Source organism: Acromyrmex echinatior, unplaced genomic scaffold, assembly GCF_024713525.1.
Source record: "Acromyrmex echinatior isolate Ae372 unplaced genomic scaffold, ASM2471352v2 Scaffold26, whole genome shotgun sequence".
NCBI classification, from domain to species: Eukaryota; Metazoa; Arthropoda; class Insecta; order Hymenoptera; family Formicidae; genus Acromyrmex; species Acromyrmex echinatior.
Genome location: NW_028259060.1, coordinates 6,148 through 250,002, shown reverse-complemented (window position 1 = coordinate 250,002; position 243,855 = coordinate 6,148). Strand labels below are relative to the sequence as shown.

At 33.3% G+C, this 243,855-nt stretch overlaps 12 protein-coding genes and 2 pseudogenes across 22 annotated transcripts; 7 read left to right on the top strand and 7 right to left on the bottom strand.

The window, feature by feature from the left end:
- Positions 1-567: 567 nt before the first annotated feature.
- LOC147906489 (uncharacterized) lies at positions 568-6,907 on the top strand (the record flags this gene model as incomplete). Its single annotated transcript, XM_087416492.1, has 2 exons — positions 568-691; positions 6,526-6,907. Coding segments are annotated over 2 exons (312 nt in total), but the record flags the coding sequence as incomplete, so codon positions are not given.
- Positions 6,908-9,001: 2,094 nt separating this feature from the next.
- On the top strand, positions 9,002-17,340 carry CPSF1 (cleavage and polyadenylation specificity factor subunit 1). Of its 3 annotated transcripts, XM_087416495.1 has the most exons (22): positions 9,008-9,218; positions 9,299-9,480; positions 9,571-9,785; positions 10,172-10,482; positions 10,556-10,806; positions 10,889-11,070; positions 11,221-11,505; positions 11,578-11,751; positions 12,299-12,430; positions 12,521-12,670; positions 12,962-13,123; positions 13,207-13,442; positions 13,643-13,853; positions 13,927-14,093; positions 14,427-14,673; positions 14,752-14,937; positions 15,060-15,308; positions 15,386-15,538; positions 15,616-15,792; positions 15,900-16,173; positions 16,263-16,392; positions 16,493-17,340. In XM_087416495.1, the coding sequence occupies exons 2-22, from the start codon at positions 9,312-9,314 to the stop codon at positions 16,677-16,679; spliced, it is 4,248 nt and encodes a 1,415-aa protein (XP_087272621.1). In that variant the 5' UTR covers positions 9,008-9,218; positions 9,299-9,311; the 3' UTR covers positions 16,680-17,340. The 3 variants fall into 3 exon arrangements, with proteins under 3 accessions (XP_087272622.1, XP_087272621.1, XP_087272620.1); XM_087416494.1 differs by having other exon boundaries at positions 9,009-9,480; XM_087416496.1 differs by lacking the exons at positions 16,263-16,392; positions 16,493-17,340 and having other exon boundaries at positions 9,002-9,480; positions 15,958-16,081.
- Positions 17,133-19,187, top strand: LOC105152341 (dynein regulatory complex protein 8). 3 transcript variants are annotated; one of them, XM_011066558.2, is made up of 5 exons: positions 17,133-17,268; positions 17,605-17,721; positions 17,813-17,933; positions 18,028-18,238; positions 18,941-19,187. In XM_011066558.2, the coding sequence occupies exons 1-5, from the start codon at positions 17,184-17,186 to the stop codon at positions 18,947-18,949; spliced, it is 543 nt and encodes a 180-aa protein (XP_011064860.1). In that variant the 5' UTR covers positions 17,133-17,183; the 3' UTR covers positions 18,950-19,187. The 3 variants fall into 3 exon arrangements, with proteins under 3 accessions (XP_011064860.1, XP_011064859.1, XP_087272629.1); XM_011066557.2 differs by lacking the exon at positions 18,941-19,187 and adding an exon at positions 18,372-18,505; XM_087416503.1 differs by lacking the exons at positions 17,133-17,268; positions 18,941-19,187 and adding exons at positions 17,437-17,527; positions 18,372-18,505.
- On the bottom strand, positions 18,566-20,978 carry LOC105152340 (delta(3,5)-Delta(2,4)-dienoyl-CoA isomerase, mitochondrial). The gene is made up of 7 exons (XM_011066556.2): positions 20,550-20,978; positions 20,037-20,184; positions 19,872-19,960; positions 19,655-19,782; positions 19,211-19,491; positions 18,965-19,091; positions 18,566-18,829 (listed from the first exon to the last, which is right to left on the bottom strand). Exons 1-7 carry the CDS (start codon positions 20,593-20,595, stop codon positions 18,731-18,733), a joined length of 918 nt encoding a protein of 305 aa, XP_011064858.1. The 5' UTR covers positions 20,596-20,978; the 3' UTR covers positions 18,566-18,730.
- Positions 20,979-21,362: 384 nt separating this feature from the next.
- On the top strand, positions 21,363-33,870 carry LOC105152343 (uncharacterized). 2 transcript variants are annotated; one of them, XM_087416504.1, is made up of 4 exons: positions 21,363-21,608; positions 30,834-30,980; positions 32,303-32,532; positions 33,063-33,870. In XM_087416504.1, the coding sequence occupies exons 3-4, from the start codon at positions 32,371-32,373 to the stop codon at positions 33,276-33,278; spliced, it is 378 nt and encodes a 125-aa protein (XP_087272630.1). In that variant the 5' UTR covers positions 21,363-21,608; positions 30,834-30,980; positions 32,303-32,370; the 3' UTR covers positions 33,279-33,870. The 2 variants fall into 2 exon arrangements, with proteins under 2 accessions (XP_087272630.1, XP_087272631.1); XM_087416505.1 differs by lacking the exon at positions 32,303-32,532.
- Positions 22,044-25,696, bottom strand: LOC147906488 (uncharacterized; annotated as a pseudogene).
- LOC105152342 (uncharacterized) lies at positions 25,565-28,313 on the bottom strand. Its single transcript, XM_011066560.2, has 4 exons — positions 27,968-28,313; positions 26,621-26,783; positions 26,328-26,524; positions 25,565-26,101 (listed from the first exon to the last, which is right to left on the bottom strand). Exons 3-4 carry the CDS (start codon positions 26,481-26,483, stop codon positions 25,697-25,699), a joined length of 561 nt encoding a protein of 186 aa, XP_011064862.1. The 5' UTR covers positions 26,484-26,524; positions 26,621-26,783; positions 27,968-28,313; the 3' UTR covers positions 25,565-25,696.
- Positions 33,871-34,473: 603 nt separating the features above from the next.
- LOC105152344 (PDZ domain-containing protein 2) lies at positions 34,474-66,572 on the top strand. Of its 2 annotated transcripts, none has more exons than XM_011066561.2 (6): positions 34,474-35,070; positions 58,771-59,093; positions 61,408-63,292; positions 63,916-64,496; positions 65,642-65,762; positions 65,861-66,572. In XM_011066561.2, exons 2-6 carry the CDS (start codon positions 58,778-58,780, stop codon positions 65,901-65,903), a joined length of 2,946 nt encoding a protein of 981 aa, XP_011064863.1. In that variant the 5' UTR covers positions 34,474-35,070; positions 58,771-58,777; the 3' UTR covers positions 65,904-66,572. The 2 variants fall into 2 exon arrangements, with proteins under 2 accessions (XP_011064863.1, XP_087272623.1); XM_087416497.1 differs by lacking the exon at positions 34,474-35,070 and adding an exon at positions 51,312-58,154.
- LOC105152347 (uncharacterized) lies at positions 66,312-92,413 on the bottom strand. 3 transcript variants are annotated; one of them, XM_087416499.1, is made up of 5 exons: positions 92,316-92,413; positions 71,403-71,522; positions 67,147-69,108; positions 66,749-66,947; positions 66,312-66,478 (listed from the first exon to the last, which is right to left on the bottom strand). In XM_087416499.1, the coding sequence occupies exons 2-5, from the start codon at positions 71,518-71,520 to the stop codon at positions 66,430-66,432; spliced, it is 2,328 nt and encodes a 775-aa protein (XP_087272625.1). In that variant the 5' UTR covers positions 71,521-71,522; positions 92,316-92,413; the 3' UTR covers positions 66,312-66,429. The 3 variants fall into 3 exon arrangements, with proteins under 3 accessions (XP_087272625.1, XP_011064865.2, XP_087272624.1); XM_011066563.2 differs by lacking the exon at positions 92,316-92,413 and adding an exon at positions 89,004-92,292; XM_087416498.1 differs by lacking the exon at positions 92,316-92,413 and adding an exon at positions 89,093-92,292.
- Positions 92,414-92,437: 24 nt separating this feature from the next.
- sau (Golgi phosphoprotein 3 homolog sauron) lies at positions 92,438-100,039 on the top strand. Its single transcript, XM_011066562.2, has 4 exons — positions 92,438-93,281; positions 93,369-93,615; positions 93,682-93,857; positions 96,120-100,039. Exons 1-4 carry the CDS (start codon positions 93,018-93,020, stop codon positions 96,366-96,368), a joined length of 936 nt encoding a protein of 311 aa, XP_011064864.2. The 5' UTR covers positions 92,438-93,017; the 3' UTR covers positions 96,369-100,039.
- A 256-nt stretch (positions 100,040-100,295) lies between these two features.
- On the bottom strand, positions 100,296-104,092 carry LOC105152349 (damage-control phosphatase 1). 2 transcript variants are annotated; one of them, XM_011066564.2, is made up of 7 exons: positions 103,935-104,090; positions 103,542-103,642; positions 103,332-103,437; positions 102,922-103,166; positions 101,820-102,005; positions 101,350-101,746; positions 100,296-101,265 (listed from the first exon to the last, which is right to left on the bottom strand). In XM_011066564.2, exons 2-7 carry the CDS (start codon positions 103,622-103,624, stop codon positions 100,933-100,935), a joined length of 1,350 nt encoding a protein of 449 aa, XP_011064866.1. In that variant the 5' UTR covers positions 103,625-103,642; positions 103,935-104,090; the 3' UTR covers positions 100,296-100,932. The 2 variants fall into 2 exon arrangements, with proteins under 2 accessions (XP_011064866.1, XP_087272626.1); XM_087416500.1 differs by lacking the exon at positions 103,542-103,642 and having other exon boundaries at positions 103,935-104,092.
- Positions 104,093-109,614: 5,522 nt separating this feature from the next.
- Positions 109,615-118,579, bottom strand: LOC105152350 (venom acid phosphatase Acph-1). 2 transcript variants are annotated; one of them, XM_087416501.1, is made up of 8 exons: positions 116,269-118,579; positions 115,934-116,160; positions 113,596-113,777; positions 113,246-113,356; positions 112,066-112,331; positions 111,250-111,530; positions 110,849-111,051; positions 109,615-110,762 (listed from the first exon to the last, which is right to left on the bottom strand). In XM_087416501.1, exons 3-8 carry the CDS (start codon positions 113,725-113,727, stop codon positions 110,571-110,573), a joined length of 1,185 nt encoding a protein of 394 aa, XP_087272627.1. In that variant the 5' UTR covers positions 113,728-113,777; positions 115,934-116,160; positions 116,269-118,579; the 3' UTR covers positions 109,615-110,570. The 2 variants fall into 2 exon arrangements, with proteins under 2 accessions (XP_087272627.1, XP_087272628.1); XM_087416502.1 differs by having other exon boundaries at positions 118,104-118,579.
- Positions 118,580-129,186: 10,607 nt separating this feature from the next.
- Positions 129,187-202,284, bottom strand: LOC105152351 (lachesin). Its single transcript, XM_087416493.1, has 9 exons — positions 202,032-202,284; positions 195,345-195,503; positions 194,580-194,708; positions 159,673-159,890; positions 158,420-158,495; positions 141,458-141,514; positions 141,174-141,260; positions 133,770-133,868; positions 129,187-129,281 (listed from the first exon to the last, which is right to left on the bottom strand). Exons 1-9 carry the CDS (start codon positions 202,267-202,269, stop codon positions 129,211-129,213), a joined length of 1,134 nt encoding a protein of 377 aa, XP_087272619.1. The 5' UTR covers positions 202,270-202,284; the 3' UTR covers positions 129,187-129,210.
- On the top strand, positions 142,190-150,384 carry LOC147906487 (uncharacterized; annotated as a pseudogene).
- Positions 202,285-243,855: the final 41,571 nt, after the last annotated feature.

Genomic DNA, 243,855 nt, shown 5'->3' with positions numbered 1-243,855 from the left:
ATTCATATAATTATTATTTTTAATGATATGTATTCTAATTATTTTTAAACTATTATAAAATAAAAGCGAGCACGCGCGATGAATACATTTTGAAGATAAAAATGTTTCATAAAATTTAAGAAAATTCTCGCGCTATTTCCTAATCAATATGACTTGTACGAAAAACATCTTGCGTATGTAGTTGTATGCTTATTTTATGAAAAATGTTTCATTCTAATCCGATATTTTATTAAAAGTTGTTAATAAAATACCGCATTATATTTTTTTCTCAAAAATATTGTAATACATGTATTATAAATTAATAACATTCCTTTGTTACATAACAGGAAAGTATTTGAGAATATATACTGCATGCTTCAATCTGGTGGAAGTATGCTTGTACTGGTTCCAGCATCTCATCATATAATATTTGAAGTGCTTAAGAATATTGCGCATAATTCCCGTTTTGCGCCTTACTTACAAGTAATTTATACATTTTATATTTGTTTGCAGTTTTTTAGTTAAAATATTAATCATTACTTTTGCACAGAATCTAAATAAATACGTACCATTATTTTATAATTATTATTTTATAATTCGGCCCTACCTAGTGAAGATCTGAAAGACTTACTTGAAAGTGTCGGCTTTAACGTTCAACATTGCAAGCTTTGGGAGATAGATTTTTCCGATATAAATACAGATACATTTCTAAGTTAGTTTACTTTAGTTATATATATAAAACACAGGGTGTTTGGAAATTAATGATAAATTTTTCGCATAGGGACAAAATGGACTAAACTAAAAAGAAGAGTTTCCTTTATCTAATTTTACAATTGTCGCAATGGTTAATGAGTTATTAACTTATGAAAATAGCCAAATTCACCCCCAGCCCATCGTCAAATGCAAGCGCGCGACAGGATAGGACTGCCCAGCGCGGTAAGGCAGTGATGTTAACTGTTGAAAACAATTACCCGCTACATTCTATTTGAAATACCGCCAAAAAATCGTCAGATATTTATATATGTTGTAATTACCTTTACGCACACATTTATATAAGATGAGTGCCAGAAAAAAGTGGTACACACACACACACGCGCGCGCACGCACGCACGCACAGAGAGAGAGAGAGAGAGAGAGAGAGAGAGAGAGAGAGAGAGAGAGAGAGAGAGACAAGGAATTAAATTATCAGGAATTAAAAATACTAGCACAAAAATTAGCTTTTTATATATAACTAATTAGATACTTTATTAAAAAATTAGGTGCTCTCCTACCCTTTATCCGGAAATTAAAATTTCATGATTGTACTGCTGGTTTGATGCAAACTGATAGAGCATCTATCAAATACCGAGGAGAAACTTCCTTCTCTTAATAGACGTGCAATTAATTATGCTTTATATATCATTAGTTTCCACTTTTCTCTCATTTATCCTGCGTATATTCACCCAGCAAACGAAAATAGATTTAAATAGATTGGAAATTTTCAATCCATCCGAATCCGTATTTTAAATATTCATAAAAATAGATTGGATTCCATATAAATATTTTTATAATAAATGTAAAAGTTTAAATAAATTAAAGTAATAATTATATAAAATTTTATAATTATTATTTCTAAACTTTCCTACAAAAAAATATACGCTATGTAATAAAGGAAACGTATTAATATACATAAAAGCGATTAATTTATTAATTAAAAATAAGGAATTTATATAAGAGAGAGTAACATTTATTGTACATATTTACATAGTTCTTTTTATGTTTCTTTTAACTATTAGGTGTTGGAATTAATTCGTAGCGTTTTACAAGTGATGGGAAGTACTTTCATTAATGTATTTTTTAATGCTCATGTGAAATAAATAACATTCTTTCATTTAAAAACGCTACGAATTAATTCCAACACCTAATATTAAATAAAGGAAAATTCTTATGGTATATTTTTACGGTACAATTTTTTTTTAACTTAGTCGAATTAAAACGAAAAATTTCTTATTCATATTTCTGAATAAAATAGCATTCATAATGCATTTTTAAATGAAACAATGGATTTTCTACTCATAATTTTGAATTAAATAATATTCATGGCCTATTTTAAAAGAAAAACTTTTTTTTATATTCAACTAGATTAAAAAACTGCATTTCCTATTCAAAATTTTAAATTTAGCAGTATTCATCGTGCACAGAAATGGCTGATACTTTTAGATTTTTTTTGGATTATTATTTTTAAATTATTTTTAGATTATTTTTAGAACTAAATTGAAAAACTGTATTTACTATACAGAATTTTAAATTAAACAGTATTCACGATGCACATACCACACACAAAATACTATAGTATTATTTTTAGATTGAAGAGCATATAAATATACTTCATACCATTCTTATAAATGAATAAAAATGCATTCAGGATTAAAAAGGATTCATTTTAACATTCATGAATCCGTATTTTTGAAAATCTGAATCCACTTTAATCCATTTCAATCTATTCTCGTTCGCTGGGCACTACTGATCACTTATTGATTTATTAATATAATTGCAAAAGAAATTTTATTATGTAAATAAATTAAAATGACTGAATAACTGAAACGTAAATGTTTAATCAATTTTTCGAACGTACTTTACATACTTTACATACTTGTTTACTTATGTAACATATATAATTACCAAGATAACTTAGAATATACATATATATTAAACTTGCGTTAACATTAAGTTTTTACATATTCTATTTACTCATTTCATCCGTTGTAAAATTTTTCTCAAATAAATAAAAGAACAAAATATAACGTTTTTAAAAGTTATTTTATAAACTAAAAATAAATGTGAAACATGTAAGAGGTCGCAGCAAATCTCTCTATTCAATATCGATAGTGATCCATTCGTCTTCGATCAATGACGTGTTCTTATCATCTTTGACTAACATATATACAATACTAAAGCAGCTTCTTGCTCTTGTATCTTAGAGGAAGGTTTGAACGAAAGTTTATTTGTTTGCATGTGTGATCCACAGGTTGTTGTGTTTTTTGTTTCAGTATGGGAGAGCAAATCATTCAGCTTACATTGAATATTGCACTTACAATATGTATGCTTGAGTTTTATTCGTCAATTCCTCTCGAATTCAATCCTTTAATTTTGGATTAATTTTGGAACGTCTTCCATTCTAAGCGAAATAAACATCTTTCGTTTTTCCCATTTTAAACTTCAGCACGAAAATACAGGTTAAAACATAGTAGAAAAAACAGAATAGCGACTACTGCCCTTAGTTTAAGTTGTTGCCTCAAGTCTATAGTCTATAGCTGACTTCAAAATTTTCTTGATTTTCTCAAAGACATAAAGAATGTACTACGTAATCCCTAAGTAGTATTCAAATGTGGTCGATAATAATAAGAGAGAGGAACCATGGAAGACGGCCAATCTCCCTCTCATTCTCTCTCCCATTACGCCATTGAATAGAAAGAGACAGAGATGGCCATCTTCCGCAGCCCCTCTCTCTTCTTCTTCTTTTTCAAAATTAATGGCACTCGCCGTAAAAATGACGGCAATTCCGGCCAGAATCGCAAATAAATCATGAAAACAAGTGAATGGGACGAAATAATGACATAATCAAGACAAATAGTGTATTACAACGCACAGTCGAAGCCGGAAACGGCTTTTTCAAAAAATGGATGAGATGATGCAACACCCAAAGCAAGGCGAGACACACGTCCGTCCCGCTCGAGTGAGCTCACGAGACTGGTCCCTCTCTCTTACTTTTATTGATTTTTTTTTTTTGACATATGGATCTTGCAGTTCATTCTCTATGTTTTGGATTTTCTTAAAGCGCCGCTTTCCGTCACGAATCACAAATGGATACAACAGCCGTAACTAATAGCCATTGTTTATTGTCCGATATATTACATATCTAAAGATGGCGTACCTCATGTTGCAAGATACAAATTAGAAATCGCGTTGTAGTACATATAAAAATAAGTATCTATCTAAGCTTTAAATAAAAACCGTCAGTAAACGCTAAAAAAAAATTAAATCTTGTCAGAATTATCGCTATCCGCATTTTTTAAATTTTACAGAATCTTTAAAAAACGGTAGATCTAGCTGGAAAACTGCCAAATTGGCATCACTGCGGCGAGGCGCGCATCCGCTGTCACTATAGGAGTTTATGAAAGCTAGATGAAATTTAGAGGTGAAAAAAAGAGGGGATTTAGGAGAGTTTTTTATTATTACTATAAGTATATTTATGAAAAATGTTAATATGAGTATGAGTTTAGTATAATAATTATTTTTTTATATCAGAAATTAATCTTGTAAAATATAAAAAAATAATAAGTAACCTTTTAATTAATGTTAGGAATATAAAAATAGAGAGAGAGTATAGGTAGTTTTTTGATCAGAATATTGTAGTCAAGATTAATAAAGAGTAAAATATTAATAAAATAATTATGAGAGGGAGAAGAAGCGGAGGAGAGGAGCGTGTATAATAAAGAAGGGAGTATCTACAATAGGAATACATGTAGTGGAAGGTGGTCAGAAGGAAGCATGGATAAGTTAAGTGGGAGAGAGGATCAATGCGAAAATTGGTGGCGGATAAAGAACGAGAGGAAAGAAAATGCAATATTGTTATTAAGAGAATTAATTGGGAAGGAGATAAAAATATAGAAAAAGGAATGGGCTCAAAAATTTATAAAGAAGAAAATAAGGATAAATGTAGAAATAATCACCTGGAGGATGAGCGGACCAGTAGTGATTATTAAAGTAATGAGGAAATGAAGAGGGAGATGATGAGAAACAAAAATAAATTAAAGAGAGGGAAAATCTTTTTCGAAAATAATTTAAGTTTTGAGGAAAGGAAGACGCAGACTTGGATAAATAAATGGGTGAAAGCACAGGAAAACAAGCGGGAATATAAAAATAAGATATGGGAGAGTGAAGATAAGGAGGATTTGGGAAAACTTGGGCAGAAATAGAGAGAGGGAAGGAAAAGAAAAAGAAAAAAAAACAATAAAAAATATGAGGATAGAGAGAGGAAAAAAGGGATAAGTTAAGGGAAACAATAGTAGAGGAACAAAATTTATGTTAAGCCAAGAAGGAAGTGTGGAAAACTTAGGGGAAGGCGGAAGGAGAAGAGATTAAGAAAGATATATGGAAAAAAAGAATTCGAAAGCAAATAAAAGGGGAGGAAATATTATGTTTTGAAACATTGCAGGTGTAATAAGGATAAAGAAGTAATAAGGATAAAGATTTAATAAGGATAAAGATTTTTGGAATTATGTAGACAAATTTGATTTCGTAAGCTTATATGAAACATGGCTGGAAGAAAATGAGTGGAAAAAAGTTGAGGAAAGATTACTTAGTTCGCATAAATGGGAATGTATATGCACATAGAGAAAAGAAAAGAAGCAGGGCTATAGGAATTTATAGTAGGCGTAAAGAAAAACTGGGCAGGAATCGAATTTGATGTATAAAAATAAGAAAGGAGTGAATGTCAATAGCTATAGGGAAGAAGAAGATTGTAATAATATTGGTATACAATAGGGGGAGCTGGAAAAATTTAGAAGAAAAGTTAAAAAGAATTCTAGGGGACAATGAGGAAAATGAAGAAATAATAATAGGTGGAAATTTTAATATAAGAATAGGTAAATAAAGTAGTGTTGAGTGGGAAAAAGAAAACGGAGGAAAAGACAACAAGAGTAATATACATTACTCCATTACATGAAATAATAATATATTTAGGCAGGAGAATAAGTTTGCGTCTAGAAGTGCGGGAGACACGATTAGAAATGCTGTGATATAATATTAGGAATGTACATGTACATATATTGTACTGCGACATATCTATGTATAGTTGTAACTATAAGTCACACTATTGTATTGTATTATGTAGTATAATATGTGCAATGGTCAGGTGATATGTAGTAATAAATACATTAGATAGAGGAACATATAGTGTGATATTCAAAGAAATGAGAATAAGAATATTAAGAAAATCTTTTTTTTTGTTTGTAGAGTTAAGTACTAGCAGTGTGGAAGGATGAATGTGGATAACGAATTTATATAAACCAAGTCCCCTTCTTGGCTATGTAAATGCTGAAGTGTAATAAATTCTAATAAAATAATTAGAGATCTAATATTAGAAGAGTTAGTTAAAATAATAAGTGTAATTAAAAAGATTAATAAGAAAAAAGTAAGAAAAATTATGTCTAGCGATGGCAATTGCTGCTTATAAATAACGTGCCTAGCGATGCGTGCACTTCGCACGGGGCGAGTACTATCTTGTCGCGCACTTGCATTTGGCGGTGGGCTGGGCGAATTTGACTTTTTTCATAAGCTAATAATTCGTTAACTATCACGTTGTGCCAATTGTAAAATGATAGAGAACTTTTTTTCTCAGTTTAGTTCATTCTACCCCTATGCGAAAGACTTATCACTAATTTTTAAACACCCTGTATATATTTTATTTATTTTAATTTTTTATATTATTTTACAATATTTTATAGTAATATTTATTACAGTTTATTGTTAACAATAATATATTAATACTTATTAATTTTTTAGCTTCATGTATGTCCGTTTGTACTTTTTTGGATGTAATACCGCTTGAACTACAGGAAGAATTCGAAGTTAAATTTCGACGTGAATATAAAAATTACAAAATTAAATTGTACGGTAATAAAAATTGTAATATGAAAGATCCAATGTTAGATGTGCACAAATTATTAATAGCTTACGCACAAAAACAATAATTATTAAACAATAATTATATAACAGCACATTACATTTTATATTACATTTATAAGTATTTGTCATTTATAAAAATTAATCCTTCAGCATCACTTTGTGCCTTTTAGGACACTTTTAATAATAAATTTTATAATAAAAACTAGGCGGCATTTTATTTATTTTTACATATAGAAATCTGAACAGAATTTTGAGGAAACATGGTATCATGATGTTAAATTAAATATATGAGTAAAAGATAAAAATATGAAGTGCATAAAAATCACATGAAAATTTAAAAATGAGAATTATAATAAAAAATAGAGATTTATGAAATAGGTTAAAATATAATCTTTTTCCATTTAGATGAAGATTTCTCCGGCCCCATTCCAGAACAATTTAGGGTTTGTGCTATGTTCTCCTATATCTTTTTCTATGAATTTTAAATACATATTGTTTTTTTATTACATATAATCAAAAATAAGAACAATAAAATAACATGTTTTTATTAGTTCCATACGGCTCTGAGAATTTTACAACACTCTTCCCCGCACAATATCCAAATTTTTTGACATTACGTCTAACAGCATTTCCTTTTGTTTTTGAGCTACATCCCAGCAAACGAGAATAGATTGAAATTTTTTTCTATCTGAATGCATATTTTAAAAAAATAGCAAATACTTTATTTTGGATTTAATTGAATTCAATTGGATTCAATTAGATTCAATTGGATGCAATTGGATTGAAAAACTATATTTTCTATTCAAAATTTTGAATTGAAATAATATCATGTTTGTTGTGTGCACAAAAAAAACTAATATTATTAGGTGTTGGAATTAATTCGTAGCGTTTTTAATGAAAGAATGTTATTTATTTCACATGAGCATTAAAAAATACATTAATGAAAGTACTTCCCATCACTTGTAAAACGCTACGAATTAATTCCAACACCTAATATTTTTAGATTGAAAGACATAGAGATATGCTCCATGCAATTCCTATAAATGAATAAAAATGCGTTCAGGATTAAAAAGCTTTCATTTTAACATTTGTGAATATTTCTGAATATCCTTTTTAATTTATTTCAATCCATTCTCGTTTGCTGGGATTCATTATTATTCTCGATTATATATATATATAAGGAACAACAAATAATAAGCACAATGTGATTTCCTATTAAAATACGTACACACACACACACACACACACACACACACACACACACACACACACGCACGCACGCGCACGCGCGCACGCACACACATACATACACACACTTGTATGTACATACACCCGTTGTCAAATTTTTGTAAGAGAAACGATGTAAATTTGCCTTATGATCTCATTTTCTCATAACTTCCTTATCTGATCTCACTTTCTCATAATTTTTTTATATAATCACTAATAGCATTTTCGGCCCAACCGGGTTTACACCAATTTGAGTTAGAAAATACTTCGCTATTGACATTACACGCTCTACCAATAGGAGAGCACGAAACATCAACTTCAACCCAGGTGTAAACTCGGTTGGGCCAAAAACGCTATAAGTCTGATATGGTTTGAAAGTGAAACTTTTCATGTGAGATTGGTATGTACGAAAAGTGAAAAAATGAAAGTTTCGTGAATATTTACATAATCAGTATCTTGAATGTAAGAACCAACCAACTACAGTTGAGCATTGCCCTGTCATTCGATTGTAATAGGGGAATACTCGACTGTAGTTAGTTGGTTCTTACATTCTGATCCGGATTAAACCCTCGGTAGAAACTAGGCTATTGATACATTCTCCTATTTCTTTTTACTTTTTGAATATAATTTTAACATATCATAAGTTAATCTAAGGACTGTATTAGCATCTTAAGATATTATTTAAGATAGTTTTAAAATAAAAACGGACTATGAATATTGCCTTATGTTTAGCGTTTCATAGTTGGCAGCCTTTTCCCCTGACACGACATTCATAAACAGAGCCTAGTTTTCACCGAATGTTTAATCCGGCTCAGAATGTAAGAACCAACCGACTATACTCGAGTATTCTCCTGTTACAGTCGAACGACATTCTGATCCGGATTAAATCTTCGGTGAAAACTAAGCCACTGACGCATTCTTCCGTAGCACTTTTCCGCATTGGGTGCATTCAGAATGACAACCGCTCACTGAGCGCTCAATGAGCTCTTTCATCTGATTGACATATTTCATGAGATCCTAAAATATAAACCAATCAGATAAAAGAGCTCACTGAGCGTTCAGTGAGCGATTGTCATTTTGAATACACCTATTGTATGATTTCATCTTTATGGTTCCTGCACACTGGACGCGGAAACGCTTATTGCTACCGCATTACATTATTTGCCGCGCGGCAAGCGTTTCCGCGTCCAGTGTACAGGAGCCATTAGCGGCTCCTAAAATTGCACCTTTATTGCACCATGTGTACCAGTTCAGACAGGACAAGAATAAAGAACAGATTTCTCATTTTTAAACTATTACCTAACCTTTCTAGAGATTCGCGACAACGCGTCATGTTATATCGTGTATGCTAATTTTCACGATTTTGATAATCTATGAAATAAACATTTCTCTAAAATATATCCGTGACAATTTGCATCGTTAGGTGACGCCCAGTCATGTATTCTATATGTAAAAGTACTCATCCTGCAACTGGAGTCGAGCACGCGATCACATGCCACTTTTTCAACCGTAACGAGAAATGTCTCGTTGTTGCCGGCGCGAATGTTATACGAGTGTTTCGTCTGATTCCTGATGTGGACATGACAAGAAGGGAAAAATATACAGGTACTTTTTTATTTTAATTTTCTCTTAAAATACTACTGATATATGAATATATAAAATAGAAGAATATATACATATATTCTCTTTTTGCAGAAACACGTCCCCCTAAAATGAAGCTGGAGTGCTTGACACAATACACTTTACATGGAAATATCATGTCCATGCAGGCCGTTCATCTCATTGGATCACAAAGAGATTCTTTGCTGCTTAGCTTTCGTGACGCAAAGCTATCTGTTGTTGAATATGATCAGGATATTCATGATCTAAGAACTGTGTCATTGCATTACTTTGAAGAAGAAGAAATAAAGGTTCCAATTTTTATGGAAAAGAGTTATAAGAGCTTTTAATTTTATTCTAAAAATCAAGCTTTGTTTTTAGAGCTATCACATTTAGTTTTCTCTGTTCTTCAAAAAATAATACATACAATAATATAAACATTAAACTAAATATCTCAAAATATTATAATGTTTAATCTTAGTCACATTAAAATTAAATTCATGTTTTGGATATTTTGTTTTAAACATAATATTTCCCAATTAAAATTTTTAGTATTGTATATGTGATGATAATTTTAGGAATTAAACCAGAATTTTTTGTTTGATAAGTTCTAACATTGAGTTGTATTAACCACCTCAAATTTTATTCTTATTATTGCAAATATCTCAAACTTTCAAATTATATTTTATTTTATTAGGATGGATGGACAAATCATCATCATATACCAATAGTAAGAGTGGATCCCGAGGGAAGATGTGCAGTAATGCTGATATTTGGTAGAAAATTAGTTGTACTACCTTTTCGTAAAGATCCTAGCCTTGATGATGGTGATTTACTTGACAGTGCGAAATTAACATCTACTAATAAGACTCCAATACTATCCTCATACATGATAGTATTGAAAACACTGGAGGAAAAGATGGATAATGTGATAGACTTACAATTCCTACATGGATATTACGAACCTACATTATTAATTTTATACGAGCCAGTAAGAACATTTTCAGGGTAAGGATATATTTTTATAAAATAAGTAAGAGAGATTATATGTCCATCTCATGGACTATTTTGATTTATACAGTCGTATTGCGGTAAGACAAGATACTTGTGCAATGGTTGCCATATCTTTGAATATACAGCAAAGGGTTCATCCTATTATTTGGTCTGTCTCCAATTTACCATTTGATTGTTATCAAGCTGTACCTGTAAAAAAACCCCTAGGTGGTACCCTAATAATGGCAGTTAATTCGCTTATTTATTTGAATCAAAGTATACCACCTTATGGAGTATCACTTAACAGTTTAGCAGATTCAAGTACAAATTTTCCATTAAGTAAGTGGAATTTTTAGTATTTCTGGTAATATGGATTTATGATATTTATGTATTAATTAAATACATCTTGTTATTTTTGCAGAACCACAGGAAGGAGTAAAGATGAGTTTAGAAGGATCACAGGTAGCATTTATATCTGCAGATCGTTTAGTTATTTCTTTGAAAAGTGGCGAACTCTACGTTTTGTCCCTCTTTGCCGATAGTATGCGATCTGTACGTGGATTTCACTTTGATAAGGCTGCTGCTAGTGTGTTAACATCATGTGTAAGTATTTATACTTGATTTTTTAATTGCTGTATGTATACATACATATACACGCGCGCGCGCGTGTGTGTGTATGAAATATTTATCTTTTTATCAATATGTATGCTTATGTTATGTACTTGTTATATTTTGTTACTTGTTACGTTTTAGGTATGTATGTGTGAGGATAATTATCTTTTCCTTGGTTCTCGACTTGGTAATTCGTTACTTTTACGATTCACGGAGAAGGAGCCGGAAACTTTGAAAAATTTGAATGACAATGAGATTACCATTGAAGAAAATGAGAACGAAGAAACTCCAGCCAAGAAAACGAAGCAAGATTTTCTTGGTGATTGGATGGCATCAGATGTATTAGATATCAAAGATCCAGAAGAGCTAGAAGTATATGGCAGTGAAACTCATACATCCATTCAGATCACTTCATATATTTTTGAGGTATCAGCAAGTTTTATATTAATTTCAATAATAGTTTATCTGTTCTTTTTACAATTAATTTTTTACTTATAGGTATGTGACAGCTTATTGAATATTGGACCTTGTGGAAATATTTCAATGGGAGAACCAGCTTTCCTGTCGGAAGAATTTCTACAAAATCAAGACCCTGATGTAGAACTTGTGACGACATCTGGATATGGAAAGAACGGTGCACTTTGTGTACTACAACGTTCTATACGTCCTCAGGTAAATGATATGAGATTTGATCTCGGATGCTCATAACTCTGTTCGTATAAGAATATGCAGTGTCGGAAGTCGAATTATATGATAGATATGTGTATACACAAACACACACACACACATACACATACACACACCTGCGCATCTTCTAATAACATATTTATGTATCCGCATAACAAATCAAACTAACCAAGACTCCTTTACGCGAGCCGGTGAGTTGCGGTATATCTTGCACACAATTCACATATTTTAAATTTTAATATATTGATTGTCGATAAAATTAAATTTATATCATACATTCTTTTAAATTTCTTTTAAATTGGATATTTATTTAGTCTAATTATAGCTAATAATGTTACTTTAACCAGAATAAAAACATTTATTAATTAATAGAATTTATATTTATGTATATTTTTAGAAAAAGACAATTAATTGTAGATTGATCTGAAAAAGAATTAAAAATTATTTATTATTAAAATTGAACTTACGAATCACAAAGCGTCACATTAACAAAAGTATAATTATATTTTGATAATCTTTTTAATAAAAATAGGTTGTGACAACATTTCAATTGCCAGGCTGTGAAGATATGTGGACTGTCATTGGCATCGTAAACAATGATGAAATCAGAACAGAAGAAGGATCTCACGCTTTCTTAATATTAAGTCAAGAAGATTCAACTATGGTATACTTTCAACATAATATTTAAATATCGCTTTATATATCCTCTATAAATTATAATTAAGCCTTAATTTATAATACAATTTATTTATAGGTTCTGCAAACTGGTCAAGAGATTAATGAGGTAGATCAGAGTGGATTCAGTACACAAGGGAGTACAGTATTTGCCGGTAATCTTGGTGCTAATCGGTACATTGTACAAGTTACTCAAATGGGAGTGCGTCTTTTACAAGGCATCGAACAAGTATGTATATTAATCCTTATTATTATCATTATGAACAAATTGTATCTAATAAAATATTCAATATCACTAACAATCCTTAGTTTACGCAATATATTTTGTTGAATATGAATGTGAATATTTCATATTCGAAATATATCTCATTCAATATAAATTTTTTAAACGTGGAAGCAAAGTAAATAATATTTTCATATTAATTTTTGTGTGCATTTCTTCATTAATTTAATCGCTAAATATGATAACATTTGTATTTTTATAATACTTATATTTTCTTTTTGATTTTATTAATTACAGATTCAGCATATGCCCATAGATCTTGGATGTCCAATTGTACATGCAAGTTGTGCTGATCCATATGTAGCATTATTGTCGGAAGATGGACAAGTAATGTTATTGACACTTAGAGAAGTAAGAGGTACAGCAAGATTGCATGCTCAGACTGCCAATCTACTATTTGTAAGTTTCTTAATTTTATAATTAATATTACATAAATGTTTCATGAAATATTTTTAATGTCTGTATAATATATATATGTTTAGCGCCCTCAGATAGAAGCGTTATGCGCTTATAGAGATGTAAGCGGGATTTTTACAACGCAATTATTTGAGAACGCAGATGATGAACATACTGAAGAAGAATACAATATAGAGGAACCGTCTGTACTTAACAATATTGACAATGAAGATGATCTATTGTACGGCGATGCTCCAGCATTTCAAATGCCTGCACCATCATATCTAAAAGCATCGGATGGCACTACTAAAAAACCGCCTTGGTAAAATTCCATTCGTTATACAGTGTGTTTCTAAAATGTTTGATCAACTTTATATTTTATTAACTTTTTTTTTATTAAATTAGAATATTGAAAAAAGTAAAATTTATTTTACTAACTATTTTTTAAGCACATTCTACACCCTCTGATATTAAAGAACCATGTATTGATACATTTTTATAATATGGATTTTCATATAACAGGTGGCAAAGGCATTTGCAAGAAATTAAGTCTACATACTGGCTACTTGTATATAGAGACAGCGGAACGCTGGAAATTTATTCTTTACCTGATTTACGATTATCTTACCTTATTCGCAATTTTGGCTATGGCCAGTACGTATTACACGACAGTATGGAATCTACAACTTTACAATCAACTCCGATTAATGAGATCCCTCATCCTGATATGCAGGTAATTTATTTATAAATGTGTCTTTGTAGAAATCTTAAAAAACTTGTGTACTTAATAATACCTATTTTTGTAGGTCCGTGAAATTCTGATGGTTGCTCTAGGACATCATGGAAATCGGCCAATGCTCTTGGTACGTCTTGATTCGGATTTGCAAATCTATCAAGCTTACAGATACCCAAAAGGATATCTAAAATTGAGATTTAAGAAATTGGACCATGGAATTATCCCAGGACGTTTAAGGTTTGAGTAATTCTAATATATTAGGTGTTGGAATTAATTCGTAGCGTTTTTTAATGAAAGAATGTTATTTATTTCACATGAGCATTAAAAAATACATTAATGAAAGTACTTCCCATCACTTGTAAAACGCTACGAATTAATTCCAACACCTAATATATGATATTACTTTTTAATATATAAAATAATATAATTTTAATATTTAGAAAGAGAATATATATAATTATACTATATATATCAATTAATGTATTAAAATAATAGTTATTTGCACCAAAATGAAGCATATAATGAAGCTTCTTTACTTAGATTATTGCTTTTAATGAATTTCCTTTGCAGTCCAAGACCCAAAGAAGAAGATGTTCCAAGGAACAGGAACATTACTCGCATCTGTGTCATGCGTTACTTCAGCAACATTGCTGGATATAATGGAGTATTTATCTGCAGCGATTATCCACATTGGATATTTTTGACTGGACGCGGTGAATTACGCACACATCCAATGGGCATTGATGGTCCTGTTACATCTTTTGCGCCTTTTAATAATATTAATTGCCCTCAAGGTTTTCTGTATTTTAATAGAAAGGTATTTTCACAGTATATTTTATAATAAGATAATAAGACATTGGAAGGAAATAGATGACACACAGATGTTATTTTCTAGGAAGAGTTAAGGATATGTGTTTTACCAACTCATTTGTCGTACGATGCTCCATGGCCAGTTAGGAAAGTCCCTTTGCGATGTACTCCTCATTTTGTTACGTATCATCTCGAAAGCAAGACTTATTGTGTTATAACAAGCACAGCTGAACCTCTGAAAAGTTACTATAGATTTAACGGCGAAGACAAAGTACTGACAAAATTATATTATTTATTTCAATTTTCCAGAATATTTATTAATATCTATTTATTAAATATCAGGCGATATTAAAAATTAATATAATTTAATAAATATATTTTTTTATTAATTAGGAATTTACGGAAGAAGAGCGTCTAGAAAGGTTTCTTTATCCGTCTCAAGAACAATTTTCCATTGTATTATTTTCTCCAGTTTCATGGGAAACTATTCCTAATACAAAAATTGAGTTGGACCAATGGGAACATGTCACTTGCTTAAAGAATGTATCTTTGGCTTATGAAGGAACGAGATCTGGTTTGAAAGGTTACATAGTATTAGGAACAAATTATAATTACGGCGAGGATATCACAAGCAGAGGACGAGTAAGTTATATATTTATATTGAAAATATCTTTAAGCTTTATCAATTTTTAATGTGATCTTATTTTTTAAATTTTCAGATACTTATATTTGATATAATTGAAGTAGTACCTGAGCCTGGCCAGCCATTAACCAAAAATAGATTTAAACAGATTTATGCAAAGGAACAAAAGGGACCTATAACTGCTATAACACAAGTATCAGGATTTTTGGTATCAGCTGTTGGACAAAAAGTATTATATTCCTGTTAAATTTATTTGTATAAGAATTATATCTATTATAAATAGCATTAAAAATTGTTTTATTACAGATTTATATTTGGCAATTAAAAGATAATGATCTTGTTGGGGTTGCTTTTATCGATACTCAGATCTATATTCATCAAATGCTTAGTATAAAAAGTCTAATTTTGATAGCTGACGTCTATAAATCCATTAGTTTGCTGAGATTTCAGGAAGAATATAGAACACTTTCTCTTGTCAGCAGAGTGAGTATTATTATTATTTACTAATATATTATTTACTAATTTTAAATTTACATGCATCACACTTTGAAAAATTTTGCATTTAAAATATATAATTTATTCTATTATAGGATTTTAGACCTGCGGAAGTATATACAATAGAGTATTTAATTGATAATTCAAATTTAGGTTTTATCGTAGCTGATGGAGAGAGTAATTTAGCTTTATTTATGTATCAACCGGAGTCCAGAGAAAGTCTGGGAGGTCAAAAGTTAATTAGAAAGGCGGATTTTCATTTAGGACAAAAAATAAACACTTTCTTTCGTATTAAATGTCGAATCACTGATCCGGCAAATGATAAAAAACAGTTTTCTGGCGCTGATAAAAGACATGTTACTATGTATGGTAAGTCCAAATATATATTTTAAAAATAGCGATAATGGAATATTTTTAATATTTAAATATTTTTATGCGAATCTCTTTTTATATTTTAGCATCTTTGGATGGCAGCCTTGGTTACATTCTGCCAGTTCCAGAAAAAACATATCGGAGATTACTTATGTTACAAAATGTATTGGTTACGCATATCTGTCATATTGCAGGTTTAAATCCAAAAGCTTATCGGCAAGTTTTCATTATAATTATATATAGATATATTTGCTAATTATTTCACTTGCTAATTTAATTAATAATTGAGAATATTATTATCTTTTCTTTTATTTAGCACATATAAAAGTTATGTACGAAATCAAGGAAATCCAGCAAGAGGTATTATTGATGGTGATTTAGTTTGGCGTTATCTTTTTTTACCTAACAATGAGAAAGCAGATTTAGCAAAGAAAATTGGAACGCGAGTTCAAGAGATTATTGAAGATATTATCGAAATCGATCGACAAACGGCTCACTTTTAATTGCAATTGTATTATATTTATGTTTATTAGCCAATCTATTGTTTTTATATTTTGTATTTTTACATTAAATAGCATAAGATATCTTTTAACCATGACCATATTTCAATATATATTACCAGTATCAAAAATCTATAGTATAGCGTAATGTGACTATAGATTTTGAGTATCGTATATTGAAATGCGGCCTCTAAAATATGTATGTACATCCTGAAATTATCACAACATATCCTGCAATTGTTTAATTCATGTATCATGTTATTATTGATTGTATTCATTATATTATTGATTACATCTAAATTATTGCAATTTAATATCAAATAATAATATACGCATAATTTATTAAATAATACAGGTACAATTTATCAAATTTTTATTATATTTTATAAAAACTGATAATATTCTTCATGATTTTTTGCCTTATAGACTATAACAAATTTATTTACGCAAAATTAAGTAAGCAATAGAAATATTATTTGCATTACTGGTGAGGACATATTTTCCCAAATGACTCAACGATCTACGTTATCCGTGACGTTATCGCCCAGAAAGAGTGCCCTCGAAAGACGGTTAACTTTTCGAGCTCAAAAATGTACGTACTAGTCAAAGATTTTGTAATTAATGTACAAATGTAAAATAAAATTTCTCAATTTTTTTAAACATATATGTAACTCATGTGAAATAATTATGTGAAAAAGCTTTATTATAGACTAAGATTCCCATTATATAGTTTCATATTACTTATTGATCAAACAATTCTTGAAAGCTAATCATATTGAGTTCCTTGAAAATTGTTCTCTATTCTCTATTTCTTTTTAAAAAATTTCGAAATTAGATTTTCTAAAATAACAGTAAGTATATCTCAATATTAATTTTTGTATCAATTTAATAATCAATATTTAACAATTTTTATATTATTATATCTTAGTGGTTATCGAACCATCATTATTAGAAAAAAGACTTTACGAAGCGTTTGATGTGTTTGATAATGCTAGGACTGGAGAGGTAGATGTTAGAGATTTGGGAACTATAATTAGATCATTAGGTAATGTTCACGATATAAAAATTCTAATAATTTTATACATTTCTTTTGTAAAATATATACAATTCAAATTCTTTTATTATTTATTTAACAGGATGTGTTATCACAGAAGCTGAGTTACAAGAAATTCAAGTAGAAGTTGAAGATGTCGAGAATAATTGCGTGCCAATAAATAGATTTATAGAATACATGAGCAAGGCAATCAATGAACGCAAGTACAGTTAAATAAAATCTTTTGCATCAAAATAAGTAATCTATGTATGATCGAAAAATAGATAACATAATGAGTTATACTTGCTCGGTACCTAGGTTCAAACCAGCAGATCCAGAAGAATTATTGAAAGCATTCCAATTATTAGATCCTGAAAATCGTGGATATATCATGAAAGATGATTTAGAGAAATCAATTATGGAAATTGGAGAGCCATTTACAAAAGAAGAAGTGGCTGATATGATGGCCGTAGCTTGTGACGCGGAAACTGGAAAAATTAATTATGAACATTACATTAATTTGCTAATCGTGCGTAAAAATATAAATTTATTTCTAATATTGCTAAGATTCCTTTCAACAGGAGTATACACTTTATTTGAAAGATTTGTCGTGTTATTGAATCTATCATTTGAGATTTTCATCCAAAATATATAAATTATAGGTAAAAATTCCCAAAGACATTAATGTATATAATATTGTTGATGAAATGGAAGCTGCGAAATTGGCAGAGCTACCTGTAAAGCGCAAATGGGAAAGCGTTTCCTTTCTAGATACTACCTGACAAAAATATATATATTATTTTAGTGGAAGTAATCTTCAGAGGGATATCAATATAAAAAATGTTAAAATCTGTGATTAGAAAAGTTACATAAAGTTATTCTATATTTTGTAATATAAATACATTTTTAAAAAATACATATATCATTTTTATATCTAATATTAATATAACATTGATATAAATAATATCGATGTGACACACACTGGAAGTATCAAGAACATTAAGTTCAAGAATGAAACAATTTATAACTTTGAAAATATTGGAGGATCACCTTTAACAGCCTGTGCCATAGCTGCATTCAAAAAATCTTCACTTTGAAGCATTGCTTTATTATGCATCGCCTATTGAAATAAATTCCAAAAATATGTTATTAAAACAACTTTTCAAGTATAAGAAAATATCTCATGTGTTTATATTTATAGCAAACAAATAAATTTTTTATTGCATTTCAGATGGAATAATAAAAAAGCACTCACAATATGATCTAATCCCTCTTGGACAGAATGGTCTCTAGAATATACCAAACTCATTTTTGAACCTTGCACCGCGACTGGACTCTTGCTTGCAATATCTTCAGCAACTTCTATTGATTTATTCAATAAGCTGAATAGAGAATATAAATAAATAACGTCGTTAAAATTCACATTGCTTTATTTGAATAATCATCACAAACTTATATTTCTTGTATTTAACTTCTTATTTCAATGTATTTATTATTTTACCTCTCCTCGTTATCCAACATGCGACTTATGAATCCACTTTCTAGTGCTTCAGCAGCTGGATACTTTCGTGCTGTATAGACAAGCTCTCTTACCAAACTGTCAGATCCCACAATTTTTGGAAATCTCTGAAGTGTACCTACATCAGCTGCCATACCTATATCAAGTTCCTTTATTTGAAAATATGCATTAGAAGAAGCATAACGTATATCAGCTGCAGATATCATGTCCATGCCAGCACCAATACAAGCACCGTGTATAACAGCTATCACAGGTTTCGAACACTGTTAAAATTATTGTGTCATTACTTTGATCATATAAGTTAAAGAGATATAATGAAACATTCTCTGAGCGAAAAAAAAACTAGAATATATAAAATACACTAATTTTACTTAATATATTTAAATTTATGAATTACATTAATTATCTTTATGAATAACAAATTACCTTTTCTATAGCAGTAAATGAATCTTGATAATCCTTAATTTTAGACTCTATTAATTTAGATCTGCGTGCAATATCCTCATGTTCTGCTAAGCTTTGACCCATGTCCATCATTCCTTGCAAGTCAATTCCTGCAATATCAGGTTGTCATATTATGAAATAAACTTTTTTTCAGGGTTTAGATGAATGTAATACTCCTTATAACTATTTTATAATTTACCTGCACAAAATGTCTTGCCAGCAGCTGATAGAATAACTACTCTACAATCTGGATTCATTGATAATCCCTCAAAACATTCCTTAAATTCTCTAAATGAAAATAATTCATGAGAATATAAGAATTTTTTTACAGTTTAATTATGAAATAATAGGAGAGATCACCTACTTCCACATTGTTGGATTCATTGCATTCAGTTTCTCTGGCCTGTTCAACTTGACCATATAAACAAATGGTTTTGGAATAGTTACTACTAATGTTTTATATGTCGGTGACATCTCCGTACAATATCTCAGTGCAGAAGCAGCTTGTAAATCTGCAAGATGTCAATAATAAAGACAAAATTATCGCACAATAGCTAGATTTCTGTAATTTATATAATAGAGAAAAAAACTTGTTTTAAAAACTGTTTAATTTAAAAAAACAAAAAAGAAACATTTGTTATTATTACACATAATTAATTAAAGATATACATATTATTGAGGGCTTTTAAAACAGTATGTTAAATAGTTTTGAAAAAAACTATTACCTAAGCAGAAATATGAATTATGACATTAAAATGACTTTAAAATGATCACTAAATGTGATTTTTCAAACATTTATGATTCATTTTAACGTAATTTTGTTATTGTTGTGACTTGTTCTAATTAGGAAAGGATATTAATTATCTATATAACTTACATTTTCCTAATGATCCCAAATTATTCTTGACGATATTTATTGCCATGTCCCAAACATTCGATAAAATACAATAAAGAGAAATAAAATACAATAAAGTACGAAGCTAAAATAAAGTCTAAAAAGTGCAAAGTACAAAGTGCAAATGCACTTATACACATATACACATGCAGTGACACAATCAATTACATATCCGATCTTTCAATAAAAAATGAGAAGATTGTCTCTGCGTTGCTTGAACTTTTGCTCTCAGCATCTTCGCTTTCTCTCTTTTTAACGTCCAAATATATATCTATCTTATTTTAGGTTCAAACATTTTGGGGGATTTCTTCTTCTTCTTCTAGTTCATTTCCTGGATTTCTGACCCTATTTTTGGAGGATTTCAAGCAGCACGAACAAATCAAGGCTGGATTCGAAGAGACACTATTAAGATATCTTTTCATGTACAGCACGCTGTGGCAGCAAAAAATGTCATGTGATGCCAATTTTTCATAATTGCTTCCGTTGAATTTGCTGTACATGAAAAGGAAAACGGCAACATATATGTATCAAAGTTTAACCTCAAATATGTGTCTTTTATTTGCTCAGCTCAAAAGTTAATATGAAAAACTTAAAAAACTTGTGATTATATGACAATTGTTAGGCTGGAATCAGACTATGCATTGAAAAATGAAATTGAAGATTGAAAAATTGAAGTTTGACCAATCAGAACAAAAACTTCTTTGTCCTCATTGGTGAAATTTCAATCTTTAATCTTTAATCTCAATCTTCAATGCATAGTCTGATTCCGGCCTTAATGCAGTTACAATTTAGACAACTATCAGTTCAGGTAATTATTTAGAATATCTCCATCACTTCAAATCTTAATAAAAATGTACTCATTATATGTACTTATTATAAATGTATTCAATTTTCACATTTTTTTCAAATATTGCAGACTTTCTCGGCTTCGAATTATTTGCTGCTTCTTGTTCGTTCAGTGGAACTTCAATGAGATGCGCCAAAATGTATTTTACGTCAGAAGTGCGTCATCTCATGTAAAATTTCGGAAACATCATTCGGGTATCTCAGATCATCTTATCCTTGTTTAACATTTGCTTAGTTTACATCATGCACTTGATACATGTACTAACTAGTAAGGGTGAAATCACACGGTGCGGAAAAGAGCTGCGGAAACAATCAATTAGCGCTATTCGGAATAATGCAGAAGAACACTGATTCGGTTGCTTCTATGACGCATTCTCTATTCCGCAGTCGTTTTCCGCACCGTGTGATTTTACCTTAAGAGGCTCCGCACAATAAAAGGAATAGGGAAAAGAGAACAGAGAATAAGAATTTCAACCTATCAAAAACTGTGTATTCCACAATACATGATTTCTGATAGGTTGAAATTCATATTCTCTGTTTCCTGTTTCTTTTATTGTGCGGAGCTCTTTATTATCGAATCAAGGAATTTTCTGAATTTCTCTTCAAGAATAAGGGTATATCCATACAAACTTTTTTTTTATCATTTCTGAAATTAATTTATTTAAATGAATATAAAATAATTCAACATCTTAACTTAATTAATTCAGACCATAATATCTCGTAGTAGGCGCTTTGTATTTAAAGTAATGTTTAACATAAACGGTCTTATTTCCAATCTTATTAAATGATATAGATAAATATATTGCAATCAAGAAATGAGGATATTTCTTATTCATTGGCAGAAAATTGAGCTGCACTGCGGGCAATGTTTTTACGACAGAATGATCACTCTTTAAACATTTTTTTCAAACTTAAAGATTTTAGAGTTTAAGGGTTGGTGGTTTAAGCGTTTATGGTTCAGGAGTTTAGACATTAAAGGTTTAGAATTTGGAGACTTTTGATTCAATTTTTTGCTAATGAATAAAGAAATATTGGGTCATCTAAAAAGTATCCGCGGTTTTTTGTCACTAGATGGTGTTGATGGTCAACACCACATCGCGGATACTTTTTAGATGACCCAATATATCTCTATTTTTTTGACTGCCATATATTGTAAAATTAGTGTTAATGTTGAAAGCTAGATATATTCTAAATATTGCAGAAACTCGAATATAGCTTAAAAAAAGCATTTTTTGCAACTTTAGATCAGAAATCTTGAAATCCTGAAGTAATGGGACAATTCTAATTTAGATTTAATGTGAAAAACTACCTAGGAAACTGTTATTCCGATTTTTATTTCTTTTTAGACTTTTCATTTCGCAGATCTTGTAACCGATAGTATAAGATGTTAGTAACATTTATCTGAAGAAAAGTTTGAAGATAAACAGCGTATCAATTAATGAAGTCTAAAATTATTTTAGTGTAAGTTTTTTGTTCACTGAGAATGATTTCTGTGAGAGCCGAAATGTTTGGAGTATTTTATATTGTATTATAAAATTAAAAATTTAGTTGCACTGTCATCGCGTGCTAAGCTCATTGCCCTTTCATAGACACTCATTATTTCTCATTAAAATAACAGATTAATTATAAAAGTCATGAAAAATATAAATATAAGTCATTAATTAAGAAAAGTAAGATATTTATTCAACGTAAATTTTAAAAATGTACGTATTAGATAACATTTATCATACTATAATAAGAAAAGAAAAATGATAATTCAATCACATAAAATGACTATCAGTAATAACATAAGTTTAACATATAGATAAAAATGATATTATAAAATAACTATAATACCTACAAAATAAGTTTTGCTTTAATCTAAAAAATAACTTTATCTTCAATTCAGTACTTTCGTGCATAATTTTTTTGTTTGAACCTATCAGCTAGTATTTTTGTTTCCATCATTTTACTTCCAAAAGTTGATGATATATTCTTGTTCATATTTTTTATAGCACTCACAGTTACCAATAATTGTTTTACACGCATTGACATAAATCGAGATATTAATTTATCTCTAATATAATGACAAATGCTTAAAGAGAGATATTTCAAAGCAGTATGAAGATAAGATATTAAACTGTCATTCAGGGATTTGTCTAAGAGAAATAATTTGGATTTGATTTTTCCACAATTCTTTCTCTCTCTTCAAGAATATCAAACATTTCTTTATTAATTCTTATTTGAGCTCCAGGAGTATAATTTGAAATAACTATAAAGGCAGATAAAAAGGATAGTGTAAACGTCAAATTAGAATTATCTTGGAATTATCTTGCAATTTAGATAATAAAAAATCTTCACATTTGATGAAATTCCTCAATTTGAAAACAATATATCTACACATTCTATAAAATATTTGTTGTATAGTCTTTGACATAGGCTCGCAATCATTTAATTTAGAGAAATCGTAATGTGTTTCTACAGTTTGTTCTTTTAATTTAGTTAGAAATGCATTCAAAAGAGAAGGTTCATATGTATAACTAGAGGTAGGTATTGCGCGATTTCCTGCTATATATGTCTTAGGGTATGATCAGTGCTATATCATGATGCTATAAATGCTTTAAAGCGTTTTTATATTAGTCAATTTGTAAAATTCTTTTTTTTTATTGGTCCATCAAATGCTTCAAAGCATTTGTAGCGAGACTTTGACCACGGCCTTAGTCTGTATTTGAACTGAAGAGCTGTTAGCTTGGGACATACTCTACGTTTCAAAAATCACTTTTCAAACTATCTTGACTTGCTCGTCCTGGAAAAAAGAAAAGAAATTTTCTTGCTGAAAAGACGATCTTGTAGCTGAATCATTGATTCCGTGGTAAATATTACTAGAGAGAAAAATATTACATGGATCTGAGGTGGTTTTTATGAACCACATCCAATTTTCGTTTGAACTTTTGAAAATATGATATAATTTTAGAAGTTCTATTATATCATTATATTTTTGAAGGTTGTGAAAATTTAAAGTATAACGAAGATTTCTCATGATTATTACGTCAAACCATTCCCTAATCAATCTGATAAACCAGGCTGTTTCCATTTGTGGAAGTCCATCACTTTTTTAGATTAGAAATGTTAATGCAGATATAGTGGAATAATTTATAACTCTAGTTGAATTTGTGACTTTTATTTTACCAAAATGGTTTGGTCTTAATATTGTTTTGTTTAATTCAGGCACAAATTTTATCTCCATGCAATTTTGACTGATATGAATCTAACCTATGGGTCATATAAGTCACATTCAATGTGATCCATATCGACAATATTACTAGATAAATTCTAGAGTTCTACAACATCTTGTAGTAAGTAAAATAAATTGATTTTCCATTTAGCCATTTCTCTTAAATTTTTAAAAACATGAACAGGATCTAGAATCAACTGCAACATGATTTCTAGATCGCAAGGATGTGTACGTCATATCTGTGTTGGTAGTTTTAAATTCTAATTTTGTGAGTAATCCTCTATATTTCTCATATCACAAACCAAAACAATTACTTCCAAATCTACACGAGCATTTTTGGAGTATTTCTAAAATAATCTCTTTAAGTGCATCATTTACTAAATAAGATGGAATAAAGTGTGATAAGCTACATACTGCTTCCAATATGAAAACTAACCCCAAACATTTGAAAAAGTAAAACTTTACATACTAATTTATTTGTATTGCCAGTATTTATTTGTATTGTCACATTTCTAATATATGCCCCTGTACTTGTATCAAAATCGATTTGCTCTTTAATCGTCATTTCATCAAATACTAGTCCACAGATGATTTTCCATGTAGATGGAATATAAGGAACCATTATAACTCCAGATATTTAAAAACATCTTCAAATATTCGAGGTTCAAATTTAATATGCAGTATCTTTCTTAGAGTTCTTAATGAAGGAAATGGAGCAACAGGTTTAATTATATGATTATAACCATGCGTGATCCACAAATTTAATCCTTTTTTGATTGTTTCATCTGACCACTTGGAACTTCTTGTGATATCATTTACAATTGCTCTTTGTTGATCTTTATTAAAAATTATATTGATTATTTCAGTATATTTTTTTCGATATTTTTTCCTAAGTCATTAACTCTACTTTTTAAGGTATCTCTTTCTTTTTCATCTATTTTTAATTTTTCTTTTAGTATTTCATATTTTTCTGGACTAGATAAACTCTCCGTCAATATTTTTTTTCAATACATTCTGATGATATATGTATGTCTAGATTAGAATTTGATTTGTAATTTTTCTCTTCAGGTTATTGATATGTCTCCAATGTATTTATATTAATAGGTTTTTTCATTATAACACAATGTGTAGTATGGACATACTTCTTACGTGACTCAATAGATTTTCTTTTTTTTGAAAGAGAAAAATAATTATGTTCTTGCAATTCATCAATTACATACTGTTCTCTATTACATCTCTTTTTTTCTTGTTTCTCAGAATTTTCTACAGCAACATATGAATGGTCACTCCTTAATTCTGTTTTTTTGTGAGGAAGAAATTCAATTGATTCATTATATTGCTGTTCTGGTTGAATTTCTGCAAGAGATTTCCTTTTCATAGGTTGTTGACATTTGCAAAACAAACTTGGTATGGCACCTTTCCTTATAAGTTTTTTGCTACCAACGCGAAATAATTCTGATGAATGAAAATGAACCTAAAAAATAAGAGATACACATTAAAGAAAAGTATATATCCCACCAACTATCATTAACGTAACATTAATATATTATAATTTTTTATGCAATTATGTAACCATTACATAGACTCGTATTATATTGAATTTAATTGATATTGAATGAGAAATTATAACATTGATATTTTTGTTGGTTGTTTACAGAAGTTATAGTATAAAACATTTGTATGCATTCTTCGGTACCAACCTCACATAGTACAGCTGATTTTGAAGGTTTCCAATCAGGAATTCCGGCAGCATCAATCCATTTTTGTTTCAATTTAGGATCTTGGGCAAACATTGTGCAGCAATATCCGTCTTTATTAGAATTCGTGCATCTTGGAGCACTGCATGTGGTAGGCATTTTATAATATGCACAAAATGTGAGCAATCCTGTTCACATAACTGAAATGTAAAAATTCGTAGTTTTATTTCATGTATATATGTACATATAATAGAGGAAGGTATATATTTCCAAGATTAATAATATGTATCACTTACAAAGATTTTATATAAAATTGGGGAGAAAATTTGCAGTCAGAAGCATAGTGTAAAAAGCAAGATGTAGCATTCTCAATGTTGCGCACTCGTTCAATTTCTGAGCCAATCAGCGCGTGACCCATTTGACAAGCAATATGGCATCCATTGCATACGTCTGGTTGAACTAGGATAGTTGTGCAGAAACAATTGTTCTGGTTTTGTTTAGCTTTCAAAAATCAGGAAAAAAGGCAAAATATATATCCAATAAAATTTATATTTAAAGTTTATATTGTCATTTTATTATTATTTTTATAAATAAATAAACTGATAAACAATTAAAAATAATTGCAAATTCTAATTTGATAGATTTAATTATCATTATAGTTTATTTATATATTAAATTCCTTTTCTTTACCTATTAGATAGGGTTGCTTGTTTACTATTTATTTTATTAATTTATTAAAATTATCTCTTTCCGTAATTTATAGTTAAAATATAGTAAAATTTATATTTTCCATTTTTCCTGCCTTAATTATTATGTAAGTTTAATTGTTATTAATTATTTTATTTATTAAATTTCTATTCCGTTTTTTGTTGTTACATTTAATATTTCGTAAATATACCTTAAATTGTTTACACTTATTATATTATGGAGTAAATACTTTTAGATCGAGTTTTCTGTTATCCAGTATATTTAATAATAATTAATATTATGTAATTGCAATGTATATAATTCTATCTACAAGTCAAAAGTTTCATGAATTAATGTATATGTAATTACGAAGTAAATTACATATTTCATTTAATAATTATTGTATTTTATGAAATATTTACTGCCATTTACAATTACAAAAAAAAATGAAATTCATCTGCAATAATATTATTTTATTTATTTCTACATTTTATTTAAAGTTTTTATTATATTTCATAAATTTTAAATATACATATATTTAAAATAGATATAATAAGAATAGACCGAGCGTGAAGTTTGAAACATGAAGACTAGGTAAAAAAGGACAGACAATAGGGCCGGTATTCATAGTCAAGTCTTATTTCAAGACCATCTTAAGTAATGTCTTAAGACGCTAATGCAGCCTTCTGATTAGTTCGTGACTTCTTAAGACCGTACTTAGGACAGTCTTGAATATAAGATCTGATTATGAATACCGGCCTAGGTGCCGTAAAGCTCTATATCCATGGTAGAAGAATATTGGGTCATCTAAAAAGTATCCGCGGTTTTTAGATGACCCAATACTTTTCCGGCATTATGCGCAACGAAATACTTTATATTCTTCTACCATATCTATATCAGGTCTGATTTATAATCAATCGGAAAACGTTGTCATATGTTGTGTGCATGCGCATAACCTTCATTTTTTGTGTCGGATGTCGATGTCGACTGTCGATGTCGACTGTCGATGTCAATTGCTGGGCGTCGTTTGAATTGGTCAGGTCCCATCTTTTACGACTAACAACATCCGACAAGCGTCAATTGACTTGAATAGACGAAGCCTTAGAGTCATTTACTTAGACTTAAATTGTAGATGTAAGTAATGCGCAAGCTTTCACGTATGACGTATAACTTATTGCCGTGTCTCCAAGAGACGGCAATAAATTGTTCATCATACGCCAAAACTTGTGCGTTACTTACGCATTTAGTCTACAACTTAAGTGTTACGGTAATTCTTGTGCTTAGACCTTTACTAAAGTAGCGCATTAGTCCGCCATATTGGATTCAACTAACCTTACCATGTACCAATAATACTAAACTATTGGACTACAGATAACTATGTCCAAGATGGCAGTCGAAATAACCAACAGGAAGGCTGTCGGCATTTCGACTCAGACAAAAGAAATGCGCTATTTTATTAATATAGAGCTTTAGGGTACCGTATAGCTTTCTTTTTCTGACGAGAAAAGAGTTGGGGGGGGGGGGGGGCGGGAAATAAGATGTGAAAAAAAAAGAAAAAGTAGAGAGACATATGTGGCGTAATTCGTTGGCATGGTGATGATGGATGTAAATTCTGTACATAAATTATGCAACATTCAATGTAAAGCATGAAATAATAGATAAATATTCACAAAACATTGAAAAATGAGTTTACTAATCTCATTCCACAGCAGTCGACAGGAGTCAAGTGTTGAGTATATTGATAGTAAATTGACAGTAAATTCAATATGGCAGCTACTATGAATTACTCTAGCCAATCAGAGAAATATATCGATCACGTGACACTTTGCGAAATCTCTGTAAGATGGGGAGACTCTTGCACGCACAGACTTGTATAACGTATAAAACATGAAGCATAAGAAAATCAACCAATTAGAGTCCTTTATTTCATGGAAAGAAAGGAAATAAAGGATTTCGATTGGTTCATTTTTTTATGTCTCATGTATTATGCAAGAGTCTGTGTTCTTCGCTTAAATACTTCATTTTTATTTTAAATTATAATTTTCATGTTATCCAAGTTTATCTATTATCCAAGTTTGAAATAAATAGAGATGATAAATGAAGAAAAAAATTGTAATTTTGTGACAATATATAAGATATTATAGCATTATAAGTATGCATACTTGCGAATAGACCATTTATATAACAAAAAATCATGAATATAACAATGTATTAGTCACATATTTATTATGTTAATAATCACAAATTTATATCAATTGTCGATAATGTCAACATTCTTTAATTACCTCCGAGTTTTCGAGGCATTTTCTTGTAAAGACAAAAATTTGCCCAGGGAAATTAATTAAAAATTTTTTTTATTCAAATGTAGGAAAGTACTTTTTGTTTGGATTTATACTGGCATTCATTTATATATAGAGTAGAGCGAAATAGTTGTGACACTTTGTTTTTAAAGTATTATAAATCTTCACATAATTATGATAGATAATAAGTGTTTTAAAACATTGCATGTTTATTTGGCTCAATAATTAAGTATTTATAAATCCTTAATATATCTTGTAAATAAGACAAAAATTACGTTAATTACAAGGATGCAAATTGGATCAATATGCTCCATCTATGGAGCATGTTGAGCATCCTTGAAGAATAAGTTCAGCCATGAAGATAATCGTTTAATGAACTTATAATTATTATTATAATATATATAATATTAAAAACATGAAAGGATTATACATATGTATATTAATCAAACTTTTATTATTTTCATCTTAAATATAATAATTTGTAATATTCTTTCTTTTTAATTGCTTTAATTAACAAAATTAGAAAAATCTTTACTCTTTATAATAATAATTAAACGTAAAATATATATTTAATCGTTAACATAGAATAAAAAACATCGAAAGACAAATTTCATTTAAGCAGCTGAATTTATAAGGTTAGATACTGGCCCAACAAGCCCTATATCGGTGACTGAAATACTTTTTTATAACTGAAAAAATAATAAATTGAACATTAAAATTAAAAAAAAAAACGATAATAACTTATATCCAAAAGACACATTTGATTATTATTAATTGGTTTAATTACTATGTAGATCAAAAAGAATACTCATCTAATAATTTTACTTTGATGTACGAAAACAAAAATGCGCACGTGTTTGATATAGATTACGGACATAGATTATTGTATTAAGCGCAGTAATCTTTATTTTGTGCTACCTCACACATAGACGTATCTGTATACATTTTGGTTAGATATTTGCATTTGGTTTAGATATTTGCATTTGCCTAACTTGCCCCTATGAGCAACTAATATTCTTGCTCTACCATATATGTATAAACGTAATATGTGCAAACGTAATACTATATATGTAGTATATATATATATAATATATATATATAATATATATAGTATATAATTAGTGGGCGTTATTTCAGTTACATCCTGTACACACACGCATGCATGCATGCACGCACGCAATATATATATATAGGGTAGCTTAAATTACGACATTATCCATCCTGAGCAGGTAGAGCAGGACTAAATTGAATCGAAAAATTCTCTACTATTTTGCAATTTTCACAATAATTAACGAGATATTAATTACTAAAAATCGCTAAATATTGGTCTTGAATAATTTTTAACTCAAATATTATCAACTTTATAGAAAAACTGCAAGAGACAAAAATCATTATATATATGTGTGTGTGTGTGTGCGTGGCGCGTGCGCGCGTGCGCGCGCGCGCGTGTGTGTGTGTGTGTATGTATCAATCTCAGAGATTTATCACAAGCTCTATACAAATCTGGAATGACATTCCGCAGGAAGAAATTAAGATCATTAATATGAGAAATCGAATGCAAGCAGTAATTGAGCAATGCGGAGGCAATACGCGTTACTGAAATTTACATGCAAAAACACGATGTGCAAAATCCATCCAACAACGTCGTGGTACATATCCGGTAATGCAGGTAATATCGATAGTATGTGTAAAAAAATACGAGAATAACTTTGAAATACTATAACTTTGCGAAAAAATATCTCAGCAACTTGGTTTTTTTTTTAAATTAAAGTTCGAACTTTTTTCTGCTGCAAATAATATATTTTTTTTAAATTTTACAAAGTCCGTATATTCCGTCAAACTTTGCAATTTTTAATATGAAAAACACACTCTCATATCTTGAGAGTTAACAGTAGCAGAAGTGCATCAAACTTAAAATCTGGTCATATCGTCTTAAAGTAGACTTTAAACATTAATTAAAAAAATAATGTTATCCTACGATAATTTTTTGCAAAGTTATGTTAGTCAAAATTGGCCAATTTTTGTCCACAATTTTTCTATGCCATACGCATAAAATATTAAACAAGGATGATACATCGCTTATCTTTATTGTTCATCGAATAATAAAGAAGGGTAAAGTGATATTATGCACTTCATGAGTAACTTAGAATGCACTCTTTGCGATTGTCTCACATATGATTTTATACATTTTTTCTTTAAATTTATATATATATATATATATATATATATATATATATATATATATATATAACCGCCAAAGTTTTTCTTTAATTTTAAATACTTCATATATAAATATAAAAATGTATGTTCAAAATTGGAATACAATTTTTTAAATGTTTTTTTATAATGACAAGATTAGTAAAAATTGATTCAATAATTATTGTAACTTTAATTAGAGATAAAAAAATTGTGATTAGCATAATTTTTTTAATATTATAATTTTTTATTACAGTACATTTATACATATTTCAGAATTCCGAAATATTAGAGCAACGCGATATATTTAAATTAAAAAAATATCTAATTTCTTTATTTCTTAAAGATTTAGAAGATATTCGAATTTATAGGACTAATAAATTCCTTTTAGTTTGCTTAACCAAAAGCTTAAATTTTAAATATTTTTAAGTTCAAAACTCGGATTCAAAGTGTTCATTTTACCTCAATTATTATATCCGAGAAAAAAATGTTTCATATATAATTATATGTATTTATATAATTAAATTATATATAATTATATAAAATTATACACAAAATTGACATATTTTATATATAATTATATATATATATATATATATATATATATATAATATGTCCATTATTTAATATTTTTTCTCGGGTATCTTCTTGCATTTTGAGTTGCACTTTGCGTGCATTTGCAATGCGATAATTAAATCTCTTAATAGCTTTTTGAATATGTAGTTTGACATATATATTTTTAGAATTTAGATGATTGCATCGGGATTATACACATTATATATTTATTGCATCTAGTGGAGACTCCTGTCATCACTCTTCGAACGAAGCGATGAAAAGTTAGAAGAAGAAAATATACGGGTGGAATGAAAAAAGGACAAATACCAGCGGAATGTCCAGTTTTTGCGTGGCAGTTACTTATCTTAAACGAGCTAAGATTCTCATATAGAATAGCGGAGAGGCTTTTCGATCCTCAGTCGCGACCGCTTCCAAAGACGAAACGCAATGCTCATCATTCTCGAATAAACGTAATTGCGATGCAGCCGATATAATGCACCCTTCATAATTTCACCGACTATTTGTTCTTAATTCGATACATTTGTTTTTGCATTAATTACGGAATTGTTTTTCCATGGCTGTCAGTTTTTTTGATTATTTCTGAAATTATTTTGTTCTATTTTTATCGTAAGCACAGTTTGCTTTAAAATTCTTAGAAGTAATAAAAAATAATAGAACTTTAGTTTTTTATTAAATTTATTAATTTCTATAAAGGCCGAAATCTTGTAAGCATTTACAGCGCGATTTAATTTATTATAGTGCAATATATATCTTATGATGAAACGTACAATTACTAATAAATGAATCTCTCAACAATCATTTATGCAATCCTTCTATTGCTGAACAGGAAACTGCATCGTATTACACTAATTATTACTCTATTTCTAAATCTATTATCAGCGTTCGTTTATTCTTGTGTTAATTATTCTGAAAGCTATTATATGAACGCTAAAATAGTGCGAATAATGACGCGTTAAAGAATACTTATTCTCGAATGCAGATGGCGAACAAAAAGTTTATCAGTTGCCATGTCTACACGAGGAAAACACCAACCATGGGTGTGGTGCCCTTCTTCTATCTCACACTTACAAAGAACAAATGTCAGTTGGTTTTGAAACCGACGTACGGAATCTTAATGATGTCTCGTCATATCCGACAACGAGCTTCGGCGGATTTAGACTTCCAACTGAGTGGAACAAAATATATTGTTGTATAGTTTAAATAAATTTCTTGATTGTGAAATCGTTTTACTATTATTAATTATGTTACTTTCGACTCATTTATTAATAATAATTTTCAGAAATATAAAGATACAAGTGCTAACAAAATGATTTATGTGAATTCATTACTTTTACATGAATTTATTAATGATTTCAAACGTATCAATAATAATAATGAATTTAATCTCGCCAAAAATTTTGGCGAATTTCGAATTATTTTGAACATTATGATTATTAAACAGACTGTTTCTCAGTGCATAAACTAGTGACGTATAATATGTTATTAATTAAACAATGTTTAATGTATGAGTACAATACATAATTAATTTATTTTATTACAATAAAAATATTTTATATATAAACGATAGAAATATTAATATAAACGATAGAAATATTAAATTTTTTTTTACAAAATTTTTTTACAAAATTAAATGTAATTATCACAAATTTACAAAATTAATGCAAAACTTATGTGTATATTAAAATTTTTGTGAGATTATATAAGAGAAATGATAAGTAGTGTTGTTAAATAATAATTATATGAATGTTGCTACTTAATATGATGATATTTATGGAGAGAATGGTGAACTGAATACCGGAGAAAAGAAAATGATGAAAGAAGTGACATCCTACGAAAAACCTGTAGGTGTCATTGGCTTAAAAGGTATGTGAAGAAGTTTAAATTATTGTTAGCTGTGCGATAACTATTATGTTTTAATGCAATTAACCCACGATAATCTCTGCACTATTGCCACATGACAATATCAAAATGAATTACTCCTAAATCTTCTTGAATATTTTTTCTTACCATATGGCAATAAAATATAGTATTATCGATAGCATAAAAAGTTCGGTAAAATTTATCACACTTAACATTAAAAAATTCTTAGCGATAAATAATATCACTTTTTCATTACAATTTTTTTTCTGTTTTCCTTTATTCTGTAATGTCGAATTTATTTATTTAATGTATATGCATGAAATATATAGATACATGATTTTATTTTCATACAATGTGTTATTATCTGTAATTTTGTTTTTGTAATTGTTATCTGTAATTACTGTTCTTGTAATTATTATAGACTTAGACTTCAAGACAACATTATGCTGATATGCTTCACCTTTTGAGGTACATTTCTTCTATTATTGCATATTATTTTATACTGTACATTAACTTATACTTCTCTTGTTAAATTTTACACTTTAATAAAAAATATAATTATTACGTAATTAATTAATTTTAAAGGGAAATTCGTGCATGTGTGAACGGGACGGGAGATGGGAGCATGCGGTGGGGGAAAGAACGAAAGAGCGGAAACATGCGCGGGAGAAAGACGCAACGAGGGACCGTAGTATGAACGCGAGGCAACCGACGACGATGGTGCGGGCAGTCTGCGCACGGACATCGATCGAGGTTCACGTTCCATCCACTCCCCGAAATTTCCGATTGTTTCTCGAGTCGCGATTACCGATACGTCACGTACAACAAGAAGAAAGATATAAGGAGGAAAAAAACGAGAGAAAGAGAGAGAAAGAGAGAGAGAGGGGAGAGAGAGAGAGAGAGAGAGAGAGAGAGAGAGAGAGAGAGAGAGAGACATGCCGCGGTATCCTATGCGGCAATCGTGAATTGCGTGCGCCGTGACAGTGCGATGACACCTGTGCCTTTCCGAGAGGAACGTACCGTCAGTACCGCAGCTGTGGGGGTGTTTTTTCACGCTGCACCATAGGAATTTTGTATAGCGACCGGAAGACGTCGGTTCACCACTGTCTTCTTCGCGTCCAGCAGAAGTAAGTGTATCCGACAACGATCACATGACACTTCCATGAAATAAAAGGGGTATTATGTACTATATTAATTAATTTCACTATTCATTAATATCATTTTTATATCTATTTTATATCTATTTTTTGATTATTTAAACGTGGCGCTTAATCAGCGACAATTGCGAATTAATGCAATTCTACAACCCCCTTCTGTTACTCTAGACATGATGAACCATTACTGCGATATTCCCTTACAGAAATCTAATACTGACCAATTTAATATTGGTCAATTTATTACTGAAAGGCAGTAATAAATTACTTGTTTGATACTAAAAGTCTTAAATAACAGTGCTTTTAATATTTAAAATATGTAACTAATTACAGTCTTTTAATATTGCTAGATTTTAGCTAGTATTAGATTTCTATATAAAAATATAATACGCATGTAATACAATATTTTTAATTTATTCTTAATGATATGGCTGTTATTTACTACAAATAATGCATGTAAAAATCGATAATATCGACAAATATTGTTAGAACAATACAATGTTATCGCTAGGGTGTTTGTATCAACAGTTTCGAGTAATCGAATCGGTTGTCAACAATTATAGTTTCTGAACATGTTTTCAGAAAACAGAAGCATTCTATAACTCTCTGTAGTTATAGAATGCTTTTCTCTTTAACAAAGTTTCTATCATTCTGCAATGGATTAGATTTATAACAATTAGATTTATAACATTTCGAGTGTGTAAATATTAATGTCACTCTTAATTTCTTGGAATGAAATCTCACACCAAAAGAATTAAAATACTATCATTATTTAAAAATAGTAAAGATTTACATTCTTGAATAAGTGGCAGATTTTCACTCTTTTGAAGATTTTACTCCAATAAATTTAGAGAGCACATCAACTGTATGTAAATAATATAAATCTCAGATTAAAGAAAGTATTGTGCCGTAACATTTACATTTATACATTGTCTTAATAATGCTGAAATTCGGTACAACAAAATAATTATGAATTAACGACTGGCGAATTTTCAATTTTCACGTTATTGTGGAATGTCGCAATTTATTGCGTCTACCGCAATGCCTTTATGGAAATAATGACTCTGGAGTGAAATATTTTATTGCAATGGAATTATTATAATTTCAATGTTCTCGCACTTGCAATCTCGAACATGATTGTGAAACATCTACGGCTGCGTTAGCAGTGGCGATATGCGACAGACAATAATGGTTAATTGGTAATAACGTCTGCAATAAGACGGGCACGATCGTGTATCTTCACGCCTCTTCGAGAAGCGCAAAGAGAAATGCAAAGAGAATAGAATTACACACATCTCGACAGTTAGATAAATACATTTCCTTGTATTTTTTAAACAATTATTAAAAAATTATATTTTAAAAATATTGTGTATTAAATTAGGTGGAGATATTAAATTGATTTAAAAGTTGGTTGTATTTGTCAAGTAAATTTGAAAGCAAAGTTACATATTTTCAAAGTAAATTGCCGCTCTTCTTCTTCATCTAGAAAGATTTATTTCACAAGAGTTGATTAAAGCAATTGACCAAAGGCGCATCAAAGTTCATGTTCGTTGTTCTAAATTTCACCAATAGTTAAGAATGGAGCTTTTGTTCTTTAACTTGTGAGATTTATTTCCATGAAATACTTTTGCCTAGTTGTCTTTGTGTTTTTCAGAGTCATCTAAAAGTGTCCTTAACGCAATGTTTCTCATATTTTACCGCGTTACACATTCGGGAAAACTTCAAATCCATGTTTAATAAATCATTTTAAGCGTTCTATGTTAAACTGCGAATAAAGGTAGAATTATAGAAAGATCGATAGCGACGCATTCATTTTACTGAACTATAAGCACTCGTATAAATTGCAAAGCACGTGAAAGCGGTCGATTCGCTTTTATACCTATCGCAACGCCATTTCACACGTTCAGTGCATCCTTGTGACCATACAAACTACGTCATGTACACGTACTTCCTAGAACGTGTAATATTAATTCACTGTAATTTAACAAGTTTACGTTGCAAAGTAATCGTCCTCGCATACTTTTTGGTATTTTTACTTATTACGTATAATATGAAGTACAATATCATCAATATCGCACATTTTGGCGTGAAACGGTTTCTGCTAAATGCAAAAGCTGCTACCGGATGTGAATCTGAAATGGGATAAAGAAACGGATGAAGTTACAGCAGATTAGAGCGAAGCGCGCGTGTATACATCCCTGTTCGACAAAGTGTTCCTTGTTCCAATATAAGTATTATCGTGATTCTCGGTATCGAAATTATGCACGACGACGTACGTCGTGTAATGTAACACGCGTTCGTTAATTTTTACGCTGCGATTATTTCACAGGGCAATTTAAATATGACAGTGTACCTCTGTGTAAAAATTCCAATTAGACGTGAAATCTTGTTATCTTTTCATCTTTAATCCCCATTGACAAGGCTAGCTTAATAGACTCGTGTGCAATAACTTAGTTGACGTACAAGCATTATCTCGTGTTTAATATGCAAAGGTAGCGAATGGTTCCACTTAAATCGTGACGAGTCGCTTTCGCAAGGATTAACGATTACCGTCGCTCTCTAGGAATCGCCGTTGCCTGCCTCCAAAGCGAGCGCCATATTCACGCTGTATCTCTCGTCAACGTTTTTGTAAACGTTATTTTCTTGCGGAAATCTCTGGTGGCCATCTGTCAGAGGCATTCCGCTCCTGTGCGCTCCTGATGCGCTACTCGCTAGGTCGCGATAACCGCTGTAAACCTGCTCGACGCGTTCTCGAGTTTTTAATTGCGTTACTCGCGATTTACATTACGATGGAGCAATCTTTCTCGTCGGTTTTAATCGATTCGAGAAATCCTTGAAGCGTTTAAGCTAACTTGTGTTCTTCCATTAGCCTCAATAAAATTAGGTTTTAATATATCATCGATGCTACATCGTCCGCTTCAATCTGATCATTGAACGAAACGAATCGTATTCATGCGGTATAAATACAATGTTACAAAGATATGGGCGCATTTAATATAATCTGTTTTTTTTTCGATATTATTATATAATGCACATAAATATATATACATATAAATATATATAAACACGCACAAGCGAATTTAAGAGATATAATCTTAAATATGGTGAATTACAGAAATTATTTGAGATACGCAACTTGGGCAACTTTGCGTTTTAAACTTAATTTACTTAAAATTACTACACTTGGTGGCTTCATCCATTTTTATGTAATATCGTCCAGTTGTACAACAATTTATTTTTTTTTCTCTTTTCCTTCTGTGAACTCAGCGTTATCCATTGAGATGGGCGAAGCTGAGTGCATCGAACTCGGCGCATTGAAAGTAAGCGCAACGATAGGTCACTGTTACGTGTGGGATTCATTATAGATTTTTACGAGGATTACTTTCTTCCACAGACGAGAGATTTACAATCTTACGCCTCATTGCGTACTTCTAATCTTACGATTTACGGATTACGTCATGTATGTTCTCATGCAAAACTTTCCGTATAGATAATGTCGTTGAGAGAAATTGTATAAATAAGCAGTATATCTTTTCTTAATTCCGAGAGTAGTGAAAATGATTAAATACCATAAATGCGGACGTATTAGCGTCCGCAAATTCAGCGCACAAATAGAAGTAATAACGTTTTGCGAGACAAATTAATGTTCACGGTAATGAACCAGAAACTTTAAAATAAAATAAAGTGAGCGCGGAAGTAAAATGTAGGAAAAGCTCGGCTTTAAAAAAACAAAATAAAGTTTAAAAAAGCAAAATGAATTTAAACATAAAACAAACTATATTTCATTCAGAGATATCTTTATTTTGTAGTGTGGAAAGAGTAAATATACATAGCAGGAATATAACTGCTATAAAAGCAGAGAAAATTAAAATTCATACGTCGTTTTACGCAGGTTTGATATATTGTTTATTGTTTTACATACAGTAAATTAAAACAGCACAACAATTTTATCGCTTTAGATTTGGCTGACGCTTTAGATTTTGTTTATTGCTTTACATTCGATAAAAAATATCGCCTTTTTTTTTTTGAATGACGCGAAAACGACAGCTCCGGAAATTCCGGAGTGTTGCTGATGACGTCCCGCGATGCATCGCTGCATTGCTGTCGGGCGCGGTACGTTGTCGAGCAAATAAAAGAAAAAAAAATTGAGAGAAACACAAATGCACGATCGCTCCTATCGTAAATCATCGTCGAAAATACAATAATATGAGAGGGAAGGGATACGCGCTCGCGCCATAAACCAAATCGCATCGGTTGACTTCGCTTGACCTCTGAGTCCGGTTGACCTTCTTAAGGAGCTTTTGTGCGACACATTTTGGTCGCTTTATGCCTTTTTCGACAGATCCCATCGCGCGGGGTCCGGTTTGCAATTTTAAATAGATGCGTCTGCTGAGATATCCATTGAGATTCCGCAGATTTGAGAGATGATAGGCTAGATATGCAGAGCACATCGTCTCGTTGGCCTCGAGGGGCGGATTATTTTAGAATTTTGATATTCAAATGATGAGAAATTACTATATATAAACAAGTTATTAATACTTCAATCTGTGTTAAAACAATATTAAAAGTCTTAATTAGAGGTGGTATTTTTTTATCACTAGTGTTTTAAATACTAATGCATTCAATTTATGATTGCGTGTTGCTAATTTTGAGAATTATCTGATACTTTTGCTATTACGAAGTTAGTGTTAGAAATTCTCGCTCAGCATTTTACGCTTCGAATAGCTTTGATATGATTACACCAAATAATTATATGAATAATGTGTCTGACTTTTTAAATATTAGCTTTCGCTTTTGTTCCCGCTCGAAATAGTCCCGCCTGTACCGAATCACGCACGCGCGATCATAAATTGATAATATCAGTGAATTAGTTAGCACGATCGAGTTGGTTTGCATAGCGTACAGTATATAACTGTAGAATCGTGTTGCATACGTATTAGCTTATTTTGTTCTTCTAAGCAGCTATCTAACCAGCGTATCTTGGAATATTAATCCAACTTTTAGAGTTATTATTAATATATATTATTAGGTGTTGGAATTAATTCGTAGCGTTTTACAAGTGATGGGAAGTACTTTCATTAATGTATTTTTTAATGCTCATGTGAAATAAATAACATTCTTTCATTAAAAAACGCTACGAATTAATTCCAACACCTAATAGTATATATTATAATTATAATTATTTATTATTTTTTGTTTATTATTTGTTTATTATTTGTTGTTATATCGAGAGACCTATAATACAAATATATATGTTATAAACTATGGTATAACAATTTTATTATTGCTTAATTAGCATTAAATTTCGATCTAATTAATTTAATTGAAGGGGGAAGTCAAGAAATGCATAAAAAGCTTTTAATATAAATTAACAGTTTATCTAACGAAATAAAAATATTTTTACATCCATTTCTATCAATGCGGATTTAACTTTAATCTTGGTTTCATTAATTTTTTTTTGTCACTCTTAGATCTTAGTTTAATTTACTATTTTATCTTTCTTAGGAGAAAAATAAAAGTAAGTTAAAGCGAGATTAAAATTAATCTATATTGAATAGAAATGGATATTAGAGTTGTTCAGTGTTAGAAACGTACAAACGATCAACGTGCAATCGTTTTCGCGTGCGTCACTCAATCTAAACAAAATCTCCCGTCCATTCTGCAATCGCTATTGTCGTAGGAAGAATTCACTCTGCCTAAATGCATCTCGGACCACCCGAGTGACCAGAATAGGGCGGCCCACGGCGAGATTTCATCAACCTTCGTTCCCTATTATAGTCATTCCAAGCGTGACACTTGGACAATAACGCCTCCGCGACAATATAACGTCGCACCTGTCCATAATCGTAACCATTATAAAAAAAAACGCGGAATACAAATGCATACAAATTTCATTAATGCATCTGTTTACTCATATACGTAACGATTTAAACTAAAAAAAAAGCGTAAGTCGGGAATTTTATTTTTATCGCCTTTCGTTTTATCTACCTCCTCCTCTTCCACTCCTCTCCAACAGTCTTGATCGCTCTCGTACTGTAGTTATCGGATCGTGCTGCACATATTGGGATACTTTCTCGGACCCGTCTCGCGTCTCTCAACATTCATGTCGCGCCGCGCCACATCAGAGCCTGAAACTGAGTGAAAGTATTCGGAATTCTTGCGGTCAGTTTGACTCGCGGGCTCGCCACCGAGGAAACTTACGCAACCCGTAGAGTAACAGGTGTATTGCATGTGCAATAACGTGTCTGGAGGGATTCAGAGGTCGTTTGTACGCATAGGCGGAACGGACATACTACTACTGCTACGTGATGCGAGACACCTCAGAAATGAGAGTTACAAAGCGTAATTGATAAATTATTTTGTCGTAAACAACCCCTCTTGCAGACGTAGTCGATGTTCCTTAATTGAATATTCGCGTCGAAGCGATCTTCCGTGAAATTCACCTCACCAGAGAACTCAACATTTGCCATCGCGCTGCAATCGAGAGTCAACGTTACAGTCGGTACGTCGCGACAATGACATCGTCGCTCGAAAGAAAATTGCGTAGATAAAAATCTTTTCGGGCTGGTTCTCAGTGATTTCACGATTTCACGATTTCGCGAAGACGCAAGATGAAGCTCATTCTTACGATCGCTCGGTATAAATATATCGCGCGGGCTCTTATCGTACGGTGCAGATAAAGCTGGTTTTGCATTACCCTGATTTTACACGAGTCGCAAGTCGATTGCGAACTTGTTGCGACAGTTAATCTGTAATGATACCATATTGGTATCATTATCCCAAAGAACACACAGGATCAAGAGAAAATCAAAATGACTTTATTTTGACATCGTGAAAGTAAAAAATATTATTTTTTATTACAAAATTTAATTATTTATTAATGTTAATATAACTGATATAATATAATTGTTATAAATAATTGTTTATTGAATTGTTAATTGTTAAGAAAAAAAAAAAGGCTATTTTGATTTTTTTGTTATTCTTTTTGTGTGTTGGAATATTGTCGTTGAGCAAATATTATATGATAGTTGCATTATAAATATACTAGCTGCGCGATGACATCATAACAATACTAAACTGTTGTTAAGAGTAAAGAATTGGGATATAAGATTGCAATCTAAGGAGAACAAGTTAAAATAGTGTCAATTTGACACATATAGACTGATTATTGACAGAATTTATGTCATAATTTAGTCAATATGATATTATTTTGACTTTCATTTCGTCCTTGGAAAGAGTTACCATGTCTGAACGAGAAAAGGCATTATACACACTTTTTAAAAAAAGATGATCTTAGAAGGAGACGGTACACTCTAAAAAATAGCTACGTGAACTTAACACCATGCAGTGTCTATATAATTCTCACTGCGTTGGTGTTAAATTAACACTAACATGGTGAGAATTACATAGACACAACATGGGTGTTAAATCTTTACCAGAGATGTTAAATTCCGACATTTTCTTAGAGTGTATAATTTTTTTTTTATTAAACGTAGGTATATTTAGTTTTAAAAATAAAATTTCTGAAACATCATTTTTATCGATAATTATTAATATAATTTTATAAAGTTTTAATTAATGATCAAAAATTTTACGACGTCAAGGAAGTCAAAAGAGTACGGCTGGTAATCTTAGTCGCAAGTCAATCTCAAACTTGTTGCAATAGCCAATCTGAAGCTATCAATGGTGCTATTAACGTTTCAGATTGATTGCTGCAACAAGCTTGCGACTAACGTAGAATCAGCGAATCTTAAAGAGATGAAACGGAATTAGTTTTTCTGCGGGTTCAGAAAACTAGCAAGGTTAAACGAGGCGCGATCCGAGAGTCGAAGGAGACACGAAAAGGATACTTCGCTGATCCACCGGATGCACGCGATCACTGCGGCGTGCGCTCGTTCGACATGCATCGAGCATGTGCTCGATTCTGTTTTCGCTGCAGAGCGGAGCGAGAAAGCTTACGTTTTCAAGCGAGACGAGAGCGCAAGGTTAATCCAGTCGCTCGTTCGATGCTAATCGCGCTGCCCTCTTTAATCGCTTGAAAATCGCCTGACATCGCAGGTGTAAAATTTAACCAGAATCAATTATGCCTTGAGATTTTCTTCGCAAGAAAATTTTTAAGAAATTCCAGATTTTCTTATCTTAAGTGTCACATAATTAAATTTGTTTCAACTGCTTTTCTACAGTATGTACGGCACGTTAATATACAGAGAGTGTCTCATTTATTATTATAATCTGGAATATCCGGCTTGTTATACGTAAATAATCTATAATTCAAGGAACACATAAAAGTCAATAAAAAAAAAATCAAAATTACTTTATTTGGATATTTAACATTAATAAATAGTCAAACTTTGTAATAAAAAAAAAATCATCATTTTTACTTTCATGACGTCAAGTCAAAATAAAATCATTTTGACTTTTCTTGATTTGGTGTGTTCCTTGTCGGGAAAATTTATAAATTACGATTGTTACGTGAGTGAGAAGCACTAACATTTTTTTATGTTGCATCGCGAAGGTGCTCGTTGCGTTATCATTAAGGCGTAACTTTATACGAAGCCAAGAAAGTCGGTTGATCCTGTTCACTCGCTCTAACAGAATTCTTTAGCTTATAAATAAATAATAGGATTTAACCAATGAGAGGCGAAGCGGCGAACGTCATTGAAACAGTTCGGTGCATTGACCTCTTGTCGTTATCCGAGCGAGCGCTTAATCGCCACGACGTAACTAAACGTAATTAAACATAGCGCGTATAAAACTGGATATACGAACCGGCTTAGAATTATATATTATCGCCTGATGCATGATCATACGTAACTGTACGCTCAGGTGCAAAACGTTCCAATTGCAAAATGTGGAATACCTGTACATTAAATCATCATTCTCGCTAATAACATACGGTAACGCACCATTAAATTACCGATAACACTGTAGTAATTCTAATTTGCGATAATTACGAACAGTTTTTACAGTATCGTCGCACGTGGACTGCTTAAAGCCTGTTTTCCTTTAAATGCGAGGTGTTTCGTGTTCCCCCCCGTGCGTGAATTATTAACAGAGATTAACGGGCGTTAACTTAGATCGAAATCGTCGTGTCAACCATGCGGTTAATTACGCGCTAATACTACATTCCTAACGGGTTCCTACGTTTACGCCGTAATGGACAGATTTGCGTTTACGTTGTTTTATTATGTCATTATCATGTTTGCGAGGTATCACACTTTTCTACGAGTCCCAGGCGAGTCATCGGCTCTCCGTACGTTCGGATCTCTCTCGGATCGGGACGGGGTCAGGATTTGGCGGTGCGACAACGTACGCGAGAGAACCTCGAAATAGCCGCGGCGGGGTAGAAACTTCGGGTTATAGTTAGCTCCTCTTATAGTTAGCCGCTGACTAGCGCGCTGCAGAATGCGAAACGAGTATGTTTCTTTCCTCTTCCTTCTGCCTGAGCTCATTTCAATGCACGCGTGCGCATTTCCATTCCTTCCTCCTCCTAATTCTCGCTTCTAGACCTCGCCGATTTTTTTTTCTCTTTTTATTACTCTTTCTTTTTTTTTTCTTTTCTCTTCTTTTCTTCTCTCCTTTAGTCGTTGCGAGTATTCATCTTTCCTTCTCTCTCTCTCTCTCTCTCTCTCTCTCTCAGTTCGAACTCGCACAGTAACGGAATCTCGCGCGAGAGGGTGGAAGGGATAAAATGAAAAGGAAACAAGAAAAGGGGAGGGAGTGCGGAAGGGGAAGGAAAAAGCAGATCTACCATGCCGTGGATGTACTCTCGATGCGACGGATATCCATCTAGAATACAGCCATCGCGTCGCGGATGCTGGAAAGTGGACCGCACATCCTACTGCTATGCCGCGGGCAGCATTCACGAAGCATCGTTTATTTACATAAATAGATGACCATTCATGCGTCCGTCCGCTAAATATTATATTCGCCTCATTGGCTGCCACGTTAGTTAAATATAATTCGCTTCGGGTGAGGTGTTTCCCGTCGACATGACTAATACGCCTTCGTATCAGCTACTGCAACCGACATCATGATATTCCAGCTTATTAATTACGCTCTCATTAGAAATAAATGATTGCTAAAGTTTATTAGTTGTTGTTAAAAGCACGGCAAATTTATTACGAAAGGTAAAGGAAGATAAGTTTATTGCTAATAAATCTTTGCTTTGTAGCTGTTTCATAAAATTAATTAATTAATATTTAATTTAACATAATTTAATATAATGTGCAGTATAGTAAAAAATATAATAAAGTATGTACGTTATGTAATTATCTTTAAAATATGCACAGCAATGATGATACAGCAAATTGACATCTCAACAATCTCGCGCGGCTCAATAATTCTCTCGTAATATCTTGCTTGCAAGTTACGAGAAATATATTCAAAGTCTTACAAGGGTGATTAATCAAGCAGCGTTACATAGAGGTATTTAAATTGATTAGCCAGAAATACGCGAGAAGTAAATCCGTTCCATTCTTTTCGTTTTCGTCACATTACTTTATCGTCGTCGTAAATCGTGGTGAGAAGATACCAGCGTGACACGTACTAAAAGGTTTGTACACCTCCTAAGTACTCCTTTTACTCGGGGCCCAAATTATAACCAGATCGAACTATCGCATTTATCATGACCGACAGAGACATAAATTTAATCAACGTCGTACCTTTAACACCTCTGTGATGCGCCAATACGTACACGCTGTATCTATTCGAGTTGACGTTTGATACAAGTACTCAGGTATTTCGCTAAGATCGATATTCTTGTACAAGTATTGTTTGAATAAATAATTCGTATAAAAGAATTACCAATTAATATTGTTGACCAAATTTTCTTGCTAAGATTATAAATAATATTAAGCGAAAGTCAATTAAAAAATATTCAACGCAAAGCAGAGAGATTTTAATGTGTAATAATATTTTTGTGTGAATTTTACAATTTTTAACTGCGCATCGATTATTTGTTGATTTTGAAATACAGTTCTAAACTGAGCTGGAGTATAGTCAGTGAGTTTAATGTCACAAATTAAATTAACAAGCAATTTAATATTACTGATATTGATGAATTTAAAATATTCTATATAGAGAATTATTTGTGTTAAAAAGAGAGAATTATTGAGCTGCGTGAGATTGTTGAAATGTTAATTTGCAATATTATCATTGCCGTGCATATTTTAAAGATAATTATGCATATGAGTAAATAAAAAATTACTTTGTCTCATTGATATTTGAAAAAATTTATACGTACTATATATAAAAATCATACTTGCTTTGTGAAAAATTATTCTATACAAACAATTGTTATTACGCAAAATCGATATCTGCATTCTATATAATACTACAATTTGTTTAATACTTCTAATATGAAATTGAGAATAAATTTAATTAAGTAAGAAAAATCCTATATTCGGTCAAAGTAGATCTCTTACATAAACATTTTGGTATGAATTTATTTATATAAATATATCCAATTCTGCAAACCGCATGTCAAAATCTCTTTTCAATCTTGAAACGTAATCATAAACAGAATAATAATATCATACATATTAAATTACGAAACAATAATATTAATGTTAATAAGCATTTTAGAAAAAAATTAATAATTTGATGTTAATAAAAAATGTTAAAAACTGCGACTAATTCTTTTAACATTATGCAAAAAACAATTATCCTTTTCCGGATGCATATCTTAGTAATTTCCAATCCTTGTGTAAAAAAGACAGGCGGAAATCAACCGGAACCAACAGTATCATCCTTTACTCTCGGTCGAGGATGAGCAATCAAGCAGTGAACATCTGGCATTATTTTTCACGCTGTCACTATCGCAGCTTCCGGCCATTTTATACCTACCTATCTGACTGCAGTTCGCTTTTATGAATTAGCCGCGTCTGCTTTCTTCGATCGTTCCAAGCGCGAATCAACTCTTTCGTCGCGCTCGTTCTTCGTGCTTCTTACCTCTCCGATCCGAGAGTGTACCTCGATAGAAGCGTACTTTTACGCACCGGGATTCAAGTTCGCGCGCGCGCCTCCAGGTAAAACCGGCTGGTATATAAGCAGCTTGGTGTTGCACCTACACGTATCGTCGTAGCAGCTAAATGAATTCAGACGGTTATAGCTACTGGATACGGAGATTACGCCGAAGGTAATCCCGATCGTATTCTGCAGGAAAAGCCGGCCTTCGACTTCGTCCTTTTTTTTTTTCCTCGATTTTCTCTCCTCCCTTCGTCCTTCCTATCGTTGTGCTAGCGATGCTCCAGGCCAGCCCTCGTCCTGCCTTTCCTTCCTCTCACTCTTACTCTTTTCTTCTCTTTCCTTTCTCTCCTTCTTTCTTCCTTCTCTCTTCCTCTCGCTAGAACTATAAAAGCGAATGGAGGAAGCGACCGATTAAGTTTTTGTTCGTTCGAGAATTAGAGGTCGAGCGAAGCTGATGTCGAGACGGCGAGAGAAGCGAAAGAAAGAGGAAAACGAGCGAGAAGGAGAGAGGAGCGATCTGTGTTCCAAGGAAGAACGTACGCGAACCGACGAGCCGTCGAATCGGCCGATTCCAGTTGCTCTCGATTCTCTCTCTATAATGTTGAGGATCGTCACGGATTCGGGAGAGTCGGAGAACCTCCTCGCTTCACAGGACACGAGACCTTTGTCTTCCTTCCCACGGCAAATCTTCTTTACTTTTCCGCTTGCAACGCGCCTCGAAGTTGTACGCCGTTCGCCGCATTCTAAAATACGATGTCGTTGGACATACAACAAAACCGATGCGAAGCGGACACCTTTTTTAACGTCGCGACAGAATTTGCAATATCACGCAAACCGGCTACAAATAACTGTTTCGTGCTAATCACGGAATCTGGATACGGAATCTGGTAGTGAACTATAGAGAGTTTGATTAGTTGCAAAACGATTCGCAAAGTAATAATATGTTGTTACATAGATTATTTTCCTTGACATAATTTTCGAGCTATCCGTATCATTTGCGAAAGGCTTAATTTATTCATCGACATACGGCAGCTATATAATTTGTATTTAAATATAGATTATATTAACCGTAACGAAGGAATATTTGCTTCGACACGATTGCACTTCATAGCAACATTATTTTTTATGACCTTTTCAGTATGCAATTCTTCATCGATAGAGGTCAGAATTGAATTATGCGGTCTTGGCATATCGGTAGTGTTCGATCGGAAACTTTTACTGGTATCACACGTATTGTTTCGTTCCTTTTATTATGGATATCCGCCCCTGCTGGAACACAATACCACCCTTCCTCCCAAGTCTTTCTCTCACACGCTTCTCTTCCTCTCTCTTCTCCTTGTCTTCCATTCATCATACATGCAGGGTGAACCGTATAATTTAACCACCTTGAATATTTCCGTTGTTAGTGGACCGATGCAAATTTTTGTCGTCCTGAATAATCTGATTCACATGTGTGCTGACAATAATATAGTAAGACGGCATCTTTTTTCGACGTTTGCACAAAATTACTTTTGGCTTTTCTTGATGGTGTACTCTATAATTTAAAGCGCGAAAAAGTAGTGGAAAATTAAAAAAAAATTGCTGCACATATTCTTCTACGTTTTTGCACATTTACTTGTATATAGGTGTCCCAAAATTCACGCATTCAAAGTACAAAACATTTTTGCGCTTATTTGTTAACTTCAATCGGCTCTCCTCAAAAACTATTATCGGATTCGCAATTTCACTAAAGAAAAAAGTTGTTTTTTTGTACTAAAACGAACAACTTTTTTTTAATAATAAAATTACATTCAATAAATAATTTTTGCGTTAACTTCAATCTGCTCTTCTGCAAGAACTACTTGTCAGACGCAACGTTGCAAAAGGAAAAAATTGTTTGTTTTTAGCATCATTTCCTGTACTCCGAATACGCAAATTTTGGGACACCCTGTATATTTAGTAAATATTTATCGTACGATTAAATGTTTAGGTTTTATGTTAAGTAAGTAAAGATAAAGACTGTATTCAGAAAGCATTTATAATAACGATGTTAGCGTGCATTTATAGTAACGTACAGTTCACGTTACATATACTATAAAATTTTGGAAATAAAAGCGTGTATTTATCAATAGGAACGCGTTTCGAATAGATAAAAAAAATTATGGTTTCGAGAAAAACATGTTTAACGTTTCAAATATAGTTAGAATATAAAAAAAATGAAAATCTCTAATTAAAGCAATATTAGTGTCATGCAAATCCTTCTCTAACTTGAAATGTTCATACTTTTTACTTTTTTCCAGTCTGTACTTGATAACAGTTACTTTTCAGTACGTTGACACAGCACATTAAACAACTATACAATTTTAAAATATCTATATCTCTGTAATTCTGTCAAACAATCTTTTAGATACTTATTTTTGAGACCCGAATTGTCAAGAACATGTAAAAAAATCGATTTCTTTCAAATTCTAAACTAGAATATCTCCTTAAATAAAATAAAATATCAATTGTATCAGTCCATTAGCAACAAATATGTATTCAAAAGGTGGTCAAAAGTCCATTTTGTCTTGAACATCAGGAGGCATTAATCATTACTTACATCATTCAGCTTAAAAATCATAGATTTGCCTCCAAGCGAAGGACAAGTTCTTTTTACTCGGAAAAAATGTTCCGAAGGTCACGCATGTCGGAAATGTTCATTGGCAACGGCGGCTGCGGTGGATCTACATTCTTCTTCATGCGAGAGCCGCAGGTAACAGCGCGCGCAGGATGCAGGGGCGTGTACGCATAAATAAGGCAGCATGCGTTTCCACACATCTTATATACCTGATCTTTCGTCAAACACGCGTTCCACCTGCTGACCCCCACGCGCAGGGTCAACCGGCACGCGCCGGTTGATCTACCACCGAGTGATATATCTTTGCTCGTTGTATCGTTACCGTCGGAATTGTTTTGCGCAACATCGTCCTTGCCTCTTGGCAGACCTTTCCGCCGCGTATCCCATATCTCATATCGATTCCTATCAATTTCAATTGTCGTTACTTGGCGCGAGATGTTTTAAAGCTCGTCGCTCGTCTCGAGAGATCAAAGAGAATTCAAGAAACATACAAAGTCGAAAAAATCAGAATGATGACTTTATTTCGATTCTTAAACTTCTTAAGTGAAATTTTGTTACAAAAAAAAAAAAATCATCATTTTGATTTTCTCTCGACTTGATATGTTCCTGAGGAAGAACATTTGTTTTCGACTATTTTCCGAGATAAAACAATTTAACAAGGTGTGTTTTTAGACGGCACGACGGTGGAACAGTGGATAACGCCGGGCAATAAAACTTATCAGTATTAAAAGTACATAAAAAGATGCGTGCTCATGCATCTTTCACTATTACACGCACGCATGCACGTTTACATCACGGGAACAGAAAAGCTTATTTACGCGTGTATACCTATGTATGTATGCGTAGATATATGCCTAGTTTTTCCTCACGCACTGCGTATATTCCATCCAGATGGATGATGCAGCGCGTTCCTCGCGCCGTTGCACAAAGGATTCGGTCCGCACTGTCTTTGATTCACCTGATTTTGCATCCTCGCAATCGCGCATTCATACACACGTAAGAAGCTTCCTCGAAGTGTTTGCGGCATGATGCAGCCATACGCGGTACACTGGCGGATTAGAGGGAACAGTTACAACGACTGTTGCGATCTAGTGTACCTCGATAAGCCTCGATAATGGTCAACTTTGGATAAGAAAAGCCGTCGTATCATCATTTCCATTCAGCGACAATTTCTCTATCGAGATGCATTCTGTATGAGTGCGGTTAAAGAATGTATCGTATATCATCTTGATCGATCACGCATCAATTATTTAATCGTTATCACTATAAATTATCATAGTAATTCATCTTTTATCTGATTTCTCGCGTACAAATGTATACAAATTGCCATTATCATGAAATAAAATCCTAATAAATTTTAAAAGTGGTAACTTATTTTATAGTGGATCATATAATCGTGTACGTATCATAACAGTAACATGTTTTTGTATGTTTTATATCAATATATGCTAATTTGTGTCGTTCTTTTATGAATGATTAATTTTATTTAATAATGAATTATTATTTTAATGAAAACAGGTTGAAAAATAGAAAGTGAATGTGTAAAATATTAGTTTATTTTGTACATATATATATATATATATATATATAAATTACTGTAACATCAATGTTTATACTTATGAAATAAGATTTAGAGATATTAATTTGTATATGTGTGTACGCATTTATTAAAAATATATCGCTAATCCTTATCATTAATCTTAATCGTTATTATCACTATAAATTAGTAACTCGCGCGACTCGATAATTTCAACTTGTTGATTATTCTGTGACGTTATGATGCAATGACAGTAGATTAATGTTGAACTTCCAGCTATGTACATTTCGGAATTTAATATTTTGCCGACGATACGGTATATGCGCCGAGAAAAAAATTATATCACTACAAAAACATAGTCCTAATATTATTAAATTGGTTTCGCGAAAAGGATGCGAAATTTCTGACGTATTAAAATTTTGTACGATCTCTTTGGAAAGCGTTCCATTTTCGAATGGTGTTAATCATCAATGTCGACGCTTTCCCTCGTCTAGTGTGAAATGAAGTATATTTAAAATTTATACTTTTATTTTATTTTATTTTATTTTTAAATTTAATGATATATGAATCTAATATATTTTTTTGATTCTCTCTCTCTCTCTCTCTTTCTATCTATCTATCTGTTATAAAAGAGAACTGTTACAAGCAATTTAACTATTTTGGATGCAACTTTCTCGAACTTTACTTTCGTCCGCGAATAGCCTCAGGTAAGAATCGAGTCCGACATCCCCTCGTTATAGATCACACGGCTATTTTTAGGCGCAATATTGATTGCGAATTTTTGAAGCAACTGTATTCGCGAAAAGAAAGAGGTCCCGCCATGCAATGCGGGCGTCGCGTACGCGATGTGCGATGAGTGAATGCATAATGGTGAATCATATCTTCGCCGAAGAAACTAGATCATTAAGTCATGCAACCTTGGGTTTCTTGCCAAGTTCAGTGCACTGTCCGGTCGACTACGCTGAATATACCTATTCCGGCAGTATTTGCTTCTCTCGCGTCTCTCCTTCCAAGGTCTAGCCGCGTCTTTCTCTCTTCTTCTTTCTCTTTCGCGATATTTCGCTTTTCTCTCTTCGCATCTTCTCTCGGTTTCCCTTCCGTAGCGTACGTGCGTGCGTGCGTACACGCGCGTGTACGCACGTATACACGAAGACTGAAGCCTCTCTGCGCCTATCCTCCCCTTCTCTCTCTCTCTCTCTCTCTCTCTCTCTCTCTCTCTCTCTCTCTCTCTCTCTCTCTCTTTCTTTTCCTCTTTTCCTCTACGGCGTGACCGCTGCGTTTTTCTACGCGCCACCATCGTTGGCCGTTCCGAGATACGAGGAGCCATCTAAGCCTATCCTAGTTTTTGCCTAAGCCTAACCAAGTCGCAACGAGAAAGTCTAGCCTGCTGCTGTATTTCAAGCCATCTAAGGCGTCGGACTACCCTCCACCTTATATGATTATATTCGCCGCGCTGCACTGCGCGAATCCAGATGCGCCGCGCCGTTGTAAGAAGAGAAGGATGAAGAGACAGAAGGGCTTCGCTTCTTGGACGGTGATAATGACGTGAAATACGCCTTTATCTTCTATCGTAAATACTTCATTGTTTGTATTTCTTACTCAGTACTCAGATACTATCTAGCTTGTTCAGCAACAGCAGGTGCAGGAGAGGAAAAACGCTATTAGATTGACATAAGAGATCCTATTCGCAGGATGCATTTGAAAAATAAATTCAACGTCGAAATTGAAATATTTAATAAAATGATGATTATTTTATTTTTATTGTACTTTTGTATTTATTGAAAAAGAAAAAAAATTCAAATCTTCTAAAACTTCTAGATTTCTAGTTTTACTTAAAGTAAGATTTCATGATTAAATCCACAGCGAATTTGATGATGACCGAAATTTTCACATTATAATGTTATTCAGACGATTTACTTAGGGAAAGGAAGGAGATCTTTTGAACATGGATATTAAAGTTAGTAATGACGTGAAATACACCATCATTTTCTATTGTAAATCTTTGATGGGAGCTTTTCTCTTTGAAAGCGGGGTCATCTAACCGCAACTATCTGGTAGCGTTATAGAGAAGAAGAGAAAGAAGTTACCAGTTAAGAGAACTGTCATACTTTTACGATATATTTATGAAATTTTATTTACATACTTCAGAAACTCTTAACATTTGAATCATGGATTCGAAGCTCTTTTACGAGGAATCATTTTATATCTCGCAATTTGTTGAACGTCCTTTTCTTTATGCTTTTAAAATTGTATATATCTGTAATGAAATTTTTGAAAATCAAAAATAAACTTTGTTCGATAATGAGTTAATGTTCTGAAAGCACGTATCTACACGTGAGTCAGAAGAGACGATAGCGGATGAAGGGCCTTCCGGACAGGAAGTACGCGTCGGGCATTCTGTATCAGAGATATAAAACATGACAGTAAATCCAATTATCAACGTCTTAATGGAACACGAAGTTCCAGCTTCAAGAAGATCAGGAGTTTCTTGTTTCTCGTAGCTCGATGAGTTTAAATTCTCTCCCTCTCTTTCAAAATCACCGTTGATTTTCCGGCGAAAATCCTTCGGCGGAACTGCAAGCATTGCAGCATAAAGTTTATTGCGTTGAGTAAGCTTCTTAGTAAAACTGTCTTACCTCGATAATTTTCCGCACCTTTTTTAAAAACCACACGCTCTTAAAGAACGGAAACGAGTAAAGTAACAAGGCTTTAATCGTTTTGAAAATTACGTCGCGCTCGAAACGGTACGGTATTACGATATTACGACACAGACCATACAATTACGCGAAATCTTCAAAATACCTACCTCGGACGTTTTATGACAGTATAAAAAGGGGTATAAATGTGGAAAGCGTAACGGACATGTTATTAGCATTTTGATCTCCTTCACGTGAGTATCTTTGGTTGTGGGAATGTAAGTTGTATTAAGTAATATTTTAGATATTTTTGCACTTGCATGAGCACGCTCAGGTGCCTTAGAACCGCTCTCAAGCAAACGTTGTGACAAATATTGCTCATTTGCTACAACAATGACATAATTCAAATTTTTTAGTCGATTGCAAAAAAAGAATGGAGAAATATAAAGAAAGAATATCCTTTAATTCCTTTACAATTAATTAGTTAATTCAAGTTATTATATCAAAATTGCATTTTAAGATTAATATTTCAATGATTCAAAACATTCAACTCATTACTCAAACTTTTCTGGAAATCTTTGTTTTTGAGAGTCGTTGTAGCAAATAAGTTATACACATAGGATCAATATCTCTCATTATTCTCATTACTTTTTTTTTCTTTAGTATCCGTATATTCCATTGACAGAGATAAAATTACATTAAAAAGTAAGATTTCCGTTCTTGTTAAGTTCTATTAAAAATAATTGAGTAATGAGATTACGTTACTTTTTCTACTCTGAAGACCTATTTTTACGTCAAGAACACGAATATCAAAAGAATAACAAGAATAAGCAAGCAAAGAATAATAATAACAAAAAGAAACAATATTCTATTCACGTATATATTTATATATCGAAACTATTAAAACTTTTATCACGCTGACAAAAAAGAACAGCAAAGTGCTCGAGTCAAGATAGCCGATACTTATTATCGAAGTACGAGACCTCTGAAAAACGAATATAAAGTCCTCAAACGTTGCCCTTATGCTGCAACATCCGATATCCTTCCGTCGGCCTCTCGTTACTCGCTTGTATGTGGACAATGTAATACAACACCTGCGATACAGCAGGAGTGCTTAAATGAAGCGATCCGCACTGACGATCAGCGCGTGTATACAGTCCACGGATAATCAATCGCTAAATGTCGAATGTAAAAAACTTGAGAGAATCGATCTCCACTGAAAATAGAAATCGAAAATAGAAAGGAACATTCTCTTAAAGTGTAATAGAATGCATCGTCATTTCGCTCGGCATTCTCGCGATTATATAGCTTCCGACTTGATGCTGACTCGCGAATAAAAAGTCGCGGAAGCAGAAGTCATAACGGAGCATGAAACACAGACGTGGCGTAGTTGTACATAACGGGCGTGCATAAGTTCAGCGATAGGACATAAACTTTGTGCACAATTACAAAAATATAACTCTCTAGAAGCAGAGAGAAAGAGAAAGAGGAGTCGTGTGAATAATGTACTGTCGATAACACCTTTTCATGGCTGTTTATTAGAAACGGAAGGATTATTATGCCGGATGGAGGAAATAAGGGCTAAAGTTAGTGGTATTCTATTACCAATTAGTTGCACGTTTAGTAGCAGATATCCGCGATAATAAACCTTAATATGCAACCATTAAATTGCACTCTTTGCAATTAATATTATTATTATTAGCTTGTTACAGTAGCATGGCACGTTATATTGTATTACATGCATATTTATATACATTCTTTTATATTTTATATATGTTACCTACAAAAAAATTTCTCAGAAAGTGTCACGTCTCGCATTTAAGAGTTCTAGATTTTAAATTCTAACAAATGCGAATAAAATGTGCGTGTGAATGTTATGTACATGGAAAGAATTTTCTTTTTAAATTTACTCTGAAAATATGGTAGTTGTGGTACAATACAATATTTTAAAGATTTTTATCATGCATTCACTTCAATAAAATTGATCAACCTTTTTTATACTTTATTGTAATTTTATTAATGAATGAGAGAGATTTATATTTATACTTTGAAATACAGTATTCCACGACTGTCATATTTTCAAGATAAATTCTAAGGAAAAATTTTCCGTATAGAGTAGACGACATGCAACCATCCTACTTTGCGATGTCGTTTACTATATATATGTTAATTTCCATTTCGCTGTACGAACCTCATTGAGAACTTAATCGCACGTGCGTACGCCGGAAATACCTCTGGGTTTCTTGAATATGCTGCGAGACACGAGACTCGTTGCGGAAGTGCAGCTCATGGAATGCAAATCGACTGGGTCTCCTAAAATGTCGACGTTGATGAGATGGAAACAAGGAGAATTATTTCTATTACCTTATACATAATTAAGAAATAGAAATTATATCATATATTGCGAACGTGATTAAAAAGATTACACTCTTCTAGGATCTTTTTAGTCACGTTTCACAACATATATAATATACTTTCTATTTCTTAATTGTAGTCATGCTCAGCTTAATCCATCGCACGGACATGATGTATCGCAAGGACGTCCTAGAAAGCACTTAGTTGTCAACGGCGGTGAAATCAGGAATGTCGGTCGATCTTTTCTCTTCCGCGCGGCGATAATCCTCATCGGACACCTCTACGGTGTGCTGATGCAGCGCAAGCTGCATTGCCGAGTATATCGGCTGTGGCATATGCATTACGTGAAATCGTGCAATATTCGACGACTGCAAAAATGCATACGCGAGCGTGCAGTTCCTGCACGCGCCATGAGACTTTCTCCAGCCTCGGATATCGCGTACTTGTGGCGTATATGCATCGCGTACACGTGTATATCGTAAGTTTTGCTTATTCGCCCGTGCGGGGTGAGCATTTTTTTATCTACCGCGTTTGGAATCTTTGACGTTACGACGTAATCCGCGTTTTTCCTTCGATTCCTACACACCGTGGACGTTCGGTGCGGTGGAAAATAACGGAATGTCCGGAGAGACGCAAAACGCGAGAATAAACGCGCGCGGAATAAATTATTGGATATCGAATATATGCGGTGTATGTTTAAGATATTTAATATTGCATGGGGAAATATTCGTTAAAACAATTAAAATTCAAATTCATTGATTCAAATCTATAGCCGTAATATACAGATAGCAGGATTTTTATGTTAGCAAAGTTATATAGCTGAGTAAAATTAGTGGTTATAAGATAATTATATTTGTTGTAATATTACAACAAATTTGTTAATACATCAAAGATAACTTTCTATGAAAATCAATCCAATATATATATCAAAATTTTTAACAAAACATGCTAGTTAAAATGACATGTATTTTGCTGTTGTAATGAAGAACAACAGAAGGTTATATTAACAATTTTCATTGTAGCAAAGAATTAGCTGAATTGACATATTAATAACTGCTTGCAGACATAATTTCTTTGTTGAATCATCAAATCTTCTTAGTTATAGATATTGAACTCGCTCAGCAAGTTTTAGTTTTGCTAAACTACCCAATCTATTTTTTTGTGCGCCGTTACATGAAATTAAAACAACAAATTTAATTCGTATCAAGTTGCGACGGTAATAATAACTGCCTGAATACAACGAATAACGCAATGAGAAAAAACAAGCTTGCAAAAAGTTTGAAGGAAGAGAGACGCAAAATAAGGATAGAGGATAGAAGCGTTGAAATGCAACAACGTCCATTCCAAGAAAGTTGTTTTCGCCTGCCTACTTCTTGCTACCCGTGTGTGTAAATCATTCACGTACACGTCACCATGATAGTATGAGACTGAAATCCGGGAACCTTGACAAGGAAAAAAATAAATAATAACAAGCGGCCTTCGTGGGGCCGATCTGCGTAAGAGAAGTTAATTCTATTCTCTCTTTCTCTCGCTCTTTTCTTTCGAGTGTATTTTCTCTCCAATACTTCTTTTTAAGATCATTAAAAGCGATAACGATCATTAATGCACGTTTAATAGATATTATGAAGTCACAGTAAACGACTACTGTATCAATTATATCAGTGGATATAATATTACAGTGTCAGTATATTTCTTTGATATTACGACCATGTTGATTGGCAGTACGTCGATTTTCTCTCGCGAGAGAATCTCGATATCATTATTCGAGTGATAAATAAAAGATCGCGGATCCACCGGTATCTTTTCGCGGCTGCAAAAACGTCCGCCAAGTACGCCGATCGCCAGACATTGAACGGTAAATCGTACTTGGAAACTTGCCGAGCGCGGTACGTCGCGTCGGATCGGCTGTACACTTTATAACGAATCCCTCACATTTCTTTTCAACGCGCGGATAAAGGATGACGTAAGTAATTCCTATCTTACATCCAATCGTCCTCCGTCATCGCGGAGGATCGCGCAACATTTTTATTATATCTTGTCCTCGTTGTAAACTATTTCATAGCATATATACACATTCTCTCTCTAGAAATTTATGAGATTCATGATCTACTTTTAGTTAGTCACGATACTATTATGAGTACCGTACTACCGTAATGTAAAAAAAAATAGTTCAAGATACTCGAACAAGTAATAAGAGATAAAAAGAGTATTAAAAAAATCCTATTCAAACAGATTATTTAGTAATTAATCCTTCGTCTGCAATCTGAATCTATTTGGCACAAGTGAAATTTCATTCTCAAATTTCACAAATTTTCTTTTAGCCAATGACTTTGAAGAGTTTTATATTAGACAGAATTTTTTTATGTCATTAAAAAATAAAACAGATTGACGTGATAACATAACTCTAAATTTTTTCACATTTTTTTTAAAAGTTTAAACAGTAAAAAAATTTAGGCTTTAGATTGTAGGCAAAGGAAATAAAAATAGATTGTAGATGGAGGATTAATTTCAATCATTGTACTGGCGCGCCATTAGTATCGTACGTATTTTATCGGCATATTGTTTTTGTATTTTCACAGCTAGACAATGTTTAAACGTTTGTCGAAGTCGCGGCGCCACAGCGCTGACGATGTTGCCCTTTCTTTGTCGAGCTCGGTGGTTCCACTGGACGAGCTGTCAGCGACTTCAATGCCACGGACAAAGAGTCAGGATCTGGAATCTGCCACCCTGCTGAAAATCTCCCGGACCAAGTATACCCGGAGAAGCTGCGGCGATGCGGGTGCGATGCAAACGCTGCTCGAAACGAAGCAGGACAACGAGCAGGATGTCATCGAGGCTGACTATCAAACGGTTACGGCCGTGCCAGCCTTCATCGTCGAGCACGATCCGAGCAAGCAACGAGGTAAATTGTCGATAATCTCCATCGTGTCTCGACAATGAATGCTATCAATTCGATCACCAGATATTAAACGGTCTCATTGCGCTTCAACAATAATTGCTTTCTAAATAATTATTTTTCTCATCTGAATCAAACGCAAAGATATTTCATTTAAGATACGTTATACTTGATGAATAGGATTTTTAATAGGATTCTTTTCGGATATGTATGTGATATTATTTATTAATATTTTGATTTTTATTCTTATTTATAATTTTATTTGAGAAATATATAACGAATATTTTTACATTTATATTATATTATATAGTAAAAATAATATCAAATAATTAATGTTGTGAGCGATGAAATCCTGATTTCGTCGAATAGCTTTGTGTATTGCGAATACGAAAGTACGCGACCATAAAAAACTTGCAATATAAACTGCTATATTCGAACAATGCATGCGGATATTCTGTAGTGGGTTTAAATACAATACAATACTTTCAAACTGGGTTCTATGCTCTGGTGACTTCCATGTCTCCTAATCGTCAGTGACTATACGCAAAAAGTACCGCCATTTGACTGTCGACATCACTGATCTTGCTCCTATTCTGAACGACCGCGAATTACTGCTAATCCAGGAAAACATCACATCCTTTCACTAATCACTCGCTTGGCGCGCTCGCCTCGTTAGAGTTCCATCGTCCGACATACTTGCCAACACCAGCTTGCATTCGCTACTTACTACGATAATATCACAGTGAAATTAGTAATTTTACTCCTTCCTGTTATATTTTAATAGAAAGTTTGTTTGTAATTTAATTCATTAGCTTATTAAGTTGTTTTTGTAAATTATTTCATTTTTAAAAAGTTAATTTTCAATGTTTTTTACATTGGCTAGAGCATAAATAAATGGATTTATGCCTAATTTCTTCATCTCTAGATAACTTTATCCAAGAGATATCTCCCAGAGTACAATGGAGATATCTCTTGGATAAGATTCCGCAATTTATTTGAGGAAGTGAAGAAATTGAGCATTAGATATTTATTCTCTACTATATATATAATTTAGGAAATTGAAAAGAGAAAAAAATATTCACTCCTTTTTTTCTTATGTTTATGGAATACGAAGCCAATTAGTAATAGACAATATGTAATAATTTTGATTTTTTTATTTATGTTAACAATATATCGTTTTCCTATTTTTCAGTTTATAATTTTATGTAGTATATTTTTACTTACCATAATTTATAATTACATTGAATGAATCTTAATATATAATTAACTATATAACAAATTTTCTAATCTTTACCTAGGAACATTGTTTTAAATTCGTCGTTTAAATTACTACTTAGAAAATATTCTAAAAATATGCTGTTGTACAAAATAAAATACACACAGTTTTTATTTTTTAATTATTCTTACAGAGTCGATAACAAAAAAAAAATAGCAGGAAAAATTCGGGATGTCTACTTAATGATACTTCTCGTGACATTCCTTTTCTCACAGACACCTGCAATTTGCGCGATAACGAATAAAACATGCCAGTTGAGATATTCTAAATATGTGATATTTTTGATTATGGGGACACCATGATCGGCGATAAATAAGGCTGTTACGACACGACGCGATATAAACCGCCTTTTGCACGCACATCGCACCGTATCGCAAAACATGTGTGCCCGATACTCGAGCAGCCTTTTAATCGTTTCTCGTTATGTAGAACCGATGTGTCGGTGTCGCAGGCCCGTTAGTCGGGGTGACACCTCGAAAAAGTAGTCCCAAACTACGCGGAACCGCTGTCGCGAGTTTCTCGTATATGGCGGCAGCGGATAGCCGCAGCTCTCGAGAACCACCATATGTCGCACGCGGGTGTGGGCATCGGGTGGTTTTTCGTTCTACGTTCTGCGAGATGGCACGCTGCCATTTCAATGTCTTACTCCCTTCTACCTTCCGTCCGTTCCCATTGAGGATCGAAACGTGAAAAACGATTCCGTTCAGCTCGTTATCGGGTAGTTATTAAATAATGAATTTATTTTTGCTATATAATTTATGATAATATTGTTAATCATTAGTAGATATTATTGAATGATATCAGTGGTAAATATTTTATCATCATTGTTACTATTATATACATACAATGTATAATTATCAATGGGGCTTGAAATATTTTTGTTGATTTGAAAGCACAAAGATTTAAAAGATATAAAGTTACGGGCCACTCTGTCTACTTATAAATTATTTAATAGATTTATCTTTTAAAATAATTTTTTAAAATAATTTACCACTACAACTAAATAATTGTCAATAAACACATTAATATTATTTTCTTCTGTAGTGTTGGGTCTAGGAATTTGGGGTCGGAGGATGGGCAAGAAGATCGATTCATTTCGACGGACTAGATCTCGCGAGACTATCTGCTCCATTACAGAAAGGCCCGATAGTGTCCAACACAATATCAATAATAATAACAATAACAATATCAACAATAACGATACTAGTACTAGCAACAATAATATTGACGTTCATCAATTAAGTAAGATACACTTGGATGAGAGAACAAACAGGAAGTTACCGGCAGTTTGTCAACGATCCCCATCTCCCTTCAAATCATTCTTCATTCGGATGGGTTCTACTGGCATGCTCAATTCGACCAAAAGTAATAGAAGATCTCAAAATCTCGAGGAGAGAACCGTGCCAGACAAAGAAAGCCTGTTCAGAAGCTGTAGTACCAGTCAATTGAACAACAGTCCAACTTACGTGAAGGGAGACGATCCTTCGGAAGGTATAGATCTACAAATAGCCGCGCGAAAAGACAAGACGGTATCCTGCGATAACCTGGCGGGACATCAAGGCAACGATCATGAGATTTTCGAGGCTCGCGCATTAGATTGCACCTCCACATATTCGTTGGGTAGTCCTTCGGTAAGCTTCAGCACCTGCGATCTCGAGAAAACGAAGAATGACTCGTTTATGAGGAAGAGCAGTAGCTGTGACCTGAAGGAAGCGAAAAAGTCCAACTTCCCGTATGCCTTCTTGCGATCGAAACTGTCCGTGTTACCAGAAGAACGTCACGGATCATTGGTCTCCAAGGATGAAAGGCTTTTCAAGACTGTGTCGGAGGAGCACTTTCCGACCTTACAGATCGAGGACTCTTACATCAGCACCACGACCCTCGGACGAAAAAGATCGAGGATTGGAAATATTAGTAACTATAGTCTCGATACTGCGAGGAATCAAGAGAATATCTCGCGACTGAGTCGGATTTCCTATGCTGAATTCCAAAGGAATTCTAGATACGAAGCAGACAGATACAGCCTGAATGCCAGCCGCCTCGAACGAATCGAAGCCGGACTTCAACGAGAGGGAAACAATGCTGGTTGTTACAGCCTGTTTGACGGAAGTCTACTGTCTCTTCGGGAAAATAATGAATTTCGTCATAATGAAGACACTACGCGCGATAAAATAGATTTTGCTGTTGGCAGAATCGAGACCGGCATAATGGAGAATTGCAATGTTGATCTCGACATGATGACCGCTATTAGAAGCAATCGACGAAACTCGGTGTCGAGTTGTGAGCAGAGACTGTCGTCTCACTATGTGAGTTCGAACGAGTCCGGCTACGACAGCGATGGACCACGGGGTGAATCCGTGGCAGCCTTGGAGAATGAGGGACTGAAATGTAGTTCAGACACTAGCAGCGTCGTGGATTCAGAGGCGGATAAACCCATAAGGAGTTCGACGCCGAGCGAGTGCCAAGATCAGGAAAATGTCCAGATCGCGGGTAGAATCAGACAGAATTCTGACATTGATGAAAACAGGCCGGATGTGATTTCCCGGATGAATTTCGAAGGAATAGATGGTCTCAGGTGGCACCAGAGCGGATCCGGACGAATGCTGCCAAGTATTCACGGAACGTCTTTCGAAGAGGAAGCCGTGTCACGGCTGGAGGACACTCCTCTTCCAAGCTGCGAGGATAGATTAAATCTTCCGGATACGGCGAAGGCGCTGGACGTCTCGTCTCATCGCGCGAGGTTGCAGCAGGATAAAACGAGATTTTTGAGTGATATTATCCAGCCGTTAACGAGGGTACGGCGATGTTGCTTGATACAATTGCACAAGAGAGATCCTAAAGACAGTTTGGGGATTCGATTGGCGCAGCAGAGACTAGGAGATTTGCGATACATTGTCGTACAACTCGAAAGCGATGGCATTGCTCATAGGTGAGAGAAATTTATTGCAAATATTTCCAACTTATTACGAATGCATGTTGCAATAAAAATACAGCATCTAATTTTTCTAACTTTGAATCATTTGATTTTAAATTATTTTATTTACGATTAACTCTTTGCAAAAGCGATTTCATTTGGAGTTACCCTTTATTATATTTTGTAAACTATCGCTCGATTTTTATAACTTAACTTATGGAGTAATTTTATATTGTTTTATTCGAATCTGAGGTAAAAAAATTAATTAAAAATAATAAATTCAATAAGGACAGAATTTCAAGGAAATAATCTGATTATCGTAAAACTCTCAGTTTTAGAGAATTTTTAATGCAAACTGATTTTCAAATTACTTATGAGCTTTGTGAAATTCAATATTTTCAGCTTTAAACTTAATTATACCTAAAATCGAGTTTCATGATAATCAGATTATTTTTCGAGATTTGAATTTCTAAAGTCAGAATTCAGCAACTCCACAAATCCTTAGAAAATAAGATCATTTTTAAGTCTTTTTGTTCAGAAAAAAATCATCGTCAAAGAATTAATCCTAACAGATTTTCAGCAGATTTTATTTTAAAGCTTTATCTAAATCCAAAATAATATTATTATTTCGATTGCAGAGACGGTAGACTGAGATTGGGTGATGAGATTGTCGAAGTCGAGGGTAAAGAGCTAAAAACGCTGGAAACTCTTGAAGAAGTTCAAGAATTTCTGAAATCCTTTACCGGTAACACAGTACGATTAACGACGGCATACGAGGAGACGGTACCGCAAGTATACGAGAATCCATCGCTAACCGTGCCTGGCGAGTACGAGTACCTGGAAAACGCGAAGAATCTGTCCAGCATGTCATTGATCGACACCGAAGCGAATCACGTTTCTTCATCGGTCGAGAAGAAGAAGAAGAAGAAGACAACTGATGGCGACACCGAGTTACTTCAGTCGAGAAAGAGACCCGACTTCCTGCCGCTTTTGTGCTTATCTGAAAGTCAAAAGGACATCCGTAGCAGCGTGGAATCCGCTACGGAATCGCAACACTATTTGACAAGACATGTGGCCAAGTTCGAGAAGGGCTACGGCAAACCTAGTTTAGGCTTCAGCGTTGTAGGTGGCAGAGATAGCCCCCGGGGTGACATGGGAATCTTCGTGAGGAGGGTTTTTGCTGGTGGGCAGGCTGACATTTCCAAATCACTGTTTCAAGGTAAACTCTATTTTAAAAAATCATTTTCCACGTATAACAAAAATCATTTTCCGTACGCTTAATTATAGTAATTTTTAATTAATATCCCAGATACACATTTATTGTATGTTATAATTTTGATTTAAAAATATCAAATTAATAGCAATTAAATGGTTGTATAATATTCAGTACGTGCAGGACTACCTACTTTATAATTAGCGAAATGCCGAGTCTGTCACTTTTGATAAGGCGTAATATCGCTTCGATTCACACATCGACGTGCCGCAAATACTTTTCGCTCGAGAGTTATCAATCGTCGGGGATAAGGGAAGGGACATGACGCCGCGTTGAACGCACGTTCAGCGGACGGCTTCGTGTATTCATGACGATGCGAGGATCCCGCCAGACAGCTGTCGAATCTTTAATCCGACAGCTAACGTCACATGCATATCTAAACAGTCGCGGCATGTTCTACCGTTTTTCTTCTGCTCCTTTTCTTTTCTTCTCTTTTTCTTTTCCCCCTTTTGCCGTCCTCGCTTTCTTTCATCGGAAGATGGCCCGATACCTCATGTCATTGACAGCGCCGATATTAATATACCGCTTCCTGATATCTTTATCGCGTTATTAGGATGTTCCATGTAAAATAATTACATATATGCGAACAGTTACTCTTTTTTTTTTAATATTCGGTATTCTTTTACATCTATCACAAGTCATCGTTCTAACGAATATTAAGAAGGATCGTTCGATGCTGGTAAGATTTTTGCGTTGACGTGTCGATTACCAGGAAGATCGTTAGACGCGTTTCGCGTTCTCATGTCTCGAATTTCATCCGAGCCCATCGCTTTTTACACCTGTATCGCGGTTTCCTCGTTGCCCACTGTTCCTTACCGCATACTTAAGTAACGGGCTAGCTGATCGGCTTGCATAAGCGCAGGAGATAGCATCCCACAAGAACATCCTCGTCACGAGGTCATTGACAACTTTGAGAATTACTTTTTGGTCGTTAAACTTTATTAAGATTATCAGAATGCTTTTGGAGAGAGGGCGATTCCGATAACTTGAACAGAAGACTGCGAGAGCATTTTTTCCTCTTTAATTATTAAATTAGCAACAGTTTTCAAAAAATTTGAAGATTCGAAAAAGTATATTTTCTTGATTTTCAGGTGATGAAATCTTGAGTCTAAACAGACAAATTTTGAAGGGCCGCACACATCAGGAAGTCATTGAGTTATTTAAGACGGTGAGAGAGGGTATAGTCGAATTAGAAGTTACAAGAAGACACAGGTAAAATATTTATAAGTATCTATTAATAAGGAAGTGCAAGCATTAATGAAATATTGAAAACATGAGGTGGTTAATAAAATTAATGACAATTGTTGCAGATATCCCAAAAGTACTGTAAAAACTATCACTGCGCCGTACTAGACAATATGGACGAAGAAGAAACTGCCCACCGGAAGTGCTCTTTAGATTTAGGTCTAATCTATTATCGTTCACATGAAGAAAACGGCGTTTTAGAATTCTAGTCTATCAAAAAAAATCTACATGACTTTTCTCTGACGTTTTTCTCTTACATAATTTATTTCGCGCGACATATTTCGTAATTGCCTGATAGATTAATAGTTTTTATTATTAATGAACTATTCGCGTATTATAATATTATGACTATTATTGAGTATTACGTCCTTAATATTAAGATTTTATACAAATAACATTATGACAACGTAGAATCGATTACTATGCATTTTTTTTAAATCATAGAGGACAATAAAAAGAATGTTCTTCACAGGTACTGAACGGAGTACCGTATCCAGATTATTATTAATTAAATAATTGTTATTAAATAACTGTTTTATTTCTAATGAATTCTGAGAAAATGTACAGTATATACACGATTCGTATTTTACATAATTTGCCATGCTCTCTGCCTCTCTTTCAGCGGTCATTGCTTTCACGTATCTATCAGTAAAAGATCTGCGCACGACTTGGCTTTCGATATTCTGAAACAAAAAAGCAAAAAATGAAATAAAAGGAATTTGTATAAAACCAAATAAGTGATGTATAAATAAATAATTTTTGCTTTTTTCTATAAAATTTCTAATAACCATTTTAGTTTTAATCAAATATTGATTACAATGATACAATTGATTACAATTTGAATATTATCTCCAATTTTTGATATGTCACATTAATTAATATTTTATTTAAATTAATACGCAAAAAGTGCATTAATTTGATTAAATGATATGAAATATTTAAAAACCACTTACTGTGAATCACGATTCTTCACGCGTCTACACAGGTGTAAAGCAACCGGCCCACTTTTAATATTACGAAATAGTTGTACGGCTTCACGATGCGTCAAGTCATGACAAACTTGGCCATTCACAGCCAAAATCTCATCTCCTGCGCGCAAACGGCCATCTTCGGCGGCCTGTCCGCTAGGCAGTACCGATTTTATGAAGATACCTATGACAAATTAAAGAATATAAAATATAGAAATAATTTAGAATTTATTATAATCAAAAACTGATCAGAAGATGTTTTTTAGAGCTTTTAAATGATCCATATCAGAACAACAAGATAAAATATTCTAATAATATGCATAATAATCTACGTTTAACTGGTAATTAAAAAAAGTATAAAGCAAAAATATGTTCGTATGTACCAATGCTTCCTTTCGGGCTGTCTCTTCCGCCAACTATGGTAAATCCTAAAGACTTCTTCCCGGCGCCTTTTTCGAAAAGCACCGTAAGGAACGTAGATACCGTGTTCCTCGGTCTTCGGGGAAGAGTACAGAACTTCGAAACGCTCTGCGTGAATCCGTTATCCATGTTCGTCGCGAATTTTTCGGACGAAATCGATCTATTCAACTCGTCCTTTCTGTCTCGGTGACACTTGGTTTGATGCTTCCTAAAGTGATGCGATCCTGGTGAACTTTCGACGATCACTCCGTGGCCATCTTCCATGCTAACATTCTCGTAGTCCACGCTGCTCTCCTTCAATTTCTTCACTTGTTGATCGACGCCCGAAAATCGTGAGACTACGATGTCAATGTCACCGGGGCCGCTACCATTACCTAGAATCTTCTTAGCCTCCGCCATACTCAGACCACGTAATCTCTTCCCATTAACAATCAGGATCTCGTCGCCGATCCTCAGTGTGCCCTCTTTATCGGCTAGTCCGTTCGGCACTACGTGAGCCACCAAATAACCAGGACTGGACTCCGCAGTTTTTGCGATAAAGATACCAAGACATTGATCGGATGTCTCCTTGAGAAGTTTGACAACCATCGTTTCCGTCGTGTAGGCTCTACTCCTCACCACTTGTAAACCGGAACTGCGTTGTTTCTGTCTAGAATTCTCGTCCACGATTCCTCTCTCTCTCTCCCGATCCGTATTATTTTCCACTGTGGCTCGATTCGTTTGACGATCTATTAACGTACTGTTCGCGGCTTGACAAACACTCGAATACTCCTCGGTAAAAAGACTCATCCCGGAGTCTTTGTCCTTGGTCTTATCGTAGTACATATCCAAACTCGCGAAGAGTCGCGCGGTTCCGTCGACGTCCGTGGCGATCGAGAAGGGTTTTCTGGGCGGAAGCTGAGGCGGCGATCCTAAGCAAGAGTCGTTGTGGCTACTGTTGTTCAGCGGCCCGGAAGCGCCACTGCTACATCTGTCGTCTAGGAGGGAGCTGGTGGCGGAATCGTTATCCAGAATCCCGGAATCATTATCATCCTGATCCTGTTCCTCGTACAGCGGATTCGTCCGGAGCTCTTCCAGACCCGGCAACGTGCCATAAGAGAAACTACGTAGTCTTCGCTTCTCGCGATCCTTGCAGTCCTTTCTGTAGATTTTTGCGATCAGCCTGTTCGTCGAGCTTTTGAGGTACCTGTCCTGCATTGCGCGGAATTTCGCCGCCAAGCAGCTGGATGGCGTAATGCTGTCGAATGTCGTTGCATCCTTTTTGAAAATATTCTCACCAGTAAGCCTAGGTATTCCTGTATCGACCATTGTCACTTGACCAATGGATTGACCAGCGTCGCGATTCGCCTCGAGGAAGCCCCGATCGGTCCTCTCCCATCGGTAATCGTGAGGCATCACGTCTTCCCGGATTGAATTTCCCTCTTGCGGCTGCCACTCGGGCTGCTTCCGAGGCGTCGAGGTGCGAAAGCCCAAGAAGGAGAACCGCTCTTCCTGCTGCTTTTTGTACGACAACCTGCTCTGCGACTTGGCGCGTCTCTTCCTCTTCGCGTGGCCATTCCCCTCCTCCGTGATGTCCTTCAGGTCAGACTCGCAGACCGAGCGTCGGAACTCGTTCCTGGTCAGACCGCGGTGCCTCAGCTCGCACATCGAACGGAACTGGACTCGTCCCACTTCCTCGTCGTCGCCATCGTTCTCGCCTTCGTCAGAATCGCGATCCTTGAAGAAGCTCAGTCTGGTGCTCTTCACGCGGTCCAGTAGAGGATTTCGCTTCTCACACACTCTCCGTCGTTCTTCTTGAATCCTCTTCTTGTCCTTCTTGCTGGTGGTTCGCTCGGTCGTCACTTGGGAGGTTTGCACGTTGTAGCAGTTTCTCTCGGATTCGGAACTCGATGATTTTCTCCGGGCCCATCGCACTGGCGATATGTCTGAGAGATAAGGATGAAAGTATTAATAAATGTGCACAGCAGGCGGTAGAAGAGATATATAAAGTTAAAATATATATATATATATATATATATATATATATAATTGTTTATCCTTTGTAATAAAATTATCATTTGTCTATTTTTCTACTTTATATAACTTTTATGTACTCTGTGTGTATTTTTTAAATTATGTAACTTTATATTTTATAACGATATATATAAGTATATTCTATAAATTATAATAGAGCACCGTACAAAATTTTAGATGAATAATAAAACACAGTAGATTATGTATCCTCATTTTTTTCTACAGTCTGCTTATGAATAAGAATACAAGTGAGACCCGAACTCTACGACTTCTAATTCGAAAGTGACCACTTCCACTGCCAGCCATGATATTGACACAACTGACAAATCTGCGTTCCGTGAAATATGACGTTTTGTACAGGATATGCGTAAAACAGGATACGCTTATGAGCAATTTATTTGTACTACTATGAAATATTTAGATAAGGATGCTATACAGCGGCATGTCAGTTTCTAATTAAAAAAATTAAGTAAATAACAATACAAATACTTTTTATATATATTAAGACGATTTCATATTATTTAAATAAAAGTAAAAATCAAATTATATCTTATTATATAATACTAACAAAATATTTATTAATCAAAATAATTATAGGTACATCATAAGTATTAATATATTTTTTTCGTTTAAATAAAGTAGAAGAGCAAGATATTTATAATATTCCTTTTTAATTTCAGAATCCTATATAAGTTTACTTAAAATAAAATTTAATAAAATAAAACAAATTTCTTGCAATTAATAATAATCAATAATCAATAGAAGTATAAAATAGTTAATTACGTTTTTTTTCTTCGTTATAGAGAGTTCGAACACGATTCTGCTTGATAAAAACGGCAAGTCTTGTAATACTAACAGATGTGAATGTAAGAACACGGACTTACGTGTCATTGTAAAATATATGTTGAAAGCTACACTGATACTAATTTATTCCCTAGTACTACAAGTCGTAGTTTTACGGAACAAGACCCTGACAGCAATCGAGATAATGCAGCCAGTAACGACAGTCGCTATCGCGACTAGGCTCTTCGGTCTTCAAGGTAAGCTTGCGGGATTTACTCATTTTAAATTAGTCCGTCATCATGTACTGCAAACCGTCAAATCATTCGCTCAACTATCCTTGACAAGTAAGAAGTAAGCAGACTCTGAAATAAGGCTCGATTTGTCTTCATATCTGTCTAGCCGAATAAAACCGAAAACAGCTGGTGAGTAATTTCGTGTATACGTTATCGTGTGGAATGCGTAAACCGGATACTATAAAAATAGATTGGACAGTCGAGTAATACTTTATCGTTCCTTAAGTCATATCTAACATCAAACCACGACCATTTCACCTCACTAAAAGTTCTCAGAAGCGGACTGTTTCCTGACAAGCAATGTTCATAATTATGTGATTAAATAATTGTATCTTTATCCGCATTACTAACTGCCTGTATCTTATACCTTATGAAGAGAAAAAGATTAACTTTCTAGATCTTTAAATATTTCACATACTATAATAGACAAAAGATTGCCAAATTTATTTTTACATTTCAATAAAGTACGAAACTGTCATAATTATTTAATTTTTTTTTAAATAAAGAAATGAAGGCAGAATACTCGATTCTTTTACAATGCTATAGCACAATGAATTAGATATATAAGTACAGAAGATGTCATACTGGAAGATGAACTTTTTAATTAAAGACTCACAGGCTTGTTTTCTGATTACTGTTTTAATTAGCGGTTGCTATAATTAGCTGAACAATTCATTGCGGATTGTCATCGTCGGCGCCGTTATCGTCAATTGCGTCGCACGGCCCTACAGGACGCGTATACGGTCACGCATGGTCTATGGATTGGCGCGTCCTCGACAATGATCCTTTATATTAACGTGCAGTCGCGTAGGCCGACGTAGTGTCAATTTGCTTCTATTCTCGTTTTCCAGCCAGTCACTCGAGGACTCAGCTTGACGGAACGTTGAGTCGTAATCCCTGCATTCAGGATGGAATCCCGATTCAAGTCTCTCCACATACACGGCGGGGCGGCACGCAAAGACGCGTGTACGCGCGGCACGCAAGACGATACGGCATTTTTACAGGAATTAGGCCGATTCTCTCGGTGACGGAGGATAAACGGTGAATCACGGCTGTCGCGTATCACCGAGCGTACTTTACTCTTTCTATAGTGACTAGATGATCGCGCCGCCATTTCAGGTAACTTTTACCTCTGCATCGAGACCTCGCACGGAAATGGTAGGACGTTTCGTTGACGTCTTCGTCGGCTCGAAGAGGACTTAGGCGCAGGAGTCTCGGTGCCTCGGCGTGGCCGCGAAACCAACGCATGTCTGTAACAAATTGGAAAGTAGTCAGAGCGTGATTTTTGTACGTGAAAGCATTCGATGAATATTTCAGTGGCATGCTTGTAATTCTCTCAACGTTCGTCAAGCAGAAACTCCTATAGTTGAACTTTAATTTTTGGAATAAAAGAATCTTCTAGCAAACCGTCAGAGAATAAGTATTGAAATTAGGCTCGGAATATTCCATGCATTTATTATTCTGACATTCCAGTAAACAGAAAGCGTCCCTATTTATCAAGATTTCAAACGATGTATTGATACGCAGTGAAGATTAACTGCATAAAAGTGAAACGGTAGAGCTTAGGAAGTGAATGGAATTTACTGGATGGCGACAATCATCGTTGAATTCAAGCTATCTCTTTTCACTTCGTTAATGCACTTGTTGCGATCTAATAACGAGATAGAGAAAATTACACGTGATGATTCTATTGATATACATATGAAAGGAATGCTGATAAATTTAATAGATAGCGAAATCATATTTCTCAATTAATTTCAGGCGAACTCTAATAAAATTTTCATTTGAGATTTAATTACAAAGATAATGTTAAAAATAGAAAATGTGTGTAAAATCTTTCTTAAAAATTCGTTAAAAAAGAATATATTTCAACTTGAATAAAAGAATCTCTCGATCAAATTCACTGGTTGTAGGATAGCTTATATATAATACGATTAAATAATGAATACATTATGAATACATTATGAATACATTATATACATTTAATTTAAAATTTTAAACGTCAGATATAAAATAATCGCAAAAGAGTAATAATAAAACATATATATTCCATTTTTAAAATATTTCAGTTTAAATTAATTTTAGAATATTATATAATATTATTACAAAGCAGGTTTTATAAACATATATATTACTTTTATTTGTATTGTAAATAAAGCATAAAATTATTACAAAAAATGATCATTATTTTTTATTTAATTGTTATTCTTACAAAGGAATGCGAAATATAAATAATACTTTTCTTCAGTCACTGTACATACGTATGACATTCAATATCGATGTTAGATTTATGCCTATACGTTCGAACGAAGTGGTACGTGAGTATCCAGCATCACCGTCGCTTCTCGCAACGGTACTTCCAAGACAAGGAGGCCGTCATCTACGTCGTCTAGCTCACAACTTTTCTTGCCCGCGGCACTATGTGATACGCATATTTTAACTTAGAGATTTTCTCAATCATTTGCTGCCCTTTCGCGAAAGAAAGAAATCTTATACACTTCGAACAATAAGGAATGAAAAAAAATACAAGTGAAATTTAATTCTTTGTTGGCCTTCATCATTTTCTTTATATTCACGCGGCAATAAATTTTTATCTGCAAGATGAGGATGATATAATTTTATCTTCGAGACGAGGGTAATATTTTGAGTTCTTCAGAGGCATTTATTCAAGTCCTCGCACAAATGGCGTTCGTGCAAATTTTTTCGAGTTTATGGATCTTCCTACCTTCCAAGAATGTCGGCGACCGGAATTGCTGAGCGCATTCCATGCCAACTGCACGCGTACAGTTGAAGAAAGATTCTTAGAAGTTCGTTTCTCAGGGGATTTTACATGGATTTTATAAATATTGCGCTGCATTTCATTGCAGTATACCGATCATTAGTGTAGTTACGCTAGATGCAATTATTATTCCATAATATCATGCTAATTATTATATTAGTTACGAATCAAATTGATTTTGAGAGAAGCGGTACTTTATAACATGGTTTTATTATCTGCAGCTGGACCGATAAAGAAATTAATCCGTTTATACCGTTGCTAGCAGCCGAACGGTAATTCGTTCATCTTCTTCCCCAATAAATGCATTGGATAGAATATTTACAAATGGTAATACCGTTTGTCTGATCTTTACAATATTAGTAATATTTTTCTTACTAATCGGCAAACAGGATATAATTATAAATCCTATAAATGTGTGATATTTTATTACATTGAGAAAAAGATACCTAAAAATTAATTGCGACAAATATATTTATTTTTCTGAAATAAATCTGTATATAAAATTTTATTCTTAGCAAATAAGCTATTTATTTTATTTTTTTACAGTCAATAAGATATTTTACAGAAATGTATATTTCATCATCACAATCAAATCTTTCATAACTAATAAAAATATCAAAGTAAACGTCGTAACATTTGCTTTGCAATACTTCAACATTTTTCTCTCAGCGTTGCCGAAACGAGTTTGTTTGAGAATAGAGGAATGCATGCTTAACGAAATAATGAAATTACGTAAACATAATAATATCACACGAACAAGAATGCTGATAACGAACGCAATTGAAAAACACTTATCTAATTACATGTAGAAAGTACATAAAGAAACATTCTATAATAAGTACATATTTATGTCAAATATGTTGCATAATGATAAAGCGAGAATATGCATTTCTACAGACTAATCTCATACATGATGTTTCAAATTAATTATCTTGAATTTTTTCTTCACGTAAATTTAGTATCTATATATTCTATATGTTGTATCACATTTTGACATTTTTTATTTAAGACAATAATTAAACTTCAAAAATATTAAATTTGAAAATATTTGAAAAATATAGCTTTATTGGCAGTTCAAAAAAGTATCTATTATAATTTAAGGCCAGGTTTTAATTTTTTCAATTTGCTTTGACAGCTCGAAAAATATTAATATCTCAATGTATTTGTAAAAAAAATGAAATTGAAGATGGTCAGAAAATTGATAATTTCGAAAGAAAATATCATCTTTATATACCTTGCGTTTCTTAAGACTTGCATTATGTCTTTATCTAATCACATACAATATTGGATTAAGTCGTGCGATTCTAGATATCTTTTGGATTATACATTTCACAACTTCATTTCTGTTTCGCGCAATATGCTATCTGGTGCACAAGCATAGATAATCGATTGGCATCCAGAAAAATACCAGCTGCGCATTGACCAATAAATATATTATAATCTTACCGTTACAAGACACACTACATTACACAAAACGGAATGATTCGAATTTAAAAATATTTGATATGAAGTTCTTAATAAAATTCGTAGATTATTCCAATATATAATAACTTCTTAATGCATTATTAAAATCTTAATGTATTATTTATTACGTTTTAAACTACAAATTAATCAAAATATAATTTAAAAACTAAGAAAAGTATGTTATTTGCAATTTGAGAAAGAGAAAGTTAGATTAATATATTTTACAGTTATAATAATAATAATAATTGTTATTATCATATATATATATATAAATTGCACGCGGAATAATATTATAATTACGAAGGATATGTATCTATATACTATATTATGTTGAAGTATTTAGTTTTTACAAGATTTAATGTTGAAATATTTAATTATTACAAGAAAGATAAAGACCATATGAACGCGTTGAACGAAACAATATTTCATTCCACGGGCCTGAACGACAGACGATACCTCGTTTAATTAAACCGCGGCGCATTATGTAAGATGTTAATGCACGGTAATCATTATGCCTGCGTAAGTGTGCGTAACCGCTGACTACGAGGACAGCTATGGGAAGGAGGAGAAAGAAAAATTTGGGGTGGGGAGGTATGCGTACGACTTTCTCCGATGCAAAATATGTGTGCCATCACCTTCTTAGCTCCTTTCCGGAGGCTACGCCTCTCCACCGTTTCACTTTTCGTGGATCCAGCCCACGCGCAACACAGTGCGATCAGACATAATTAAGTTTGCAATCAAGAGCGAGGACGCGATAAGATCACTCGATAAGGGACACGCTGGCGGATCTATTTATCGGAGATTTATAATAGCATATGTTACGTTCATGTGATACGTTTATTTATTTTGATTTATTTTGATTTAGATTGTAGATGCATTGATTATCTCTACTTATTCATTAAGAATTGATTCGATACAGTGTCTGATTTCTTGTTATAAAATTTGTCATCACCCTGCAATTTCGTTTAATTGTTTGCAATTTTATTGAAAGATAAGACTTTATATTGATACAATTAAATTCGCCAATTCGATCAGAGTATATAGATCTATTGCGGCGCGTATTGTGATAAATGTTGCAGAAAAGTCGAGGTTGTTAAACGCTCGAAGAATGCAGAAGCTAAGCGTCCAGTTATTCCAGCATAGATTTATCGTTCCACTTTCGTGGCTGCCGATCCGTTCCTTCGGCTGCGGCTGCCAGCGGCCCGGACTTTACTTCGTTGGCAAGTCTAGCCGCCGTTGTAGCTCCGGATTGTAAATCTTCGCGGCGTGGCGAGACGCGGTTGTTATCGTCGCACGTTACACCCGCTCCTCGCTCGAGATCCATATTATTTCTTGCTCCCAACATCGTAATTCAATGCGCTACATAATAAGAGATCAAGACTCTTAATGATGTCGGATGCCTCTCAATTTATCGAGAGATGTGAATTTTCGTTCGCGTTCAATAAAAAACTAGAAAATTTGCGTGTCATGAGATATTTTTAAGATTAATATTACATTTATCCATTTTTTAATTGACTGCAGAATAGAAAAGTTCTCGGATCTTTTTAGCTTATCAATCAACAGATTCGAAAAATTTGCCATATGACAAAAACGGATAAATGTAAGTAATATTAGCCTAAAACGTTAATGCATGTAATCGTATACTGTATTTAAATACTTCTTCAACTATGCGCATTTCACGATTTAAACCGATTAATCGAGAAATAATTAGAAAATAAATGAGTGCTGTGTGATCAAACAATGTGTATATTTTAGTTTCGAGTTTTAAGAAACAAAATATAACTTCTCTCTTTGTATGTACAATTTCTATAAAGTTTGTAAAGCAATTTTAATATTCTGTGTTCGTTATTCAGTTGTTGCGTATTTCTTTTTCGATCGGATCGAATTGTCCTTCATGAAAGTATAAGTAATTGCAACAATGTGTATCCGAATTGTATTTGCAGCTGCTGTGTGAAGAATGTTTCCTTTCTAATTATAAGTATTTCAGTTGCAAAATACTGTCGAGCACGATTCGCAATGAACGATAAAAACAAAATGCCTGCGATTGCTGCGTTTCTCCTCAAAACTTGTATTTTTATACTAATTACGCAATTAAGCGCACGAAGGTGTAAAGTGCTATTGCATTTGCGCGAAATTATATTTAGATGACAGGTGACTCTTTGATCGACATAAAAAATGTTGAGAATCGTCATTACTTGTATTAAGTATATATATGTATACGATCAATTATCGTTAATGTAATCAAGAAAAAATTGGTTTTATACGAAAAAAATAATTTAAAAAATAGAATAAAATTATAGAATAAAATTGTGAATACGATTCACCTTGGAAAAAATCAAATTTATTAATCAAAGAACTAAACATGTTTTTCTTTATTTTAAATTCACATACAGCTTTTCAATTCTTTGTGAATCCGTTTCAATATTGGCTCACTATAAAAATGTAAAAAATGTTTGCATACATATTATATTTATCAAAATGTAGACATAATAATCTTAATATCTTTATAAATATTCCGATACTATTAATATTATATGTATATAAGATAGGATTATATATACCCCTATATATATATAAATATACCGGTTGGATGTCAATCACCTTTAACGGTTTGTATTAAAACGGGATATTAAAACACGAAGATGACAAAACAAGGACAGGAACGCTAGTGGATTTATCCAGACAGAAAATTTATCATTCGACGGGAATCGACGCGCACGTCACTGTATAGTGAATGCAATTTGAGGTAAAGTGTGATGCGTACGTAAAGCGTGACGTGCCCCGGATGCTCGTAAAAACATTCTCCGCCGCGTGGCTACCGAGTCGTAACCTGCTTCGCTTCCTAGGTATTGTTATCGAGTCCGAGAGATTCTGGGCTCTGCATCCCATTATACTGCGGACGGATGCAGCTTATCCGCGACTCTTTGGAGCACAAACGAATTTTTGGATGTGATCGTTCAAACTAGTCAAAATACGATTTTGTAACGACAATGTAATATTGTTGCAAATATTTAATTTATTATTAATGATATTTCATGTATCGTACGACAAACTTTTTAACGCTCGTTGATTTGGCTATAGGGAGGAAAAATATAACGAGTACTTCTCTATCTTACAGTTAATCAATATGCTTGAAAAATTTTATCATATGACACATGAAATATTAGCCTTATCCAGTGATCACATAAAAGCCAATAAAAAAAATCAAAATGACTTTATTTTAATTCTTAATACTAATAAACAGTTAAATTTTACAATAAAAAGTCAGTTATTTTGACTTTCATGACATCAAAATACTAATTTTAACTTTCTTTTGACTTGATGTATTTTTTGAGCATACATGGTCAAAAATGATCAAAAAAGCTGCTTAACAATAATATAACGATACTAAAATTACTGTTAAAATTACAGAATCGGGACACAGGAGCAGGTCTCTCTTAAGATAATTTTAACGACTCTGCTTGCTTTTTTGATCTGCATCAATCTTTCCACAAAAATCTCACGTAGCATAAACTTTCCATTTACTTATATCCTTTCCGAATATGATCGTGAATCTCTCCAAGATCTTCCTGCATCCCAAGCCTGGCTATCTCTCGAGATTCGTCGCTTATCTGTTGTGTATACGTTTCTTTACTTATCTGTTTGCAGATGTAATCTGACTTTTTTGATTTAGAGCCTTCCATGCTCTTGAGCATACCCGTAAAAACCTTATCTTTGCTTTTTATCGTGAAATTTTTCTAATGTGCACAATTAATGCAATAAATTATACCGCGATCGTACGACGTAACATTGCGGCGTGTATCGCGATAGTATTTGGCGAAGGAATGCTCTTGAGATTCGAGTCCGACGATGCATTAAGAAGAGTGTGTGTACAGAGGTCTATACCCGTAATTTAGGGAATCAGATAGCGATAAAAAATGTTCGAGGACCGGTTCGGCATAACGTTACCTTGATGGCTCAGTTTGGTCGACGACAACGCGGATTTTACGACGGGAATTCTTTAATGAATGTTTTATAGCGAAATAAAAAGTAAATGTCTCGCGAATTAAACGGCGTGTTTTATTATTAACAATACATATCTGAATTGGGACTTGATACCAAGAATCATCCAAGTGTATTCGATGCGCTAATGCACATCCATAACTTACAAGCTGTGGCTAATTCGTTAATAAGATTCTTTATAACCAACACAACAGTATTTTGTAAACTTTTCTTGTTTTTTTGTGGATTATTTTGTTTATGATTTATAATATTATTCGGCATATAATATAGTAGTAATTTTTAAACTTTATTACAATACCGAGTATGAAACATATTCCCTTCAAAGTACTAATCGTTTTTGTTCCATGATAAATGACATTCTGTATGAAATGAAGGAAGACATTCAGTGCCATATGTTACCAAGCCAAAGTATAACTTATTTCATTTTCTTGCACCAAGAATTAACTTCGCGTGTTTCATATGAAACAAAATATGCAGAACAAGTCCACGATTCCCATGGATTTGCAACACAAGCCACTTCCATTGATCGTCAAGCATCAAGTTAATCTTTCGAGATGACTTTTGAATGGTATCTCGCGGGTAACTCGCGGGTAACCGGCTGGAGGAAGAGAGAGAGAGGGGGAGAGAGAGAGAGAGAGAGAGAGAGACCCATGTCCACTAGGCGCGTTCTATCAAGGCCGCGGGCGAGGTAGTCCTTTTATTTTCTGGCCATTTGACGAGAGCGACATGCCGAGCATTCCTCGCTGGAATAGCCGTGTAACTATGCCCTCGGCATCGGCATTGCGGCCCGCCTGTGTGTGTTCGAGCGTGTACGCTATCGGGCCGATGCGCGCCGCGGCCGCGGCCGCGGCAAACGCACGCCACTTATTCGCGTGCATTCGGAGTGGCGTGCGCAATGATGTGTAGGTGCGTGCGTACGGCTAGATACGCGTGTACATACTTAATACACACGCACGCACGCACGCTCATATGAATAAGACACGCGACACACGCGCGCGGCGCGTATGCGTAAAGGACGGAGCTCCAAGGTCGATTACTGGCCAACCCTTCCTCCGCCATTACTCCGAGAGCTCGGCTTCGGGACGGAAGGAGAAAGAGAAAGGGACGGGGAGAGACAATGAGCCGGAGAAATCTGGCGTACGATTTTCAGACGATTTCTTAGTAATAATTGGCTCCGTTTCAGCATTGGTTTGCAGTTTCGGTGACCACCATTTGTCATCGATTGTTATGTTTCTTCATCCGCGAAGAAGGATTTTTCTTGCCACTACTCTAGTTGAGTTTCTTACATCTCCCGTTAGATAGCTCTTGGATTATTATCATCTAGTGACCGCTATTTGAAAAAAACCTGTACTATTTTTTAACTACATTGTAATTTATGTATAGATATACAAATTCTGACGTCGAGTGGTGAACGGCCGGACGTTCTCCAGAAGGATAATATCCTCTTGGTTTCATGTTGGGTCGCGTGTCACCGACCCGGGTTGCGGTCGACTCGATCTCCATTCGCGACGACGCTAAATCTGTTCCTAAAACGCGAAACCTGATACTGCGGATCGGTTATGTTACAGTGGTCCGACACCCACGAAGGTAAGTCATCCCCAGAGTATTGGAATAGCTTTCGCCGTGGGTCAGAACCGGAAGCGAGATACGTGCGCGGACAATTGCCCGGCGGGCTGCAATTAATCGCGGCCGCTCGTGGAAGCATCGGTCTATCCGCCACAACGGAGCAATCCGATGTAGCAGTTTTGCTCCGGCGACCCCCTTCAGCCGCGCGCGCTCGACTTTCCGGTTTAACCGCTCCTTCTTCTAATCGCTCCTCTTCCTGTCGGTCGATCCCTTCGTCCTTGGTCTTTCATACGCACCTGAAGACATAGCCATTAGCGAACCACGTCTTAAGCCATTTTATCCTGAGTTGAAACCGATTCGCGAGATCTGAGGAAAGACACCTTTTCGCAATCTAACGAAAACAGTTTCTGGAGCTTCGTTGTTATTGTATAACTTCTTGAAGAGTGTAATGAATCTTGAATTCATGAATGTTTTCAATTGAGGAGTACAGACTATTTAGAATATATTGACCTTTGGTACCACTCTATACCGTTTTGTTACTGTATCTATTATATATAATAAGTATGTAAAAACATTGTATAAAAATAGACATATAATAATCTTTTTCATCTAAATGCCAAACATTAAAAAATATAACAATAACAAGCAAATAAATATATTTTTATTTGCTTATATTTCTAGCATGGCGATGTAAAAGAAACCTTGCGTATATGTCACTTTAGAGCCGTATTAATTTATAATTAATTCTTCAATTTAAAACCGTCTTAAATGCAATCTTAAGATGTTACAAGTTAATTACGGATTAGCATTTTAAAATATTACTTGAGACAGTCTTATGCAGGGACAATAGAACTCGTAGCGGTTGTAGGGTCTTAAGTCGTAGAAAATTGACCAATCATAGTCGATTATTTTTCTCATATTCGACTGAGATTGGTTTATTTTCTATAACTTAATATTCTATGACCTCTACGACTTCTATTGTAGACCCCGCACTGAAGTAAGAATACTATGAATACTATATGCATGAGTTTCATTGAAACCCTTTGGGGTGTCATTCAATGAGTTTCAATTCAATTTCAATGAGTTTCATTTTAATAGATGCGAGTAGATATTTATATATTTTTTAATACTATCAGCGCTATTCAATCTTTAAAACGTGATGGTCAATCAGCAATTGCGATTTTCTCTTCTCGAGAGATTTTATAAAAAAATAAATACTCTTCATTTTCATAACTTTCCTTTATCAATATAAATAAGTATTTCTGAAACTTTTCGAATCACGTAGCCTTGACTCGATCGCAAACGATACGAAGTGGCTCATATCCGCGACGACGGTCCACATTCGTGTCCAGAAGTTGCTATACACATTGCGGTCACGTGTTGTCGACAAGTCAGAATATCCAATGAGACTTTTCCGATATGTCGGCGATGTCGCGATGTCGTCGACACTGAATTTTACTGGAGCGAACGTCCGTCATAAACAAATAATCGGGTAACGCGCTGATAGCGATTGAGGTCGCACGCGAACAGGGACGGGATCATGAAAGCTCACTTGTTACCGGGTTAAACCCCACCTTTTACATTTGCTTCGCCAGAGGTCTATTCCGAGATACAACGCAGCTTAGAGCATCTTTCTCCAATATCTGATTAAGTTAATCGATGATTAAATCAGCCATCATGATTGCCAATATGAGAATAAATACAGTTGTCTCAAAAGAGAAACAGAGAAGAGAAGCTCTTATACATTGAACTGCTATTGGTATTTCTACTAATTAACTTAGCTAGAGGTTGATGAAAGAGGCTCTTAATCTTCGAGATACGCTATTAAAGGTGAAGAAATAAAGCGACGCCGCAGGGTGTAACAAATTCGGTCACTTGTATTACACAAGATTAATGCATATTAAAAGCTGGCTGCTACACATGAAATTGGCAAATTAAATGTCAAAGCGTATAAATATTTTAAACAATTAAATATCTAACAGTAATATTGTGATATTATTCAGCAGAATATACATGTAATATTACATTATCAAAATAGATTATATGAATTATGTCATTGCATATAGCTACTTTTTATAAAGCAGTCTCTTTAATGTGTACTAATCCAGTGTAGTGCAAATGATAGAAGAATTCATCATTAATTCTGGTCTTCTGGGCACAATGGCTTCTCATTATTGCAAGACACGATTGATGTAAAATGTTGAAATAAAATGAGCGATGAATTTGGTGGATCTCGTTAGGTGACCAGTGATGCTTTAACTTTATCGATTACGTAATTCGTGCGACCAACCATATATTACACGAAATTCCTGCGTAGTGGCGCATATGCGTTAAGACACAAGCATCCGTCAGCGATGGCCTTCCCGACCGGCCGGTTCGAGGTTGAAGTGTCCGTCGCGTCGGATCACTATCAGAGCATAAGAGGAATGTCATGTGCAAACCCGATGTGTGAGACACACGACGGAGTGATACACGTATCAGGATACGCGATACCATGAGTCTGCGGTGCTTTCTACCGTGACGCACCTTAGGTCGAGATCGAATCGAACGATCCAGAACTAGTCCGGGTTGATGCTGAGTTAAATGGTTAATTTTTTCATCGAGAATTCATTCCAACTTACAAGTTATTTTGTATCCCAGTGCGTTTTGAACATAACGTTCAACTGTACCTTCATCATAAATTTCCAGGGTTCCTACCGCGAGGTAGACCCTTGAGAAATTTCAGAGAATAAATTAGATGTAAGGATGTTGGAAAGACGCCTGATAAATTCTTAAGATTTTTCATATTTTACTCAATATAATTTATGACAAAATTTAAGAAAAATATAATTCCTAAATTCATAATTCGATATGTTGCATAATAGAAGAAACAAAAAAATGACAAGATATTGAAAGAATTCCAGTATATATATTAGGTGTTGGAATTAATTCGTAGCGTTTTACAAGTGATGGGAAGTACTTTCATTAATGTATTTTTAATGCTCATGTGAAATAAATAACATTCTTTCATTAAAAAACGCTACGAATTAATTCCAACACCTAATATATTATTTGTTTATATTATTTTGGGAATAAAAAGTATGTGCTAGAGAGATATAGAAAGAGAAAGAGACCACATATTTGTAATAGAATATAAAAATAAAATTATTTTCATAGCGATAAATAGCAAATATAAGCAATAAATAAAGTCTATATAATCTTTATTCTACTGCTCTGACGACAGAATTAATAAGGAAAGTCCCAAGCACGCGACGTATCATAATTCACTTATGAAATCGTGTTTATTATGTAATTATTATCCTTTTCAATGATACTCAAACTCAGTGTAAAAAAAGCTCGCATGCCTTTTTATTTCTGTTTGGATGTAGAAAATGATCTGAATGTGCATTTTATGCCGTAAAAAACGTATACGCAACTTGCCTGTTCGCTCGCCACGGTTGCTTACGCACATTTAAGAAAAAAAAGCAAGAAGAAAAGATAATATCGTCCAAGTAGCGCGTGGAGTGAAAGTTTCGAACGTAACAAGCTCGCTCGCTACCGATACCTGCTATATATTCCAGATAATTAATGTCGTTTTGCATATATAATAATTTGTCCTAGAGAAGGGAGACGCTCACTTTTATTTGACGTGATTTATTCACGCTGAAGAAAATATGTGAATACGCAATTAATACTATGCAATATGTGAATACGCAATTAATACGTAAGAATATTTAAAGACAAATGAAAATTTGTTAAACTTATCAAATGATATAAACAAATTTTTAATCGTTTTTTTAAATCGTTTTTGTACTAACGAAGATGGCTAAAAAGTTAATCAAAACATGTATACGAATTACTTAAATTTTAAATATCAAACAAATAATTAGATTTTATAGAAAATATATATTTATTGCATATCACCTACAGCGCCAATTTTCAAAAGCCCTTGTATTAATATCATATTTAATTTATTTTATTTCGAGGATTTATTATATTGTTTTATTTGTATATAAACAATTGGTATGATTTTATCTGCATAATCAATTGACCTTTGCTTCATTTGTGCCTCCAATCCTTGCTTACAAATAATATTTGCTACAATGCAAAATCTAGAGGAAACTGTCGGCGATCTCACTCCAAGGTTGAAATTTTTAAGCTGAGATGAGATTGTTCCATGCCCCCCTTCGCATTAAGGCACTTTTTGCGTTCCGTGGCTGGAAAGTGATCGGTCATCCGTGATGAAACGCTATCAAATTACATCTTTTTTCCGTGGATACCGCGTTGTACTTTCGCTTCGAAAACTCTTCCTCGATTTATGAAGCGTGCGATACCGAATTTGCGATGCGCGCACCAGTATCACGTTCTTTACGCGGCGTTTAAAGTTTAAACTCGACATAAAAAGGCGATCGGTCTATGTACCTCGTTAATATCCCGATTGCAAAATCGTACTATATGTGGCTCCATAAACTTATCCAGCGCGAGAAAAGAAAGGAATTTATCTGGTAAATCTCTTTGAAAGGCACTGCATTAAAGTTACGTGAATGGTCGAGTTGCAGATCGAATCAGTTAACATATCTTTATGAGAAAAGGTATGCGTCTCTCCCTTTGATTTTGACAAACTCTGAACGTGTTTCTTGCGAAACAGCTGAAAGCATGAATTGTTTGTTGAAAATAAGAATGATCTAACAGTTATGGCACATAGAAAAACGTAAGGTAGTAAGACGCAAGCAAATTGGTCAATCCACAGTAGAATGTAAGGCAATAATGTAAGCAGTAGCAAATCAAAGTATTGATTTGCTTACTGCTTACTTATTTTGTGTGCTATAGCCTTAAGATTATTTCTTTAGTACATACACTGGATTATTCATGTTCCGCGCATTTCTTTTTTTTTTTTGTAATATTGGAGCATCTAATTAAATAACGGTTTTCCCTTTTTTTAAACAATCTTACTTTAATATAACCATCTCTTATTCTCTAAAATTTTTAGAATAAAACTCTGAAGAGTGAAATGCCATTCTTAAAGATTAAAAACTAAGTCATTCTTTTTCAAGGCTTAATTTTCACTCTTTGCAGTAATATTTTACTTCAACGAATTTAGAAAGTATAAATACTTTCTAAAAATATTAAAGTATATGTAAGGATCACTTAATAATTTTTGTAAAATACTTGTAAAAGTGAAAATTAACCCAAATACGAACAATCTTGTATCGTTAATATCGTACAATAGAGGCCTGGAAAATCATTTGTGTACTAAAGATTGCGGATTAAAGATGCAGTCTAGCTTAAATTCATTCTACAATTGTGTAAACGTAGTTAAGTAGCTAGTAGTAAGTGATTATAGTTGTAAGAATTAACTACTATATAATAATCACTATCAAATATGAAAAGAACATTAAATGACAACTACAATCACTTACAATTATGTTTACGCAATTGTAAAATGGGCTTTAGGAAAATGTGCACAACTACAATCACTTACAATTATGTTTACGCAATTGTAAAATGGGCTTTAGGAAAATATGCACTTATTTGAAAAGAATCGTCGAATCTTTAGTCATCAAATTCTTAGTCCAGTCTCTCGTACATTTATTTCGAATACGTATCCCGGTGAAGAATGTTGAAGATACCGTTCATTTTTTCATTGCCGAATGTTACTATATTCGTGTAGCTTGAAATTTGTGCGTTAACCCACATATAATTGCGATGTAATTTCTTACGCGGTTGGGAGCAGCGTGTTTATCGATGCCGTGGTTTACGAGACGTCGTTAAAAACGCTGTTAAAATCCGCTTCCTGGTCGCACGTAAGTACGTCCTAAAACGCGTACGTATGCTAAAGAGGAGTCTTTTCAGGCGAGAAATATGCACTCACAAGATACATGCAAGCGTTCACAAACAACTCTGACATAAATAAATTCATTATAAAACCGATGCGACAGCATATTTACAGAAATTAACAAAGTAAATCCATGGAATTATTGTGCTCGCACAGTGTTGTTATGCATATATAAGTTTATATGTAATGATATTCTATAATCGATTTATAAGTTATTTAGTTATTTAATTTTACGATATTAAATGAAGCTGCAAAAATGTAACAATTAATCCTGTGTTCTAAATTGAATGTCATACATTCTAAGATTGGCAACATATTTGTTATGGATAACACATATAAAAAATAAAATTTTTATTTTTATATCAGTTTTATATTTTAAGAAATAATAGTTATGATATTAATACAAAAATAATTATAAAAATATAAAATAATTATTTTAATTATAAAATAAATTATTTTTATATCATAGTTTCTATATGAAAAATGAAAAAACATACATATATCTATATGAAATATAATATACTTGTAAGTATATTCTCTAAGAATGTATTTTCTAAAGATATTAAAATTAATTCATCTAACCTTGTCTCATTTTAATCGATCTACCCCACATAGCCATTTTTAATAAAAGAGATTGTATTCACACACTTTGTTAGGATAATAATTAATTAATTGTAACAAAGATCTTTTAAGACATGTCATTTTCTATGAATACAGGGATATCGTGATTAACAATGCCAAAAACTTATCTGACAAAAAAATAGGTGATAAGAAAAATTTACTCACCAACTTCATTTTTTTTTAATTAAAAAAATATATAAATAATATATACAAATCTTGTGATGCAAATCATTTTACACAACAAATTAATATTCTATCAACAATCTACAGTAAAAGAAAAGAGATTTTTCTGCCTTTTTCTATTTGAGTTATAAGCATTTTGATACGACAACCTCCTACAGAAATTTCAAAAAATTTTGGAATTTATATAAAAATTCTGAAAAATTATATAAAGAATTTTAAGAAATATTTATGTATCTCATAGTATTAAAATCTTAATACGCGCACAAATATTCTTTGAATGAAATATCTCCGTGAAATCGACTCGAGACAATTCATCGAAAACATGTTACTGTGTGGTGCATGTTTGTCGTTGTCCCACGTAACTCATTGTTAGTAAAAAAGTGACGTTCGTACAAATACACACTATATCATAACGAAACGCGACTCGTACAAACACACAACCGAAATATTTCCATCTCCGACAAGAACCGTATAATTTGAAGTTAACCAAATCGTATCCGTGAACTAAACAACTAAACTGCACAGGTGTTATCCGTTTCACTTTACTACCTCGCTGCTACTTTACGCGGCGGATACCGGTAGCAAAGTAAATATAATTCCGTTCTCTCGAAAGAAAACGGAAAAAAGAGAAAAAGAAAGAAAAAAAAAACCGAACGCCCGTGTGCATCCTGACTGTCTCGGAATAATCAAGTACATTCGGATAATCGTGATAAACCACGTCGTTTCACATTGTTATAGAACTGCAGCACGTTCAGCATAGCGCTACTCCGCTCCGCTCCGCTCCGCTCCGCTCCGCGCGCGAACCCCAGCTAATTATGAATAATATAATTAGACGGGATTCCCATGGTTTCCCTTTTGTGAGATCGACGGATGAGGCGGAATGAACAAGCGGCCGACGAAACGACGATTCATTACGGCCGCAGGGGAATCGAGGGTCGGCGACGAGTGATGCGCGATTGAAATAATAGCTCGTGTGAAATTTAGAATCATGTCAGCCGGAGGGACATGTAATCATGATGTAATTCTTAAGTGTGCTACTGCATTACTGTTACCGTATACACCTATTTAGAACATCGATGCACGATCGTCGCTTCACTCTAGAATTTAAATCGAAGCAACCGGAAGTTGTAAGTATAGATTCCTTTTCTTGCGCATTCGTTACAATGTTATAGAAATAATTTTAGAAATTATTCAATAATATTTGAATTTAGAATTATTTCATTATTTAATAATATAATAACATAATTCAATTGATATCGATAGCATCTCATTCTAATCTTGATCTCATTTCTTGATAATTATTGTCGTATCTAGATTATCTAGTATTGATATTACTTGTTTGTGCATATTTTTCTTTGTGCAGTTTTTTTATATTAAAATAAATTGTAACTTTAATTTATTTTAATTTTAAAACTTGGTGGTTTTATTTGTTTAAATAGATTAACTTACTTATTATTCAAAATTAAAAATAAATTAAATAATACTTATATAGGTAAATAACATATAATTATATGTTAAATATTAAGATGTGAAAAATCTTTAAATTAAAAGATTGCTGCTATAATCAGAGCATAACTAAGTATATAATTACAATTGTAGTTATATGTGTACGTAAAACTTTCCTAACATAATAATATCTTTTCTTTTTACAAAGAGATATGATTACTTTTATATGATATTTAATATCAAGAATTGCAACAATGTCGTGAATTCTGCAGTAGCATTAAATAAATTATTCGATATTAGACTCCGCTTTAAAAAAGATCAGACTTTATTCCTGAAATGAAACGCGCTCCAATTTCTCTTAAATTTAATATAATTCATAATGGAATTTACACGGTGTTGAACAACAATTTGGAAAAGAAAAGTTACATTTAAAAGTTATATTTAAAAGTTATATTTAAAAAATCCTATTTTTGATCGGAGGCGAATCTTGTAAATCTTGTAAATCTAGATGAATATTATTAAACATCGAGATTCGCCTCGATCAAAAATAAGATTTTTTTAAATATAATTTTTAAAAAAACTTCAAACACTATCGACCGTGAGATGTTTCTGCCTGCGGAACTGTGCTGTACCGCAAAATCCGAAATTTCCCGCAGCGAGAGTCGCTTTTGAACAAGTCTGAGCGCCAATCAACTTCAAAAGACATTAAAAAGTCCTTGGTAAACGTCATTCTTAGGCAACTATGTTATCCAAGAATCCAGGATATTAACGACGCGGCGCGGCGCGTTGCGTACTCGCGGAGAGGAATTCTCGCGCGACGGTAGTGACCGTAGAAATTCCTTTCGCCGGTCTCACCTGATAGCCGATCCGACGTACTGATCTATTCAATGAGGAATCCGCTGAATCATTATCGACGATTTCCCTTCCCGGGGAATATCCCGTACCTCGGTTTCCCACGAAGGACACAACGTCGCGATATCCAGTGACGTGCGGTTTATTTTATTTCTTCTTTTTTTTTTCGTTGAGAGTACAATCGCGAGAACGCGATGGATCGGGCGCGAGCAAATACCGCTCGATGCCACCTGATCGAGCGATCACGGAGAACTGAACTCAGGACGCTGAAGTCCGCTGAACGCCGGAACGCTCCGTCTTGCTCCTCGACGTTGCTCATTGCCGTAGAGCGGGACAGAACCGTGACAAGCCTGATCGGTGCCCTCGACCGAGGGCATTCATTGTCAGTTTTCTATATCTCAATTTCTATTATCGTGCTTTCATTATTTCCAAAATATGCAAGACTTCCGATATAAAAGTTATGCGAGTTATTATCCTAAAAAATGAAAATTAAAGCCAAATGTAAGAGAGGGAGACGGAACCAAAAATTGAATAGATCTGTGCAGTTACTATTATATTATCTTATTTTATATTTTATATCTTTCTTCGATCGAATACTGTTAAATTCATATGTAATGTCAAATAAATGAAATTATATATAATTTATTATACTTGAGTTATTTTTAATCATTTCTACAAGTCTCACCACTGCACCTATTCAACATTTAATTAAAACAAAGAGTTGAACAATTTTAACTCAAGAAATGTAAATTAAGTTTGACTGAAATTTAATTTACCAACAGAATAAGTGCATACATCAATATAGACATTGTTTATTTTGAAACTAATTGCAGAAATGGATTGATTTATATTTCGACACATATAAAATTAAAAATAATAAAATTGAATCTATTATTTCTTTGTTATCTAACAGTAAATAACTGTATTTGATTAGGATCGAATTTTCCGCATATTCTGCTTCTCGATCATTTCCGATAATAAAATTTGAATGTCTATAGAATAACCGATAAAGAACAAAATCATTTTGATTGGGATAGCTATGTAGAATTCTGATAGATTTTATTTGTCGCTTTTATAACTATATAAATTATTGCAACAGATTTTTGTACACTTGTTACAAATTTTGGTTGAAATCTTGATAACATTAACATTTTTTTAAGCCCTGTTATTTATAATGGAAGAGATAAGACTTAAAAAATATTTAAATATATTCGCAGATGGTTTCCATTTTTAAGTGCACGTTTGATGATAATTGTAAAAAATAATAAAACAGAGCGCTGTATTACGTAAAATAAGCAAGCAGAAAAAAAAACAAAATAATTAAATATATAAATAGATCTCAATTAGATTGGAAGAATTCAGTTTTTTTTTTATCGGAAGTTAAAATCGTGATATTAGCTCATTTATCGGATCGTATGTGTGCGCTATTGTGTAATAAAATATTCTCAAGTTTCTCATAACGTATCGATTACCTGCAGTAAAATCGATATGAATTTAATATTCAAGGTTGGAAAATAACTTGTCACTTGTAACGAAGTTACAGACAATAGAATTACTTTTTTCAGTAACTGTAACTTAACTTCATTTCTTTCCTCCAATTATAATTTCCTAACTGTAATTTAACTTACAAATTATATTTTTTGATTAACAGTAACTAATTTACATAGTTACATTTATACTCTTTATGTATTTCAAAATTTTTAACATAGGCTGACCAAAATGAAGTGCTTAATATGAATAATCAGTAATTATTTTTTGCAATTAAAAAATATCTTTTTGCCTGATAATCATTAATTAAAGCTTCAAGTAAGTAGCTTTAATTAAAAAAAAAGCTTCAATTTTGTTTACCTATTTACCAGATAAAGAAGAGCAAAACTTTAATTAAAAATTATCATACATTTATTATTTAAAATTTTTTATTTAAAACTACGTGTTTTTTATATTAAATATTGTTTATATTAATAATTTTTTTGTATTAAATAGCAATATCAACAAATACATTTCTTGCAAATATTATAAAAGATTAATATGACAGATACATGTAATTGAATTATTACAATATTAAATTAAATGATGAAAACACAAAGGTTCATATTTAATCGATGATGCGTACTTGTATTTTTCTAAAATTCTAGTATATGCAGTGAGCTCTGTAATATACTGAAACGCGCCATCGAGGAATGGAGATGTTCCATTTTCTAGAAAATATAACACCCTGATGCAAAAATTAGTACTTTTCTTTTTCAGGAACTTGCTAATTGTGCTATTTGCAGAAAAGAGTCAGAAAGACAATTAGTATATTTATTTGCCTTCCTTTTTTCCGTCCACAGTTTAATTTCTATAGTTTGGTTCAGGAAAGGCACGCACGCTTCAGTACATTCTGTATATTATAGAGCTCACTGAGTATATGTGACGTAAATTATTATTATATACTGTAAATATGCATTAACATCGTTATAAGCGCGTTCTGAATACGGGCCATATGTATAAAATTAATCTATGTATAAAACTAATCAGTACTATATATTTCCCATACAGCACAGAATTTGCAGTAATATTGCTGCAACGTTGCAGCAGTATTGTTACAAATTTTGTGCTATAGGAGTTTATTTTATGGGTCATATCAACTTTAATTGACACTTTGTCTCCATTAATTAGAATTGACCAATCGTAGCTGAAATGATAAATGCGGTTAATTAATTCAAATGAATCATCGTGATTAAAGTTGATTGGAATTTATTGAAGTGGCCCTATATTATTTTATTTTCACTATACTATTATAATAGAATTTTAAAAATGAATTTCAGACATAAAAACTCATTCTAAATAATCTAAATACTTCTATATGTATTACGAATACTATTGCACGCTAACTTCATTATATATGAGCGTGTTCTGAATACGAGTCAAAGTTTTAAATTTTCCAGTTGACATAACGCAAACGAAATACCGGAAATGGCTGTTCCTTTCTTGCACAGGTGTCTATTGTCTATCGCTTCCGGAAAACTGGAAGACTGATTGGTCATCTCGAGTTATTCCCTAGCACATTTATGTGCTGCGCGCAAAAGCCAATGAACATTCTGCGCAATCAGAGTAATTTGAGGTTTGTTCGCGTTGCTTCAAATCTTCAAAAATTCTTACATTTAAAACAAGATAACTATATATTTGATTGATGGAGAGAAAGAAAGCAAAGTTATGGAGTGCAAAAGATATAAGCAATAAAAAAAAATATAAACAAATTCATATTCGGGCGTTAAAAAAAAGAAAAGGGAGATGCTGAGTGCAAAAAGTGCAAATAATACGAACAGATCTCACAGGATAAATAGATTCACGTCGTTCGGTTGGTATAGAAAAACTTGTGCATGGTTTGGCACTGGTTTGGCTACACTGCTCCGCTCGCTGATTCGTGATTGTTGCCGCTGGTGCGATTTGCGAACGGATGTTCGTCCTTCTCGTTCCTCATCCTCTACGTGGTACGAGTGAATTCTCGTGCTGAATTCCGTACGAATTTCGATGTCCCGGATTTGTCTCGCGATTTTACACGTGTGTTTCATCATCCCGACACTTTCCTCGCAGGCGTGTCGATTCTCGTGGTGAGTCGGTGACACACGTTAAACGCGGACGGCAGAAGGCAAGCTCGAATCAAGCGGAGATACGCGGTCCCATATTCCTTGAACGCCCATCGTTTCGTCACATCGGCCGTTGCATCGCGTTCGCATCGCGTCGCGGCCGCGCCGCGCGTCATCCGCCGCGCTGACTCGGTCCACCGCGAGTAATCGCGCGAGGAGGTCATCAAACGAGAGGAGCTTGGCCATCTTGGATGAGACATGTCACTTTGGAGTAAACGTCAACGGCATAGTGTTTACCATATGATGGATGCCCGTGCCGGCTCCCTCTAATAACGACACCGTCTGAAACGGACACGTCCGTTTGATCGAAGTTGCTCGCGGTGGTGTATTCTCTCCGGAACGTGCGGACGTACTTCCAAGTGACTCATCGTGGTACCTGTGCTGCACGATGAATCGCGGTGACGGGCTGGTGCAGCGACGACGCGTGGTGAACAGCGGCGGCAGCGGCGCCGGTGGCGGCGGCAGCGGCCAGGACGGTCCGAACGCGGACCTCATCGGCCACAACGATAAACTATCTGGACAAAGCCCGGACACGGACTGCTTGTCCCAGAAGGATCTTAACTGCAATCCTACCATCGACGATGACTCTGACAAGGAGACACGTCTCACTCTTATGGAGGAGGTTCTGCTGCTCGGTCTCAAGGATAAAGAGGTTCATTTATGCCCTAGAAATCTTTATCTCCTTTGTGAATTCCTGGACCGGTCGACATTTAACTTTTTGTCCTCTTTTTTTTCATAGGGATATACGTCCTTTTGGAACGATTGCATAAGTTCCGGATTAAGAGGATGTATCTTAGCGGAGCTTGCCTTTCGGGGTAGAGTAGAGCTCGAGAAAGCTGGTATGCGTAAGAAGAGTCTGCTAGCTAGGAAGCTTCTTTTGAAAAGTGACGCACCTACGGGAGATGTACTGTTGGACGAAGCTTTGAAACACTTAAAGGACACAGATCCACCTGAAACTGTGCAGAGTTGGATAGAATATCTCAGTGGTTAGTTCCTTTATTACTGTACTTATGTACAAGATGTTGGTTCTAAAATGTCTCGCATGATTGCAGGAGAAACATGGAATCCTTTAAAATTGAGGTATCAGTTGAAAAATGTCAGAGAACGGCTAGCAAAAAATCTTGTCGAGAAGGGTGTCTTAACTACAGAGAAACAAAATTTCTTATTGTTTGATATGACAACTCATCCTCTTACTGACAATCTTGCTAAAAGCCGTCTCGTGAAAAAGGTAAATTATTTATTTTCTTTGTATTCTTCTATGATACTACTTTTTAGTTATCGATACAGTGAGAACAAAAAGTGTTTATAAAGAGGAAATTATTATAAAAAGCCTTATTTATAGAAAATAAATATTAATTAGCAATTTTATACAATTAGTTTATTCTGTTCTAATATAAACAAAAAGAGTTTTCCGAAAAGCTAAATTTCTCGACTATATGAATACTTATTGTGTAAAATAATTTTGAAAAATATACAGACTATTTTATTCTTTGTTAATAAATTGTTAATTAATGTTTATATTTTTAAAAGTTTTTTTTTAAGATATCTCTTTTGAATACTGTTTTCATTCACTGTATATAATGTGCCTATAGAATAAATTGGGGAATTATTAATTAGATTTCTAAGGCTTCTTTATATTCATAAGGCTGAAAGGACATACAAGTTCTTACATGCACAAACAATTTACCTTACAATTTATATTATTTTTCTGTATCTGTACTTGTATAAGTCTTCCAAACTTGAAATATAATTTATACATGTCTCATACTGACAATATTTATGTATTTATTGTGACTGTTGCTAGTGTAATAATTGACTTACCAGATCACAAATATTATTATTATTTATAATAAAAAGCTCGTTAAACCTTATCAAATTTTTTCTAAAATAAGTAGTGTTTACTCAAAAAAAAGGCTTCCTAACTTATAACCTATTTTCTCATATAAACTGTGAATAGAAAACTTCTCAATAATTGAACATTTATTTCAACTTTCTATGTTATAATGCTGTTATATTATCCTCTACGGAAATAATATCTTATCTTTATACAAGGTGTCTGGAAATAATCGCTAAATATTTCATGGGTAGGTAGAAAGGATTAAACTGAGTTGAAAAGTCCTCTACCATTTTGCAATTTTCGCAATAGTTAACAAGATATTAATTACTAAAAATTGCCAAATATTGCCAAATCATTTATTTTCTTCTCATAAAGTTCTGAGAATTTTTTCAGAATTTTTTATCAACTTTTTTAGTGTGTATACTGCATTTTCTTTTTTTTTTACTAACACGAGAAAGTACGGTATTAAAAAATTCTGAAAAATTCCTCTAATTATTCTGCATATAAAAGTATTAAAGTAGTAATATCAAAAAACCAATAGTTAATAAAGATATTTAATTCTTTTACGAGGCACATATTGACATAAAATGTTAAACAATTCGTAAACTATTAATTTTTTGATAATCGTATCTTAAAACTTTTATGAACAGAATAATAAGGTGAAGTCTATGGTCAGTTAGTGTAAAGAAAACGTATCATTGCTTTAAAAAAAATATGTATGCAAAATGGGTAATTTTTTAAATAAGCAACTATGTGTTTTCGTTCCATCAACTGATTCACTTCATTATTCTGTTCGTAAAAGTATTAAGGTACGATTATCAAAAAGTTAATAGTTTACGAGTTATTTAACATTTTATGTCAATATATTTCAGAATAAAATGTCAAATATCTCGTGAACTATTGGTTTTTTGATATTATTATCTTAATACTTTTATGTGCAGAATAATTAGAAAAATCATATTGTGTAAAAAAAATTATACTATTTCATTTAAAAAATGGAGGTAACCTTTATATCTTTTTGATGCCTCCATTTAAAAAAAAACCAACATGACTAAAATATGTTCCTCTCGAAACTCTTTCACTTTTATTTTTTTATATCATCAAAAATAAGCGAGATATTTTAGATGGTCGATTTAAATGGATTACCCTATATATCCTTACATTGATTAGCAGGCATGTACATAAGATAACAGCTCCCTAATTAAATACATGTATATGTATAATATAATTTTATATATATATATATATATATATATATACACACACACACATATATATTTTATATAGTTATCTTCTTTGCAGTATACTTATTACGCATTTAACTTATACATAATAGAAAAATAATATGTTTCGAGGAGATCTATATTAAATTATATTTCATTTTGTTAATTGAAAATTTAATTTACAATTAAATCTGTAGCGTTAGTTATTTTTATATTTCTTATTAATTGTACTAAAAGCTATACTTACATTGTGCTTAGAATAAAAAGAAAAGAGTATAAAAGGAGTATCTAAGTATAAACGTATAAAAATGAAAACAGATAATGGGCAAGGATAAAAAATGCGTTCTACATTTTACATAAAAGAATATATAATGAATTAAATTGAGTTATATAATCCATGAATAGGCATATGTTACTTTCTGTCTTTCAGATCCAAGAAGCTGTATTAGGTCGTTGGGTAAATGATGCCGCTCGTATGGATAGACGAACATTGGCATTAGTTATTTTAGCTCATGCAGCTGACGTATTAGAAAATGCATTTGCGCCATTGTCGGATGACGATTATGAAGTAGCGATGCGAAGAGTACGGACATTATTAGACCTTGATTTTGAGGCGGAATCTGCTAAACGTAACGCGAATCCAGTACTTTGGGCTGTATTTGCTGCATTCACCAAGTAACAGTTACTAACTCTTAAATTTCGTGGACGCGGAATAGTTTTCTACTATTAAATTCTATTATGTATTATACAATACTATTATTCTTATACTAATGTGAATAATGAACTTAATGATTTTGCATATCTTTTAGTTGCCAATTATTATGTCAAATAGATATAATTCTTGTTACATAATTCAGACCAAATCCATATTCAACTATTATATATAGAAAATTTTTTAAATGATTCCTTTTCGTTATTATTATTTATACATATTTGATAGCTGAATATAATGAATATTCGTATCCAAATATTATAAAATAATAAGAAGCGTGAGTGTATGCCTTGTGCTGGATAGTACTATTTTATTTGGGAAGGAACGATTACATTGCGTTCAACTTCAATATTTCTTGCGTATCCATTGTGTTTATGAATGTATCTTTGTAAACATAATACAAGATGCAAGATACTAAGCGGGGTGCCTCAAAATGGTTATAGATATTGAGCGTGGTGATATTGAAGAAATCTGGATTATATGTTTTTAGTCATAATTTTGTGAAATATACAAGTATGTACAGATATTCCTTTAAATCCTAACTTTTAATATATAGTATATACATGTGCCTCTTTCTTTATGTCATATAGAGTTTCGCGTTATATCCGCGAATCGTTTAGATCAAATCGCGTTCCTTTTTAAGTTTAATCAATCTATACATGCATTTAAAATCTTTTTCCAGAAAAGAATTTTAGATATATTTTTAATGTCGTTAATTATTTCATTTATTATGTAGATAATATTAATAAATATGATTTTATAACATGGCTGACCTCGTGCGACATTACGCGAAGTGTCACATTTCTGATAATTATTTAACTGTCAAATTTTGTAAGAAATTTTTTCTGCACAACTACTCTATATCAATGTTTTTCAGAGAGATTATTATATTGTTGCAATGTCTTCTGGTATATATAAACAAACTGTACTGATAATATTACCATGTGGCAGTAAAGTACTCAGATTTTAAATAGAATGATGACGAATGTATTATTGGTTATAGATATTTTCTGTTATCAAAATATTTTTTCAGATAAGTGATAATTTCATTGTAATTCGATAGTTGAACCGTCTATATTAGTCCATGTACAATATTACAAGCTGTTTGTCCTGAGATTATTAAATATAACAACTTTGTGAAATAATTAATTATGCTAGAGAAGCATGTATGGCCAAAATTCCTTATTTTTTAATAAAAAAATTTTTTTTTATTTAAATTCAATTTTATTTGTTCAAAAAAGAACAAAAAAAATGAATTTAAACAGGAATGTATTTGGAGCATTTTTTAATATTCATAAAAATAAATGATGTGTAATGTCTCATCCCAAGCATATTTTAAAGGCATTATTTGAATAATTTTACCGTTGTTTCGAAACATATTTTTGTAAATAATTGTCTAATATTGTGAAAATGATTTCTTAGAGTTCATTAATAAATTTTAATAATCTGCTACTGAACATTATTAGATTCTAGTGGGCGGACATGTAGAGTGTCTTAAATGTTTTGGCACACCACTTATGGAAAGGTAGAGCGGACTAAACTGAGTTGAAAACTCACTCTCTATCATTTTGCAGTTTTTGCAATATTTAACGAAATATTTTCTAAAGATTGTCAAATGAGCAGATAAAATGGACGCATAAGACAATTTTAAAATCTTTCACAGAGTTCTTTATGAAATATCTTAAAGATATTTCTTAAAGAACTCTTAAAGATATTTCAAAGATATTTTAAAATTGTCTTAAAGTTGTATAGGTTTTAAACATTTTGCTTGGGTAACTTAAAAAAAATTGCAAAAATTGCAAAATGGTAAAGAGTGAAGATTTTTTAATTTAGATTAATCCGTTCTATCTGGTTACAAGCAATGTATGAAAAAGTTAGAAACATATATAGGATATATGTATATTGTAAGAACAGCATAAAATGTATCAAACTATTTGTAGTTGTCAAAAAATTATTGTAATATAAATTCAAATATTTCTGTTTATTCACTTGTTTTCTTGATTACTGATATATCATGTAGAAAGATGCATATAAAATGTATAGATATTTAGAAGCTAATCAGTTATAAGAACAAAGAATGCATTTTATTAAAAAATTATACTTTTTTAAATTTAAAAAAAATTTTTTTGTAAATTTTATGTTTTATATTTTTTTAAATTTTATGGTTTAGTTCTTTATTGAAAATGAATAGGGGAATAAATAGTAATTCAGAGTAATAATCAGAATTAATTTTTAGTATATAATATTTTAGTATATAATATTTTAGTATATAATATTTTTTTAAGTATTTTTAGTTATGATTTGCACTTACTTTTCAAATAAATTTTGTAGGGCACATTTTGTTAGATTGAACATGAATAAAAAGATATTAGATTACATAATATAGTGAGATATTAAGTAACTTTATAATCACTATTTTAATATTTATAATATTATTTTAGAGAAAAATTATAACTTAAATCCAATTTTTACGATTATTCGAATTTAATAAGTATAATCTATACTAATGATTTTGTGTCATTTATGCTTGGATATAAAAGCAATATTCGTACGTAAAAGTATTATACATACATACATACACATTCTTTACTTATGGATATTAAAAATTATTTAATAGATAGATTGTTTAATGTTATATTAATAAAATACTGTTCCATCTAAAAATGCTTGCTGGACAAGCATATGTTAGCATATAAATCTAGTTTTTTGTAATGACAATAATACTTAAATTCTAATGAATTTAAATTGTTTATTAAAATGTATTGTAATAATTATTATTACTTCACTTTTATTGTAGTGATTATAATTACTATGATTACAGTAGCCTTTACAGTATAATGAATATATTTACAAGTAATTAAAACAATATTTAATAAATTTTATTCAAAGTTTTTGTGAATACTCTAATATACACATAAATTTTTTATTACATTTAATCTTAAAATCCATTGATGGGAGAGCTTTATCGCCACTTGGTAAAATATCTATCTTTTTCATGATATTTTGATACAAAAAATCGAGTACAGTGAAATAAGTTTTACTTAATTATGAAGTAAATGTTTTATATCACATAACAATGATAAATAAATATTTGCAACTGCTATGTGCGAGATTTTAAATCTCTTTCGAAATCTATTATCTACAACTATATACACATATATATATATATATCGCATTATTCGCAGTTGAAGTTTTACAATGAAGAACATATCTTTATATCTGAATATTGAATATGTTAATCAGAATCTGTTATAAAACTTAAGAATAAAAAATTCTAACGTATTCTCAATTTTTTCTCAAAAAAAAATCTCAACATACCAATTTAAAACATTAGTCTATTATTCATTTTACGAATAAGTATATGGACATTAAATCAGATCATATTTGTTGAAACTATATTTTACAATTTAAAATTTATAATTTATTGTGATAAATTTATTATACTTAAAGTATACAACGCGTCGAATTAATGTCAAATTATTTAAATCAAAACATAGAAAATTTAATTTCATATATTTGAATATTTTGTAGATATAAATATAGTATTATATTCTTACAGACTTGCTTTATAATTTTATGTGCACATACGTATGTAATATACCGTCGATTAAAATTCAATAAATAAGAAATTATCAACATTTATTACTTCTTATTAAATTTCTCTTTCAATTTATATGTAATATGTTAATTAAATAGATAGTACTTAATCGTTGATAACAATTGATATGAAATAAGATTGAGAGCAGTGTTTTAAATTATAAGAATTGTGTAAAGGCATGTCATAATTTCTGAATAGATAATCAATAACAGAAAATAGTATATAACTTTAAACAATCACGTAAGAACATATTTAATTGTAATGAGGATGGAACAACAAAAAATTTTAATACCATAATTTCTCAACACTTTTATTTTACAGACTTTTAAAAAATTAGATAATCATTATTATATAATGACAATTTATAAATATTTATTAAGAGATTATTGTTATCGTGTTTTTTTATCATTATATTGTACAAATTAGTTACAAATTAGCAACATTTGTATTAATGGCTGAATTTATTATAAGAAAATTTCACATAACTATATATATCAAAGTAATATACAAAATATAGATGAAAATTTATAGTGTAAAATACTAGAAAATATTTGTAATTAGCTATAGATTTTATTTATGTATATATATATATACATATATATATATATATATATACTTCTATATATATATTCTATATATATATATATATATATATATGTATAGACTATACAGATCAAATAATTAATATACAATATATGGCACAGAATAAATATAAATACGTTATAAGAAATATAAAGATTTTTTTATAAATATTTCAATATATATATATTCTCATGCATATCTGTATATATACAAATGTTGTGCTATATAACTTTATATATTTGTACAATGATAAACGTCAGTAATTACGATTATCAATTCAAAGATATTCGATAATTAAAGATAACGATTATTATAATTTAAAGATCATTATAATTTAAAGATTATTATAATTTAAATTTTGAACAAAGCTGCTTGAATGACGGCATATTCTCCGGTTATCAGTTTATCTTTATGCTTTTCAAAGAATTCAGCCATACCATTTGGTAATCCAACACAAATATCGGATTTTAAGGTGCGCAAGCTCAAAATATTTGTAGGTTGAAAATTTCCCAATGCAGTTGCAAAGCTTGTTTTGTAATCAAAATTTACGTCACCCAGAAGCTTTCTATAATTCAGATCACCCTTAAATATTATTAATTTAGCAGCGGAAAATTCAGCATATATATTTTTTTCTTTTTCTTTCATTTGCGAAAAATCGTATGGTCCTGTCCAATATGGCTCTTCCTGTGTAATAAAAAGTTACAATTATATTTAACATAATTTTACATAATAATCTAAACAGTTTCAGAGGATACAAATTAAATGTACCTTAACAGACCAAATTTCCTGATCCATTAGATTCTTGAATGTTTTACCCAATAATTGTATATTTGGACGATCGTTTAGTGCATTCATGTAATCTAACATCCAGAGAAAATCATGAATAGTTGTATCACTCACGTACCATGGATATAATTTTGCGTGAAACGTTATCTTAGTCGTAGGTACAACAGTAACCAAAAAAGCTGCTAAACATAGATCAATGAACAATTCATATCCTGCATTATCAAGTACTATATGAATATTATCGTTTTTCATCTTTTTCACAATATTCCATATGCTCTCCCAATCATTTACTACTATATTTTTGTTTAAAGACTCTATTAGCACAAGTGGATTATCAATCTGAGTAGAAGGAGCTCCTGCAGTTGCAGATAGATCATGTCTGTAAATATAGAAATCATTGTTTATTGACAATGCAATATAAAGATATTAGAATTAGATAGAAATAGTACAACCTGTTACCCCATAAGCTCAATTTCAAAAATTTCAGAAAATCATTTTTTGAATTTTCCTTATTATATTCCTTATTGCACAGTATGTCTTTTATGTACAAGCCAATCATTAAGTCCAGAGACTCAATGGCGTTAATAAAATCAGTTTGCTTTTGATACTCAAATGGATCGTAATTGTGCATGGTATTCCTAGAATTGCAAAACGATATTTTAGATAAATAATTCTAACGAACGTGATTTATAAATCGAACATATAAAAAGCATGAAACAACAGCACTGGATGTTGTTTGTGAAATTTAATTATTCATTACATTAATAAAAAAATCTTTAGACGTTTCGGCCACAATCTGGTCATCTTCAGTAAAATCACAAATATTAGTAAAACGCAGAATTTACATATATCTGACATTGAATTCAGCATTGAATTTCATATAATATAAATATGTATGTTCTTTCATCTTATTAAGGTGCATCGTATAACAATGTTACAGCGCCAATTATCATGTTGCAAGTTATGTAGAAAAAGAATTTCCAAATTCTGTTTTACAGACAAAATGATGAATCTTAAATACTTCCCTCACGCAGATGGAAATTTCTCGTGACATTATGTATTGTTATTCCAACAACGAATTTCTCGTGACATTGTGTATTGTTATTCAACAACGAATAACAATAGACAATGTCACGAGAAATTTCCATCTGCGTGAGGGAAGTGCTTAAGATCCATCATTTTGTCTATAAAAGAGAATTTGGAAATTCTTTTTCTACATAACTTGCAACATGATAATTGGCGCTGTGACATTGTTGTACGATACACCTTAACAAGATGAAAGAATACATTTATACATACTTATATTATATGACTGAATTCAATGTCAGATATATGTAAATTCTGCGTTTTACTAATATTTGTGATTTTACTGAAGATGGCTAGATTGTAGCCGAAACGTCTAAAGATTTTTTATTAATATAATGAATAATTAAATTTCACAAACAACATCCAGTGCTGTGGTTTTATACTCTTTTTTTTATATGTTATGATATTTTATATGTTATTTTAGATTGTTCTATAAATTCATATTACGTTTAGTACATCAAAACTTACAATAAACTAATTTCTTGAGCTAATATACGATACATATAGCATTCGCAATATAACCATACAGTATTGAACCACGTGGGTATTCCATTTTCTACGCATGTTCTGTACTCTAGATATTTATTCCATTCCTCGGCGTCATTAAGTGCTTTGGTATTTAAACGCAGTGGCTTCAAGGCTTTGTTAGTAATGATCTCAGTTTTCAGTTGACTTATGAATCCTATAATCTCTTTAATATCTTTTTCAGCATTCTGTAATTCAATAACATGTATTGTGTCTCAAGGCATAACGGCATGGGAAACTGATTGCTATGTGACACACACACACACACACACACACATATACAATATACACATACACAATATACACACATCCATACATACATACACACACACATCTGCTTCTATGAAGATTACCTCATTGTATGTATCTACAATTTTGCTTTTATTCTGGCAGAGTATATCAATAATTTTCGTTAATATCACCGACAATCTGTCTTTGATTGTCACATAAGCGTAACTTCTGTAACATAAATAAAAGATGTTATTTTTATTATATCTTTGTATCAAAGGTTATCGAATTGATAATAAGTTGAACGAAACAGAGTTAAGCAATTCAAAAATTACCGCTTATATATTCCAGATAATGGTAAACCAAAAGGAGTAAATGTATCCTGCAAATCCGGGATTCTGGGATCACTTTGAGCCATCGTATATTCTGATACAGTCTGAACAGACAACAAACCATGGAGATAAAATAAAGTAATAATAACAACACATAAAATCATGATGAGAATAGAGGACCAGAATCTCTCATGCGTCTTACATATGTGTTTATAAACACACGGCATGGTTCGTTTCTTTTATGTTATGCTTTTCTATTGTAGCAAAAAATAAAACAAATATATCTCAAGGAGAACAAGATTAAGATAAGACGCAAACACGATTTTATAAAAACAAATCGTTGCGGCAAAATCGAACTAAGCGGTCTTTCGTCAACTTATCACGGCAAAAAGTTACCTTATCACGTTCTGTTCCCAGACGTTCTCGGAAGACCGCGGAGGACTACTCATAAACATAAACACGTTACTACGTGGAGCAGCGCGGACTAGCGGAGTAAACAGTGTGTTAGGTCAACGTGTGTCAACCTCGCACGATGTGACGCGCAGGCGCGTGAGAAATCGATTCCTCGCGCGAGGAATCGATTCTTTCCTCGAACGAGTTTGAGTCGCGGAAAGCGCGTGAACGCGAAGACGAGAAAGATAATCGGCCGTTTGTTTTCCGCCCCCCTTTATTTTGTCTGCGGTTAACTGCGCGCGGTTTTGTGGCGGTTTCTTCGTCATCGTCGCGCCGCCACCCCGCGGTGAAGTTTTCGCCCAAAGAAATTTCATCAACGCAGAAAGTTTCCAGCGCTCCGCGACCTCTTCTCCTTCGAATCGAGCGCGTCTAACTCCCGCTGTTACACTTTTGTCCACCGACACTCGGCGAGCTCGCGGATGCGGATGGATAAAGAGATTCCGGCCTGCCGATATTGTGCGCTTCCGACGTGGGGAAATCACCGCCCGATGAGTTTAATTCTGGATATAATTATAGGAGCGTTCATCTATTCTCTCTTCTTTCTATTCCTTAGGCCAGCTTTTTTATTCTTTATCCGGTTCCACTAATGTATAATGAGATTTACCTTAATTTCGATTTATTTCGATTTATATTCGATATTGATTTTCTTCATGTTACATCTGCAAATTTGGATATTCTTATTAAAATATATTTATATTTATTCTTTTTTATAATGAGCCATATGTTATGGTTCCTTGAAATTAATTAATGCCTTTCAATTAACGTAAATTAAATAGATCTTGTACGTAGATCCAAGGTCAGTAATTGTGTTACAGATTTTGAAAGTCAATTTCGGAGGATTATATTAATCCTTCGTTGACACACTTCCTTTTTTGATCATTTTTTGACACACTGAATGACTCACACTCAGAACAATGTTTAAACAACTGACATTCTTATTTAAAAAATCCAATCAATATGAAAAAAATTATGGGTCAATTTCAAGGTTTATAGAATACATTCAAATAGTTTTTGATTGAAATTTTATTACAGTTTTTGTGAAAAAAAATTCTTGAGTTCAATGAATAGAGAAAAAAACAAGTAAAATTGTAACTTTTAAAAATTTCAATATTAAAAGTTAAAAATTTACAGAATTGTTGTTCAGATACTTTGAAAAAGAAAATAAGTTGGTTTTTTGGATAAAGGATATTTATTTTACATATTGAATGTAGGCTATTTTGGGAATTGAAAAAACAGAAATTTTTTTATAAACATTTGTATTTTTGTTCTTCAAAATAAAAGAAAATTGAGTTTCAGAGAGTTAAAATAATTTCGTGGGTGGTTCGCACTCAGTATGTCAACGAAGAGTTAAACGTCACTTTGAAAATGACCTGTTCGCAATCGCGGTGCATTTTTATCGTCTGCGAAGATTTGTGGAAACATTGTAGGTAAACAATTTTCGTCGGCACGTGACGCCACGTGGCTCCTCGTGAGTTCTTTTCCTGCGGGAATTTATTCTCTGAAGGACAATCTTGATATTTGTACCATCGTATCCCAACGAACAGCGGACATCGGGTACACGATAAATGAATTGATTAGCTTCCGTAAAAAAGTTTCGCTCGCATTATAGCCCGGCGGGACGCTCTATCACACTTGAATTTACATAATGATCGTTGTGAGGGTACATTAGCTTCGGAAGTAATGGCGCGACTGCCTGCCCCCGCTTGGCAAAAGTTACGGCGCTGATACGGGCGCGCGGAATGTGCAGGAGAAAAGTAAATTCGAATAAGGCGGTCAAATTGTTTCGTTCCCGTTGCGCGACGCGCGCTTTTTGCCGCGGGAGAGCCAAAACAGGAAACTCAGGCGATAATTCAGCTACAGCTGCACGGCGTTTTAATAAACTCGACGGGAAAGACGTCTGCAGAAGCAAAACTCGGTGCGTCTTGTTTCAGATTATTTTCTCTCATGGAAATCGCAGAGAAATCAATTGAGTTTTCATACAGCTGATTTTCATACAGCTATGCTTCGATTGCAAAGAACGTTTCGATATATGTTCTTTCTTTGCATTGATTCTTATTAATCCTTTATTAATCCTTGCGTGTAGTGTCTAGTACATCCAATCTTTATAAATTCGTTAAAACGTATGAATGCTTTATAAAAAACAATTTTGCTAGAAGTATTAAATATTTAGTACGTATTTCTGCTAAATTCTGCGTTTTACTAATATTGTGATTTACTGAAGATAACCAGATTGTGGCCGAAACGTCTAAAGATTTTTTATTAATGAATAATTAAATTTCACAAATAACATCCAGTGCTATGGTTTCATGCTCCTTTTTTATGTTTTATTTATAAATCACGTTCGTTAGAATTATTTATATTAATTGATAATATTTCATCAATTACTGATGCAGTATCATCAGTTATTGATAGAGCCAATCTGCAGGTTGTTGGAACACTAATTAGTTCTCTTTTTCTATTTTTGCCATATTGTTTATACACAAATGATATCCAATTCACGAAAAATTTTTAAAAAGGCAAATATAATTCACTTCACAAAAGTTATTATACTCTGGCTCTGAAAATTCATAATTTACTTCTTTTTTTGTGTGAGAGAAAATTATAAGAATTATGAAAATTTGATGTTATTTGGCTGATGAAGAGTTTTCAAAATAAAAAAATTATGTCAATATGAATGATATGTATAATTTCAAAGACTAAGAATAATATAGACTAAGAAAAATAATATAGACTAAGAAGGTGACAGCATTATGATTTTGTTTGAATTTCCGGCGGTATTGTGAGAACCTTGGTCTGACCGATCGTTAAATGTCACAGTCGCAACACAGAGGCAAGATAATATCGCCGCCGTTTGCGTTCTATTCCTTCGAAATGAAATCTGTGTCGGCGAATCCGTCGGCCCCCGCTCGTCCACCCCCTCGCTCGGCCCTCAGCTCGATCCTCCCATCCACGAGAGATCTGGGAGCAATGTTGCTAATTACTACATACCACCGAATGCGGCATAACCCGCGACCCATGAATTCCACCGCGCTGTAGCCGATGGTGTACAGTCGCAAGAGTCAGTTTTCATCCGTGTAATTTGTGGAAATTGCGGTTTCCTATGAGCGCGAGGCGAACTGATAATGCACTACCGAACGTCAGCTCGGTGCCACACTTACATTCTCTAATATTATGCACGTATACATATACATCTACATAAGCGAGATAATCGCTGGCTTTTTTCCCCCACAATTTAGTCGGCAAAATTACGAATTATGTCACGGAAGTGAGAGAAATTTAGGTATTTCCTTCTTTTGATGTACTTTGAAACTCATACAGTAGTTTGCAAATCATCATTATTTACGAACTAAGATGTTATCTAATTTAATTTAATTTAATGGTACTGTTCCTATACAGCACACTTTATCCTAGGGGACGTCCTGGGAACATCCTTAGAATGTAATGTCTAGAGACGCCTCTTCGAGGAGTGTGCTGGGTTGTTATAGGTTTTTAATTGAAATCGATGTTTCAGTAAATAAAAAGAACTTTTCTGATATTCTTTACGTGGATGTTCTTTATTTTTTATACTAGAATATAAAGTTTCTTGTTTCTTGTTCTTTTAATGACAACTAACACATCATCGTACATGATCTTACGAGCCTCTGCGCAAAATTGATTAAACACGGTAGGACAATACAGAAACGATTCTTACAAGTAGGATAAAGTCGTAAATATAAGGACCATATGGCCAATATTACTTCTTGAAATGAAGAAAACCTCCAACGAAAGGATAACGATACGCATGCGAGAATATCGACTTGTAAAAAATTTTGGTTACGTGTAACTTGATGTTAAAACATTTAAATAATATTAGTATTAATTTAATACTATTAAATTTTTAAATAATAATGTTATTAAGTTAATTATTTCTGAGCTATTCCGTAGCTGCCAGTAGCCGTTTATTGTTATCACACATAAATTGTGACATATAAATAATGTACAAAACAACTGTTAGGTTTATAAAAAATTTTTTCATAATTATTTAAAAAATTGAATCAAGGATTAATCTATTTATATAAAAATGTTGTAAATTTATGGAATGTATATAAATTAATTAATATGACAAGAAATATAATAAATATACTATAATATAATTATAATAAATATAACTACAATAAATAATAATGTACATGATTAATTTTTATGTAACATGAATTACACAAAAATCTTTCTAATTATGTTTTATGTAATTTTCCTTTGTCAAAAGCTAGGCTTTTCTTTCAAAATGTGTAATCTCTGCTACTTGACGGTAAGAATCAGTCGTATGCATTTTTAGATGTTGCAACGATATTTCTTCGTGCCGGTGGAAAGTTTTCAACGGACATTATACTCTACGTCATGCCGAAGGCATGGTATATTCCAAAGGGCATAATTTAAAGAAGTTTCTCTTGGGGTTGTCGCGAACCAGCGCAGCAGCCAAACGAAAACCCAGTTTGAATGTAAGAGTATGTAAATGATAGGAGCTGCCAGGAGAGAGTTCATTATAACCGGCATGGTGCGACCACAAAATTGTTCGTGGAAACTTTTGTGAATGGCAGTTAATTATAATTAATTCCGTATTGTCTACTCGACAGCTCGTGCTAATTCCTTGCTGCCGACGAATCGCACGCGAACGCAAACCGCGGAGTTTCAGTTAGCACCCTCTCGTGCAGACAAATTATTACGAATGTTCAATTAAATTGTGCGTTTTCAAACTAACTTCCGTACGGCAGTCTTTTCGGCAAATTTTGCATTTTCTCGGCCGTTGTGTCATGCATTCATCTAGGAACTTACGGAACGCTCTATTTAATACCTATTCTTACATTTCTTGTATACAGAAACGCGAATTCGAATAATGTCGTAATTAAGGAAGATTAATTTTTCATAAACTGGCTAATAACTTCATACTTGAATCAATTTGTAATTCAAGATTTAATTATAAAGAAACTGAAAAATTAACTAGAATTCAACACACAATTAATTAGAGTTTATTAAGGAAGATTTATATTTCTTCTGGTGTAGGACGTATTCGATAAAGTAATATATTTTTGAGCAGTTGTAAATTAACGTTATAATAATCGACCTTTAGCATAAAAATAATTTAACGGTTGTGTTGGGGAAATTGAATGGTGATTAATTCAATTGTAGTATTACATCGTTAAAAGTACAATGCAACTCGTTCGATGCAAGTGCCCCGATGCTCTGTATCCGCAATTAGAACGATTTCGCGAGTTTAATTCCGCAGAATTAGGAGTGCGGAACTGGTTCTTCTCATCCGGGCAACTCTCGGAAATTTCAAGAGTTTATCCCGACGGAGCGAGAGTGGGATTACAGGAGAAAAAGGGGTAACAGAAAAGGATGGTCCGGCACGAAAGAAAAGGGAAAAAGAAAGATGAACTTTGTCTTTAGAATAGCTGAAACCTCCTATTCTTTTCCGGCGACAAGTTTCGGCAATGATTTTCAAAATTGAAAGAACACCGCGACTAATTCAGTATACGATAAACTTTTGTTTGGCATCGTTTCTATATCTCTTACAAAAATTTTCTAAATTCTCGGTATGATTTTTATTTGTAGGAACAGTTTTCTTAAGACTTGTAAGAACAGATAGGTCAATATGTTTTTATTTGTGAGATTTAGATTTACAATAATTTTGTTGTATACAACAAGTAATATAATAAAACTATGTTGACAAGCAACATACAAAAAATAAAGAATATTTTGAATTTCAGTTTACATTACACGATATATGTATATCATATAATAACATATATTACATTATAACTATAGTATATAATATGTGTAACATATACTTATAAAAAAGTATATCTATAAAATATTATAAAAGTAATAAATTGAATATTTTAATAATAATTTTCTTCCTTTTTATAAAAGATCGTTGTCTCTTATAAAAATATCAAATCAAAATAAAGTTCATCGCCTAACATAAACGGTAATAGAAGAGCAAATTAAACTTCAACGTTGATATCTGCTTACGCGACAGCCAAAAAGATTTAGCCTTAATGGAAGTTGAGAGTATATCGTGGAACAGAAATGTGCGGTGTATAGGCCCAACGAATCGCCGCGGTGGTGTGTGCGAAATAATAGGGTAATTGTTATGCTACGGCACGGTAGGCGGAGGATCTGAGCTCCGTGTCTTCGATAAGACACGGCTCTGAGCATACTTAACGAACTTAACTTTCCACGATCGTATGGGCATCTAGTTTTCGGCGGTACGATACTGGATATAATGAGGGAAATGTAATAAAACTAGCGCGCCGATTTTATTACATGAGAGACGCTATTGTACCTTAAATTTGAAGGTATTGTAAAATTATAAAATTTCTTTTCTAATTAACTATTTCGTTATGTTCATTTAAATAAAATTGAATTGCCAATGATGAGATTAGAAATTCTCATCTTTTCAATATAATACCTCGACTGATTTTAATTTTATTTCTGATAAAAGAATAATAAATATTTTGTAAAAAAAAGAGATTACAATAGCTACTTAATTTTGTAAATTTTTATAAAAAAAACCTTGAAGTTTCGAAGCGTGTTCTATTATTTTTTACTATCAAATGGTGTGGAAATATGAGGTTTGGTTATTTTCTGATCATCTGGATAACATGATTGTTTAAATATCTCAGTTGTATTCTTAGTTAATTCGATAAATTTGTCATATGGACATAATACTTCACACCCGGGAATGCTAATTTCTAATATTTTCGGTGGAATACCTAAATAATGTAATATCTGTAAGAAGTAAACATTATCCATTGGTTATTAATTAGTCAAATATTATTTGCGTTGTCACTAGCAGATAAAAATAACACACTTACTTTGACAAAATACTTCTCATTTCTTTCGTGTAATTCTACAATAACGCTGCTCGTAAACTCTGGTAAATGTTGTTCGGAAACATTTAGAGCAAGTAGCAATCCAAATACATTTATGTCATGTGCGGAGAAGAGATTAATTTTGCGATGTAGAGTTCCATTGATCATTTTATTCATGTCGTTAATTAATCTATTTAATAACACACCTGCAAAAGATTGAATATTATATGAATATTTTATGGGAATATATAAAAAGGTTAATTGATAATGCAATACAATTTAGTTGAAGTCTTTGCTTTCTAATAATTTAAGCTCTTTCTTTAGACTTCTCAATAATTTAGGATTATGTTTTAATAATTAGATAAACTTATAAACAATATATGAGAGATTTTATTTAAACATGCCTCCATTAAGATTATTTAATTGATCGTAACTAAGTAGATCAAACAATAAAAGAGTCGCATTCAAAAGTTCGCCATCCGGAAATATAGTTTGCGTCCAGTTAGGTAAAGTTAATCCCATAGCTAATTCTGAATGTAAAACACCATACAAACGAGCAAGGTCCAAGAGATTTGTAATATTAGTTCCTGTATACTTTGACGTCATCTTCATCAAATTGTCATACTGGTCTATTTTCTTTCTCACTTCTGCATTTTGTATCACATTTTTGTAAGTATCGTGGTATCTATTGAAGACATAAGAATAAATTTTTAATATTATTGTCGAGTAATAATTTAAACAAGAAATATATAATTTATTCAAACAGAACAAAAAATCATCAAAATGATGTAAAATGGTTTTAAAATGGTCATTAAAAGTTATTTTTCGATCAGAATCACGATTCTATTCATGATTTAATGTCATTTTGATATTATTGTGATCTGTGATCTTGATTACGTAATAATTATGATAATTTGTAATTTATTTATTATTTGTAATTTAGGTTATATTATTTGCATTACATACATATATTTTTCAAAATATAATTTTTTTATCAAATCTTAAGAATCGTTAAGACATCTATAAAGATATCTACAGAAAGATATTTTTATACAATATATTAATTGCATTAATTATTTAATTGCTTCATGTTTGCAAAGAATACAAATAATCGACTCGTCCATATGAAATATTCGTATGAATGCAGACATAATCGAAACATTATTGTTGATGTATAACTATTTATATTAATATTGATTGAAGAAAAGAGGTTTGCTTACATAGAACACTTAATTGGAAATAGCAGATCATCTTCATCCATTGGATAATATATCATATCTACTGGTTGCCAAGAAAGCTGCGAGTTCCACTTTTGAATTTCGGCAGGCGGATAAAGCGCTGCAAGAACTAATTGTAGGGTCATCTTGGTTCGAGTTACCCACGTGCTACGTGCGTAGACATTCGGTGGATAATACAAATCTCCGAGAAACTTGTGGTACTTGTTTCTTAACAGCAGCCCTAATTCGTATGCTCTTTTCTTGCCAGCCTTAAATATTGTTAATAAAGATAAAAAAGAAGAAAAAAAACTACGACATGCTATTAATATTTCTTAAAAAAAAAACTTAAAGAAATAAAGAAGTAATGTATTCCACGCAAAAATGAAGAAATGAGAAAAATGTTGATCTTTCCGCTATGTCTGCAGACGTACTTACTTGTGTGGCAGTATATTCGCTATGATACACTACGAAAAGCTTTACGAAGAGCAGAAGATGCAATGCAAGCGTTAATACTAATTTATGTATACAGAACGTCTCACTTTTCGCGCATCATATTTCGGACAAGAGATTTTTTTTTAAGTAATTTTTTTTAGCGATGCTATCAAGACATTTATGATTTTCGAATTAAGTATAATTAAAAAAGAATGAATTTTTGCAAAATTGAACTCAAATAAATAATAAAATTACATTTCTAAAATAGTTTCAAATGGAGTCCAAATAAAATTTTAATTTGGGACGCAATTAAAAAGTATGAGATTAAAAATTGTAAAGTTATATAAAATTGTAATTTTCCTTGATACCTTCGCTATGAAAAAATTAACTATAAATTGATAAAAAATCTGCCGTAATTAAAAAAATGTATAACAAGTATAAGATGATCTGAATATAATTTTTGAAGATTACTTTATCAAATATTCCAATAAACATCAACTAACAGTAATATAACCAGTATTCTGATGTTATATTCTAATTTTCTATTCAATAATGTAGCTATTATTTACAACGTGTGATAATTTGTATTGTTGAGTACGAAATTATAGGTAATATTGATGTAATTGTTACGATGTAATTGTTAGTAGATCGAATACATGATGCATCACGTTATAAAATTATTTTACTGATAAAAAAAAATAAAACGATGTAATATATAATATTTATGTTGAAAATGTAAATCAGATCTTACATTAGTTAAGTCTCCGTCTCCAACTGGGTAGAAACTACGACCATTATATGGATCATTCGGATAAGATTCGCGATTTATCTTGTCCATTGTACGATCGCCATGTCTAAAGACCTGAAAATTTCACGTTTTAATTGTATTAATTTTGAATACATTTGAGAAAATATATATATTATTAGGTGTTGGAATTAATTCGTAGCGTTTTACAAGTGATGGGAAGTACTTTCATTAATGTATTTTTTAATGCTCATGTGAAATAAATAACATTCTTTCATTAAAAAACGCTACGAATTAATTCCAACACCTAATATAAATATATATATTTCTTGTGAAGTGTGATTTTTTTATATCACCGTGCTGACTAATCGTAACGTCAAATAATCATCTTGCTGGTCTGCAGGGTCAGACGTTAATGTTTTTGATGCTGTTAATAAGCAAGAATAAAACATTAATGTGATGCTTAGGAGTTGATGAAATTTTGCCATCTTCTAAATTGAACGGCGTAAGATAATTTCAGATATTTGTGATGAAATATCTATAATAAAAATAATTTTTGACATTTACGTTATACTTTTGATAATCTTAATATTAGACTAAAAATAAGAACATCACTGGATGACGATTTTATTTAAACTGATGATGTGGATTTTAAAATGTATAAACATTATGTAACAAATAATACATTAATTGCTATTGACCTATACTTTTTTGCACGAATGTTTACTGTTTATTATTGTAGTTTTTTGTAGTCATATACATATAGATTTTGTGTGTGTGTGTGTGTGTGTGTGTGTGTGTGTGTGTAACCTTTTTCTCATCCGTTTATAAGCAATTAAATTTTTATTAAATTTCACAAAACATAAAAAGAAGATCTTTTTAATAATGAGTATAGTTGTTATAAACTAATGTCTATATCTGTAACGATTATAAGATAAACTACATATTCAAAACAAATACAGATACTTAACATAGTTAGATAAAATGTATATATTTTATTTTTTACAGAGAAAATAATAGTAAGGAATACAAGCAGAAAAATGATATTTTTACATTTGTATAAATATTTTTTTAAAACCAAATACGATCTGCTAATTAATCAAAGTCCCTCTCTTTCTCTCATCTACAATCCCTACAATAACATCGGAGATTTATTCTCTATTCTGTAATTATAAAATTTTTAATTAAAATTGTAATGTAACTATATAATTATTAATTTTTATAAGAAGTGCATGCATGCTTTTTTAACATGACATATTTAATGGCGTTTTATATAAAATCATTGCTTTGTCTTATATAACCCGTTTATTATTCAATATGTGTAATAATCTTCACTTGAACTTACAATGACGTAATCTTTGCACATGACACCTATAAAGATAGTGTCTCTAGATATCATTTGGAATAACTACTAAAATGATAGTAGATTGGAAAAAGCGATTGGAAAAAAGAAAACAGAATGAACAATTATTTGCAAATGGTTTCTCTATATTAAATAACGTACGACTTTTATTTATTACTTGCGTCTTGGCTAATCCTCTCAAATCTTTTAATAGTCGAAGAGAAAGAAAAGATTGTTTAAATTGTAATTTCGTAAAGATTCTTCATAGAAATATTTGGATCTTGTATAAATATGAATTGTTACAAGAAAATGAGAGATCCATGTTATTAGTAGTGACAACTTACTAGCGACTCTTAATTTACAATTGAGGTTACACTACTGGCAGCGACAACGTAATAGTTCTTCGGATAACTTTTTAAGCATATAATGTTCGAAAGAGTAAAAAGAATCGAACTTAAATTCAATGAATTTAAAATATATCACCTCTCATTAGAAGAACTTACCGTGCAAGGAGTTTAAAAGCAAATGAGGAAAAGTATAAAGTAGTTTCGGACTGAACACCGTGGCTAACTTTCTTTCTAAGTTTAATACTGATGAACTACGCGAATGTCCGAATAAGAATATGAATACTGAATAAATGGATGAACACGTGGGACCCTACAATGGGACTTTCTTAAATGTAAAGAATAATAATAATTGTAGCGATCAAAAGTATAAAACAATAATGTTATCTCTTTTATATACCAGATAATAAAGTTGACAATTTTTAATTAATGCTTTCTAGTTAGTAATAATATGAGCTACTTTAATTTTTAAAAAGACTATTTTAGAGTTTTAAAGAAAGTAAATTTATACATGTCTCTTATCCAATTCTGTTTTATCATCGAAAATTAATATGCTCCATTTATCCAACACTTTAGAATTCAAAAATCTTAATTTCTTTTATTTATTTCATTTAATGTTTATTAAAGTGATCTTATTTTTACTATTATAAAAATAAAAATTGGAGCATTATATAGATGGAATATTGACATTGGCTAATCATTTTTGTTATTTTTTTAATTTTATTAATTATTGTTATATTTTGATATATAATCTTATTTATTTTCGTTATGTTTTAATAACACACAACACACACACACACACACACACAGAGAGAGAGAGAGAGAGAGAGAGAGAGAGAGAGAGAGAGAGATATTCTTAAATTAATTTGAAATCTAAAAAATAATATGGTAAGAATAGAATATATGTATTGTGTATGTAATGTGTGTATATATGCGTATTAAAAGATATGCATAAAACATTGTTCGCTTTATTTAGAATAATATTTGATTTATATTTTGCATACTTACGTGTAATAAAATTTTTACTTTCGTAATATTCAGAACTTCTTAATAATTTATTCTTCGTAAAAACTCGTTGTTATCATTTTAATATTAACGGCAAAGATTCGAAAGAGGAACTTGAACTTTTTCCAGCGTGATATGATGACTACTCAGTTGCAACAGATTGACTGTTGCGCTTTTATAATACGACGAGTTTCTTAAGACGTAAGCGACTGATTGAAGCGACTAAAAAGCTGAAAGATAAAAACGAAAAATGTAGTGGAAAGAAAATAGAGCTGCATACATAAATGACTCATACATAAATGATTTAAAAGTGTTCCTCTTTTTAGAACGAAACATACTCAGAAAGAAAAGATTTCACTGTCACAAAAACCATTTTAATGTTCCATTGAATTCAACGTAAAGTAATCGATCTCCATTATTATAATCAATTTTTATTAAGAAATCTCATTGAATAAATCTATAGAAATAAAAATTCGAATTTGCTACTAAACAAATTCAATTTGCCGCTAAAATAAAATAGAATTTTCCATTATAATGATAGAAATTTTCGAAATTATTTTTACCAAACAAAATTAATATTCTTAATAAATATTCTTAACAAATCTATTTTTGTTACACAAATTTGTGTAATAATTAGCGATAGTTGCTATGATAATATAAAATGTACGCATCATTTAGTAAATTTCGTTTATATTAATTATACATTTAACAAGACAATTAAATCATTAAAGCGTCTTTATAAATCTTTACTTCAAAATTCTGAAGAGAATTGAAGAATTTAAGACTGATTAAATCCAGAATTACGATTGTGAGTTTCCACACTTTATAATAAAACAGATCAATTTTTATGATTACGTTATATATCATAATTATTATATTAATGTACATCACAGAGAACTAACTTTTCTAGCTTTCACGCGTTTCTCATCGCCTTCTGCGCGCGTATAATCCTCTGTTTCAATACTTCAAATAGATGTTTAACCAACTAATAAATAAACAAGGGCTATTCGACCCGAGCTAAGTGTTCTACTGATGTATATATCAGTATTAAATAATCAAAGACAACAATAATAAAACAGTTTTAACATACTTTTAGTTTTAATATGATCATCCTCAGTGTCAAAAAAGTATAGATTGTAATAATAATGAAATTTTACAAATATTCTTACGACTATGAATAATATTTGGTATAAATGTTGAGTACATGCATAATGTTCAGTTCATATTACATATTCAGATTACATTTGATTATCTTGTTTATATTTGATTATCTTGTATCGGATGATTGATGCTGATATTATTCATTTGCAAAAATATTTCGGCTCTTATCTATATATTAAGCTCTTATCTATATATTATTTAAATTATTCATTAGAGCCTTAAAGTAATTTTGACGTAAGTCGTTCGTTAAATATTTATCTCTGATAAATTTTATCTCAATGTGTCCGAGAAAATTTATATTATTTTTTAATTACTAGAATTTTCAAGAATTTCTAACTATATTATACTAGTTATTATATTACACAGATATTGCACAATTATTTCCTATAATCTTAATTTTTTTATTTAAAAAAATTAACAAGTGAAATTTAGCATAAAATCTTTACGATCTATTTAAATCCGATAAAGATATATGTACTGTCTGTACATCATGTATACATGTATGTTTAACCACAAAAGAATTGGATTTTTACGAATCGTTCGATTATTATTAGCTCGATTGAGAGATTTTTGCTTCATGATATAATCAATATACGTTATGTTTTTATAATATGTAATTTTAATAATTTAGCAAACATTCCTTCACAATTATGTGCTTTATTCTTGATATACATTCACACTGTATCTCACTCTCATTATGTCGCTCAAACTTTTACATAATAATGCCCAGCACTATGTTAGATTATAATCGCTTCATATTTAGAAAAGATAAAGAACAATATAATTACAAATAACTTTTACATGATTATGAATCTTATCGTCGTGATTATTTGTACGATCGTAAATCGTGCATGATATATATCATTATTTGATATCAAGAATACGCGAAGCTACATTTTTAAAATTTTCGAGGTGCATTATTATTCACGTGGCTCCTTCAATCATATAGCTCGAATTTTTACGTGCTCTAAATTAGCACATGTATGTACATAGTACATACATTTCGACCTACCTCTCTTCGAGATATCCGAGTGGAATAATGGAGCAAGTAGAACAGCAGCTTCAAAAATTCACCGAGTTTGATTACAGTATCGTCTCTCTTTGCCGGCGTATATGGACACAATTTTATGCGGGCGCGGGTATCTTCCCAAGTATTTTCTCATTTTCTCACTTCGTGGACGGAACCTACGTCACGTATACAAATAGTGGCTATTTCGGCATCATAGCTCTGCAATTTTCATTCCGACTCGCGAGAATATGCCGGTTTTCATCCACTATGAAGATCAAGCGTAACGTCAAGTCCGAGGAAATTTAAAAAAGCGCCAGCTTATCAACTCTTTTACCTGGTGGTGCACCATATATGATACATAACTTCAATTAGCGTTACAGTCTGTGCATGAAAGCTTTTCATCATTTCCTCCGTTTCCGTTTTACATCTGGAAATTAATCTGAATAATTTGATACTTTTGCTGTTAAACGAGAGAAATGTAATTTTTATCTTTCATTAATCCTATTTAACATAAGACATTCTAAAACAAGTTTTATAAAAAAAAAAAAAAAGATTCATCAGATAGAAAAAGTTAAGAATCAAATATGAATACTCAAAACCATGACGATAAACAACATTTTCATACAGATTGGTTTCTCGCTGTACATACGAGATAACTCATCATCAATCTTCAATAACTTTTTCATTTTAAAAATCAGAATTGTTATTTAGTAAAAACATCGAAGAGAGGAATATTATTTCTTCGCGATTTTTTCAAAATTGTACTGCGATAGCAGTGTTTCATTTCAAATTATAAATTTAGAATCAAATTGCGCTTAAAACGAAGCAAAAAAAATGAAAGAATCTTGTTATACATTTTTATTACTATAGAATTCAACTAAAAAAAAAAACAAAATTTTTTTTTACCGTAAATACATGCCGTCCTTTTGTTTTTACAGTTAAAGGTTGCATTAATTCAAGAAATATTACGTGTCGTTAACGAAAGAGTAATACATCACGAGAGAGTACATCATGCTGAACGCAACGCGATGCGACACAACGCAAGGCGCCGGGACACAGGACGACACGGATCGAAGGTAAGTAATTAAAATGGAATCCGACCGCATCGTAACCGCTCGCGGAGACAGGGACAGAGGTTGAAGGGGTGACTACGACGTGCGTAGAACATCCCTGGTCGAATGGAACTGCGATTACAATTCCAGAATGCTGCCGAACAGGTCGAAAACCGGTTATATCCGCTCGCACGCGGATCAACTGCCAGGACGAGGCAGCCTCCCTCCCCCCCCCCCTCCCCCGTTTACTTCTCTGCTTCTCCATCCGTTTACTGGCGCCGTATCCTACCTTACTCCAATATCCGTATCTCTTCCCCTTTCCGCGACTTCTCCCTGTCCAGCTCTCCCTCTCACCGTCTCTCTTATTCGCCCCGTCGCGTCGTCGGCTACGGCAATGGAATTCGAATTGTAATTTCTAACCGCGCGACTACGCACGAGCCATTACCTTGCCCTTCGAAATTCGTAAACGGATTGCGGATTCCCGGACTTCCACGCGGCTCGTACTAAGAATCCATATCCTATCGAGGCTTCCGTGCCGAATATGCGTGATACGTGCCGATTCGAGAACCGGGGCTTTTCGTTCGGCTGGCCTTGTGTCATATTTCGAGTTGTGTATCGATATGGTATTTCGTGTTTGCGTCATTGCCTCCTTCGAAATGCTTCTGTGAATGCATCACTGTCGTTCTTAGTCGTGAATACATCCTCCACTGATGTGACGTAGCTATTTGCCAGTCATCACACTAATGGCACTCCTGTTATTTAATAATCCCCGTTCGTTATATATTATATATGTAATGTTATAATCACAGAGCTACGAGCTATTTGACTGGCACTTTAGTAATTATATCAAGGATATTCACTAAGATGACAAACAAGCTGTCATGTCATTGTCAGTTGTGGTACTTAGAAAAAAAAAACAAATTCTTTTATGGTATCAATAATAATTTTGTCATACACGATTGGCAAGTCTTCTATTAAATACATATTCCAAATAAATATTCATTTATTTTATAATATCCTTTTTAGAAAATCTATACAATTTGTTGCTAAAAACGTTTAAGAAATTAAAGTAGAGAATTAGATACATTTGCCATTATTTTCTACAATTGTGTATTGAAAAGAATATAATTGTTTTTAAAATTACTTATATTATAATTTTATACGTAAATAAGTGTAATGATTTTTGTCTTAAACATTTTTTATGCCAATCATTTTATAAAAAACTTATAGATTTTTTATATGTATTTAATTATACATACCGTTTCTCATAAATTCGAAAACGCTCGTAATTTTCTCATATCTCACGAAAAATTAAATGTCTCGGTGAAAAAAAAATTATGGAAAAGTTTCAAAAATGCATTTTAAAGAGGAGAGATAGAGCTGTAAAAATTTCTTTTTTATACTTTCATTTTTATGATATTTTGTTCTTATTACAGAATTAAAAATTTTTCAATATTTTTATTTTACTTTGAAGCGCTGTAGCTTGATGAAACATCATCGGACGAAAATTAACGAAAAAGTATAAGGCTTTTTTTTTTATATTAAAAAATGGTATTTTAAAAAAATTGATGCAATGATTTTTAGCAATAATATTGGATTTTTTTTAAAGACTCACTTAAAAAAAATGCTTTTAACTTAAAAAAGAAATTACGAAATTAAAGAGTTCATAGAATAAAAAAAAGAAAAAGTTTATTACAATGTTCTTCAATTTACATACATTAGAAAATTGTTGAAATTTAAGTTTTTATGAGAAAGATGTAAAGATACAAAAAAATCGCAAGTATTCTTGAATTTATAAACGATAGTATATATACATCTTGCTTCTTTCCAATTCGTAAATGATATATTAATAGACAATGGGAAAATATTTTATTAAATTAATATTTCTATTAAAATTATATTAAATGCACACGAGTAATTAAATAATGTATTAAACATATCTAATCTAGTATTAAATACTATAATACGTATTAAATTACGAGCTGCTGTCTCTTGTCTGTTATTTTCTGCAAGATATTTAAGAAGACTACTTCACATTAGGGCATTCTTGCTCACTCAGCGTCATTACTACTTCATTAGAAATAACTTGTTCTGGAAAATAAATGTAGACCGTATGGAATGGTGCGCTAATTTCTTTTGATATTAAATATAATAGAATATATGAAACTTTCGGTCAATTACGGTAAAGACGTTTTCCTTCCTTCTGCTATAATCGAGATAACGAATCTTCGCTGAGAGAACACGATTATATCGATCATTTCATCGTACGTGGCATTCAGTAACTTCGTGTCTTGTGCATCTTGCCCCTTCACCTTTTCTGTTCTTTCGTCGGTTAGCTTTTATCGGAAAAATCTATTACTCATCCATCTTTAAGATTAATTAACAAGACTAAGTTTTACGCAAATAAATAATTTTTCACATTTTCTTGGTAATATAATAAAACAATTAAAAAAAAAACCTTCTCTTTTTGATACTTAAATTTTTAATTAATGTAATTAAAGCTGTAAATAGAAGTGCAATAAAAATTTTACTTAATACCATTGCATTTAATAAAAACATAAAGATATATCATTCTATGATTATAAATTGATAACAAGGTATGGTTTTCTTGAGAAATTAATTAAAATTTGCCGAGTTAATTCATATTTATTCATTTCATGATACGGCGAGTACTTTCCGGCGATTTCCTCGAGGGGAAAAGAACACCCTAACAATGCAGCTGAGCGAAAGAGAAGCAAGTCATTGGAGGAAAGAGAAGCTCGAATGAATGGCCGACGAAAATGCCTGGCGAGGCGGCTGCTCGCCATGGATCGTACCTATTATGAAGTAACGTAAAAGAGACTAAGAAAGAGAGAATGAGAGAGCGCGTGCGCGAGTTGAGAGTGAATTTAATTCATAATCTACTGCAATGCCTACTTGCCGGCAACTCAGCTCATCAAGATTTCAGAATGTCTTTCTTTCTTTTTCCTTCTCGACCGTGACAAGTTCGCCCTCTGAATATCTTAGAGACTTTTGCAACTTTATCTCGTTGTGGCGAGCGCAATGTAACAATTAATCTATTTTCAAACCTGCCATATATGTATGCAAATAATTTTATATTGTCTTTATAATATTTTTTTTATTGATATAGTCAACAGAAATTAAAACTTAACATAATTTTTAAATAATGCTTAATCCTAGAATAATCACCTGACCTAAAGTATTTTTACATCCCGGCGAAAAAAATGTGAGTTGTAAAATAGTGTTTTGTTTGAACATTTTTTAACATAGGTATATTTTTTCAATAATTATTCTTTACGAACCTTTAATATACAATTCCATCAAAACTCACAATAAAAAAAATGTTATATTAATTAAAATCTTCATTTATTAGAAATATTGTCATTATAAGCTACGTAACGAGCTTATTCCGTTTAACGTGTTTTACTTCTATTGATTTTTTTCAGAAAATTGTGTCTTTCAGAAAAATTAAAAATCCATAATGTTCGTAAATTCTAAATAATTCTTAATAAGTCAGAAAACAATTAATAATACAATATATTAATAATATAATTTTAATTGTAAAACATTCCAGATAATCGTAAACAAATCTGATAATCGTACTCGCGAGTTAAATGATTGTGTAAGATAATAAATTGTCAGCTTGTTTTTCATCCGAACATTAAAAAAATACGCAGTAATTGTTGAGAATAATAATATGTGAAACTTTTGCATTAAAATAACAATTATTCGGACATTTACATTTGAAATCAATATTTCCGCAAACACTGTCTATGTGTAACCACGACAGAATGATGAACGTAGAAAGGAAATATGTACATAGTATGAGGCAAGGATTTCAGAACGTTGAAGCCGAACGAAACGTACGGTGCCGATTAAGCGCCGCTAAACTTCGCCGCCGTCCCGTCCCAATTCTCGGACGGAATAGCGTGGTTTTAATTAGCGACCGCCAGACGAGCTTACGGGCTTATAAACTGATAGTAACTTGTCAGCGGGGGGAACCCGCCGTGTTACGCGTAAAATGATTTCACAAGCCGCCTTGGGCTGCACGCGTAATTAATCCTCTGGTTAGTATGCCGACCGGCGAGTCGCGGCTTGTTACAACATTCGCGACAATAAACGGCGAAATATTGCGCAAAAGGTTGACACATTCCCCGCACGCCCATCGATCCCCGTTATACAGCACGACGTGTATCCACTATCAGAGCTTCGTTCTACCGACGTATCCGACGTTGTTGAACTTTCATGCCATCCCCCTATATACACCTCTGCCGCATAAACACATAGTCGACCTGATTTAATCCGTCGATGGTAGATAGCGTCTCACTTCGCGGATTCATGCGATTCCACCACGCGACCCGAATGTTACGAGCACCCAAGTTACCTTTTCCTCAACACCTCGCTAGATGCCCCTTCCCTCAACCCCCCTGGATCTTCTATTTAGCTTACCCACAGCATACAGAATCGTGCGTTGAGGGATGAAACGTTTGCGGAGTTCTCCGTAATCCGTTGCGTTGTAACTTGACTGCAGAGTACTTAACCAGAATAGAAAAGTAAAATTTGAACGATAAATGAACTTATTAATTATCAATTGTTAATAAAGTACGAATCATTGATTTAAGAATGACTGTTTGGTGTTTAGCAGAAAAAGCAACTTTGTAACTGTCGTGGAACTTTTTAATATTGGTTGGTCTTGTCCTTAATTTCTCTAAATGTATGAACCAATTATATTTAAGAATTTTATAACAGTTGCAAAATTGCTTTTTCCGTTAAACCAAAAATTTCAAAGATTTATTCTTTATGCTTTGTTTTTTTACCGCAATATTTGACGTATTTATTTATCTTTCATTTATTGTGCTACATTGGATATGATACAAATGAAAGATATATTAAAAAATGATAAAATATTTGATATTTTTCATTTATAAAAAATATTTGATAACTATTTCTGCTTATGTCAATTAGAGAAAGGATTAGAAATTGAAGGAAGATAAGGAAGTGATACTGGATAAGAGAAGATAATCGCGATTCACATAGAGTTCTTACGTAATCCGTTCTTTTATTACATATGTCGAGCATATTCATAAGAATGTCTCGCTTCTTCAGTTTTCTTGTAAATAACAACATTCAAATCAACGTCGCAAAGCATAAATATTATAATAATATATATATTATATAACATATATATATTTATATATGTATACCCAATATAGTCCCCCGTAATTCGTATATTTATATATTTATATATTTGTATTTTCATATTTATAATTTGCGTTATGTATACATATATACCTTCGCGTTTAATACGTCTCATCACGCACTTACAACGCTAAGACGGCGAATTTCTTTCACTTTTCTTTTTCATGTCAATCCGTTTTTTTTTATTACTTTAAAGGCTATGGTCAAAATATCTCTCGCTAATAAGATTTACCCTTCTTGCGCGTTTCTCCGCGTGTGAGAAACGATGGCGAAAGTACGAAAAAACTTAAAGGCGAAAATTCACGAAACGGAAAAATGAATTAATGATGTTGGTGTACGTGACACGCCGTACATTACCATCGCTGGCTGCGAAGCTTATTCTACGTGCAATTCTTATATCACTGGTATACTTCTATTTACAAGGTTCGCCAATGACGAGTCAACGTTCGAGCATCCTTAGACCGATAATTCGAATAATCCGCGTCACCATTTTCCCTTAGCCATTCACAGATTTCATCAAAATTCTTTGATTGTAGTAAGAGTTTAGAGGTAACTTTCAAACTATTTTTTTTTCGTACTATTTTTTTTCTTTTTTTACCTTTGACTAATTCACTGTCTCTCAATTTCATTGATTCCGCATGATGATTCGTGAGTTCGATAATGTGTTTTTATTCTAAATTTATAGGATCCATTTGAATTAAGATTTAAAAGAATCGAAAATGAATTTTATCACAACTACAATGCTAACGGAAAATGGCATTACGTATAGGTATTACAGGCAAGAAGTCATTGTCGTTTTACATGTAATCACATACACGCGTATACATACACGTACATACACATGTACAATGTGGATTCTACTTGTATTGTGGGCAGTGGTTCTCAATAGGTGATAGCTTTAGAGTTTTTGAATAAGGCCTAAAAAGAATATCTTTATTTTTTTGCGTAATAGTCTTGGGTTTTTAGTGGACAAATTATTCGAAATGTTTAAATGATTGTTCTATATTTTTGTTTTACATAAGATTGTATAGTACGCTTGTAACTAGCTCCATTACGTAACAAACTTTTTGAGCGTTATTTAATCCTTCATCGACAATGTAATTTCACACTTTGTCTGGATCTTCGAACTTCAGTGCAAATTTTTATATATGTCGATGTATATAAAAATCTGAAAAAATTCTTACATTTTTGTAAAAGTTTTAACAACAAATTTTTATTATCATAAAAGTTAAATTGTATTTTAATTATTTTTTACAGATTTAAATTTATCCACCAAAATTCATAATAAAAAAAATTGACTATGCCTTTAAGGCCAATTGCTGGTAGAGGGCATTATTAATTAGTTGTGCCTATTAATTTTATGAAATAAATACTCATTGTACCAAAACAAACGAATTCAATTATCTTTGAGTTCGTGAAAGAATTGGAAAGTGTTCGTATTTATCTTTCCTACTCAAAATTATATAAAATTGATAAATAAAACTTTGTATAATTAGAGTAAACTGTAATTTGAAAATGTCAGTAATAGTTAACATTAATATAAAAAAAATTCAAAAACACTTGTACATCATTTTGATAGCAGTAATAATATTGGTCTAAAACTTTATTTAAAGCCTATCGACGTATCGTCGAGCACAATCTATATATTGCTATGCAATATATTGTGTTTAATTGCTTTTTTCCGCAATTTTATTTTTATCAAACAAACTGTTTATAATGTAGCTATAAAAATGCTTTTCAATCAGAAATATTGGTTAATCGTTCATGCGTAAATGCACGCAATAAATATGTTTTAATCGATAAGTTGAGAAACAATCGTAGCGTTGATCAGATTGGGATTTGAATTTGTCGCAGTAATCTCTACAAATTGCAAACGTTGCGATGTTCTAAAGGCGCGTGATCCCCTCATGTTAAATGCTTATGACTTTTAAGATCGCTAGTCTCGCGAATGATACGATTACAGACCTCATCAGAGTAAGTCTGCGTAATCCCTAAGTCGACCCGTTCCCTTCTTTAATCCATGCCGGGCATTAACTCCTTTGCGCGCCGAGTGCAGGGACTCTCTCGAACCTGTTGCTTTAAACAAGATGTACGCTGAATAATGGATATTCCTAAGTAGTTAGAAGTCCGCTTAAAACCCGGTACGGCCGAGCCGGCCTCTCTCACGACCGCCTACGAATAAATCCCAATTTGATCAATTAATACGTAAATAAATCGATCGCGCGACACAACAACGTGAAGTGTGGGTCCAATATTTATAGCAAATATGTAATTTACCTTGCAATTATTTTCTGTTGATTCCATCAAGGACACTCAGCCGGAAAATTTTTGGTGCCAATTCAGTTTGATTATGAAACAAATACATGTCGATGTTTCGCTATGCGTAGTATCGATGTGCGTATATGCGTATGGAAAGTTATTAAAGCCTGTTACACAATAGAATCGCAACCCGTAAGAAATTAACCAATCAATTATTTGTCATATTTAACTGTGATTAGCCAATTTTTTACGGGTTACGATTTGCGACTTTATTGTGTAACAGGTTTAAAGCGGTATTCGTAGTCGGTACTTATTTTAGACCATCTTAAGGAATGTCTTAAGATACTGATTCTGTGATTGGTTGATGACATCTTAAGAGACTATATTTAAGACAGTCTTAAATATAAGATTCGAATATGAATCCGATCTTAAAATACGCATTTCTTTCTGTTTATATAAATTGGTTATCTTTAACGCGTTAAGAGAAGATAATAAAAGATAATAGGTCACAAAACAGTTTCAATAATATATGATTAAGACTTCTGCTCACAATTGTTGTTCCCGGGATTATGATGTCAGAAGCGAGAAAATCACAAATCGCGTTTACATCAAAATAATTTGTTTTTTCCGTACATTATCACAAATATGTTCCGCTAGATAACGTAGATATATAAATACAAAAATTTTACAGTCACATAAATAAAATATAGATATAATTTGAACTACACGCATTCTACATTTCGAGAGAAAATGGATTTTACAATAGTTGATCGAGATTTAAGTTATTATTTCACAGAATAAGGAGTATATTCGGCACATTCAATCAATATTTTCCATTCAAGACGAGTCTCGACATGTAAGAGAGTTAAATTATTAGGTGTTGGAATTAATTCGTAGCGTTTTACAAGTGATGGGAAGTACTTTCATTAATGTATTTTTTAATGCTCATGTGAAATAAATAACATTCTTTCATTAAAAACGCTACGAATTAATTCCAACACCTAATATTTTCAGGTATGATATCAAGAAGAAAATAAATCAAAATGACTTTTTCCACTTCTGTTTCTGTATGATTGCACGCATAGCAGGTAATTGGAATTATAATTAAATAAAGGAAGAACATGTGCCTGCATATAACGTGAAAAGAGGGTTGCATTCTCACCGAATTGATTCGTATGCAACTGATAGTGTTCGACTTGTTACGATATATCCCCATTTCTTTCTTTGCAAATTTTCCATTTTCTTCTTCTTCCTTTCCCTCTCCCCCACTGTTCGTACTTTCTTCGACTCTCTAGATGAGAACAACTCTCCCGTACCGAATCTGACGTTTTAATCTCAAGTATCCAGATGGGCTCCATGATTTCGTAAGGAGGTAAGGATAAGAGGTGGAAAGAATTGGAGAATTTAAAAGTACTTGGCAGAACGAGAAAGTTTACCGCGAAATAAAAAAAAGTAGAATCGATGCTGGAGATAATAATATATACACGCATTTTATACATTTTACGAGTATATAATTTGGAAAAAAAAAAGAAATAGCCGATGCTTAAGGGATACATACAGTCACACACACACGCACGCACGCACGCACGCACGCACGCACGCACACACGCGCGCGCACACACACACAAACCGTGACTACGTATATAAATAGAACCTGATATTGATAGAGAATTAACTTTGTTCGAAACGTGACTAACACCCATGAATCTCCTCGGGACACATATCATCGTGACGAATCTTCGAACGGAAGCATTTCTATGTTATTGACAAAATTGAGAACCCTCACGCATCGATCGTACAAACGAGAGAAGAAAACTATTTCGGGAGGGGGATATAAGTTCAAAAATGTTGGAAAACTAGTTGGCTCGGTGAAACTTTAATTCAGTATTAAGCTCGAACGATTTCGTTTTGATATTCCAGAAATGTCATTTAGTTGCGCGACTGAAATACTCCCATATAGTGTAGTTTAAAAAACGTAACGACTCACTCTCTCACACACGTTCCGAGTTGCACTCTCTCGCGAAGACGAAATCACTGGTATTTGTTGGTTTGGCGTCATACACTGGTATTTGTTACGGCGTTATACAATATATTACACTGAAAGCGATAGTCGTTGCACTTTGTTAATACCCTTTCCTCTCGTTCTCGTTGTTCCACCTCTCGGTGTGTGTCTCATCTCTTATCTCCGAGCCACACAACGCACAATCGATGAAGAAAAGATTGATGAGGATTTATGTCCCTTAAATTCTTGGCCATTCATGGACTGTCGTTGCTACACTAACTTGGCACGCGTAAATTATTCTCCGCCATTTAATACGGACGCTATCTACTCCAGTCAGTCTTTGTGTTATCTTTTGTAATTGCGCGCGCGCGCGCGCGTGTGTGTGTGTGTGTGGTGTGTGTGTGTGTGTGTGTGTGTGTGTGTGTGTTGGGTGTGCGTATGCACGTGTATTATGTACGAGCGTCTGTCTTTCGTGTCGTTTGAATTCTAATTTTTCTTCCTTTTATTTTCTCTTTAATTGAGTCCGTTAATTAGGGAGACCACCGCCGATATCAACGACGAGGTCGTCGTTCGCTTTCTTTTTCTTTTCGGATCTTGCTTATCGAATTATCGTTACGACCAGAGCAATTAGTAGAAGCGTCACGGTCGTCATCACGCCCGTTGCTGAATCTGAAATTAGACAAGATATTTCATTGTTTAAGATTGAAATGCCAATCAATATGAAGACTTTCTATAGAAGCTATATTTCTCAGTTTAAATACATTTAATATTTATATAATAAGAATCAATAATTTGCTTATAACTGTTAATCTATTTGCTTCATTTTTGAACAAACCTCGCACAAATTTCGATATTAACGTTAATAAATCTTCTTTTATAAATCATTTAATTCTTTCTAAATAACCTAACTATATTTGAAATCACTCTTTAAAATATAATATTATATCAGATAAGAGAGCGTGAAAGAATTGCGAACAAGAGGTAAACATGAACGATATTATTAATAGTATATATTAAAGTAGTGATAATCTCTCATTTTTCACACCCAGCGATAGTTCGATATATTATCAGTTTCTTACTACAATATGTAATCATAGAGCACACTTTAGGATAAATACAATTACATTGTAAAAAATAAAATGTTAATTTTAACTTATAGTTGTATAATGAACTTTCTGAGACATACAAAAATATTAAAATTAATATCTTTTTTGTTAATTTTAACATTTTTGCATGTCTCAGAAAGTTGACTATAAATTAAAATTAATATTTTATTTTTTACTGTGTACGTGTTTTCGATGTTTTTGAGAATAAAGGAAAATGATAATTCTAAACACCTAAGAGAAATGTTAAATAAAATCAACAACTTATCAATTATAGAAATTTTTATTCAAAGATTATTTGACTTTAAATTACAATAATTAACATTCGTATATCATCAATATAATTTCTAATTTTAAACAAGAAAAGTACCGTATCGCCTATGCATGCAGCGGGCAAGGATTTTGTTTTTATTAAAAATTATAGTTTATATTGATAATACATAAATGTTAAATAGCAATTTAAAGCCAAAGAATTGAAATATTTTTTTGAATAAAGACTTCTACAGTTGAGAAATAATAGTCGGTTTTATTTAACTTTTTCTTTAGTGTGTTTGCAGTTCCTTCTCTCCCCATATATATATATATTGTACCAGATTCTAATATCTCCAGAAAACTATAGCGCGGAGAAATCTTCACTCTCGCAATGATACGGGATAAAAAGGGAAGGGTTCTCTCGCCATCGGTAGCCTCGAGAGGTCAATGCACAATCAAGGGCTTGAGACGACGAGAATCTGTCGTTACCCCGTTGCAGAAAGGTTGCTACGGAAGAATCCCTCTCCCTCTGAGAGAGGATATGCCGAGAAAACGGAGACGAGTGCAAAGGGATGAGTGCCGATTAGTCGACGGCCCAAGCGAAGTAGATACAGAAGGGAGAAATAAAGATAGACGAGAGGAGAGAGGAGCAGGGGAAAAAAGAACAAAATGAAGAGAAAAAACGGGGGGAAAAATGGGAAGTCAGTTATTCTTCCGGTTGGCCTGTACTGTGCCGTTAGCTATTACTCGCTTGGAGAGAAATGTATTCTCCGGCCTTTTCCTGGCCTCACTCATCTCTAATTACGAATCAGAAACAACCTGGTGGGCCGTCGCCTCCGCTGGCCGGATCACCTCCTCCTTCCCCATCTCCCTCACCCTTTTCTGCTCTTCGCGACCCTTTCTAGAGTCTTCCCGACTCTCATCCAAGACTCGTAAGCAGTAACTTGCCTCCCTGACCCCTTATTCTCCTCCTCCGTCTTTCTTTTATCCGATCCCTGACGCTGCCCCAGGAGAATTCTTCGCTTCGCTACTTTTGTGCGATCTTACCTTCCTTCAATTCGCGATTTCTCGCCCTATCCCATCCTTCTTCTCTTTCCTCCTCCCTTCCTTTTCTCTCCTTATCTCATCTTTCCTCTCTTTTCCTTTTCCTTTACGAGAGGAAAATGCGTTATGTATTTATAATCAATATTTACATTTCATTGTTACACTCGAAAACGCGAAAATTACAAATTGCCATGTCTCGTCTCATTAGATTTGTAATTCGAGATTTTAACTTGTCGTACATTTTCCTGATTTACACGCTGTCCATACTCGAGAGTACATATCGCGTCTACCCTTATTTGACACAATGAAAAATCGACATGTGACGCGTGACATATAATTTCTTATCTTTCGGTATCGAAATAACATCGGACATCGAACTCGTCGCGAGTATCCATATCGCTGTCTCGTCGAACAGTTAACAATTTGACGTTAATCTCACAGCAGAATTTTTCATAGAACGTCCGATATTTCTGGCATTCTTTCCATCGCACTTACATGTGGCAGCTTGCAACGCAGTTTCCCTCGTTACTGGTTCAACCCGCCTTTTTCCATGCGAAATTACCTTACTTCCCTGAGACTATCGCGATCGTCCCCGCGGAGAAAACGGATTTTCACACTACGCCATTATGCAAATTCCTCTTAAAAGTAACCGCGGTCGAGCGAGATATTGAGAGACGGTAGCGCAGAAGCGTAGAAGGAAGGAAAGCCGGGACAGGGATCGAATTACTGAAGAGACGCGCGGGTGAAGACGAATCATGGAAGGAGGAAAAAATGCGAGGGTAGAAAAGAATTATCCGATAATGCCGAAGGCTCGGCAGAATTATGAAAGGTGCTACCACACCTGGCCGCGCTCAGAAATGCGGTAGACGCGGCTGCTCAAATGCCACGGCGGAGCCACGAAATGTCGGATAAACCGCACCTTCGACAGGAAAACTCGTTCGCATTTTGCTTCCTCCGTGTAAGAGTTCATTCATTCTTCGCGACAAGGGAGAAGCCAAATCATAGAAGCCAAATTTAATAAAGTAACGAACCCCGTTTTGTTGTTTAATTGTATAATACATACTTTTATTGCGTATATGTCACTTAATAGGTCACATTATATAAATGTATGACATATGGAATATTTTTTTGACTACTGCGAGGCATTATCGGAATCATATAAAAAGCAGATATGTGAAAAACGCAAAATGCAATTGTCACGCATGATGAATTATTCCAGAGAAAAATATTTTGTTTCTTACGAAAAAAAATGTATTAATTGAAAAATGTAACACTCTCTTTCTGTTCTATATGTATGCTAATCTAGATGTGTTATATTTATCGATTGTATGATTATTTATAAATTTTAGAATTTAATATACATACTGAAAAAAAGAATTTGCAGTCCAGGACTAAAAGCCAAGGATTCGCGAGTTGAAATTTCAATTCTTATTATAACGTATAAATCTTTAAAGTCTACATCTTTAACTCCACAAATTAATATTTTTTTAAAAAAACTACATAAATAAAACTTTTTAATCCCCATTACATAATATATTATTACAAACAATATTATTATATTAATATTAATATTTTATTTATAAACATTTTATTTTATATAATTTTATCCCCAACACTACACACCTCTAATTAATTAATCTTAAATTAAATTAAATTAAATTATCTAACCACTTTTTAAATTTATACCTACCACCCATTTTTATCTATTATATAAATTAAATTTAACAAATATATTAACAAGAAAGAAATGCATAATCAAAATAAAATATTCCTTTAAATTAGAATGATAAATCTTATTCTCATAATAAATATTCTTCCCATGATATACATATGAATACAAATACAATGAATAGGCAGCATCTACATACATCCTAATTAAACTAAGGTTTGAAGTAGGTAGGAGCAAAATTTCGACTTGGGTGGTAATAGCTACCGAATGTTGAATGAAATAATTTTAATCAAGTATTTAATTAATATAACTAAAATTAAATTTTACTTTTCCAAATATTTAGTAAATGATTATATATATAAAATGATATATAAAATGATATATATGATTATACTATTATATTTGGTAATACTTATTGAATATTTAGAAAAGTAAAATTATTTTTATTAATCGAACGTTTAGAATTATTTCAATATTTGTTAATTTTTATTGCTCTTTTTTTCAATGTTGAAAAGTTTATCTATATATTTATTTATGCATGATTTTATATATATATATATATATATATATATATATATATATATATATACAGGGTATTTCATTTTAAGTAATATGGTCGATTATCTCGCGAATCGACGATTTTGAAAAATTTTTCGAACGAAAGTTGCATGGCTTAAAGGGGGACACATAATGAAAATATGGACTTGACTTTGAGTGAGCTTGTCAAAATCATTAATGTTTTTTTAAATAGAAATCCTTATTTTTTATTACATATTCTTGTAGCTTATCTCGAGAACTTTCCAACACTATAATGAAGTTACTTTTCATTAAGTACTTGTTAAGTTATAAGGCAAGATCGATCACTGATCCGGCCGATTAAGGCAAGATCGGGACTGATCCGGTTAACTAAGGCAAGACCGATCAGTGATTCAAGCCATGTAACTTTTGTTCGAAAAATTTTTCAATAAAATCATCGATTCGCAAAATAATCGACCACATCACTTAAAATGAAACATCCTGTACATAGAATTTCAATTATACGTCAATTTGATTATATTTTATTCAATTTTGATTATGTTTTATACTCACCCTTATCAGGAGGCCAGTTGTAATTTCTTTTTCTATCCAGTTCGGACGACTTCTGCTCTGATTTTCCAATTTCATTCAGATTCGATTGGAACTTGGTACCTTGAGACAAAAATATAAAAAACATGTTTATGAAAAACATCATGTACATCGATATTACATATAATGCAATGCAGACAACAGGTTAATAATAAATATACAAGGATATTCTCAAGAAAAATATTTTTCTTGAAAAGTCTACCGCGAACTGGCGACAATTTGTTTTCCGGATGTTATGGGAACGAATCTCAGACGTTATGGGAATAAATTAAAAATTCAATCTCGCTTCGAGATATTATAGCGCAAAGTCGTCGGTGGAACAGAGGAGATGGGATCTGAGAGAACAGAAGGAGCGAAAGGAGAGACTCGCGTGGTTCGCATAGCGGAATCACGGACAAAGGGACGTACAACGAGTGGCTCTCTCGACTGAAGATGTTTACGAGCCTGTTACGCATAAAGTGGGTGGCAAACGCGTTAACTAGTATGCAAACTCCGAGTAAACACAATTCCCTTATCCGCGCCAAGTAGATTCTATCCATGTCACGACACACGCTTGTCACAAGCTCGCCGCGTTTTGGATTACATTCTTGTAGCGAAACAGCTCGTGATGAGTATATATTTTATAATAAAATTACACAACCAGCTCTTATGTGTGCTGGTTTTATCATGTTATCGTGGATACGTGCTCATCATATATGAAGCACACAGGGTGATATAAGTAAATAAATATCTCTTATTGTTCAAATATACGTATACGTTTTTGTCTCTTTACGTAATAATCATATAAATATATTTAATGTAATTATTATTAAAAAAATAAAGCTTCCTCTTATAACATCAATAAATAAAATTTCGATTTTCCTTACTCTATTAAAGGGATGCTGAAGTTACCGACGGAACGCGCATTTTGTATTTTTCCATTCACTTTGTTTTCCTTAGAATAAAAAATCCTTCTCTAGAATGAAAGAAAAAACTGTGCTGTGGGAAACTACAAACCTGTATAAAAAAATTTTAAAAATTGTAAATTACAGTTTCCTATTATCACGTAAGTTATTTCTCCACACACACACACACACACACACACACACACACACATATGCGCGCGCGCGCGCACACACGCACACACACACACATATATATATATATATATAAATGAATTCAAGTATGTAAATAACAAAAAGTACTTTCCTACATTTGAATAATGTATAAGAACATAACGAGACCTTCAAATTATGATTTTGAAGCTTACAAGAGAAATAAATCAAAAAGTACGATTTGAACATAATGAAACATTTATGCGATGTATATATATATATATATATATATAAGATATAACAAAACAAGAAATGTACATAATGTTTTATTTAGAAATAAGAATCTGTTTTATAGCGCGTCGCTCTAGCATCCCCTTAAATTATCTTTGTATTTATTTTTTATCTTTTATTTGTATTTATTTTTTTCTTCTAGTTGGAAAAGTAATAACTATAATATGCCAGACGTTGCGATTTAATTTTAAATTAATCTACAATATAAACGTAATTTGTAAACTACATTTACAGATTAATTTAAAGTCGAATTATAACTTTTTCTAAGTTATGCTTATTAAAATGTTATTACAATGTCTGGCACAATGGCACATATAATTATATATCAATTATAAATAATTGTTAAATATAAAAGTTTAGCAATTTTTCTAAGTTTATATATTCATATACTATATTATGTAAATAAATGTTGTGCATTCCTCATTATTTCTCGCAAGATTATAATCGATCCTCATTCATCAACGTTTGTTGTATCATTTTTCCTGCGTAAAACGCGTATAAAACAGATAATATATCAAGTTAGCTAAACCGCTACCGATATAAACGCATCTTTACTAACATGAAGGACCAGCGCTGCAACAACTAGATAGAAAGCCGCGTGTAGAGGCTGCCAGCATTTCCAGTTTAATTTTGAGGTACCTACGAAGCAAGGTGCTTGTGAATATCGCTTTGTGTCTTCATTGCCTCCCGATTAGATTTCTAAGTTCATGGCCCCGCGGCAGTGCTAGTCAGTTTAGGTAAGGGACAAGGCGAGAACTGCGAGGCAACGCAGGGAAAGCACACGATCTTGGCACGATAGCCTATTTTGGGTAAGGTAATGGGCGATCATGACAGCGTACGCGCGCGCTTGCGTAGGTCGCTTGTACGCTCGTGTGTATAATATACCAAGCTGATAGTACAGAGTAAGGTCGCCGCCACCGCCGGATACACCCTCGGACAACGAGGTGAGACAACCGTTGTACGGCGACGCAATGGATAGGCTAGACAGACGTATGCAAATCTCGACCAAACATTAGCAGTGACAATGTGTAACGTGCGCTGTACGTATATCTATGCGCCTGGGCCAGTTCTATAGTTTCCTATATGCGAGAATCTCTATCACGATGTGGCTGTTTCTGTAACTATGCGTGGGCGACGACGTGTTTAGGGAACCAGACGTATAGCCTTCAACGCGCGAGCATAGACGCGTGTAAAGCTCCATGGGAGCGGGTAAGCTTCGTTATCTCTAATAGTTCAGGATTTCGTTGCGGAGCAACGAGCAAGAGTTAGTCACGATGAAATTGTGCATAAATAAATTTCCAAGCAAAAAAGACGGTTAAGAGGGAGAGAGAGGAGGAGGGGAGGGGAGGGGGAAGGGATTAAGGAGGAGAGAGTGCATCAAAGCATAGTTAAAATAAAAATCCAGATATCAACCAAACCGAATAGTGAAATTTATATTTAATGGTTGCGTCTGATATCATTGATCCTTGTAAATGGCCAGGCAAATTAAAACAGATACTCACTTTCGTCAATTCATCTGTGAAAAATAAATGTGCTCGATCATACGTATTTATTTGGAAGTTGATCAAAATATTACGAGCTATTAACCTCCCAGACAAACACAAATTCAAAAGAGGGACATAAGGCGTCTTTGGCGTCTAAAAGACGTCTTAAATGTTTCAATGTGTTGTTTGGGTTGGCGCAAAAATCCGATGCTCTTTCGTGTCACAAGAAGAAGACATAAAAATGTTGATAAACGTTTTCAGATAATCTGACTTAAAAATTCGTTTATCGCATATAAATCTGCAATATCATCATTATATTTACCAGTGTCTTTTTAAAGTATAAATTTTGAGATATTTCAAATGAGAAGAGCACGAATTGCAGAATTGCAATTTATAAAGATTTGATTTGTCGATCAGTGTTTCAAATATTGGACATAATTCATAATGTATAAAAAGGATTATAAAGGAGATGCATTGATGTATTTAATAAGTTTCCCATGACAATTTAATAGTATTAATAAAATATTGCGGTACTATTGTACAAAAGTGTTTCATCCAGAGTAGTCCTTCACTCGAGACTGACTGACAATGAATCGTGCATGCAGAAGATTGTATTGGTTAAAAAAAAAAAAAGAAAATAAAAGATAAAGCTCTTGGTGCCCCACACATTGATTCCATATCCCGTTTGGATTTGATAATCCCGGATTCTAGCAATTCTGCTGTCAAAAAGAAACTACTGTCGACACAAATAAGTCCCCCCTAAAAAGTTAGCGTTGCAGTTATTTCTCATTGATTTTACGTCCAGTGGGTCATGATATTCCCGCTCATATTCGCACGATTCGAGGTTGACAGGTCAGTGCAGACGCGTTTAACTATTTTCGATGAGATTGTGGATTTAGCTTTCCGTTCTGCATTCCATGAATATCAAACCGTCTCGGTGTTGACGCATGCGTATGTGTTTGCCTTGAAATCAGACAGACCGTACATACGTGATAAAGTCAATGATATTCGTTGTCTCAGGTGGTTGACCGAAGTCAAGGTGTGTCCCAAGAAAATTAACAGAGGTCTAAGGTTCCGCACGCTGAGATCTAAAGTTATACAGCTGTGTCACGCGGTGCGCAATATTGTCACAACGACACGAGCGCGTTCTAATTAATGTTAATTACAATGTTAATTCAGGTCGTAAATAATTTCGTGCGGTAACGACAGCGTATCAATGCGATTATCAATGAATAAACATGATAAAAATGATTTTTGACTTGACGAAGCGATTTGATTTTGCCTTACACGTCACGACAGCCCATGCTGTTAAACGGCGCGGGTTTTACGCACCTCTACTCCTTCACCTCTGTACGTGCGCGCATACAATAGAATAGGGGACGTGTTAATCGTACGAAAGCACGCGGCTAAACCAATCGCTATACATGCTCTTCCCGAATTACAGGCGGACAACGCTGCGCCGGGGAATTAAGCGACACCTAAGGGCATATGTGCTCCGGGAGATGTCACGATACCGCGACAATACTTGCCCAGTTCCCCATCGGAACCTCAAAGTGACTTATCGCCGTAGGCCGCCGTGTACCGTCACTTCTGTACGCAATTTGCCATTCGCGAACTGTTCGCGACGCGACTTAAGAGGGTAACGAAAATGGACAAGTGCCTCGCAATGCACTATGATTCTAATTCCTTTAAAAGCTGACTAAAACGTCATTTCTTAATTATTAAATTATGATAATTATTTAAAATAATTTTATTGCATTAATTTTACTGAAAAATTATAGAATTAACGATTTTCTAAGTCAAGTTTTCTGTAAGATTATCAGTTTTCAAGTATATTGTTTAAAGATATAAAATAGTGTGTAATATTTGTTTCCATTTGATATTTTTGGATACTTTATGTAAGACTAATCAATTTTAGCTACAAGCATTGATATTTAACATTTAGGCAATATTTATTTCTTCTAGTTCAATAAGTCAAACATAGATATACGCGCGCGTATATTGAAGCAATATTGTGCATAAAATATAAAATATATATTTTTTATGTTGCTTTGTATTGTAACTTTTGCAAGCAAAGCCTACCTTTTCTCATCTAACGAATAACACCGTCTTATACTAGGGAAAGTTAAAACGCATCGCGTTATGTTTAAGTATTCTCGACAACAGATTGTCGTAAGTTACTATGAGCAAATAAGGCCTGTTTATGCTTGGGTTTCCGTCCGTGTGAAGGAAACTCAAGCAAATCTTCTGTTTAATCTTAAGCGTACACTTGCGCCCTTGAATTTTCAACGATACGAATAACGAGAAACAGCGGCGCAAATAGGCGGCGACCGCTAGATTGTTTAAAGAGGACATTACAAAAAGATGGCAAGGTAGTTGCAAGACGAAGGACTGAGATAAATTATCTCAGGAAAAAAATGTACTGCGAGAGAGCTGTTAGAATCGTAACGAGCGTAACGTAGATATAAAAAGAGACGCTGGCAGACTAAAAGGGAATAAGTCAAACAGATATGTTAAGGAAAGAAGATGACATAAAAATAAAGTGCTTAAAAGAACTGGGAGAAATGGAAGCAGGCACGGTTAAATGTAACTAGGATAAGGAGAAGAGAAAAAGAAACAATGCGATAAGGGAAAAAGGCGATTCTCTCGGAGAATCCTGGCGAGATCGAGGGGCGGAACGGAGGAGAGGAAACAGAGATGAGGGCGAGAGAGCACGAAGGGAGCAAACATTAATGCCACCTTGCAGACCGCAGATGTTGCACCAATTACAAACCTCATCCTTCCTTCGCAGCCCGTCCTTTCCTTCCTCCCGACCTCCGCAAATAGAGAAGGAGAGAGAGACAAGGAGACATATGCCGTATTCAAACTTACCACGTCCCGTCGTATTCACCATCTTCCTCTCTTCGCCCCTCAGCCCCCATCTTTTCACTCTCACCTTTCCACCGTCTCTCAACCCGCCCCCGGGGCGATGACATTGGTTATACGGAAGGAGACATACGGTAGACACAGTAGAGACGGCGAAGCTCAACGAGACACGAATTTTCGATTAAATTTAACACGGGGCGCAAAAGGACGCCAGGGTGCTGCACGTTGCTGTTTTAGGTGATAGAGCAAAGCGAAGGACAAAGAAAGAAATAGAAGGGTGAGAAGGGAAAGGATGGGGATGGAGAACGCGGTCTACACAGCGGTGGCTGATATTATTCTTGGGTCTTCCTCGCTGGAGCATTATTAGTTCCGGCGTGTTAGCATACATGAAATATTGATGTTACACGGATCTCTTCTACCCAAGTCAACCCCAGTTCCCAGTTCTCTCTCTCTCTCTCTCTCTCTCTTTCTTTCTCGCTTCTATCTATTCATCTATCCTTTCTGCTCTTGCATATAACCACTCATGTGTGCCTGTTACGAACATCACTTCAGTTGCCTCTCTGTTACCTTTATGTTTATTCTACCATTCTTTTTATTCTTCACACTCGTTTCTCACCTAAACTTTTTTGACAGTCACTTCCGCGTTTTGATTTTCTAAGTAAACACTGGCAGTTTTCCAAAGTAATACATTAAATTGAAATTTCTTTTTCAAGCTTTTTTTGATAGATTTAATCCATATTTGTTTCAATTTTTCTTTTGAAGATATGGATATCATTAATGTTTATAATTATATATTTGTGATGAATATACGTTACTTTGATAATGCATTGTGTAATTTAAAATAGCTATGTTCATTTCGATCATTTTGTATAATATAGAAGAAAGATTCGTTCTCGGAAAATTCCAATTGTTATCCCGTTACAGATCCTCATTTCCGTGGTTCTCTTTCGCCCTCTGTAGAAAGCTTTAAAGCGAACTGCTTACCCTTCTTCAAACCACTCTTAAAGCCGCAATCGATTCCCGGGATTCCCTGGTGGGTCCCCTGGCTCTAGTTAACATCGAAGTTAATCGCGTCGGAGATTCAAAGTATGTTGCTGGAAAATCCAGTTATGGGATGGCATTTGACTATACGTGATGCTAGATTGAATATGTAAATCCGTTCTAGCTAGATTACGATTTTACTAACACATAGCGTACACAGATTGGAACTTTGAGTTTTTTCATGTATTCGCAAAGATGTTTGTTAATGCCAATAATAAACGATTTATAAATATATCCGAATATTTCTGTGCGTTTAATACACATAATGCTACAATTAACAATCCTTCATAATTTGTAGGAAATATTTCATTTAATAGATTTCTCCTTTATCATTTTTGACATTACGTCTGCATTTCTAAATTCTGTTCTTTGTCTTATTATTTCACCCTTTTTTTGAACGTGTAAGAAAAATCTAAATGATTGATATGTTCTTTTCAAATAAAAATATATAAAAGATGCAAGAGAATACTTTCACCAAATATATCTCGAGTGCTTGTTATTCGTATATTATACGCTCGCGTGACAGTCGACGAGTGCACCACTTCGTTGAAATGCAAAGTTACGAAATCAATCCCATAATTCGCGAAATTGCGATGATGTACGTTGGAAATTACATAAAAAGAAGATATATATACACCGCTCCGAGTACTCACCTGTCTTGATATTCTTCTCATTTTGAATTGTCAGCGAACTTGGATTTCCGTAAACAGAGTTATTCATCTCCGCCATGAATTCCCAATCTGCAAAAGTAAACGCGCGTTGGAAAATTAGATTCAAGTGAATATACGACATGAATAATATCAATTACGTTAGAAATGGAAGCATCAAATCTTATGACGTAATTCTAATAGTACGATCTGCAATAATTTATTAATTTTACAATATTTTATGTACTCGTATATAACTATTGTGAGAGGAATCTGTCTCTAATATCTACCTTTCTTGGGGACCTCCGTAGTAGACGGGCTAGGACTGGTACTTGGTGGTGCAGACACTGTAACAAAACAAGTTCCCATCTTTAAAAACCAAGTATACATTATAAATATTCAAAATATTCGTATATTTCTCAATCATACAAAAAGATTTAGTCTTTCTTCATTCGTCTTTTTTTTCGCAATTTTTGTGAAAAAGAACACAATTATTTTCAGTATTTCAAAGAGTCGTGCTTTCTCAAATCCTCTCCCTCGATTCCAATCTATGGTACGCTCGCGTATTTCTTTTTGTTTTTATTCCTATTGTTACCAGCTTGTCTCGCGACTGCTTATATTTTTTACGTGGATCTAAGGTACGAGAATATTCATTATTTTGAACTGTCATTTATTTTTTGGAGTAATTCGAGAAATTACATAAAACAAATATGGAATTAAAATGAAAACAAACCATGTAGAATTACGTGTTATACCTATATGTACATACATATTTACACGCAACCAGACAAAATACTTTTGTCTTTCCAGATTGGGTAAATTCTACACTGCGCAATATTATGGATCGCGCCACCTGTTACTAACTTCTCTCCCGGAACGTATTAGCCGCTGTAACGCTGGCCAAACCGGCCAAACTCTACATCATATTTTACTCTGGTACTACCGACATCCGTGCCTTCCACCCTACACGCGCCTCTACGCGTAACTTATCTGGGTATATATACCTGAATAATTATTCGTAATTTCATCATTTGTCTTTAGCGAATGCGTCGTCGACGGGATTTATTACCGGCTGCAACTGTCCGCGGCTGGACGTCCTTACTGCAGAAATTTCAGCTAAAAATTTTACAGGATATGATATTAATTGAAATTAGTTAGTCTTGGCAACTTTGTTATAATTGTATAATATACGCTCATCGCTGGATGTATGTATCGACATACTGCATTAGCAGTATTATATAATTATTTTATCTAATCCTACTGCTAGAAAATTTACTTTAATTATGCTATTAGTCCATTTTTTATTCTTTTATGTGCAACGATATCTTTTTATAGACATTCAGGAAGAGTAGGGGAATTGCGAACACCTAGGGAAAAATTGTATAATATAACTCCGACGTTTATTTATAATTAAAATTTGGCTTTAAATTACAATAATTAACATTCATTATTATATCAGTATAAACTATAAAATATGAAATAAACATATCTGCCTATGAAAAAAACATACGATAGAAAAACGTTTAAAAAAAAAAACAAAACTCTTTAGAATTATCCGTTACCACAAGAGTTAATGATGAATCAGTTTTTGTGTTTTTATTTCAACTTAGTAGTTTACATAAATAATATATAAATATTAAATATTAGTTTAAAGCCAATATTCTTTAAGTAAAAACTTTTATAATTCAAATGATCGTAAGTTTCATTTAATTTTTTCCTTAAAATATGTGTTGTTATTTAACAACATTTACATTCTATCACGTACAGTGCGGCACTAAGTATACCGGACTACCACTGGATGCGAGAAATGAGAGATTATTACTACTCTTATATACTGCAATAGAGTATCGTTCACGTTTTTTTTTACCCCGTGTACGTAATTCCCCTTACTATAAGTATTTTTAACTTTCTATTTCTAATTAAATTTTTGCACGATATGAAAAGTAAAGTCCTGTTGAACATATTATCATACATTTCAATTCATGTGTATTCGAGAAAAAAAGCAAAATACGGAATAAAAGGATTAAAGGCCAGATTTTGCGTGAGAAATATGTTCTCTTAATATCAATATGAACACAAATGCTACATTAAATATCCGCGTTCATGGAATTAAATAAATTATTTATCCTACAAAGTTCCGTACGATTATTTTTTTCAGTTCTATGGCATAAGTTTGAAGAGGCATAATTTAATATCTATTGATAGCCTCGATATAGAGGATGTGTCCACAGCAAAAGAGGTCATTGCTATTTGTCACAAGCACCTGAGCGATTACTAAGCGACAAGGTTGTAGAGAGGGTGCACGCGATGCACGTTGTGGAGGTGCGTTCTCCCCAAGGTAAATAGGATAGGATGACAAAGTATGCGCCTCAGCAGACGTGTTTACACACGCGAACGTAATGCAAATATGTAGCCCCTGTCGTCTTTTCCGTAAGATAATACCTAAATGACTTTCAACCCCCGGCCCCGTTTTACTTGTTCGAGTGGCAATGTTTGCCGCAAAAATTACAACGATACGTCGACGTGCAACTTTATCTCGCGACGTTTGTCACCGTACACACGCACGAGATGGAGTGCGAATGTAAATCAATAAAATTTATATCATCGAAAATTGGATGGCGAGACACTGAATTTGCGATTGTCATTGTCGTTTATAAGCTTCTCCGCATATAAAGATCAATATTTCAATATCTGTGCAAACAAATTATGATTGTTGCCATCAAAATTGTCATCGTTCGTCATTGTGGTTATTATGAGGCTACTATCCAGTTTTATAGATATAAATATGGCACGCACGGTGGATGAAATTCATTTATCATTTTTGCAAGTCACTGATGGAAGGCAAAGAGATTAAAGCTGAGAGCGCAATGAGGAAAAAGCGAGAAGGTAGAAGAAAGTAAGAGAGAAGAGAACGATAGAGAGAAAAGAGGGACAAGAAGAAAAAAGGGCAAGAGGAAAAGAGAGAGAAAGTAAGGCAGCGACTTTTCACCTTTGATTTATCGCGCTAACTTTTATTTTCCTCAGGAGATATTAAAACCCGTTGTCCTGACCATTTAGCTTCACTGAGCTGATTGATGATTGGACCAGTTAACGTGCTGACCTCTGCCGACGAATCAGCTTTTTCATTATGCCCAATTAATATGCATTTGTAGCATACTACAGTCTAGAAATTTAATTGCCAACCTAATTAAAATTTAATTCAGAGTTAGATTGTTGCAACTTTGCAAGAAAGATTCATTGATCAATAATTACACTGAAAGAAAAAAGTTGCTGTTTCAAAAAAATATTAGTTGATTTAACTAAATGTAATGGTTACGCAAAATGGCTCAAGCAAATATTTGTTAATTTAAACAAATGTTTATTAATTCAAACAAATAATATGTTGACATAACTTGCGTATGTTTAAATATATAAATAATCGAACTATTTATATAATCGCTTTAAAATAATCGCAATCTACAAACATTTAGTCAAGGTAACATTTTTTTCTCAATGCAATTATTAAAAATTATTAAGAAAATTTACCGTGAGTAAAAAAAAATGTTCAGATGCCGATATAAATATAAAGATACACTTTAATTTTGTCGTAGAAAAATCCAGTAAGTAAAATTCAGTAAAGATATAGAAAAGAAATATATCGTGCGATTTTTACTATTTGTAAAATTTATACGTCCTAAAAATTATCCATCCAAAAATGCATCGATTTAAAAGCAATTAACGTAGTCAGTGTGCCAAGAGAACTCATTAAAATCTTAAGATGTCTTAATTAGTTTAATAGCATCATCCCTTTTCATTGGTACATCACTAAACGATCTGTTTCTCCCTTTCCCGTTCGTTCATTTGCCTTCCATCTAATTTCTCCTTGCATCGTGCAATGAGTATACGCAAGACGTTCAGATGTCTAATGTAAATGTTATTCACTAAGCGAGTAATTTTGTTAGCGTATCTTAGCACTGTATAAATTACATACAATTAGGAAACCAATGTTAATAATCAAAAGGAATCTATTTGTAAAATATTAAATATGTACATCAAAGTATGCAAGTTTAAAGTATCAAAGTTTATTCACGGGGGATAAGATATGTTAGAAAAATGAAAATTAAATAATAATGACAATTATTGGTTTTTAATGAAATATCAAATTAGAAAAACGAGCTTTTAAAAGTAAAGTTTGAATTAAAATTTGCAATATATTCCATATAATGTGCATCGGTCTAAGATACTTATAGTCCGATATTTATAGTCGGTTCTTATTTTAAAACCGTCTTAAATAATATTTCAAGATGCTAATACGGCTCTGCGATTGGTTTATGATATCTTAAAACTGTATTTAAGACAATCTTAAATATAAGAATCGACTATGAATATCGATTATAAAGATATCTTTAAACATGTGATATCTGGAATAACAATTTTAAAATACAAGTTACTTCAGAAGAAAAACTATTTAGAAATTTTTTAAGTTTATTTTAACAACATTTTTTAATATAAAAACATCAAGTGCGATCATCATTTATCTTTTTTAATTCTCTAACCTTATTTGAAAATAGGTTAAATTATATTTTAATATTCATTTGAAATTAATTAAAGAATATAATTTTGTTCCGTTCTCTCTTATTTGTTTTTCTCATGATTTCTTAAGAGTTTATCAAAGGTTTCTTATATTTTTAATCATTAATTCATTAAAAATTATTTCAATTTTTCGATACCTTTATGATCAATTCCGAATTAGTCAAAGAGACGATAATAAGAGACGATAACTTTCGATAAACGACCCGAACTTTTCGGATCTCGTAATTCGTACCGTATCGTACATTCTTTATCTCACGTATCGCAGCACGGTGTAATTAAATTACACACGGTCTGAATTGTAAATCGTTTACGATATGCGTTAGGCGTTAGGCGACCAGCCCGATGGCCACCAATTGTCAATGCTGCCATTATTGCGGTCGGACCGCGATCATTAACTAAATCGACGACAGATACGTAGGAAATAATTTGCCGTAGGCGTCATCGAATCTCGGTGCAGCACGACAAGCAGGAAATTGCCAGGCTTCGTCGGGTTACGATCGCGTAACCTAATTCCATGAAACAATGGTAGTAGCGGGCGCGCTGACCCGCTTTTGTCAGCAGCTGCCGCTACACGTCTGTAATTACTCGCGACGAAATCTCTCACTAACATATCGATCGAAGATGTTCGGCCATTTGATTCAATTAGCGATTGGAGAAGTAGATATACAGGTCGTATTAGCAGACCTTCGGCTGATACATCTTCGATCCCCATCGACCCCTGCCCCTTCGTAAACACGAAGTCAAAGCCCTCTTTGATAATTACCGACCTATAGCTCGTCACATTAACGCGCCTTGTGACGCATCGATCCATTAACGCGCCAACCGAGTGAGTCTCAGGGCGGATGTTGTGACGATCCGCGTTGATATCCCATGGGATTATCAATGTCGCTGGTTGGAAGAGTATCTTGGCTTCTTATCGACGTGTTGCCGCATGTTCCACACGTGACAAAACAATGTAAAAGATATTGTGTATGTCAGTTTTCTCTTGACATCTCCGTGAGATCTTTTCACGATAGGGGATTCCTGCGTTTTGTCGGATCTCAAGTTGATAGGATCAGAAAACCGTAACGATCAGAAAGGGTTATGGTGGCTGTATAACGTAGTTATAATTCTATCAGAACTACCTTTGTTCGGGACCGTATTTTCAAACGGTGATCTCGATAAAGTAGCCAATGGTGTCCGCCGGAAGGCATTTCCTTGCGGAGCGGTCGAGCGGGAGGGCGTGGATGCGCGCGGTTAAGGGTGGCTAAAACAGCTCGTAGATGCCGGGATGACGAGGAGAGCGAGAATAGCGGGAGAGAAATGAAGAAAGACAGATAGTGAAGGAGTACGAGAGAAAGACAGACCGAGGAAGGAAGGGTGTGGGAGATGGGGAATTAGTATGCGGCGGCTGTCACGGCGCCATACCTCGACTGCGGCGTCTTCCTGCACCTTTTGCCCAACCCTGGACCATTCGGGCTAGACCGTTAATTTTCCATCCCGTGACTCCAATCAATCTTACCGCCGTCAGCGAGTCTCCCTTATGGCGATACCTCGTGGCCCTTTCTCTCTCCTTTGGCTTTCGATACGTTACTCGTCTGCCACCTCGGATTCCAGCCACTGTCATTTCCGGCTTCCTGATTCTCTCTGTGCGACTACTAAATACATGCCGTTGTATTCACGAACCTGATGCACATGGATGATGCAAGGACAGGAAGTGCTTCCCACTCCCGCCCTAAATTTTGGCAAGTGAATTGAATTATAAAAAAGTCATTTTTACGACGAAAAGTTAAACGCTCATTAGCGATACGTCATTCGTAAGAAAATTCGCTCAAAATTTTCAAAGTCTGATTTGGTATGTAAGTATTTTAATAAGTTATATGTGTAAATTTTCTTCATGCCCTGACTGAAATTCCAATGCGCATGCACGTGGGAGCCGAATGTCCGTTCGAATTGCAGCAATCAGTAAAGAGTTTGATTTAATATAATTAACGTCCAAGAAACTAGTTTCCCAATAATTTTTCCCCATGGCGCGTGTGTTCGAAGTAAAACAGAAAAGAAAACGCCTGAAGTCTCATTCGTTAGAGGTTATTTACATTACAAATAAATTATATCGGTTTATTGCTTATTGCTATGTGAGTTTCGTGTTGTTATTATTATAATTGTTATTGATCTGTTATTTCGTAATTATCTTTAAATTGATACAATCTCAAAAAATACATTAATCTTCGTAAATAATGAAATATTCTTTGTAAAAATCTAACAATAAGTTCCATTAAATACAGATTTAAAACGAATTCCTAAAGTTCTTATAAGATTTATTCTTGTTTTAGATTTGTTTTAAACGTAAAATTTTTAAGCACTGAGGTGCATCATCACGTGTACGTTCTATCATACAATTATCTGTATTATTCTTTTTCATTTGTATTATTCTTTTTAATTCAGTTTTAATTCATTTTAATTGAAATTCAAGTAATTTGACGGAATTACTTCAGTTAAGCAACCGTCCCCCTTCGTAATAATTGCGAGAGTTCTACCCGCGCGTATCGAGGATTATTATTGTCTGAGTTTCCTATCCATATTATCTGCTTTCGACACCAGCCTCAGGGCTGATCCTGTCGTGAACGAAGACTCGCGCAACACGTAGCGTAATCGGCAAGAGCGTAAACGGAACGCTGACTTTAATGAAGTACGTCGGTGAGATGGCTGATTTAACTACTAGATCGCTATTCATCTAGACCAGACCTAAGCAGTCAGAGTTTCTTTGCTTACGCTGTTCAGATTCAATAATGTTTTGGCAAGCTTTATATACGAGTAAATATCATTGCGTTCTTAATATCATTCTGAAAATGCGAATTAACAATAATTTTACTACAATAATGTGTTAATAAACGTAAATACAGACGGCCAGAAATTCATCAGTCGACGTGTCGTTATAATCTTGAAGTTTTCGAAAGACAAGCTCGCGGTACTTGCGGAATACTCCTCTCGAGGTGGGTTTATCGAGAAGTTATATATTTTACGGCGGGATGAAATCGCGTTGACGTCTGAGACTCGGCAGCGACAAACCGCAAGGACGGATTTCGGATTCCGGCGAATCCACCGAACGAGAACTAACATTGGCTTTCCCTCGAAGGCATCGTCTCCGCGGATTTTATGGAAATATTTTCTTCTCCTTCTCGGGGATTTTCTTTTTAACGCGCATTCCATCTCTCTCTCTCTCTCTCTCTCTCTCTCTCTCTCTCTGCTCCTCTTTCTTTCCTTTTCTCCTAGTCTCCCGCGTTTTCCTAGATCTCCCTCTTTAATCGCATTACCGTACGTAGATATATACATTTCCATTCGTCGAACTGTTCGACGCCGATTGAGGCAGCTCTTTTACCATCTTGGCGTTTCATCTTCCGCTTGCTTACTTTCGCCGTTGCCAATGTTACTGGTAATTGGAAGCTTGTACCATTAAATGAGCGTGAAGGCAATTTCGCGGCAATACAACTGATATAATCGAGTCGTTTATGCATTAATTGTATACTTTACATATCTCATTAACCAAATTAAATACGCTTGTGGAACACTTTATTACACAAGATCGGAATCTGATTGTTAGTGAAAAACAACAAACATGTTTTTAATCGTTGACTAAATTTTTAGATTATAATTATCTAATATTATAATTATCTCAATGCTTGTCTTCATTAAATTTTTAAATCGACAATCGAGAAGAAGATCGACCCGAATATTACATTACTGAGTATGTTATTACAAGAAGTGCTCGAATATTATGAAATTAGTGTAGAAACTTTCGACGAACGATTTATACTCCCGTCTCACAAATCGAGTATTATTGTTTGTTCCTTCGGTCTTGGCACCGAGAGTCTTCCTAGCCGAATTAGTACTCGCACAAACGCAAAAGGAGACCCCCCCGCGTAAAGCCCATCGGCAGAGAGTGAGACGAAGTTAAAGCGCATTAGTTTGTTTAAGAGACAGACGCCGGAGGGAGGGCATAGTCGCCCAACAGACGTTACTGGCCGTTTGAGGAACGACTTTCGGAATCGACTTTCCTGCCGGAGCGAAGAGAAGTTTGGCAATTTCCTTGGGCTAATCTGCTGGTCGGTCAGCATTGAGATGCTGCGGGGGTTACTACTATCGCAGGGAGTCCCGACGAAGGAGGGGAAAACGAAGAGGCGTAGTGGCATGACCGGGGTTGATCCATCGACCACGAACGCCGGGTGGTCCTATGAATTATACAAGCGACTCTCTATCGCTCTTTCATCTGGCGTCTATCTCTTTCTCAGAGATATCCCCCAGTGATGCCGGCGAGAGGCACGACGAGAACGACGAAGTGGAAAGTGGAAGCTGAAAAAGAAATGTGAAGGGGGAGAGGAAAAGAGAGACACAGACGCGTGCCAGAGTATCTGATTGTGAGCTTACACGCCGCAACTGTCTTGACGTGACAACGAGTGACCATCCAATAAAGGATGACAATTAAAGCTTGACATGGGCGGCGACACTTTTTCTTTCATTATCCCCGGAGCACATTCGTTGGCGGTGCGCACGACTGATAAAAGTCGCAGACAGAATCCCTAGATTGATGAGTTTTGGCCGTTTGGAGCGGCTTTTATAGGTATTAGCTTTAGGTAGAACTGGTTGCAATAGAAGAACCTAAGTTGTCGTTTTCTCATCGTTAATTTGTTTTTCCTATATTCTGTTTAATTTACCCAGTGATAATATTGTCAAAAATGTACATTTAATAAAATCTTGATTATTTATGAATATCATTCTAACGCCGAATTAACACGTAACTTAACCATGAAAGCAGAAAATTAGCGAGTACTTTTTCGATTATTAAAATTATAAATTATAAAATTAACGTGATACAGAATATTACAATAGATTGGTTTTCTTTCGTCTATGAATCAAATATGATACCATTGCCTAGGCTTATTTAAAAAATAATAACCCAACCCGAAAATTGTGATTTTCAAGTAGATAATTACCATGATTGAGTTAAGCAAACATTACGCTATCAATCAGAAGTGAATTGACTTAATTTCATTTAAAGAATTGTCAAAATTGTCGCAATTCAAAAAATAGGTTTTTAAGGATTGTAAAACAAAAATGACAAAAATGACATTTAATCGTGAATATTTTCTTTTACCGGCATTATTTCATTAATCAATAGTTTTCCGTCAAGTTAAACATTTTTTTTAAACATTTTTTTAAAACATTTTTTTAAAAACATTTTTTTAAAAACATTTTTTTGTGGTTGTCAAAACGCTTTGAAAGGAGCTTACGTCTATTAGAGCATGAATTCTTTTATATTTAATAAAATGTGAAATATATTACACCTCTAATTTTTAGATATACATATTAAGTATTAATTTTTAGCATTCTAAAATTATAGAAATTAATCATGCTGTACTGTATAATTGTAACAAATTAATCTTAGCAATATTTTGATCGCTAAAGATGTGTGTGCGTGCGTGCGTGCGTGCGTGCGTGCGTGCGTGCGTGTGTGCGTGCGTGCGTGCGTGCGTGCGTGCGTGCGTGCGTGCGTGCGTGCGTGCGTGCGTGCGTGCGTGCGTGCGTGCGTGCGTGCGTGCGTGCGTGCGTGTGTGTGTGTGCGTGCGTGCGTGCGTGCGTGCGTGCGTGCGTGCGTGTGTGTGTATGTGTATGTGTGTGTGTGTGGTGTGTGTGTGTGTGTGTGTGTGTGGGGGGGGAGGTGCGTGTGTCAATCTTTCTTCTTGAAAAAAAATTTAATCGAAGATATACAAATATGCATTAAACTTTTTATATTGCAAAAGCTAGAATAATGAACATAAAAACAATGTGCAGTCCAGATATCAGAAACAATGATAGCTTAACAAACAGAAAAATATACATCAAACACAACTAAATACGTATTGGTTACATTCAAGGCAATTGTTTCCCGAAGATATTCCCCGCCGATTTTTCCGCTGACCTATTTTCGCGGCAGGTTTGCACGACGGTAAATCTAGAACGGTCTCTCATAAAAAGTACTTGTCGCCCGCTTCCACGCTCATACATACGCAAATACGTGCACGCATATTGTCCGCGTGTACGGCGAGAGAACGAGACATTTAACGAATTTACCTTTCAGGAAGTAACGAAGCAGTGTCCGCTACTCCGCAATTAATTCAACCGTGTGACCATTAAAAATACGCCACGTGAAATTTGCACAGTAAAGAGACAAAAATGTGTTGGGAAACGGCAACTCTTTCCGTCAAGCTGGCATCGAGGCGTGAAGTTAATTACCTCTTCACCGGCGCTCTAAGATCTTCTCACTTTCAAAAATACGTCACAGACAAAAGCTGCTATGAATATTCATAATCACTCCGGGAATGTGGAAAATCGTTCGAGAATAACACTAATAGATTTTGATCTAGTTTTACGACCAAAGCCTTTCTATTGTGAATGACAATTTATATCTATAGAGTTCGAAAGCTACATCGTAAGCGCGTGACTATCTTTTTTTTATTCTGCAATCAAAATGAAGCACATGTAACGAATTTGGGTAACAAGGTCGCTGTCCATAATTATTTCACACATGTACGAGAAATGCACCCATTAAAAATAGACTCTCAATTTTCAGAGCACACAGCTAGAGAGAATGTGCCGTACCTACCTCAACAACGGTGCACATTATTCCGATTATGCAACATTAGTACGATATGATAACGTGAAATTATTTTTCTGTTCTAATCTCTTGCGTAAATGAAGTCATTTAGGTTACACGATGTATATCACACCGTTACACGCTCGAAACATTTCTTTTGTAATCATTATCTCCACATTTCGGAATAAAGATTATTTTTAATGCGTATCTCATGTTTTAAAGTTCAATTTATAGATCTCGAAAAATTTTGACTCTACAAACTCCATGAAATAATGGATTATGTTTCACTAAACGTTCATTTTAAATTTACTAAATATTTTTCTGGTAAAAAAGAAAAAAAACCGCATGCACATATCAACATATTAGTATTGATGGAAAGAATATCGACAAAGTTACGGTACTACAGCGTTACTAAAGCGCAGTTTCGTACCTCAAGTATAGTGAACGGGGGTGTAAGATTGCTCGTCCATTGCATCATAAATAATTTATTGAATCGGGGGTTACTAAGAATCGCGACTCAACGAGGAGGACAAAAGTTTCGAAACGACCCCGAGGCTTTCCACGTTAAAGTTTCGGCCGTGCGGTACGAACTCATGCCCCGAAGGTAGACAGCGAGTCTCCATACAACTCGGTACAAAATTTTTACGCCTCCATGCGTTGACGAAGTTATAGAAAGGTGTGCCATCGGTGGGACGTCCCGTTTTGTGTCTGCCAAGTTCGCAGAAGTCTGATCAATTCATAATTAAAGCGGCCGAGGTAATAGAGAACTTCGTGATATCGCGCCGTCCAAAAGTGCCCACGGAACAAACAGTTATGTTCGCTCGCCTCTCGAGATGAAGAATTCAACGAGTTCTTCGACGTGAAATCTCACGTGATTTCTATTGTAAATTATACTGCAAGACCCATTTTACAGAGAGGAAAATTGTAGTTTTAAATCTATATAGGTCACGATATAATTTCAAGATTTTGCGTTACTATCACCTTTCATTATAAATCAATGAACAAAACAATATACTTATTATATGAAACAAATATCAGTATAAGTTTAATATTATAAGTAAAATGCTACGTATCGCATCTCACAAGAAGAAGAATGACACGACGTTACAATTTTTCGAATTTTTTATTATTAATATATATGGATTGTGTTTTAAATACCTTAACTTTGAAAAATAATATAGTTGATTTCAAATACTTTTCAAGAAAAATAACAAATCAAAATTTTGTAATTTTTAGGCGATAGCAACATTATAAATATTAATATCTGCATTATTTATTCTAGAGAACTTGAAACAAACAATTTGAATAACTTAAGTTATGTTTAATATCACTGTAATAAATAATTAATTTTAAAATATACAAGTTTTTTCTTTCTTCTTTCTTGGACAATTTGAATTTTTATTGTGCCACTTTTTTGCAAGAGTGCAAGCAAGCAGCATTATAATTGTTAAAAAATTGTTTTATTACAAAATTTTAAATTTTGTTTTTATTTTAGTTTTTTTCATGGACTTGTTATAAAAATGTTACTTGAATAACGATAATTCAAATACTATGTCTTACTGAAAATCTCCAAAAGCGTTTAATTGCAATAATGTCGTAGTAATTGCATGATTGACAATAATAAGACAGTTCTCATGAGATGTAATTCATGATATATTCATGATATTCCAAAATTGTTCAAGAAATAGGAATATCAATGTAGCTGAAAATCTAGAAATGAATATTTCTTCGGAGGATAAGTTAAGAATATAACTTCTCGTGGGGAGATACTATCTGCGTGAATATCAGCGAGAAAATGCTTGCCGGCAACGTTTCAAAATCTAAACGAGATTTTCGGTGAAATTCGTTCCTCCGTGCAACTCCGATGACAAAATTGCTAAGTGCCGCTGCGTTAGCAGCGTCCGGAATGCATGTGCAGAAAGAGTTTCACAACAAATTTATCAAAGTCACGCTGGGCCACGACTTCGTTTGCATCTTACGCTGAAGAATTCGTTAGTGAAATTCTCAAATCCAAATGAAAAGCTCGTAGAACTTTGCGAGCCACGATACCACGCGACCGCGAAAGTTTTCAAAGTCCGACAACTCAGTATGGATTTGCAGAAGGAATTTGAGTACAACGAGAAGTTTTCCGTTTGCAAGAATTTCATCAAGAGCTTGTTAAGCGTTAAGGGATTTTTACTGTCGCGAGTCGCATTATAATTGTCTTCCGAAAATGTTTTATGACATCAAAGATTTGTCAGATGTAAAAATGCGGCTTTGGGAATGTATACATCAATCGGTAAAATAATGTGACCTCGTCAAAAAAAGATAAACTAATAAAATCAAATTTCATACATATATACATTGATTAATTAATTTAATTGACTTTTGATAGAAACAATCAAATAATTATGATAAAGTGATAAATAAAATATAATGTTGCAATATATTTTAAGCTCATATAAACAGAAAAGTAACTTATTATTTAATACATATATTGCTTCCTAATTTCAAAAGTAAAACAACTAAAAAAAATATATAATTTTCGAGATATTTACTATGAATAAATTAAGTAAACATCATCAATTATCAAAATTGAACTAATTTAACTTCATAAAAATAGTTACAATTTTTTAGTCAATAAATAATTTTTTAAGAATTGTGAAATAAAAATGAATTCTTTTGAAAAAATGGATACCCTTCTGATTAAAAATATATATTTTTTGTTAAAATAATTTGATTAATCAATCATTTTTTGTTAAGTTGAAAAATAATTTTTTCTCTTTTCTGTGTGAGAAATTTACATTCTAAATTTTTTATAATGAAATCTCAAAAAGAGTGTCAACTTTCACTACAGAGTGAATTTTCACTTCAAAAGAAGTGAAATCTTATGAAAATTGTTATTATTTTTCAAGAAGTGAAACATTTTCACTTTTTTTCAAAAGTGATTGCATTTTCACTCTCTTGGAATGAGATTTCACTGCAAGAAATTTAGAGTGTAATTTTTTAAGTTGAATTTCACTTTTAAAGTAAGACAACGATTTCATGAAATAACAAAAAATGATAACTATCAACTGATTCAAAAAAATGTTGCAATGTTATCTATTTAAGTATTACGTTATTTACACTAATTTAGTGTTACACCGTTTTCTTGACAGATGCCATGTTAAGGGATAATGTTCCATGCATAAGCAAGCATGTCCGAATTAAGGTGAGTGAAAAATGACATTATGGACGCCGACAAAGCAGCCGCGTAACGGCCGTTTATTAAATCCGCGTCTTAGCAGCGACACAGAGCGGTTGAACTGGCGGGGTGGATGCGGCAGGGGTGGACGTTGCATTATGTATACGACGCTCGGGTTAAGGAAATCACAAGGGGAGAGTATGCGGTAGAGGGAGACGAAGGAGGAGTCGAATGAATACGATATTGTTACTATCCAAGCGAACGCCGTAAGTTTTGCTCCTCGTTCTACCCATCATTTTGCGTGCTAAGCCCACGCTTCAACGCCGCTACAAATAGCAGTTTGACTCGACTGCGAAATAAATTAGCCAGGAAATTTGAGCTTTTTCAAGTGGAGCAAAAAAGAGAAGAACGGATCTCTGTCGCGAAGGAAAAAAGGGGCCTCAAGGGGGGTAAAAATGAGGTAAGACGCAAGCACAAAATGCGCTTGGATATCAAGAAACAAGGGTACTTTGCCCCTTAGGCGGTTCTTAATAATAAATTCATATCTTGGTCCCTTGTCTGTTTCCCCTATTCTTTACTGCCGCTGTAGACGAGTTCCGCAACCGAGGAATCGTCTTCGCTTCGCGGGACGACTTACCCCACGAAGTAAGGTATCCTTCTTCTCCCTCCTTTCCTCTTGCTTCCACTCGTTTCCTTCAGTCAGTCTACAAATCTCTTTTTTTATGCCGCTTAATAAAACTCGTCTGACATATCTCTAACTGCCGCTACTTAATTTCGAGCCGGCTCGACCTTCTTCAAGGAACGCGAAGGGCTCCGTTACTTCCGCCGGTTGTTACTGACTGTACCGAAGTAGGTTTGTTTGCTTCTCTCCTCTGGACCGTCGTGCATCTCCACCAAGCCTTCGCGGGACCTTTTCGAAGTTATTTCTCCGCTTCCTCTTTGGAGAAGCTCCGAGAAATTCGAATTCCTTTCTGGTCTGACTTTTTCCTCGTATTCTCATCCTCCTGCTCGTAGACGGAACAATGGGATGGTCACAGTCGATTCTAAATCGACAATTTTAAATGGACGGAAAAAGGGCGTACCTCTCGTTATTTGTTGTTTGTCTCTCCGCATAAGATAAGAATATTGATCTTTGTTAAAAGAATAATTTATAAAATTTCAAGATTAATTTATTAAATACTTTAAGATTTCATTATCGAAGATATTTTATTACATTTCTTTCGCTTCAAATTCATCACATATCGCTATATATTACATCGATATAAAATTAATAAATGCATCATAAAAATCGTTTATGCAACCAATCGTAGATGCGAGGTAATATTTCTAATTTTAAACGTTGCTATTACGTGTCTTAAGCAGAATATATAACGATATACAACACATTTGATTGCGAGACATGACTCTTAGTACGCGGTTAATCCCGCATCCCTTTCGGGGATACCAATAATTCAGCATTAGCGCCACGCCAATAGTCCAACGAGTCATCCGATCGGAATAGGATTCCGTCGTGAAAATGCTTTTCTCAATAATTCACCATCGTGGTATATCGTAGTTAATTTTGTTGCAGTAAATAAAAAAAAAGAATGATTTTTTTTTCATTTAAAACAAGGAAAATTTATCTGCAAAGCTAAAAAAAACTTTCGAAAAATTTTAATTTTGTCTGTGCCACAACATGGATAGTATGCACGGCACGCGCGAATTTTGCGACTATCCACTTTTGCACAGCTATGCTTAAAAGTAATATCAATTACAATTTTAATAGAAGCAGAGTGTTTTGGTTAAAACAATATTTTTAGGTGTGCAATTAATTAAGAAATATCTAGAAAGCATATGATGCTGAAGTTCTATTTCTAAAAATATCAATTTCTCGCGTAACTATTCTTATGTGCAAATCATTTAAATATCCCAGAAAATTCTTGTTTATTAAATATTTACTTGCAGAGATTCGTACTGAGACCGACGGCAAGAAAGAAAAAATATATCAAATACCTCACATATATCAAACAATCGTTTTCGCCCTTTATTTTCCATCGAACTCGAAAGGTTTACATTTCACCACCTTCTCTCTTATCCGTAGTCTTTTATGCTAAATGTTCGCTTCATTTGAATATTGCTAATGCGAAAAACCGATCCATACTAATGGAGTGATCCCGCATTCGTTTTCGTAAGCGCCATCGATTCTATTTGCTCGATTCTACATGTCCCGATTCATACTCTTTTTCACGAGATACGTACATGCGTACAATCGTCTCCATATTTCATCCATATCTCCAATTTTATCATAGCTGTAAGCCGCAGATGAAATCCTTGATTGTATGCATTTTATTCCCTCACCTCGCACACGACGAAGGTAACGTATAACGCGAGGACTAACGAATCGAGAAGAAAAAAAATGGGAAAAAAAATATGCGCGTCATATTAAAAATGTGGGAATATTGAGATCCAGTCAAGAATAAACTCTAAACGGTAGTACATAGAATTGTTTTTTTGTGTTTACACAGAACCGCGTTAAACTGTAGCCAACTAATGTTGCGATTTAATTCAAGGAAAGTGCCACTGCGAATCGCGATCTGTTGGCAAATATTAGGTAGAGGTAATTAACGTCGGTATATTTGTCTAGAAGGAAGATCGCGTGACGCGCGCGCGTTCGTCGTGGAGTTTAACCGTGTCAAACCGTATACTTGAACGCGCGTTGCCCGAAGAAACCACGGTATCCGTCAACGGGTGTGCCGTAGAAATTACGTAGTTCGTTGAGAACCGACCGTCTTCGTCGACTTCGTAAACAACCGGGGAATGACAGCACGACATAAACGCGCCAAACAGCTCGCGACGAACCGTCATTACCTTGGTAAACGGTACTGAAGGGATGGCTCGGGGCGCATGCAGGCAAAACGAGACACTTACTGTACAGACGAATCGTCCCGTCGGTTTCTCCACGTGGATTCTTGGCGATGCACTTGTAGCTACCGTAGTCTTCTCTCTGAAAGTAAACCGGTGCGAGCAAATTACTCTCTAAAATGCATAGAAATTTTAATGGAGTAAATATAATAAAATATTTCTTATTAATTATCAACTTAAATTTTAAAACGAAACTTTATCATTTTCTGTATAATCATAACTTTGTGTTAAATTTACTTTTTTATAATTAATAGAAAATAGAATCATGCGAAATATTTTTTTAACCCCTAACCGAGAAGAAAGCATTAACGATCTATCAAATTGTTCTTGTTTCGTTCTCATTGCTTTTGTAAACTCATTGCTCTCTCTCTTTTCTAATAGACGTTAGAGCAGCAGTTTCTGCTGATGCCTTATTTTGTGTATTCGTTTTATTTATTTTCTCATCTATTACTGTAATCATCATTATTCACTTTGTAATTCTTTATCGATGCGCAGTAAATAAATAAATAAATAAATAAATAAATAAATAACTACGTAATCGGACAATTATCATCCAGATATCTTTATTATTCTTCTAAATTTTGAATTGTGCTACACACACACAAAACATTTGAAAAAGAAAACAAAAAAGAATTATTACAAAAAGTGATGCTGGATTATTTATTTGACTATATTAATAAACGAAAATTAGTCACGTCTTCTAAAATGTTAATATCATTATTATTGAATAATGATAAATTATTGTGATATCTATTTAACCATATAATGTCGTATATAAAGCCGTATATTATACATTTTTATTTTGTATGCAGATGAGATTTTGTACTCTGGACGAGTATTTTATTACGCGTCTGTCGCGCTCATCGCCAGTGTGCAACGATCGTGATTTACGATATGGTACTATTATCCAATCGTGAATTTTAACACGGTGTACATAATTAAGTCATGTGTTTTTTTTTAACAGCAATTATGTTGCATTTTAACGTATAATTCTAATTTATTAAACATGCAAAAAAAATAGCGCTTAATTTTCGTATAACATATTGAAAGAGATGAAGATATTTTTATATCATTAATGATTTATATCATTAATGATAAAGCCTCATTCAATTAAAAAAAAAATCTGTTTTTTTGTCTTTTTTCGCAAATCGGCAAATCTTTTTTCTACGGCTGAAAATACGACGAATTTTTGAATGAGCTTCATATTTGAGAACTAAACGGAATTGTTGATCATCGATAAGATGCATGCTTCCACTCACCTGTATATCGTTTATCGTGAGCATCATATGCGTCTTGTAAGATGGCTTATCGGGTAACGACACAGTCTTGTATTTACTGCTTTCGTGAATCATTAGGCCGTCCTCCCTCGCCCAGTAATTCAAAGAAGTCGGATGAGCCTCGGTATAACATTCCAGAATAACGGAGTAACCCAGGGGCGCGCCGACCAATTGGTGCGGTATCCAGAGCATAGGGGGGACTGCAACAGCAGAAGTGATTGATTGGCTCATAAATGTTCCAATTACTAACAATACACGATGGGCCTACGCAATCGATATCTCTTCCCCGCGTCTATAAATCTCGCTCACCGGCTTGGTTGCGAGCGCGTTGCAAAGGGATGACTCGAGACGTTTGCGAATTTTTTGCGAGAATTCAGTTTTTGACATTCCAAAACGAATTTATTTCTCAGAATATACATATCCCAAATCACACTCCGCTATATCAGTCTCGAAGTCAGTATAAAAAAAATTTTCCAATTATGAATATATGAATTTTAACGGCATTATTACTTAAATATTGGTATTGATGATTGTATGATAGAAAGGCCAATAAAGAAAACAAAACACATTGTGGCACGTGGCCTTAACTATCAGTCTGCTAACGATCTGTTCGATTATACGAGAAAAAAGCGTCAGGACATAGATGGGCAAATATTTGTGTTAAAATGTTCGATCTTTTTTGCGATTTTCCATTATCTCTTCGATCATTATAGAAGCAAAATGGAAATATTACACAAACAATTATATACATAATATACATGATATAAATGTTTACGCACCAATATTGCCTTCTGGCAATAGTTCTTTTATTATTTCTTTTTCTCTCATAAAAATTTTTATCGAAGAGCTTCAATTTCAATTTCAATTTCTCCATCATTATTTTAATAAAATAATTATTGAAAAGAAATTATATTAAATAATGATTTAATCATATTATAAAACATTAAAATATACCTATTACATATTAAAACATAGAAATTATTTTTCACATAATTTTAGTTAATACGTCAAGATTGCAATAATATGTTTTTAATGTCTTCTAAATATAACTTAAAAAATAAAAATGTTTTATATGTGAAAAAAGTGGGTGTAAGAACAACTATGCATTTTCATATGGGTTGAGAGAGAAAGAAGAGTATATTTAAAGTTTTATATAAACATAACATGGAAAAAGATGGACTTAATTTTTGCTATATGCCGTGAATCCTAAATGCATATCATGCGGTCCTTTAATAAAAAAGTAATCCCATTTCGATGAACAGCTTCTGTCGTTGTTGTCGGCCCTGATGATAACACTTCCTCGAGGTAAGAACGCTCCAATTTAACTTAAACCTTATAAGAATATACCTAACCCATTTTCTTTCGCAAAGTATCGCAATATTCACGAGAAAAATATCATACAAAACAAGTCAGATATCAATGCTTGACGATTGCACAAATAGTAAGAATATAAACAAAAGCAAACGACTGCGTTTCTCGAATGTAGAGAATAACGGAATTGAATTGAAATTTTTGTTCAAACGCGCGTTATTCCCGGGATAGAAATCAATGAGTAGAAGATGTCGATTTGAAATTATATGTCAAAAATCTGAGCTGACGCATACGATGAAAAGATGCTCGAAATCACATAAATGATTTTAGTATTTAAATAATATATCGGTTATTCGTCGAACAAAATCAAGGACGGAGAAGCTAACTTTACAAATTCCACCGAGAATTAAATGTTCTTTTCTCTCTGTACTCATGTCAAAAATGGTAGAAACTTTATTTTATAAAACGAAAGACTTTTCATATGATGGACAGATAAATTTTTCTCTTAAACTTACGAAATTACGTAGTTTAATTATAAATGAGTTTTAAATCTCTGTTTATTTTTCCTTATACACATCTATTTCTTGATTTATAGAATACTTCTTTTATACGGTCGCAATTTCTCAAAGAAATAAGATCCATCTTATAATCTTTTTCTTTGAATTCAGCAATTTTCTGTAATTTATTGCACAATGGTTACACGAGTCGCAAATCTCCCCGTAAATTAATAACTAATTTTAATTATTTAATAAAATAGAATCATTAAAAGACAACTTGAGAAATGTATCTTACAGTAAAGAGAAAGTACTGCTTTTTTAAAAGGGTTTTCCAGGAAAAGGAAGAAAAACAAAGTTTGTCAGCTCCTAGATACCGGAACGATCGAGTTTGCTCTCGTTTCATCTGGGATCTCCTTTAAGCAAGAGCCTCGGTAAACGGCGACTCGATTAAATGCAATTGTCCTTCGAGTCCTCTAGAAAATGACCACACGAGAGTCCAACCAATCCTTTTTCCGATGACTATTTTTCAATTCTTTCATTCGCTCACAACGACTTTTCCAAATTTTCGTCTCTTGAGCATTTATTAATTTTACTTATAGAATATTACTCTTTTATCGTTTATTATAAATTTATTATTATATAAATGGTATCCTACAACTAATAACAAACACAAAGTGTAAATCTATTCGAATATGTGATAAGAATCTCGAATTGTTTCGTACGTTATTCGGAAATGAACAATTTTTTAATATCCTTGGAATATTTGGGGTCTTGAATCATCGAAAGTCTTAAAAATTTCTTATTTTGAGAAATATATAATATATATAATATATATATATATATATATATATATATAGTATATATTACAAATATATTTTTACAAATATAAATAGATTCTTAATGTTACAAGTAAAAGTAATTAGAGAATGTTTCCATGACTCTTCTTATAATGCAAGTATTACGAAGTAGCAGAAAAAAAAAAAAGAAAAATCTATTTCTATTCTGTCAGTTTTCCACACAAAAAGTTGGATTTGTCTATAAAATATTTATATAAAACATAATATTAAGATTGAGAAATTTTCGAGAATATTGCGACTGTAATTTTTAACGTCGACGAAGGTAACGCGTACCTAAAATAAATATCATTAAATGTAGCTAACAACGGACGCTTCTGCTAACACGTTCGTGCGAATTCTCCGTTCGTTCACTGTAAAGCGACCCTGCTAGCATCGGTCGTCTCGCCGAAGGGGAGAGAGAGAGAGAAGGGAGGGGTGTTCTTTTTGCCACGTAATACAGGACCGTGAATTACTACGGATTTCAAGGGAGGGATCGCTCTTCTCTGCCTCTCGTGTCTCCCTCCCTTTTTCCCTTCTTTGCTCCGTACCCTCGCTTCGCGACAAGCGCGAGGCAACAGGGAAGGCCTGTCTTCGGATAACGCAAAGGATATCCGACACCTTCTTAAAATGCAAAACATTCCGTCTGAGGGTGAGATGGGACGGGACCGACCTAGGTTGTCCGTAATGCTTCGGATCCTTATTGCGCAGACAAGCTCGAGCTTTACTGGTACGAAGGCCTGCGACTAGAGTCGATCGTTGGACATCCTACTTCGTTTTTTTATCTCAAATTGTTTTCTGCACGCGATGTCAAATTCGATCGATGGAAGCAGAGTGTTTTTCAACGTAAGACACTTCTTCGTATGCACCAACAGTACATTATTTTACGTAATTAATAGCAGGAGATCTATATATATTATAAAGTTTTTTGGAAGGTTTTTGCATCTTTTTTTACGTTCGTATTCTTTCACTGATTTAAAAATACTTGTACTTTCTTAGTAAGAATACGGCAACAACCTATTTCTTCAGATATAAGCTACTAAAAAACTTTCCATTCTTTAATATATCCTTATTCTTTAATTTAATCCATAGAAACGTTCCACTTTATCGGAATTTTAATTAACGAACATATACGTAAGAAAAATAAAAGTAAACGCGTAATTGTATTGATAAAATTATTGCGTTATTACTACAATAAGAAAAATATTATATAATTCTAGTTAAGATATCCAGAATTCTGACTGACCTGAAGAATTACGACCTGCAGAATCTTCTAGCTTATTTGTTTTCAATTAGAAATTGTTCTCAATGTATCAAAAAGGAATTAAAGATTCATAATTCTCACAAAATTTCATTTCAACTCACGGCGTATAACAATACGTGCCTCAGGCGGTAAATTTTTATAGGTAATAGATGTTTTACCGAGCAAAGTGATCCGCGGTGAACGGTGAAGGGTTTAAACATTAGCACGGGCCACTGCGAAATGTAAACGACGTCGAGTTAGATTGCGGAGAACAATGTGTGGAACGACCCGCAAGGTAGATGAAAGCTAATTCAGGTGGAAGTTAAACAGAGTTGAAGGTACGTCCTTTCGGTAAAGGTAGGCTAGGTCGAGACGGGTTAGGTTACAAGAGTTCAGCCTTACATTCATCACGCAAGAGGCCTTGAAGCTTTCTGGATCGGTATGCCCTTTAATAAAGAATGGCTGGACGCGCTGACTTGTTCAGGCAGTATGCAACGTATAAAATTTTGCCTCGATGTTTCCAGTCGAACCGCTACGCGCTGCTTTCCTGTCAAATTATCCGCGTGAGGGGAGAAAAGAAAAATAGACCTGTACGCTTATCAATTATGAAAATTTTTTCTTTAACTTTGTAAAAATTTGTATTAAAGAGAAATAATTACAGATTTAATTTAATTTAATTTAATTTAATTTAATTTAGTTTATTGCAAAGCTTTATGAAAAAGATTTCAAGACTACTTTTATTTCCCGTTATTTCCAACAAGCTTCACTATAACTTTATGACAGGAAAATCATGTATGCTTAAAAGGGAGAAAGATATTACTAATTTTTCAGTTTTTAACAAACGTTTCCCGAAAATGAAAATGAAAATTTGTTCTATCTCTTTTCATGTAAAATTATTATATATTTCTTAAAAATATTATTATCAAATATGAGTATCCTGTGACTAGAGTGTGATATATAAAGAATTTTTTTGAGAATTACTACACTAAGAAAAATGGTCTGATTGGATTAAATAGTAATTTTGTTGGAAAATGGACGAATCAGAATTTTCTGGTTAAATCTATTGGAATTCTATTTGAGATAATTAGAATTCTAATTGATATAATTATTCTGGCAAAAATATAAGAATTTTAATAGATTTTACCAGAAATATTGTATCAACCAGAATTTTCCATAACTAAAATTCCAATAAATTTAACCACAAATTTCTAATTCGTCCTTTTTCAATCAGAAATTTTTTTAGTGTACAATTGTAAAATATCATCAAATAATATAATTTGAATTTTAAAATGATTAAAAATAATTAAAATGATAAAACGACTGAAAACTGTTGATTATCGAGTGTTGATTATCACTTAATTCGTTTATTTTCTCGTTCACTTACTTCTTCTTTTACATCAATGTTTTCAGTAATTTTAAAGTCCATTGATATATACTTTCCACGTGCAAGACTTAAGAAAATGCAATCTAGCCAAGATGAAATTAAAAATAATACTATGCGAAATGTTCTCTTCAGAGACACGTTCGAGACATTCCTGAAATTGTGTTGGATCGTAGGATTATTTGCTCGATCAGATTATCTTCAGAACGTAATGCGCATATCGTCTAACGAGAGGGAACCTGTGAGGCACGATAAGCAAGCAGCTGTTTCACAAGCGCGATAAGAACATTATCGTTGACCTTGCCCTTCCTTAATGCTTCCGCATCGTCAATCTTGAGGCTCTCTTGACCTCGTTCCTATGAAACAACAGCAGTTTCCTCAAGCTATAATCGCTTCCAATCGTTTTTTCGACATAATCATTTGTCTTAATTTGAAAATATTTTTATCATTTCTATACTAAACACCCTTTAAATGATTTATCCCTTGAAGTGATTTAAATTTCGAACTCTAAAAAATATGTATCGCATAGTTACAATCCAAATTCTAATTTTTATCATCCCTTGCTGTTAACTTATTATGTAGATTCCCGTATTCATTTGTCATTATATTATATAAAATATCTTTAATTTCGTTAAATTTTGTGAAAAAAAAGATGTTAATGATCACATCTTCATTTCTGACTATTTTTTATGCTTAATGAAAAATTTAATTTTAGAAACTCCCACTTGATGCCTAATAAAATGTTAACTGAATTATTAATCCATGTAAATCAACATCATAAATAATTTATCTTTTTCAAGTTATTTGGAATTCGTATAAATTTCATCATTAGAGCGCTGACTGAAAGAAGGAAGGTAAAAAATTAGCTTTAAAAAGAAAAGAGAGTTGCATCCGAAAGTGCAGGCAACTTTTATCAAAACTTGATCTACCTGAGCAAGATTCTTCGACCTACTTTTTTATAAATTATTTAACGCTACATTAGCTCCTTTCGGTGACCCTTAAGAGATCGTTCAGCGAGCCTAACTGGCGTCCGGCAGTCAGCGGGATTAGATTTACGGTTGCATAGGGTCAACTGCATTAACCGGCGCCAACGAGGCCTGCAAGGAAGAGAGATAGACAGAGAGAAGAAGAGAGAGAGAGAGAGAGAGAGAGAGAGAGAGAGAGAGAGAGAGAGAGAGAGAGAGAGAGAGAGAGAGAGGGAGAGAGAGAGAGAGAGAGAGAGAGAGAGAGAGAGAGAGAGAGAGAGAGAGAGAGAGGGAGAGAGAGAGTGCGTCGAAAGCGCTATCAGCCGAAACACATTTTCCACGTGCGACTGCCCGCCATTTTTCACGGTTCGTTTCACACGAAATCGATTTATCACGGCAAGCGCGCTGCCCTGTACCGTCGGTTTTCATACTGGCGGTTTTGTAGCGTTTTCTACTTTATTGGTCCTGCCTTTAATCCAGCTGATGGCCTTCCTTCCTTCTAGATTGTACGAATTATTCAGGTGTGATTTCAAATCATTCCATCGTCCATTGTTACAATGTTGTCGCCTAAGAAACCGATCGGAAGGTTACACTAGCAAGCTTGACTGTTATTATCAAGTATAGCGATATTTAATTCTATACGATATTTCATATCTTAAAGAAAAGTCAGAATATAAGAAAACCGCTTTGATTAATAACAGTTTAATTACATAAAGATTATTTTTAATTTATTGTAAAATCGAAAGTCGAGCACAATAATTGTTTGTATTTAAATTCGAGAATTTGGACTATGTACCCCGACGTGCAATGAGCTGCAATTCTCGTTTTAGAGAGCGGGAATTCAGTAAGCGCTAATACACAGACTTAAGATCGGGACTCAACCGTCTCTCGGGACGTTTGCTGGAAGGTAGCTGGCAGTTCGATTTACAGTAATTCGACTGGTATTCGGCACCGGTGTCCCAGGTCTCTCAGATGTCAAACGGTTGCCTGAATGAGGACCGAAAACGCGGCGGCGAAGATGGGGTAGAGAGTGAAAGGTAGTTGAGAGGTGGGACAAGATGGGTGGAGGAATGGTTCTCCGATTTAGTTCAGAGTGTCTTCACCTTTAACGAGGAGAAGCCGCAGGAAGGGTTCGCATAGCTCAGAATCAGCTCACTGGCTTACTGCTCCACTTAACATCGACACAGTAGTGTTAATTATACAAATGAAAAGTGTCGCTTTATACAACGTATCTTTCAAAGTTATATTTTGTATAATCTATGTCTGCCTGAGTTCCATTAATTTCATTAATAGAGTTAACAACGTTACGTTTTGTCTTTATTTAACATAATCTCTAAAGCTGATTAGTTACGTTTTTAAGTTACGTTTCTAAAAACTATTTTCTTAAAAGGAAATTATTCTAAAAAAAAAATTAAAAATTTAGATATACGCATTTATTTCTTTTTATAATATTCATTTTAAACAGTTCCTTTTTATTTCTGATTAAAAGTCAACAGTTTTGTAAAAGCAACACTAATTTCTGTGTGTGTATCGAGTGTAAAACTTTTAGAGAAACGTTGTGTTTCAAGATTGCTAACATGATTACGTGAATTGCTGAAACATCACTATATGCATATCTGTTTTAAGCATATGCAGGTGCGCTGCTGCGATTTTCATCGCGGAAACCAAGGCTTTCGCAAACTTACTTAACAGTATCATGAAACTTGACTGGTACAAACTATCTCCGTAACGACAACTGGCAGCAGCATTACGCTACCAGTTACTATCCTGCATATACTCCATCCGTTCGTATCAATCATTTACAAGCCAAGCATAAACGATTGTATTGACAAAATTTCTATATACAAAGATTCGCGTTTGTGCAAATATTTTAACATATAAAATATTACATTAAGGAAACAGAGAGCTACATGAAATAGAGCGAGGAAAAGAGATTTTCTTACCATATATTATTATTACTTTAAATAAAATAAATAGGTACATATTATTTTAAAAAGTCCTCTTATTTATTTTTCTTGCTCGTGTATCTTTTTTATGTCAATTCTTTCGAAATCTTTTTTTTTAAAACAAACAGTCCTTTAAACATTATTATTTCCTAAATCGATATAGTAAACTTAATAATAAAACTGTTGTTAAACAAGAAAATGCTGAATGACTTTTTTCTTAAAAGCTACCAAAAATATTTACATTAAAACCGATCTCTGTAACCTCTTTCCATCCAATTTCGTTTAAATTTAGCGAGCGTGTGGTCTCGAAACGATCGGGGATCAAAGGACATTTTGCGCGTTAAACAGTTTTGCTTAGCAAACGGAAAGACGCTCGCTTGCATTTCTATGACATACCCGCGGTGAAATAATAACAAATTGTCATAGAAAGTAATTTCAATTAAAGAGAGAAAATTTGTCATCAATAATGTATAGTGTAGAAAAAAAATTATAATATAGTAAAAGAAAAAAGATACAAAAATGAAAGATAAATAATTAATTTTGAAAATTCTGTAGAGTTACTCTCACTTGTTATATTTTTAAATGTTTATATATTGTTATAATTAACATAATTATTATTATGTTAATTATTTAAAATAATATATAAACATTTAAAAATATAATAAGTGAGAGTAACTCCATAGAATTTTTAAAAATTAGTGAAATGAAATATCTAATATGGAGAGTAAAATTTGTCATACTGAAAGAAATAATGGAAAGAAATAATGCGCGCCATTAGTTAGTAAAATATCATATGTTTCTCAATAATTGATAACATCTATTTGTGTATCTCTGTATCTCTACTTTGAAATATAAATATTTATGTAAATACTTATCGGTACCACGTCCGTTAGATTATGAATTTTTATGGTATTCTAACTCGCGCGTGTGACGAGATAAGCTAGATAAATGAATGCGAGTAAAAGTAAAGAAGTATATGCTGTATATATGAATTTCTCATAAGCGGTAATGTAACATGTATAAAAAAAAAACAAGAACAAATGATAAAAATTGCGGAGAGAAAAGCAAGTGATGAGAGATTCAAAAGATTGTTAAAACATGGAAGAGACGGTAATTATTTTAGACAGACATTCAATCAGAATATTAATGTATTAATTAATATAGATATCAATTTTATTTCGGAAATAGAAGAAGTGCGGAAAGTACAAAATAGCAATACAGATTCTGTTATAAAAAATTGTTAGCAATCGAGAATTCTATTTTTAAAACAATAAAAAAAAACGAGAATCAAAATAAAAATCAAGAGAAGCGAATTTAGGTTAAAGAAATGAAATGAAAAAAAAAAAGAATAAATTATATTAGGTGTTGGAATTAATTCGTAGCGTTTTACAAGTGATGGGAAGTACTTTCATTAATGTATTTTTTAATGCTCATGTGAAATAAATAACATTTTTTCATTAAAAACGCTACGAATTAATTCCAACACCTAATAGATGTTTCTTCTCTTGTTGCAATATGTAGATATTAAAAATTTTAAAAATCGTAGGATTTATGTTATATGAATTTTCATGATGCCTTCAAATAAATGCAACTTATAATCAGTTGCATTTATTATAATTTAGGGAAAGCAATCCAGCATTCTCCATATAGAAAATAATTAATTATTTAAAGAAATTTCAATTCTAATGTTTTAAGTTCATGATAAAAATTCGATCAATGTAAAAATTAATTTTGCGATATATGAATAAACTTATTTCCTACTTTTCTAACTATATTTGTCCATTATTATTAAATCATACGAGTATTCTACACACAATAATATGTACTAATCCTAATGAAATAAATCTTAATACCATAAATTCTAAGTGTTAACTGTCATTTCCTTACATGGCAGAGAACATGAAGTCATGTCTTAATCAGAGTAACCCCAAATCATATCAATAATCATAAAAGAAAGCAACAATAGGACAACTTCTTCCTTTCGCGCGCGTGTCACTGAATTACTATATATTTTTCAACAAGGAACGCTTCTATGTAATAAATAGCACCGTTTGCCCGCAGCTTGGAGCTACTTAAGGCACTGTTTCTCACTGTCATAGGTAATGTAACAGATTAATGTCCCATTTTTCGAGGCTCGGTATCTCTGCCCATGCCGCATACTAATGCGCGCGGCAAGGATACGCAAGGCGAAAACCACTCTGGCGTCTCTGTTATTTTTAGTATGATTAACGTAAAGTCAGCTCGCCCGGCTCGCGATAAAAATCCCCGCCGCGTTCTGTCCGCATTTAAAATGGGGATCTGGCCGCGTTAGACAGAGAGACAGAATGTGAGAAAGAGAGAAAGAGAGCGTTCGAGTGCGGACGATAAGTGAAGTAAAATGGATGCATAAAACGTGAACACTTTATGGCTTGTTTATGGCAATCTCCGTTAGCTTTCTAGCAAATTGCGCTCATACTAACAATAAGTAAAACCGAGTACGGAACCTCAAAGTTTTTCGCGTCGACAACGCAATGACAAACTTGGCAGTCACATGGGTAGCCACATGGGCAGTTTTAATTCACCTTCACTGATTTACTCTCCTCGCACTTTGTCGATAGGGTGCCTCAATTAACTAAGGAAATGTTAACCGCGTGTTTGGGGTAAGGAAACTACGAGTTAACCGATAATTAAACGGCCAAGGTGAAATCACGAAGTTCGTCTTACTAAGAAGTCTTGACCACGACCGTACGAAACGACTAAGAATCAAAATGCAAAGTTAATAAACTCTAACATTGCGAAATACAATAACACACGCTCATATCCTAAAGAAAAAATACATTATTTATTAATCTCGTAACTTTAATAATGACACAGGCAGGCGGCACTTGTCGAAAATGTCAATACTTGGAAATGCACCGGAAATACATTGGAAGTACATAGCGAGCAATTTTTTCTTCAAGAACAGATTGAGAGCTGATTAAGTAGTTGGTAAATGACAAAAAAAAAAGGTGGAAAAAATCGAACTTAAGCAGCGAGTCAACCAATGAAAAACTCATTTAGAACCCCTAATTATCTCGAATAAGGAAAAGAATTTGATTTATGCCAGTCATATCGCGTGAAATGTCACTGATGAAGCGCATGCATTTCGCTGAAGCACCGCCAATTCCACGAGAACTCGCACTGCATGGCTGTACTGTACTGTCGCGTTGGTTTACATATGCGTGCAAACTTTCATTCAGGAAATTGAGAGATAGACATCTGTCGACAGCGGCCATTGTGTCCGCCAATGGGATTCGGGCCTTAAAACACCCTACGCGAATTAAACAGGATCCCTGATCCTTCCCGACTCGTGCACCAGATAAATCCTTGTCTTCCATCATGCACGCCTGTTATCGTACCAATCGATCGGATTAACGTCAAACATACGCTGTATCCATTAGACTCTTCAGCCGTTTTGCGTAACAAAGTTATAATTTCGTGCTACCTATATTACGTTTTAAACGGGGATTATTCGCAATGACGTTAATTTTTTATTGTACATTGATGGTCTGACAATGAAATTTACGATTAGAATCGTCCGATTCTCGAGCGAATACAAAATTAATACCACCGTTATATACATAAATAATATTCCAATTTCGAATTTTGGCTGAGGTGATATTTTTGCAATATTATTTACAGTAGTTTAAAAATGCTTATTAGCATTGGTAATATTAAATTATTTTAATTTAATTTTACAATATTACGTACTCCAGTATCGTCCTAGGACGTCCTGTGTTTCGATTTGCAATTTCTAGCGAACTGTCCAACGATTATTTATTGAGGCGCAGTTTGCTTGAACAGAAAATATTGACCCTCACATTTGTGACAAATAATATTATTGTAAATAAATCTTTAATCTTTTTAAATATTATTTTTAATGAATCTTTAATCTTTAAATATGTTTTACGATCTGGAAAGATTAAAGTTAAACTTGTCTTTTTTGTTTAAAACATTCACTGTCTACACCAAATGTCGTCTTCACCTTTTTGCATAAAAAAAAATCACATATAAAGACAGTTTAGGCTTGAAACGTAAGCATTTTATCGATGGATTCTGTTAACGAATTTTAATTTTAACTGTTACGTTTCTAGTTAAAAAACCGCACGGAAAGGTTGATATGCAGATAATTCGTCGTGGAGAAACGACGGCGTAGTGGCTCGCTTAAAATGACGGAATGAGCGAATTGGTACGATTATCTGCAGAAATGGAACCATGTAATACATTCCGGAAATTGCGATACTGCATTCCTCCGTGTCGCATCTCGCACGCCGCATTCAGTCGGTTGATTCGCGCCGATAAATTGTCAATGCTTTCGCCGTCGTATAGCACAACCGAATCCATGAAATTCTACACCCAGGTGGAACGACCCGTTAGTTTGCATTTTATCCAACCCTTGCGATAGAATTTTATTGCGACACTCATTCGAGGTATTTTTTTCGCTATTTGATATTTGTTAAAAATATCTTAACGTAAGCCCAGATATTTTTGTAATATAATTTCGGATCTTGGATAATATTGTCCACAACGCTTCAGCTTTCCATTTTTTTGAAAAAATTTCAAAATTCTGTATAAGAAAAGAACGCTGAAGTATTTAAAAAGCTATAATAGATACCAATCTAAAAATAAATTTTGTTGGACCATCAAAATAATTATGTTGGACACTTAAATTGGTTGTTAGAATGTCAAAACTTTTTACAGCTCATCATATTTTGCTCATCATATATTCTATAGAATTGCCTTAGACTCAATTGTATCTATATTACTTTAACTTTAAACAAGGCTTAAAAGTCTCTCCCTTTTTCTTGACTTTAAAAAGAAAAAGTAAAAATTTTAAACCTAACATAATAGTCCAACAAAATTATTTTTAGATCTGTATTTAGTTAAATTTTTAGATACTTTAGTAAAATTTTTTTTTTCTATATTCACAATGAAACTGATGATAAAAAATTATTTAGTAGAAAGGCATATGAGTTTTAATTATCACGATGACTTTTTTATTCAAAAAGTCATTGTGATAATTAAAATTAAAAACTCATTAATTAACTTACATGCGTTTCGTGATAATTTTGTGATAATTAAAACTCATATGCCTTTCTACTAAAAAGTATTACTTTCTGCATCATATTTTCAAAAATTTTGAAAGTCATCGTGGTTAAATTTTATTTATAAACATATAATAATAATCATAATAGCACAAAATTGCAATATGTTTCATTGTGACAACGAAACTTAGAACGGCATGCAGATTTATATAACATCACCGAAGCTAAAATTATTTCGGTACTGGCGACGCCAACAGTCACACAACTTTATAGTCTGATCATATTCAGCGTATCAGTCGCACGTATAGAATAACTCATAACCGTATCAAATGTAATGCTTGTGCTAAATATGATATACATGACATAATTTTCGTATCATGTCGAGTTGATTAGTCGGTATACGTTCCGCGCGTCGTCGAAACAAGCCGAAATGCGTATCATGAAACGCGTTATTAGCATATATCGATTTAAAATGTGACGTGTACATAGCATATGCTCCGCGCAGCGGAGCTTCCATCTAAGCATAAATTTAATTGATCGCAAGGTGTACGGCAGACATTAAAACCAATACCACGCATTAAGGTCTATTAACAATGATTAATTGTAATTAATTGCTCAAACGCTCATACAGCGCCGAGCAAGCAACTTTCGCTCAATTTGATGAAATGAACTTGTCGATTATACCATAATAAAATAATAATTTAATGCAAATTTTGTAAATTTTGATTGATTTGAACAATGAGTTGATATTTTGAAACATCTTGCTTTTTCTCTCTGAAAATTTTTGTCAATTGATCGTTCAATCTCTTTTTTTTATTATTTCGCCTATTTTAAATTAAAACGTTATGCAAAAATGAATATATTTTTTTCGTAACACAGCCTCAACAAAAATTAAATTAGGACATCTGTTCCTAACTGTTGCGAATTAAATAACGATACGTATTAATATTTTTACGTGCAAGTATCTTTACATGCATCTTTTATTTGCAAAAGATAAAGTATGGCCGATAGGCATCGCCAGATCCCCGGCACTCTTGCAAGTACCTACTTTTAACTTTTCCATTCTATGTACGTATCGGCGTTCAGTTTTGTAGCTCCATCGAGAGAACGTAAAGTCGAACGGCTGGCTTCTCCTGCAGGAGTGTACTTTATGGCACGTGCATTAATTCACTGGCTTGAAAAAGAAAACAGGCAAAAGAGAGGAAAAAAAAGATAGGAAAGACCGACACGCCCTTCTCGTGAAGACATCCTCTCTCTCTCTCTCTCTCTCTCTCTCTCTCTCTCTCTCTCTCTCTCTCTCTCTCTTTCTCTCTTTTTTTGTGTTTTCGATGTAATGTCGTAAAGCAAGCAGTTTGTGAAAGACAATTTAAAAAAACGAGCGTAATATTGTTAATAATAAAAATTAATGTAATTTAATAAAGAAACGTTTCGAAACTAAAAAGGAAATATACAAACGTTCTTCAATGGCATGATAATTATGTTCTTAATAAAGTATCGTATTGTTGAGTAGACGTTTCTCGTTCACATAATTGTATAATAAATAAAACAGAATCTATATGTTTTTTCAATTCACAATAAACAATGCTATATTAATTTTATTAATTTTTATTGTTAATAATTTCACGCTTACATCTTATCCATCATCATAGAGTGATATATAAAACGTAAGTAGATCTTATTACTGAAATAGTTTATCCTATTTATATGTGGTTCGTTGCCTAAAGGCAGTACGATGCGATAGAGGGTTAAGCAAAGGTAAGCTGTTTAACAGCAGAAGCCGAGATAAGAGATGAGATGAAAGAGATAGAGGAGCGAACGTACGTATATATATCCTGGCGCTTCAGTGCGCAAATGCCGCTTCAGGTAGACGACAGTCGAATACGAAATCCTTTCCCTAATGCTACCACCGACTACTACCGACGATCGCCCGACATTCGTCCCTTCGATTTGTCTATCGTCAATCCACGCAAAGCAAATTCATCTTTGAATACCTGCGTGAAATAAACGAGAATCAGATGGAAAATCGCGCGATGTCTGCACAATATTGAAGATTTACGTTTTTGCGACATACAGGGGCGTTTGATCGGATTACAAAAGTGCTGTACTCGTAAAATCTCAATTTGTAAAACTAATCTGGAGTCACAACATTCGTCGTCATTCATTTCCTTGCACATCACATTACAAATAAATATTATAAATAGAATACTTTTTACGTATTATGAAAGAATTGTTTTAAATAATATCTCACAATCGATTCCAGAGCTAGTGAATTACAAATATGATAATAGATAAATATAGCAATAATGTGATAAAATAACAGACTATAAATTCAATATTAATAAACTTAATAATAATTTCTCTGAAAGGGAGAATATTCAATATTGTTATTTTGAGCTATTCGCTGCAATAAAATTAAAGCTCTTAGAATATATGGATTAACATTAGATATTTAACAGATTTTATCGCCAAATGAGATTTATAAAATCTAATAGATTAATAATAACTGTGATAAGTATAAAATGTTAATTATTAAATAAAATAATGTAATATAAATGTTTTTATATTTTTAATATCTGTTTGATGACACTTGCATGATACTTGCAAATAGTTTGGCAGTTCTTGTACGATATCGTTTAAATGCCATTTCGCCTAAATAGAGTTTTAGAACGGCCCTGCACGATCGCATCATGGCCGGGAGCGCAAATGATTATTTCAAAGATTAGTAATTACTTCCCTCTTCGTTTTACTCTCGCCAATCTTCCCAAGAGCCGTTAGACTTCCTTCGTTTCAAGCGGAGGTGGTAAGCGTGGCGGCGAAGGGTGGAAGAGCAACATCTTGCTCGGATTAGAGATTCGCGGGGAGAAAGGAGCAGGAAGAAGCTGCTTGGGAATGAAGACAGTTAAGAGGGGATAAAGATGGCGCCGATGCCGTTGTAGAATACGGGGGTTGGGATCGTAATGACACAGTCAAATTCATACGGAGAGAAAGAGAGACAGAGAGAGAGAGAGAAAGAGAGAGAAAGAGAGTGAAAGAGAGAGATAGTGGTGGGGGAGAAACCTCGGATGAAAAATTACCGATGATAACGGACGCCGGGCGCGGAAACCGCGCTAAATGATCGCTCGCGGTTCTTTTGTGCGATTTGTGGCACCTTTACAAGCGGGCACTTGCGGGGGTGGTGGCGCACTGAAAAGGGATCTGGGGTTCGCGAAACCACGTTCATGAGAACTGCCGTTCGCTATTGCCGGGGTTTTACGAATTGTTCCTTGATGCAATATACGCGATAAGATAATGGCTCCGTTTTGAAAGTCGAATATATGGGAACGACAGGGGTGATAAAGCGTAATTAGTTGGCGCATATCTCACTCTGGAACAAAGAAGCCAACGAATTACGTTAACGTAATGGCGTAATGGCACCGAAAATGCTTTAATTGACGTTAACGCGGAAAAGTGCCGCGGTAACTCGCCGCGCGCATACATCAAGTAAACGTACGTAAATTTTAGTATTCCCGACCACGGTACACAACGTGGCTCAGCTCAAATTGGTGATGTGGCCGTTGCTCGAAATAGAGCAATTAGACTATCTTAACCATTCCCCAAACGGTAACGAGGTAATTTACGCATATTCTCAGTCAAGTCTGGCATGCTAGGACATTTCGGCCTCGAAAAGCGTCAAATCCGCTATATAATGTAATTGAACATATAATAATTGCGGGGATGGACGGAATAAAGGTATAATTCTACTTAGGTCCTTTTTCCTGAGATTAGTTTTTTATACAATATTGATCGTAATAAAGAAGTATTGTAACATGTAACTTCTTAAAGATAGTCATATAAATTCAGTTGATACTATATTTTAATAAAAAGTATATAATAAAAAGTAGCAAGTTAATTTTTATTTTTATTAAAATCAAGATTTTGTAATTAGGCCTTTATTCCGATCATCCCCTCAATTATTATATGGCTTATAATTCATACAATAATATTTAATATAGAGATTAATCAAGAGACAAGAGCGATTGATAAAAAAAAGTAATTATATTTGATATAATACTAATGGCCTTACAGTATTTTATTTTCCTATACAAATGACTTTACTAAAATAAGACTTTATATGGTTTAGTACGTAACATGATTTAGGTAAATACAGATCTAAACATAATTTTGTTTGGACCATTAAAATAATTATGTGAGACACTCGAATTAATTGCTCAAGTTTTTAACAGCATCATTATCAACCTTCTCAAGCTCCTACATAATTATTTTGATTCCAACAAAATTATTTACAGATCTACATTTATTTCAGCAAAACTGTTCCTTTCCTGTACTATTATAAATATCATAATGCAGCCAGAACAAAGGGAATAACAATCTTCAAGCGGCAATATACTCGTACTTTTCGTAAAAATCGCACGTCATTCAGTGCATCGAATTGAATTAAGATAACGCAGTCACGCCTACTTGTGATAGTCTCTCGATCGTAGCTCGCCTTTCTTTCAAAAATTCCGTCGAAACGCTAATCAAGGGTCGCGTAACGGGCCTAGAATATAAATTCGCTCTTACCCGCAAATTTTCTCGTGGTCGTACTCCCTGTCGGTACGTGTACGGCCACAGCGTCGCAAGTATTCTTTCCACGCGGCTGCTTATCCGCACGGCGCTGAATTATTTCCCTCGTTTGCCGCCGCAGATTATTCTGTCAGTCAGCTGGGACTTAGGGCGAATGGAAGAAGGAGCCGCCATCGTGTTGAAGAGAGGTGGTATAGCTTTATTCACACACACACACACATACACACACACATACATGCATCTCCCACATCTCTCGTCCGCGTCCTACCGTGGTATATGATAATTTTACGGTAGCCGTCTAGCGGACTCCATGACAAAAAGACGAGCATACCCTCGGGCTCTCGGCCGCGAAGCACTTTTCCGGACGACGACATATTCGCTGATTCATCCGCTCAGGGCCAAATCGCGAAGGTGAAGGATATGAGCGCAAAAAGAGAATTACGTGTTCGGACTGCAAACTTATATCGACTGAATTGTAGATGCTGGGCAGTTAATGGTAAAAGATCATTTTAGGGATAATTGAATAAGTATGTCGCAAGTATATCACATTTACGGATTTATCAAAATGTTTATTCTTAAAATGACAAGGAAAAAAAATTTCTTATTTTAAATTATATTGAAATTTCTCAAATATTTACAAACGTTCGATAATTAAATTGAAGTTTTTAATTATTTTCATAAAACAAAGTGTTCCTTGATAAGATGAAAATGGTTGATAAAATAGACTTCAAGCTCCTTGAGGTTTGGTGACAGGCAAATGGCCAGAAATGTCTTTGATCGTCATGGAGAAAATTACCGTCGACGGTAATGTGTGACGTGCAAAATCGACGGCAGTGTTAAAAGTCGTGAAATGACGAAATTGAGGGGTAACTTTTGCAGCCCAAGCACGTAGCTTGTCTCGCAGGAGCGTTCGTTATCTTGGGTCAGACATAGACGAATGAATCATAAAGATATTGACATCAAAATTGTAGAATTACACGATTTCTAATGTTGGATCATCATGATTGTTTCACGAAGCGATATCAGTCGATTTCATCATTCCGAAAAGTAAATTCGTAACTAATTCATTTATTTTTCCGCGAGTCAACGTTTACATCGATCGTGAAATTGTAGGTACATTAAGTTTTAAATATGAAGATAAAAAGACGATTGTCGAAGTCTACTTAACTATTAAGCACAAGCGTGGTTGGAAATAGTCTAAAAACTTTTATAAACTTTTAAACAAATTTTAAAAATTTTTATTAACAGTTAATGTTACTCTAAAAAAGAGCTATCAGGAGATTACATCAAATATTAATACAAAAGTAATAAAGTTAAAATAATGTTTTATGTTTAACAATTTTCTTATTTAGTGATTTGTACATGTTTTTATTTAATGATTTTTACAATTAAAATATTCTTTACACCTTTAACCAAATTATTAATTTCAACCAATTAATTTGTGAGCAACAATATATATTTCTGTAACGTTAATAGTTTATAACTAACGAATATAAGATGTAGATACATTAATTAATTAAAGTAGTAATCTACATTTTGTATTCGCCAATTGTAGACTACTAACGTTATAGAAATATATATCGTTGCTTAAAATTAATTGCTTGAATTCAATAACGTAATTGATGTGTAAAAAATATTTTTAACTTCACATCATAATTTTGTACCATGCAAATGTTTCTCTTTAATTTTATGAGTGCTTTTTTAAATACATATATTATGGTATATTAATTATTTATTCGTAATTATTTATACGTAAAAATAATTAAATAACAGCATTTATGATTTCTAATATGTAAATGACTTTTATCATGAAATTGAGATTGAAAATGCTGTTGTATATTAAAAAATATATTTTAATAACATTTATTCCCATGTCGTAATTATCTCATTAATTAATTACCAAATTATTTTTCGGAACATTATTGAGACATCGACGAAAGAGAGTAGTATATCTTCAGCAAGAGATGCACAGAAAAATCCCTGTGTAGGATCTTCATCGAATTCCACGGACTTTGACGTTGTAAACGCGTCTCCGGTGGAGGATTCGCAGTCTCGTTGCGACAACGCGTAAGAAATGTAGTTTGCCCGAGTGGACAATGACTGTTCGAGTAGTCGAGGCACGTATCGGGCGCGCCGGAGGGACATCGTAGCCGCTTCACTCTCGACGAGGACGAATGAATCGAGAGACGCTTGACATTACAATTATCGGATAAACGTGGCGCGGGCAGCGTTGCGTCCGTCTTAAGCCAAAGAAAATGGATGATGGAAGCCCTGTTGAAGGAGCTACGGCGATTAGCCAAGAGCATTCCGTGATTTATGACGTTGAGACAGACAGAAATGACAAAGAAAAAAGAAAGAAAAGAAATGAAAGAAAAACGTTTTGATAGAATGAAGGTATCCGTACGGAGCTTTAACCGATGAATTCGACATTCAGTAGATAAGAAACAGACGATCGAGAAGCGAAATGCATTTATAGCTATTGTGCAAAGCAATTTGTAGATACATCGCGTTGCGTTATCGAAAGCTAATAAATCATTAAACCTCGACGCGTGGAAAGCGTGGTCGGGGCTTAAGTCATAATGGCTCTTATCACGTAATATCGGATTATAATGTGAGACGTATAATTAAACTTCAATGTAACCTGGCGCGCCGTACTTTGAAAGCGCTTCTGTCGTTGACATCGCGTCCATGGAGGACGCGAGCTCGTATACGCAATTGTACAAGCCACTTTAACGTGTGTGCATCGGGAGTCGATGTATGCCGCGTTAAAGGCTATAACGAGTCCTCGTGTGGCGCGATAATTACAAGCCTCGGGTACCCGCGGAAAGCACGCGCGGATTGCGTTATGACATGATTATTGTAGCCCGCCCTGCCAGCAATACAGTATAACATGCCGCGCAATACACTCCCCGGCGATATGTCACGTCGCGCATCCACTTTATACGCAATTACAACACGTTATAATTTGTCCATGAAAACGTAAAACGATATAAAACGTTTGACTTGTCCGGCAAAAATCGCGCGCATCGAATGCACAACATTATCCGCAGTCGTTTCCCGACAGAACAAGAATAATATTATCACTCTTGCGTGACTTTAAATGCTGGATTGAACTGCGATTGCAACTGTATATGTATATGTATTATTAAAAATGAAACATTTATTGTTTGAAATACTTATTGATTATCTGCTGAATAATAAATGTATCAGAACATAAATGAAATAAATTTACAAATTAACACTAGAATCATCGATAGCGTCATTTTAGATGCTCTAATGATTTCAATTTTTTTCTTTGTTGTATTGTATGTGTATACAGGCAGAATATTAAAAATATGTGAATATTATACAAATAATTCTAATGATACAAAAATATCAAGATAACTCTTCATTAATCAAACACAAAGATAAGAAATGAGATCAAATTGTCAGTTCCTTTATCAGTTCTAATATTAACTGAGTATTACCTAACATGCTGATATAATTTCATATCTAACAATAAAACAAATTTAAGACTAAGATTAAAATAAATTTTCCAAGCTGTGGGTATGATTTATTCTCGTTCCCGAAATATTTATACATATGCATATACAAGAAAAGAATCATACAATTAATGTGTAAAACGGTTAATGATATATATATATATATATATGTGTGTGTGTGTGTATGTGTGTGTGTGTGTGTGTGTGTATGTGTGTGTATGTGTGTGTGTGTGTGTGTGTGTGTGTGTGTGTGTGTGTGTGTGTGTGAGTATATAATTGAATATTTCAGAGATTATATATATATATATATATATATATATTTCTCGGTGCATAATCTCTGAAATACTCAACTAGCAGGGTCAAAGGCTGATAAAGATCGTTATAACAATTATATGCGCATGAGAGCGGATTGCGTTATGACATGATTATTATGGGTGGACCCTGGTCTCGGTGTAACGGCACAGTTACAATACACTACCCGGCAATACGTCAAGCCGTACGTCTACTCCATGTGCCGTTGCATACTGGCTACGCGACATGCAACTGCTCACCCTCTCTCGTAGTGCCGGGCGTCAGACGGAGAGAATGAGAGTCATGCGATGAGAGACCGTAGAGATGCGAGCTTGCCCGATGAGGAATGAGGAGGAAGGTAGCTCGACGCACGACGGGCAAATTTACCGTGTACTTCTCTCTCCGTGCTTTACATTTTTCTACATAATTTTGATTACGCCACCTGCGCTTTTGGATATCTCTACACAGGTGTATCGCCGTGTCTAGAGATTGGAGAGAAAAAAAATCTCGAAAATTTTATAAAGACTAAAATATATTCCTTTCTCTTTTTATTTAATCAGTACTTGACGCTTAATTTATTAGGTTTTTCCATTCCAATTTCAGTGATGATTCATCTGTGCTGTTAAATTTTGATTTGTAAAAAGAAAGAGATATAAATAAAATGCTTATATGGATTTCCATGGCTAGTACGTGAATAATATATTTATAAGGCAATAAGAAATAATAAAATATAATTCGCTAACAATGTTAGTTAACTGCGTACAATTTACAATTAACTTTATTAATAAGTGCATTCCAATTGTTCAGATCTTATAAATATATTCTTTACGCATTAACCACAGACATTCATGTAGACATTTTAATTATATTTGACTTATTTTTGAAGCCACAAAACTATTTTTATTTAATAAAGAAGCTCTGTTGTAAGCTATTTATGATCTAACTAACTAAAAAAAAAGATGCATACTCTTTTATGCAAAGAACAAAATTCCAAACTGTAAATTAAGACACGCCATAGAAATTGCAGTCATATGACATCTCATTATTTTTACGGTGCTATACCTGTTTACTCTAGTCTCATATCATCTACACAACAATATACGTTCGTTAGTTTAAAGGTAATAATTTTGACTACGCTAAGTAGTGCGAAGTAATTCACAAAAGCCGCGAGATAATTAAATTGCGCTTCAGTAACCTAATTGTTGTCTTTAACTACGCGAAAGTACACGGTGTACGGTGTGCATAGCGCACACAGCTACACAGTCTCGAAATCTAGTGCCATTTCTCAACCACATCTCAAGAAGGAAAGTTACGATACGCTGTCATTCACGTCAGTGCAAAAGTATCAGAGTCTGCACTTAATGCGTATGCTTATGTTTTTTATCTATCTTTCTTTTATACTTATTCTAGGCATCGCTGACATCTAACTAGGGAATTGCAGTACTTCCCATTCACGCCGAGTGCGAAGTGAAATGTAGCCCGTTCGGAGGACTGAAATGAAAAGATACTGGCGACCGGGGGCGTGAATCCATGGGATCTTATGGTTTTATCGCGTTAACGGTATTTTCCGCAAGCCGGAAAATATCCCTCGCTTTGTATGTGCAATGTATAACTGAGGAATTGCTGTATAAAGTAATCGTCTTTCAAGAATAAAAAAATATTGATAACATTGATAACATCGAAACAAGAGGTGCTTCAGGAAATGCTTCTTCCTTGCGAAATAATAGTATAAAGATCGTTAACTGCGGAATAAATTATCTGTTTCCGATGAAGCTGATCACGAATGATCTTATCAATATTTCGTTTCGATTCCACATCAGCGTATTGCAAAAAGCGATAACAGCGGCATGTACGTATATACATATGTGTGTAAGGTAGGCGAAAGGTAGGCTAATTCACAGTGTGCAATCTCATAAAAATTCAACGCCTCTCGGAATTCATACGCGTCGTCGCATCTCGCGTCGCGTCGCGTCGCCTCGATGCGGTGCAGTGCGACCGCATTAAAAAAAAGGGACAAACAAAAGCTGCATCCACCGGGCACCAGTATCGCTGCGTCTCGATTCTCTCTTGAAGAGTACCTACGGTTGTTCCATTGCTCTCCTAAATGAGCGGCTGCAGAGAGAATTACATGCAACAGAATGCCCTGTCCGCGTGCATTTCCGAACGAGGAAACCACACTAGAGCTCGAGATCAAAAACCGGACTGCCTGTTTGCCATACGACGGGCTTTAAAGCTCAAACACTGGAAAGTGACACGGCAGTATTCACATTAGTATTACAGTATGAGAGAAATGCACAAAAGACATCATGTAATCGTAATTACTTTTGGAAAATGCAGAAATTGTGTCTTCATCTCTTCAATAGTATTCATTAATAACATGATATATTAATACATATATTATAGATATTTATCTCTATATTCCTTCTCTTTATATCTATCAAAAACTATAGCACTTGATTTTGTATTGCATCTAAATATCTGATTAGTAAAAATTACAAAGAGATATTTTATCATAAAATATCTCTGCAATAAAGATATTCGATATTTAATAAGACGCTCCTCAGTTTAAATGGTAATAAAAGATTTAACTAAAAACTCATTTTGTGTACTATATGTAGTAAAAGACGAATCACATAAAGGATTCGCACGCCTTTTCAAGGAAGCTGCACGACGTGCCGAGATCAAAAACACTGTTTCGAGCTCTCAAGGCTTTTCAACCTCGAGCTTTCGAGCTTAACTATCCTGCGCATCGCCATGCGTACTTCACCGTCACGTATCGCAAGAACTATAAAGGCCGGAAACAACTTGTCGTTTCCCGATTTAAAACTCAGACTGTAACTTTTAAGTACGTCAATATAATTAATATTCCAGTAATTAAAGTTTAATTAAAATTTATTTGTTGCGCAATGTAAATTGTTTTTCGTCACAACAAAGTTTTCTTTCGATAATCTAATCCCTACATAGTTGTTACTTCCAAATATTAATATTATGCTTATATTTGGAACTATCATAAAAGAGATAAAAAGAAAATTATTATAAACATTTTTTTTCTATTTTATTTTAATCTGTTGATAATAATGACTTTAAAATAAATCAAAACGTGTACGCGATTTGATCATTGTATTTTGGATTCTATAATAATTATTATGTTTTTGCCAAAAATGATTAATTTTTGATCAATTATTAAAGAGAAATAATTTACGATCAGTTATTAAAAGTTAATAATTTAAAGATTTGCGCACTAATTATCGCGCTTGACTTCCCGTTTTCTTTTATAAAAAGAAATATACAAAATCAGTGTTGTCATAATATAACAATTGAAATTTGTAATGCTTTCTGACTGCATCAATCAAAGTCGTTCAAATTTTTAATGTTCTGACGCGTCCTCGAAAATGCACAATACTTGACACGTTCTGCCTTATTTCTCGACAAAAGTAATTCTTCAAAGGTGGCCTCGTGTAAATGTATTTCGCGAGCAAGGCGGAATGACGCTGAATAGTGCGACATCCACCTGCAACCCGATATTTTATCATGTCGCGTGCTGCTAACTTATGAATCTTCCGTAGGTGTGAAACTGCACTAACCGAGTATTCGTTCGCTAAATGTAACGGGTGTTAGTCGACAATTCGCATAACTCCTATCTAGATGCGTCCAAAATCATTCTACACTCTCTCGTTCGATCGTTTCGCTACATTCGATGAACCAGAAATGATCAGAACGAACGCGTTCGTTCTTGCGAAACTCCGTAAAGATACTTAGTTGCGGTTGCGTCGAAAGTACAGCGTAGAGTTTGTCAAGGCAAAGGTGAAAAAAATAGATAAGGAGACATGAAGGAACTGTAAAAGTAAAAATTGAAGAGCATTCCATGCAACCGTGATCTCTTTGATCTTCGTTAACGAAAGTGAGAAGAAATATATCTAAATTTCATCTTCTCGACTTCAACTTTGAGATTAATTTTCTCTCAAGTTGAAAATAAAAAAAAACGGATTTTCTATAGCTACAATTTTAACTTCAAACGCTTTTCACACGTTATACGTACAGAGTTGGGAAGTAATACTAGAGTTACTTGTAACTCTGTTACTTTTTTCGTTATTTTTTTCTGTCTTTAACTGTAACGGTAACGTCGTTACGTTTTTACAATAACAATAACGATTCAGTTACTTTTAACATTCCTTTAATTTTTATTGGATGGGTCAGATTGGATCATATTTCGATGTGATCGCTGACGCTGAAAGATGTTTCAATTTTGTATCCCTAGAAGTGTACTTCTAATTACTCAAGTTGTGTCATTATTATAACAAATGTGCGAAATAACTTAAAATTTTTTAAATGCTTGTGTAAGTATACAAATATATATTTACAATTTAACATTGTATTGTGTATAATAAAAGTTTATTATTTGCAATAAATATAATTATAAAATGTTTACTCTTTCTTATTTTTATTTCTTAAAAAATATTTTATATATTATATTTTGTATCTTAGACTACATTCTGATAGTTACTATCAGCATTGAAAATCTGCAATTCACATCACATATATAAATACTACGGATTTTGGAAGTGAATCTTGAAATACATTCTTAATAATAACATTAAAGTTTAAAAACAATATTTATAAATTAAATTCGGTAATGCCGAAAGATAAACTCAACAATTCCCCGAAAAGTAACGAAAAAGTAACGATTCGTTACTTTTTCAATTAACGGTAACGCGTTACTTTTTGAATAACTAGTAACGGTGTAACAAGTTATTTTTTAACAAAAAGTAACTGTAACGGTGACGCGTTATTTTTTTAAAGTAACATTTCCAACTCTGTATACGTGTACACATTGTTGTGTCACCGCCTATGTCTTTTTCTTAGCTACGAAGACACCTCTTTGTTCCTTGAAAGCATGTGGCTAGGATTCGCGTCTCTTTCTATGTATGTCACCAAGTGCTTTGATATGCTGCGAGGGTAAACAGTGGTGGCTTCGTCTGGCAGCTTTAGTGTTCCGCACATGGTGAGTGAATTTCGAAGAGTAAAATATTTTATTTATCGCCCAGGCCAAGAAAAGATTTGTAATCTAACTTAACATCAACGAAAATGCTTAATATACAGCGTTACTTAATCTTAACTCATAGCCTTATAAAGCACTGAAGCTTTAAAAATGATTAAAGGTCAAGCATGGTAGGAGAAAAATTATTTCACCAACGAAAATCGTCGCTTTATTCACTCGAAATGCGTCTATTATTCTGAACCTCTTTTATGATGTAAAAATGTAACTAAATCATTCAGAACATTAATTTCAAATAACTCATATATATTCACTCAGATATATTCGTAAATCAGATTGACTTAAATGAACCAATTCTTTGTTCATTTTTTACGCTTGCAGGTCTCATGTAATATTTTTTCTAATATATTATTATTTAAGCATTATGAAAAGGAAAGGTAAAACAGAAAAATAGAGAAATTAAATTTGAGGGTAAATTCTTAAAATATGGTTCAATATCGTGCGTTAGAATGAATAAAAATAAAAGCTTTTTTTCGAAGAAGTACTCTATTTTTCATCGTATCTTCACACAAACGTGTTCTCAAAATTAAAACACATACTTTTATTCACGTGGGTTAATTTTACACCTTGATTTTTCAATACAAGACACTTGGCGCTTCGTCGCATAGTGGCGGCGGATTTCCCATGCTATGCCTTTTCGCATCATTCGTGCACACGGAGCAGCAGTAGAGAGAAAAAGGAAAAGGGAGAAAGAGGGAATAGGCCACCGAGACACGTTAATGAGTTTTTCGAGGGACGTGCCGGGCGCAGAGACGATCGACAAGAGGCGGGAATTAGAGGTGCGAGAAAGCCACGAGGTAGGGCCGTTTGCAACAAAGAAGGAAAGAAGCGAAAAGTCGGGATAAGAGAGAGAGACAGAGAGAGAGAGAGAGAGAGAGAGAGAGAGAGAGAGAGAGAGAGAGAGAGAGAGAGAGAGAGAGAAAGAGAGAAGGCGTTGAAATCGAGGGATGCCGAGGAGAGGAGAAGCGCTTGAGATCGATTCCCCAGTTTTAAATTTAAATAAATGCCAGCTCGCGTAGCCGATAAGGCCCTGCCTTGCAATAGACGTGCGCGAACCCTTCTCGTTTTAGTGGCAATCTTTCTTTTTACCGTCGCGCCGCCACGTACCAGCCGACTTGCTTACGCGACAGAGACCTAAGAACACCCCCAGTAAAATCAATATCATTAGAAAATTCGATTGTCATTACGCTAATTACTTACACCTGTTAAAAATTTCGAAATGTTTTACATCATATCTGGAAACGCAATTTAAGTACAAGAAAGCGATAGAAATATCAAAGGTAAATATGACATCACTTTATTTTCGCAAAAATTTTCGTTTATAGATTATGTCAGAATTATGTAGCGTTAAAAAAAATAATAGTATCTTGATAACTATTTTATTAATAAATAATATTTTGAGAGAAAGAGAAAGAGAAAGGGACGGGGAGGGACACGTGTATATATAATAATCTAATGTTATGTCATTCTCTTCAAAAGTGATGCAACTAAAAATATTTAGTTTAAAAAAATATTAAGTTAAGCCCGAAAAAAGGGCAAATTATTTTTCAGAAAAATATTGACTAATCAAATAATATTGACAAAAAGGATATACTTTTAGAAATATGATCATGAAATGTTATTTTTGTTTTTACAACCTTCGAAAATCCTCCTTGTTGTGATGATTTTGATATCGTACAAAATTATAACGAATTCGAAATAATTAATCAAAAATAACATAAAAAATATCATCCACAGTTTATGTTTACCTTAATCAGCTAAAATGACTAAATTTAAAATAAAATTTTTTCTTCAAACTTTGATCATCAAAACTACTTTAACTATAAACATTCTTTGTAAAAGACTCTTCTTTTTATTTACAAAAATGACACAACTCAAAATGTGTCGCTCTTATAGAAGATATTATGATTTCTTTGAAAACCTTAAGAATGACATAAGTATTATTTGGAGGACAGATTGTAAAGTTAAGTAAGTTTATTTTTAATAATTAATAAAGTAATCTTTACATCTAATTCATTATAACATTCATTATCATAATAACATAACTTAAAAATCACATTTTTGAGGTGTGCCATATTTGAAATAAGGGAGCGATTATTATTTATATACAATACATATTGAGCTAACTGACGCGAAACTAGAGAGCGGAATTGATAGAAATGACGATCTGTTGCGGAGTAACAATTAATTTTAAATTTATTGATAGATTCGCGAGGGTTATGAAATCGCATTTTCGTCGGTCGGAAAAGCGGATGATTTCCGGGCTTTACTCGGATAAACCGAAATCAATGGATTCAAATGCCGATCTGTAATATCGGCGCCCACGTGGCGTACGCTCCAAGCAGAATTCCAATTTCCTCGGGCGTCGGACAATTAAATTACAATCGGCAAACACGATAAGCACGATCGTTCCGATCAGAATGGATGTTGTGGGGTAGCATCGTTTAAATCAAAATGTCCGACTTTTTTTCGAAAAAAAGGGACAAATAAAAACACTGTCCCGCGCCATTCGTTGATGTAGATCAATACTCCCCGTATCGTAGAAACTAAATCTTGTTTCATCGGAGATATCGCGCCCGTTAATAGTTTCATGCATAAATAATCCCGTAATTGCCACTATAATGCTATAGACGTTGTGCATTTTTTTTTGCAGGAAAAGAGAGTCGTAAATATTTAACAAATTTTCTGAATAAACTCTTCCCTATACTGGATTTCTCGTTAAAAATCGTTTAGTAAAGAGTGCGAAAGAGAGATAAAAACACGTTTCGAAAGACAATTTTCTAAAATCAACATTTAGTTATTTACGAGCGTACATTCATCTCTTGCACGTAATCGAAACAAACAATATCTCTGCCCAGTTTCTCTACTATTCGGGTTAAACGAGCGTAACGTAATGCGATCAAGAGACGCGAAGTTAATGATCGTATCGGAATCAATTGCTACTTTTTGTATTTTGTATAAATTTACATTCCAAGAATTTGTTTCCATTTTATTTTTTTTCTTCTCATTATCGTAAAAAAAAAAATACAATAATTTTTCTTAAAAACATACTACTAAAATTTACTAAAATTACATTGAAAAAGGATGATGAAATCTGACGTGCGCGTAGAATTAAAAAAAAAAAAAAAACAAAGCTTTTCGCGATCCGTACGACAATTACCGGCAATTGTCCTTGGTTCAGTAGTGGAGCGCCCTATTTCCCAGCAAGACTTTTAACAGCGGCAATAGCGACGGCCACCTTTACGTAATTCCGTTTCCGAGTTTGCAGGTGGCTTAATTTTTGCCGTAACACGTCTGTCGTTGCGCGCGCTTCGCTTCGGTGCGTCCCGCGGAGATACGGCACGGATTTTTCTCGTTGCTGATTTTAATAACAGATTGCTACTGGGAGGCAAGGGAGGGAAACGCAGGGATGTTAGCACCGGAACCCGAGGGACAAGGAAAGGAAGATGAAAGAGAGAGAAGGATCGCGTCTGAGTCACTGCTTATACGTGACTACGGCGACGACGCCGCCGTCGTCGTCGCCGCCGCTGCCGCCACTACCTCTGTTACTCCTTTTGCCACCCCCGATATAACCCTCCTCACCCCTGTGCCGCATTCTCTGCAATGTTTCGCCGCCGGTACATTCCGTACAAATGCGATACCTATACTCACCTACACGAACAGCGGACACGTTCGAATAAATTAAAACGATTCTTTCCGTGACCTGCAACCTCATTTCGCTCTCCGTCTGACGGAGGGCATCTTCGGTGACGGTAAGAGCGATAAATAAAATTAGCAGGAGCCGTGATGGATTGCACCCATGCGTCTGTACTACGTGTACTTGCGTGTGAATAGTTTATCGCGTCCCGTTTATTGCAAACAGATCGGGCCATTTATCGCGCTAGTAGCCTTACAAACGAAATGTATTGTGATAAACAACAGCTGTCTCTTCGTGAAAAATGTATATAAATATAAGTATGTTTTATATATATATATATATATATATATATATATATAAAATATGTATAATAAATTTTATATAGCATATTATACTTGTATATATAACGGTAACAATTCGAAAATATAGCGAAATAGATTATTTGTTTATACGAACTGTTGTTACTGTTCACCAATGCTGAATCCATTTTTGAAGCATATTTCACATATTAAAAAAGTTAAAGTTCTGTTCAATAAAAATGAATATTTGTACAATTGCTTTTGTATCTCTAATTAGTGAACTCGAAAAATTAAATAATTCGAATAAAAATAAATGTGAAGCTAAATACAACCAAAAATTAAGTTTTTTAAACATTATCTCGATTTAATCTCGTTTATGCTGAAAATTCTTCGGCGCACAAGCAAACTCAATTAGAGTTATTTGGTACGTTGTGACCAAATTGGAAAAAAAATTGAAAAAAATCAAAGGTTGAACGTTTCTGGAACTTTATTCAAAAATTCTAGTTTACACACCCGCGTTTCTTAATGGAAATTTATGCAGAACGCGTTATACGTAATTTCAGCTTTCTCCCCCTCATCAACAAGTCCGTCTGTCCGAGTCGGAAATGGTGACTTTATCATCCTAAATTCGCGCTAACTAATGAGAGACGAAAATTATATTCTTTAGCAGGATGTTATTTTGCTGGAAATAATATTCTTTGACGAGATACGCATATCGTTTCGCATATTCAAAAATTAAAATGCATACGTAAAAGTAAGCTCTGCATCATTATAATTGTCATAAAGGACTGAATTCAAAATTGTCAGAAATGCTGACAAATATATAATGCAAAATATAAATATTTCTTTAGCAAACGATAAAAATGCAAAGATTAAAAAGTCAAAATTTTTTAATCAAAACTATTGTCGGATGTAAACATTAAAAAAGTCGATGATATTTGTAAGCGTGTCATAATTTTGTAAGTTTACAAGTACAATGCGCATGGATAAAATATCTAAATATAAGCATATATGTACGTTTCCCAAATATCAACACTTGCAGAATATTAATAATGGTACCAACGATACAATGTTTGCTCTTCTGTTAACTGTATTAATGGATGCAACAAGGGAGTTCAATTGTGTTTGCTGAAATTACATTCGCCGGCAAACAATTGCGATACTGCGATCGCATTGGCGTTCCACGTATTCGAGGATGAAAATATTTCGCGAGACGTTTGCAGGCGTGGGTAACAATATGACGATAGCTTTATAATTATCGTATTACAATATTGTCACGTTGTGTACGTCACGTTGCCGACGGAAGTTACGAGGGAGAAACAGCGGCAACAGCAGGCGGGGCGAGATGAAAAACGTATATAACAGTTTTTCAGGCCGTAAACTTGTAATGTCATCAGACCGAGGATCGACGGTAGATGGTTGTAATCTGTCTAACCATTTAATTAATCTCCGCTTGAACACGTAAAAACGCGCCAAGTGTTACCGCTGGCCTCCCAGCTACAGCACTTGTATTTTAAAAATGTGTCACCACGATATCGTCTAGTAATCATCGCGAAAATACTATCGACTTCTGTACATATTAGCGTGTAAATCGTAACGTACATGCTACTTGAAATATTTTTATACTGAAACAGTTCTATCAGACTTTACATCCCTCGGTAATATCGATGGCGAAACAAAAAAAAATTATACAACTATTTAAAAAAAAAAAGAAAAATTTCATATTGCAAAAGTAAAACGTAAAAATTCACCTTGCAAAATATTAATCTGGCATATACGATCGATTCCTCGTTACTACTGAAATTCGTGCCGATGTTATTGACCATTGGAATATTCTGCCGTTATACGCAAACAAGTTATAATATGAAATGGCCACGGGTCAATGAAAGAGCCAATATTAAAAGTGTTTCTTTTGAATGAATGAGAACGATTGAAACGAGAAATTGGATAAAACTGTGTTCTGTCGATGGAAACTATACGTTGCATTTCACAAAATACCATATACGAAATTTTACAACATATTTTCAGATTTTGTAAATATTAGCTACTAATCTCGGAGCCGACTATTGAAATAAAGCTACATATTTAAAAGCAAAAGCGTAATGAGATATTAATCACTCTCGTACGTAATTATTCTCTATACAAATTTAGTAAACCATATGTGACTATAATGATACAAATTGATTATCTTCTTTGTCAATTATTTCCTTTATATAACTATTCGTATTACTAATAAAGAAAAAATATAAAAATTTTATTTTTACAATAATATTCTATCACATACCAATTGTATAGTTCCAATATTTAATTTGTATAAATTTATTCATGTCCAATTTTTTAAGAAAAATGTAATGCGTCTGGAAGCAAATATTTCATATTTTGCTTCGCACGTAGTGTGGAACAGCAGTTTTTATTTCTTGACGACGACGATGAGATATACACAATCGTGGACAAAACTATTGCATTATTTGATCGTAATTTGATTCCAAAAGAGCCCAAGGTAATATTGGCAAAAGGTTTTGTCAGTTACACGGTCGCAAACAGAATTAAAAGACGCCTAAAAGGATAATCCGTAGCATATCCGCGTCGAGAACCGCGACAAATACATTTACTCTTTCTTCATAGCTCTCTCGAGTCTCAATCAAATCATAATTACGACGTATCTCTTTTCGACACTGTTGAATTAATTAGTTTTAGTTTAATTATATGGATAAATCATCATTTCGTTTTCTCATCCGTTCTCATTCCCGTAAGATCTCTCGTGTGCCGCTTCGGGTTGGCTTAGGTCTTACGTGGAAACTCGAGGGAGCTGTCTTAAGAATACGAAGATTATGTTTTGCATAAGCTCCGACAAACTTCCGCTCTCATCGCTCTACACTATCTCTTTGTAGTCGACTTAAAAGGCGGATGCAATTTTACTTTACGGATAATTAATAATTAAATATCGCGGAGCCGCGCTTTCAAAGGTAACGCAATACGGCACAGGATTGTACTATCCTTTCTTCATTCAGTCATATAATTCGCGTTTTATTTACTTTTTTTTATTATATTTATCCTCAGAAATATATTAAGAAATTAATACGTGCATCGTGAGCGTTTTGCTAATTTTTGCGTCTGTAATCGATCCTTATAAGTCTCTATGATCTTTATACGGATGCAAGAAAAAGTCTGTAGACACGAAGAAAAGCATAAAGGGCGATCCACTTCAAGATATCCACATCAACAGATACGTGAACGGTTCTACGGATACGGAAACGGAAGCAAACGAGTGCGAGTGTAGCGGTAAAGGAAACCATGTCATAGAGGAGCTACGAGGAGAAGAGGCACGTGCCTGGTATTTAGGAGAGGCAGTAACGTAACAATAGGCAAGTACAGGGGTGAAAACGGTAATGGTGTGTCGCGGTTCGCCCGAGCTTACTTTTATGTCTCACCAGGGAACCTCCGCCGTCTCTTTCTCTTCTCTTTCCCTCTATATATCGTTTCCCTTGACACGTGCACTCACACATGATCGTGACTTTCAACACCCCTTTGGCTGCCTTTCTACCGTTGCCGTCTCTCATTCTATCCCTGTCTTCATCTCTCTCTCTCTCTCTCTCTCTCTCTCTCTCTCTCTCTCTCTCTCGCTTTCAATTGCACGCTTATTTTAGCGCAACGGCAAGCAACCTAGAAGCAGGAGAGAGAGAGAGAGAGAGAGAGAGAGAGAGAGAGAGAGAGAGAGGTGAGAGACCCAGTAAAGCCCGCTTTGTCGTCGGTTTCCTTTCTATGTTATTAAATTGTATGTGTTGAACCCCTTTCTCCAAGCAACGTACTATACCGACGCGTAGTGCAATGTCGCAGTTGCCACTTAGAGGCTCACAGCTGCAGCCAGTCTATACCTTGTTTGTCGGCAGGTACCTTTACTCTCCCGAGAAATCTGGTTTTCCGAAATCTGATTATGCGATCCCTTTCGGATCTTTACTTTTTACATTTCTCTTTTTATGTCAATACTATAACTTTTAAATGAAGATATGTTTATGATGTCATCGGGATGTATGACAAAATTATTTAAAATCATTTTCTCTAAGCACATCAATATTTAATGATTATCGTAATAAACTTTGATAGATAAGTAAAAAGAAAATATTTACGCGAATTTATAAAAGATGAATAAATCTAGAAGAAGTCACGCCAGAAGAAACGCTATAGAAGGGACTGATGCCGATACATTGTGATCATATTTTTTTATAATGATTATAGTAATGATTTCTCTTCTGATAGAGTAAGAATGATGGCATTAATCTTCGATAGATCATTGCAATTAAATAGACATAAAATATACTTACAATCGACCGATACTTTGATCTGTTTGCTAACTGTCGGTGGTATACCGTTGCTGGCGATGCACAAATATGCGCCCATATCCAATCTCGAAATCCGCGCCATTTCCAGCGTTTCACCCTCCCATTCTGCCACTGAAATCGCAACCGTTCAATATTCATTACTTGTTAATCGATTAAGTTAATTATTTTTCATTTTCACAGAACGGCATATAAATATTTTTTTTAAATATATCCCGTTATTGGCGAGATTTTGTGTTGGTAGTCAAAACGCGCGATCTCATATATTCCCTCTTAAAAATGTACAGGAATTTTGATTTGATTTTTTATATTTTTAAAAGAGGATTAATAATAATAATGATAATAACTTTATTTACAATTTATTTATAATTAATCTAGTGCAAATAACAAATAATGAGAAATGTGTTGATATACAAAATAATAAGAAATGAGAAAGTGAACTTTAAATGGCATCAGCATAATTTTGCCTTAAAGCCTAAGTCTATATAAAATAGCATATATAATACAATCGAAATAACAAACTAATAAATTGTTTGTTGAGATAAGTTGCAAAATAAAAAATAAAATGAATCAAAATATAGCAAATTTAGATAATGTATTTTAAAAGAGAAATGTAATATAATAATAAAATAATAATAGTAAGAGAAAATAATAACAGTAAAAAAATATAATATCAGAGTATTACCCAAGAATATATAATCGTTTTGTCTACTGATATAAAATCTCGCCATCAAATTATATTGTACGTACCAGCTAAAGTTTTGTTGATCGAGATTTTGGTACCATCGTCTCGTTTCCAACGAATACTAGGCGTTGGACTTCCGGTCGCTTTGCAGGTGAGACTCACGTTGGCGCCCTCGCGAACGATTGCATCCGACGAGCTCTGCGAATCGTCAATATTTGGTGGCACTATAACAATAAACATAAAGTGTTGTGGTCAACCACTGATGATACAAAATTTATAAATTTACAGGATAGGAAAATGAGACATATAGATAAAAAGCTATATAGGAGTAATATAAGTAATGTAATTGCGCGAAAAGATTTAAAGTTCCATTACTCATTAAAAATCAAATGTTGAGAATTAAACAGAAATGATATTTTTGTAATATAATACATACATGAATAAAGAGACACATACATGTACGTATTACAATATGATTCACATAGTATGACATATATACTTGTTTAATAAATTCATCGCTCTCTCTTCCCTGCATGTAATATAATTATGTTACGGAAACTCGCTTTTTGATTGCATAAAGAGATAAAATGTATAAGTCAGAACCACAGTACAGTGATCGATTATTGATAACTCTTTAATTGTGCTACGACAGCGATATCATTGCGCATTTTACATTTGTGTATATTGACCACGTCGTCACTGCTCTTGAATTAAACGACTAACCACGTGTGCGTGCGTGCGCGAGAGGTGTACAATTCAATTATAGTGTCGTCGTGGTAACGAATGATATTAGTATATGGACATACGTCGTCTGCACATCGACGTTGATCAACTTGGAAATGCAAGTAGTTAGGATTGGTTGACATGTTTAAATGGACAAATATCACGCTGCTTATATGCGACTGTGACACATCCAAATTATTCATCTTTTTCGTATATTAATTAATCAATCGATTTATAACAATCGACATATTAACGAAAAATATATACGTCACTTCAATGTCTTTAACATTTTTGGTTGTCAATATAAGACAATATATCATTTAGTGATGTTTGCAGTTTTTACATGATTTTCTACATTTCGTGTAAATAAAATAAATTTCAAAAAATTTTGTTAGATAAGAAGAACCTTGTATTTATCATATTATAAATAATTTTTCTTTATTATATAATCTCGATAATTTACCTCGTATTGTAATATGGACAAATAAGTATATACTTATAAGTAAGTACTTCAATATTCAAAATAAAAAAATGTTGATTATATTAACGAAATAATTAATGCAATATAACGCATTGTCAAATTTAATCGTATTGTTCTATAGTAATATTTTTTCATTCAAATTACCATTTAAGAATAGGTTCGCTCTTAAATACAAAAGAAATCTAGGATGACGTAAAATTATAATAAAATTATGAAATCTCAGACAAGCAAAAAGAAGCTTTCTCTCGTTAAATTTAAAACTCAAAGTGCAATGCCTGTAAAAATGCAACCATGCGAGCGAAACAAATAAAATAAAAAAGCCGCAGTGGATGATAATATTCACTAATAATAAGACCTAAAATAGCATTAACTTTGCACATATAAGAGAAATTATTTATATCGTGACATATTTAATTTTTCTATTCGAATTTTGCAATCTCTAATGCCGAGAATTTAAAATTTTTTATATTACACTCTATCTTTAAATAATGCGAATTAGATATCTAATGATTCATCATAATTAATTTTTACAAACGATTTAATATATTGCAATAATATATATATATATATATATATATATATATATATCCAAAGAGAAAGAAAGAGAAAGAGAGAGAGAGAGAAAATTAAAAGTTATTACAACGAACTATTTTTGAATATATGAGATAAAAAAGATATTATTTTATATAACTTTTACATAACAATACTTTATATAACTTCATACATATAAATGAAAATAGTACAACTGAATAGCCGCTTTACCCTAACTTCAATAATGGAAATTAATTCGAGTAGAATATTGCAATTTGCAGTACATCCGCATATATCTCGATACAATACATTTTTTCCATATTGTTCTTTTCATATTTTTTTTTTTTCAAAAGATCATTATAAAGAAAATTTTCATATTATTCGATATATATATATATGATTTGCATTGTTATAAGAATCAATTGAATAAAATAAAATAGTACAATAATTTTTAAACAATATCAATTTTTCTTTCATATAAATTATGCATTTATATATTTGCATTTTGATATTCGTATATCTTGATAATATAACAAGAAAAATTGTACATAATTCATTAGCAAATTATTACGTATGAAAATATTTTTACAAACTCGACTTTAATCGTACTTTTACAAATTACTACAAAAAGAATAATGTAATCTGTAAGTTGTAATTTTATTTATATATGTGTGTGTGTGTGTGTGTGTGTGTGTGTGTGTGTGTGTGTGTGTGTGTGTGTGAAAATAAATATACATCTTTACAAAATCTTCTAAAATTGTTATAATTCTTCGTAAAATTTTTTTACAATGCAGAAGTTATTGTTATACGTCCAGAAAACGTTTGATACTTTATATATCATATAATTCTTATAACTGATCTCCGAAAGAAAAGAAAATGCGCCTTTTTATCTGCCAACAGCCGCGTGGTCACCGCGTAGGGAATGAGGAAACGCTGCCAATCCTATGAATTACCGCAGATGTCCGCCGATATCCTGCATTAATGCTAATGCGGGGTGTTACCGAATTGTTGAACAAGGGCAGATTGAACGCGCGCGAGAGGTGCGGTCTGCCCTCACTCTCGCTATTCTGCACACCGTTATACTGCAGTCGCGTAACGGTCTGTTGATGCATTATTCAAGCGCAAACGCCGCCTCTACCGCGCGCGTGTTGCCGCGCTGTTGTGCGTTAACTTGTCCTAAACTCCGGCAGCACAACGTTCGGGAGACGTCGGAGGAGAGATCGCTCGACGATGCTCACAGAAGTCGGGAGTCTTGAGAGTAAACGCGCGGGCAACCATCCTGACATTTTGAACGTGCACAAAAATATGCGTTACGTGTATCACGCATTTAAATATCCAAATATTGACAATTCCAAACAGGACCTGTCGTTTTTTTCATCGGTTTGTCAGCATCTCTTTAGCAAAACAAAACTGTTCTTTCTTTCGGAAAAAATACGAAACTACTGATCTCGATTTTTCATTTTTTTTTAATAAGCAACACAAATCTATAATTGATAAAAATATATTCATTATTTTAATAATATACTATACTGATAAAATTGATAACAATAAAGATTTTAAATATATATTGGAAAATCAGAGGATTGAAAAACAATTTGTTTTTGTGATGCAAAAAGATGTACATACGTAATTACGTTTAATAAATTGAAAAAATACGTTGTATTATTGTTATAATCCTAAAACGCTGTTTTGTTCTACTGGAATATTGTGATTAACATTCAAAAGACAGAATTATTCTGGGATGATTATTGAGCTTCATCGTGAATGAAGTCATTGTAAGCTGTAGATTGCTAATTATAGCATACCCTTAGGGAACCTAATGCCATGTTCATATCGTATCGTACAATATACAATATGATACGCCTCTTGACTGATGTAAGCCGCATAGTTTATGCGCTTCATAACTTCATTTACGGCGAATATAGAACAAGATTTAACTACAAAGTACATTTGCGATCAAGAAATGTGTTGTTCTTATAAATAATTGTGTAATAAATATTATAATTTTGATAATAAGTTATATAATTCGAAGCATTTATAAAAATATAACAAAATTTTAAAGAAAACTTATTTTCAAATATTTAATTTAAAAAATGGAGAAATTATGTTAAAAATAATTTGTATAAATTTACATGTATTATCTTATTAATGTAACAAAGTAATGTAAAAAAGTAGTAATGTAAAAAATAAAAAAATTTTCAGCAGCTATTAAAAACACAGTGATACATTGAATATTTCCTTTCCAATTCTGCTTTTCAATTTTACAACTTCTTTGATTTTTATTTCATTTAGAAGCGAGCTACTAATTAAGTCTGAGCTTTTGCTTTATTTATAGAAAAGTGATGAGCGACCACACATGATCGACAGATCGAGAAATCAGAAAAGAGGTTTAATAACTAAATAGACAGAAACAAGAGACGTATAATATCCGATATATTTATCTGGTCATGAAGTTAGCGAACGCTTTCTATGGCAAGAGATATCGATAATTTTAACGGCAGTATTTTTACGACATTTGAATGACGTGCGATCAAACACAAAAACTTTTTTCAGATCAATTCTTCTCTCTTCATAAGATTTACAAATATATATTAAAACTTGACATGATGAAAAATTCATCATTTTCAAAAAAATATTTCGAGTTTCTTTTGTAATAAAAAATAAAAAGTTGTATTTTAAAAAATAAAAAATAAATTTTGTAGTAAATAGTGCTGATGATAATTAATCGTTATCCTCTATAAAGTTGATGAATCAATGAATTCTACTTTTCTTCCAAAAAGGAATTGTTTAATCGGTTAACTAAATGAATCGAGGGATTATCTCATGCGGTAAATGTGGAGACATATATCTAGTAATACCTAAATACATTGACGGAAGCTTGTTATGCACGATGTAGTCATGGCAGATCGCCATTGTGTCGGCTCCATCGGCATTATCACGAAGTGTCGAGAGAGTACCACAAGGAGATCTTGTGTGTGTTTGTACAACGGAGAGCAAGAGTCCCGTGGAAACAATTAATCTAGCCCTCTGATTACTCCACACCAACGCATCCGTCCCCTCCCCCCTCATCCACGGTATCATTGCTCTCGCTTCAACGGTGGCTGCAGCTGAGACGTCAAAACTCAAGATATTAATATGTTCTCTCGGCAGGCAGAGAGATGGCGACTATCTCGAGATCTTATTGATATTCTCCTTCTACTGATTAAATTATTATAGCTCCGTTACGCTTTTACATGCAAAATTAGCGGGAAAGGGGATACTTTCGCTCTCTAAACATAAATCTGTTTAGACGGCTGCGATAAAATGCTTATGCTCTGTTGCAAACTTCGTGACTCCGGTAAACTGACTCCATTACGCGAAATGAGATTTATTCCGAGTATCTAATGGATTCACAGTACGATACGATAAAGTCGTAAATAACAATCGACCGTGGCATGTTCTCTGCTAATGGCGCCACAGAATTAACGTAAAACGAAATGAAATAGTACTTTTTTTAAAAATGATGAAATACAATAAGATGTACTAGCGAAAAATTATAGATCATCATTATTCGCTAATAGATATAATTATCTTTTATAAATATATATAAAATATATAAAATATATTTTATAAATATATATATAAATATATATATAAAATAAATTATATATATATATATATATATAATAAATTTTATAAATATACATATATGGAAAATATATATAGGAAAATATATATATGGGAAATTACGACACACAAGGAGGGGGGGGGGGATAAACACAAACGATATTGCAGTATATTAGAGTAGTTGATAAGCTCTCATTTCTCGCATCCAATGATAGTCCAACACATTTAATGCCGCACTACGACACATGAACATAGAATGCATACGCCGTTTAAGGTAAATATCATTACGTTTTCGATGGTTTTGATATAGGAGAATGGAAGAATTACAAATATCTAAAGGAAATAAAGCTAACGATTATTTATCAATTATGGAAACCTTTATTTCAAAGAGTTGATTTTAAACAGTGATTAACATTTATATATTATTAATATAAACTATAACTTTAAACAAAACCAATTTGACATTGTCCCATATATAGTGACGTAGGATTTTGTTTAAAAATTATATATAGTTTATATATTATTAACATGTATATGAATGTTAATTATTAGGTGTTGGAATTAATTCGTAGCGTTTTACAAGTGATGGGAAGTACTTTCATTAATGTATTTTTTAATGCTCATGTGAAATAAATAACATTCTTTCATTAAAAACGCTACGAATTAATTCCAACACCTAATATTATAGTTTAAAATCAAATAATAACAGGAATATTTTTTTTGTGAGTGAAAAACTTCTATTAATTAATAACTTTGTCGGCTATATTTAGTTTTTTCCCTTAGCACTCATTATTTAAATGAAATAGGATTCTGATATTATAAAAAAATCAATTTTTTTATAAAAAAAAATAAAATTATAATTTACTACTAATTTAAAATTTGATATTTAAAGGAATAAGTTATTAAATTTTAATAGTTATATGCTACATCCATTAATAAATATATTCTATTCTTAAAATTATCTTTAGCAGATATATTACATATATGTTATGCAGATATGTTATATATATATGTCATAAATTTAATAATATCTCAAGAAATGTAATTGAATTACGATATAATAATATTCTTTTCTGATTGAATTATTATTTTAATTTTATAAATTCAAAAAAAAGAGAGAGTATCCTTTAATATTATTATTAATCTGCGAAATGTATTTTTAATTTTTTATTATTTTTAAATTAGTAATTATATTTTTATTAACATTAGAAGCAATATCGAAGTATATTACTCTGACATCAAAACTAATATAACTAAGTTTATAAACTTATTCTGTACGTAAGCGACATCGAAATATAACTGTTTTTTAAAATGATAATTTTTTACAATATTAAATACAGTGATGTAACTTTTGAATGCAATTTTTAACACTATACAAAAATCGATATATCACGTAAGTAGAGCGCCTTACCTACGACGTGTAGATAGCCATATTGCGTTTTGGCGGCAGCAGTGTTAATCTGGCACATGTACTTTCCCTTGTCCTCCTCGTGCACGTCGTTGATATGTAGGAACCAGGTCCTGTGCTTATCGTGCGACACGGATATTCTGGGGTTCCTGGTAATAACGTGATTCTGTACCGTCAGAATAGCGCTCTTGTCGAAAAGCATCCAGGCCACCTGAAACGAGATGGATATCACATTGTACATCGTATAAACGCAGCTCGTGTATCGATTATTACAAAATTACTGTCCGTTTTCATAATGATTTTCGCAATATCATTCCCATTAAAAATTGTATGTGTATTTCATAAAACGCGTTATTTTCTACCTTGTTTTCTCATTAACGTTAAGATGATTTTGAATAAAAAGATTCCTCAACCACCACAGGAACGGTAGATTACAAGGATAGATATATATCTTTTCAGTTTTTAGTTGCAAAATGCAAGGAGGATATGGAGAAAGAATAAAGATGTATAGTAACGATATAAAGGAAGGAAAAGAATAAAGAAATATAGGAATGAGATTCGCGAACGAGACGGATGATCAATGATGCTTTCAAGCATGGAGTGATCTACAAACCTACTATGGTTATAGATATTCACCAGTGGGATAAATCGTTCCGGGATTTCGAAGGCATATGTACTAACGTGCAATGTATATGTATATGTATATAACGCGTTGTGATATGCGCTTGATGTTTTATACGAGCAAAGTTATCCGAGAGCACGCGATGACGCTGTGTGTAGACGAGTAAAAACTGGTCCCCGTAGAGAGAGTTTCGACCATTTCTCTCGTTAAATGACCGCTTATTGAGAATCCGGATGGTTGTATTCTGTATAACTCGTTGAATAGCATCGATTGTTATTGTCGCTCGAAATATGTAAGTTTCCATCCTCTTCTTTAGGGGGAAATAGAATAAGAAAACCGGAGATAAGTAGAAAGTATCGCGACAACGGGATACGGAAGTGCTCTGAGATATTTAGCCGATTTTCCTATTCACGTCGAAGAAAGTGAAGGCCGAAGAAAGGTAACAAAGAGAAACGAGAGGAGGTAGAGAATAAAGAGAATTCTGATCTCTCATTCGCTCGCTGCGAAAAGTCCCTGGAGAAATAAGAAGGGCAGCGAGTTCTTTCGCTCGAGCACGAAGAACGTTGCACTTCAACACAGCTCGCTCCTTTTCACAATGTGCAAATGCGCTGTTGTACAGACAGGCTATATTGCGCCATCGTGATAACTCTCGGCGTCGCGACGCTAACCCGTAATGTTCGCGAGAAACTTGCCAGAGAGGCGCGGGAAAATAAAAGAGAATAGCTTATTGCAATTTATCATAAAAATCACAATTGTATTGTAATTAATAATACATAATTATATTATAATACAATTTTATAATATTATTTACGAGAAGAATAAAAGATAAGATTTTCGAAATGCAACTTCTCGAAAGATGCAAGAGGATTTAAAGTCTTCGCGATATAATCAGATGTAAGGTAGACGTATCTCTCAGTTAGACATAATCCGGACATAATCCAATTATTAAACGAAATGACAAAAATTTTCAATATTAAGCTTTTAATGATATATATAACTCTAAATAAATTTGTCTTATTAAACTTATATAATCAATGAATTTATTTAAAGTCATACATATCATTAAAAACCTAATACTAAAGTTTTTATCATTTTACCCAATGATGGATCAAGCCTACTAACTGTCCACCAACTAATACATTTACCTTACTTAAGTAGATTTACCTTTTACAATCGATTAATGTAATAGAGAAACGAAGTTTCTACGATCATAAATCACAACAAGCGTAACTATTCGCTTCTGACTTGGAACTAAGATCGTTTCGCAGTTGTTTCTCGCGTCTTCCGACCGTAACCGAATTTTCGTCCACCATTTATCCAGTCGCTCTTACACCGGCGGCTGTCGGCGGTTATCTTCACAGAGATATACGAATCTCGGCGGGGATTCCCGGCGTCGCGTCGGTGGGATTGCATAGATACTGAAAAACGCAGTTGACACTTTCATCATTTGCCTTTCCGCGACAACGTATCAATTGTTCGAATTTCATGGTGACAGCCTTGCGGTACGATTTGCATACAATTCTTTTTTTAAATGTTATTTTTTATTCCAGTTTGTCGAATATATTAAAATATAATTTTTCTAGACATAACTTGTTTCGTCATAGTGACATAAAAATGTACTGAATTTATAAAATTTAACTTTATTTTACAAACAACCACATTAAAAATAAAACAGAATCGTCTGTTTTATACATGAATTATGTGTTAATTGAAATAGTCATCTCACGCGGTTATAAGTTGACTTGTGATATATTTTGCTATAAATTAATACGTTCACTTCATTAGAAAAATTTATTTTCTAGATAAAGCAGAAATTGTTAAATGATGCGATCCTTTTCGTACATTTTAAAAGAGTTTTCTCAACTTCGTAACATTCTTTCAAAAATTCTTGGAGAAGATCCAGATAAAATGAGTTATATAAGGCTGGGCACCTATGTTCTTTACAGAACAATAAGGGTCCTTAGCTTCGTTTGATCTTTTTCATTGGCATACGGATAATCGAAGGAAATACTATTGTATTCTCTATTTCCTTTGATTGTCATTGCTTGCTTTGTAACAGCAAGCGTTGAATCTGTTTCTTCTCGAGATTCTTATTGCATTCAATAAACACAAAAAGAAAAAGAAGAACAAGAAAAATATTGCAGTACGCAATCAGTTATAAGACAGAGAAGTCCATTATTAAAAGCGTAATTCTCAACGGCACCGACGCAATCTCCATGCAATGAGAAACCAATTTCTATCTTTTATCTGCTTTGTCACTTCACGGCGACCTCGACGATCCGTTCGCAACGATATAAAATTGGTGTTTCGTAAAGTTTAAGACGCGGTACGAAGGTGACAAGAAGAGCTACGCGGAAAGCAAATTCGAGTGACCATCTTTCCGACTTGCAGCTCGCTTTCCGGCGCATCAACATGCAAGCCACACCAAAACTAAGATGGATGCGCGGGCGCGCGAGGGGGTTTGCTGGAGGAGTTTGTTCCCCCAAGAGCCGTGGCACGAAGCATTGATTCCTCAGCGTGAGAGGAGAGTTACAGCTTTGTTTACTACGAGGGCGACGAGCTCAGCGCCGTCCAGTCTGGCTTGGCGCTGGCTATGCTGTCGGTATCTTCTTTTCTACAACGTTCTCCCCTTTTCTATTTCTCTCTTTCCACGACTGGTTCGTGACTCCCTTTCCTCCTCCTTACCCATCCCTTGGAACGTCTGGACCGGGAGACCTATAGTTAACGTCAAGATCAACTTTCTTCGTCCTTCCCAACGTTCTTCTTCCACGCGAGTACTCCATGGTCCCCGCGTACGCAAACACATTCACTAGGCGGTTTATACAGAACCATGGAAAGCGAAAGAGCAGCGTGGCTGTCGGTTGAGCCAACCGTCTCGCACACCCCTTCCCATCGTCTCCCAACCCCTTGGCCATTGTGTATGTGGAAAGTTGGACCACATTCCAGCTGAATGTATTACAACCACTTAACCCGCAAGCTGTCGAGACCTTCAGACCGGAGAATCCATGCAGCGTATGAACCTCTACTGAGGCTGATAGTTCGCTTAATAGGCACATTAAGCGCGCTGATGGTTAGCTCCGGTTAAGCGATTATATAAGTGATACTTTTTACATAGAGATACGGATTAATGAAAAAAGTTTTTGTCAAATCTACTAAATACAATTCAAAACAAAATTACAACACAGAGTGCAATTGTTGCTGAAACTTGAATATATTTTTACTTTTGCTTGAAGACTATTTTTTAATTGCCTTTTTAAAAAGTTCTCTGAATATTTTTAAACGATATTAAGTGAGAATCGATCGACGAGATTGAATACACATAAGTAAAAAATGCCATATTCGATTAAAGTTCTTCATGGCTAACAATACATTTTGTGAATTTATACAATTTCCAATTTAAGCAAATTGTGCATCGATTATTTGCCGATCTTAAAACACAGTTCTAAACTAAACTAAAGATAGAGTAGTACCACAAATTAAATTGACAAGCAATTTAATATTATTGTGATACAAATAATAAATATCTGGGTTCGAATCTCAGCTGAAGTAATATTCTTCGCAATAAATTATTTAGTTTTTAAGATGCTTATTAGCATCAAATTATTAACAGCTTTCTAAGATGCTTATTTGCATTAATAATATTAAATAGCTTATAAATTTAATTTGTGATATTACTACTCCAGTTTTGGTTTAATACTGTATTTCAAGATCGATAAGTAATCGAAGCATAGTTTGGTCGAACTGAAAATTATATAAACTCATAAGAAATATTATTAGGCACTTTCACTTATAGGAGTACTTCTAAATTTATTCAATATAGTATCTTAATATTATCTACAATTTATATTCGAGATATTTATGAATTTACACAGAATTAATCGAGAAAAATTAGCTTTCCTATCGAGATCTTATTTTTTCCTTTTTGTTAATTTTATTGAAGTAGAGCAGAGTCATTGGATAATGTCGTCTTTAACGTTGAAAATACTCGCATCGTATTACAGACATTCTATTTTGTCGTGTACATAAATACAGTTGTTTGGATATCTGAATAGAAATATACCGTGTAAAACGGTGAGAAAAGTCGGTTAAGTCAGTTAAGTTCGCCGAACTTTCGTTGTACTTCTCTGTATAAAATTGGATCAGACTGGCACTCAAACTGTCGAAAATTCAGACCGAATGACCATGTTCTTCTCCCTGCAGTTCGGTTTAACAAATTGACCACAATAAATTGTCTCCCGACACGCCATCGTTTTGTGTTGGAATTAGATTTTCTTCGAATTTCGTTTGCACAATGTTGCCAGGTAAGTGCATTTTATTTACGTAAAATCTGGATTCCTTGATCTGTTAAATTAATAAACGGAAAAGTAACAGTGAAGTATGTCGACTTGCAAAGCTTCTTCATTAGTAAACCCTTCTTACTCCACGCTCATACTATACTATACCATACCATGCACGAACTTAGGACACCTTATAGATAAATGTATTAGGACCACTTATCCCACAAGCTGTCGGGTGCTTCGAGGTTGTAGACAACCTCTCAATTATCATAGAGCGCTAAGCCATTGCACAGGCCGGAAGTACGAGAGTACTGCCGTGAGTGCTAAGAGCACCTGGAAACTTCGTGTCAAAGACTGTAAATAGAGATTATCTTACATCGCGCGAAATCAACATGACACGAAGTTTCTCTGCTGAACAATAAAAGAAATGTTTGCATCAACTTAAATAATAAATGATGAAATTAACAGTTTTGATACTCGAAGATCGTTCTTCAGATTCTGAATCGAAGATTGTTTGCAGAAAATGCAAACATCATAATAGCGAACGTAAAATGTAATAGCGGAATAAAAAAAGAAAGTTGAATAAAAAAATATAATATCAATATTATATTAAGTATCAATATTATATTATATTAGTTTTATCTTCGAAAGAAATTCTTTATTTAATAATATACTTTTAACAGTGTTTTCCGTCTTAAAATAAGAGAGCTACATGTATATGCAGTTTTCAAGTTTGAGAAAGAAAAATGGGAAAAATATCTACAGAAAATCAAATTAAAAATAAAATACTAAATCTATTCGTTTAAAGTAAGTCTATTTAAAGTACGTCTATTCTAATATTAAGTCGTTTTAATTAAACTTTTTGTATTTTTAAATGTTCATATACGTTTTATATAAATTATTAAAATTTCGACTTATTATTGGATGAAACATTAAACATTATACATATAAAATCCAAATTTTGTTTTTTTACTTCAATCTGTCTATAATCCTGTTGTGTAAAAGTGTCGATGTATTCCTAGGAATAAGGAATCCCTAATCATGTACACAATGTTTTAAAACGAACGTACGACAGATATAATATTTCAACCATGTAGCGCTTCACATTTTCATCAAACAACCGAGTGCCATAGCTAGATCATAACGACAGAGAACCGGATGCTGTTTCTTGTCAGCCAGCAAGACATCGCGCTAGCATTTCGCGCCGCCCTCGCCGCTCTCGCCACCCTCTGCTTGTCAACACGTTCTTTCTAGCGGAGTTCGAGCGTTCCCTCGGTTCCGCAGTGCCCGCCAGTGGAAACGCAGGGTGAGAGACGTGATTCAATTTAAAAATCATTCGCTAAGTGCTTGGGCTGAAATATCCTTTTTTATTCGAGAAAACACATCGCGCTACGCTTCTTCCGATATGGCCATTTAGCTCACCGCTTTAATTCACGTTGTCCTGGCGGACCCACGTCGGTCGTGAATCCCCTTCGACGTTTCGACGCCGAAATATGGACGGCCGTTCGAACCATTCGCTGGCAACGGGCACCGAGTTGCGGTTTAATCGTCACGTAGTCCGACGATCTCGCGTTACACTTCGTTCACTTTGCGAAGAAAAACGGAAAAAATAGAATGTGCCGCGACGAAGTGTGTTTGTCTACGTACCAGCGGGAACATGTTGTTATTCGAAAACATTATTGCATTTAAAGAGAGTAAGCGAAAATGTATGGAAACAAATAAATAAGTCTGTTGTGATATCGCCGTTTGACGATATCGGCAATCATTTCTTTATTAGCTGATTCAAAATTGTATGTGCATTCGTCTTTCTATAACACTCGGTATCATAGAAAGACGAAGATATAGTAAGAAAAGGAAATATAAGATTATGATTGTAATGAAATAAATCAGTTTGATGTTTGTATCTATATATATATATATATGAGGCGATGAGTCATATTTATATGAGGCGATTTTTAATCAAAAAAGTTTATTCTGATACTTATATAAGGTTCTCTCAAGTTCTATTTCTCGCAAATCAATAGTCGATTTTCGTATATACATACGTTATGTATTAATATAGATTTTGAATCTTCTATCAATTAATAAAAAATATCATTTAAATACGTCCCAGAAGTGAATTGAAAAGAAATAGCATACATTTAAAAAGAATAGATAATTCACACAAGTATTCCGAGAAACAGAACAATTATTTTTATGAAAAATTTTATTTCTGTGAAGTTCAAAAATATATTTTCAAAGCATTATATGTATTAGGAATTATAGAAGCCTCTTTTAGATTATTATAAAATGCTCTAAATAGTCTAAATGATATACGACAATTTTCTTGTCCTGCTTTTTGATAAATAAAACTATAATAGTAATGTACATTTGTTCTATTTTTTTCTAAATAAATTTTTTTTAAACTTTGTATGTGAATGTAATGTGTGTATGTTAATGTCTGAATATCAAAATGATTATCAAGATTCTTTCATTAAATTGTGTAGCATTTCGAAAAAAAAAAAACAGTTGCAGTTAAATTTTTTAGTAGAAACGTGATTATAAATACGTATATAAGTATCAGTAATAGAGATAGATATTTTGAAATGTTGACATGATTATATATACATATATCAAAATAAATAAATATATATATGTATGTATATATATATATATATATATACACGCATATATATATATATATATATATATATCAACGAATATTAAAAATCTAGTATTCATACGAGGAATGAAGTTTATTTTCATTTCGATCAAAAAATATCTGATATAAGTCATATGTCGGAAGTTTATTTTTACTATTATCATTTGTTCGATTTTTATAAATACGAATAGATATCAGTAATAAAGACAGACATTTTTTAATGTTAACATGATTATGTGTACCTATATCAAAATAAATATATATGTATAAATATATATGTATAAAAACAAATAGATATATATATTAAAAATTTAATATTCATACGAGGAATAAACTTTATTTTCGATCAAGAAAATATCTGATGTAAGTATATGTCGGAAATTTATATTTATTATTATCATTTTTCCGATTTTTTACCTCCAAAGCAAAAAAATGTAATTTTTAATTTTTTTTAAATAGAGATTAAACATGATATGCTATGTACATAATGATTTAATCTATTTCTTTTTTCAATTATTAGAAATTACCTAATTATAGCTAAAAATTTTATACAAAAAAATAACAAATAAAAATATAATACAAAGAATAGTAATCAATTAATTTGTATAAATATTTATTCGATCAAAACAAGGATAGATTTTATTCTTCAATTAAATATATATCTACTAGAGCTTTTTAAATGAGATATTTAATCAATCATTTTCAATCATTTAATTAATCATTTTTATTCTTAGTAAAAAGAAATACTTAAATAATAATATATTAAGCTCAATTATCATTTATAATTTATGTCAGAATTCAAGATAGAAATTCATTTATATTTGTCATGTAATAATAAACAAGATTTAAAAAGAGAAGCGATCAGAATATTATATATACATATAAAATATATATTAAAATATATACGTATTAAAATATACGATACATAACATTATAAACATAATTCTGTTCTAAAATCAAACGAAAATAAATTAAAATAAGCTTAATATATAGTTAAAATTAATAATATATATATCTTTGAATAATATATATACCCTGGTAATTATATAATACAAAAATCTCAAATTACGTTATTAAGATTCAATAAGTATAATTATAATTCATATAAGTTAAGATATTCAAATAATATTTCTATTGTATTTCTTCATACTTTCTCAGCAGAATAGAAAAACGAAATCGTTACCTCGATTAAACAATACCACGAAACAAATCCACAAACGCAAACAATGCCTTAGTACCTTTGCGACGCGGGGAGCGGGCGGCGTATATCTATTTCGTTATACGCAGATGAATATTTCGTAATGACAACGGTTTTGCCTGACGTTTTGTGACGCGGTATGGCGTGTTGTTTGTATACGTAAGGTCAGCGCGTTCAATTTTAGGATTGAGGTGAAGTGGGGCGCGTAACAGCGCAGGAGACGTGCGTCGTCTCGTTATCTTTCACAATGTAACCGCGACGGAAGGAAGTCGGAAGTAATCAGAAGGAGCGCGATCATTCCTCGCATCTTACAGAATGCGTTTCACTTGGCGCTCACAACGTTCGCAAGCGTTATTAACTCTTAATACACACGTCTACGTCATTCGTGTCCCGCCTATCTTTTTTTTTTAAATATTAAGAGCACCTGGTGAAATACCGGGTCTCTTTTCTATTCCTAAAAAAAGTTTGGCTTCTAGAGAACAAGTTTTGTGCGTTACCAGCCTCAATTCGTACGTATCCTTTAACTCTCATAACTCCGAAGTTCATTTCTGGATTACAAATTATCTAAAGTGTGTACAGAGTGTACATTTTCTGTAACTAAAAAAGGTTTATCTTTTTCTTTATTTTCAACTAATTCTCGGTTGTATTGCAAGAATATTTAGTGAATTATTAAACAAAGAATTTAATTCTAAAATAACATATTAGCCTTTAATAAACGCGATTTTTGGTACCTTTGATCTAAATGTTGTCAGTAATATTATATATATTATGTTGTCTGTAATATTATATATTGTCTTATAAAGAGCATTTTCCTAATAAATTATAAGTTTTTTTTAACACAATAGCAATAATAAAATCCATCGTTTTAAAATGTAAATGCAATATATCTTCATAATTTATAATCATTAATGCATATTAAAAAAATTTCGTTTTCAAGTTACTCAATAACTAAACTTTTTAAACAGTCGACACTTGAATTATTTTTTTTCTTGTAGTTTGAAATGTCAATTTTAAGATACTGAACCATACTTTTCCTTTAAACATTTTTTAGAGTTTTATATTTTTTTATATGAAACAGTGCATTTTTCTGATTTCGTTAACTATATTCAATTACAACAATTTATCTACAATTTGTTATGAATATGTAACTCCACAAATACTTTCTAAATGTCAAAATATATGTAAAAATTGTTTAATAATTTATATATTCTTAACTAAAAGTGATGAAAATCCAAGCCAAAACACGAATGGCCGAACGTGTGTATTAAGGATGCTAAAAACTAACGTGTGTACTAAGGGTTACATCTATTTGTGTTGCTTGTATCTTTTGCACTCAACATCTTCGCCTTCTCTCTTTTCAATATCCATATATACTATAAGGTAAATGCACTTATTAAGTGGACAGTTGATGGACAGTTGATGGACATGACAATTATTGAACGAAAACAATTGTAAAATTTTTTTAATATTATATAAAGTTTTTAATGATATACGTAACTTTAAATAAATTTGTCATTTATAAAAATTTAATAAGACGAATTGATTTAGAATAATATATTTCAATCATTTAATTAATCATTTTTATTCCTAATAAAAAAAGCTTAAATAATAATATATCAATTATCTTATAATTTATATAAAATTATTAAAAATTTAATAACACGAATTTATTTAGAATAGTTTCATTAAAAGCTTAATATATAATATTAAAAATTTTTATTTTGTCCAATAATTGGATCCACCAACTAGTATATTTACTTTATTTATCTCTTTTCAAGTGTAAAAATTTTTAAAAATTTCAAGCAATGCAATTTATATTTGTCCTTGTTTAATACTTGATAAACAATAAGAATGAAATGATTCCAAAAGCATTGCACAAGCATCAAATGGAATATAGCCATGGTAAGTTTCACAATGATTGCATTTAGCAAAAAAGTAGATTTGTAATTGCTGTAAAATTCTTTAATATTAATTGTGGTTTGCTCTTAATTCCTCTCACTGGATCTAAATGTATAAACCAATAATATTATTAAACAATCTTAAGGAATCGTGGCAAAGCCGCTTTTCCTGCTGAACGCAGTCAATGACAATAGATGCGTTCCACTTCGCATTTACGCTCGCCAGCATCATTTCATTCCTTGTTGTTTATTCAATGTTAAACAAGGGTAGAATACGTGAATCATATATATATGTGTGTATATATATATATATATATATATATATATATGTGTGTGTAATCCGAGTAATCAGATAGTAAATCATGATGTACCTACCGATCGTTCATAAATAATATACGCGTCTCGCAGGATTTACGTCGAAAAAATAAAAATGCGCTCAACGTTCGCCATGCTGTTTCTATATTCTCAAACGATATATCGCGTTTGAGTTAAGTAACTTGATTCACGTTGCATTACGCGATATTGAAGTGAAGTTGGCGTCATTCTCACCTCTTTCAGTGATTAAACGAAACCTCGCGGATAAATAAGAATCGATTCCGAGCCGAGCAACATCACATCGTTTAACCAGCAGTCATAATTAACCTCGCGTTTTAGCAGTCGTCAACCGCGTAGCGTAAATTCGACGTTTGTACGTCGGTAATAATTTGTTAAAGTGCGCATCTAGCGAGATTCATTCGGTCGAAGCTCTCTCGTCGAGTAACACAGAGGCGACGAACGTCGCATTACGGATGTTATATCTCGTGAATAATTATCTTTAATTTCGACTCACCCACGTTTGTCCTCTCGGTCGTGTCGTATAATGCGGGATAATAGAAACGCTCAACAACGACAATGAGTCCAAAACATTAGCATGTCTGTCGTTGGAGATGCACGGGAGGACGAGTTGAAGTATGGCACTTGGAACGACAAACGTAAACGTCCCGCATCACCGGGACGCGACGCGGCGGGTGGCGCGTGAAGTTGGCTGCGTGCTTTTCGAATTCCCACCGTTGCTGTTTTGTTCGAGATTCGTCCATTACACTAACTTACGTGACGTCGCGAGTGTCGAGCGGATCGTGGCATCGTGCACATTCGTGATTCTTTCGCGTTTACTTCTCCATCGCGGCGTGGTAAAGCGTCGGATCGGTGCGTCGGATGTGGTTAATGTCGAGAGTGCTGCACGAAGTGCCGTGTGATTCTCGTACTCCGGTGATCACTGCGCGTACGGTCGTAATTAACCCGCGCTGTCGCGAGTGTTGTGTGAGTGTCACGAAAGAGCCAGCCACGGAGAAACGCACTGGAGAGAGAGGTGACCCAGGGAAGCATCGGGCAATGGTGGAGCAACTGTGGGGTAAATAATTTGCTGTTCGTTTATTGTTTGTCCTTTGTCGTATTAACAATCTATTCCTGCGACAATACAGTATTCCATACGCGATTTCACATAATTATGACTATGACGTACATGAGTGTAAAAAGTTTTTATACAGGGGAATTTTTTGTAAAAAGTATAAATGAACTTTACTTTTCATATTTTTTATCACTCGGCAATTTTAAACGTGAAAATTGATATTGTTTTTTAAATGTGATTTTTAAAAAGCTTTATTTGTAGAAAATAAATATTACTTAGCAATTTTATACAACAATATATTCTATTCTAATGTAAATAAAAGAACTTTGCGTGTTTCTGATGTTAGAAGATAAATTTTCTCAATTGTACAAATACTTTTTTAAATGTAATGTTAAATAATATCATTTTTTAATTTCGCTTATTTTAATTGTAATATCTCTTTTCAGATGAAATAATTTAGGGAAATATACAATATATTTTATTCTTTGTTTGAACTACTAATTAATGTTTATTTTTTAAAAATAAAATTCTTTTTTTAAAGAATACTTCTTATACTCAAGTATACTTATATTAAGTATTTTTAAGATTTTTTATTTAAAATAATTGAGATATTTGTTCAATAAAATTTTACAATTACTATCCTTATACTTTTATGCACTTTTATGTGAATTATATTTATTTTTGAAAATTGCATTACTATTTTATTAAATATTAACGAATAAATAAAATATTAGATTAATAATTATTTTTGATATGTTTATTTTAAGGAAAATATAACTTGGAACATTTATATTTTACAGATCAACATTTGTATCAACAACTCCACTGCTGTACACCATACCTGTGAGTGAATGAATTACATTTTATTTTAATTTAAGCTGGCTGAATCTATAGAAATAGTTTCATATACAGATAATTAAAAATTCAAATTATTTGAATATAATTACAGATAAATATATAACATCTATAGATTCATCCATAGATTTATTATTTGAAAGTGAATGGGCTAGGAAAAAATTGTACAATGATTTAACTTGAAAATATTTATAATCATATATCAATTTATCGTTTATTTAATAAATTTATTTAATTCATTTAGTTCGTTTAATTGTGCAAAATGCACAATACAACATTAAATTAAAGTTTATCAAATTAGCACATTGATACTTTATTAATCCGATTTTAATACTTTATAAAAAAATATTTAATACAAATAAATCGCTTGAGGATTTATACAACATTTAAATTCACCGATATATAAAAATGCTGTTTTGATATATAAATAAAATACAATAGTCTTACAAATACTTTTTTTCAAATAAGAATATTTCAAATGTCCTCTGTACTTATTATGGCATATTGATCTTTGGATATTTTAACGATAAACGTTTTTTTTATTAATTTTTAATTGATGTAATATTGATTTAACTCGATATTTTATTAAATATCTAATTTTTAATTTTTTTTAACAAGCGATGTTATATTAATCAATGAATTAATGGTTGGTTATAGACTTATATGTTTGCATTTAGCGTTGAATATTTATAATTATAATCGAAAATTTATCTTTTGATATAAATATATGTTTTGACATAATATATGCGATATTTAATAGACTATATTTAATCTTTTTATTAAGTTTTAATTTTACATATTGAAATATATATTATGATCATATTAAATTTTACATTTTACTTATATTAACAATTTAATAAATTATTTGCCAAATTTAATGAATCTATTTTTTGAGATGCAATTTCATTAAAATGTCAATAATTTTTAGTATAATTTTATATTTTTAAAAATAACTTAATATTAATTTGATGCACAAACGTATTTAAGGAAAAATAATAGAAGAATAATATAATATAAATATAAAAAGATAGGTGTTACCAAAGTTATCGCAATTCTGAAAAATAAAGTTTAAATATAATTCCTATAAACTTATTAAGAAAGTTAAGTTAGATAGAATTTGTTCAATGTGCACGTAATAGTCGTCCGTTTATAGAGATACAAAAATTGCGGTACGACATCGAGTAGAATCGTTGCGTTATTCCATAACGTCCTGACGTCTCCATTCGTAAGTTATGGGGTTTCGAAGTGCAAGAGTGAATTCCGCCACTTGGAGCCAGATCAGCGGCTAACTTTCACGCACCATCGTAAATCCACTCTTGTACTTCAAAACTCCGTAACTCACGATCGGATCATCGGTATGATACATTATGGTGTGCCATCGGGATTTCCACTATGATCTCTGGTCTATGACTTCTACGACTAAAAATACGTGCTCCAAGAGAATGATATGTATTCGCTAGCCGCGCCGTCTTCAAAGTGCATTTTCTCATATTTGGTAGTAAAATCAAATAAAAAGGCAGAATACTTATAGCCACATCATGATTTACGATATAGAAAGGAATTGTTTTTACTTGTGCGGTCGGATACGGCAAATCAATAAATATTGTATTATAAAACTTGTATATGAAACTTGTATAATTATTATTATTCGTAAAAGCTAACAAGCAAGCGGACGGCAAAAATATTTTGCAAAAATATTTAAAAAATTTAATACTAATTATTAAAATTAAATAAACAGTCATTTATGTTAGATAAATTATTAAATTGCAATTTATACTTTATCTCCTTGAAATAATTGATTCTTAGATACTAAATGCATAGAAACAAATATGATTTACTCTAATTAATCTTTTGTCTCTTCATGAAGTTTACTTGCAAAAAATGTTAATAGAATAAATTTGAAGAAACTCACGAGAGTACAATATTGATATACAACTATCAACAAAACGTTAGGTTTCACAATCGATTTCCATATTTAACCAATATTGATATTAGATTGGTTATTCATACTGCTTTAGCATACAACTGTTCAAAGGTAGCGACATTATACGCTATATACGTCGATATAGAGCTTACATGTACAGAGCAAATTATCGAATAATATTCTATTTAATTATTAAAGAAACTGCATCATGTAATTTCTATTCAAACTGTCGTATGAATATCTAAGCAGCAGCGTAGTTAATAATACTAAACCATGCTTAACCATGCTTATGCACATATTTGCACATTTTTAGTATTTGAATTCAACCTATCTACAGTATATGTCATACACCTAATTATAAGATATTATTCATACAATACCCATACATACGGTTGACATACGGTAGTATAATTGCAATATGTTATATAAACAAAAAATGATAAGGAAATAAAATATCACTTATTTTCAAATTTTATAAAAATATAAAAGGTATCATAAAACTCAAATGATGAACAACAATATATAATAATGGATAATTCTGACTCGTCTTCAGTCTCTCAATTTAATTTAAATAAATTAAAGTTTAAATAAAGTTGAACGAACATAGTAAAATGAATAATTAATTCTTTAAAATCGTTGTTTTAACGTGAAAATTTAAAAATTAAAATCTTTTTCGTTTATATTACTGTTATTTTAAAAATAAACGTGATTTATATTGTGAAATATTGTTTAATGCAAATATATAGGATCAATTAAAACAATTTGTCCTTTTGTCCCATAATTATAAATACAATATTAAATAAATGTAAAATTGGGTTAGAATCGCTTTTAAATGTATTAATGGAAAAAACTTTTAATACCTTTTTTGACATTAATATTGTTTTTTAATATATTTGCATTGAAAAATAATTGTAATATCAAAAAATACAATTGCAATGCTTTTTATTACTGCCATCAAATTGTTAAGAATCACGTGTGTAGATTTAATCCATTGAGGCGAAGCAATTGCAATATTACACATCACGTAGCCTACTAGACGCTGAAAAATTGTCATCTGCGTCTTAGCAGCTTGAATTCCCAAGCCGCACGCGAATGCACTTTAAGTGATTACAAAACTTCTTTCGCTCGACGTGGACCCCTCGTCTTGCTACGACAAAGTTTAACTCATACTAATTATTAGCATTAGACAGAGGAGAACGCATTACATAAATCATTATATCAAGCAAACAAAAGTAAGAGAAAGAGAGAAAGAGAGAGAAAGAGAAATTGTATACTTCACAGATTTACTTCCTGTAATTCCTTACAAAGTCTTTTAGTTTGCAAATGTTTATAAATGACAAATCTTTTATATATTTTAATTATAATGTACGTATTATAATATATGAATCACATTACGTATATTTTTTTGAAATAACAAATACACATTGTGATATTTTGATAGCTTCACGTTTGCTATTTAACTATTATATATGCCTTGAGTTTAGAACAGGTCACTAATTACGGCTCTGCCGGCTAAAAGTCAACTTTGAGGGTTCAAATTCGGTAGTTTAACAAACAGAAACGTATTTGCTATCTGTTATTTCAATACACGTGTTCAGCAACTTGCATTTATGTATCGACATAGTTTTAGAGTACAATTGTTGTGTGATTCTTAATTCATTAACATATATTTAACTATCGTAAAAAATATAATTATTTATTATTTATTTATTATATTAGGTGTTGGAATTAATTCGTAGCGTTTTACAAGTGATGGGAAGTACTTTCATTAATGTATTTTTTAATGCTCATGTGATCTTAAATAACATTCTTCATTAAAAACACACAGCTTCGGAATATCCAACACCTACTCACAATTAGCAATTAGACCTAACTTATTTTAAATTAACACTTTTACTCACATCAATATCAAGAAAGTGGCAATTTTGTAAAAAAAAAAAATTGATAAATTTTTATATATATCTTAATATATCTTTTATATTAAAATTTTTTTTAAAACTATATTAATAACGTTACATACATTTATTAAATTCTAAATTCGAAACAAAAGAATGAAAATTGATCCAAAATTTCCTATATATTTGCGATACAAGGCTACAATTGTGATATAACGGAGAAAGCAAGGAGAAAGGGCGAAGAACATGCGCGACTAAAGAGAGACCGCTCGGATGTTGCTTCCCATCAGCCAAGAGGGTGAAGGTTAGTTGCGGTATATGTTTCTCTAGTCAAGGCACGCGCAACGCGTAATTGTGAGGATGTCGGAGGGTGCGCAAAATCGGAGACGTTAGGTAGCAACAGAGGGGTAAAACGGGGGCAAAAGAGAAGAAGCAGCTGGAAAGCAGCAGGAGGAAGCGCGCCGGAGTCGAGAGAGAAATCCGAGGTCGGCGACGATAGCCGAACGGCGAACGAACAGACGAAAAGGTGATGTCCACATAGGAAAGACGCGGGCTGTGGCTCATTAAACCACCCTAGTACTCACGCGGCATACGAAATCGGCGATAAAATCATCCCCTGATCATCAGAATGATAAAAATAATTCTTCGCCAATTCTTCGGTGTGTGTGAACAATTGAAAATTAAAATTGTCCTGGTAATAATTGTTAATAAAAAAAATTTTACTATAATATAAAAAACTCCAAAAATTTTGAAGTTTAAATTAATATTTTTAATTAAGATTTGATACATTTCCGTCTGCTTAAAATTATATTCGTGTATTAGGGAGGAGAAAATAAACAGTGTATAAATTGCAAAATTTGAATTAATAAAATACACAAATATAACACAAATTTTAAAAATAGACTTGAGCAGGTAAATCTTTGTTTTTATTATCAATTTAGATAATTATGTTAAAAAATGAATATATAAAAAGAAAAAATTAATTATATTTACATATAATATAATATAATAAAAATTATACTATAATAAAATTTTAGAAGGATTTTTGATACAAATATCTAAAATATGAGAGTGTAAAATATGATAAAATTTATATTAAAATAATAATTAAATTTGTTATTTTTACACTTTTCTCAGCCTATTTTATATTTTATAAAAAAGTGAATCTTTTATAAAGTTCGTTTATCATTTTGGTTCATCAGAAAAAATATCGGAGTAATATGCTGACTAGAAGATAATAGAAGGAAGAAAGACTCAAAAAGCGATACCGATTATTTAAGATTCTTACAAAGAATGAACATAAAGTCCAACGCAATGCATCAGGATAAATTTCCACGGTTGGAACAACTGAGAAGAGATAAACGAAACTCCCGTTCATCCGTACATAGAGAACTAATAACGAAGTTTAAGAACTCCATAACTCGGCGGTAAATATTACAGTTGGCATACCGTTTGTAGTAAAGCTGAATTGTTCCGCGCTTAATCTCGTGATTGCTTCCGTTCAGCGTGGAAAATGTTTACAACTAATTTCAACACATTCCGAAGGAGAAAAGCGCGATAAGAAATAACTCGTAATTTCGTCAGCTTCGAAGAGGCATCGTGATCTCTGCAATACTCAACATTTAAATACTCTTCACGAAGCTAACGCATACGATTTTATCTCTAGTTAATTAAATGGAAGCAGCTATAATGAATAAATCTCTCGGTACAAGTATCCTAACCTGCTCCTACAAATCTGCTTGCATTTTATCCAATTAAGTTTTCACTTGCCGAGCTTTACAACGCGTCTTGACGCTAATTTTACGCCACTTGTACGTGTCTTTTCGACTGTTTAGTCTTCAGTTGTGGAGTCACGCCCGCGTATAGTGGAGCACGCAGAGGAATAAATAGTTCATTTCGCGAGCGCTGCAATTTGCCGATGTACATATACGATAATAAACTAATAAGAAGAGAGAAAAATCATCGAGATACTAGGAAAGAACCGCGATTTATCCGGGATCCGAGCGTGCACTGTAATAATAAAAAAAAATGGAAAAAAATAACAGAAAAACAGGGGGAGAAAAAAAGAAAAGAACCTCCAACGGCAACCTTAACTTTTCCACGATCGACGATGCTCTTACAGTCGAGCCACGGCACTGCGCAAAAAACAAACTTTCGAACAAAAGTTTTCCTTAATTCCGCCCGCGAGTTGTCGGACGTACGTGACGAGATATTCCCTCTGGCGTCTTCCTAGGACAGAAGCCACGAACCTCTTTCTAGGAAGGACGCCAATTCCCTGTGCCGTCAAGAGCTCTGTCCTCCGAGACAGATGAAAAACGAGTGTCTGAGGAGGATGGCACAGGGTTGACCCCTCGAGAAGGATAGGATACCAAAAAGGATAGGCGTATGCACGTGGAATAATTCAGATTCTCTTATCTCGTGCAATCTCGATTTTTAAGAATGTCCAACGTCTTCTATGTCTACTTTCTAAGGAACGCGAATGACTTTCTGAACGTATCGAGGCAGAAAATTTATATTTCATCACAGACGTGTCTGCTTTTAATTTAATCGTTTTTTCAAACGTCACTACGAGACAAAAGGTGTATTGTTTTATTCGCATTTTGCATTGGAAGATACATTCCATAATTCAACCATGAGAAACTGCTAACGGAAAGATATATCTTTTATTTTCTTTTTTTGTTTCTGTCACTGTAAAGCGCTCAATCGAGTTGAGATCGGTTTTCGAAATAAGGAACGGAGAGATGCTCCGGTGTGCGCGGAATAATCCAAGCAGCCGTGTCGCCTATGATCCCTTTCTTTTCACGAGAGTCGCGTCGCCATTTCCCCTCTCGTCAGCGCGTCTCATTCTTCTCTTGACTACGCGTGGGAAAACAAACGGGACAGACAAGTTACAGCGGGGCAGCCGTATAGCAATGCGAGCGGCAAACCGGGCGAGGCGTTGAGGTATTTATATTGGCTTCTCGCGGCGTGACAGTGATCTACTGGGAATTCGACCCCCTGTCCTTCTCAGTCCCTTTGTCCCTCCTTTTTCCGTGTCTACGTTCCCTCCACTTTTCCGCCATCTCTAATTCTCTCTCGCTTGTCCCTCTATCCGTTCTCTTTTGTCTCTCTCTCTCTCTCTCTCTCTCTTCCCTCTTGTTCTCTCTTTTTCTTTCTTTCTTTCTAGCTTCCCCCTCCCCCTCCTCCCCTCTTTTTCACACTCACGTTCCTCTAACTCCGCTCATTCCCTTTGACTTTCCACTTTCTTTCGCTAGCACACCATCGCGTCAAGCATCGTCGCTGCCATTTTCACGACGTAGAATGTCGAGGAAAACCAAGCTATACTACTAGTGTCGAAGTAATAAAAGGCTACGCCGATCTTAGACAGCTATTAGGCCGTAGCGAACTATACGGGGAAGAGAGGGAGGTTCCATCGGCATCGGTGTGTTACAAGAACGAAAACAAAAGAGACCAACTTACGGTGCCTGATGGTCGCTATCGAACATATTGCCACATACGGATACCAGTTTGGCGTGCAGTACGTATACCGGACCACAATAACGTCAAATGGAAAACTTTCACCGTCGTGTTAGGATAGTAGAAGCAGCAGGTATCATGCTAGTGGAAATTATTGGAGTCGCGATAATATTGCGAGTGCAATGTAAGAATGTCTCTCAAGGAAAGTTGCCCCCTGGTATATATACTCTTAATAACTCTTGCGAGTAAGAAAGAAAAAATAATTTTTATTAATAAAAATTAATAAATAAAATTATTTCTATCAACGGATGTCGAACGGAAATATTAATCGTTAGCAACGACAACATAAAATATATAAGAGATAAACAATAAATGCGTGCTTAATAAAAGCATATATGTGAATTTACATAGTATAATGATCTATAATTATATCTTTATCATAGTATTATTAGATAACGGTGAAATATATAATTATATTTATTGTATTTCTCTGTCTAATGGAGAATTCAATATGGATTTATTTCATTTTGCACAACTCGCCGTGAAAATGAATTTATAAGGATGGATGCTAAATCGTAGTATTCAGCGCGTAAAAGAGAGGATGGTGTAACCGGATGAGCCTACGCTGCCACCAAAATAGCTAACCATAAAAATGTCCGATGGAAATGCAATTAAAAAATTACTGGCTCGTATATATCCACTCGGCGTTGACCTGTCGGACATTGCTTGTTTTTTTGCTCACAACAAATCGATTGGTATTAACAGCGACATGCTTGCGTATAGTCACACACATAGGTATGCAATTTTCCAACATTGCCTTGATATTTTATTTGGTAGACATTATATGGAAATGATAAGCGATATTTGCAAATTTTATAGTAGGTTTTAATAATATTTTTACACAAATCGATTTATCTATTTTGAGATTATAGATGAGATAAAAAATTACATGAATTCATGAAAAACGTTAAAATTGACGTTAATTAAATCCATGATAATCGAAGCGTAATAAAACAATTAAATGAAATTTCATAAAATTTAATTCTTTTAATCTTTTAAATATCTGGAAATTAAAATTATAACTATTCAATGAATTTTATTAACGTGATTTCTGTACGATTAGAGATAGAATTTTTATCGGGACGATGCGCGATGTTTTGTTTTTCTTTTTTGGAGGGGGAAAGTTGGAACCGCCATCGAAACTACTACTAAAAAAAAAAAGAGGAGAAGTCAAAGGAACGGAAAAGGACGCGCAGCGAAGAGATAGAACCGAGAAATCGGGATACAGAAGGAAGAGGGCAACGGTATTCGAATGGAGAGAATTCGGGCATCGCTATAGAGAACGTGGGCTGTTCGAGTTGCAGGGATGTCGCGTACAACTTTACCAATATCCAGCACAACAGTATGAAAGAGAGAGAGAGAGAGAGAGAGAGAGAGAGAGAGAAGGAGGACGAGTGTGCTAGATGATACGTGTGTATACTACATGCCGAAGATCTCGTTTGGTTGGTGTCCGAATGGACGATGAATTTACACGAACGGCGAGATATCTGGGAAACCTGAATACCTAGCCGAGTATGTCGCTCCCCGTGTCCAGACATCGATCGGGGATGTATGCGGATTAATACATCGCGATCGCTGCCGGAGGATAGTGGACGATTTATCGAGAATTGCGAATAACTTTATCTATGCGGACAGGACGAGCCGGCGCGACGATTTCCAAGCGAATTGCACGATGCTTACTAGCATTGATTAAAATAAGGACATGTCGGAGCACGAATATGTACACACATGTAAAATTGTTGAATTTTCGAGTTATATAAACTTCCTGAACTTCCCATATTAAATTAAATTCAATTGGATTTCGAACTGAACTCTCGAGCGTTCTTATCCGAAAATTCTTGCGCATCTTGCCAGCTAATAATATACGTTCAGGATGATGAACATCTCGGACCACGGCTGTAAATCAAAATATTTGTCGATGTTGTTTTCACGACCGAGTGAAGCAGGCGTGTTCCAAAGTTGCATCTACCGTTGTTGTTATGAAAGAGCGAGAGAAAGAGAAAGACATACGAAAACAGCTACAGGAAGAACGAAAGTTACGGGATAACTGTTGCGAGACGCGAAAGAGGCGCAGTCGAGCAGACATTTCCTTCCATCGGGGGTGATTTGAGCTACAGGATGTCGCGCGCAACTTTTCCAATATCCATCAGGAAGATACACAAAAATGCATATAGACTGACACGTGTGAATTTACACGTACAACATATGAAATAATCATGCGATTTCTTTTTAACGAGAAGTTGCTATTTGTCACTCTTGATAGCTTCTTTTATTGATTCCGTAAATCACGATCTCATATGGTTTATACTCGAACACGAGATACAAGTGTTTTAAAGATAGAGAGAAAGATAGAGGTGATTTCTGTCTTTTGCACGAATACATTCTTATTTTGTGTCAGTACTTCACTAAGAAAACACACATTTACATACTTTGCAAGTTCTCTCATACAGATTCTGATTTATTCAGAAACAAAATAGTAGTTTTAATTCATGAGGAAGTTCTTTTTCTCTCTTTCTCGTCTATATATTTTATATATTTTGGATTATGTAGAAAAACTTTTTAATTGTTTTTCAATAATTATCTCATTTCTTAATATTATCGTACGTATTCTACACAACATTTACGTAAATATGTTAGGTATTGATAGGCGCTGAAATCAAATTAAAGCAACACTATGCTCATTTAATTTTTGAATGGAGTATCATTCGTTTTCTTCTCAAAACTTGACCCATTTCATGTGATATCGTGATCTCACACCCTTCATCTTATTATCCTGTATCCGTGCATTTTATACGTGACCAGCACATCCAAATAGCATACAAAGAAACCATTAAATGGCGGATAAACAGCACTCGTTCTCGTGTCTAATGGCTCTCATACGTCTCGGTCATATTCGTTCCGCGATCCACATGCCGGATACGATATATATTTACGCCCGCGGTTGTGAAACGCGATATGAATATTTACAAGGATGTTGGTAATGATTATACGACGAATACATGAATCTTTATACAGATTTGGCATTCCCAAAAAATTTATCGGATATAGGTTCTTCTTAACATTTATACGTAGAATGTATTTTATACATCAACATTATACATTTATGTTTGACATTATTATTGACATTTTCTGAATGAATAAGAATCGGTTTTGGATTATTCTTAAATTAGAAACGTATTAAATAAACGATTAATATTTTTCATTGAGAAATTAATATCAATGAATTGATTCTTGTGATATTTCAGCGATGCTCTTTTAGTATTGAATTTTGAAATCATTTTATATTATGTAGTTCATTCCTCAAAATCAAGATCTGAAACTATTTGCCATGTTTTATATTTCATTGAACTCTACCACCTCTTAATTTTGACTAATTAATATGATAATTTTAACTAATTAATGTGATAAATATTAAACTACAAATATAACAAATGATATATATACGTATGTCATTAACGCGTACAATAGCAGTTAATTACAGCGTAAGACGGACCGTAGCGAATAAACTAATCAAAATTATATGCCTTTTATTGCACACACGTAATCTATAATAAACGATATGAATAGCATACGAATTTGGTTGGACATAACAGGGGAATAGGAAGCATGGTAATTCTTGTGCAAACTAATACGGTTAACAAATCAACTTTATTAATAATTAATCCGCTTACATATTTCGGCTCTCTTTTGAACCATCCTTAGAAACAATATGATGTTTGTAATTACAAAAAATTTTTTTACAAACTAATTCATTTCAATGAGCCTCCAATTCATTTCATCTCTACCTATTAACGGAAACTATAATATAAAAACGAACTCTAATAACAATCTAAAATGTATTAAAATTATTAAAAGGTAAATTTGTTGAGAAAGCAAAAATGATTTATTGTAAAATAATAGAAGATAGCTCACTAAAACAAAAATTCACTATATTGCACTGATCAATCAGTGCACATTCTTTGTTAAATTAAGATTAAATTATTAAAGAAGATTTGGTTTTAAGGTCCATCTGGACTATAATTAATATTAGAGTTTTTCCTTTCTTTTTTCCTTTTCTTTGCGATTAAAGTTTTAGGTGTATTAAAAGTTATTCATTAATTTTAACATATAATTGACACTAATTCGCTAAATTGTCAAAGACTTTTGACTAAAAAAGATTTTTGACTAAACTGATAGAATTTAAGTATTTGCGATATTATAATTTCCATTAATAGGTGGATGTGGCTTACTGAAATGAATTAGCTTGTAAAAAAATTTTTTGTAATTACAAATGCCATATTGTCTCTGAGGATGGCTCCAAAGTGAGCCGAAATAAGCGGATTAATTATTAATAAAGTTGATTTATTAACCGTATTGATTTGCACAAGAATTACCGTGCTTGACTCCTATTGCCCTGTTATATTCAACCATTTTGTATCATTAAGAAGTCTTTAGGAATTAAATTATATTTAGCATACGAAGATATTTGTTTCTCATCATTAATAATTCCAGGATTTCATTCAAGTAATATTCAAATCTACCATTGAAGAAACTCCAATTTCTTGAACATAAAAGAATGAAAAGTGTTTGTAAAAAATAGAGTAGTTTCTGAAAACAGTATGCTCGAATATCTCATGAACCTTCATAATTTTCATTTCGCGTTCCTCCGTTCTAAAATATTTGATCGGTTTCTCATGCAAACACTGACGGGAACAAAGAGTACGAAACATATCTGGAATCAAAACCCTCCGATCTTTCGGTGTAAAAAGTATCTCGGAAAAAAAAAACGTTGATATTTTATGCGAAATAGATTCGATAAAAGTTAGCCTGATTGATATCTACCTTGACAACCGATTTTTTTCGAATTTTTAAGGATATCTAAAGTTACGCAGAGAATCGAGCAAAAAATATTAAATGATAAGTTGGACAGTGCGATGCTCTTACATCGTTTATTATGTAAAATGTGCGGAATATGTGCGGGTCCTTATCCAACGAATAAAGTGAACGAATCCAGAGGTTAAATATTGATTTTCTGCCCGAGTATGTTCAGTCTCGTTCGCCGCACAAAATCCGTAAATTACCGTGGACTCGATAATTATTTCTCGATGAAATAAACCGGAAGTCGCGATTAGCTGATTGGAAAAATAATAACGGAGGCGTATTGACGCACGAAATGGTTGATTATATTTCTATTCCGTCACAATTTTTTATAAACGACAACGAGCTTTCGCGCAAATATGTGCATGCTGCGTATTGACTTACGTCTGTACTGGATATTGGCAAAATTGTATACAACACTCCCTGTAGATCCGAACGATGCTTTCAATAGGACTAAAATCAGAACGTATTCAGCAAGTTCGTGACCTACATTTGAATTATCAAATGACTTCTTTTCTTTGTGGTTTTTTCTTACACTTTTCAATTCATAAAACGCGAAAGCTATCTAAGCGATTCAGTATTGTGGCTGTTAAGTCGGTAACATAATTTTCTTAAGTACCATGTAAGAAGACTTGACACGGAACCCTACAAACCTAATCCTATTACAAGATTCTGAAACTTTTTTATTACATTCTTTATGTTCGAAATATAGGCGTCGATATTACAATACTGACGGCTAATCATAATTTTGCATTTATTTGAAATGAAATAACGGTAAATTGTAATTAGAGCCCGGATGAGGGCTGCAAAGCGACGTGCCGTTCATGCTGAGCATCACTGAACGTTGAGAGGTAGTGATGAGGAGTAAAACAATCGTAGTATAGAGAGGGGAAATGCTTTGGGCATTAACCGCTGCTGCGTATAGTCTTACTCGTTTAGCGTTCAGTGACGCTCAGCATAAATGACAAAGCGTTACAGCCCTCATCCGGGCTTTAATTATAATATGAATGTCTCAAAAAGACAGGATATTCTCTATTAATAATAAATCTTTATTTGCTATTTAAAACTATTTTTTTCTTAAAATATTATAAAAAAATCATTTATCGCAACTCATCGATTTTTAGCATAAATTATACGAGCATAAATTAAGTTTAAATTTTTCTATTGTAAGCAAATAACATCTGATATTATAAGGAATCGTGCTTACAATCCGAAAATGATCAATATCTCAACATTTTTACTGAAAAGATCAATTACAAAGATTTAGCATAAAAAAACATTTTGTAAAAATATATTGTGCATATATATGTATGTACACAAAAATTGCATTATTATTCATTGAATATGTTTACTTCGTCATTTTTTTCGTATAAGTCGAGATTAATTTCTATGATGTGTAAATAGTGTCTATTTTATTGAATAATTGTATTATCTTATATATTTCATTTTTACCAAGATCACAAATTATGTAAGAAATCTATTTTATCTAAAGTTGCTGGATTTTAAATCGCCTCTGTCTTTTTTCTATCTCTCTCTTTCTATCTGTACAACTCAAATGCTTTACGCTCGTTTGTGTTACACATTTGCTGCGATCGTAAATCAGAAATCAGCTCCAACAATGAGGTTCCCTCGCATCGATACAGAAGGAAAACACGATACGCGTCTTTTTATCCTACTCTCGCTGAGATTCGATAAATTTTCTTCGCTGTACAGACAGAAACCGCTTGCACAATTTCTGTCCAATCAAGGGCTATACGGAACAGAAGGAACCAAAGAGAAGAAAAGCGGAATAGAATGGAGCAACAGAAAACAAAAGCATTATCGATTAAAAAAATCACGCAAGTGCCTAGAAAATTCTGCTTCATTTTATTGTTAAATAAGAGAAAAATTAGTTAAAGTATAGTAGGGAGATATAATTTATAGAATAAGCTGAAATATTCCGAAAATATACACGAATCTCCGAAAGGCGGACACAAAATATGTGCGGTGAAACATGAAAAATTATTTATTTAATAGAATTGATACTAGTTCTGTCATTATAATTTATCGCATCCGCTCCACTTTGATCTATTCTTTTGTTGTTCCACTTCCATTTTTTATAGCTTTTGATTATTTTCTGATGTTCATTTACATTACGACTACACGGAAAGAACGGATTTGTAGTATCTAAAAATTGAGATAGAGATACAGATCTGAAAATAATTTTGTTGGACTATCAAAATAATTGTATGGAACGATCGAACTGGTTACTAAAATGTCAAAATTTTTCGTAGCATTACTCGTCATGCTTGACTTTCCTATATAATTAGTTTGAATTTCCTAAATAATTATTTTCAGATCTGTATCTAGCTAAATTTTTAGATATATAATATTTCAGCAAAATCAATTTTTCCACAAACAAAAACAGAATTGCGAAAGTCGTCTGCATCCATACGCGTCTGTTGTAATACATTACTGATTTCCTTTTCTATTACATCGTAAAAATCTTAAAGGAAATATAAGAGTGTGTTTAGAGAATTTGTTTTTGAAATGAATATTTCCTCTATGATTTCGCTACTCCAAAAAAATCCATTATTCCACATAAAATTGTAATAATACTCTAATTTGATGCGGCCATCATTTCATCTTTCCGTTTCTGTATTCTCACATCGAACGTATCGGGCGAAACACATTGCACGCCTACTCGAGCCTGCTCTATCTCGATCGAGAATCAACAGACCAATCTGGATTGCCCTATCTATACTTCTCTTTTTGTTGAGTAACCGTCTCCTCAAAATCATTGCGTTCACGACACGTGGTGTATCAACATCACGGAGTAACAATCAGAAACTCTGATTGATTTCGCAGTCGTCCGAATTCGTTGTCTTTCTATGTCCAATTCTGTCGCACCGACGTTTTTTTTTCTCCTTCCGATATTCTCATCGTTTTTCCGAATATGCATGATGATTCGTATTTTATCCACAAAATTAAAAAAAATTTGATAAATGTCATGCGAGAAACATATCTTGCCAACAAAAGGATATTTATTGATTCGAATTATTGAAAAAGATAAGATAAAGCAAGTAAAATAATATTATAAATAGTATTTATAATATGATTTTATTAATTTATCACACCATTAATTTAATATGAAAAATAATTGAGCGAATGTACTTCTCTTAAAGGACTCTTTAAATTTCTTGGAGTGAAATCTCACTCTAAGAGAGTGAAGTACAGTTATTTTTGAAGAAGAATGAAAATATTTTATTCTTTTCCAAGAAATGAAATATTTTCACTCTCTTAGAGTGAGACTTCACTTCAAGAAATTTAAAGAGTATCCAATGATAGAGATGATATGATAGTATTATTCTAAATTTATTGGCATAATGTCTCACACAAATATAAACTATTGCCCGGCGGCATTGTCGAGTAACAAGTCGAACCGAAGTTTATCGACGTTCTCTTACCTAATCCCACATTTCCACTGCCTTATCGTTTGGCGAACTTCTTCGAGGCGCCGGGGTGTACTCGCCAGATATAACTCAGTAGTGGAACAGTGTTAGAAGATAAAGAAGCGATATTTTATTTGGACGCGCAGTGCGAATTTCTCTCGATTTTCTCGAACAACGCGGAGGTCGTCGAAAGCCGATTTTTTTTTTCTAGTCGTGCCCAGCAGGTAAAGTAATTTTACAGGCAAATACGCCGTTTTGCGGATTTTACGTTAAAAAAGAAGTAGAAATAAAAAAAATATACTAGTGCGATGGCAGCTACATGACACCATGGTGCACACATATTGACGTATGCGGTGCAGTTTGTGAGTGAACGGTATGAAGTGGACTGGGGAGGAGAAAACGAAAGGGAGAGGAACAGAGAGAGAGAGAGAAATTTCTCGAAAAATAAAAGCATTTTTTTTATTGGTACGGTGGCGAATCGTTATCACGCCATTTGCTGCAGCCCGACAATAAGCCACCCGATCGAATCAATGATTGTAGGCCATTTTCGCGGGGACGTTTTATTTCCAGCGCATATGATTGTACTTTCGGACAGCCAGACTCGATTCATACGTAAAACGGATCCTGCATGCATGACGTTACCACCCGCGGACATCTTGCTGCGCATTTTAACATGACATATTTGCGCCTTTGAATCCCATTATTTTCTTACCACTCGCAGCATCATACGTATTCATGATGCTCTCGTAGGACGTGAGAAATATGTATATACCTACTGTATACCGGAATCTTTTTGCCCATTTTATTCAGATTAGGACGCAACTTTGTTACATAAAATTGTAATGTTACAAAAACTGATACTTTTGTCAAGGATATTATCGAAATTATACACATATTGTTATTGCCAGAAAATGTGTAACTATTATATAGTAACTATTAATAAATATATGCACATGCGTTTCTATAAAAATCAGGAAAACAGATACCTTGATAAATCATGATGTAATTTTAAACTTTCTATATAGTGATATATATATCTCTCTAATTTCTAACTTTTAAGAATGGACGCAATCATCTCTTAAAGAACACTTTAACTTTACGAAGTACACGTGTGCAGGAGGTTTAACGATCCAATTAGTAAGCATTGGTAGAATTTCTCGTCGAATAAACGAGCTTTGGATTACGCCTGCGAGTTAGCCGGACGCGCAAAAATATCGATCTGCCTTTTAACAGGGCGGTATAGAAAAAAAAAAAACGAGCAGGAAATCTTTGGAATGCAGGAAGCGACAATGAGCGCGCCGTGCGAATGCCGATCGTATGTAAAAAAAACACACCATGCAGCGCGTGGTTTTCGATCGGTGGGACGTTACAGCGCGCCATTCTTCGCGTCCTTTTCATCCTCTCCAACCCCCTTCTTTTTTTCGCCGCCACACCGTGTCGCGTCGTGCCACGCCGGAAACTCCCGCGGTCGGCGGCGAAACATTTTTTCCATGGACATGGGTGCGCGCCGACATGTGGAATGAGGCACGGTTCACCGGTTGAAAGCTTTTTAATGACCGGCAAAACGACAGATCGCACTTGGACGGGGGGAGGGGGGGGGGAGGGGGCCACGAACGTAGAAAGGAGGGATCAATTGTACGTATTTCGGATTTCGTTCCTTTTCATGTTAATTATTAACTGGCTTTTGATTACGAGTTGTTTGTTTATTATGTCCAAATCGTCACTCAAGCCTTTTACTCGGAAAGCTTTTTATCGATTCATGAAGAATATTGAATTAAATTGTTAATGAGAGCTATAAAATAAATAGGTCATTTCTCGATTTAATATATTCGATTCAAATATTAACCCTTATACATACAATAATTTTCCGGTTCTTTATTACACACGATGAGTCGTTCGTATTCCGGGTTCATTTTTATTATTTTTACAAGCATTCAAAAATTAAGTGAGTCTTACATATATTTTAACACCTTTAGAAAGTGTTTATAAAATTATGTATATATAGAGGGAAGACCCCTATTATGAGATATCGAATCCATTTTGTGTAAATGCTAGAAGTTTATGGGCAAAATTTAAAACAATAATAAGTCATTTTGAAGGGAATTTAATAAGCTTTAAGATAATGTTATGTAAAATTTAATTCAAATTCTTTTTTTTTTTTAATTAAGAAGAAATGCGAAAAGAGCAAATTGCAAAATCAAAAAATTGTGCTCCTAATATGAGATGCTTAGAGAAATCGATAATAAAACGCAAACTACATCAGTATTGCAATTAAAAAACTTTATTTAAGATTTAATACTAAAATACAAACGAACACAACCAATGTGTGCGCAAAATGAGCATGCGTTATACTCAAGACTCGTTTTCAGATAGTTGAAACCAAGCATCGCAGAAACAGATAGTCGATGTTCATTCCGATTGTCTTTTTTATTATTGTACAATAACATTCATACTTTAGCAACGATTTTCACTATGACACAGGAACATAAGTTAGTTCATATTAGAAATATCCTGGGTATCTTATATTATGATTTCCATGCCTTTTTATATTCAGCAAATCTAACTTCTGTAATTAAGCAATTCAACATATCGTATTTTTTTATTAATACGATCATACTCTATCACTACATGAAGAATTTTTTGCCAAATATTTTTACTTATTAAATAATAAACAAGATTTAAAGGCTTATCTCAATGAAACTTGAAGACATTCAAATTCTAAAATCTTTTTTTACAATGATTACGGGTATGATCTAATAATGAATTTTCCATTAAATAGTTTTCAATCCAAGAGCAATAAAAATATAGTGGAACCAATAGCATTTATCAAATTTAATTAAAGTTTAGCAGAAATGCCGCAATCTCATATTAAGCGTCTATCTCATACGGGGCTTTCCTTTATTATTAAAAAAGAGAAAAGATTAAAGATATTTAGCCAAGAGCTCCTGGTATTTCAAAGAAAGAAAATGCACAAATGATTCAATCATATACATAAAAATAAAATTAGGAAAATATTGTCGTATTATTTTAAGTTATTTATCCACAAAATTAAAATAGAACCTTTCCTTATAATTTCGAATTTACAATTAGTTTTGAAATTCTTCCTCTCCGCGCCAGAATTGATGCTAAAGAATAAAAGAGTAGCTAGAAAAGAATCTTTTATATTTTCTTAAAATAAAAACGTAGATATTGATTTCTTCTTTTTATAGCTTTTATTGTAAGTTATATAATCAAAATAATTCTATTATACGAAAAATAATTTAAAAGTTTTTCATTTCTTTAAATGGACAAACTACTATCTATTAAGGCTATAATGGCATACAAAATTATATCTGAATGTTTATAGGAAAAGTATAGTATTCTGTACATTACTGTTTCTTCCCTTTCTTTCTCTCTTATTCTTTTTCAAGATATAAAAAATTTATAAAGATATAAAATTCATGATGAGAAGCCACACGAAATTGTCAAAACAATCGATTTCGTATCTCGCGCGTAATTACGATCGCAAACGTAATATGAGATTCGATGGTGCTCTAAGAAAAGTTCTTAATTGAATGCTTCGTTCCTAATTAAGGGTAAGGTTTAAATACATGGAAGATCGCGTCGCGTTTTTCGCAATTGCGAAAAACGAAGCTGACTTTTGCTCGCATGCGAGAGAGCGCACACCGCACATAGGCACGCGTACGTGGCCAGCGGAAATGCACGATCGTTAGCGACCGAAGGGGATGAAATGACTTGCCCCAAGGCTAACGCAATCAGCATTCCCAGTTTAATGAGCCCCGTATCCACCCCCGCCTCTCTTTATCACTTTCTATCCTTCTACGCGCAAATGTTTCCACTACTGCCATCTGGATATCCCTTCCGTGTTACTCTTAGGGATTGCACACTGCCAGAGGAGACAGTGCAGGCTCGCAATCGTAGCTGGGGTAATTACTACCCTTTCAAAATAGACACTCCCGCCAAGCAAGCAGCTGAGCGAAGTGAGTTTAGAGATATAGCAGTTAAAGAATCAGTACGAGAAATGCGAGGAAGGGAGGAATGAGAATAATAAAAGAGAAAAAAATTAGGGCAAAGGAAATGAGAAGCGAAGTTAGAGAAAGGAAATGAAAGTGAAAAAGAACGGGAGACAGGAAAAAAGAGAGATTATGGGTAAGAAAGAGAAAGACAGAGCATAACGTGTGTCATAAAAATAAGAAATATGAAGAAGTGCAGTGCAATGAAACATATTGAAATATAATTTTTAAAAAAAGAAGAAAAAAAACAAATTAAAGCTTAACAGAAGCGTAAGGATAAGAAAGGAAAACGAAATCAGAAGGAAAAAATAACTCTTGCGCGCAAAGAATGTGGAAGAGTTTATATAAGAAAGAATCTCGCGAAAGAAAAGCGAACAAAGAAATACAAGAGAGAAAAAAATAAAAATAAAGAGGAAGAAAGAGAGAGAGAGAGAGAGAGCCGGAACAAAAAAAGGAAAGAATACGTATACGGAAAAAGTGACTTTGCTGAAGTATCCAAAAATTTAGCTAAATACAAATCTGAAAATACATAATTTTATTATCGAACTAATTATGTAATTCTATCGAAACAATTGTATGGAACTCTCAAATATAATGATCAGTGTTGCAAAAAGTTTTGACATTTTAGCAACCAGTTTGTTCATTATAATTATCTTGATGGTCTAACAAAATTATTTATATATATATAAATCTGTATCTGTGTAGCTAAATTTTTAGATACTTGAAACAAAACCGTTCCTTCCGTGTGATAGAAAATAATAGCTTATAAGAGAGAGAAAGCAATTTAAAAAATTAATATACAATAGACATCTGAGTAAGTAGAAATAAAAAGAGAATCAAGAAGAGAGAAGAAAAAGGTTAAGGGTAAGGAATATGGGAAATTGTATGAAGAAGATTGAAAGGAACAGAAGCAGATAAAATGAAATCTGTGCATCGTTCCGCGCTAAAGTGCTGAAAAGTGTTCCGATGTGTCCGCGTTAATCGGGGCGTCAAAGCCCCCTTTCGTTCTATCTTACCGTGCGGAGTCTCCGACTATATAAGGTGGAGAGAAAAGGGATGAAGGGATTTAGCACGAGTTGGCACGGAGGGTTGGAATATCAAGGATTTTCGTAGAATCTGGCCCACTCTGAGCTTAATCGTTTAACGCTGTCACCTTGTCAAGTAATATGATCGAGAAGCGAATCGATGTGACACGTTTTTGGTTAACGGGCAAAAGGTGTATGATTGTATCGATTGCAAATTAATCTTTCATTTCTGAATCGTATCTTGACGGCCAACGCCATTAACGACATATTATATTTTATTAAAACTGTGATTATTGTCAAATTGTCGAACCGTAAACTGATAAGATAATCGTACGTTGTATTATAGTGTAGCAAACTTAATGCGGATAACATTGTGTTATTATCCGATTTTATACGGATTTGTTGAAGTTTATATCTTTTGTTTATACAGCGATAAAAACCGCGCATGGAATTACTCACGATATACCGATTTTCGCGTAATGTTTATTAATAAGTCCAAGTGTGTAGAAAAATATGCGCATATTCTCGATATATTTCTGAATACGCGATATTGAATTGAATGGATATCGCTCCAACGTGACAATCCATAATTCGGTTTGATATATGCTCTTTGCCTCTGAAAGACTAAAATAAAATAAAATTGTACAAAAATACACAAAACGATTTAAGACGATTTAAGAATTCGTACCGAGATAGAAGTATAAATGTCGGCTTTACTAAAGGAACTACACCGAAAAACGGAGTTTTCTCTAGGAAAGCTGGTATTTTCATGCAACCTTCTCCGTAATGCATTTTCACTCCCTTCTGCGTATTGAGGTAAACAATACAATTATCCGGCTCATTTAATCTCCAATAATGTAAATGCCCCGTAATTTAACTCTCTCCCGCGCGAAACGTAACATCGGGGCATCGTGTCTGGGAGTATTTCTAGCATCGTCGATGGCTGTTAATAACAATGCTGCAATGGTATCCTAAAGATACGCCAAACAAGCAAGCAAATAATTACGACATTATTCACATCAATACTTTATCCATTTTGATACACGGAAACTGCCTCGCCGCAAATTCTTCGATCGGATCGGCGGAAGTTACCGCCATCGCCACCGCCACCCCTCTGCCTTTACCTCGATCTATCCACCTTATGACCCTGCTACTTTCCTTCTTGGGGCCCGTAAATCGATTACTCGTCGCCGTGTCGAGTACGGCGTTCGTAAATTAGCACCAAGGCGAACGAGCGTGAGCGAAGTGGTTCGACAAGGTGGTACAAAGTCGAGGGTCGCCTTCTTTACGAGGGTTCAGCCTCCAGTGGGGGTGGTTAAGCGGCAGGCTTTAGTGGCACTTACCATCGCAAACATTATTTTATCATTTTAATGGCAACCTAAGAGAGAGAGAAGGTCGTAGAGTGGGAGAGAGAATGAGAAAAGAAAGAGAGGGAAAGGGAGAGTTTGAGAGAGGCAGGTGAAGTACAGGTGGATAGAAACGAAAAGTCGATTCTGAAGCAGGAAAGAAGCATAACTCGACTTTGTGGTCTGAGGTTTCTTTGCCATCTCCCCTCTGTTTCTTCTTCTTTTCTTCTTCTTCTTCTTCCTCCTCCTCCTCCTCCTCCTCCTCCTCCTCCTCCTCCTCCTCCTCTTCCTCTCCTTCCCCTCTTTTTTCTCCTCATTCTCGTTCCCACTTTCGATCTCATCCCGTTTCCTACAATTGACCCTCGCGTCTTCCTCGCTTCTTCCTGTCTTATATAAGATTACGCTTGTTACGACAGTCTCCGCTCGACAAGGCGGCCTCATCCGTCCGCTTGGCGTGTTGACTTCGTTAGGGAGGACGAACCGCTTTAATTCACTACCCTCTCGATGTTCCCCTCGAGCTGCCTATAAACTAACGTACTACAAACCAACCCTCTTCAACGCAATGATTCCACAACCTGCCGATTCTCTTTCTCATTCTCATTTTCTTTTTTCTCTTCTTTTCTTTTTCACCTTTACTTATTTACGTATCGAGCAATTTCTTGCTTTTTTTCCCTTCCGTATTACAGTCATCATATTTTTTTGCATTTTAATCTGATGCATATAAAATGTGACATATTATTAAAAAATATATCTGCAAAGAATATTTTGAAATTAGTTTTATATATATGAGAGAAAAAAATTAAGAATGTAGCTTTTAAAATAAAATACATGCATATACTCTCTAGAAAATGATTTCTTTATTCTATCTTAAAAAATATGCATTTCCAAAAATATTTTCTCATGTAAAACGAATCTTAAAATATCCTGCAAATATATTTCCCAACAATATCACATTTTTATGTTAAATCTCGTTTATCATAAATCTGCACAGTCCTGCTGTTATCATGCCTTCCATCATTTTGGACGTGACGCGATCTATAGCTGCCAGGATGCTTGTCTTTCATCCAATCTTAAAATGCTTTCAGTCTCTTAAATTTTCTAGACCAAATAAGCCACAATCCTGTAATGTCTCTTTTATTATATTGAAGGGACCTCTTTTTCCGATCTTCTTTTATCTCGCTGTAGTTTTGGCCACGTCTCTTCGTATCTCCAGTGGCTTCTTTCTTCTTCTCCTCTTCTTCGTTTTTCTTCTTTCTCTTCCTTTTCTTCTCTTGCTTCACTCTAAAGCCTTTTTGGTTGTGTTTCTTTCAGCGCGTGCCTATCATCAAGCGCATAATCTTCTTTTTGCCTTCATCTTTAATCCTTTCTCTTGTAAATCATAATAATATTCACTATACAGAGCAAATTTCAAAGTAAATACTTTGCAAAGATAGTAGCTGATATCACGATCGTATCATTTTTTTTCTTGCCTTCACTTCTTCAGAGTATGTATAGCTTTAACATATAAATTTAAAGCAATCGACTGAAAATATTCCATCCTTTGTTAAATATTATCCATTTAACCCCTTTACATTTCCTTGTTATTGTTCAACAAAAATATTTATTTCTGATTTATGTTGCATTATTATGTTGCATATATGTTAAATGGAACTTTAGAAATACATATTTTTTAAGAATAGGAATAGGAATTATTTTCTGGAGAATATAATATATGCATGTCTTTATTTTTTTCTTTCATATAACAAAACTAATTTAAAAATATTCTTTGCAGATATATATGCATGTTTAATCTGTTTTATTCTATTTTATGCTGTTAAATTTTTAATACGTTTTAACAATATGTATTTTCTACATTTTTTTCTTTAATGTTCCGATTTATAAAAATCTTGTTGAAATTTGACTTTTTAGCAGTAATTTCGCTACATTTATTTCTCTCTCATCTTCACGACTTTAATAATAATTACGTGTCTAAAAAGAATTGACATATTATACATTTGATATAAAGACAAAAACGTCGAATTCGAATAAGAAATTGAAAAATTGGCTCTTCGTCATTTCGCTGTCTTTTTTACAATTTTTCGAACCGGATAAAAATCAATTTCCTTTCTCACCGCCTTGGAAGAACTCACGCTCGTCCCTCTTATTTTCACTCTTTCATCTTTCCTTATCTTCTGCTTCATCAACCGTGCGATCCGTACAGTTTCATCTGTTTCTGTCCTTAACGGCTTTCGTCGTCTACTTCATCTGCTTTTTCTTCTGACTTTCTTACCGTCCATCCGAACATAAGGCCGAGGCCTCTCACCACTCCTTCGAAGATATCCATCATCCTTCAACGCAGATTTTTAATAAAACTTCTACAGCCTCGGCCACGCAGCCGCTGCTCTGCTCTCCCCGGCACTGTGCTTCCCGTGCTGTGCTTAATATTTCATCCCATCTATAGTGATCATCTACGAAGCCCCTGATTTGCCTTCAACGCTCCTGGCTTGCCTCATCCCTCTCTCTTTCCTTGCCTGTACGAACAACGAGGCGATCGATTCCACAACGGGATCATTGTGGCCGGTATTCAAGTCGTAAAATGTGTCGACCCTGCTGTCAAATGAGATTGCTACTTATGAAGGATACAATCTAAAATTAATTGATCTTTATATAAATATGTTATCAAATATACGAAAATATAAGAGGCATATAAATTTTTATTTAAATTTTGAGATTTATAAGAAGAAACAACCCTTTGAACATTAATAATTATTAAAAATAGCAAATTTCTTTTTTATGAACAGTTGTGAAAAACATATTTTAGTGTTGAAATATTGCATAAGAATATTAAATAATTTTAATCTCAAATTATTGTTGCCTGAATAAATAATGTAAAAAATTATTACCGAAATATGATGGAAGATATGTATGGGGCAAAACAACAAATATGTCATATGAAAATTTCGATTTTCGTTTCTTTGTTTTGTGAGAATATATACAATGCATGTATAACGCAATCGGTAATACTATTTTTACATAGAGATGACAAATAGGACTATAAAAGTTACAAACTTTTCTCAAAACAAGTAAGATAATGATAACATTCTTTTCTGATAATTTAAAACATTTTTGTTGATATTCTTTATCAAACGAATGGGAGGGCATAACTACGATATATTATCTTAAAATTATCTCTTAAAAATATTTTTAGGCATAGGAAAGCCTGTTATATTTTCTAAATTATGTCAAATATAAAAAAAAATATAAAAATTATCAAATATAAAAATTATGCTGAAATGTGATTTTATCCCTAAAAAAAGCACTATTTGTATATTATACTTATTTCATATATAACAGCATTTTTGTAAAAGTATTACTAATCATATATTCTAATATTATATAAAAATTATAATATTAATCAAAATATATTCGTTTTAATCATTTAACAGAAATGAATGTAATATAATAATGTGTTGAATAATAATATTATCGCGAAAAAAAATAGATAATATATTGCTGTTGCTCGTGCAGAGTTGGAGTAAGTGTAATTTTCTTCACATATCCATGACCTGTATCACGATCTCTTTCGTAATCTCGACTGCTTGATTGGATTCACAATTCAATTATCACAAGTCCTCACGAGCGAAGATCGATAGAACATGCAAACTCTATTGCTTTTGCACAAAACAAATAGGTAGGTAGATACCACTGTACCGTGAAAGAGGGCCGACAGTCCCTCGTGCAGATGAACGCAAACAGACTCGAAAGAAGCTTAAGAGAAAATTATTTCGTCGTAAGAAGAGACATAGATCTCTCCTTCGTATTTCTGATAATTTTATTACAAGATATTATAAAAACATTGTAGTATAAATTCCGACTATATACAAGCATTTAATATTTTTTTAATAATTATATATATATATATATATATATATATATGTATATATATATATATATATATATACATATATATACTTGTCTTAACATTATTGCTATTATTAATATTATTTTCACATAAAGAATTCTTAATTTATCGTTTAATAAAAATAAATAATTTTATTAATAATTTTAAAAAAAACTAGTTCTCTCTCTCACTGCAGAAAAAAAGTATCACGATTAAAATTTGAGTGAAAAGAGTGAATATCGATATTGCGGTTTTAATCTATCACTTACTGTGTGCGGTCTTTTAATGTGGCTTCCATTTTTACAATATTTAAAATAGTGTCAATATTGGAAGTTAAGCCCGATTTGCAATTCAAATTGTATAGCACCGTTATAGATATGATAATTGTATTATATTCGTAATGATAATTATCGGCAATCGTCCGAAGAAGTTGTGTAACGAGATCCATAATTTTATAATTTAAGTTAACCAGTTTATGATTTCATAATTCTAAATGTTAAAAGCTAAAGTGAAGGTACAAAAGGAAACAGTTTAACTTTTACATTTCAGTAAAGAAAAGTGTAAAAAAATGTACATTTAAAGTTTAATTTTTTTATTTCTAAAAACAATTTCTTTGTCTATATATTTTATTGTTTATCTCACAATTGCAACGCAGTTAAATGCAAATGAAGACGCATATGCAAGCGAAGGATCAACGGAGAACGAATCGACCGTCAGATTGCACGCAATGTTACAGAGATATTTTTCGGCAGGATGCCGACGACATAAAGACGTCGCGGACAGGGAGATGGGAGGGCGAACAAGCGATGATGAGAGGAGTAGCGGGAACGGAGAACAATTCGGAGATTCGCGGCACTAAAATTTCACGACTATGTCGGTAGCAATTTCGACTGATCGAGGGGGTGATGCAGCCGCACCGTGTCCTTGTCTATTTGTGTTCTTAGAGCGACCGAGGGTAGTGACAGAGAACGGAGGGGTAGGAAAGGAGGTTTCGTGAGACCATCCGGAATCAACGGTCGGGAAAATGAGTGCCATCTCTTCCGGAATACGCACCCGGAGAATCACACTGGTGCCGGTGAGAAATTCACGGAAACGGCTACGCCGGAGAAGGGTGACGAAATTCCATGACTGATGGTAGAGCGAAGATTTTTCGCCGTCGAGCGACATACCAATTTTTTAACGTAAATGAGAGCGCCGTTAGATCATTACTGCGGTATGCATTATCTTATCTTTTTCTTTAACCGTCGTCTCCTACGTGCCTAATTTTTTATTCATCTAAATTAGGAATTTTTCCTTCTTCAAATATTTACGTCCAGTAAGTTAATAATGGGGAATTCCGCGGTATAAATTTTCAAGCGTTGAGATAATAATGTTTATTTTATATTTGTTTACGCGTTGACAAACGATATCTGATTAAATCCGTAACTACCATTTTGTCATTATTTTTTGGCGATTTTGTTGTATCGTATTATTCCCGGTTTCTTTTTTTCTCTCTTTTTCTCTTTTCCTCCCTCTCCTGTTCTCGTATCTACCACCATTACTTTCGAGAAGGATACAGCATTTCACGAACCTCATAAAATTCGCAGCGCATCTGGAAATTTGTCACTGTATATTCGCGGTTGAACGACATTTAAATCACTATGCGGGTGTAAATTTTATACTGTCCGCCATGTAAGCTAATCGTCGGTTCGCAATGACTGTTATTGTTACGACAACGATTACATCGACACTTTTACAGCTGCGTATGCGCGATTGTGACCGCGCTTCTCTAAGCACGAAATAAAAAGGTTGTAAAAATGGTGTACACATTCGCTTCGAAATTACTACATAGAAAAAAAGATACTTAGAATATGGTCGTTAAATCATTTTATTACTTTATATACAAAATTGAAATTATCATTCTTCGTCATTTCTTTTTATGACGTGTTCTTTCTATTGTATTAATAGACTTGTAATAGTCTCAAACAATGCTGCGCGATATGGAATGAATCGAATGAATCTTTATGAAAGTATAATGCGTTCAAAGAAGAAATTAGTTTAATCCTGCGTTCAATGTGAAATTTTCATCCTTCGTTTGCAACCTGAGTCTTCAAATTTTAGTGCAGATTTTTGTATTGTTCTGGACTATATAAAAACATGTTTGAAAGCTTTAACAAGTTTTTGCTATTATTTTACTATCACAAGTTGGATCGTATTTCACTTATTCTTTACAAATTTATCTATTTGAATTTACAATGAAAAAATCAACTAAGTTTTTAAAATCCAACATTGCCGATGGGGGATTAAATCAAATAAAGTATTATAAATTGAGCGTTAATTTTTATGAAATTAATTTATATTTTTCAATTTTTATTTTATTACTTGTGTTATCATCGATAGTAATAATCTCTCCATTACGTGTACTGTTGCAAGTAATATCGACTTTTTTAATTATGATAGAAATAAAAAATACGCGGTAAGTAGCATCGACAAATATCGTCTTTGACGTGGTGCATATTGGATAAAATACAGAATACTTCGGGATAGGATCATCGTAGAATATTACATATCGCGACCATATATATTGGACAGAAAGAGGCGTGGTGTTAAATTGAAGAATCTTTCAAAATATCTCAACGTCATTTTTCGACTCTTGGCGGATAGAAAATATTTTATCGAACAAGCGGAATGGCCAGGGCGGACCGAGGAAGAATAGTACGAGATTCGGATGATCGGGGCGGTCCGGAACGGCGACGAGAGAGTCGAAACGTGGGGATAAAAGGTCAGGAGATTAACGCATCGATTAGTTCGAGCACAACGAAACACTCTTCGGCACTTTGGCACCACATGTGTGTGTGTGTGTGTGTGTGTATGTGTGTGTGTGCGTGTGTGTGTGTGTGTGTGTATATATATATATATATATATATATGTGTGTACGTGTATGCTACCATCACGTCCGAACGTTTTTTTTATTATACCCAAATATCCCCCAAAAGAATCCAGATGAGGCCTCATTGAATCGGGATAATACAGAAAAATTCTCGACAGAAATTCTTTTTTGCAGAGGTAATATTAATTTTCCA

Coding starts and splice junctions, on each gene's coding strand:
- sau (XM_011066562.2), top strand. CDS start 93,018: ATGAATCGCGGTGACGGGCTGGTGCAGCGACGACGCGTGGTGAACAGC. Junction 93,282..93,368: donor TCGGTCTCAAGGATAAAGAG/GTTCATTTATGC, acceptor TTTTTTTCATAG/GGATATACGTCCTTTTGGAA. Junction 93,616..93,681: donor TTGGATAGAATATCTCAGTG/GTTAGTTCCTTT, acceptor GCATGATTGCAG/GAGAAACATGGAATCCTTTA.
- LOC105152350 (XM_087416501.1), bottom strand. CDS start 113,727: ATGGCAAAATTTCATCAACTCCTAAGCATCACATTAATGTTTTATTCT. Junction 111,052..111,249: donor ATTAAATAATCTTAATGGAG/GCATGTTTAAAT, acceptor AATCTTTTGCAG/GTGTGTTATTAAATAGATTA. Junction 110,763..110,848: donor ATGAGAAGTATTTTGTCAAA/GTAAGTGTGTTA, acceptor TACTTCTTACAG/ATATTACATTATTTAGGTAT.
- LOC105152343 (XM_087416504.1), top strand. CDS start 32,371: ATGAAAAAAGGACAAATACCAGCGGAATGTCCAGTTTTTGCGTGGCAG. Junction 32,533..33,062: donor CTCATCATTCTCGAATAAAC/GTAATTGCGATG, acceptor TCTCGAATGCAG/ATGGCGAACAAAAAGTTTAT.
- LOC105152349 (XM_011066564.2), bottom strand. CDS start 103,624: ATGGCTCAAAGTGATCCCAGAATCCCGGATTTGCAGGATACATTTACT. Junction 103,167..103,331: donor TTGTAGATACATACAATGAG/GTAATCTTCATA, acceptor ATTGAATTACAG/AATGCTGAAAAAGATATTAA. Junction 101,266..101,349: donor AGGAAATTTGGTCTGTTAAG/GTACATTTAATT, acceptor TTTATTACACAG/GAAGAGCCATATTGGACAGG.
- LOC105152344 (XM_011066561.2), top strand. CDS start 58,778: ATGTTTAAACGTTTGTCGAAGTCGCGGCGCCACAGCGCTGACGATGTT. Junction 59,094..61,407: donor CGATCCGAGCAAGCAACGAG/GTAAATTGTCGA, acceptor TTTCTTCTGTAG/TGTTGGGTCTAGGAATTTGG. Junction 64,497..65,641: donor TTCCAAATCACTGTTTCAAG/GTAAACTCTATT, acceptor CTTGATTTTCAG/GTGATGAAATCTTGAGTCTA.
- LOC105152342 (XM_011066560.2), bottom strand. CDS start 26,483: ATGCCTACCACATGCAGTGCTCCAAGATGCACGAATTCTAATAAAGAC. Junction 26,102..26,327: donor AATCAGCTGTACTATGTGAG/GTTGGTACCGAA, acceptor CTTATTTTTTAG/GTTCATTTTCATTCATCAGA.
- LOC105152351 (XM_087416493.1), bottom strand. CDS start 202,269: ATGTACAATGTGATATCCATCTCGTTTCAGGTGGCCTGGATGCTTTTC. Junction 194,709..195,344: donor GATCAACAAAACTTTAGCTG/GTACGTACAATA, acceptor TTGCGATTTCAG/TGGCAGAATGGGAGGGTGAA. Junction 159,891..194,579: donor GATCAAAGTATCGGTCGATT/GTAAGTATATTT, acceptor CTGCTGTTGCAG/TCCCCCCTATGCTCTGGATA.
- LOC105152347 (XM_087416499.1), bottom strand. CDS start 71,520: ATGCGTTGGTTTCGCGGCCACGCCGAGGCACCGAGACTCCTGCGCCTA. Junction 69,109..71,402: donor TGCGAGGTCTCGATGCAGAG/GTAAAAGTTACC, acceptor CTTATCTCTCAG/ACATATCGCCAGTGCGATGG. Junction 66,479..66,748: donor GTGAAGAATCGTGATTCACA/GTAAGTGGTTTT, acceptor TTTTTGTTTCAG/AATATCGAAAGCCAAGTCGT.
- LOC105152340 (XM_011066556.2), bottom strand. CDS start 20,595: ATGGCAATAAATATCGTCAAGAATAATTTGGGATCATTAGGAAAAT. Junction 20,185..20,549: donor TTTGGGATCATTAGGAAAAT/GTAAGTTATATA, acceptor GACATCTTGCAG/ATTTACAAGCTGCTTCTGCA. Junction 19,092..19,210: donor ATGTTGGATAACGAGGAGAG/GTAAAATAATAA, acceptor TTCTCTATTCAG/CTTATTGAATAAATCAATAG.
- CPSF1 (XM_087416495.1), top strand. CDS start 9,312: ATGTATTCTATATGTAAAAGTACTCATCCTGCAACTGGAGTCGAGCAC. Junction 13,443..13,642: donor ACTACTAAAAAACCGCCTTG/GTAAAATTCCAT, acceptor TTCATATAACAG/GTGGCAAAGGCATTTGCAAG. Junction 15,309..15,385: donor ATATCACAAGCAGAGGACGA/GTAAGTTATATA, acceptor TTAAATTTTCAG/ATACTTATATTTGATATAAT.
- LOC105152341 (XM_011066557.2), top strand. CDS start 17,184: ATGACTCAACGATCTACGTTATCCGTGACGTTATCGCCCAGAAAGAGT. Junction 17,722..17,812: donor AACTATAATTAGATCATTAG/GTAATGTTCACG, acceptor TTTATTTAACAG/GATGTGTTATCACAGAAGCT. Junction 18,239..18,371: donor ATTACATTAATTTGCTAATC/GTGCGTAAAAAT, acceptor TATAAATTATAG/GTAAAAATTCCCAAAGACAT.